This window comes from Cavia porcellus, unplaced genomic scaffold, assembly GCF_034190915.1.
Source record: "Cavia porcellus strain 051 isolate PalLab524CR breed Dunkin Hartley unplaced genomic scaffold, mCavPor4.1 scaffold_27, whole genome shotgun sequence".
Taxonomy (NCBI): Eukaryota; Metazoa; Chordata; class Mammalia; order Rodentia; family Caviidae; genus Cavia; species Cavia porcellus.
The window spans coordinates 45665577-45902690 of NW_026947510.1; the positions used below are offsets into that span (position 1 = coordinate 45665577).

The 237114-nt window shown below is 35.3% G+C and overlaps 2 protein-coding genes across 3 annotated transcripts; both read right to left on the reverse strand.

Moving 5' to 3' along the window:
• Window positions 1-7333: 7333 nt before the first annotated feature.
• Window positions 7334-96421, reverse strand: LOC100718313 (solute carrier organic anion transporter family member 1B3-like). 2 transcript variants are annotated; one of them, XM_003470326.4, is made up of 15 exons: window positions 96358-96421; window positions 94884-95036; window positions 44926-45067; window positions 42569-42701; window positions 40144-40256; window positions 38937-39083; window positions 38639-38737; window positions 35199-35438; window positions 32124-32288; window positions 30656-30851; window positions 29285-29450; window positions 28600-28784; window positions 17764-17828; window positions 15532-15649; window positions 7334-7700 (listed from the first exon to the last, which is right to left on the reverse strand). In XM_003470326.4, the coding sequence occupies exons 2-15, from the start codon at window positions 94965-94967 to the stop codon at window positions 7490-7492; spliced, it is 2064 nt and encodes a 687-aa protein (XP_003470374.3). In that variant the 5' UTR covers window positions 94968-95036; window positions 96358-96421; the 3' UTR covers window positions 7334-7489. The 2 variants fall into 2 exon arrangements, 1 of the variants encoding a protein (XP_003470374.3); XR_010043881.1 differs by lacking the exon at window positions 28600-28784 and having other exon boundaries at window positions 7634-7700.
• Window positions 96422-109315: 12894 nt separating this feature from the next.
• Window positions 109316-161806, reverse strand: LOC100718591 (solute carrier organic anion transporter family member 1B3-like). Its single transcript, XM_003470327.4, has 15 exons — window positions 161738-161806; window positions 160388-160532; window positions 149606-149747; window positions 146617-146749; window positions 144615-144724; window positions 143349-143495; window positions 143059-143157; window positions 141127-141366; window positions 134916-135080; window positions 133460-133655; window positions 132094-132259; window positions 129670-129854; window positions 125596-125660; window positions 122689-122806; window positions 109316-110620 (listed from the first exon to the last, which is right to left on the reverse strand). The coding sequence occupies exons 2-15, from the start codon at window positions 160469-160471 to the stop codon at window positions 110410-110412; spliced, it is 2061 nt and encodes a 686-aa protein (XP_003470375.4). The 5' UTR covers window positions 160472-160532; window positions 161738-161806; the 3' UTR covers window positions 109316-110409.
• Between the last annotated feature and the right edge of the window lie 75308 nt (window positions 161807-237114).

Below are 237114 nucleotides of genomic sequence, written 5' to 3' on the forward strand. Positions count from 1 at the left end.
TATGTACTGCCTCAAATTTGCCATGTTATTTTCCAGTTGTTTGCTTTCTGCTTTTCTTCCTTGTTTAAATTGTGGTTATTTTTTAACTCTATCTAGTATGTCTTTCAGCACTTTTTTTGGGTTGGTTTGGTGGACGTGAATTTCTTCAGTTGTTCTTTGTCATGGAAGTATCTTGTTCCTCCATTAAATTTGAATGAAAGTTTTTCTGGGTACATCAGTCTGGGTTGAAAGTTGTTTTGTTTCAGGCCTTGAAATACCTCACTCCAAGCTCATCTTGACTTGAGGGTTTGTTTTGAAATGTCTGCTGTGATTCCAGTGGGCTTTCCTTGACAGGTGAATTGTATCTTTTTTTCTAACAGCTTTTAGTATTCTGTTTTTATGTTGCATGTCTGGAACCTTAACTATTATATGTCTGGGTGTAAATTTATGTTGGTTGTGACTACATGTCCTTCTATATACCTCATTTATCTCTATGTCAGATTTTTTCCCCCATGTTTGGGAAATTTTCTGCTATTTCTTCTGTGAATAGTTCACCACTGTCATTTGCATTGAATCCTGCATCTTCACTGATGCCTACTAGTATTATTTTGTTTCTCTTGGCATCGCTGGATTGTTATTTCACGATGCTTTCTTATTTTTAAAAGTCCTATCCTTTCATGATTGCTAATTGTGATCCTGTCCTCAAGGTCCGAAATTCTATCCTCAGCTTCATTTAAAAAGTTTTACCAGCTTTCAGTAGAATTTTTTGGCCCTTGGCTGTGTCTTTGAGTTTGTTTCATTAATTCCACTTGTTTTCTATATTGTTCATTCAAGGTTTCAATCAGTTTCCCATGTTCTTGTATTTTTTGTTTTGTATGTTTCTTCTCTAGTTGCACTGAGGAACTCCTTTACTAAGTTTGTTATTTCTGTCTTTACATGAGAGATTACTTCTAATTTGATTTCTTCTGTAGCCTCATGGAGTTGTTTTTATTTCACTTGCTATCTTTTCAGACATTTCTGTGTGTTACTTTTGAAGTCCTCTCTTTCAGTGTCTCCTGTATTTGCTCCTGATGGACTAGATGTTTGAGATTGCATTTTGATTTTTCATTTTGCCATTTTCCCCTTTCAGGTTAATATTTGGTCCTTAAATTCCACTAGTGTCAACTGTTGGTAGTGTGTATCTTAAGGTCCTACTGTAAGGTTGATATTTGTCTAATTGCTGGAGTTGTTTCTTTACTTCAGTTGTTATCATTTCAGGAATTTCAAGTAAATGGCTTACATTTTCTTTTGTGTCCAAGTCTCCTAGGCTTATTTGGGTTGGGCTGGAAATTTTAGATTGCATTTTGCTCTTTTGTCTTGTAATTTTCCTACATTTCCAGATTTGGGATGCTAGGTGTGGTCTTGCTGTCTTGGAGCAACATTGCAAAGCTTCCCAGTGCCGTAGGATTCAACATTCAGCATGTTTGGCTCCTGGGACCCTACTAGCCACTTGGAGGTCGGTAGGCATGGCCCTAACAGTAGAATTTTATTTAAAAAAAATAAGGCCAAACCTGAGCCTAGTGGCTCTATCTTCCTGTCTCTTCATCATCATGTGTTATTTTTCCATATAGCAACCTATAATTGTGATGTCATCTATGGTGAGAGTCTCACCATCTGAGTTGCACTTTCAGCTTCAGATTTAAGCTACAGAAAATTCTTTACTTTTTTAATGTATGCAACCTTAGCCATTTTTTCAATAGCAACTGAAAACAAATTAGAACAGTGCAATGCTATGGAATTCAGTAAAATAACTCATCTAGAAATTTATAATGATCTTCCTTGCACAGGTTGGCATAAAAAAGCAAAACCCCTGACACTGCAGACATACATGGTTGACACCTCTTGGATTTGACTCTTCTCAGAATTCTACCAGATCTGATTAAGGAGATTGCAGTAAATCTTGTGTGCTGCACTGATGCTAACTTGTTAGAAATACAGAAAACACTGTTCAAGATCAATCTCTCCTTTTTCCCCTAAGGAACAATCTTTAGCTCAGTGGGGAAGAGGAAAAACCCACAACTTGAAGGTACTGATGGAAACTCCTGAGAACAAGAAGGCAAACAAGACCTGCCAGGGCCAGTTTAACAGAGCTTGCCCAAGGATGATCTTAATCAGAACAACAGAAAACCCATCCTTCCCATCCATTCCTCCCCCATATCTTGCTGATAAATATCTTTTAAGAGTAAGAGTGGAGTAAAGCTGAAATGATTATAAGAGACTTTTTTTCTGGGTAATGGACAAAGGGGAGAATCAAATCTACAGAGAAGCAGACAATAAGCACTAGGCTTCTGTGGTGGATTGAAATCTGATGGTCAACTTAAACGTCAGATGAACTGAAACAGCATGGTACTGAATGTAGATTACCCACCTGAGTATTGTTACCAACATGGAAAGGAGATTTACAGAGGAAGCCCAGTGCCATTGTTTTTGGAGCTGTTGGTCCTTTTGAAGCTGTTGGTTCTCCTATCATGTTTGCTTGCTTCACTGATGTGGCAGTTATCATTGGAGGAGCTTAGGACTGTGTCACTGAGAATGGCTGCAGTTCACTTTGGGGGAGCTCTGGTTCTTAATTTGAGCATCACTTGCTGGTTCCAGAGGGGAAGATGTATGCTGTTCAATTCCCCGGAGAAGCCTGTGACACTGGCTTTGTGATATGAACCCAGCTATTCTCATTCTTGGAGGAACTCAGGACCTCATTGCTGGGGATGGCTGTGGTATTTTTTGGAGGAGCCCTGGTATTTATTTGGAACATCAACTCTTGACTTCAGTGTGGAACCCTCAGTCTACTAGCACAGATCCTTCACCTCACTGACACTGACTTTCTAGCTTCCACCACTGATCTTTGGGACTTCACAGCACAGATCCATGAAATATACCTTCATGAGTCATTGTCATGGGCTCTAGGTCTCTAGTTGAAGTCGTGGGAGACATTGTCATGGCTTCTACATCTTCAGATTAACTCATGCTGGACATTGCCATGGGCTCCATTCCCTCAGCTGGATCATAGTATGTCTTTAGTATGTGGACAGACTTTTTGCACTTCTTGTATTTGACTCCTGGGTGATCATTATAAATATTAGTATGAATTATGCATCCTGTATAAATGTAATTGTTTTACTCACAATCCCTGACTAAAACAGCTTCCCTAGGGGAATCTGAAGACTTTGCTGCTCCCAACAGACTTCAAACTCAGCCCTACATTGAAACAAACACATAAACTACCACAAAACAACACATGAAAATTCACATATACAGTTGTGTCCACTCTCTTATGATATATTTATGAGTTTCAAATAAAATATCCTGAGACATAAAAAGACAACAAAACAATAATCACAATTAAAAAAGGTAATCACTGAAACCAAGCCTTACCTCTAGCAAAGATGTTGAAATTTTTAGACAAATGAAGTTTTTAAATGTTTGAAGGAATCCTTTTTTAAGACTTTGAACATCTAGTCTATATTGATATGATCTGCTCCAGAAAAATTTTTGAATTTTTTCTTGCTCTGTGAATATCCTCAATTTCTTCAATATCCTCAATTTTTACTCTACTAAAAGCCTCCTTTTTGTAATGACTTGGGCTGGAGATTTAAAACAGTATTAGAACACATGTATGGTGTACTCAAAGTCCTTAGAACATATGCTTGATATACTCAATGCCCTGAATTTGAACCCAGTTTCAAAGGAACTACTAACTACAAAATGATTGGAATTATATACTGTGAAGTCATTGATAGCATTATCTTTTCTGATTTCACACCAGCCCAACTCATAATTCACATGGAATCTGTGATGGAACTTTTTGCAACAATAAATATTACAATAAAGCCAAGCTAACAGACTGAAGTATGGATGTAGAGTGGCTGTCAGGAGTGCTGTATGTTTCTGCTGAAATCACATCAGTTGTGTTATTATCTTATCATTAGTTTGGATTTTTGCTTTCAGGTAGTAGGCAAGCCCTACTCAGGAAGAGTAGAAGGCATACAAGTGGAAAATGACAGTGGCCCCTGCCAAATTTCTTATCATTATCAATCATTTTATTTTGGTAAAATCTCCAGAAGTACACATATTGAATTTGACATGGACAATTGCCGTCCGTCTGAATGAGCATCAACACAGTTTTATTCTGTTATAGTATTTGTTACACTATCCATTATCATGTTACACATCTAGTTCTCCACTTCATTTGTGAGCTCACCAAGCAGGAAAAGATTCTGTTTTCTAAATGTTTTCAATCCTGTACTTTCAATCATGACATAGATCTAAGTCAAAAGTACTTTGCTTCTCCTACAATTTAAATTTCTTACTACAAAGTCATTTTCCAAACATCTGAAATAACCATCCCATACCATGACTTTATTGTATCCATTTTAATTTTTGCATGTTGTTCTAAGTTTGTTTGTAGAATTCATATTTTACATGCTGCTATTTTGGAATTTGCTTATCCATATCCTTATTCATTCATTATTTCAAAAACATTAAATAAAATACCTCCTTTATGCTGAGCACCAAGCTAGATGTTAGGAATTAAATAGATAGATGGGGAAGTTAATTTTTTTATCAATAAGACTAGATTAACAGCTATCTATAGAATTAGAAATGCCTCATTTCTTGACATATCTGTGATAGTGTTTTCAGATGACATGTGATGTCACTGACTGAGTGTGAAGATATTAACATGGGGAGGTAGCATCTAACTGTCTAGGGAGCTGAGTAGAAACAAATACAAACAAACAAACAAAGCAGAGGTAAGGCACATTTGCTCTATCTCCTTTCTTCAGAAGCTGGAATACCTTGTTTTTCCTGCCCTAGAACATGACTCTGGGATTTATATCGGAGACTCCAGCTGTCTCAGACCTTAAGCTTCAAATAAGAGGTGCACTACCTGTTCTCTGGGTCTGAGGACTTATTCATAGAATCAGCTATGTGATGGTCTTCTTGGGTCTCATCTTGCAGATGGCCTGTAACCTCTCAGGCTTCATAAGTGCTTGAGTGAATTCCCTTAATAAATTCCTTTCTCTCTCTCTCTCTCTCTCTCTCTCTCTCTGTCTCTCTCTCTCACTCTAGCTCTTCTGCAATTGGCAGTATCTATCAATTCATCTACTTATCTATCTCTCTATATCTATCTATATATTTATCATCTATCCATCTCTCTGTATTCAATGTATAAAAAACAAATTCAGTTTCTATTTTCCTAGAGCTACGAAAAGTGAGAACCTTTATTTATCCAATAATCATAAATAAATATAAAATTATAAGTTGACCATATTACCATTTGATAAGTGCTATGTTGCTATGAATATAATAAAATTTTAACAAGTGATGATATTTTAAAAATTCAAAGGAAGGTGATATGAACACTGAAAAACATTTAAATGAGAAAACAACACTTCAAGAAAAAGGAGCATAATGAAAGGTTCACTGTACAATAACAGATGGAGGTAAGGAGACGGGATGTGAATGCAGACTCTGGTCAGTATCTTCACCTTTCTCCAGTGGAGGATGCCATTTTTCTATTGTGTCTTTGATTAACACATCTTTTCCTATTCCAACTTCTTCTTCAAGAATTTCTTATTTCTTAGGTTGGTGCTTTAGATTTGCCTCTAAATTCTTCTTTCACAAATACCATTTTCTTTCACCTTTTCAAACATAAGAATTTAACTTAATACCATCAGTGATTTGAAATTTTCAGTCATCTAATTTTAACCTTATTCAATTTACATTTTAACTAATATTATCTTATTTTAATTCCTTGCAAACTTGCCTTACCATAGTTATCTCTACTAAATTTGTGTATATTTCTCTAAAATTTATTTTTCTATTTCATAAATGTCACTGGATTAATTATTATCATTTTATGGATTTGGGGATTTTGCAGTAGGTCCAAAAAGCAGAATATTTGTTAATGTTCCTCTTTCACTGAATATATCATATTTGTAAGCTTATTCTTTCATAATATTTCATATTTAATATTGACTTCCATATTCTCCTTTGCAAAGTATGGAAAAAATGAGCATCAGATTTGCTTTGATTTCTTCTCTTCCTATTCCATCTGCCAAATATCTGGCATTCAGTAATTACTAAGTAAATATTTAAAAAATTGTCTTTTCTTAGTAATATTTTTAAAAATATCCCCTGATTTTTCTATTTATTTATTTTTCATGAGACATATTATAGCACACATGCCCACCTGGTTTATGTGGCACCTGCTAACTTAGCATATAACATTTTTGCTCCCAATTCCTGCTTAATTAATAAATCTTTTCTAGATCTACAGTCTGGGACTAAGTTAATATGACTTTCAGAACAATTTGTAACTTCCAGCAAGCATTCATAACATTGCTCAACTCACATATAGGTTTTCTTGATCTATATTTTGTCTTCAATAAAGAGCTTATATCATTGCAAAGTTTTTCATATGCTATGTCCAGACTGCATCAGCTATGTTTTAAATAAAAACGAGTAAAATGAACTTATTATTGCATAATTTTTAGTTTTACAAGTGATCCTAATGGAAACACAACATAAAAGCATTTCAGACAATGAGAATTAACCTCTAACATTCATTGTAATATACTTAGTTGCACAAAAAAATACAACATTAAAATATTTGTTCTCATTCATTCTGCTACTTGTTCTCTGGATAGAAATGTGAAAGATATGTTTTCTTTTCACCAAAATAAATGAATGGACAAGCAAAAAATATATATTGATGACAGATGATATTTTATCAGGTATAGATCTCACATCTCCCAAGGAACAAATGGGTAAAATGAAAATGTATCTATTAAATAATATTTGCTTTCTGAAGTCAAAGTTATTTTGTCTTAATCAATTTCCATGCCTCTGGTAGAAACTTACATTCTTTATTATGTCCTCTGATAATCAGAGCTTGAAAATTTTTGAATATCTCAATTTCTTCAGCAATATTTTACTGGAAGAAGATGCCCCTTGTTCATCAGTCAAGCACAATGTCAAATTTTCAATTAATAAGGCTTGTGAAATGTACGATATACATAAACAACACATGTCAATATTGCATGAATCCACCATCATGTTAGATTTTAGGCTAGAATAACATTATCCAGACTTTTTTTTACTAAGACAGTAGGCTTTTCTCCTTATTTATGCTACATATTTCTCTCATTTTCCACTTCTGTTTTTGTAGACACTGTGATTATTAACAGTTGTGATTAAATATTCTTTCTTCAGTTACATATTAACTAGGCCTCTCATTTTAAATTTACATGCAGCATATAATCTGAAATTAACCACAGGTGCATAACAATACACAAGCAAAGACAATTCCCAGTCCTTTTCCTTTATTGTTTTTTAAAATAAATTTATTCATTTTTCTGTCACATACATTATGGGAATTCACAGTGAAATGACCAGGAACTGAAAAATAGCATACTACTGCATCAATACACTGTTTTTTTGGAAAAAACAAAAGAAGTATCTTTTTCTTCAATTAAATATGTGTTTCTTTCACTATTGCAGATGGTACAAAATGTTCGTTATTATTTGAGGGTTCTAAATTTACTTCATTTGTGTCTTTGCATTCATTTTCAAATGATTTTCCATCTTTTCCTTCATATTTTTTCTTCATGAGATGAAAAAATACAATATGAAAAATATTTCCTACAAAATTTAAGGATGTGTTCAAACCCAAGAAGGAATTTCTATAAAAGAGAGAAAGAGTAGGTTATCATTTTAAATTCTACGTAATAACTTACTATATTTTTCTGTAGCATGCAAACTTTACAGAGAAAAGTTAAAATTATACACAAAGATATGAAGACAATTCCAGTAATTTCTTTCATTAAGACTCAAGGAGTTTTGGATAATTTTTAAAGGATTACATAGATATGACAGTCAACTCTCACTGAGGAAGACAGCCAAATTCAGGGTGTCAAATAAGCCTGCCCCACCTATGGGAGAAGCAAGTTCTAAGAGGCATGCTTAAAACTCACCAAAGAAAGATAGAGGCTTACTAAATGCCTGAGACCCAATCATAGGATTAGAGACTGCCAGTCCTCTTCCTATAGTTTATATCATGTTCCTAAACAATTATTTAGTCTTTTCCTGCTTTGTTTTTAAATGGGGTGATTTTCCAGATGCCAGATAGCAACAGCTAGCAGCAGGTCTGGGTCTACAACACAACCATGACAGTAAATAACTTATATGCTACAATGCATGATGTTGCTAGCATTTTTTTAGGGGGGGAGAAGTACTGTGGTTGGTTATTTCACTTCCATTATATCTACAAAATGCCCAACTGTGTGTATTCCTGGCATTTCTTGCTTGAACGATTCCTTAGAGAAAATCAACTGTAACATTTCTATGTTGATATGAGATTATTTATCATTCTGATTTCTTTCAGGAGCTTATCTTTCATTTTGATTTTCTGTGGTTTGAACATGAAATGATTAGCTGCAGTTCTGTGTATATTTTATTTTATTTTATTTAAAAATAAGCTTGGTGTTAAGTTGGTTCTCCTCTACTGTCGGGTAACGTAAGTATTCTGAGTACGCTGAACATGAAGTCTTCTAAACTATCATGTTTTTTAAGTTAGGACAAGTATATTAAATGCAATTTGAACTTATACTCTTTCCAATCTACAATGAGTGCTTCAGGATATGACACATTGTAAATTGAGAATCAGCTATAGCTTAGAAATAAGAAAACATATATATATATATATATATTATATAGTACATATATATATGAAGAGACAGAGCTACAGAGAAGAAATAATTGAAAGTAAAAGACATACTTTTCTTATTCTTCCTTTATCTAACAGATAAAACTATGTTCAAAATAGTTGTAACAATCTGTTTGATTATGTAAAACATATTTATTTATACATGTGCTTATAAATGCTTATGTGTAAGGGGAATGAATGACAACAATGAGAAAATGAATGGAAAAGAAAAAAATTACAATAATTTTGCTATTACCAATAAAGGATGTAATGCTATTTGAAAGTTAATTTAGATTAGATGTACAGAAATACTTCAAACTCTAAGGCAAGCTATAAAACTTTTTGAAGAGTTTAACTTTTTTCTAATAAGGGAGAGAAGATGAAATTGTATAAAAATCTCCACTGAAGCCACAATAGACAGAAAAGAGTGTAAGACTCAAATAGGAACTAAAAATAAAATGTTTTGTAACTACCAACTCCACATAAGAAATAAAAACATTATGTATGGCAAACATGTGCTAATAAAAAATACTTCAATTTATAAAACTAGTATTGGAAGATCAAATTAAAACACAAACAAAATAGAACAAATAATAAAAATTAGAGCAGATATTAATGGAATTGAAAACATCGATGAAGAAAATCAAGAAACACAAAGCTACTTCTTGTAAAAGTTAAATAATATATACAAGATTCTAAAAAGAGTGAGTAGGAAAAAAGAAAGGACACGAGTTACTAGTATCAGAATGAAAGAGGATATAATATCATAGAGTCTATGGTCACTAAAAACAGGACTACCATGGAAAATACTGCACTTACAATTTTAATAGCCCATATAAAATTAATGATTTCCTTGAAAGAGCCAATGTATTCAAACTCTCAAAAGAAGAAATAGACAATCTGAACATATATAACAAAATTGAATCAATAATTATTAATAACCTTTTAAAACACAAAGCAGAAGGTCTAGATGAATTCACAAGTGAGCCACACCAAAAAAATTATATCAATTTTCTACAATCTTCTTCTTATATCATTCTACGAGGCCAATATTATCCTAATACCCAAACCAGAATAGGATATTACAAGAAAAATGAAAGGGTAGACTATCATCTCTCATGAACACAAATGCAAAACATCTCAATAAAGTCACAAATCAAGTTGACCAATTTATTTAAAATACACATCATGAAAAAGTGTGATATATTCAGACATGCAAGCCTTCTTCGATATCCAAAACTTCATTTGTGCAAGGATCTTCAACTCCAGTGCTAAACTAATTCCAGCCCATGGTCCATTAGGAACCAGGTTGCACAGCAGGAAGTGAGAAGCAGGTGAGCAAGTGAGGCTTTATTTCCATTTGCACTCCCTACAGTGCCTGAGCTCCTGTATGATCTGCAGGAGAGGCAGTATATTCTTCTGTATGTACAAACCCTACCTTGGAGCAATAAAACTTGTGCTTTTGACTTTTAATAATGGTAACTCTGTCAAAAGTTCAAATATATAAAATTAACATTAGCAGAAAGAGACTATAATAAATCAACTGATTAGAGACATATCAAAACCGTATGTTTAGGTGGCAAGTGAAAAATATGCTGCATCAGGGGACAGGTGTCATACTTCCAAGAGGGCTGATTGCTTCAAATGTACAGCTGCGTCGATGACAGGCTTTAAGTAAGAATCCAAAACTTTTAGCCCATGCATGACACACCCTTGCTGTATTTATCACTTCCATATGCACATCATTTCACACTGTGCATTTGTCTCAGTGATAGTTTTGGCAAATCGACTAACACTTCCTAGCCAGGATGAATAAAAAACAAATGTCACTGGAGAGATAAGAACACAGAAAAACTCTGTGATGAGCCAAATAAATCTAATACTAAAGAAAATACTGAATCCTTCTTAAATTCAATTCATTGCAGCATTTCACTTAAATTTCCAAGCCTATTTGGTATGATATGCGGTGACTGGTTATCCAAGCAAGCAATGAAACCTTCAAACCTGTTTTGCCATGTGGATATCAAGCACTTTGCATTAAAAGAACAAGCTTTTGGAGTTTATTAAAAAATAGTGAATATGGAAAACACAAGCTTCTTGAAAACCACCATTTCATCAAATGTGTCTGCATTGAATTGGTGTAGGGGCTAACCACATTGTTAGAGCTAAGCAATCTTTCAGTATTGGTAAAAAGTTGATACTGTCTATTTTTCAAGATATATGTCATGAACTGTAGAAGAAAGCAGAGTTCATAAGGTAGCCCGGGTTCCTTTATCAGATCACACCATTACTAGATGAATTGATGAAATAGAAAATATTGAGGCTCAATTATTAGAGAAAATTAATGCGCTAATGTATCGTACAATTCAGGTACATGAGTTTACCAATGCTGATAAGAAAACATTGCTTTTATTTCTTGGAGAATTATTCAGTTCAGGAAAGCTAATTGGCTATTTTGTGCCTGTTACATAGAGGGAGAGGCTGCTGTGACTGGGTAGCTTTCTACTTTCATGAGTCAGGTCCAAAAAGTCTGGATGGGATTTTGTACACTCTATCATCCGTAGACAAATCCTGGATAGCCAAGAAACATCAATTGAACTTAATATTTCTTGTAAGATGTGATCAAAATTATCAATTCCATCAAAATAAATGACTTTAGCTCACTTCTGTTTGTGTAGCTCTAAGAGTAGGTAGAGGCAGAGCACACATCTCTTATATACAGAAGTTTTATGGTTTTCTAAATTTAGATCACTGGACAGAGTCTGCATTAAGCAAACAGAAGCAGAGCTTGCTTTTTAAAAAAAGTTTAACAATAGGAAAACGTTTCAGTAACAGAGTGAGTCACAGAGCTTGATTATGTGACATTTTCGGTCCACAATGGAGGAAAAGATGAATATAATTTGAGCACAGGCGATCTCTTCGGTTGCCTGTTAGCGTTACTATGCCTTGTTATTAGACCAATGGGAAATTACAACCCCATTCAAGCAGAATGATAAGTGGCCCAAGAAAACCCTCAAGGCCTGCTGAGGTGCTTGATAAGGCCAAGGGAACACAGTGACAGGGTAGTAGAAGAAGATAGCTGTAAATACCAGCTATAGTCCCAATACTAGTTACAGAAATAAGTATTGTAATTGAAGTGTTTTATTTTGCTATGCTTGCTTTGTAATGTAACTGATAGAATTTAATTGATTCTTAAATATTGTTAACCTATGTTACAATGTTTTAGTTTTGAAATGTTAACAGTAAGCATCTCCCAAAGAAACACTTGCCTTCTATTCTGAAGAGAATTAGTGCATTTTCATTTGTAAGCAGGATACTTGTACCATATTAAGTGTAATTATAAACTTGTCTTTGTAGCTGGAGACTAAATATGGTTTAAGGAAATGTGTCTGCTTGTAAAGTTGACAAAGCATAGATCATGATAGTTTTGTGTTGTGTCACCTTGAGTAAATAATTCTCAGCTGACTAGCTAATCACAGAGTTCTGGGTATGACTGAATCATGCACCATGGAAGAGTGAAAACCCCTGACGGCTGGAGAAGCTGAAAACATGGATTGTCTGAAGAAAGCCACGAAGAAAGAGCAAAGCTAACCCAAGAGAGAAGACCTGAGGGTTATAACCACTAGGAGTGTCATAGGGGTGGGGTTACCCAAGCCCTTTGAAGTTTCCATCTTGCCATAGATTGCAACAGGTGCTGGACATGGCACTATGGGATCTAATGTTCATCCTGCTGGAGTTTGTTCTTGCTTTTGTCTCATTCTTTTTTATGCCTCTTCAAAAGTTTATCTTGTGCTACTGTATTTTGAAAGTGTTCAATGCTGTTTGCATATCTAAAGGGAATCATGGTGAGGAGTTTGTCTTAAATCTGAGAAAATTAGGACTTGCACTTTTTGGCAGTGTTGAAACAATTAGGATGCTGGCAACTCTTAGAGATGGAATAAATGAATTTTGATAAAAGGATGCAAGTGAATATATTGACGACCAATGACAGAATGTTGTGGCTTATGTCACCCTCCCCAAAGTCTCAAACATTCATAGATAAAGCTTTTGGGATGTGACTAGATAATGCATGTGTAACATTGAATCATGGGCTTGTTTTCCTAGATAGGAAAACATTGATTGGTTTATAGCTGACTGTGATGCTAGGCAATGAAGCCTGGGGATAGATAAGACACTGTTGGAGATATATAAATATGACTGAAACCTCCAAAAACTGTGAATCTAAATACATTTCTCCTTTAATTTGTTGAGGTCAGACATTTTGTTCCAGCCACAAGAAAGTAATTAAGATAACATGTTTCAAACATTAGCAAGTTTTGAAAGAAACAGTCAGGATGTTTTTCTCTGACCTGATGCTAGATCACTTATCCCAGCTTTTAAGTTTAACAAAACTCAATACAGAAAATTGAGATTTACTGGATACCAGGAGTGTAGATCCGGAAGCGAAAAAATTCATTCAAAAACACCAAGGAATTTCTTTTAACTATTTTTTTTCTTTTCCTTTATTTTTTCCCTTGACTTTTCCTTTATTGATTGTTGTTTGTTCGTTTGTTTTAGAGATTTAGGTTCAGAGTCTTGTCACAGTTTATATTGTTGGCCCCCAGGCCTCATGCACTTGCACTGTGCATTTGTGATTGTTTCTTTGTCTAGTGCTTGGATTGATGGTGTCAGTGCTACACCTGCCTAGGGGTGGAGCCAGATACCATATAACGGCAGGAAGAAGGTGTGTCTCCCTCTCTTGCCAGTTTCCACCTTGCCGTTTGCAGCCACCATGAACTGCGGCCCTGCCATGCCACCCTGCCTTGGAGCCAACTTAGTGTGGACTGAAACCTCCAAAAACTGTAAGAAATAAACCTTTTCTTCCCCAACTTTGGGAATCAGGTATTTCGTCTCAGCAATGAGTAAAGAGTAACTAGACATGTCTCATGCTTTCATCTTTTCTGCTTTTAACTTTTTTCCTTCTGACATTTTTCCTTTGCTCTATTTTTTCTTTCTTCTCTTTTTCTATTGCAGCTATCTAACACTACTAATTTTCATTTGCTCCTAAATAGTATCTTCCATCTCACATTTCTCCCCTCCTTCTCATCTTCCAGTGATTAACATTTCAAATTCTACTTTTCTCACTCTCTGGTACTCAAACTTCTCTATGTTTAATGTAATTTTAGATAATAAACTCTTTGTTATTAGTGTTCACTACTGCTCTACTCTTAGTGGACACAAAATTGTTCCATTTAGCAGATATTTAACATATGTCAATATTTGGTTTATCTAAGCATTTATAATATCTTATAGTTCACTTTTCTGTTGTTAAGAATGGTATGTTATAAGTTATTATGGTATCCCAATATCCACTTTGTCTTTTATACTATTTTTTGATGATTTTATTAATATAGCTAAGGTGATACAGTCATTGCCATTAGTTGGATATTTTAGAATTTCAGTATCTGGACTGCCTTGTGACATTAACATTATTATGACCAGTTCCCAGAAAAATGTGTACTCATCCAAATATATTGGACCCTGCCTGCCCAAATAAACAGGTGCTTGATTCCTGGACAGAGGCAAAGGCCTATAATTAGATATGCTAAGAGGAAACCACTGAAAAGCATCGATTAACTAATGAGAACTAGCAACAGAACCTTTCACTATAATGAATTACAAGCCCCAGTGCACACATGCATACATATTCACAAACACACACAAGCAAACAAATAAACAACAAATTGAAACACAAAAAGAGAATTCAACAAAATGTTTCCACAAACTCTCAAATCTCCAATGCTGGTCCATAGGGCATTTATGTGAAAGAAATCAAAAGCTTTACAACCAAATTATTCAAAAGAATAAGACAAGAAATTTAAAAAATCCATAAGGTGCTTGATTAGTAAAAAATACCTATAACTAAACAGACATTGTATCTAATGAAACCAACAGGGAGTTCACAGAAGACAATCATAATCTAGTGGGCTTGAAAAATGATTAAAAACAGGGATACTCAACATAAATAAGGGTCATAGTAGTAGAAAGTTACAAAGAGAAATTCACAAGATTAAAATTCTATTAAATGTATGGCCAGCAGACATAACCAGTGTGAGGATGGAGTGTAAGAACTATAAGACAAGGGGCTGAAGATTTAGCTCAGCGGCATAGGTGTCTGCCTTGCAAGCAGGCAGTTGTGAGTTCAATCCCCAGTACCGATAAAAAGGAAAAAGACAAAAAAAAAAAACCCTAGAAGACAGAATAAACACTAGTAAAAGACACTTTGAAAACAGTAATACAACGTGAAAAAGCATCCATCTGCCACTGCATGACACCAAAAGATTAAGATGAATAGGAATTAGTAAAAAATCAAATGAAGCCAAATGGCGTAAAAAGTTGTTTACTAAAATAATATCAGAAAACTTTCTAAATATGGAGAAAGAATTAAACATATAGACAGTTGACACATACAGAACACATAACCATCTAAAGATAGTTTTTTGACACAAGGAGAAATGTTGAAAACATAAAAGAATTGAATCTAAGCTATTTGTCTCTTTTCTATGTGATTTTAGATGATTAGTTATTATCCATTAATCATAGTTGAATCATATTTAAGGGGAAAAGGATAAAACATTCACTTTTATAGTTTTTGTGAGTATTAAGTTGAAATTCTTCACTACCTGATATATAGTGCTGGTTACACTCTAAGGGTTCATTAAATGATGACATGAATTTTTAATTTATTATTATATTCAAAATGACACACTTTTGGAGTTAACCTAATCAAAGGAGAGTTTGATGAATGAAATACATATAGGACAACTCACCCAAATAGTAAGGAATCATACATCCTACAGGCTCCTCGTGTTCCACAGCTTGTAGTGGACCATTTTAAACATGTTCTATCAATCAGGGCCCCGAAATATACTGGAGCTAGAATTCCTCCTGCAATGTGAGATGACAAGCCATCAATCCATGGAACATTTCAAGTGAAACTGGCTGGTAGACCACATCAATCCACTTTCCAGTAAAAAAAGTTGAAAATCTTGGGAGACTTATTGTTTTGATTTGATAAAATGTTTGTCAAACATGATACAAATTGACCCTTCAGATGGCAGAAAGGAAGGACTCATGATTTTACTTCTCCTTTTTTCTATTTTGGTGATGATTTTTAGAATGTTTTTTCATGTAAGAATGACACTAGTCCATACATCATACTTCTATTCCATTTTGCTTTAATCTGGTTTAACTTTTGTCACAAAGCAATCTTAGAATGATAAGGGACTAATAATGACTGAAGAGGAAAGTGGTATTGAGTAAAATGGGTGAGACAGTTGCAGGTTTTGAAAACATTACAGCCACCCTCGGAGAGATGAATACATATCAAAAATATTTTTTCAAGTAGTGGCAGTAATGTGAAAAAACTTACTGAATTAAAGTCAGTAAAGTTAGAAAAATTATGATTATAATCTTTATTGAAATCTTTAATCTTATGAGTTGTTTTTAATTATTTTAATTTAATAAACTAGATAGCTTCTCAAAATTCACAACTATTTTTTACTGAAGCCAATTGTGAGTTACAAGTTTGGTACTTATAGATAGTATACATCAAATACAAATATGATGTCAAATTGCAATCGTGTAATTAGAATGTCAAAAATCTTTATTAAAAATTCTATGTTGCTGAGACTGTAGATCCACAGCAGAACACTTCCCTAGGACATATGAAGTTCTGAGTTGAATTTTGCAACAAAGCCAAAAAGAAAAAGAAAAAGAAAAAAAAAAGAAAGCCTACTGAAGTTAAAATAAAGTTCTATGTTGCTTGGAAGATTTCTTCAATTCTCAGAATCTTGTGTCAACATATGAGAAGGAATACTACCAACCCAGATTCTAAGTTAGGCTTTTGTGCTTTGAGGTGGTAAGCAGGCACTTCTATTATTTCTAGAGGTCGGGAGATCCCACCAAGTAGAGAGGTGCCAGGAGAGAGATGCACAGCAGAGTATGCTGTAGAGAGGATTGGTATGGAAGCTTACAGCACCTCCATCATCTCATCTTACTCATTCCCTACAATTCTTTCTTTAACTTTTGGGAGTCTAGGACACTCTTCTCAAATCCCCTTCCTGGCAAGGTTTCCACTATAATTTAGCCACAGTCTTATGCTTCTTAGTTTGGCTTCCAAAAGTCCCAAAGTTTTTCTTCCACTATTTCCTTAAATTCTGCCATTCGTGATTGGCTCTGCCTCACGATGAGTGCTCTGCTCAATCCTCAGGACAAGGATGAGCATAGACTTCTAAATTTTACAAAATAGTACCCACAAGTGTCAAGAGAGAAGTTGTTAGAATAACAATGGGAATCTGGGAACAAAATTCGCAAATCACAACAAGGAGGAGAGTGTGATTTCCTAAATCTCTGACACGCATCTCATTTGAATAGTGAGAAACAGGCCTTTAGTCTGTAGAGTTTATGGCGTTACTGTTACTCTTTGTCAATAAATTTCACAATGTCCTGAGCTAATTGTTAACTTAAATGTTCTTTTAATGTAAGATGCTTAATTCTAGAGTCTGAGTTTCATTCTCCTTCATATTTTGAACATCTGGTTAGATACCCAGCCTTACAATAATTAACAATGCAGAGCTCCAAAGCTAATATCAGATTTTTATTGTTTTTCACTATCTCAGCTTCAAATTCATAGGACTCCCAAGTTGCTTCAGACATTACTTACATAGTGCCTCCATTTAGAAATAAGGCCCTCTACCCTGCCTAGTTGGAAGAAATATCCCTAAATAGAAAATCCATAAAGACTGCCTACCTTTCTGTTATAGCATATAATACAAAGATGATAGTGATTTGCTCTTAACAGATTGATTTTTAGAATTAGCAATCAAATTCTCTTTAAGGTCACACAGTTATCCTGTCTCCTATGTATTATTTTTACAATGAAAATAGAAACAATTCTTACTTACATTTCATTAAATTTTCATATAATGATACATTAATAACATTCAGTTTTTGTGCTTTGACACAAATATTGATCTCCTGAACTTAATATATTCTCATACCTAGTGATCGTAAAATTAGTGAATGGAAACCCACTGCAAGTGATTTCAGCTCAGGTTGAACAATTCTGAAATAAAACAAAAGCAAAGAAATATTAAATAGCTTTAAAGTACCAAACTGAGTTCAATATTAAAATATTCTTGTATTATTTTTCCTCAAGAATGACTGAAAACACTCAAGTGAATGATGCACATTGTAGGTTATTATTTTCTGTTTTAAAAGATACATACTTTTAAAGTACTACATTATTCATTTAATGTGTTATGATTTCAAGGAAGAATCACAAACATTTTTTTCATTTTATTCATATGAAAATCCCAGAAGAACATGACTGTAACAGGTTTTGTGATGCCTATGGAGATGCTGATCATGCTGAGATTGTTCAGTGAACATCGTATGTAGGAAAAGAGCAGATTCCTTTACCCAGGCATAGATCTTTTCTCACCTCACATATTTCTGTTTGATGTAACAGAAAGATTTACTACTACATTTACTGAATTACATAATGCAAACATAATAGCAGAAAATGTTATCTCTATTCTACTGTCTATGGTCAATATTATTTTAAATACACACAACACATTTGAATCCACAGTTAGAAATTCACTCAGCCTGTAATTTAGAATTTCACTGACTTTACTTTTAGAAAACTATTCCTGTGACGCCATCTTCTTTGGTTCAGTAAGCTGATGATATCTCTAGTCAACTGATAAGCTAATACATATCCAGCCAAAGAAAATAATGTGGTAGCAATAGAAGTGTTGAGCTCCCTAGAGAGGATTGCAACTCAAAACAGAAATCATATTTTCAGAAATGCTGAACTGAGTGATACAGTTTTGTTTAGTTTTGCTTTGTTTTTATTTCCCTAATGTATTTGGTGAATATTTAACAAATATTTTCTAAGCATCTCCTGGGAGATGTCATGCTGGTTGTAATTTTTAAAAATGAGATAAAAGATAATTCATATCAACTATGTGACTTGGAGAACATATCTAACTGCACTTAGCTTCTGTTCCCTTGTTAAATAGGCATAATAATTCTTATCTCATAAAGTGTGAAAGTCCAACTCAATGAGGATGCACTTTATTCCTCAATTTTATTCACAGTTATTTGGTTGGTAATCTTTTCAGGGGAACTATGATTTATTGAGGCCCTAAAATGTACTTGAGGGAGCTTGCAGTTGTGGCAAATGCCTAAAGTCACAGCTCCTTGCTAGGGTGAGGCAGGAAGATCATTTGAACTCAAGTTTAAGACAAAATTGTTCAATAATAAAAACCTGTCTCAAAAACAAATAATAGAAAAAGTGGGGGGATAAAAGGGATTTGAGAGCTTACAAAATTACTCAGGCAAATTTGAATTAAATATATCGTATTAAAAATTTAACATGGGGTTTCTGGGAAATAATGGAGTAATGGGCAGTAGCAAATCAACATCTCTGAGATTTGTAATCCAGGTTCTGGAATATAGCGATACAGGTAAGAGAAAGAGTGAAATAACTCAGTGGTACTAGCAAGGATCTGATGCAAAAAATGGAGACAAGGTAAAAAGCAAAGAGCCTCTAGAAGAGGTAGGTGCTAAATGGTGCTTTCTCTTGAAATCCCAGTTCTTGATGTGATAAAAACACCTCAAATCTATTGTAGCACAAATGCTACAGGTGACTCCAAACATCTGCATGGAGAAAGAAACCAGTGAAACAGAGCAGAGAAAATTGGACTGCAGTGATCAGTGAGTTATTTCAATTCAGACAGTCCCAGAAGGGTGTGAGTGGCTGGCCTCCATTTTGTAAATGAGCCTGCTAAACCCAGGACTCAGAGGAGCCATGGATTGATTCCATCTGGGGACTCCCAGTGGCAGGGTGAGCCATGGCAGCTATCCAGATACAATCGACGAAGTTCAAACTGGCAAGAAGCACCTGAAGTATTATGTGCTGAAACATTCAGGTTCCAGCTTCACAACCGTAAAGCAGTATCATTCTGAACTTCAGAGGGCTTGAAAGTATAGACTTGTTAGGATCATCCACCAAAACACCGTAACTGTACTGTAGGCTTGTTGGGATCAGCCAACATGAATCTGGTCTCTGCTTTTCCCCTTTCTCTACCAATGACAATAGTCACATGCCCTGACGTGACATTATTTTCCGTTACTTTATTTGCTTTTATTATTTTGATTGTTTCTTTTATTTTCGTGTGAGTGTAAACATTGTTTCTAGGTTTTAAAAATTGTTTTTGCTTTGTTTTGGTCTTATTTCTTGTTCTTTCTTCTTTCCTTCTCTCCTACCTTTCTTTAAACCAGTTTCCCAAAGCTTTTATAATCTTCTTTTGCAATTTACCTTTACTTCTAATCCCTTTCTCTTTTCTTTATCTGTTTTTTCCTCTTACTTCCTTTAAATTTTTCTACTGAGGCTAAAATCACTCTGCTGAGAGAATAAATATTTAATGTGTAAACTATTTTACATTTTGTTATATATTTCTAAATCCTGTCCATATGGTTAAAAGTTTCAAATTAATACTTACTACAGTTTGCTATTTCCTAGGCAGTCCTTGATACTGTTATTACTAAATGTACTACTTTAGGCAAAGTGACATATTTCTTCTAATCAGTTCTTTTCCCTTGTATCACAAGAACTACATTGCCTGAGGGTCATAAAAAAAATACTGTGGACCAGTGCCTAAAAACCAGAGCCTAGAACAAAGAGCCAGCAGCTCTTCATCTCCAATAAATTACAGAGGTTGGATCTTGCAACAGATTCGAAACTCAAAAGCCAGCTACATCTGGAAAATATCACTAAAAAGCAACTATTTCCTAAGGAATTCTTGGTAAGAGCAATAAAACTTGCTACCACAAGCAATATCAAAGCATAAATGCTAAAACTAAAATAAGAAAAGTAGAAAATGAAAAAACACAGAAGCAAAATGCAACCCCAGAAGTATAGCTTACTCAGGCAAACCCAGGAGGTGATGAAATGGAATAATTTGAAAATGACTCACCTAAACTCTCCAAAACATACCAATGGAAGAAACAAAACATATAGGTAAGACTCTAGCAGTATTCAAATTGGAAATGATTTCTTAAATATCTAAACACATGATGACCATAATGAAGGACATGATTAATGAATCTCGAAAAATACAGATTTTTAAAAGATAATAGTGTTTATCAATGCCCAAAATAAGAAGGAAATGGAACATATGAAACAGATTCAAACAGATATCCAGGAGATTACAAATTAAAGTACAGACTGTAGAATGAACAAATGTCAGAACAGAATATCAGATCTAGAAGACAGGTCTGTGGTTAGTAGTGATAGAAAGATTGTTTTTAATATAAAAGTAACAAAATATCAATTAACAGCAAAAATAACAAAAAATAACAAAAGGCTTATCAAAATCAGTGGAGATAACACAATAACATAAACATCTGTTAACAGAAGTAATGGCAGAAAACTTCCCAAAGAATTAAAAGAGCTTGATGTACAGATAAGTGAGGAATGTGAAATTCCTATTAATTGCCATAAAAACTATACTAAGGCATACAATTGTAAAGATTGCAGAAATTCAGCACAAAAACAGAATATTATAAGCTTTTAGAAAAAAGATAGTAATCACCTATAAAAGAAAGTCCATAAGAATAAAGGCAGATTTGTCAACATGAACTATTAAATCGAAGAGAGTTTTGAGTAAAGTATTTCATGTCCTAAAAGAAAACAACTTCCAATACAGATTGATGCACTCCTTAGAATTATCTTTCATAATTAATAGATAAATAGACCTCCATTACAAACAACACCTAAAGAAATTCATGACCACCATACTAGGACTCCAAAATATTCTGAAGAATATTCTGGATATTCTACAGTTCCATGAACCCAGGTGAAAAATCTTTGTTATCTCTCTCTAGAGAGAGATAGCAAATACTACAGTTCCATGAACCCAAGTGATAAGAATCTACTAAGAAAGGCAAACATCAAAGACAACAGCAAGAAAGGGAACCAAAAAACCAAAAAATTATATGATAGAAAAATTATGAAACAGAAAATTATAAATAAGTATATATCAGTTATAACTATCAAAGGAAAAGGTCTCAATACATCAGTCAAGAGAAACAAATTGCTCAATGGTCCAAGAAGCAAAATCGAACAATATGCTGCCTATAAGAAACTATTGCAAATAGAAATCAGAAAATCATTCAGATTATACACCATTACCAAGTAGTATTCATCCCAGAGATTCAGGGATGTTTCAACATAAACAAACAAATAAATATGATATACCATAATTACAGAAACAAGGACAAAAACTACATGATAATCTCAATAAATGCAGGAAAAAAAACCAATATCAATTCATGATAAAAAAAATTCAGATAATAGGTTGTCTTTATTGCAATCTGATAAAAGTCATTTATGGTAAACAGCAGCTAGCATCATAGGAGTGGTTGAAAACTGAAAGTTTCACTCTAAAGCCAGGAACAAGACAAGGATGCCCACTATCTTCACTCCTATTCAATATAGTTCTGGAAACATTAGCCACACTAGTCAACAAAAAGAAATAAAATGATTAATGATAAAGAAGGAAACAGTTAAATAATTGGTATTTATAAATGACCTCATGAAGAAGATCCCCAAAACTACACAAAAGACTGCTACATTTAATAACCAGATTCAGTAGAGTAATTGGATGCAAAGTAAATGCTCAAAAACCAATTGCATTCCTGTACACAAATAACTCACTGAAAGAGAGTTTAAGGAAACTCCTCAATTCACAATGGCATTGAAAAAGATGAAACACAGAAATCAATCCAAAAAATTAATAAAAGACTTCTAAAGTACTCTGAAAAAGGAGATCAAAAGAGTATAAGCAAGGGAAAGCTATCTCTTGTTATTAAGTAGAAAGAACCAGGATAGCGAAAATGGTCCTAATTCCAAAAGTGTTATCCAGATTTAGTGCAATCCTAATTAAAAAAAAAAAAAAAACACAGACATATCTCACAGAACATATCTCACAGAATTAAAGAAAACAATCACTCATTTGGAACCAGAAGAGGTCTAGAATAGCAAAAACTATTCTGCTTAACAAGTCAAGCCATGGGGCATCAAAATTCCTGATTTGAAATTATATTATAAAGCTTCTTTTGTAATAAAAATAGAGTGGTAATAGCAAAAAATTTTAAAAATAAATAAAAAGCATCCAATGATCAATGAAACAGATTCAAAGATTCAGACATAACTCCAAACACATTCAGCCACTAGAAGAAAGGCATCCTTTTTAACAAATGGAGCTGGAAAACTGGCTTTACATGTGCCAAAGATTAAAGCTAGACCTATATCTCTTACCATACCCTAAACTAAAATTGAAAAGAATCAAATATCTAAATAGTAAAGCAAAAATACTAAATCTGCTGGAAGACAGAATAAATAGAACAGTTGATGATATACATTTAGGCAAAGACTTTATGGAAGAGATCCTGACCATACAGGAAGTAGTGCAAAGAATCAACAACTGGGATTCCATCTTATCAAAAAGTTTTTGTACAGCAAAAGAAATCACCATCAGAGAAAAGAGACAACCCATAGAGTGAGAAAAAGATTTTGCCAGTTTTTCTTCAGACAAAAGACTAATCTTTAGAACACACAAAGAACTGACAAAAATCGGACCACCCCATTCTTAAAGACTTAATCCAAAACTAGGCATCTGAGATGAATACAATTCTCAGATAAAGAAGTAAAGACAGTAAACAAATATAGGAAAAACTATTCAACATCACTGGTCACTTAACAGATACAAATAAAAAACAAGCTGAGATTCCATCTCACTCAGAAAGAATGGCTATTATCAAGAAATCAACTAATAACAGTCTTAGGGCTGTGAGGGGGGAGAGCTCCTTTCTCCACTGTTGGAGGTACTGTACACTGGTGCAACCAGTGTGGAAATTCCTTAAGAAGCTAAAACTAGAGATTCTGTTTAGCCAGCTATCCCCAATTGTGGAATCTTTCTGAAAGAGCTAAAAGCTTCATACCATAGTGATGCATGCACACCCATGTATACAGCAGCACAGTTTTTAATAACTGATCCTTGGAAGCATTCCAAATCCCTATCAAAGGATAAGTGGATAAAGAAGATATAGTTTTGTTATACAATGGAGTACTACTCTGTTATAAAGAAGGGTAAATCTGAGACATTTCTAGGTAATTAGATGCACTTTGAGACCATACTCTTAAGTGAAATGAATTGGACACACATGTTTAAGTGTCACATTCTCCAGGGCTAGAAACCAAAAGGATAAAAATAGACCAAAATAAAAATTAGATATTTAGAAACAGGAAGAAAGTGTTCAAATGGGAAGGGCAACAAGAAAGGAGAGTGGGGAAAGCAAGGAAAATAAAAGGAAAATAAAGAATAGAAAATGGAAATAAAAGTTTAGTAAATAAGTAGGTGAAGCGGGGTTTAAAAGAGGTAAGGAGGTTGAAGGAAAAAAAGATGAAAAAATATATTATGCATAGCCACAAATTCTCTATCATGAATGGGACTGTCAAGTCACGTAAAATGTATCAATGAAATTAACTTAAAAATAAAATAAAAATTAAACATTCCATAGCTTTATGTTAAGAAACAAAACAAAAAATTCATGTCCTAAACTCTTCTAGCTTAGCTGAGGATCCTGTACTGAGTCCGGGGGTCAGGAAGCCTTTCCTATTACTAAGGAAGGTGGTACCTGATACAGGGGAGATGGAGAAATTATCATGAAACAGAAATTAATTTCTCTATTAAAATCTCTCTCTGTCTAATACCATGTTTCCCAAGGCAGAGTTTGGTAAGCAGGAGACCACATTTTCCCACTGCTTGAATTCTCTCACAAGTGCCTGAAGTGCTGTTTCTACTGCTGTTGATTTTCAAAGACTGCTTTTTTGTTTGACACTAGAAACAAGAGAGACAAAGTGAAACTTGTTATCAACTTCTCTTTTCACCTAGAAAGAAGCCCCCATGCAGAAGAACGAGGACTAGCATAGAGGGTTAATATTTTCCTGAAGAGGGGCCTAAAACCTTTACCAGAAACTCAGCAGAAATGGTAGATCTGTGTGATATATTGACACAACACAAAATCACAAATAGCCCTGTGTTTACATGTGTACACTCACACACCCACATTTGTACCCATCCTGCTTATATTCAAATGTACACCTAAGTGTGTTCATGTACCACTGTCCTCATGTAAGTCCTTATTACTGCAGTGTGACTCTGTGGATTTCTTCTGAGCACCTCAGTACTTTGATAGAACTCTCAGGATGAATTCATCATGCAAAGCACTCTAAGTGTGTTATTGTTAATTATTACAGGATCTTTTCTTAATATAAAAGACTTAATTTTCACTGAAACTCTATTGTTCTCTTTAATGATAACCAGCCACTGTTGGAGACTACTATGAAGCGGTTCTGAGCAGGATTTAAAATTAACTAAGTGGATTTCTATGTTTATGTGTGAGTCTGTCTGGACCTAGGCCCCCGGCCTGGTGACAGGAGCTGGCTGATTCATAGTAAGTGAACCTCTATGAATCACTGGTCCTGGCTGAGGCCTGTAGTGGCCTGTGAATCCAGAGACACCTCAAAGGGCAAGATAAGGCCACAGCTGATGACACCTTAGCTCCAGCTAAGTAAACAGAGACTGCAGATGAATGAATCTCACTCCTATAGTCGCACTCCTACCATAAATGTCGTCATGGAGATAAGATGGTTCTCCTAACTTGGCATAATTTACTACTTGGAGAAGTCGTTGAAGTGATCCTGAGGTCCTGCTCATTTCCCATGCTTTCCGGTTTCCCTGCCCTTTGTTTTGGACCTAATAAATATGGGTGGTCCAGAGAAGTCTTTGTCTTAGCCCTCAGAGTCTCAAACCCAGATAAAGGGTTTTGATGCTCCTAGATCTTTAAAATCATAGTGCTTGTCTCATTTTATTTAAGCCTTCGCCATACACTCATTTGGGAGATTGCGGATCTAGATCAGACTGGATAAGCCACCATTCTTTCAAAGAAGATTCCAAATGAGACCTAAAGCCCCTGTCAACACACAGCATAGAATATTTGGCTTTCTGCTGGAGAAAGAGCGAAAAGAAGAGAAATTATATACAGGAAATATACAGAGGAATTATACAGGAAATAGTCATTAGATATCTATAAGACCTCTTCAATATGCAGATACCGAACAGGGCCTTGCTTTTCCACCTTCTTCAACCAACTCTTCCCTAGTCTTTTCCATGTTGCTCAGTGTCTGAAACCAGAATTAGAGACCATCCTTAAACTCTCTTTTTCACATCATGCCAACTCGTGCTATCTCTAAATTCTATTGACTTTGTCTTTTAAAAAGGAAGGGGAAAAACTGACACTCAAATCGCTTTCTGCATCCATTACTACAATTGAGAGGTCTGAACCTTGTCTGTCTCCAGCTGCCTGGGTTCCTGAAGTGGCTCGTCCCAGCTGCCTGATTCCCAAAACAATATCCCCCTATCCTGTTGTCACACAGCCTGCCCAGCTGGGACGCAGCACACCTGGCACAACAAAATATTAGCCGTCACTAAGTCAGCAGTTGCAAAGTGGCCCATAGCCTTTGATACTCAGGTTGTCTTGTTTCCCTTGATCATTTGCTCTCCACACCATGCAACGCTGTCAATAAAAACCCCACTCAAATACTTGAGTCAGACTGCAGCCACCCCAGGAAGTCTCACCAAATTGAGGCTGGCTGTATTCTGTTACCAGCTGCCATCATTTACCTAACAATGATCTTTTTCAATCAATCTCTTCCTTCTTGAAAATAAGCAGAGCCATCTATTTTCCCTTACTGCATTTTGCCTCCTCCCAAATTTTTCTTGAATTAGCAGCCAGAGTAATATTCTAATGAGGTAAGTTAGCAGCACTACCCTAGTGCTGAATCTCTTTCTTGGCTTCCTAATGTACTTAAAACACATTCCAAAGTCCTTACTATGCCCCACATGATCTGGGCACTAAGCTTCTTATTTCTCTCTCCCTGAACTAATAAACATGGAGTATGCACTGCTGTAGGAACTTTGCCTAACTGCTGCCTTGCCTGTGTTGTGCTTCCCTGTCACCAGGTTACTATGATTTGGATGCTCACATTTCATCTCTTAACCCCAATCTCTTATCATGTTTTTAGCTGTATGACAAAACTACTGAAAAATCATTAATAAACTCTAGTGCACATTTTTATTCTACACTCAGTTTCACAAAATTTTTTGCAATAAAATGTTGGTAAGAGACTAATGAATATTCTTCAAAACTAATAATGATGATTTAACCAGATTTTAAATAAAAATCATATGTAGCCATCATCAGTGATAAAACAGTGTCTTCTGGGGACTGGGGATTTAGCTCAGCGGCATAAGCACCTGCCTTGCAAGCAGGCGGTCGTGAGTTCAATCCCCGGTACCGATAATAAGGAAAAAGACAAACAACAACAACAACAACAACAAAAAAAAAAAAAAAAAAAAACAAAAAAAAACAAACAAAAAAACAGTGTCTTCTAAATTTCTCAAGACAATTCAAACAAAAAATTACTGAGATTCAAACTAGTATGACTGAAGTGACTTTCTATAAGTTAATGAATCTGTAATTTGGCAGTAAGAAAATATTCTCTATATGAGGAGGCATTTTATAATATTGTGAAGATAGCTTTATTAGTAAAATAACTTAATGAAGTAATTTGGGAGGATAGTTGTCAAAATAGAATTTAAATTTTTGTAGTCTCAGTTTACAGGTCTATACTCATTTTAAGAATTCTTAAGAACTCCTACTTGTTCCTGTTGACTGGTAGTAACATTATAATCAACTAGATAGGTTTTAAAACAATCATTAGATGTTAACCTTAACTAGGTCACCATACTTATATGCATATATAATTTGAGGTCTACATCCAAATTTCTATATGATTTCAGTGGAGCTAACCTGCTCCACAGCATTCTGAGTGTTCCAACCAACATTTCTTTCATTCTTCAAAAATTCTAGCCTCTTGCTGCCTGAGGACATGGGCACCTGGACCTTTTCCCTAAATAACCTTCATTGGGCTACTTGGTCTTCTGAACTTTAGATCAAACGTCACAGTGTTTGAGTCTTTATCCATATCGTACCTCTTTTCCACCCCAAAGTAGTTTCCCTGTTTATTTAACAATCTTCCTTCTTTATTTTATCAAGAACATTTTATTTACATATTTTCAAGTCTATTTGTCTTTTGTCAGTATTGCTTATTATACTCAGTCTAACATGAATACAAAGAGACACCTTATTATTTTTATACACCATGGAATATTCCTCATTAAGCATAGTATCTTTTAAAATAATTTAACTAATACAGAATAAAAATCAAAAGCTTTTTGCTTATTTTTTCTTTTGTTGAGAGACTAAGTCAAAAGCCATTCTTCTGGTGGATGAAAAGTCTAGAAATATTACTGACTGAGATTTAAAATTTTATCTGATACAGAAACATTTTCTTTCAATGAAATTAATAAATGATTATCCCTGGCAGGCTTATCTGCATGCCAAATAACTCATAATAAAATTTCTTCCAAAATCATAGAGATTTTTGACAATGGGAGGAATTGTTAGCCTGTTTTAAGATTCTTGTAAAGAGGAGAAAGTATGGAATTTATATCTCAATTTAAGAATGAGGGACAAAATTATGGCATCTAAATATGGAAATAACCCTAAGAAGATATATTACTAATTAAAATATACACAAAATGAGTTTGTGTCCCAAATATTGTATGAAAAATAGGTACATCATTTAATATCCTTATAGTCTAATATAACAGGAAAATGTTTTAAAAAGTTTTACCCACCTCATACGCAGCATTATAAATGAAGTGCCTCCCAATGCTGAGATAAAAGAACTCAAAACTTGCACACTTATAAAAATGTAATAATTAGTTTTACAACCATCATCTCTTGGGCATTCACCCAAATGGGCTGAATAATTTGTGCTGGGGAAACCAGAAACTTCGATACAACTACAGTTATAATACACCTAAAAAACAGTTTTTGAAATATTATGTAAGAAATATCCAAACCCTTATGCAGCTATATTTCATTATATTTAAGTAAGTATTATCTGTTCTAATGAGGCAGGTATTTCTGACTTGACTGACTTCCCCTGACTTCTGAAGGGCTAAGTAATTTCAACTCAATAGAAATCATATACTTCTTCAGTAAAATGAGATGATCCATAATGATGTTAATTACATTAATATTGCAAAAGATCATACAGTTAAAATTTCAAGGAAAATATAGTGAGATAAATTTGATTTAGAATTAGAGTAACAGAAAAACCTGACTGAATCCCCAAGCAAGAGTTTTAAATGCAGCTTTGTGTATACAACACCCCAGCTATCACAATGACAGAATACTGGAATCTTTTTCCTGAATCATCTGCAGAGACACTAGTTGTAGGAAGATTTGATAAGTGATTGTTAAATGTAACTTATGATCTTGTTTATGGATAGGAGTGAAGGTAACACTAATACTTACAGTGGACTTCTCATCGCCACCTCTAGATTTGCATCCTGCCAGACAAGGTGACAGGTAAGTTATTCCATTGCTCCCACAGACGGGTTCCCATTGACTTTCATCACAATTGCAATCCGAGTTGCAATATGACAGTGGTATATTTGCATGAGGTGTCACTGGATTAAGTCTGGAAATATATGAGACAGGGATATAAAAATAGAGAAGCAGAAGAGCAAAAGAGAAAGGAGGGAAGAAAAAGGAGAAGAGGATAGCACAAATTTATCTAGGTTGTAAATAATAAAGGGAAGAATGCAAGAAGATTAAGTTGCATGATTTTTAAGGTTTTTTACCTCTGGAATTTGAACGTCTGGTATGCTGTGTTATGATTTAGTAAAACAGGGACAGTAAATGGGAATAATCAAAGACTATGAGGAATAAGAAGAAATAAGAAGATAAATTAAAATAAACTGGGCATGCCTCCAAGAATAGGATGACGTTTAACAAAAGAAATGTGGGAAGACTGAAAAGCTAAAACTGACACCTTAGAGAGCCTAAAGCTCAAAAACTCAGAGTTTAACATTAAATAGCACTAAAGTACATGGTTACTGAACTCTGAGCCAAGGATATTTGGTTGAATATGAGCCTTCAAAAACTTTAAATCATTAACTGTATTCAATAGATGTGAGTTTATAGGGGAGTTTGGCCATTGATTTGGGGTAGACTGAAGTACTAGGGATACTTTGACTAAGCAAAGATTCTCAAAGTGTAATATGATATTTTGTAGAAGATATTTAGTATCTATATTTACAATAAAACCCATATAAAACAGCAGTATTGTCTTTGAAAAAATAAGAACTTAGTAAAATGTCTGCAAGCGTTCTCATATAAAGACAGTCTGTAAACACTAGACTATGAATAAAGTTTGTTCACTCATTTTTGGAGAATATCATTTACATTACAGTCATGACCTATTCAAGTTTAGTAGGTCAGAGAAATAGTTTTGAAGTTATAAGCAAACATTTTAGAGTCAAAAGCTCTATATTTGAATGATAACCAATCAGGTTATATTCAGACATAGTTATACATATAATATATAGTTTGTGAATCTTTTCAAGTCTTACTTTCCATGTCTATAAAATGGTAATAAACGTATCCATCCTTCATCAGAAGTACCCCCATAAATGATATTTATTATTGTTACAAGTTTCTCTAAAGAAGAAATAAAAAACGAGTAGTTTAGGTTTTAAGAAATGTAAATGTTGGGAATTTGTAAATAAAAATTACATCGACAAAGAGAAAGCTTAGTTAAAATTTTTCTTCTTCCTTAGTTTCCCAGAATCTTTTTATTAGATAGGTAACACATTGTGAATTGATATATTTTTATGTACAAACCCATCATAGCTCAGAGTTAAGCCAGCAACTGACTTGTTTTCACACATCAGAGCAAAACTTAGTAGCTGCACCATGAAGCTAATGGAGGAAGTAAATAATGAAAATCTAGTAATTCCGACTACAGTTAACTTCAGCTTTTTAGTGAGATATCCTCCTAAAAGGACTCCAGTTGCCATACTAGGTAGAACCATGAGTCCTAAAAATAAAAAGAGAAAAGTGTTAATTATATAAATATAGTTGTTCTGATATGCCTTTACATATAAACACCGCATATTATATGTAACATAGTACATATCAGCACAATTCATCCACTCGTGCTTCTTCTTAAGCAGAAGGGTGGCAGGTTCAAATGGTGAAGAGAACTGGCATGGGAGAGACAAAAATAATTTCTTCCTGCCAAAAATGAGAGTTTAGTTTAATTACAAATGCAATGAATACATGATATTTATGATTATTTCTATGGAGAAGTTTCTTATCCTGGAAAACAACAAAAATACACAATTTTTCTATTAGGACACGCGCTCATATTATCTAAAATCCTTTACATTTTCAAAATGAACAGTCTCAACATTCAAAAATGCATTCCAGTTTGCCAAGTGGCTGGGTAAGGTTTCTCATATAGAGAGTTGAATATAGAGAGTTCATATTTATTTCTTGTTTATTCACACAGATGAGCAAACAGATGTATATATGGAATTTAAAATGTTTGATCCCTTTTTATAACTTTGTTATTTCACTCACCTACATAGTTACTAAGCAAGAAGAGGCCTCTATCAAAAAATTCTGACTTGGTTAAAGAGTCAAAATTTAACCTTGACAGTTAACTACTGTCTTAAATATGACGAGAGAATCACAGAACCCTGGTGCAGTACTTTAAGAAAATCATCTTCAACTTATTTTTTCTTTTATATTTATGATCTAGTTATATAACATTTGATAAACATTTAATTCATCAAACATGTTTTATATTTCCACAATAATGGAGTTGTGGAAAGAATGATAACAAAAAGTTTTCTTTAATGAGCAGAGTATAATATGACATTATAAAGATATTGCATAAAATTCAGAAATATATTTGTTTATAATTATGCATATTTTGATGGTGTATTTAAAATGATTTCTACTTTAAAAACATCAATGACTTTTTAATTTCAAATTCCATGAATTATAGAAATAATCACATTTTAAAACAATTCGCTTGAGTTTCTCAACAATAAATTATAAAATCTAATTACATTCATATAATGTATAAATATTCCATTCAACATGCTACTTTTCCTTTAGAAACTACTATAACATAAATTGCAACTTCAAAGCCAGAACAATAATTGACAAATTCAACAAAGTTTGAGAGAGCACATGGAAATTGTTTACTGAAATATAAAATTATACTATAAATTGTCATTTGGAATACAATTATTCATTGTATATCACTTTATCAAGGAAACAGGTAAGAAGTATGTCTTACCCAGAAGAAGGTTAGCCTGAGATGCAGTCTGACCAAACTGTTGTTCTACAAACTTGAAGACGTAAGTAATTCCACCTACAGCAGCGTTGAAATTTATCAGTGTAAAAATCATATAAAAAATGTAGAGATGATTGGTAAGGAGACATTTCATGGACTTCAAAAAACCTTGAAATGATAATAATAAAGATACTATTCTTATAAAGCAGCTTATGTACATGATAAAATAATCATCATTAATGTTATATAGATTATGAAACTATATATATACATACTTAACCCAGAAAGTTACAGTATCATGAGACCCTAATGTGATTTTTTAAAAATTCCTTCATTATTTTCCTTACATATATCAATATTTATTGGTTCAGTTCCTTATTAAAATTCTACATATGCATGGTTTTGTATGTGCTTTGTGTATTTAATATTTGTTTAGTCTTGGAATTCTTCTATGAGCTGCCTACATACTAATTCATTTGTTTTTCCATTCAGCAAAGGTTTGGTATTCATTTGTGCACTGAGAAGCATGCTAAGTGCCCCAGGAGCAAAACAATCCATCATTCAATGTGTCTTATAATTATCAGCACATAATTGTTATATTAATAATTATTAAATAAAAATATTAATTATAGCTATAATTCAAAATTCACAGAAACAAGAGCACTGAGGTTTAAACATCTTTAAGTCCATTTTGGTATAAAGTTTCAGATATCTTGTGACCTGGTGTACAGTTTTCTGCCTCAATTTGGCAGCAAAACAAGTCACTTGTCTTTAAGTGTAGGAAGATGAGGCAGGGGACTCAATATAGTATCTCGTGACATAATGACAGGAAAATGGTAAACAACCTATGTCTACAAAGAGAGATGTTAAGAATCCACAAATTCTGTCACAACAGATACTCTGTGTTAAGCCAGGGATCACCAGTTCAGTCAGGTGTAACATAAGTTCAACTTGAAAGAAACCACATAGACTGGCAGGAGGATGTATCAGAGTTAAGCAAGACAAAGCCAGCTATGGTTTTGGGGAGATGGACAGGCATTGAAATACTTTTTTACTTCATTGAAGATTTCAATTAGACATGTACAAAACCAACACTTTCATCTAATGTTAACTGAGAAATGTTTTAATCTGTAAGGAAGGAGCATTAGGGCTAAAAGTGGGGGGGGGGTGGAGGTTGTTTAAGATAATTAGATCAAAATACTAAAATTCTCTCCTTGGGGTTCTGCAGTAAAAAAGGCCCATGAGTGCGAAGAATTCGAAATGAATAATGATATTTCAATAACAGTAATGAAGAATAGAAATTCATCATATCTTTGAGTGTTTGAGGCAGGTAAGAATTTCTAGATAAACATTATTCAAGATATACCCCTAATACATGGATTCAAGCAACTTATGTCTTTTGGAAGGTTCTCATCATTTACACGAACTGACATTCTCCTTTGCTTCTTACTATGTGATTTGGCGGGGGTGGGGGGCAGGGGTGTCAGCAATTGAACTCAAGACCTTGCACTGGCTGGCAGGTGCTTGCACCACTGAGCTACCTGCCAGACCTAACTTCTCAACCTTCATTTTCCTTGAGAGTATATAAAATAAATTCAATGTATTTCCTTATGACTTTAGTTCTTAGTTATTTCATTCATCCCTAATAGGCATACAATGAAGATCTTCTTTACTTTTTGGGTCACTACCTTTGATAATAGTTTTGATATTCATAATTGTCTTATATTTACAGCTTCAATTTTTCTCTCTATACTTTTTTTCATACAGCCCAACCTAGGCCTTAAAAGTTTAAACAATCCACTGTTTATAGATTTGATACAGCAGAGCAGAATAAATGCATGTGTAAAAATGAAAATTTCTCAATATGCTATTATTAATGTGTACATTAAATTTCAAAAATGGCTAACTCAGTAATGTGCTGGTCAGTATGTTACAAATGACACTTGGGGAAAAAATCCTGCTTTGTTTTGTTTCTTAACTTCCACAGTAGTAAATGATAAATTGTCCTGTCATGGCCAGTTTCAAGCTACTAATATAGTTGAAATTTTAATGATTCTCTTTCGTGGGACAATACAAACTGTCTTTAACACACCATTATTCGAGGGATAAATCATGAAGAGAAGAACAGAGGAGGTAAATTGAAAAGCTGATGGGGAAGATCTTGGGCAGAATTGAGAATGTACAATCCCACGAAATGTCACCTGGAAAAGGTTGTCCAGGGTTTAGGTAGTGCATTGCTTTGTCTTACAATTTCACACATTTTGCAAGCTCAGAACTAATGCGGACACTTCATTATTTGTACTATTTTTCTCTGACTGCTGAGGATCACTGCTTCTCAGTGGTTCTTCTCTAGTGCACAGATCTTACATTTTCAAGAGAAGGGACTACAAAGACTGAAGCCTTCTGATTCACATTAACGACACCTCGTATTTTAACCACCACTGTGCTTCCTACTTTAGTTTTGAGCATTTGGGGAAACACTAATGTTTTTAGGAAAATTATCCAAAAAGTAATTTTACTCTAATTACCTAGAGTTTGAGAAAGCTTTCTGACTTCCTTCTTATTCCAAGTCAGTTAATTTAACCTGAAGCACCAGTCACTAAGAAGAATTTTAAAAATTGTGTCTATATCTGTACTTCACAGCATCAAGCAATTTATTGCAATAGTAAATTCTTGGAAAACAGAAGCAACTTTATGTCACCAGGACATAGTAGGTGCCTGAATACTATCTGCTCAATAAGTGAAATAATGAAACACTGCAGCTCATTTAGCTCTCAGTAATGTTCTATACTATATAACTTTGAAACTAATATATATTCTAGTTTGTATGGAATAGATGTTAAACTCTTCTGTTGTTTTCTCCAGGATTAAGGCCATACACCTATTTCTATTCAGTTTTCCAGATGCTCAGGAAATGTACATTAACTTTAATATGAATTTGAGAAAAACAGTTAGCTAAATCTAGCACATAGAAAGCTAATTTCAGGTTATTTGGATGTGTTACTGTTTTGGAATACTCATTTTTCCTTCTCCTAGTTATTAACATTTCCATATAAACTATGAATGTAAAATTCTTACCAGTCATAGTAACATCTTGACCATGTTCAGTTAAATAAGCTGTTTGATCTTTTTCTTTATCCGGTTTGAGTCCCTGCAAAGGTGTAGAAACTTCCCTTCCTTGTTCCTGTGGTTCATCTTGACTTTGGCGTAGAAAAAACAAAGGTATGGAAGAAATAAGGGAAAGTAGTCCGGATATAAGGAAACCAAGCCACCAAGCACCAACCCAGCGGGCATCCTGGGGAGTTATTCTGATGCTGCCTAGAATAAATAATTAGAAGAAGACCATCAACATCACTTTGAAATAAAATAAGTGTTGGACAACATTGCCAGTGATTGTTTTCTTCCTAGAAGATCAAAGTAAACTATAGTGCCTCAATTTTATAGCATTATTTATTTCTTTTCCTACTTTATCACTTCAGAACAGTCTAGCATCTGATAACATGTAATAGTTGTTGTCCTGGAATCAGTCATGACGTTGTTGTCATAGCTTGATCTTGAGAATATAAACTCCACGGCTTTTCTATCAACATCACTGATGATCTCCCTAATTTGGATATTTAAGCCTGACCTCCCTACATGAGATATGTAAGCTTAAAACTGACTTTAAAACCATGGAAAGTGTAAGAATTCTCATCATCATCATCTGCAAACATCTATCACTACCATCTGCTGAGGTCAAGAAAATACCAGCAATGAAACGTAAAGCAGTTAACAGAAAGTACTCAGAGCTACTAGAAGGACTTTTCCTCACCCCTAGAAACCTACATTTACAACTCTGCTGTCAGCACAAACGATAAAACTGGCAAAAAAAAAAAATATGCAATGAAGATATGAGTTTGAAAGCCACTTAAAAAGTTAGACAAAATAAAAATTAGGCTGTAAATGTAAATTATCTTAGCCATATGGTGGACTGTTAACTGTTGATCAACTTGTAAAATACTGCTGAACTGAATCAGTATGGTGTGTCCACCTGAGAATTATTGTCAAGATAAAAAGGAGAACTGGAAAGAGAGAGGTAGTATTGTTGGTTCTCCATGGCACTGTTGGTTTCTCTGTTGCTGTTGGTTTTACTGGCATAGCATGTTGAGCTTCTTTCCTGATATGACCTTGGCTGTTTTATATTATCACAGGAGTTCAGGACCTTGTTGTGGCTGAGAATGGCTATGGCTCACTTTGGGGGAACGCTGGTCCTTACTTTGAGCTTTGCTTCCTGACTCTGGAGGGGAAGATGGTATGCTGTTCAAACTCCTGGAGAAGATAGTCATACTGGCTTCCTGATATGGGCTAGTCTGCTCTCATCATCACAAGAGCTCAGGACTTTGTTGTTGCTGAGGATGGCCGTGGTACTTTTCGGGGGAGTGCTGGTTCTTCCTGGTTCCAATACAGAACCCTCAACCTACTGGCACAGACTTCCTAATTTCCACCACTGCCATTTGGCCTTCCCAGCACAGATCCATGAAACAGACTTGCATGAGATATTACGGGCTCTAGATATCCCATTGTACTCCTGTGAGGCATGTTCATGGGCTCCATATCTTCAGCTGGACCCACGGCAGGACAGTGCTGTGGGATCCAGGCCCTTGGCTGGATTCCTTGGGTCTTTAGTGTGTGGAAAGATTTACTGAAGTTCTTGTATTTAACTATTTTTATGACAATTATAAAATAATACTATAAATTATTTGTCCTGTATTGTATCATTCTCCTTGCAAACCCTGACTGCAACAAGACACATTCTTTATGCTACTTTTTCCTTTAAATATTACATGAGAATATATTAATGCTATATATCAAGTGTAAATGAACTGTTTCAGTAAGTATAAAGTAGTCCAAGTTTGAGAGATTGCATAAGACAGTAACAGGATGGCAGGTTAGCAAGCCTTGGATCATCAAATAAATGATTGTATAGCAATAAATGATTGTATAGCAGTCCATGGTCAACGCCCTTGCCTCTGTGTTTTCACCGCAAAAGGACATAGTTAAGCTAAGCTGCTTACCACCTGAAGGTAAGGAAGAAAAAGCAAAGAGTCGGAGAAGTGAAGGCTGACAATAAGATGTAGTTCCTAAGGTAACAGTCTTCTGAACCAATAACTTCACTAGGATCCTCTTCTTACATTTCCATCACTGCCCAGTAATACGATCCAATTATGAACCCACCAATAGAGAGCACTTATGATGCAAGCGTCTTCTAAAATTTCTGTACTGCTGAACTGTATTTTGACTTGAGTTCTGGTGTTTATCAGATATCTAAAAAGTAAGTAAATGAGCGTGCACTGAAAGTATCCGTTTAAGATGCTGTGAAAAAAATATCTGTTACAGGTAAATCAGGTAGAAACTGATTGCATTTTTATGAGTAATAGAAGCTAGATATATTATAATTGAGAGGTGAAAGGGAGGGAAGAATGAAAGTCTTCAGCTTTTTATTATTTTTCAAGGTGTTCGGCTTTGAAGAGAAAGAAAAACAGAAAACCATCCAGGAAGCTGTTTGTGAGTATAAAAGCCATACAATCATTCTATTTATATGTGCACATCTAAAATCATGTTTATAGAAATCATTCATAATATTTATTTTATGTTTTTATATTTATTAAAATAAAAGATAGATAAGGATGTAAGTAGATATTACATAGGAAGGAAGAAAAGGAGACATAAAAGCATTTTTCCCTGAGGAAAAAGAGTGGAAAAATGGCAAATTTAAGATATGAGATGAGTCAAGCAAAGTGAAGGAACTAAATCCTGGAAGAGGCAGGAAGAGGGAGTACAAGACCCAGCTGGATGATGGATACCTTATCCACTGGGTGGGGAACAAATGAAAACAGATATGGTGCAGGTGTATTTGCTGGAAAGACGAGTTGAATTTGAGGAAGTTTCCACATCATGCCCACTATCTCTTGGATTCATGAAGGAAAGTGCCCTGAGCTGGAAGAAGGTCAGGATGTCACTTAGGTGAACATTGCGTCACTGGTTTGCTCCGCAGCATGTTCTGCAAGTTTCCACATGTTAAGGTCTCTGCCAGGACCAGACTAAGTGACCAAAAACCAAAGTGCACAGTGCAGCCCTCAAACCACTCCAGCTATCAGTCAGCCTGCAGCCTCACAGTTAACGAAGCAAACTCTAGGTTCTGCACTTCAATACCCAATCTACTATCAACCAAATTTTGAAATTTACTTGACTGAGTGGTCAGTTATACTGAAAACAAAGTAGTTCAAATTTGATTGTTTTGGATCAAGTAACCTAAAACAAGTTTGCTAAAGTTTCTCATTGTATACTTAGTTGTAACAGTATGGTACAGTAAAAGTTTAATTTTATTTTTATTGTGATTATGAATGCTCTTTCTTCAATTTGTAAATTTGAAAAATATTAAGCAGAGGAATATTAGAAGAGTGGATTTTGTTATATGGTGGAACAGTGTTAGGTACTTGAGAGTTTCAATGATGCTAGCTTGCTGTGATTATACTTACTCAGATCTACATATCCAATGTCCACATACATTTTAGCAAACACAGATGCCATTGTAAAGCCTAGGATCGGGCCAATAGTTGATACTGCATTCAGAATACCTGAAAAATTACAAAGAGAATGCATCAGGTTTTAAGCATTCATGTTTTTTTACCCACCATGTTTTTAGAAGTAGTTTTATACATCTTTCAAAATTATTTCTTCCAGGTAAAACAATAGTAAGAGTGGTAACAGTAGCATTATTATTTCAAGGATAGGCCAGAAAAAGTTCTCATTCAATTGAACATTTCTGTGCTTTACCTATATAAACAGAGGATTGTCCTCCTTTTGCAAAGTCATCAAGGTAAGAAATTCCTAGGGGTTCTATAGGGGTTTCCCCTATCCCACGAAGCATGTTACCCATTAGGACATAGATCCACATGTATGATTTGGATTCCTTCTCACAACCTATGTAGAAAAGACAGTACTTTATTTTAAGCAATAATTTAATGACCAAATTCCTATCATGAGCTCAATTACTTTAAACCCTGAAGTAGTTCTACTTTGTTTTTTCTTCTAATTTTGTTATTCATATTCACATAGTAGAATTTGATAGTACAGGAAAGAAAAAAGAAATGAGTAAAAATTATCTGAGATTCTACTACACAGAAAAAGTCACGGCTAATATTTTGTTACACATCTACATGCTAGTGCACATAAAAATATGCATAATACTCATTATATATATGACAAATATGTAGTTAATAGTATTTTTACAGTTAAAATTGTATTCTGACAAGCTTACCACGCTTTTCCCCTCATGTTGTTTTTCATACAAGAATTTTAGCAAGTGCATAGTATTGTGTAGAATAACAATATTTATCATATATCTTTAGATAGTGAAATAGTCCTAATTTTAAATTTTATATAGCAGGTTTGACTTGGTAACAAGTGTAAATAAATTTTTGTGTACAATGTTAATTACATCCATGAGATTAATCAGTAATAGTAGAATAACAATAGAATAAGTAAATAATGAGGAATGTTTTTGTTCTTTAATATTGTCAACCTCTAGAAAGTTACAAATTTACATCCTCCCAACCATACTAAAAATATAAAATATTTTTCCTCCCTTTAATCTTTTCCATTTGTTAACTTTAATCCTAATAGATAGGAAACACTCTAGCAATATAATTTATGGTTATAGTTTATGATTTATGTTACAATGGTGTAGTAGTTTACAATTTCTCAAATGGCAAGTTTCTATACATATTTAGACTGGTTCTTACTCCTTAATTTCAAATTCACATGTTCTTCACAAATTTCCTACTTAAATCTCACTTCTTTATCTACTTCTGAAAATTCTTTACACAGTTTGTATTAACACTATGATGTTATCTGTATGTAAATGTCAAATGTTTCCCTATTTATCTTTAATTGGTATTCAGTAACAAACACCAAAACCATTTATAAATATAATTAATGTTTTAAAGTTCAGAATACTTTTATAATTACTATTAATTCTTACCTTTTGCTACTATTTTGGATGATATTTCAGTGGGTGATGAAGTTTTATCAATTGAACAAGCAGACAATGAAAACTCTGATGCATTATCATGGGTTTCTGCAGAGTACCTGTAACTGTGAATAGATCACCAGATTATCTGCAACATACTTTTATTGTCTCAGAAAACCCGAGGAATATTTTATTTGTACTTCCTTCTTCTCCAAATTATCAGACTCCTCTATACCTGCTATCCAGTCTGTGCTTTAAGAGAGATGTGGAAGGGGACTCTCCACTAAGAAAGCTCCATGGGCAGGATGAAATGTTACCTTGTTCTCAGTCTAGGATTGGTTATATTCTGGTGAAGATATGAAACAGTTTGTCAGTTTTTGACCCTCTGAATTATTTGCAAAGATGACCTAAATGTTACAATCTAAACTTTATAATAAATTATGATAACATTTTTTAAAAATTTAAGATTGAACCTAACATGGTGGTGCACATCTATAATCCCAGAACTTGGCACAAGGATCCTCAAGAGTTTGAGGCCAGCCTGGGCTACAAGATGAGCCCACAGTCAGCCAGAACTGCATAATGAGACCGTGTCTCAAAAATACAAAATAAATAAATAAATAAACCCTTAGATTTCTGCTCTCCAATCTGTAATATACGCTGGTCCATTTCCATTTTTGGTGAGCAACCTGATTTATTTTCGTGAATGGACATATAACTTCAATATTCAACTCTTCAAACTTAGGGAAGCAATCTAACGTATTTCAACTTGAAGAGGGAAAATTTAACAAGATTAGCAGAAGTGAAATTAGATTAGGGAGAAATGCTGATACCTAACAAAGTTGATGTTCCCTGTATCTCCAAAAGCCATACAGTACACCAGACGTTATGTACCACTTCAAAAACTTGAACTAAACATGAAATTTTTGTATTCAGACAATTTTGCATTATTTAAGATAAATATACATGATAGAAGATGTAAGTTTAATACTCAAGGCCCTGAATTGTCATAAAGCAAAGGATGATCAGGTTTTTCTTGAAGGCAGGGAAGAGGGTACACTCAAATTTCCTGTAAGAATAACATGTGAGATGAATCTCAGTGGTGGACAGAAGTTTCACAGGTAGACAAAGGATGAAAAGCATTCAAGGCTATTGAACAGTCCATGCAAAAGTGTGACATGATTTTGAGTCTGAAGCCTTTGAATACGGTCTCCAGTTACACAAAGCAGTGAAGATGAAACTAGGTCTAAAGACTAGAAGTAGTAATATCACATGAGAAAAGCTCTTACAAAAGTAAATGTAGAAAAATTGAAGTTACTATTGTGAGCAAAAGGTACAATTGTTGAATTTGACAGTGAGTAAGCCCTTGTCTTAGACAGAAATGGTATTTCTCAATATCCATTGTTTTCTCCTTCAGCAGTAACTGAAGTTGATTTCTAAGTGAGAACATGGCAGACCAAAATGCGTTTTCTATCTGTGAAAATGGAACTAGTGTGGGCACTGTGAAGTTGGCAGAGGTGTGCATCTGAAATATCTCTAAAGTAGCTCTTAGCCTTCATCTTGTGGGTACTTTTGTGCTTTTTCTTCTTCTCCTTCCTTTTCTTCTTCTCCATCCTTTCCTTCTTCTTGTTCCTCTTCTTCATCATCATCCTCTTCCTCTTTCTCTCCCACTCCTCACCCTCTTCCCTTCTTCCCCTTCTACTCCTCCTCCTTCTTCTTTTCGTAGCTCCTGTTACCTGGACCAACACTGAGGCCAAAACCATGCATGGTAGGGCAAGATGATGAAATGAGCATCATGGCAAATGGGATGGCTTTTCACATTAACTGTGAGGTGAAAACTAGCTTCAGTCTATGTGAGCAGTTGCTACTTTAAGTCCTTTCTCATAAGAATCTGATTCTAATCCCAGGTATATGGTGACCTTCAGAAGAATGGCCTACCCAGTGGCCCTAGGAAGAATAATACAATGGTTGTGAGAAAGCCCACACTTCAGAGGGTTGAGTAGTGAAGTCTTACTGAATGTAATCTATGACTCATAGGAAAAGATACAAACTACATTTGTTATATGAAGAGTCACAAAGAGTTTATTTATTATGAAAATATTTCCTTTATATAGTGCTATGCACATCTAAATCTATAAAAATTGTGATAAATAAAACACTTGGTGAATTATTACATACAAAACACACATTTCTATACATTTGGGAGGGAGGTTGAGACAGGGTTTCACTCTGTAATGCACAGTGCCAGCAATTCTTCTGCCTCTGCATTCCTAGGGCTGGGATTACAGGCATGTGCCACCATGTCCTATGTCTATACATAGTTTTAAGCACTCTTCTCTAAATACACAACTACCAATTTAAAAGAAATAAAAATGAGATTATGCTACGAATGCACATGATGATGAGGATGAACAACACAGAAATGATTAACACTTACTGTCCCATGAAGAAATGAGGCAAAGCAGTCAGGACACCTCCAGCTCCCATAATGATGCAACCGATTCCAATTAGCTTTGGTCTGTGTAGTTTGGATCCAAAGTAACTTACAAACACGAGCACAAACAAATTTCCTACCAAGAGAACAAAATACATTGGCATGATCCACCCCAGCAAATATTGACTATAATCAATAAAAACAAAAGCACAAGGTAATGCCAATAGAGCACAAATACGAAACCTTTTCTCTAAGACTAGATAGCTTAGCGGAGGTGAAACTCACCCAACAACAAACAAACCAGGCATTGCAAAAGTTCATTTTCCTAATAAGTAGACTGCATTTTTAATAAATAGTACAAGCACCGCACATGTCATTGGACTTTAAAAAGTTTGGAGTAGGCTTTAGATACTAGAGAAATCACTTGAAACATTTGGTCCATATTAATGAAGCAGAATTTTAGTGAATAATTTGAATTGGCTAGATTGTATTGCAAGGGGGGAAAAAAGGAAGAAAAATCTTCCTACTTGAGGGAATCTATCCACTAATACACTTAGTCAGCCATTTTTATACTCCTATTATGTACTTGGCATGGTGTCCAGAGCCAGAAATACAAAACAAATAAATAGTGATGCTTGTCCCTAAGAAATTTTACATACTTGTGATTAAAATGGATAGCTGGACAGAGGTACTGAGAGAGAGAGAGAGAGAGAGAGAGAGAGAGAGAGAGAGAGAGAGACAAAGAGACAGAGAGACAGAGAGAAACGGAGACAGAGACAGAGACAAAGACAGAGACAGAGGAAGAGAGACAGAGACAGAGACAAAGACAGAGAGACAGAGAGAGACAAAGACAGAAATTAAAAAAAAAAATTAGTGGACTTAGGAAGGATTCCAGAAGGTCACTAGACATTTATTAGCAAATTATTTTGGTTAAAAAGAATAAAGAGAGCATTCTAAATGGGGGATCACCCAAATTTTTGTTCTATCAGAAGCTTCAAATATAGTAATGAACAGATAGAAACCAAGCAATTACTGAATATCTGATAGAAAAAATTTTGACAAAAAAGAATTACAGAGATTCAGCAGATAAGTGGGTATATGAAGAGAAACAATTAAGATCAAACTTTTTTAAAGGAGAAATTGAAATAGTTATTATCTTCAGATGTATAACAATATCTTGAGTCTGTAAAATCAAAACTGGAAAACTAAAAAAAAATAGTAATAAATAATATGATCATAAATAACTATAGAAAACCCAACAAATTAGACCTCCACAAGAGAGGACAGTACTCAGAACCTGAAAAGGTTTCTGGAACAATAAAGAAATAGTAGAAAGTAGGGAGGAAAACAATAATTTAGAAAATTTAGTATTGATTTTATAGCTGGTTCAGAAAGAAATAAGAAAATAGATAAGACAAAAAAGAAATATAATTTTCTTAAGCCAACAAAAGAGTTAAGCCTTCAGTGAATTATTTCTTCAGTCAACAACAGTAAAATAGAAAAAGACAGCCGTAGACATGTTCTGGTACAATTTCTGAGACTCTAGAATATAATAAGGTGCATATAAATTTAGGGTAATCATACGGGTTATAATTTCTCACATTCAGCATTGAATGTTATAAAACAGTACAGGTCAATACTGTACAACAGAACAAATCAAATAGATCTAATAAAAATATTTTGGTTTTTAAAATCCCATGTCCACATTATCACTTCAAAATGTTAATAAATGAAATGGAGACTCTGATACCATGAGCCAAAATAAATCATTCTTCCTTTAAATTAATTTTCTCAGGTTTTCTGTCACAGTGACAAAAAGTTGAGTAATCCAGACAAAATTCATAAAGCAAGAAACAGTAATGTTTAAATTTACAATACTCATGAATATAGGAGAACACAATAAAAGTGAAATGAAGACAAAAAACACTGTGTTCAGTGTTGAGACAAAAAGTCTTAACCTCAAACATCTAAGAATAATAGGAACCAAACATAGTTTGTTCCAAAAATCAACCTTTCTTTTCACTTGGGAAAATGGAGAGAGGCAAGACATAGCCTCACATGACGTTAATATGAAAGCATGTATTTGTGTGAGATTCGAGTTTTTCAGTATTCTAATTGCAGACATTTGGTGCTGTGTAATTTTTTGTTGTTGGATGTTATTCTGGGCCTTGTAGGATGCTTAACACAGCCATGGCTCTAACCCTCCATACCAGTTCACACGCAGCCACAGAAGTTTTACCAGCCAAAAATGTATTCAGGTATTAGCTAATTAGCCCTGAGGGACAACCACAGGTGGAGAGCATGTATGGCCAGCATTTGCTCTCTGCAAGCCTGGTTATTAATATAAAAATAAAAGTTACCAATTTCGAAGCCTCCATTAATTAAACCCGCAGTAGAAGAGGGAATGTCAAACCTCCGTTCTATTTGAGTGATGGAAGTTTTCATAATGATTCCACCTAATGTCTTGCAAATGAAGATAAATGACAGAGCTGTCAAGAAAACCTAAGATAAGCAGAAGGAAAGGGGAAATTGTCAACCAGAAGATCAGAGTATGGATATATGCACATGTTAGGAATTTTCTTTTTTACTTCAAAACAATATTTTTAATGTAAAACCATACTTACCTTTCCTTTTTAATATTACCAATGCTGTACAGATAAAAGTATAATTTTCTTGTTTTTTATTTTATAAAGCAATAAAATTTTATTAAAAAATAATAGTTAATACACAGTGTATTGTTATCTTGTAGGTAACAAACAAGATTATGTTTTGCAAAGAAAAAACAAACTGAAATTGGTACAAAACTTTATTCTTGGTAAACTGAGAAAAACTAGTAGTATAAATGCAACACATCAGAATATACACTAGTTTTCTTTTTTGAAAGAATGGAATAAGTATTTTGGAGAATCATCTGAACCTCTCCCCACCTCCTATTTATCTTTTTTCAATTTTGCTCTTGAATCTATACGTGTGTGTGTGTGTGTGTGTGTGTGTGTGTGTGTATGTACTTTGAGTTCCTCATATAAAAGAAACCATGAGATATTTTAGATTGTGTATTTGACTTTATTCACTTAAATTCTTTAGTTCTATTGATTTACTGGACAGATTTTTCAAGTTTTTCTTTTCTATGGCAAAGTGGTACTTCATTGTGTATAAACATGTTTTCCTTTCCCACTCATCTGTTGATGGACATGTATGTTTTCTAAAATTAGCTATTATATATTGTGCTGCCATTAATATGGGCATGCATGTATCCCTCTAATATGATACTTGTACTTCTTTTGGCAAGATACCTAGAAGAGGGACATCTGGATGAATTGAAATGTCTATCTTTAGTTTTTAGGACTCTCCACTCTGATTTTTGCTTACAATATCAGATTATAATATTAATATAGTTAAGGTTGCTGCTTTTAATTAGTGTCATTTCATAAGAAGGCAAGACAACATTCTCCATTGCCCAGGATGGTCAGCTGTTTATTTCCAGGTGGTTGACACAGTCCAACCAAAGTCTGAGGCAGGACATTCACAAAGGCAGCATTTCCAGAAAGCTAGTTGAAAAATGGAGGTTTCAAGTGACCAAGGGAAATTCTATGAACAATATACCTGACAGACTGTCAACCTATTATGCAGTGGTTATATGTATATTAATTTTCACTTTAATAAAATTATTAGCTACAGGATGTGTCAATTTATATGTTAAGAAAAATTTGAGAAGGGCTGTCAATACAACTTATTAGATATAATTAAGAATTTTTATATGAAATAAAGGAAATCAACTAAAATGAAAGACAAAAAGTGAAAGATGTCAAAAATAGTTTTTCTAAAGTTGACAGTGGGAAGAACAAAACTCACAGGAGAATGATATGACTGAACAAAGGGAGTTGGAAAAAACAAAAAAGTTCTTTAAGGAGAATCACTTCAGATATCCTGTAGAAATATATATATATATATATATATATATATATATATTAGAATTATTAATGAAAATTTATAACATAATTTCAAAAACTAATTTCATTAGCCCCAGAGATTAAAAAACAAAAGCAAATAACCAAAGTGGGAGAGAGAATGCCATCAGGAGATGGCAGAAGAGAAAGCCTTGGGTCTTGTTCCCCTACAATACACAGAGTCAACAGACCGACTAAATTCCCCTGTGAGAACGTCAGAAACCAATTCATACAGGCTTCCTGAACCCCAGGCTGGTACAAATGCAAACACTTAGAAACCTTGCAGGAAAATTATGATTCTATCCACCCTCTCACCAGATCACCTTTCACTTCATTCTGCCCGGTGCAATTTGGAGGAAACGTCGAAATCATTTATGTCTAATGTTTACTGCCGAAGAGCCAGCTTGTGCCTTGCTTGTTCCAATATACTGATAGGAACAGGCACCCTCTTGGGATAACAGCAGATCTAAGAGCAGTAACTAAAAACGTGCATCATTTTGCATTACCAAACAAAGCACCAGGTGGCGCTCCAGCACCATAATATGCTAAGCCACTAAAGGTCAGAGCAGCACAGATACCAGGGGAGGGAGCTGCCCAGAGGAAGCAAAACTTCAAATAAAAGATTCTACATTCCTGGGAGGCAGCCATGGCTCAAGTGGCAGATGAACCAAGAAGAGTACCAGTCAGCATCTCCCATGAGCCTATTGGTGCATCCCATCTTCCCCCCTCCCCTTAGCAACTGGGGCCAGAGGTCTCTTGGGAGGATGATCATATGCAATATAACAAATATGGGGGATTTCCTTCTATCTTCTTTGAAGGACAATATTGTTATCACTCTTTTGCTTTGTTCTGATGAATTGTTTTTCTCTACTCAATATTCTGTTTTGATAGGTTTTATAATGTTCTGTTTTGGGTTTGATTTTGCTATACCTGATTGAATGGACAACTGTTGTGAAGATATCGAGATAGACTATAGTATCTATTACTGTCGTCCTGGTATTCTGCTCTGAAGTTCTGTATCAATTTCACAGCATTGTCTCGATTGGTTTTGTTCTGTTGTATTTTACTACCTTCAAAAAACAAAACAGAACAAAACAAAACAAAAAAAAAACCAGAAATTTTTGAAATTGTGAAAAACAAAACATTCTATACAAGCCTGCAAAGGGCAGAAAGGAATGGGTACCCTAAAGGCTTTTGAGGATTCCGGAGTCTTTTGTGAAGATAAATGAAGAAAGTTCCTCATATAGAAAACCAGATTTCCAAAATTTGAAAGACATGCCTGATGTTTCAAATACTACAATAATAATAATAATAAATATATATTATCTAGCCATATATATATGTATATATATATATATATATATATATATATATATATATATATATGCTTTCTCTCATACACCGAAAGAGAATCTGGACAATTTAGATAAATAACTCTCCAAGCAAGGGATCCAAAGAAAGGGAAAAATAGGAATTTCCAGAAAATTTAAAAGTTTCTGCCACATATGCTTAATACATTAAAGTACAGCATGGAAAGATAACAATGAAGTTAGAGACATTTCATGCCTCTAAAGAAAATATCACATGCCATGATACAGAAAAGATGGGTAATCAAAGAGAAATTCCTAAGAGAAAAATAATAGCTGAACTTTCCTAAACCAACAGCTGACTTAATTGGGCAGAATAATCAGTGAAATCAAATATAAGACATTCATAATTACTGAAGCAGAGGAGCAGAGGAGAAAAACTAGGAGCCATGAAGATCCCATGGGAATCACAAAACACCATCAAGGGCAACGTATGCATGAACAGCAGGGGACAGGAAAGAGCAGAGAAAGTGAACAAATAATGGCCCCAAATTTCCTAAATCTTAGGAAAGAACAAGACATAAATATTCAAGAATTTCAAAAACAGTCTAGCGAGGATAAATCTAAAGAAACCAGCCTCATGATACAATTTAATCAAATCATTAAAATTCAGAGCAAAGAGACAAGGGATTTTGAAATCAAAAAAGTAAAATGAAGCTAATGTTAGATCACAAACAGATTTCTTAATAGAAACAATGGAGACTAGAAGGAGGTGAGATGATAAAATAGGAAAAGAAAATAATTGCTAATTAAGTGTACTATATTCAGCAAAAATAATGCTCAAAATGATGGAGAATTTAAGCTCTGTTGGAGCTTATCACAAGACAAATTCTCCAAGTAATGCAGACAGGAGAAGAGAGGTTTATAAATTGCGGAAAAAGGGTGGAAAACAAAAACACAAAACAGTTTGAAAATGCACTGATCCCCAGGTAAAAATAAGTATGCAGACAAATTTTTATAATATATCCAAATCACTTATAAATCTTGTATAGAATTTTTAAAAGCATTGAGTAATCATACATCTCCATTAAAAGACATGCAAAGGTGAGAACTTAGTGCCATATCAACAAAGTAGGAGGGAAGTAGTAGACTTATTACACATAATTGAATTTGTTATCAAGTTAGGAGATTGTTATATCTAGGATATTGCATGTAATTGCAATAATAACAAAGAAAACACAGAATGTACATATAGGGAAATGTGAGTAAAATAAATAATGTCCCAAGAAAACTTAAGCCAAGAAGAAAGGAAAACTGGGAAAAATGTTACAACAGAAAAAATACTTATTTTTTTTTGTACTTTTCCTTTTTATTGGTACCAGGGATCGAACTCACGACTACCTGCTTGCAAGGCAGGCACTTATGCCACTGAGCTAAATCCCCAGCCCCGAGAAAAATACTTTTTAAAAAATGGCAATAGTAGGTACTTTCCCAGAACTATTTAACTTAAACATACAAATATTCAGCTAAGTTGGCATAGAAGGACCATACATGAATATGAAAAGGCTGTTTATGACAAACCAGCATCATATTAAATGGGGAAAGAATAAAAGCATTCTCCTTAAGATTAGGAACACAGGGCTTGGGATTTAGCTCAGTGGCATAAGAACCTGCCTTGCAAGCAGGTGGTCATGAGTTCGATCCCCGGTACCGATAAAAAAAAAAAAAAAAAAGATTAGGAACACAACAAGGATACCCACTATCACCTATTCTCTTCAACACAGTAATTGACACATGAGCCTAAGGAATTAGTCAAGAGAAAGAAAGAAAAGGCATACATATAGCATTCACAGTAGCTTCAAGAAAAATGAAATATCTAGAAATTAATCTATTGAAGGAAATGAAGGATCTCTGCAAAGAAAACAGTATCCTGAAAAGACTGAAAAAATAGAAAGGTGTCTCCTACTTCTGGATAGGCAGCACCAATATCAAAATGGCCATACTTCCAAAACTGTTGTACAAATTAAATGCAGTCTAAGTGAAAATAGCAACAGCATCCTTTACAGGCCTAGAAAAAACAATCATAAAATTTGTATGAAATCAAAAGAGACTCAGAATAGCAAAGGTAGTTCTGACCAATAAAATCAAAGCAAATATCATAGCAATACCTGACTTGAAGCTATATTGCAAAACAATAATAATAAAACAGCATGGTATCAGAACAAAAACAGGCATGTGCATCAATGGAACAGAAGCAAGTGTACAAGGACCTCCAGGAGAACATGGCAGATAGATAACAGGAGATATGGAGGCTTTCTGAGAAAGCCAGCTTATAATCCAGGATTGGTGCAGTGTGAGGGGTCCTAAGCAAGGGGAGATATACCCTGCTGACCCAGGAACGAACTAAGCTGAGAGAAACCAACTGGAAATGCAATCCCGGTACTATAACTGGAACAGATAAAATCTCAGCACGGAAGCTGGAACCCATGCCTCTTAAAGCCATGATTTGAATTTTCTGCTGCCGCTGCTGTGTCTGAATCAGCACAGCAGGAACAGAGATGTGAAAGCTCTGAGCATGGGAATTGGTGAATGGAGTTGAGAGTGGGACTGGCAGGGAGCACTGCATCAACCTGTGGTGAGTGAGAGGAATGGGGACCCTTACATAGACTAGGAGGCTTCAACAGAGGACATTCTGGGACCTGGTAGACCTTCCTAGAACAGGATACTGCAGTGACTTTAGTCACATATTCCCCCCTCAAGCGGGGAAAGGCCCTGACCTGGGTGATGCCACAGACTAAGATGTAGTAAGTTAGCCCAAACCAAGCCCCAGTGCCTGGCAGTGCACCCTAACAGTGAAACCTTCAATAGGTTGACTGACCTGGAGGGGCAGGCCCAGCAGAGGCTGCCCAGGTCTGTGTCTCCCTAGTGCCCTGCAGTGGGCAGGAACACTTAGCCGGCACAATTCAAACAAACTATAACCAACAAAGAAAGAAACTGGGCCTCCTATATATGCTTGTATGGAAGGAACAAAAAATATGGAAAGAGGGAGCAACAAGAAAGGGTTCTCAGGCCCCAATCCTGAGAACACTGATCCAGGAAAGGTAAACACAAAGGAGAATGAGGACAGAAAACATGCAATATCAGACATGGCACCAATAGACATAAAGCAATATCTCTGGAGTCTCACAGACAAGTTCAGAAGTGAAGTATTTAATGACCTAAAGCAAGATATAAGTAGAATAGCTAGAGAAATGCTAAGAACCACCCAAGAAAAAACAGATGGTGGGATGGAAGAACAGAAAAAAAGGGGATAATTTTTTGATGGAGAAAATAGAGAAAACATAGAATATGTGAAGCAGGTTCAAAGAGATTACCAGGAAACTAAAAACTCTATTGAAAGCTGGCATAACAGCTTGAAAGAAACCAAGGATAGATTATCTGAACTGGAGGACAGATTTGTAATGTGGGAGCATGAAATGAAAAACTTCTTAAAAATAACAAGAAAATAAACAGCAATAATACAAAGGCTTGAAGATTATATGAGGATTTATAACTTAAGAATTAAGAATGTAAAAGAAGAATTAGGGACACAAACAAATGAACTACAAAGGCTATTCACAGAAATAATCCAGGAGAATTTCCCTAATTTTGCAAAAGGTAAAGATAATCAGATGGATGAGCCATACAGTACCCCAGCCACCTACTACCCAAACAGAAATACACCCAGGCATATAATAACCAAAATTCCAGAAATCCAATATAAGAACAGAATATTAAAAGCCTCAGAGACAAGAAACAGATCACTTACAAGGAAACACCCATCAGAATTACAGCAGACTTCTCAGCACAAACATCAACTCACGAAGAGTGTGGGGGGAAATAATTCAAGCTTTGAAAGATAATAACCTCCAGCCAAGATTGATATATCCTGCACAACTGTCCCTAGAAATTGATGGAAAAACAAGGTGCTTCCAGGATAAAAAGGAACAAGGGGAATTTGCAACCACCAATTCAACTCTACAGAGAATACTGCAGGACATTCTAAAAGAGAAAAATACAAAGATTCTAGAAACAGTGGCAGAGCAGCCACAATGAATGGAGCAGAAAGTGAAAGGAAGAAGACTAACAACTAATGACAGAAAAAGAGCTCAACAGAAATGAGGCAGAGAAGTTTGGATGGTAGGAACAGCTATTTTGGAGAAAACAAGGCATCATGATAGCTAGTGCTGATTTAATATCCTCTTGTTTTGAAGTCCCATCAAGATTTTGTTCTGTCTCCATTGGTCTTAACATGTTGCATATTATTGGATTTTATTATATGTGATAATATAATAAAAAACTTTTATAGACAAGGAGATTATACAGAAATTATTGTTTATTTTCTGTTAGTTGGTTCTTAATACCCTGTAATACTGTCATTCTCTTGAATGGTTTTACATTGTCTTGGTATGTTTGATGCTACAGTATATGAAGTTATACTCAAAGATTTCAAGGAAATAGACACTGTGGTAACTACTTTTATGTCAGGATATCTGGTGGTGAAAAACTATTTTGCTTAAATGGTTATGTTTTGACTTGTGCTGTTTTGTTGTTATGTCCTCTTTTATCTCAACCTCCTTTTTTTATTATTTACTTTTTTATTTTTATCTTTGTAATTAAGGGAAAAAAATTTTAAAAAGCAGGATATATTATAATAACCCACTTTGATTTCCTATTAACTTGATTTGAAACCCTGTATTGCTCTCACCATCTTGTTTTGACTGATTTTTCTCTATTCTGTCTTGCTTGATAGTACCAAGTTCAAGAGTATAGGCAACAACTGTGAAGACAATAAGATTCATTATGATGCCCATTCTAGTTTGACTATTATCTTCTTTTGAAGTCCTGTAATGTCTCCAATATTTTAGTTTTATTGGTTTTGTTCTTTACTGTTTTGTTCAATTTTATTATAACTGATGATATAGGCAATTCTTTTTAAGATAGCAAGAGGCATTATGGTAACCAATGTAGATCACTTTGTATTTTGTTTTTACATTATCTATTATGTCCATTCTTTTGATTTGATTGACTCTGTTTTGTTACATTACATTTGGTTTTATTCTCTTCAAAAAAGTAATAAGAACTGTGGGAGTAATAAAACCCAAAATGTGTAATTGTCATTGTACAAAAGAGGTAAAGAAAGTGCTCTAAAGGATATAACTGTATGTATATTTAAATGTATAAGATAGATAACCATATTACTGAATTTTGTTGGTTCATTGAACAGAACTGTTTGCAGTCTCACTGTTTGAATGTATTCTTTGATTTTGTAATTTGAACAGCTATTTCTAAGATGACAATATGTAATCTGTTAGCTAGTGATTTCTTACTGTTTGTTTTTTCTGAAATTCTGTATAACTTGTACCTTTTTCTGTTTTTTTTTCTTTTTATCCTTAAATAAAATTAAAAAAAAGAAGCAAGTGTACCAAAACCTCAGCAGACATAGTTAAGTATCTGATTTTGACAAAGAAGCCAGAGTATATATTAGAGACAAGATAGCCTGTTCAACAAGCAGTGATAGGAAAACTGGTTTTTGGTTTATAGGAGAATGAAACTGGATCCTTATCTCTCACCATATGCTAAATTAAAATGGAAATAGATCAAAAAATATAGACAGTAAAGCAACCATTAAACCTTCTGGAAGATAAACTAGGTAAAATACTTGAAGATATAGGTGGGGGGAAGGATTTTTCTACTTACAACTTCAACTACACAAGAAATAGTAGCAAAAATTAATGAGTAGGACTGTATCAGACTAAAAAGTCTCTGTATACCAAAAAAGCCAGTAGACTGAAGACACAACCTACAGAAGTGGGAAACATTTTTGTCAAGTACTTCTCAGCCAGAGTGCTAATTTCTAGAATATACAAAGAACTTTTAAAAAAATTCTATAATGAACAACCCAGTCAAGAAATGGGCAAGAGAAATGAATAGGCATTTCAGAGAGTAACAAATACAAATGCTCTATAGGAAAAAGTATTCAACATCAGTTGACCATTAAAGAACTCAGAGTTTTGTCCTGGAGAGAATGGCAATCATTAGAGAATCGAATAATAACAAATGTTGGCATGATTGTGATGAAAAGTACCCTCTTTCATTGCCAGTGGAATTCAAACTAGCACAAGCAATATGGAAATCAGTATGGAGATTTCTCAAAGAAATGGAATTAGAAATTTCAGACAACCCAGCTAGTGTCATGCTATGCATCTTCCCAAAGAACCTCAATCATTATACTACACCAATACTTGCATACAAATGTTCATAGCAGCACAATTCATTATAGCTAAATCCTGGAAGTAGCCTATCTATCCATCAATAGATGGTTGGATAAATAAAATGTGGTATTTACATGTAGTGGAATGCTACTTGGTTATAATGAATAACAAATTTGAGATATTTGTAGGAAAACGGATGTATTTGGAAAATACAATATTGAGTGAGATAAGTCAGACACACAAGCTTAAATACCATTCACATCTCTCATCTGAGTGACGCATAGTAAAAAAATCATATAGGATACAAAGTATCAATAGGATGGATTTCTAGCAATAAAGAAGTAGCCCAAGGGAACTAGGATGAAGGCAGAAAAGGGTAAGAATAAATAAGAAGAATAAATTTATGCCATATTAATGAACTAAGTAAGCCCCATTAATGAAAACACTATAAGCTATAGCATGAAATAAGACAAATAATATCAACATGTGTGAAAAACAGGATGGGAATTGCTGGGGAGGAGAAGGAGAAGATGGAAAAAAAAGAAACAAACTGTCATACATGTATGTAACCACTCCCAAGATGCTTGTAAATTTCATGAATTGAAAACAAATACTAATAAAATTGAAAATACAAAAGTAAGGAAAAATTGAACAACTTTTATAAAAGAATATTCAGTGCATCAATTGAACACATAGTTTGATGAATAGCTAAACTAAAAATAGTGTTAAAACCAAAATTGTCCCAAAAGACACAAAATATTACATAAAGATTAAAAACTAAAAATGTCAGCCTGACATGGTGGCACATGCCTGTAATCCCAGTATTCTAGGAAGCTGATGCAGGAGGATCACATGTTCAAGTACAACACCCTGACTTAAAGTAAACAGATACAAAAGGCGAGGAGTGGAGCTCAGTGCAGAAGTTCTGGGGTTAATCCATAGCAATTACTGTAATAAAATAATAATAATGTCAATAAGCCAGGAACATACAATAATTGTAAACATATATGCACTTAATGTTTGAACACCTGAACTTATGGAGCAAAGATTGACATCAGTGAAAGAAGAAATAGTACCACAAAAGTTGTAGGTCAATCAAATACTCCACTTTCAGTTAAGGATAGAATAATCAGGAAAGAAAATTAAATAACAGAAGACTTGAACAACGCTAGCAATCAGTTGGACCTACCAGAAAGAATGGAGAATGCTGTATCCAACAATAGTGTAACACAGGCCTCTCAAACAGAAACAGAACATTTGCTAAGATAAACCACAGTAAGTACAAAAACAAGTTTTAAGTTTAAAAGATTACAAAGATGCCACCTATCTTTTCCCATCACAATGGAACAAAACTAGAAGTCTACAGCAAAAAGACAAGAGGAAAATCTAAAGTGCATGTGGAATTTAAAATTGCATTCTTAAGCAATCATTGGAATAAGAAGAAATTAAGAGAGAATTTAGAAAATATCTGGAGACAAATGGAAATAAAAATACAATACGGCAAAGCTTATGGAATTTTGCCAAGTCAGTACTACAAGTTTATAGTCTTCAGAGATTATCTTCAAAAAGAACAAAGATATCAACTAATCTAATTTAACCTGTTAATAGACTAGGCGAACAATAAGCAAATGCAGGGGAAAGAAGAAAATAATAAAAAATAAGACAGACATTAAAGGAATAGAGAATGGAAAAGCAATAGAAAAATAAAAACCTGAAAATTTCAATATAATTTAGAACATTTAGTTAAATTAAGCAAGAGAAGAGATTTAAATATCTAAAAATTAGAAATGGAAGAAGTTACAGTATATTGCATACCTCCAAAATAAAAGAATTGTAAGAGATTATTTTGAAAAAGTATATGCCAACAAATTGGAAATTTAGAAGAAATGAATTGATTACTAGAGAACTTACTAGAACTGAATCATGAATCAATAAAACTCTGAGCAGGCTTATAACTTGTCAGGACATTAAAACTGTGATCAGAACCCCTTATCAAACTAAAATAAAAATTCCAGGACCAGATGGTTGCACTGGGAAATTCTACCCAGAACTTCTGGAAGAAATAAACCTCTCAAAATTGGGTAAGTCACAAAGAAAAACTTTAATATGACATGGTTTCTTTTGCATGAGAAACTCAATGTATAAGTCAATCAAAGAGAAAAATAAAAGATTACCAGAAACAGGGGCATAGATCTTTGGGCAAGTGGGAAGGGGACCAAGAGGGAGAAGGAGGAGTCAAAATGGGGGAGGGAATAAAACAAAAGAAGGTCTGTTATGCGTACATTCCAGCTCCCCATATGAATATCATCATTAGGAATTACAAATAATAAATAAAAATAAAAGTTAAACAAAACTAATAAAGTACAATGACAAAGAAAGAGGCGAGGTGAGACATTTTCAAACTCAATCTGTATGGCTAGCATTACTTTAATTCTAAAATGAAATAAAGCCAGGGATATAGCTCAGTGGCACAGCACCTACCTGGCAAGCATGAGATCATGAATTTGATCCCTGGTACCAAACAACAACCACATTAACAAAAAGAAAGGAAGAAAGAAAGAGAATAAAGACACAAAAAGAAAACTAGATAAATATTCCTGATGAATACTGGTGCCTATATGTTTGATAAATTATTAGCAGGCACAATTCCACTGAACACTAAAAGAGTTATTACTTCATGAGTACAGAATTTAAACCTATAATGCAAGGGTAATTCAACATATAAAAATTGATCGCTATAATACCTTCACAAAATGAAGGATGAAACAGTGATGATGACCTTAATAAAAGCAGATGTCATTTCACAAAATTCAAAAACATTTTTAATAAAATAAATAAGCCAAGAATAGAAAGAAGCTAGGTCAACATAATGAAAGCCCACAACAATTATCATACTCAAAGGAGACAGACAGTGTGTCTTCTATGATCAGAAATAAAATCATGATGTCCACTCAGCACTAGGAGTCAGTGTAATGCTCTTCTGGGAGCCATTGAAACTGGAAATTGAACACTTGTGCAGGGCTGCTGCATGGTTGGGGCAAGATAAGATAATGGGCTTCAACTCCAATTAACTAAATAAAGACTGCAGCCACAGGAATTTCACCCCTGTAGTGAAATGCAACACAGAGATCTTCTCCTAACACACTTTTCCTTGTTAAGGTAATTTGTTACTTGCAAAGTCCTTGAACCACTGCTAAGTCTGTTCAGTTTCCTACATTTTCCACTTTAACTCCCTAAATAAATACAGATGATCCAGAGATATTCTCCGTCTTAGCCACCAGAGTCCCCCAAACTCTGTAGAGGTTTTGATGCTCCTGGATCCCTAAAATCATACCACTTATCTCATTTATTTAAGCCTTTGCCATACACTCACTTGGAAGATTGGGGATCTAGGCCAGGTCCTTGATAGTGCTGCAAGCTCTATCCAAAGAAATTAGACAAAAAGAAAATATAGGGATAGGGACTTTAGGCAGGGAAATAGGAGAATAGGAGAATAACAGCTTCCTTAGTCTCATTAAGGAAATTAGTAGAAAAATCCAAGAATGCAGACAGGTGCAACCATTGTGGAAATCAGTGTGGAGGTTACTTTAAAAACTAGGACTAGAGGATCCATTTAACCCAGATATTCCCCTCCTGGGCATCTTCTCAAAAGGAATTAACATTAATATATACACACCTATATTTACAGAGTAATAATTTGTAATAGCTGTATCTTGGAAACAACCCAAGTACCCATCAAATGGTAAATAAATTGTAACCATTTTTTATAGAGTACTATTCTGCATAAAAAATGGGTATGTTCAAGATGTTTCTAGGCAACTGGATGTACCTTAAGTCCATACTCTTACGTGAAACATATTAGACACAATTGCATAAATATTGCATTGTTTATCTGGTGTAAGAAATGAGAAGAGGACTGAAAGTTGCTTGCCCTAGTATAAGTTACTGTACAGTTATGGCGGGGGTCTAAGGTGGTGGAAGGCCAAAACGGAAATACCTACCACTTCTGGCTTGGTCTTCAGCCCTAATTGCAACTCCCTTTCCTGTTTGCATGCACAGAGAATTCCAATTGGTTCCTCATACATCATCATATCTGCCCCATGTGCTATTTCAATCCGAGGTTTTGTATCTCTCTGCCTCTCTGTATCTGGTTGAAGGAGAAAGCCCAGCTGCCATGGATTGTGTGCTCCTTCCTATGTCCTCAAATCAATAAACCTGTTCATTCTGTACTTTTGCTTCTCTATTGTGCCAGAATACTCTATCATTATGGTGACTTGAGACTCAGGTTGCAGAGTGTCTTAGCTCCTGGGAGACACTCCCAGTTTGAGTTACCCTGTCTGTGACCCACCTATTTTTTCCTCCAGGACTGTTTACTTGCCACTGCTAATCTGCATGCAACAGCGATGTTTCTCACTCATCCCAGGTCAGCTGCCATCTGGAGTTTTCTGTTTCTATTCCTAAAATTCACAAGCTTGCATCAGAAAACCTATCCTTGCTGTCCCTGGACAGAGATACCAGTTTTCATGCTCCTTAGACTGTACAGCCTGAGGCAAAACTGTTATTTTTGTTCCCTAGGACCCCACCTCACACTCTTTGGTGATGGCCCAGGAGACCCAGTGTTGGGACTTTCCATGACACACTTTCAAAACAGACTTCTTTTGATAGGTGTGATCCAGGACAGCTTCTATATTTCTTGGGGGAGGGGGTAAGGCTGTTATGTCCTGAGGTTATGTCATGGGGTCCATTTCCTGTCCCCCAAAAAACACACCTCTGAGGTGCCTGGTTCATAAGCTTGGTGCTTTTGGCCTCAAAAAGGTTAAAAACCAAAAAAGCTGATCTTTTACTTATGCTTTTGTCACAGTGGTGGCAAGTTGGCAGAAACCCTTCATTTTTAGACACTTTGAGGATGTGTTCTTCTCTCAAGCTGTCTTGTATAATGACCCAAATATTTCTGGCTTGTTCGTCTCCTCCAGCAACTCTCCCTCCTTCCCCATCATACACCTTAGATGATGCGGCTCCTGTCTTTATGGCTCCTCCCCCATATCTCCAAGACCAAATCTCACAGCTTTCTCAGCCAGAGGTTTTTGTGTACCCTGTGCCATCCTCTTCCCTTTCTTCACCCCACTAGCCTCTAATTCTTCCCTTGGTTTCTCTCCCCAGTCTCAAATTTCTCAGTCCCGTCCACCATGCTCCATATATCCATTAAACGGCTCTTTTCATTCACTACTCCTGCATTGCTATTTTCTGTGCCAGCTCAGCATACTTAGTCTTGTGCATTTTAGTCATCTAGCAGACCACATGGTTCTCAGCAACCATCTTGCTGCAACTCACGTAGGGGACAGCTGCCATCTTGCGGCCCTCCACCACATGCGCTGCCAGCTTGTGGTCCCTTATCCCAGGACCAACAGCAGCCGTCTACTTGTGGGTCTCTTGGTAATCAGTCGCCATCTAATGTTTCCTTGTCACATGGTGATGAGCAGCCATTTTATAGTCAGTCACCTGGTAATTACCCACAGTCACAGATGCCTGCTGGGCAGTTGGCTGCTCAGTGGCCATTTACACCTCCCATTCCGCTTCAGAAACAAGCTGGTTCCAAGGGAGAACCAGTTCCAAGTTTATATTCATGTTCTTTTTGCAATCACCAAACTATTTCAGAGAAAACATAAATTAGGTTCCTTTTCTGTTATTCTTATTTCAAGAGATCTCTATTAATTAATTTACAAAAAGGTTCACACTAGTCTATTTATTATAGTTCGAATTGGCCAAATATATTTGAGTGCACTCTGAGTTTGTAACATGTTTGTCAGTCTATATATCTGTTGCCTGTTTGTCCAGTCTGTTTATACTGTACAGATTGTCCGTGTTTGTCCACTTGTCTGCTCTGTAAACAGCTGTTCCTTTTTATTTGAGCTCAACAATTTTTTTCCTTTTTCTTTCGCATTTTCAGATCATTTAATCAACGTTTATTTGGGTTATAGACTTAAAATCATGCTTCTACCTTGGTTTCCCACTGGTCAAAATGATGCTAAATCTGGTTAAACAAAATCCCTTGGGGTAAGGAGACACTGGACAGGATTTCAACTGATGAATAAGGAAGTGTTCACCTGGTAACTTTAACCAGCTCTTCTTTATTAATTGGAGGCCTCAATAATCTCCATAGCCTTATGGGAGACACCCCAACTAAAGTTAATATAAGGCAATTCATTGTTCCTAAAATTCGCAATTCATTGTTACTGAACTGATGGTGTATATTCATGACTTCAAATATAAAATTGGGATTGTTTATGATGATAAAAATTTTCTGTCAGATCCAGACTTCTGCCTTTTTCTTGTGCTCTAGCCAAGAGATTCAAATCAAATCATCATGAGGTCATCAGTCAAATGATACATTTTATACAAAAATTTATATAATCTCCATCAACAAAAGGACCTAAGAGCCAATAAGTGACAATTTCTGTAACCTAAAAGCAGGTTCTAAACTTAACTGTCAGCCCTACAGCTCATGCTTTGATTTTGTATGTACTTTATACTTTGATTATACATGTTTTGATTAAAGTTTATTCTTGTCTAAAAGGTTCCAAACCCAGGGCATCATAACAAATATACTAAATTCTTTTTAGATTCCTTTTAATGGGATCCACCAGATATTTTTCAGAAAAAAGTTATATGATGCATATTAGGGCCAAAATTAACTATACTCAATTGGCCTTAAATGACACTACAACCGCTCTCCTAAATAAAATGGTAAAATTAATAAAACAGGCCATCCTCCAAAAATCAGATGGCTTTAGATATTCTAACAGCATAGGAGGTACTTATAAAATTGTAAAACCTATATGTATATATGACAAATGAATATGTCAGTTTCTAAAATTCCCTGAATTTTATGCTTATCCTTCTTATGGGAAGCCATTACTAAAATTATACTCATAAATACCCTGTTGATTCTGTTACTTGAATCCTGCATAGTTAATTGATTGTTTGCCTTTGTCTCCTTCAGACTTAAATCTGTACACCTACCCCAGATGAAAATGCCTTGTTGTCTACTGAGAGTCACTAGTTAAAAGATCTGAAGAGTATCCCTGACTGCCATTCCACAACTTCAACCTTCTTCAGCCTAAAGAAGTCATATTGGTCTCCACCCATATCCCTCAAGGCAGTTTGGGTTACTTCTTCAGAGAAAAAATGATACAGGCAGCTAAGTCAGCTAAACATATTATAGACAGTCAGAAATGGTTACGGCCTCAAAGTAGCTAGCACAGAGAACCAGTCACAAGACTGGAGGAAACAGATGCATCCTGCTGTGGGCCAGATCCCAAGACAAAAGGCTAAACTTGGCCCTCAAACTTGACAGAGGGATGTTCTTAATATGGCTTTTTGTGTTTTCAACAACAGAGAATCAAAGTCAAAAGAAAAAATAACAATCTGATCTTTTAGCAGTGACACTTGGAGCTCTAAGACAGGTAAACTGAGACAAGGTGGAGCTACCCAATCTCTGCCCAGACCATGCTTCAAGTGTGACCAAAAGGACTCTGGGAAAGAGAATGCCCTTCTGCAATCTACTGGGCTCCTGGAAGAGCAACTGTCCTAGCCACCAGAGAACTGTAAGCCATCCTCTAAATCCTAGCCCTTACAGGAGATTTCATCACCACTGCATTCATCACTGGCTCATCTACTTGGACTTGCTGCTGAAGACCGATAGGGCTCAGAGTCTGCAGCCCCCCATTAAAGTATCTTTCTCAGAGCTCCAAGTCTCACTGGAGGTCTCAGGTAAGATATTCTCTGTACTTGTGGACATAGAGGCCATAGATGGTGCTCTTACTGAGTTTTCAGTCTCTTGTATTAAGTCCTTAGCTGTTGATGGCCAGCCTACACAGCCACTGCTGTGCCTATTGCATGCAGGTTCTAAACTCTCTTCTTCACCCATAGCTTTCTGGTAATTCCAACATGTCCCACACCCCTTTTTAGGTGGGATCTTCTTCAAAAGCTTAACTTCTTCTTTACCTTCTCCCTCCCCACAGCTCTCATCCTCCAAATACCCTCACAGTGTGCTGCAAATTTGTTCCCTCCCCTCCCTTCTTCTATGTTTGATCCTATAGCTTGGGATACCTCCAATCCCAGCTGTGCTAACCCATGCTATGCCTATTTTAATTCATCTCAGGGATCCTCCAATTTTTCCTTGTGTTCCCCAACACCATATAGCTCCCAAACTTTTCAGGGACTTAAACCTATAATTGAGCATCTTTTAGACAATGATTTTCTTCAACTTACCCATTCACCCTACAGTGCTTCCATTCTCCTGGTACTAAACCCTAATGTGTCCTATAGTCTGATATAAGACCTTAGAGTAATCAGTGATGCTGTTACCCCAATTCCCCCAATGGTACCAAACCCTTGTACTATGTTCTCTCATATCCCTCCCTCCACCACTTACTTCATAGTCCTAGTCATTAAAAATATCTTTTTTTTTTTTTACCATTCTCCCTACACTCTGAGTGTCAGGATTCCTTTGAGTTTATGTAGACTGACCCAGACACTCTGAGGTTTCAACTACTTATGCCTGTCATCTTTATAGTAGAACCTCTCCTCAGGGACACATACCACCCCTTCCTTTCCTACTCATCAATTTCTCAGTACACCCCTGGTCAGGACTGACAGGTAGACTTTACACAAATGCCCTACCACAAAACTCTCAAATATCTTCTCACCTTTGTTTGTACATTTTTGGTATATATAAAAGCCTTTCCTACAGCCAGAGAGACTGCTGATGTAGTTACTAAACTTCTGTTATAGGAAATCATCCCAAGGTTTGGTTTACCTCAGACTATTCAGTCAGATAATGATCCAGTCTTTTTTCTTCAGATCTCTCAACAGAACTACAACTAAAATGGAGTGGCCCCTACCTGGTCTTTTTTGGAACTTTGATCGTGATCAGGGTTGCTTGACTACCATCCTGGTTCACATAACTCAAGCTAAGCGGTGATCTCCTAACCTTAACAGCCACAATTTTCAGGCTAGGTCATGTTTTGTTATCCTATTTGATTCCTGATCCCTTACATTCTATTAATTAAGTAATTAATTTTTTCACTAAAAGTATCTTAGTTCTCTCTGCCCTCAGATGTTTAGTTAAACATGAGACTCCTCTAGGTCTAAGATCTCAGGTCACTTATGGTGACACAGACATGGCCCTCCCATCCCTACTCTGTAATTTCCCAAACATGACTCAACCTTCAGGCCTTACATTTCCCATGCTTATTCTTTCCAGCTCTCAACTCCTAAAACAAGGACAAGCCTTACCTACACTTTTAACTTTTGCCCTTTCATATGGAATAATTACCTCTTGTACCTCCATCCATCCCAACTCCATTCTTATTTTTCAGATTCTTCTTCACCATGGCCCTGATGGAATAACACATTTGAATGAAGGATACTTTTCCTTCTACCTCTCCTGGGTCCTTTAATTATGATGTGATCTGCCTCCTCATAGCACCTTGTGCTTTTATTTCTCCAATCGAAGATATAAGTATTGAGAAATGATTAATTTCTTTGCCTGGCTGAAACACTTGGTACCAGCTTTTACGCAGACATCAACTGTCATCCATCATCCTTCCTAAACTAACCCATGCTATGCCTATTTTAATTCATCTCAGGGATCCTTCAATTTTTCCTTGTGTTCCCCAACACCATATAGCTCCCAACCATATAGCTTCCTAAACTTCCAATATGGTGCCCCTTTTCAGCAGGAAGTAGTAAGAAAGAGACTGTACCCTTTTTCTAACAAGAAAAAGATAGAAATGTAAGTTGTCGTATGAATTATTGTACAATTATGGCAGTGGTTTAACATGGTGGAAAGCCAAAGCAGGAATGCCTACCACTTCCTGCTTGTTCTGCAGCCCTAATTGCAACTCCCCTTCCTGTTTGCATGCACAGAGAATTCTAATTGGTTCCTCACATGTCATCATATCTGCCCAATGTGCCACTTCAATCAGAGGTTACATATCTGTCTGCCTTTCTGTATCTGGTTGCAGGAGACAGCCCAGCTGCCATGGATTGTGTGCTCCTTCCCATATCCTCAAGTCAACAAACATGTTCATTTTGTACTTTTGCTTCTCTATTGTACCAGAATACTATCTCAAGGACCAAATGTATACTAGGTGTTGTAAAACAGGAAGAAGAATCTTCAAATGGAGAGGGGACTAAGGAAGAGGAGAGGGAGAAAGGAAAGAAGGGAAAAGTAAAAAAAAAAAAAAAAAGAAACAAATGAGAAAAGAAGGAAACCAGGGAAACAAAGGTTTTGTAAATAGAGAAGGGAAGAGGGGCTGAAATGGAAGGCAAGGGAATGGGGAAAAACAAGTTATATCATGTACAGGTACAAATTTTCTATGATGAATGTAATCACTCTGTGTATCTAACACATACCAATAAAATTTGATTTAAAAAAGAAATTAGTACAAAGTCTTAGTAAAATGGCTCTTATATCTGCAGTTACATTTCCCAGCTAATCCTGTAATGCTGACTAAAAGACTTAAAACTTTGCTAGAGGAATTGCTTTAAGCAGGGAAAAGTGGCTTGTAGTCAAGAAAAACATAAGCTTTTTAAAAACTTAATAGGGACTCCTGCTAAAAGCCCCTCTTCCCTCTACAGCTGGACTCTATAGTTTAGACAAATAGGAAGACAAAGAAGAGAGAAACCAGACCCAGAGAAGTATCAGTTAACACAGTTACTACAACATTTATCATAATAAACAAAGTGCAAAGGAAGTCAGACAAAAAAAAAAAAAAAAAAAGATCAAGGAAATATGTCCCCCAACCCACCTCTGATAAAATGCAAAGGAGATCAAAGGTAGTTTCATATGTAAAACACAAACACCTAAACATCCACACATGGATTTATAGTCTTATATTAGCATTAGTATATTAATGCACCAGACACTCATATGCCCCCGTTACATAATCATTGATTCTAAGCTACCTTTCTTTTTTTGGCTTTCTTTCTTTAGTCTTTTGAGACAGGGTCTTGCTATGCAGTTCAGGCTGGACTTGGCCTCACTTTGTGGTCCAGGCCAGTCTCAAACTTACAACAATCCTCTTGCCTCAACCTCCCGAGTGCTGGGATTACAGGTGTGTGCCACCACGCCCAGCTCTAAAGTATCTTTCCATGACTTCTTCTGCTCACTCTTATCCCTCACAAAGGGACAGTACTCCTCAGGGAGGAGATCAAAGGACTAGAGGAATTGTAGACAGAGAAGCCCAGGTTAGGCACAAAGACAGCCAGAAATCCAATCATGGTGACAACCTCTGGGTACCCACATGAGGAATGGGAAGAATTGTTACTCTACGTAAAAGGAGGCAGGAACAAGAGCTCAGGATATTTGCCTTTTTAATCCCTCCTACTCTTCCAGGGAAGCTGTTTATCTTCTTTTTCTCTTCCTTTTCCCAAATAAACCATCGTCCTTTATTTTAAACTTTGCCTCTTTAACTCCTTCCTGGTGCTGATTTCTGATCTGGGTGGCTGCCTGTTGCAGATGAAGTGTGGTTTGCATATCCAGCTCCCACAGGTCTCTTGATTCCCAGGACTAAGGACAGCTGAACAGGGACAGTAAGCAGTCCTACAATCTTTGGCCACAGATTACTTGGCACCAATCTCGTAGACTGGCCCTATAAGGTGTAGGGGTATAGGAAACTCAACTTTCAGAAAGCATATACTTCAGAAAAAGATCATGGCCCTACTGCTTCCACTGGTCTCAAACTGGAGGCTGTGATTGGTTAGGGCTAGAGTCAGAAAGTAATGTTAGAGCGCCTCCTAGTGGACATTGAAAACTTCCCGCAACATGAATTTGTCTAATGTTGTGAACTGGCTTTCAGATAGAATTTAGTCCCCATAGATAATATTAAACCTCAAATGTGAAACACAGGAATTACCTCTTCCAGTTAAATGTGGCTGCCATGTCTGTGACCCATAGTCCTGGAGGACAGGATCACTGCGATAATCCTGCCTCAATTTCCCTTCCGGCTTGACTCTCCAGTGATGGGGAGACAATATTAGCTCCGAGAGTCCCCGCTCTTGCCTTCCCAGGAAGACAGTGACAACTGTCTCACTAACTCATTATGAACCTAGGAAGAGCAACCTTCTCTTTACTGATCACTAATTACAGTCTTTCCCTGTAGTTTTGTACATTTTTTCTTTTTAAAATTTGGAGGCAAGTTTCTGCTAAAGATCAGAAAAAGAGAGAGACAAACACCCTACATGGTTTTAGTTAGCCTTTTTCTCCTTACCACTAGCCCAAGCTCTGAGTTTAGCACGTTGAAAATGAGTGTCCATCAAAACGCTGAAGACAGGAAAATGACTTTAGACGAGGAACACATACTCTCATCTCTGGGGCAGATGATCAGAATTCTGCTAGCCTGAGAGGAGCTACGTAAGGGTGAAGCTCCTGACTGGTGTTCTGAGTTTAATTTACTGATCACCAGACCCACTGGAAAGAACTGACTTCTACTGGACACCAGAAGGAGCTATTTCCAAAAGGCAGCACACTTGAAAAGCCAAAAGACATGCCTTTCAAGCCCGGATTTCCAACCTGTGCTTTCATCTCTGTTTCTAAAATGAAGGCCATAACCTCTGTCCACCTGAGGCCATGACTCCCCCATTATGGGTCCTGCGGTACTACTGGCTGGTCGGATGACCATAGACACTACCCACGACACTCGGTGAAGCCCATGGACTTGAGCTGAGAGTGAATCCAAGGGTTTATTCCTTCTCTCTCACTTTCTAACTCTTCCACGCTCCCAGAGAAGGCGCCAACTTCCTGGTTCTCTCCTACCCCTCCTAACTGCTTCTCATCATGCAGGTGCACAGTGGGAACTGACAAATGTACTTTGCTGGACAATTCGTACAGGCTTTCATCGGTGAGGTTTAGTGCATTACAGCTCCTGGAACATAAAATCACTAGAATGGGTTTGAATGGAATCCAGACTCTTCTGCTGTTGAGAAGACTGTCTGAGTGTTTAGGGAGACAGAACAAAATGTCTTGACATGTTTTTACCCTATGGCTCAAGCAAGGGATGTTTCCTGGGCCATTGCCATCATCCCCGAGGTTACAGATCTCTTTAGGCTGGGAATTTTCAGTGTAGATTATCCCTGTCACCACTGCCCATTCCAATTAAGTCATTGGAATGGGAGTCTGGCTAGATCTCTCTCTCTCTCTCTCTCTCTCTCGCTCTCTCGCTCTCTCGCTTTCTCTCTCTCTCTCTCTCTCTCTTTCACACACACACACACACACACACACACACACACACACACACACACACATTCATTTTGTTCTTTCACCAAATTTCTATCCCCAAATTGTTTCATTTCCTCCCAAAAAGTTTATGTCTGTGTAGAACACAGTTTGCCAGGAGGGCCCTGTTGTTGCTCTAAACCTTAGAATTTCTTAGTTCAAAATCTTGGAATATAAAAATAGAAACAAGCACCACCATCACCAAAAAATTTTTCCTCTAGCTAACATGGTGGTGGTGTCCACTCGCCTTTCCCGTCTTGGGAACTCTGCAGTGCACCTGTTCACCTGGCCCCTTCCAAGATTGCTGCACTGCCCATCTCCCCTAGAGCTCGGTCTTCACCACTTTCAAAAAAGTAAAGGCATGCTGGGAAGCTCTCTCAATGTGAAACACAATAAGCATCATTACTAGGGACATACAGAGAGTCACCAGAGCCCTGATCCAATTCCTAGGGGAGAGAGAGAGAGAGAGAGAGAGAGAGAGAGAGAGAGAGAGAGAGATATTAGTGGGAGCTGGCATCAAATCCAAGCAAGGATATAATGCAGACTAACCCTGCAGGTGACAGGGGAACAGGGGTGAAGGCCGAGGACACACTTGGACTTCCTGATGAGACAGGAGAGGTCCTTTCCCTGTTAATAAGTAAAAAGAAAGATTTTTATATAGAAACCCACAGCTGAGGATGTTAGAGGCTAGGCAGCCTTTCTTCCCCACCTTAGCCTTGCAACCTAGGAAGACTTCACACTAGGGGAAGCCCAAAATGGAAAGATGTTAAAATCTGTCTACCGTCAGTATAGGTGATGTCTATTCCTCACCCAATTTCAAGGTCTCTTATATGTATTGGCATTATGTACAGTCTCTGATCTCAGGGGCCCTTTTCTAAAAGTTAAAGGATTGTTTCCTTCTGTGCCCACTTGGTTGTTAACTTTGTTGGGCCATTTGGTAGTAATTCTCTTCTCATGCTTACTTGGGCCATGCATTCTAAACTTTCTCTCCTGCTTTATTGTAGGATACCAAAAATAAATACCATAAAAATTCATATCGTGCTTCAAATAGACCCTCAGATGGAGACTCTCTTTTTACTGAGGCCCATCGGGCCACCCCTTCCTGCTGAAGACTTCCATCTATTACCACCTCAACTATAACTCCATTCAGCTGGAAGAACCCAGATCAGTCATTACGCATTTCACTCTAACAGCAGCTGGATGGATGTCTCAGAGGGTAAAATGCAAAGAAAGGTAGATCCTAGGCAGGAAAAAACATATGGTTTATTAAAAATTAATAAGGAAATTGGACCCGCAGACCTCCACCAGCACACAGGGCTGAGTTGCTTCCACACCCCTGCCATCCCACCACCCTCAGGGACCTCCCCCTCCCGACTCCTGGACCTAGTATTTCTGTTGATCTTTGGTTCCCCCTCCTCTTCCCAGAACCTTGAAATGCAGTGGATTAACCTTTCTGGATTGATGGGAAACTCACTAACCCCTCATCCAAACAGAAGACCTCAGCAGGCTTCCGTCAGTGTGGTGAGTTTGCCCCTAAAATAGAGGTCTTCAATGGGTAAACAGGAGCAGTAGTGAAACTCTCTCCAGCTGTAGGACCTTGATGATCTTGGCAAGAGTGTGTTGGGGGGGGGCTTCCTTCGCAGAGAGAACATCAGGTAGGTTGAGGAGGGTACCAACAAGGCCTCCCCCAAACCTGGTGAAAATTAAAAGGGCTTATGAGACACAGAGTGACACAGTAGGGTCCCAGCTAAGGCAAACACTGTAGACAGGGAGATCTGGTGGCCTGGAACAACCTGAAGACATGGTAATGGCAGGAATTAAGGGTGGACTTACATCAATTCTCCTAGGGTAGTCAGCCTAGGAAGAATTTAAGACTCACTCAACAGGCCCTGCAGGAGAGATTCACACGACTGGCCCTCTTCTTCATTATGGTAACCAGTAATTAGACAAATATGAACTACACAGTAGGACCCTAAGCCATACACTACCAACAGTTGAGACTAGTGGGATTGAAAGACCAACTATTAGCATGAAATGTGAAAATGACAAAACAAAAAAGCAAACTGCAGTCTCAGACATCTAGCCCATCAGGAGCAAGTACAGGAGACATTGAAATAGAAGACTTAGAAAGTCATGCACCAGATATCTCTGAAAAGATAACAAGTGAAGTAAAGAAACAAATCCATGAGGCTTTAGAGGAAATCAAATTAGAAATAGCTTTTCACATAAAGACAGAAATAACAACCTTAGTAAAGGAATTACTCAGTGTAGCTAGAGAAGAAATAGATAAAAAAGTACAGGAGCATGGTAAATTCATTGAAATCTTGAATGAACAAAATAGAAAACAAGCAGAATCCATGAAACAAATTCAAAGAGACATCCAAGAAAGAAAAAAATTTATTGAAAGCTGGAAAAAAAGTTTAACTGAGGCTGAAGATAGAATTTCAGACCTGGTGAACAGGATTACTGTTAGCAATCATGAAAGGATAGAACTTTTAAAAATAACAAAGTAGCATAAAATGAAAATTCGGCAGCTTCAAGATGATGTCAAAAAATAAGACTAATAGGCAGGAGTCAACAGGAATAACACTGGTAAACTATTCATAGAAGTAATAGCAGAAAATTTCCAGAACCTGAGGAAAAAAATCTGATATACTGATGCGTGATGCATATAGAACCCAAAGAGTCACAATCAACATAAATCTATACCCAGAAATGTAATAATTAAGATCCCAGACATACAGCATAAAAACAAAAACAAGATACTAAAAGCTGTTAGAGAAAAGACACAACTCAAGGAAAGCCCTTTAGAATCATGGCAGATTTTTCAGCACAAACCCTCAAGTTAAAATGAGCTTGCAGTGCAGTATTTTAAGCCCTGAAAGAAAACAACTTTCACCCCAGATTGATGTACCAACAAAGCTTTCTTTCAAATTTTGGAGAAATAAGATACTTCCATGACAAAGAACAACTGAAGAAATTCATGTCCACCAAAGCAACCCTAGAAAGAGTACAAAAAGACATACTCGAGAGATAAAAATGACCACAATTTCTAGAACAACAACAGAAAGAAACACCAGACAGAGAAAGCAATTCAACAAGGAAGAAAAGCAGAAAACCAACAACAGGAACACAATATAACAAAGTTGAGCTAGTACATATCAGTTATATCCATAAATGTAAATGGCCTCAATTCACTTATCAAAACAAATAGGTTGACAGAATGGATCAAGAAACAGAATCCCACAATATGGTGTATACAAGAAACACATTTGACTCAAAAGAAAACTCATAAACTAACAGTTAAAGGATGGAAAACAGTATTCCATGCAACAAGAACCCAGGAAAAAGCAGGGGTAGCTATTCTGTTTGCAGAAAATGTGAACCTCAAACCTAAAATGATTAAAAGAGATAAAAAAAGGTCACTACATAATTGTTAATGAAAAAACTTCAAGAGGAAGAACTAACAATTATAAATATATATGCACCAAATACAGGAGCATTGAACTCTGTAAGACAAATGCTAATGGACATGAAAAATTAAATACAGAAGAACACAATAGTAATAGGGGACCTAAATGCTTCATTGTCACAAAGAGATAGATCAACTAGACAAAAAGTCAGCAAAGAAATAATAGAACTGAATCATACCTGTGAACAAATGGACTCAGTAGATGTGGGTGTTCTACCCAACTACATGAGAATGTACATTCTTCTCAGCTGTGCATAGGACATTCTCCAAAATAGACTATATATTAATCCATAAAAAATTATTAAGTAAATGCAAAGGAATTGAAATTACCTCATGCATAATATCTAATCATAGTGCACTGAAATTGTAAATTAATGACAAAAGAAATTTCAAAACCAGCATAAATACATGCAAATTAAATAAAAAGCTTCTGAACAACCAATGGGTTACAGATGAAATTAAAGAAGAAATAAAGCAATGCCTATATTTCAATGAAAATGTGGATACAACATACTGAAACCTGTGGAATGCAATGAAATTGGTCCTAAGAGGGAAAAATATAGCAGTACATTGCCATATGAAGAAAACAGAACAAACAACAATAAACAACCTAATACTACATCTCCAACTTCTAGAAAAAGAAGAACACATAAAACCCAAAGCTCATGGAAGAGAGGAAATTGTAAAGATCAGAGCAGAAATTAATGCAATTGAAATTTTTAAAAAAACAGTACAAAGAATTAATGAATGAAATAGCTGGTCTTTTGAGAGAATAAACAAAATTTATAAACCTGTAGCCAGCTTTACAAAAAAAAAAAGAAAAAAATCTCAAATTCATACAGTAAGGATTGAAAGGAGACAAACTACTGTGGATCCCACGGAAATTCAAAAGATCATGAATATTTACTTTGAAAGGAATTGGATAGATTTCTAGAAACATATAAACTACCAAAGCTCAATCAAGAAGATATAATAATTTTGAATAGCCCAATATCAGCTATCAACATTGAAAATGTGATTAAATCTTACTAGCAAAGAAAAGCCCAGAAGCTGATGGATTCATGGCTGAATTCTATGAGAAATTTGGAGAAGATTTGACACCAACACTCCTTAAAATCTTCAATAAAATTGAAAGGGAAACAATCCTCCCTAAATCATCCTAGAGGCAAGTATTACTCTGATACCAAAATCAGAGAAAGACCCAACCAAAAAGGAGAACTAGAGGCCAATCTTACTAATGAAAATTAATATAAAAATCTTCAATAAAACCCTGAAAATAGAATTCAGCAAATTATCCAAAAGATTACGTATCACCAAGTGGGATTTATTCCAGGAATGCAGGGATGGCTTAACATACACAAATCAATAAATGTAATATAACACACCAACAAAGCCAAAAACAAAAATCACATGATCATCTCAATAGATACAGAAAAAGGTTTTGATAAAGTCCAACACATGTTCATGATAAAAATCCTAAGAAACTCAAAATGGATGGTAACCTACCTCAATTTCATAACAGACATCTATGACATACCAAGGGCCAACATTACACAAAATGGACAAAAATTGAGCGTTCACTTCAAAATCAAGAACACGACAAGGATGTCCACTATCACCACTCCTATTTAATATGGGTCTGGAAATATTATCCAGATCAATCAGACAAGACAGAGAAATAAAAGGAATAAAGATAGAAAAGGAAGAAATTAAATTATCACTATTTGCGAAGACACAAAAAACTCCATTAAAAGACTACTAGAGGTAATAAACAAATTTGGCAGTGTAGCTGGATACAAAGTAAACACTCAAAAACCAATAGCATGTCTGTACATAAACAAAATCTCACTGAGAGAGAAATTATAGAAATACTGCCTTTCACAATAGCATCTAAAAAATGAGATACTTAGGAATCCAACTAATCAAGAACGTAAAATCCATATATGATGAAAATTATACTAATCTAAAAAAGGAGATTGAAGTGGATATTAGAAAATGGAAGAATATTACACACTCTTGATTAGGAAGAACCAACTTTTGGAAAATGGCCATACTCCCCAAACAGTTATACAGATGTAATATAGTCAACATACCATTAACATACCTTACATATCTACAGAAAACACTCCTAAAATTCATTTGGAAACAGAAGAAATCTACAATAGCAAAGAGGATTCTGGACAAGAAACGTGAGGCAGGAGGTATCTCAATAAGACTTGAAACTGTGCTACAAAACTACAGTGATAAAGTCAACATAGTACTGTTAAAGAAACAGACCTGAGGATCAATGGAACAGATCAGAAGATGCGAACACGACTACAAAGACCATCAGCCACCCAATATTTGACAAAAGGGCTAAATATGTTCACTGGAAGAAGGATAGCCTCTTTAATAAATGACGTTGGAAAAATTGGCTTTCCATATGCCAAAGACTGAAACTAGACCCATGCCTATCACCATGCACTAAGCTAAAGTCAAAATGAATTAAAGATCTAAATATTAAAACAGAAACACTAAATATACTGAAAGACAAGGTAGGTGGGAATCTTGGAGACATAGGAGTAGACAGAGAATTCATAAACAAAACACAAACTGATCGTGAAATATTTCAAAAAGTCAACAACTATGATCTCATATTATTAAAAAGTTTTTTTCACTTCAAAAGAAGTCACCAACAAAGTGAAAAGAAAACCCACAGAATGGGAAAGAATTTTAGCCAGCAATCCCTCAGACAAAGGACTTATATACAGAACATATAAAAATTGAAAAACATCAAGGCCCCCAAATTCAAAGACTCTCTCCAAAAATGGACATCTGAGATGAACATTTCTCAAATGAAGTTATACAGATGGCAAATAAATACAGGAAGAAATTTTCACCAACACTGATCATTTGAGAAATGCAAATTAAAACATCAGCAAGATTTTATCTCACTCCAGAAAGAATGGCTGCCATCAAGAAATCAACTGATAACAAATGTTGGTGAGGTCGTGGGGTGAAAGGAACACTTCTCCACTGTTGGTTGGAGTGTAGACTGGTGCAGCCGCTACGGAAATCAGTATGGAGATTTCTCAAAAAGTAGTATTAGAAGTTCCATTCAATTCAGCTATTCCCCTCTTGGGTATTTCCCCAGAAAATTTGAAAAGGTCATGTCACAGGGATGTACACCCTGTTTATAGAAGGAAAATGTGTAATAGTTAAATCTTGGAAACAACCAAAATGCCCATCAATCACAGAGTGAATGAAAAAGGTGGTATTTTTATACAATGAAATGGTACTCAGCTATAAAAAAGGATGATCTTGAAGCTTCTATAGGTAAATGGAGGCAAATTGATACTATCCTCATAAGTGAAATAAATTATACTCATATTTGTAAATACTACATTGTCTCTAGTTTAAAAATAATAAAAACTAAAGGAGTAATAAGATCCAAAATGTATAATAGATATTGTAAAAATGAAGGGAAAAGCAAGTGATCTAATGTATATAACTGTGTGCATGTTTAATACAATAGATTACCATACTACTAAGTTTTTGTTAGATCATTGGACAGAATGATTTGCAATTTCATTGTTTGTCTGCATCCTTCTTATGTTTTGATTTTGTAACTTGAACAATTATCTCTAAGATGACCATATGTAATTTATCAACTAGTGATTTCTTAGTGCTATCATTTTATTTAAAATTCTATATCATTTATACCTTTTTTTCTGTTTTGCTTTTTTTCTCTAAATAAAAAATAATAATAAAGTATCTTACTAAAAGCAGTGTTGCCTCTGAGTTAGACCCTATAGTTAACAATTAGAAAGACAAAGAAAAAAATTAGACCCAGAGAGGTGCCAGGTAACACAGTCTCCATGAGAATTTATTAGAAAGAGTTAACAAAGCATAGAAGAAGCCAGAATCCAAAAAGATCATGGAAACCAACTCCCCAACCCACTTCTGATATAGTGCAAAGGGCAGCAGGAGAAGCCTCCTAAGGACTATGTCATGTGTAAAACACACACACACACACACACACACACACACACACACTCACACACACACACACACCTATGCATACACACGTGTATGTGTATTCTCATTTTAGTATAAATGTGTTATTATGCCAGACACTTACATGACCCCTTTAATCATTAATTCTAAGCTACTTTCTCTAAGGCACCATCACAAGTGAACAGGATGGAATAAAATGATCAGAAAGAATGTGGACAGAGGTGCACAGGTAAGTATCTAAGACCATCAGAAATCCAATCAGATGGTGACAGCTTCCAGAATGGAGAATAGTATTTGCTCCCAAGAAACAGGAGGGGTCCTCAATGAGTTGCCCATTTAATTTATCAACTTTCAGCAATGTTTTGGAGTTTATGATATACATATTTTAACTCCTGGTCTAAATTTATTCCCAGTTATTTCTCTTTTTAGAGATATCATTGTAAATGATTGTACTTTTCTTTTTTTAATGTTCATTAGTGGTGTGTGGTAACACTATGGGTGTTCATGTGTGATTTTTGTGCTCTGCAGTATTACTTGGTTCATTTAGTAGGTCTAGTAGAATTACACTGATTCTTTGGGATATTCTGTATATAGGATCATTTTATCTGCAAATGGATTGTTTTTCTTTCTTTCACATTTGAATGCCACTTTTTTATTGTCCAAGTGTTCTACCTAGAGTTTTTGGTAAATATTAAGTAAGGGTTGATATTGGGAATTACTGTCACGTTCATAATCTTACAGAGAAAATTTTCAGTCTTTTAACACATAGTATTATGCCAGCTGTTGCTCTTGCATAAATGTCCTTCACTATGTTGAGAAAGTTCCCTTATATTAGTAGTTTTCTGAATTTTTTTAATCACAAAATGATGTTGGATTTTATAAAATTACATTTTTATTAGTTGAGGTGATCTGTAGGTATTTCTGACTTTTGTTAATACATTACAGTGCACTGACTTACTTTTTATAGGGAACCATAATTGCATACCCAGGCCAAAGTTCAGTTTGTTGTATTTAATGGTTATAAATATGGCTTCATTAATATTTATGTGCAGAGTTTTGTGCGGACATTTGAATAAATACCAGACTGTAACTACTAGATGGCATAGTAAGCCTACTTTCAAACTTGCAACACTCAATCAACATGTTAATATTCTGTTGGACTTGGCTTGCTAGCATATTCTCCACATGTACATTTTCCAATATTACTCTTACACAATTTTGCTCCACTTATTTATACAAATAAGATAATATTGACATGTTAATGTTAACCTAAATCAATATTTTATATTGTGATTTACTCTGTCTTGGGCCTCTTGTAGATTTTGATATCGCTAGATCGACTATAGATAGATAGATGATAGAAAGATATCCTTCAATACTTGATGATGTAGAACAGTTCCCTTCTCATAAACTCTTCTGACATATGTTCATTTGTTCCTTGTTCTCCTTTTGAATCATTGGCAACCATAAATCCCTTTATTGTCATTTAGGGTTTCCATTTGAAAAATGTCATATTCCAGTTTCAAACATCAAGATGTAACTTTTTTTTTTTTTGTCTTTTTCTTTTTATCGGTACCGGGGATCGAACTCATGACTGCCTGCTTGCAGGGCAAGCGCTTATGCCACTGATCTAAATCCCCAGCCCCAAGATGTCACTTTTAAGACTGGATTTATCACTTAAAATAATTCTCCATATTTTTCATAGTTTGAAATCCTGCTTCTTTTTAATTACTGAAAAATATTCCATTGTGTAGTGTTGAACTGTTTGCTTACTGTTACACCTGTTGAAGGACACCTTGGTTCCTTTCAACATTTGACAATTATGAATATAGTTTCATTAATATTTATGTGCAGATTTTTGTGTGGACATAGTTTTCAAGTCATTTGAATAAGTAGCAGACTGTAACTACTGATGGCATAGTAAGCCTATTTTCATATTTGCAATAATTTATCAAAACTAATTTCTCACATAACAACAACTTCAAATTTTTCTCATTTCATTGTCATTAAATAAAATGAATGTTCTTTATTGCCCCACAGATGGCCTGCATTAAGTATTGTCTCTGTTTGAGTTTTACCAATTATAATAAGTAGTATTAGCACATTGTTTTAATTTGCAATTTCTTAATGATGTGTGATATTGAGAAACTTTACCCTATTTGCCAACTGTATGTTATCTTCAATGAAATATCTGTTCATATATTTTAAGTATTTTATAATTTAGCTGATCATTGTACTACTTTTGACTTTTGAGAGTTCTTGGTGTATTTGGGATACTAGTCCTTTATTGGATATACCATCCCATCATCCCACTCTCCTCTGAACTCCATTGTTTTTGATGAAGAAATGGCTTTCAGTGAGAAATTATATGATGAGTTTTTCTCTTGCTACTCTCAAGCTTTTCTCTACTTGGCTTTTGAATTTTGATTAAAATGTGTGTCTGAATTGATTTTTTAAATTTATTTTATGTGTAGTTTCCTGAGCTTCTGTGATGTTAAAATTCATATCTTTTATTGTATTAGGATGTTGGTCATTATTTATTTAATTTTAATTCTTTACTTCCTTTTGTCCGTTCCACTTCTGCAATTCTAATAATTTATATGTTGTTTAATTGATGGTGTTCAATTGAGAATTATATTATGTGCTTTTTCTAATCCTTTTGTTTTTCTGAACCTCAGCATATTTTAAACTGTGCTGTCTTCAAATTTGATGATTCTTTGTTCTTCAAGCTCACATCTACTATTGAATTCCTTCCTTAGTGCAGACCACTAAAACAAATTTCCATGAACTAGGCAGGCCATTAAGTATTGAGACAGGATCCTCGCTTGATGGCTTTTGGTGAGGCTCTCTCTCAGCTAGTAGATACCCAATTTCTCTTTGTACACTCATTTGGAAGAATAAAAACTTCTAAATGCATTTATCTCCCACTTCTCAACAATGTCACATTCTTATCATGGCTTTAACAGAAATTTATGAAGGACAAACATTTGCTCTTATTGATTTTACATTTGTTAATATATTTTTAGGTCCTTCAATTTTTAGTCATATCTGCACAGGCTTCACTGCATGGGTGCTTTTGAATGTCTTTATTTCCCAAAGAAACTTCTCCTTGGTACTGTCCTCAGCCAAGTCTCATATATAATCTTTGCTCCTATATGAGTAAGTTACCATATTTTTCTTAGAAATACCTGTAACTTTTCAGCCAATTTATGTTCTAATTTAGACAAAATAGATGTGAGATTTTTGTGCTATTTTGGGTAGACCTCAGAAAAGTCAAATGTGCAATTTTATGAGGATAAAGCTTGACTTGCTCCCAGTGAAATTAAGCACCAGAGTCTTCATGAGAACAAGCTGTCTTCATGTCTGCTGTTATCTAGACAAGGAAATGTGGCAAAAGGACGCAAAAACAGAACAAAGCTTTTCTACCATTTTTAAATTGCATCTTTTAGTGTGTTCACTTAATTGCTATAAAACTTTGTTTTTTATGCTTGCCAAAAAATTATTTTTGATGTTTCCTAGCAGTTTTTCTATGTTTCTTTGTGAGTATAGGAACTTAATAACTGCCTGTCTGATAATTATTTCAACATTGTGAATCCAAAAATGTTTTAAATACAGTAATCTTGATCACATTGTTGTGAAAATGATGTCAAACCTAGAAAACATTGTTCATGCTTTCACTTGCCAGTAAGTTATCTTTGTGTAGTTTTGTTGACAAGTGCCTCTCCTGAAGTAAAATATATGTATTTTTTTCAAAAGATATTTATATTCTAATTTTTATAATTTGTCAGTTTGTTATCTCACAAGGCAAAAGGAACTTAGAAGAACATGTTTCTACGAAGGTCTTGTGGTGGGGGACTGGCATGAATTATCTGAGTGAGCCATTGTAATCACAAAGGTCCTTCTAGTGAAAAAAAGTAAGACAGCAGACAGAGTAAAAGTAAAGATGGAATCAATGGTTGGAGCGATGCCTTTGTTAGAAGGACTAAATGCATCAAAGAATGTGGCAGGCTCAGGAAGCAGAAAAAGGCAAGGATCAGATTCTCCCTCAGAGCATCCTGATCCACTAACACTTTGATTTTAACCCAAATATACATTTTGGTTTCTTAAACCACTAAGTTTGTGCTACTTTAGCAGCAATAGAAAACTCATGCTTTCCCTTGCATACATGAATAAACGCTGTCCCACACTGTAAATGGAGGCTTCTAATTCTTCCTTCTCAGAGAGAACCAGGAGATCTGCCTCTGTCTGCTGGGTGCCAACACTAGAAGGTCCTGTCTTCAGTGTACCCAGTATGGGTTGAGGGAAATAGATAGATCCACCTGCTGTGGGCCACCACATAACGGCCACATCTTGCAGGTGCCAACATGGGTAGAAAGAACCAGCAGATCTGCCTTCACTCTCAGGGAACTGCCACCAGAGGGCTCCTTCCTCCAGGCAGCCAATAGGAGCAGGGACGCACAGACAGGTAAGCCTCATGCATTCACAGACCACAATTGGGGGCTCTTGGTTCCCTCAGGCAGCCATCACCCACTAGTAGAACCAGACAAACACACTCTATGTGTCTGCCATGATCGTAGGAGTTCCAGTGTAGACACACAGGCTGAAATAGCCCCACCTACATGCACCCCTGATCATCAGCAAAGCCACAGTGTAGCTGCACAGGTCTAGAGAAGCCTGCTCCATGTCCTTCTATTTCTCTGTAAATCTTGAATTAGAGGAACCCAGGTGCCTGTCTCATCCCCCTAATTTCCTAGGGAAAGTCAACATGGGGAGTGCCTCAGGCTCCAAAACCAGCTTCTTGGGAGGAACCCAGGAGAATGTCAAGATGAAGAAAAAAAAGGTGAACTCAGACCTCTAACTCACATACAATAAGTCTGAGAGATCCAGCCATGGAAGAAAATGGAAATCATACACATGAAATCTCTGAGAGGATAGCAACTGAAGTAAGGAAACAACTTCATGAGATTGTAAAAGCAGTCAAATCAGAAATAAAAGGTAAAAGAAGAAATCATAAACATACTGAAAGAGTTGTTCAGCAGGTCTAAAGAAAACATAGACAAAAAAGAGGAGCATAGGAAAATGATGGGAATCTTGAATGAATGTAGAAAGGAATTGCAATGCATGAAACAGATTCAAAGAGAGATCCAGGAATTTAAAAATTCAATTAAAAGCTGGCAAAACCACTGGAAAGAGACTGAGGACTGACTTTTAAATCTTGAAGATAGAATTGCAGATAGTGATCATGAAAGGAACTATCTCTTAAAAATAACATGGAATCAGGAAATAACAACCCAAAGGCTGAAAGATGATTCAAAGAAGCATAACTTAAGAGTGATAGGTGTAGGTGAAGAAGTAGGGGTCAACACAGATGAAATTAAAAGTATATTCACAAAAGTAATAGAAGAAAACTTCCCAAACATGGGAAATGGATCTGGAATGCAGATAAGTGAGGCATATAGGACTCCAACTAGACATAACCAAAGTAAGTCCACACCCTGACATATAATAATCAAGGTTCCAGAAATTCAGCACAAGAATGGAATATTAAAAGCTGTTAGAAAAAACAGACAGATCACCTATAAAGGAAAATCAATCAGAATCACAGCAGATTTACCAACACAAAGCATTAAGTCAAAAAGAGTTTGGAGTGAAGTGTTTCAAACCCTGAAAGAAAACAACTTCCAACCTAGATTGAGTTACCCAGAAAAACTGTCTTTCAAAATTGATGGAAAAATAAGATACTTCCATGATAAAGAACAACTGAAGGAATTCATGACTACCAAACCAACCCTACAGAGAGTGCTAAAGAATATTCTAGAAAGAAAGAAAGATGTCTATGGTTCCAGGAACAGCAGCAGAGGAGGATCACCAAACAAGACAGGTAATCGAATGAAGGGGAAAAGTGGAGGGCCAACAAATGGAGGTTAGCAGGGCAGAGACAAACCAATGTATGCTGGCTGTAATGATTACGGTAGATGGCCGCAGGTCAGCAATAAAAAGAAACAGAGGGAAAGTGGATCGAGAAACAAGATCCATCAATACACTTTACACAAGAAACACATTTAACTGGAAAAGCAATTCTTAGGCTGAAAACCTAAGGAAAGAAAACAATTGTTTCATGTGACAGGAGGCCAAAAAAAAAAAAAGGATTAAAAAAAAAGCAAGAGTAACTTGCCCATCAACTGCAGAATGGATGAGAAAGATATGATATTTTCATGCAGTGGAAAGCTATGCAGCTATAGAGTAGAACAATCTCAAGGCTTCTGTAGGTAAATGGACACAAACTGGAGATCATGTTTATGACCAAAACAATGAAAACTCGAACCCCAGCATTAGAAACAGAAGGAGTTAATGGGATCCAAAATCAAAATAGTTAATGTAAGAAAAAAAGGGAGGAAATCTTGGGAGGGAAAGGTGGAAACTACAGTCAATTTCTTATTGTCTTGTCTTGAACTCTTGCATTGTTTACACAGTTTTGCTTTGGTTTGGCTTTGTTTGTCTTGTTTTGTTGGATTCTATGCTGTCAGAAGGTAGGGGTTATTTTGAATATAATGGGATATATGATGGTAATCGTGGTTTCCTATTATATTGCTTTGAGGTCTTATAATGCTTTCATTCATTAGTTTGGTTTTATTCTGTTTTGTTTGATTTTATTAGTATGATGGTTTGAAGCGCTATTTTGAAGAAAACAAGACATTATGGTAGCCATTTGTTATTTACTATCATCTTGCTTTGAAATCCTACCACGCTTTTGTTCTTCTGTTTTGATTGGTTCTATTCTGTTGTGGTTTATTTGATTTTATTATGTGTGATGGTATAGACAATTTTGTTTTAGGAAAATGAGTTATTATAGTAGTCATTGTTCATTTACTACTATTTGGTTTTGAAGTCCTGTAATGCCTTCATTCTCCTGAATGGTTTTATACTCTATTGTTACATTTGAAATTAATGTGTGTGAAGGTAGGCTTGACTATTTCAAAGAAAAGAGACATTATGATAGGTACGGCTGATGCCTGGTTGTCTGGTTGTGAAGTGCTCTTTTACACTGCTCTGTTATGATTTGCTTTGTTCTGTTCTATTTTGTTTTATTCTCTTTAAAATAAAAAATTTAAAAATAAAAATTCTTTCTTCTCTTCTAAGGAGCACGGGACAACACATCCCCTGCATCTTTGTGTACTTACTTAGTTCAGCAGGCTTTAGAATGAAGAAATGGTGTATGATACTCCTGAGGTTCTTTCTGTATATCTGGGAAAGAGTATTCTTTATTATCTATTTAAGTACTGCTTTGTGTAATTTCAATCTTGAATTCTATGTTAGCAATTGTTTCTACCTTTGCTATACTTATTTTATTTGCATTAATGTTTTCCTGGTGCACCATATCTCAGTAAAAAAAAATAAGTTCCTCTGCGGTGAGTTTTCCACTTGTAATTAGTACATAATTTTTGTCACTTTTAAAGGCTTTCTGCTTTGCCTTTTTCTTTTAATTAGCAATCAATCTTCAAAGTGTGCTGAGCAAAATACTTAGCACTATGTCTGCATTCTCATTTGAGGTTCACAAACTTTCCTCTCCTTCCCTGGGTCTTTACTCACTCATGGTTAGGAGGAGAAAGAGGAAAACAAGACTGAAGAGGATGAGCAAGAGATGGCAGGAGATGATATCCAATACTTACCGTATTTTGCAACGAATATTTCACATATGCTCATTTGTTAACTCTTACAACACAAGGAATTGAATTGCATTGTCATCATTTTGACCAATATGAAATTTGAAGTTCCAAGACATTGGAAAAAGCCCAAAGTCTTAAGCAGAAAAACTAACATTTGAATCCAGGTCATTTTATTCTAGGACCATAGGGCTAAATACCTTTTCAGCAAAGCATTTGTAATATATAAAATATAAAGCACTTATAATTTTCTCATCTTTCTCAGCCTTGTATGTGTTATAAGACCACTTCTTTCAGAAGAAACAAGTTTTAAATATGCTAATAACTTTACTTGATCATTGGGGTACTATTTTTTCTTGTGTTACACTCCCTTTAGGATAATTTGTTGTTTTTAATAAAGAACATCAATTAACTGTTTTAGAGAGGATCTATCAGGAACAAATTTTTAAAGTTTCTGTATATTGAGGGGTCAGCCTTGTAACAGAATTTGGTAGGATTTATAATTGTAGTGTTAAATTCTTTTCTTTGGAAGATATGATAGTTCTATCATCTCCTAGTCTATGTTTACAAATGAGAAGTCAGAAGTTCATATTTTCCTATTTGTTTATAAATAGGATGGGGTTAATTTGTTTATTTCATCTTTATCTTTTTGCTGTTATTTTCTTTGGATTGCATCTTCCTATACTGTCAGTTGTAGTGTTTGTTTGTAGATTTAATGGGAGAACCAGAGGTAAATCAGGGCATAATAAATAGGAATTTTTAAAGTAACAATCACAGAAAAATTTCCTAAATGAATGTGAAAAAAACAAGCCATTTATCCTGGAAGTTTAGTCAAACCCCAGCAGAATAAATACTAAAAATTAATTAATTAAAAAGTATTCTTATACATGTCCCTTTTAAACTATTCCAAACCAAAGGCCAAACAACTTCCGAAAGAATGCAAGAGAAAATAAGTATATATTAAAAACATTTGAGACTTACAAGACTTCTCAGAAGTCACAAAGCAAGAAGAGAGTGGAATGAAATATGTAACATATTCAGAGATAATAAAACTACTTAATAAACCTTGACTTCTGTACCCTGTCAAATTATCCATCTAAAGAAAATAAGAAATATTTTCTAAAACAAGCAGAAATTAAAGCAAATTGGTACTAGTAGACCTGCATTGCCAGGTTTTAAAAGTTCTTTAGACAAATTGTATAAAAAATCAGAAACACAGATCTCTATCATTTGAAAGTAGAATTAATTTGAAATGTGTATGGTAGAAAAGATGGGAAATCTTAAAGTTAAAAAGAATAAAAGGAATTTAAAAAGAATAAAAGAAAGTTTAAAAGAATGAATATGCTATTAAGAGAAAATAGAATCATAAAATGTTAAACTAGAACTGCTAAAGGTAAAAAATAGAAGACAAAAAATAGAAACAAAGAATAAAAGCAACAAAAAAACTAGAACACACATGATAGATAATAATCTAACATCAATAATCACTTTTAATATTATACAAATACACAAATTAAAAGACAGATTATCACAATGCATCAAAAATCAAATCCAATTATATATTGTCTATAAGAAACCAACTTTAAGTTAAAAATACATACAAGCTAGAACTAAATAAGTGGAAAGAGTACTCAATGCTAGTATTAATAAAAAGAAAACAAGAATAGCTAAATTAAATTCAAAACAAAGCAGACCTTATAGTAAGGAACATTACCATGGATAAAAATATATTACATGAGGAGAAGAGGGTCAGTTCTCAAAGAATTCATAATAATCCTTAATATCTTTTCACTTAATTATATAATAATAAAGCTATTGCAACAAAAAGTGATAAAGCAACAAGGAGAAATAAATCCATCCACTGTCATACCTGAAGATATTAATACTTCTCTATCAGAAATGGACGGATCCACTACATAGAAATAAAAGTGACAGCATTCACCACAATCATACTGTTAATCAACTGGATATAATTAACTGCAATACCCAACCTTATAATAATTGTGGTTGAGTGATAAGTGAAGCAATAGACAAATCAAGGAAACAAAAAAGAGAATCCAGACATAGACTCACATAATTATTGTCGACTAATAAATTTCTTTACTTTCTTCCTGCCTCAAAACAAATAAGCAAAATCAACACAGTGAAGAAAAGATAGTATGCAAAATTTTTACACATCACAGAAACTTCCTCAAAATGTATCACAGGCCTCAACTGAAACTACAAAATTGTAGCACTCCTAAATAACCTTGGGAATCGTAGATGGTCTTTGATTCGGTAATGTCTTTTTAGGCTAAATTATGGGCAAAAAAATTAAAGAAATAATTGATAAGTAGTTAAAAGTATCTGCTCTACCAAAAGACACCATTACAACAACTGAAAAGTCACAAACAGGGAGAAAATATTTGCATAACATGTATCTGATGAGAACTATTTTCCAAAATACACAGAGATCTTAACATGCAAATAGCAAGAAAAAAATCTGATTAAGAAATGAGGCAAGTAACTTAACATTCACCTCTCAAAAAATGCAGAAGAAAAATAAACATATAAAAATATACTATGTAGTAGTTAGCTTTCCATCCCTGGAAAGCAGTATCTGAAAACCACAATTTAAAGGACAGATTTCATTTGACTCATGTTTGCAAGTCAATGAATAAATACATACATGGTTAAATGATTCCAAGATAGAAACAACTTTGTGTCAAGGCATGATAAAACAAAGCTATATAATTCATACAGGCTAGCATCAGAACATGGTTACAGTACCATAGAAGAAAGAGCCATGGACCACATATAAGACCCAAGGAAACTCTTCTATGGCCCATACAGAAACAGTCAGAAATGTACTTTATCTTCTAGAGTAGTGTTTCTTAATCCAACCTAGCTGATATCATATCAACATAAAAACACACCCATTGTCAATTCAAATACATCTCCTTAAATCATAGTTAGTTCCCAAGAAATAATATTTTCACCAAATGTGTTACAACTACCCTGTACACATCATGATAATCTCAAAGTCTGAACAATTCATCATTTCTCAAATCAGTCTGTTCTAATAGTCAAAGCAAGCTCTCGACTATGCAATCCCTCAAAATCAATACCAAGATACATCACCTTGAAGCCCAGTGGCTCAGGGAAAATATTTCCATTTCTAAATGGAAAGATATAGAATTGGAAAAAGACAAAAGAAAGATGGAAATCTTTCAACATGGCAACATTAAGTTCTATAGTTCCATGTCTAGCATTTGGAGCACGTGGTGGAGAATAAATTACAGAGATATCACCAGCCCTGCACCTATGGCCTTGCTGGTTGAAGCCCACACAGCCTATTGCTTGGACTAGCTTCTCTCAGGTCTGCAGCTTTCTGCAGGAGACATCCCACATTCCTGGCATCACTGACATCCTCATGTATTCACTGTACCTTTGGGTTCACTCCTAAAGCTTCCAAACTGCCCTCCCAGGAGCTTCTTGCCTGGCCTCTGAGACTTTTATTTGAAATCTGAAGAAAATTAATACCACAATCCCTGTCTTAGGCTTGCAAGTAAAACAAAACATCATGTGGATGACATAAAAGTCTGCTGCAGGTTGGCAGTAGGCAGACTCCACTTGGATCATGACAACAGCAGCTTCTCATTGTCTAGATGGCCAAGTACAGGGAAATGAGTCAAGGATATCAGCTCCCAAGGCAGCCTTTCTCTTCCAAGTGTTCCAGAACTTCCTTGATGATTGCTGAGTGCCCTCAAGACATTTTTCTTCTTATCCCAATACAAAATATTTAGTTTCCTGTTAATGGTGCTAATCACTTCAGTAGTCAGTCTCTTCTTTGATCCCAAATTTATATATGATTCCATCAGGAGAAAATGTAATTTCTAAAATACTGCTTTCTGTATTCTATAATTCTCACTATACATATGATAAACAGGAGCCAGCAGTACCCATACTGCAGTGTGACTCTCTGATTGTCTTGAAGTTTTTTTTCTTTATAAGATCAATTATTCTATCACCCTTAATATGGGGAATATGTACATTTACAATTTTACTGTAAACTCAAAGATAAAATTCAAAATTTAAACTTTTAAAAATTCAAGCTGAAAGTTGAAATTAGTAAATAAATATCTACAAAAATCAAACTTGATAAAACACACTCAAGAAACAATCTAGAATTGGTACCTTTCCCAAAATTCTAAGGAATTCAACTGTATATAAACTACCACAGAAGAGAAAAAATGTACAACTTTACTTACTCTACCAAAAACATGATACCAAGGCAAAGTCATTCAGAATACACAAACAGACCTATTTCAATTGCAAATGTGTAAAAACTATAATGAACAACCAATCCAATTTGGTGATATACAATAAAAATATTTTAAAAGCTTGTCAATTTTATCATAGGCATTTAGGAATGTTTCATGTTTGAAAATCTATTAATCATTATCATACTAAAGAGACAAATGATTCATAAAACTCATTATAAAATTACATTTAAAACAAACTTTAAGTATATAAAGAAATAACCTTAAATTGACAAAATGTGTTTTTAAAATGTGTTCCAAACTCAATTACTAATAGAATATAACAACAACCAATGTTTGATCTAACATTATATTTCAAAAAAATATATTAATTACAAGGTTTAGAAAGTGTTACAAAGAAACATAATTTTAACATGATATGACAGTCTTCTAGCTGTTAACCTTTCAAAGGAACTATGGGAAAATTACTAGAAACAACCGAGTAGTAGCAAGTTGACTACATATATGGAACATATTTCAATTACACTTCTAACACCACTAGTGAACATTAGACAAGTTGACTAAACAGGAAGAAATCATTTAAAATAGTAAAATAATACCAGCTATTTGGAAATAAATTTTGCAAAATATGTATGAGTTTTATAAGGAACATTTCCAAACTTTGAGGGACAAAATAAAAATTATACCATATTCATGAACAATGGGCTTAGTAGTTAGAAAATTTGTATCAACTCCATATCAATTTACAAATATTTCAATAAAAATCTCTAGGAGATTTTTCATCAAATTGAACAGGACTTAAAAAACACCTGTTTTAAATTTTTTGAATGACCAAGAGTATTTAAATCATATCTGAGTAAGAGTAAAAAGAAGCTACCTAGTCTAAAAATCATAATACATAATATGAAGCTCCAGAAGTACCTATCCCTACTGTAGGAAGAAATTAATAAGTAAATTGAAAATCAGGGAAAAAAAGACCCATATGAATATGACATTTGATATAAGTATGGAAGGTTTATAGCTGGAAAGTGGGAAAAGGAGAAAAAATAAACAGCTGGAAAATAGATATATACCTAATAATGAATAAAATAAATTATAATTATCCTACATCTTATGTCAAATTTAATGTTATATAAATCAAGATTTTAATGCTGAAAGCAATATACATAGATATGAAGTTTTCTCATACAAAAATTACTGGGTACTCATAAATAAAACTGAGTACTTACACAAGTGCCCTGCTATAAAATTACTTAATAAGCTCAAACATATCAAATTAAGAATGCTTGTTCATCAAAAAATTCACTAGGAAAAAGAAAAACTAGTTAAGAGTTACAATATATTAATTTACATACTCATATATAAATAACATATAATAGTAAATTAACACTAAAATATATTTGTACAAGTAACTCAAGAAAAGCAAAAGTAGATAAATCACTCAACATAAAAAAAGAATCAAAGACTTTCAGGAAGATGGCAAAGTGGTGAACAGCAAAGAAAGAACCTTTCCAAGATTAGGTGTCCAGACACTGCACTACAGCAATGTGCATTAGGGAAGCAGGAGAAAAGTGGGTGTCCAGGACCCAGGAAGGATCTGCAGAGAAAATTGAAGCCCATGGGAAGAACAAAGGGAGACACTTGGATGAAAAGTAGGTGCCGTGTGGCTCTTCCACTCTGACTCACTGTGTAGAAGGACCAGCTTTGACCTACAGATAGAGTGACTACCTGTGACTCCAGAGATGTCAATGGAGAAATGGGCTAGGGAAATGGAGCTGTAGAAGCAGCGGACCATGGTGGCTGGTGAGTTATTCAGGTTGAGAATTTCTCAAGAGAGCGCTGTTGACTAGCAGCCATCTTCAAGAGAAGGGAGCTGAGCTGGGTGTCAGGGTGAAGCAGAACTGAGTTCAAGTCAGCGAGAGATAAAGGAACCAAACTGAAACCAGTAGGGGGACAAGTTCAAGCTGGCAAGTTGCACATGCAGTGTTGCTGGTGGAATAAACCAAGTTCCAGCCCTGCAGTCACAAGTCAGGCTGAATTTCAATGGAACTAAAGCTGCAGGCTTGCTGGGGTTAACCACTAACCCACCATAAAACTACTGCTGGCTTGCTGGGACCAAGCAACATGGATCTGGACTCGGCCCGCCCACTCTGTGCTGCCCATCGGTGACAGCAGAGGCACTCTGTGAAGTGGTTGCTTTTTTTTCCCTTTTGTTCTTCTACTTATAGTTTAGTTTTGTTTTGTTGTGATTGTTTCTTCTTGTTTGTATGGGTGTGGTCATTGTTTATAGTTTTTTTGTTGTTCATCTGTTTTGTTCTTGTTTTTCTTTCTTTCTTCTCTCTTTTTCTCCTATTTTTTTCATTAGTTTCTCAAAGTTTGCATAATCTTTTCCTCCAGCCTTGATTCTAATCTCTTCTTTATCCTCTATTTCTTTATTTTCCCACCTAAGCTCTTTTAAGTTTTTTCTCTTGAGAGTACAATCACCATACAGAGGGCTAATTTATTGTATTTATTATTGTTTTGAACTCTCTTATATAATCACAAATCCAGTTAATATGATTAAAGATGAAAAATTAATAGTTGCCACAGTTTGTCATTTTCTTGGCTACTTAATGCTATTGTTATTGCCACTTGTACCATTTTAGCCAAGGTAACATAATTGTTCTAATCCGTTGTTCTCTGGTATGCCAAGACTGAAATTGCCTAACAGTCAGAAAAAACATTTCTCTCGGCCAGTGACAAAGAACCAGAGAATAGGTCAAATAGGCAGCAATTTCTCATCCCAACAAATTGAAAAGGTAGAATCCTGCAACAGATACAAAAGTCAAGAGCCAGCTACCCCAGACTGGCATCTTTGAAAAGTAATGACTTTCTGAATGTTCTAAACTCTAGTACTAAAGCTATTCATCATAAGAAATTTATAAACATCAGCCCAGGAATTAAATGTTTTTTTTTTAATTTGCATTTCTCAAATAACCAAAGGTGTTGAACATTGTACATGTATTTATTTGCCATTTGCACTTTTTTCATGAGAAATGTCTATTCATCTCATATGCCCATTTTTGGCTTGGGTCATTGAATATAGAGTCTGATTTTTTAAAGTACTTTATGTGTCCAAATAGTAGTCTTTTGTCTGAAGAACAGCCGGCATGAATTTCTTTCCCACTTTGTGGGTTGTCTTTTGACTCTGTTGGTGATTTGTTTTCCTGTGCAAAAGCTCATTAGAAAAATGAAATATCAGTTGTTGATTCTTTGTGATAATTCTTGAGTAATTGGAGTTCTGTTCATAAAGCCTTTGCCTACACCTGTGTCTTCCAGAGTTCTACTTATTCTATCTTCCAGCACATTTAGTGTTTCTGTTTTAATATTTAGATCTTTGATCCATTTTAACTTAACTCTAGTGTATGGTAATAGACATGGTTCTAGTTTTAGTCTTCAGCATGTGGAAAGTCAGTTTTTCCAGCAATATTTATTAAAGAGGCTATCTTTTTTCCAGTGAATTTGTTTGGGCCCTTTGTCAAAGACCAAGTGGTTAAAATAATGCTAACATTGTACCTCACTATAGAAAGGATGGCTATTATCAAGAAAATAATCAATAACAAATGCTGGCAGGGCTGTGTGGAGAATCCTTAGGGAAATAAAACCAGATGTTCCACTTAAGACAGTTATACACATTCTTTGTATCTTCCTGAAAGAACTAACAGCATCACACTATAGCAATATATGTACATTCATGTTTATAGTGGCACAGTTTGTAATATCTAAATCTTGGAAAGAGCCCAAATGCCTATCAGCTGATGAATAGATAAAGATGATGTTTTTTTTTTTAATATGATGGAGCACTACTTGGCCATAAAGTAGGATAAACTTGAGACATCTGTAGTTAAATGGATGTACTTTACATCACATCCTCAAGTGAATAAATCAGATGTATGTTCAAGTATTGCATGGTTTCTCTGATGTGAGAAACTGAAAGTGTAAATAAGGACTAAAATATGCAATAGATGCAGGAAATGGGGAGATATGTTCAAATAGGAAGGGAAACAAGGGAGGTGGGAGGGAGAAAGGAACAAGATAATAAAAGATTAGAAATAAAAATAGAAACAAATCTTTTGTAAGTAGGGGAAAAGGGGTTGCAGGAAGTAAAAGGCAATGGGAAAAATGAAGCAAGATAAATTATGTACAAGTTACAAACTCCCTAAGCTGTAAGTTATCATTGTGCTCATCTAAAATGCACCAAAAATTTTTTAAAATGCATAAAATACATGTATGGGCTTGCCCCCCTGGTAAGCGGCTGTGGTGTGACAAGCTGTGGCTGCCCCAGGGGAGACCCACTAGCGTCTCCTGAGATCCACGCCATGTTGGAACTTGGGGCACTGGGAAACCAATCAACCAGCTCGCCTCCCTGCTAAGCACTAGTGAGCCTACCAGTGCACAGGCTGGGAATGAAACATTCCCTCCCCCCATTAGCAAATGGAAGCCAGAGATCTGAGCATCTCTTGGGAGGTTGACCATATACAATATAGCAAATAAGGGGGATTTATTTCTACCATCTCTTTGAAGGCAAATATTTTTACCACTGTTTTGCTTTATGCTGTTGAATGGTATTGTTCTATTCAATATTTTCTGTTTTGATAAGTTCTGTAATGTTCTGTATTTCATTTTATTTTGCTATGCCTGATTGAAAGAACAACTATTGTGAAGATAATGAGATACACTGTGGTACCTATTACTGTTATTCTGGTAATCTGCTGTGAAGTTCTGTACCAATTTCACTACACTGTCTGAGTCGGCTTTGTTCCATCTTCTTCTGCTGTATTTTACTACCTTCAAAATAATAAAAAAATTTTAAATATATATGTGTGGGATTTTATAAAAGGAAAACAGGGCTAATAACCTGTGAATCAAAGTTAAATCTCAGTAGTTTTCAAACATGTGAATTATGACCAAAATTGAGTGTTACTTTGTGCTCATTTAACTTTCAAAAAGTAAGAAATCTGATTATACTGTGTGATAAAGAATGCATAAACAGATGTTCACTTATGGATTGATGATTGGTAGTTAACTAACAACCCCTTAAAAAAACAATTTAACATCTTCTGGCAAAGCTGACATACATTTTGAATTTTGCATTATGCATTTTGATTCTAAGAATCATCAAGAAATGTTCTTGGATGCACCGAGAAACATGAATGAGAATATTTATACCAACATCATTCAGAAAACCTTGAGAAAAATTAAAAAGTACAAGAAGAGTTTCTTAGTTATTTTTTACTCATTGTTGAGGCAAAATACCTGATGCCCAAAACTAGGGAAAGAAAGGCTTATTTTTATGATTTTTGGAGGTTTTAGTCTACATTCAGTTAGTTCTGAGTCATTGTGGCCTGGAAAGGCAGCCATTCATGGCTGATGCAAACAGCAGAAGCAAAAGCAAAAGAGCCAAACACATCTTCTTCTAGCCCTTTCATATGCTGGCTCTACCCATAGGCAGATGTGGCACTCACACCACTAATCATAGTGCTAGGCAATGAACCAATCACAAATGCTAGATGTGGTCAAGTCTATAATTTCATGAGACTTAGGGATCATTGACATAAACCATGAAGAGGGTTAAGATACAATTCAGGGCATATTAATATCATGGAAAGTTTACATAAAACTCAAAATGTCCAAACTTTTGCTGTATGAAATAATATGGATAACAACACTGTAACACTGAATTAAAATTCTGTAAACACAAAAATACATTTTATACAATACAAATAGTTATTTAAAGGAATGTATATACAGATATTTTCAACTCATATTACAGAACCTAGTTTTTTAACAAGGGGTCCTTAAAATAGAGGGATTGACCTGGCTTATTTTTATGTAACCAGTGTAATTTACGAGGCTTCTTAAAATGTTGAAGGCTCAGTATTGATGAGATATGACCTGAAAAAAATTTGACCAGCATCTTTCGATTTGAATATAAAGGAAGCCATGAGCCAAGAAACTGAGGCAGCCTTTTGAAGCAGGAGGAGGTAAGCAAGAAGGTTTTCCCAAAAACTTCCAAGAAGGAGCCTGGTCAGGCTATCATCCGGAGTTTAGCCTGCTCATACTGTTATTCTGAACTGTAAGGTAATTTAATTTTTTAAGCCATTAAACACTTATATGTACACACACATGCAAGTTTAGATGTGTGTTTGGATGTCAGTGTCACACAGTTTTAGATGCTATAAAACAATCAATCCAAGTTAAAGAGTAATACATAGGGCCAATTTACCTGGGAAGGTCAGAGCTGAGGTAATGTTTAACAAGGTCTGGATGAGACCAAGGTACATGATTTCTGCAAAAAGAACAGTTCAGAAAACAAACATAGAGTGCAAAGTTCCCACAGATGTATGTGAACTTGACACATCCAAGAAACAGACAAAATGCCAACATGACTGGAGGAAAGGGATCCAGGAAGAACTATGGGATGTATTATTGGTGGTTATCCAGAGGGATTTTTATGCTGGAAGGGGCATGAGAACATCATCAGAAAGGGAGAATATTTACTTTTTTTCCTATTATGTATGTTTTGGAGTGACATTACTTTTTTGATGTTGAAGAATTCTTGTTACAACAGAACAGTATAAGTAATCTGAAGGTTGAGAGGACAGTGTTGGAAGTGAAGTATATATTGGAAGTTTCTCTGGAATGAATCTGGTCAGTATGAAAACTAAAAGGAACCAGAAAGAATCAAAGTGTGTCATTCAAATCTGTTCACTCTCCATTTTGAATTTTATGCATTTCTAACTGTTGAGTGTGTACACAAGAATTGGTAGCAATGTATAGATTCAAATGTATACATGCAAAACATTTGTAAGAATCCCATAGATGCTACATACTGAATAATTTCATCTGAGATTGAACTTTAAAAGTATGGAATGAATAAGATCACTGAATAGTCTGTAAATCCTTGCTTATCATGATCTGTTAAAGATGCCAAAGTTGCAAAAACCCTCAATGTGAAAGACAGTTGAAAGGGGTCAAACTGTCTCCATTAAAATCTTGTTTTACTGTTTACTAGGTTTGAGATACGTGGAACATCATTTACCTTGTTCATACCTTTTTTTTCATCTGTAACAATAAGATAATCATATTTGGTTGGCAGAATTATAAGGACTAAATCTATTAACAAGATAATATTAGAGCAGTGTGTGACATAATAAACATTCAATAAGTTCTTGTTACTATTACTATTGTTTTTCTACTATTCTCTATTGGACTCCAATCAATGTATTGATTCCCAATTCCCAGGGTCTTAACCCAAATTATATAAGAGGTTTATAAGAGAATCAAATTTGCCAGCAACTGTGTTGTTACTTTCCTGTCCATTTGAAAGTGAAATCCCTGAAACACAAGAAAATAATATAGAATCTAACTCCATTAACCAACAGCTTTTCCTATGACTATCTATTTATTTAAAGTTATTCAAATATTTTTTCAGAACTTCTTAAAATAGGTCTCATATTTCCTGGATAAAACTAAAAAGAAACTCATGCATTACATGATTATAGTTATGATCTCTGTGATCTCTATTCTGCTAAGTAAAACTCCAGCTTCAATCAACTGAAAAAAGAATATTGCTAAATGGTGACTCTGGCTGATATGTTTCTTTCTATGATATTTTCTTTATGGGGTTTATAGAGTTTATCCTGGATTTAAGCAATTTCAAATTACAAAATAAGCCACTTTGGAGAAGTTTCTCTGCCTCCCTGAACCTTGGTTTCTTTATTCTGCTCCATGCTTTTCCTATTTATTAAAGTGCCAATATCATCTGATATCCATAGTTTTGTGACAAAAGGAAAAGGAATAATTATTTTTGCCAGTCTGAAAATGCAAAAATTAAATAGATTGTCCAAGACCAGAAACATTTTGCTGGGCCAAATCTTGATTATTTTTATGTACAGGTTTATACTCTCTACATTACCTAAGATCTCAGAATAAAAAACATTGCTCTCTAAGAAAAGAATATGTAAACAGATCAAGATTGCAAAGTGATGAACACTAAATAAGTCTACTAAGTTTACAGGTTACTTCTAAGAATATTTTAACATGGTACATTACACAACATCTCCTTTTTTGTTTGGAACTATGACACTCATCCCACCTTAAATCCATTGCAGCATCTGGTTTTCTTTTTCCCTGAAGAATTTGTCTTTGATGTTTTATTTACACGCTCAGATCGATCCATGTTTAAACCATAGATATTATGTGAATATTTGCAATTGTTGTTGCTTGTTGGCTTGAAATGGCCAGCAATCTGGGGTTAAAATGGATAATTTGTTTCACTTTAACAATATATAATTGAGAATTAATAAAACCTATAACAAAAAATCAATCAGTCAATCACAAATATCTCTTTAGACTCTACTACGTTTCTGACAGTGGACAGAAAATTCTGGACACAAAACAGAAAAGAAAATCACACAAATTACAGTTTCAGAGAGATTAAAATTTAGTTAGTGAGACCTGGAGAGAAATTAGAAATAGCAATTAGATAATACAGAATCAGGCTACATGAACAAAAAAAAGTAAATTATAGGAATTAAAGTTTTTATAGTGTTTTCCCTCATTTTATGCATAATAATGTCAGTATAGATTGCCTCCATACCACATTTTCTACTTTATCATGCATTTAAAATATATTTTATAGGTCTTTCATACAGTTCTCTTTGAACGTATTTTTTCAGAGTTCAGAATGACACATAGAAATGGATATTTGGTACACAGTATTTAAGACAGGGCCTAGAATACGCCTATTTTCCCTGCAGAAAGTAGCCCAGTCCTTCTTGGGGAGGTGATGGTAGATTCTCAGCAACCGCAATTTCCTGTGTCAAACTTTCATTATTTCAGAGGTCCTAGAAAGGTAGTACCCCTGACTTATCTCATTGTTAGCTTTTGCCTATGGAGTTCGTGGACCTCAGTTTTTCTCATTTAATTGTAGGAAAAATTATTGGAAAAATACTTTTCTTTACTCTTAAACTGAGCCAAACTTGGTGTGAAACAAGGAAATTAGAGGTGGTTAAGTGACTTTGGAACACATTCTAATTTTCTATATTTACCAACTAAATTTCACCCTTCAATATCCAGTGAAGATGAAATAAAAGAAATAGGAAGCCCATTCTGACAATTCTATGTGTGGTTCTGATTTAAATAACTGTCTAGTATCACATTTTAAGAAGGTAACTTCAAGTCTACTTTCTCAGACTAGTCTAGAAAGTAACAAAATAATAATTTAGGTTTTATTTTTATAGTATAAAAATATGATTTCTTGTAAGTTTAAATTAAATAAACCTGAGGCACATCTAGCTGTGAAATGAATAATTAATTGATCCGGAGTGCTTAGGAAATAGTTGTAAAGAAGACATAAAAATCTTATAATTTTAGATTAAATAAACCTGGGGCATGTCTATCCACAAAAGGAATATTTAATAGATTCTGAGAGGGTAGAAAATAGGTGTAAAGAAAGCACAAAGCTTAAAATTCATAATATGTATCATGAGCACTAAACATCCTTCCTTGGCAACCTGATAAATTTTATGTACAAGAAATATTGAAATTAGAAATCTAAAGGTTCTTACCTGAATTTGGAATCCTGCAGCAATTCCAATAAGTCTAAACTTTATTCTTTGTGAAAGTCCTTTTTTAAATATTTAGTTGGTTTAAAAAAAAAACAATCACTCCAATGATGATTAACTATCTTGTTAGTTCAAGGTTCTAGACAAATAAAATTTATCTATTTCTAGTTTACAACACATTCAAACAGGTTAAAGGTTATAGTAATAATTACTCAGAGTTTATAGGTTTTATATCAATTCTGTATTTGAAAGTATTATTACTCTGGATGACGTGCATTTATATATTCAGTTAAGTTGGGAACTTTTTCTTTGACACATAACTACAATGTATTTTCCAAAGAATTTAAAACATTTCAGAATGGAAAATCAATTCAAACAAATGTTTAAATTGTGTGTAAAGGTTATATTAGCATTCTAAATAGAAGACAAAATACACACATTTTGCTTCCTACCTAACTGAGGTTTCAATATGCTGCAGAAGACACTGTAAATTCCACATGGACTAAAAAACATCCTACAGGTACAGCTAGATCAGCTAAATTACAACATACACTTTGCATGACAGATATGTCACATCAAACCTAAGGGAAGACTGACCAAAGTCTCCTTCAATGAAATGGGAAATAGATCTTAGAGGAGTAGTTTTAAGTTTTTTCCTGTTTTTTAAAAGTAGGAATGGAGTTTAGGTCAATAGTTCAAACATTTTCAATTTTCCCTCTTCATTTTCAATATATCTCTGACATGGGACTTTGTTTTAGAAATTTAATGATATATGTGTGTGTGTTAGAACTTCTTCAGGACAAATGTTGACACAATGGTGATAACTGTATATTAATTTTCTATGCTTGGGTAGATAGATGAATTCTAGCCATTGTTCTGAAAAGCATACGAATTAGAGAAGAATCAAATAGTATGCAGGAAAAATTAAGGAATTATTGAAAGCAGAGAAATGTACAAATGGATGTAGGAAAATTAGAGCAAAATAATCTTCCACAGAATCAGAACTTCCTGGTGGGCATCTTTATCAAAAGAGAAATCCAACACCACCCTCTAAAGATTCTGATTCAGTAGATGTTAGAATTAAAAACTGGTGATCAATTTAACTTCAGTTGGATTAAATCAGCATGATGCTGAGTGTAGATGTTTCATCTGAAGAAAATTGCCAACATAAATAGAGACATGGAGAAGGAGAAGCGAGGCATTGAGGATTCTCCTAAATGTTTCTGTTTGAGCCATTGGTTGTCCTGGAGGAACTTGTCATGACTAGCTTCCCCAGTTTGAGTTTGACCATTGTCATTGGAGGAGCTCAGGACTTGTTGGTGAGAATGGCTGTGGTTCACTTTGGGGGAGCTGTGGTCCTTACATGGAGCATTGCTTCCTAGCTCAGGAGGGGAAGATATGTTCCACTTAATCTTCAGGAGAATCTCATCACACTGGCTTTCTGGCATGTACTTGACTGTGCTTATCATTAGAGGAGCTCAGGACCTCTATGGTGCTGAGGATGGCTGTGGTACTTTTCAGGGCAGCCTTGATTCTTATTTTGAATGTAACTTCTTGGATCCCACATAGAACCCTCAACCTACCAGCTCCTTGATCCCACTAGCATAGACTTTCTAGCTTCCACCACTGACCTTGAGCCTTCCCAGTGAAGATCCATATAACAGACTGGCATGAGTCCTTCTTGTGGGCTCTAGATCCCCAGTTGGACTCGTGGGAGGCACTGTCATGGGCTTTAGGTTTTCATCTGGACTCACTGTGGGATCCAGGCCCTTGGCTGAATATTCTGAGCCTTTAGTGTTGTGGACAGATTTCCTGAACTTTCTTGTGTTAAACTCTGGGTGACCATCATAAATAATATAAATTCTGTGGCATGATTCTAATTGTTCTCTGTACAACCTCTGACTATAACAGTAGACTTGAGTTACACCTTATTATAAACACTTATATTAACTTTATATTTCACATGATTTTGAGATCATAGAAGAACTACAAAACATTTTCCATCATTTTTATAAGCTTTCATTCAGAATGAGAAGACAGTGTTGGTGTTCTCATGCTAAGTGTCCCTGCAAGTATTCATTTCATCTAGGGTACATCTATTTGTTTTACATAATTATGTGCACAAAGTCAAGTTAAAAAGGTATAAGTTAGTTGAAAGACTTTATAATCCCTAAAGTTGTTAGTGATTAGAAATTCTAAGTTTTCAGACACTAAAGAGCATGTCTCTCACGTTGCTTTCTTCCTAACAGCTTAAATAATTAAACTTCTCATGTAACTTGTGGAAGATTAAGATTGGTCAGAGAAAAGACATTGCAACAGGTTTTCTAGATTGATGTTATGCTAAGATCCATGGATCAACTGAATTGCAACATTTACTTTAAAGTCTATTAATGTTAAGACCGAAGATTTAGCTCAGTGGTATTATAAGCATCTGCTTAGCAAGCACAAGTACCCCCAGCACCAAAGGAAAAAAAAGACCATAATAATAAAGTCTACTAATATTTATTCACATATGGTCACTACAGTTCTGGTGAAATATGACAGTGTTAAAGTCTTATCAGATTTAATGCCAATTAGTCTCTGTTATTTGCTGGCAGTATGAGCTTGGTATACTAATGTTTCTAAACTTCAACATCCTCCTTTATAAAGTTAGTCCCCATCTCCTTTGTAAATATTAATAAAAATTCTCTTCATCTTCCACATCTTTCTGGGTTTTTGGAATCCCTTCTTGCTCTGACTTCACTGGACTGCAACCAGCAGAAACTATCTGCTTTGAAAGATTAATGTAAGCTGCCTTATCTTTCTCTATTGCACGAAATTGGAAGAATTTTTTTTCAATTTGCCTCACTTTGCTATTTTGTTTTTTGGGTGTTCTGCTGTGTGCCAATGCAGTTCTGCTAGGGAATGTTCCTAGGGAAAAGATGGTGAGAGAATGTGAAAATAAAGAAAACAGATGAAAACTGAGGTCAGGCTGAACTTTCTCTCCTGATAGAAGAAAAGGAACTACTCAACAACCATAACACTCAGGAGGTTGATGTCAGCTTCACCCCCTCTGCCTAGCAATTTGTTTGCTTGGCTGACCTGGGCACCTTGCCTTCTCAGAGCTCAACCAGCTTGGTTATGTGGCTTACTTTGTTCTTTCTGTGTTCTCAGGGCTTTAGCTCCAAATACATGGTTGATCTCCAGCTACAACCACTCCTTACATCTCCCCCTTTTCTGTTTTGTAGTTACAAACAATGTGTAGTCAGTTGAAGTTGGAGGAGCTGTGTTTGGAGAACTCTGTATAAGACCTTTTCATTCTTGAGCTCTTTTCATTTTAAGTAATCTTACTCCTTTATGCTAAACAATTTAAGTCCAAGGACTTTAAGTTTCAGGATTTCACACTTTAACCCTGTATAGTCCATTAATCTATAACAGTATTCAGTGCAGCTGGAAATTTTCTGAAGGGGTTAGCAATTTGAATTTCTTTTATAATTACCATATTGCTGTAGCATTGTTTTACACATTTTGTGGTTATACTTTTCTGTTGGATGATCAAGACCAAATTAAAATGAGGCCTGTATTATTTACAATTAATCTCTTGTTATCTATCAAGTTCAATGAAGTCTCTCAGGAATTGCCTTCGGACTGTGCATAGCATCCCTTAATACTTTTGTAACTGTCAGCCATCTGGATGAATCATGATCAAGGCCTGACCAAGTTACTTTCTATGAAAGCTTAGGAAATTTTTTTCTCATAGTGATTCTCTTTAGGCACACTGTGTATCATCAATCAATTTCATCTGTGGTTCCACAATCTCTTTGGTCAGAAGACCAGAGACTCATCTAGATACTGGATGTCACAACAGAAGTATTCTTATAGCCTGAGTCCTCACTGACCTTCAAGAGATGGGGCCAAAATATTGGCTATCTTCTTAGCCCATGTATCTTCATAGTTTTTTTTAATTTCCAGTCCTCAGTTATTAAATATCCAGAATAAATATTAATAGCAGTACAGTTTAGTACAAGCAGTAAACTTAAAATTATTATCTTATTTAAATATAAGCACCTAACAACATAAAACAGAGCCATTATTTTCTACTAACCATGGATTTTTTTTTTTTGTCTTTTTCGTTTTTGTCAGTACCAGAGATCAAACTCACGACTGCCTGCTTGCAAGGCAGGCGCTTATGCTGCTGAGCTAAATCCCCAGCCCCTAACCATGGAAGTTTTAACATTTGAATACTTGTAGAATGTTTATAGCTACATATTTTACACAGAAAATTAGAAATAAAAACCATGTACAACATTATAGCATGACAATCATGATGACATTTTTAAAACACACCCGAATTTCCATTTTGACATAAAATATCCCTTTTAGTCAATCATCCCTATCTAATATATAGGAAATTTTATCCAACTTGTTGACCTTTCTTGGGATGTGCATCACATGAGTTTGTACTAAAGACAGAGGTCTGAATCTAAATGAAAATTCTATCACCATAAACAATTCCTGCATTATATTTTGGAAAACCTGTACATCTGGAGGAGTAAATGCATTTGATACACCATGAGGTTAATAACAATAAATCATCACAGCCATATGAAAACATTTGTACCAGAGCATCTTTAAGTCAGAAACTTCATAGTCTGGAAAACATAATCCTATTGAGGATGACTGTCTTAGTTTCTTTTTACTGGTCGCTGAGACAAAATACCTGATGCACCAAGTTGGGAAAGGAAAGGTTTATTTCTTACAGTTTTTAGAGGTTTCGGTTCATACTCATTTGGCTCTAAGGCAGGGTGGCACAGCAGGGCTGCAGTTCGTGGCAGCTGCAAGCAGCAAGGCAGAAACCAACAGAAGAGAGACATGCATTCTTCCTGCCATAATATCACATCCTGGCTCCACCCTTAGATGAGTGTAGCACTGATACCATCAACTCAAGTTAGACAATGAACCAATCACAAATGTACAGTGCAAATACATGAGGCCTGGGGACCACCAACATAAATCATGACATTCCACCCCTGATGCCCAGAACTCATGTACATCCTTTATACAAAAGACATTTAGTTCAACTCCAAGAGTTGTCAAAGTCCTAATAGTATCAACATTGCTGCAAAGTCCAAGTCCCAAGTCTCCTCCAAGATTTATGGCAAACTCTTAACTGTAACTCCCTGTACAAATGAAACAAAGTTAATCATTTCTGAAATGCAAAGGCACAATATAAACATTACCATTCCAAAAGTTACAAACGGGAATATAAAGCATTGGAAACAGAGCAAGTCCAACATCCAGCAGGATAAACATTAAATCCTAGATGCTCAGTATCTGAGGCAATCTGGTTGCAAGCTCCAAAACGCTTGGGTGATTCTACCCCCATGGCATTTACAGGCATAGGAGCTCCTACAGCTTCTCCCTTAAACCCTCTCTGCTCACTTCTTGCAGCTTTCCTTGGATGATCCACTTTCCAGGCTTTTCCAAACTTCTGAGGTCTCCACTGCACCTTTGACTTCACCTTTACATCTTTAAAAATAGCCCTCTCAGGGGCACACTGCTTATCCTACCAGGCCCTTTGCAATCAAGGTGGAAGCCATCTTACCCTCAGAATTTGTGCATTTTCCTTGCACCTAAAATCAGCACCATGTGTATGCTGCAAAGATTAGCTGCCAGCTGGAACAGTAGCCAAGGTTTTCTCTCTAGGCTGTAGGAGTTGCCTGGATCATTGGGCTCTGTGAATCTGATTGTGAAGAAAAGCTTCTCTATGTTGCTACCTGCAACCTCATGTAGCCTCCATTGCCATTCTGGAGCATGGTGCTCTGCAGCTTTCTCCCCTGAACAAATTCTTTCACTTTTGCAATTTTGAGGCTGCAAAGGGTGGAGACCCACTGCTTCCTGGGATGCCCCAAGGCCATCTTTCTTATTTCTCTGTTTCTTCTCAGCAATCAAAGTCTCAATTGGATCTTTACAATCCACAGCTTTACCAGAGTTTTCCTTCTGGCTAAACTCATAGTATTGTAAATTATCCTCCTGGGCTCTATGCTCCTGATTTGCAATAAAAGCTGGATAAAAGTCCCCAACAATAGCCATGTCATAACCTCACCATTCAACTGCTTTGAAATTGCCTTTTCCAGATTAATCACTCCATTGCCCTTTGTCTCAGTCTCAGGCAAAGTCTCTGGGCATGAGCAAAATGCAGACAAACTTTCTGCCAAGCCATAACACAAATCATGGGGAGTCCAACAACCAATGTAGTCCTTCTTCCCAGCAGAAACCTTCCAAGCCTGGTCTTTACCATGAGGCTTCCTATCAGCCTTCTGGTCTCCTGAGCTCTAACTAGAATCTCCTTTACAGAACAGTCAAAGCTGCTCCAGCTCTGTGTATCCAGGTGACAAGTCCAAACACTTCTAAACTTTTCCCACAAACCATATCCAAAGCCTCTCAAAAAACATGGTCAGGTATAGTCACAGCAAAAGACCCCACTCCTCAGTACCAAATTCTGTCTTAGTTACTTTTTACTGGTCACTGAGACAAAAATACCCGATGCACCAAGTTGGGAAAGTAAAGGTTTATTTCTTACAGTTTTTGGAGGTTTCAGTCCATACTCAGTTGGCTCCAAGGCAGGACATGCTTTCTTCCTGCCAATATCACATCCTGGCTCTACTCCTAGATGAGTGTAGCACTGACACCATCAATCCCATCTAGACAATGAACCAATCACAGATGTACAATGCAAATGCATGAGGCTTGGGGGTCACCAACATAAACCATGACAATGACCAACGTAAACATATCACAATCATGTATTTTATAACAATTATTGGTATATTTCCTATAAGACTATGAAGATTAATGGGGCCTCCCATTAACGAACAAAAACTGGTTAAATTTACTCCAGGTGTCTACTTTCTTATTCATCAATGGTAGTCCTGCCCCAAAATTTTCCCTCAGCCTAAGTGATTATTTTTTATTTGATTTCTGGCATGAGGAATCAAACTTAGGCAAGCGCTTTGCCATTGAGCTAAATTCCTGGCCTCCCTAAATCCTAAATGTATTTTGTTTAATACATTAACAATTTTTGATGACATGAAAATCCAATTTTGATTTCACTTTGACCTGTTAGCAACCCAGCTGGAAGCAGGTTTTTTAAATCTATAACCCAAATTAAATTATGAAGTAATGATCCAGAATGCAAAATAGTAAAGGAAAAGGCAAAAATTGTTGAGTACAAATAAAAAATATTAACTTATTGGACAAATAGACAAACAAATTAACACATTGGACAAACAGACAAACATCTTAGAAAATCAGAGTGTGCTCAAATATATTTTTGACCAAATTGAATTACAATAATTTATATAATTATAGAATTTCTACCTATAAATAGACTAGTCAGACTTTGTTGTGAGCCAATTAGCAGAGATTTCTTATGAAGAATTTGGAAGAAACAAAATGTTTTTATCTATAGTGGTATATAGTTTTGTGTTTTATTCTGTCTTAAGAATAACGGTAAACTTTTGTGTCACCTTCTTCCACATAACTTTCAGCTCGGTTCTCTCCAATCACTCTACCACTTATTAAGTCCATTGATTTCTATTTTTGGTTACCATCTTCTGGACCCTCTGAATCAGTTCCTTCAGTTGTCTTCAGGTAGAGTTTTTAGGGTCTTCTAAGTGGAGTATCAAGTCCCCTGCAAATAACAGTTTAACTTCTCCCTTTCCTATCTTTATTCCTTTTATTTATTTCTCTTGTCCAATTGCTCTAAAGTTTCCAGGACTATGTTGAATAAGAGTAGAGACAATAGATCTCCTTGTTTTGTTCCTGATTTTATGATGCAAGCATTCAGTTTTTATCCATTTAATATGATGATGGCTGTTGGTTTATCATATATGACTTTTATCAGATAGAGAATTTTCCCTAGAAGTTTTACCAGAAATAAATGTAGGACTTATCAAAAGCTTTTTCTGTAACTATTGAGATGATCGTATGATTTTTGACCTTGGCTCTGTGTATGAAATTGATTGATTTATATATGGTGTACCATCCCTGCATCTCTGGGATGAGTCCTGCTTGATTATATTGTATAATCTTTTTGACAATTTGCTGTATTGTTCCATTATCTTCTTGAGGAGTTTTGTGTCTGTGTGCATTAGAGAAATTTGCCTGTAATTCTCCTTCTTAGTTAGGTCCTTCTCCAGCTTTGGTATAAGATAATGCTTGCTTCCAAGAATGAATTTTGGAGCATTTCTTCCCTTTTTATTTCATTAAAGAGTTTGAGAAGAAGTGGTGCTAGGTCTTCTCTAGATTTCTTTTAGAATTCACCAGTGAATACATCAGGGCTTGGGCTTTTCTTTATTGAAAGGTTTTCAAGTACATCTTCAATTTTATTGATTGATATTGGTTTATTAAGGATGTTTATATCTCCCTGAATCAGCTTTGGTAATTCATGTATATCTAGGAATCTGTCCATTTATTCTGTACTTTCTATCTTGTTAGAACACAAGTTTTCAAAGTAAATATAGAGATCTTCTGGATATCTGTAGGGTCTGTTGTGATTTCACTCTTTTCACTCCTAATCTTGTGGATTTGAGTATTTCTTTCCTTTTATTTGATAAGGTTGGTGTTGTAATCAGGCATTGTGCAAGGAACAGTTAGAATCATGACACAGAATTTACAATATTTTTATGATGGTCGTCCAGATTTAAACACAAGAGAGTGAAGGAAATCTGCTGACAACATGAAATGCTTAATCACTCCATTATAGCCAAGGGCATAGATCCCACAGCAGTGTCCTGCATAAGTCCAGATGAAAATCTAGAGCCCATGAAAGTGCCTCCCATGAGTCCAACTGGAGGTCTAGAGCCTATAAGAAGGATGAATGCCAGTCTGTTTTACAGATCTGCACTGGGAAGGCTCACGGTCAGTGGTGGAAGCTAGAAAGTCTATACCAGCAGGGTGAAGGAGCTGTGCTGGTAGGTTGAGGGTTTACACTAAAGCCCCAAAGTCATGTTCAAAATAAAGACCAGGGCTTCCCTGAGGATATCACAGCCATCCTCAGTGACACAGAGTCCTGAGCTCCTCCAATGATAAGAACAGTCAAGTACTTGCCAGAAAGCCAGTGTGATAAGCTTCTCCTGGAGATTAAATGGAGATGGCACACATCTTCCCCTCTGGAGCCAGAAAGTGATGTTTGGTGTAAGGGCCAGAGCTCCCCCAAAGTGAACTACAGCCATTCTCACTAACAAGGTCCTAAGCTCCTCTGATGATAATGGCCAAACTCATACTGGGAAAGCTAGCCATGGTAGGCTCCTTCAGGAGAACCAACAGCTCAAAAAAAGCAACATTTAGGAGAACCCACAATGCCCCACTCTTCTCCACATTTCTATTTATACTGGCAACTTTCCTCAGGTGGATTATCTCTACTCAGCACCATACTAATTTAATTTCTCTGATGTTAAGCTGACCACTAGTTTTTAACACATAAGAGGTGACTAAGGGTTTGTCAATTTTATTGAACTTTTCAAAGAATCAACTCTTTGATTCATTGATTCTTTGTATTGTGTTTTTTTTTTAAAGTTCCATTGCATTAATTTCTGCTCTGATCTTTATAATTTCCTCCCTCATATGAACTTTTTGGCTAGGCCTGTGCTTTTTTTTCTAGAAGTTTGAGGTTTCCCTTTAAGTTTTTATATGTGCTTGCTGTGTTTTTAAAATATGGCTATTTACTGATATATAGTTTCCTTAGAGGAATTTGAAGCTTTGTTGTATTCAACAACAGACTTCTGACTCAGCCATGCATCTGAAACAAAGCCATACAGCAGAAGAGTAGATGTTCACATCCCCATAAATAAAAATATAAATGTACAGTGCTTATCCATTCTTCTGTGCTTAGTTTATGGGCTTCAACAGAAAATTCTCAGACATACACAGACAACGGAACAAAAATCTGAGTAGAAAAAGCAATCACCAGAACCAAACCTGAGTTATAGCTCAGAATTTTGGACAAATGAACTTTTTAAATGCATGCAACTCAAAGGAATAGACAATTTAGACATTTCCCATTTTTATTAGTAAGATCTGCTCTTAAAAAGCTGACAATTTTTTTTTCCTGATCTGTGAATCTCATATTGTTCTACTCTAGTAAGAACTGATTCTTATGAGTGACTGGATCTGGGGATTTAGAGCAGTACTTGAATACATGCTTGGTATACCTCAAGCCCTGCATTTAAACCCAGCAGCAAAGAAACTATCATCAACCACCAAATGACTGGAGTTGTATAATGTGAGATAACTGATAATATTACCTCTTCCAATTTTACTGAAGTCCAGATCATAATACACTGGGAGTTCTAGTGATAAAACTTGGTGTAAATATTATAATAAAGCCTGGTTAGCACAGTGAAGTATAAATGTTGAGTACTGGCCAGGAGTTCTCTATGCTTTGGCTGAAATGACATTACTTGTATTATTTTCTTATCATGTTGGGTTTTCGTTCCAATAAGCAAAGTCTACTCAGAAATAGAAGGAGACAAACAAGAAGAAAATGACAATGTCCACCATCAAATTATCAATTATTTTATTTTGGTAAAAACTCCTGGGCTACATATATTGAATTTGAAACAGATTATCATGGGCTGTCTAAGTGAATGTCAACAGTTTTATTCTGTGATAATACATAGTTTAAGTTCATTATACAGTGTATTATCATGAACTTATTATCATAGTATAATGAACTTATGTATTATCATGTTACATAACTAGTTCTCCACTTGTGAGCTTGTCTATCAGGGAGTCTATGTTCTAAATGCTTTTCTCTCCATACTTGCCACATAAATTTCTGCCAGAAGATACTTCTTTTTTTCTACAGTTTAAACTTAGTTTTTCTTTTACAATAAAGATATTCTCCAAGCACCTGAAATAATATCTCCCATTGCATGACTTTATTGTAGCTACTTTAATGTTAGCACAAAATTCTAAATTCTTATATGTAGAATCTGTTTAATATGATTGGTATTTTGGAGTTTGCTTCACCATTCATTCACTGTTTCAAATGTATAAATAGAATAGCTCCTGTGTATTGGGCAACAAGCTAGGTGCTAAGAGTTAAATAGATAGATGTGATAATTATTTTTTATCAACTTGAGTAAATCATAAGATATCTAGAGAAGTAGAAATGGCTTATTGTTGAATACATCAGTAAGGATATTTCCAGATGACACTGCCATGAAAAATCTGAGGAAGACTGAGTGGGAAAATGCTCTTAATGTGAGCAGGCACCACCTACTTATCTTGATTCTGCACAGAACAAAAAAAAAAAAAGAGAGAGAGAGAGAGAAAAAGACAAATTTGTTCTTTTTCCTGGAGCTAGAACATTTTACATTTCCTGCCCTGGAACATGATTCTGGAAGTTGTATCAGTGGATTTCCAGCCTTCTTACTTCTAAAACTTCACATGAGAAGCACACCATTTGGTTCTCTGGGTCCCGAGACTTTGAACATAGTTCAGCAATGCACAAACCTCCCAGCTTACAGGTTGCCTGTGACCCCTCAGCCTTTGTAAGTACTTGAATGAATTTCATTAATTAACTTTTCTCTCTCTCTTCCTAGTCATTAGTATCTATCTATCTACCTGTCTGTCTGTCATCTCCAATGTGTGAAAATGAATTCAATTTCTATTTTCCTGGACCTTATGACTAGTGAGAGAGCCTTTAGTTATCCAGTAATCATAAATAAATGTAAAATTATGCCTTAAACAAGTTACTGTTTCATAAGCACTATGTTGCTATGGATATAATATATTTTTATCAAGTGATGACATTAGAAAAGTTCAAGATATGATGATAAAACACTGAAAAGTAGTTGAATAGAGAAAACAAGGCCATTTCCAGAATGTGAAGGAGCATGGTAAAAGGTTCATTGCACATCAGTAGATAGAGGTGGGATGCAGGTTGCATGCAGATACTCCAGTCAATATGCTCATCTTTCTTCATGTGAAAAAGCCATTCCTCTTCCTCTTTTGTCTTCGACTAATGCAGCTTTTCCATTTCCAATTTACATCTCACAAATCCTATATCTTAAGTTGATGTTTTAGGCTTCTATGTTAATCCTGCTTTCTCAAATTTCCACTTTATATTTTTCTTCCACAATTTCCCATTTGAGAATTTAAATGTAATGCCAGCAATGATTTGATATTTTCAGTCATTTTGTTATTTTAACCTTAATGTACTTTTTAATTATATGTTTACCTTAATTCCTAAAAATTTGATTTCCCATATTTATCATTCTACTGAATTTATGGTCTATTTTTTCTTAAGATTTATATTACTATTTAATAAATGTTACTAGGTTAATAATTAGTATGGTCATGGATCCTGGGATTTTGCAGTTAGATAAAGTGAGGTTTGTTTTGCAATCTTTTTCTTTTCTTCACTAAACATATCACATTTGTAAGTTTATTCTTTTATTTTATGTTGTTCTACATTTAATTTTTAATATCCATCTCTATCTTTAAAGTATACTACAAAAGATTGTCAGTTTTACCTTTACTTCTTCTTATCCAGTACTGCCTGACAAATAGCTAACGTTAAATAATTATTAAATAAATATTGAAGATATTATCTATTTTCCTGGTAACATTTTTTAAAACAGCAGTATAGTTTTTTTATTTATTTTGATAAATTATAATATAGCATAAAAATGTTATGTGGTACTCAGTGACCTAGCATGAGGTGTCTTTTCCCCAAATTATTCATTTAATGATCTATTTTCTCAGATCTACAATCTGAAAGTAGTTTAATATGTATGACTTTCAAAAATTCCTAGATTTAAGCAAACATTCATGACTTTGCATTACTCAGATATATCTTCTCTTGACCTGAGTTTTGTCTTCCATCAAGGATCCCTATCATTATAAAGAGAATTTTTATGTTATATTCAGAATGCATCATAGATGCTTTAAATCAAAATTGGAGGAGCGAATCTATTATTACGTAGTTTTTAATTTGACACGTGATTCCAATGTAAATGAGGCATAAAAACTTTGCAAACAATGAGAATGAAGAAACATACAACTCTAGCATTCATCACACTGAATCAATTTCACTGGAGAATACAATATTCAAATATTTGTTTTCATTCACTTTACTTTAGGTCTCCTAACAGAAATTTGAAAGATACATTTTTAAGCCCAAATAAATGAATGAAAAAACCCCAAACAATTAAAAAGCATGGAATGACAATAACTGATATTTTATCTGCCTTCTACTTTACTTTTTCCAGAGAACAGACAGGTACAATGAAAACATGCATTAAACAGTATTGCTTTATGAAGTTACAGTCAATTTGTATCAAACCATATCCATGGCTGTGATAGAAACTTACATTTTCTAATATGGTTGCAAATGTTTTAATATTTCAAATTCTTCAGCATTATCTTATTTGAAGAAGATAACCTTGGTCAAGTCAAAGACCACTTCAGAATTTCAATTAATGAGGTATGTGACATGTATGACTTGCAAAAAAATACATGTTAAGATTGCATGACTCCTCCATCATGCCTAGACTTCAGACTACAGAAAAAATATCCACTCTTACTTGTCTAAAACATCACGATTTTTGCCTTGCTTAGGCTCTGAATTTCACTCTCTTTTTGTCACCTTTGTCTATTTTTTTTAAACCAGGGATCAAACTCATGACTTCACAATTGCCAAGCAGGAGCTTGTGCTACTGAGCTAAACACTCGGCTCTTCCTTTGTCTATTTTCTATTGGCAAATCTTGTTAAGAGATACAATTACTGATTAAATATCTTTTATTTTAATATACATCAACCAGGCATCTCATTTCAAATTCACATGGATCTTGTATTCAGTATTAACTATAAGTATGTAGCAACACCCTAACATGACTCTTCCCATTACTTTTTCTTTATTTTTCTTTCATAGAAACATTGTTTTTCTATCATTGTACACTGTGAGAACTCACAGTGAAATGACCAGGAATTGAAAAAGAGCAAATTACAACATCAATACATGCTTTTCTTTTTTCAGAAACAGAAAGAGAAATCTTTTTCTTCCCTTAAAATTGTGTTTCCTTGACTATTGCAGAAGGTTCAAAATATTCATTGTTATTTGATGACTCAAGGTTTGCTCCATTTGTAAATTTTCCTCCTTCTTCAAATGTCTTGGAATCTTTTCCATTATATTTTTTCTTTAAGACATAAATAAATAGAATATATTCAACAATTGCTAAAAATTTTAATGACACATTCAATCCCAAGTAGGAATTTCTATAAAAGAGAGAAAAAGTGAAACATCATTTCAATTTGTATGTAATTATTTACATTTTTCTGTAATATATAAATGTCATAGAGAAAAATTGAAATTTTATACAAAAACATGAATACAAATCAAATTACTCCTTTCATTAACACACAAGAAGTTTTGGGTAATTTATAAAAGATAACACAGACACAAATACTCAGTTCCAATGAAGAAGGAAGATAGCTGAATCCATGTCCCTTAAACAATTTTCTTCTTAAATAAGGGAGAAGGGAAATACTGAGAGATAGGCTTAAAGCTGACAAAATACTTAAACACAAGATTATAGAATATGGGTCCTCTTCCTATACTGTATGCTATACTGCTAAATAATTATTTAGGCTTTCCCTGGGTTGGCGTTAAATGGAGTGACATTTTAGATGTTGGACAGCAGAATCACACAGCTGCTCCTGTTAAGCCACACAATCATTACAGTAAAAAGCTCATACTCTTCAATACTTTGTGTCGCCATTTTTTGAGTATTAAATTTAATGATTTCTCTCCCACCATATCTACCAAAAGCCCATCTATGTATACTCCATGTATTTTGGTTTGTATGTTTGCTTAAAGAAAAGAGGTATAATATTCTTCTACTGATAAAGGATCATTTTTGTTCTGATTTCTTTCAGGAGTTTGTCTTTCATTTTGATTTTCTGCAGTTTGAAAATTGTATTATTAACTGTAATTCTATTGGGTATATACTTGAGAGTCTACATTATAAACAGTCTTGACATTGGCTAACTCTGCACTGTAGACTAACCTAAGTGTTCTGAGAACATTGACAATAAACTATCCTACGATACATTGTTTAGTATATAGGGTAAGGTACATGAAATGCTATATATATAGTTGCAGAGAAGGAATAACTGAAAATAAAACTTTTACTTTTCCTATTCTTCATTGATTTAACAGATACGACTATCAAAAGAATTGCAAGAATGTGTTTTTTATATATAATCTACATGTTGAAACCTATACTCATGAATGATTATATGTAAGGAAAATGAATGACATCCATCAGATAAAGGAAAGAAAAGAAGCTTTAGAGGTATTTGATTGTTCTCATTAAAGGAATGAAAGTGAACTTATTTGAAAGTGAACTTAGATTAACTTAAATGCATATTGCAAACTCTAAAAGAAGCAATGAAAATTTGAGATTCTAACTTATAAGCTAATAAAAAGAGAAAATTAAATTGTATAAAAGTCTCTGTTAAAGCCAGAATGATAAAAAATGGCTGGAAGACTTAAATCGGAACAATAAGGTGTGTTATATACCTGTACCTACTACACACAAGTATATAAGCATTATGTTTTCCAAACATTTATTACTAAAAGAATTTCTACCTTATGAAACTGGTATTGAAAGAGCAAATTCAAACTCAAAAAAAGTAAATTAAATAAAATTAGAGCTTAATCAATGAAATTGAAAGCAAGGCATCAATACAGGAAATCAATGAATCTTAGAGGGAAATCTTACAGGAAATCAACAGGTCTTAGAACAGATCAATAAAACCTGTAAGATTTAGGCTAGGGTAAATAGGAAAAAAGAAAAGATACAAATTGTCAATATGAGAATTAAAAGTAAACACATCCCTGTTTAGCCCATGGACATTGAAAAGATAATGAAGAAGCATTATGGGAATATATGCTTCCAATATTTTAATAACCCAGACAACCAATTCCTAGCAAGACACAGTCTACTCAAATTCACACAACAGAAATAGACCATCTTAATGAACATACATAAAGCAAAATTGAGTCTATGATAATCATAATGTTTTAAAGCACGAGACACAGAAGAACTCACAGGATGATTATATCAAATATGTAAGGGAAAAATTATCAATTTTCTACAATCTTACCATATCATTCTATTAGGCCAACATCACCTTCATACTCAAACTAGATGAGGGCATTAGAAGAAAGAAAGGATAAACTACTATCTCTCATGAATATACATGCAAAGAGTTTCAACAAAGTAGCACATTGCATTAAGTGATTTATTTAAAACATACGTTATGACAGAATATGATGTATTCAGATATGTGGGATTCATTTACCATACAACAATCCATTAGTACAGGAACCCATAACCTCAGTATCTAGTCCATGGCATATTAGGAACCAGATGAAGCATCAGGATATGAGTGCTATGTGAGCATGTGAAACTTCGCATGTATTTTGAATCAATCCCCACTATCAATCCCCAATCAATCACCTGTCAAATCATCAATAGAGGCATTAAATGCTCATATAAACATAAACCCTACCTATAACTGCAAATGTGAGAGATAAAGCATGTGTCTTCTCCTTATGAGAGACTAAAGGCTCACGAATTGAGGTGAAGCACAGGATATGATGCTAGCTCTGGAGAAAGGCTGAAATAAATTTATATTAGGAGAAATTTTTGATCACAAAGAGACCATAATAAATCAATTGCTTTCAGAATCATATAAAAACCATATTAGTGAGGGATAAGTGCCAACTATGTTGCATCAAGTTATGGCATTTACATTGACAAGAGATTTGATGTATTTCAGTTGTACAGATGCATCTGTGGTAAGTTTTAAATTGGAATCCAAAATATTTAGTCCATTCATGTCCCACACTTGTTCTATTTATTACTTCTATGTGCATATCATTTGTATAATGCACAATTGTCTCAGTCATAGTTTTGATAAATCTACAAAGTATTCTTAGCAAAAATGAATAAAAGTCAAATATTACTGTACAGAGACCAATGTTGAAAGACTCAGTGATTAAACAACAGAAGATCTTGAGACTGATCAGACAAAGAAATCTGTTTTTAAAAGAAAATGCTGAGTCCCTTATTCAATGCATAGTAACAGGTGATTACATTCTCCAAATCTACAATGTATGATATGTGGTGACTGAATATCCATGTAAGATTTAACACTTTCAACTCTGCTTTGCCACATGGACATCAAAACCCTGCACTACAAGGCAGTCCTTTGGAGTTCAGCAAAAGAAATGTGACTATAAAAAACAATAGCTTATTGAAGGTCACTACTTCATCAGATGTGCTTGTAATTAGAGAATTATTTTTAGCGGCTAACCACAGAGCTAATGCTAAAGAGTTCTTTAGTATTGCAGAAGAGTTGTTACTACCTACTTCTCAGGACATTTGTCATTAACTTTTAGGAGAGGTGAGAAGTAATAGGTGACACATGTTCTTCTTTCAGCTAACATTTTAACTAGATGGATTGATGAAATAAAGGATCAATGAGTGAGGGTGGTCTACAATGCCAGTAGGTGAGTCTATCAATTTTGATGAGGTAACACTGTATGTTTTGTGTCTTTGGACAACCATTCAAGTGCTTCACATACACATGAATGCACACACACACACACACACACACACACACACACACTTTCTCATGTATGGAAATTAGATGGTAGTCGAAAGGTAGATAATAGTAGAGTCTTTGAGCTTAGAGACCTCCTCCAGGGCTTGTTTGTAGAAAAACAGTTACCACTACCAAAGATTTTCAGTAATAGAAAAATGCATCATGAAACTTGCTTATTTATATGACTTATTCAAACTACTCAATGAATTCTTTAACTTCTAGAGAAAAGAGAAACCATGTTCACTTTGACAGATGAAGTGGCTACATTCAAAAACAAACTGGAATTATGGGAACAATGAACGAAACAGTGTTGGATGTGGGAGCTGTACCAGTCACCATTAATCCCAGTTATCCACCAACAAAATGTTTGCTATCTGTTTTTATGACCTTGCATTCTGGTAAACACAAAGCCTAAATTCCAGAGATGGGAAAGCTTATCCCAGGAATGTTAACAAATATTCCATTGAACTGGATGCTAAGACTTCCCTGAGGGCATTTTTGTTGCTCATTCCTCTAATTTACTAGTTCAAAACAGAACTCCATTGATGGTAAGGTGATTGATTCAGATTATGAAGAGAAATTGGGCTATTACTTAACAATGGAGGAAATGATGGATATGCTTGGAGTTCAGGTCATCTCCTGAACTCCAAATTCTCCTCTGACTTTTTACAATGCTGAAACTATTGGGTTTTTGGCAATTCTTTGAGACAGAATAAATGCATTTGGGAAGCTTTTTGGAACTCTTAGAGATGGAATAAATGCATTTGGGAAGCTTTTGGGAAGTCACCAGATCACACATGTGCGACTCTGGATACTGGATATATTTACCTGGACAGGTCTACTGATGGGTTTATAGCTGACTATGACGCTAGCAAGTGAAGAACTGAGGAAGGTGGCACATCACTGTGAGAAATATATAAATTATATATATATATATATATATATATATATATATATATATATCCCACCTGCCTTGAGTTGATGAGCCCTGGTACTTCTTGTGACCAGCTGACCATGAACTGAAAAGTTTACAGTCTCTGAGCCAAAAAAATCCTCTCCTTTAACTCATGATTGTCAGACACTTTGTTCCATTGGCAAGTATTTAAAACAATATTTTTCAAATATTAACAAATTTTTGAAAGAAACAGCGGGGTGTTCTTTCTCTGACCTGATGGTATAAGATCACTTGTCTCAGCTTTAAAGAGTTGAAAAGTCAGTAGAGAAAACAGACACTAGATTTCAAGAATGTAGATACAAAATACTAATTCATTTAAAAACACACATGGATTTATTTTCATTAAATCAATATTTTTCTTTTTTCTCCTTTGACTCTTTATTATTGGGGGTTGTGTGTGAGTGAGTGTGTGTGTGTGTGTGTGTGTGTGTGTGTGTGTGTATGTGTGTTAGAGATTTGTGTTTAGTCTCTGTATTTTTTTCTCCTTTTAATATTTTTCTTCTTTTTCCCTATTCTTTGTTCTTTTTACTTCCTTCCTCCTTCTCCATATCTTCTTTTTCTTTTTTTTCATTTTCTTGTTTTTCTTCACCTTCTTTTCCTCCTTTTCTTCTCCTTCTTTCTCCTCCTCCTTTACTTCTTCCATTTCCTCTTTCCCTGCCCCTCTTTTTTCTTTTATATTCTTTTAGTCTGTTGCACCTTGTACTATTAACCTCCTTTTGCTCCTAAATACAATCACCTATCTCACATTTTTCTCCTTCTTCTCATCTTCCAATGATTAATGTTTCAAATTTTACCTCTCATTCTCTGGTTCCCAATTCCATCTATCTTTAATAATGCCAATATTAACATTCATTATTCTTTACTTAGTTAACTAAGACAATATACTTCAAACATTTAAAAATTTTTGAAAAAACAAGCCAAGGTGTTTTTTCTCTGACCTGGTGCAAGATTACTTATCTCAGCTTTCAAAAGAGTTTAACACAAGTCAATGGAAAAAATAGAGACTTACAGGGTTCTAATAATGTAGACCATGAATACTGATAATTCCTTTAAAAACACACATGAATTTTTAAATTAAATCATTTTTTTACTTTATCTTTTTTTACTTCGATATTTATTTTATTTTTGTATTTTAGAGGCTTGACTTACTCTTCTTATATTTTTCCTATTTTCTTTTCCTTTTCAATTTTGTCTTCCAGCACTTTTATCAGTTCTTTGCTCACTTAATTTCTCCTGTTCTCATTTTCTTTAACCTCTCCTTCTACTCCTGCTCATTTCGTTTTTCTTTTTCTTCTAATTCTTGCTTCATTTTTTTCATCTTTTTTTGGTTCTTTCTTTTTCTTCTCCTTTTCCTACTCCTCCTTCTCTTCTTCTTCTCCTCTTCCTTTTGCTTCTTCATTTTCATCTGCGTTCTTTTTGTCTGTCAGTTACAAGTATCTAGTACTATCAATTTCCTCTTACTCTTAAATAGAATCATTGATTTCATTTTTCTCTCCTCCTTAACTTCTGATGATTAAGATTTCAAATTTTATCTTTCTCAGTCTCTGGTTCCCAACTCTGTTTATCTTTCCTGATATAAATATTAAGCTTAACGAATTATTAGATAGTTAACTCTATACTATTAGTGCTGAACACTGTTCTAATGTTAGTGGAGGTAAAATTATTCCAATTAGTATATATTTATTATATGTTGATATTTGAATTCCCTGAGCATTTATCCTATATTTGTAGATCACTTTTCAGGATTATGGAAGCAACATCATTGGTTCTTAGGGAATGTCAATATTCATTTTGTCTTTGACAGCATTATTTTTTCTGATTTTCTTAATACAATGCAATACAATGCATTTGTGTTTCAGTATCTGGACTGCCTACTGACATTAACAATGAGAAATGTCTATTTTTCCCAATACACTGTATGCTCCCTCCCCAAATAAACAGTTGGTTGTTTTCTGGAACAAAGTCAAAGGTCTATAGTTATGCATGCTCAGAGGAAATATCTGAAAAGCAGGCATTAACTAAGGAGATCTCCACACTAGCAACAAAGACCTTTACAATCATTAATTTACATGCTTCACCTCAAAAAGCAAAGAAATAGAATCATGAGAAGACAAGTCATCTAAATACTTCTAAAAATTCCCAAATCACCTAAAGATGATGCACAGTGCATGGAGGAAAGTAAAAGGGTCCTATCCAAATTATTCAAAACAATAACAGAAAAAGCAAGAAGCAAATGAATAAAGTGCTTGATGAATAAAAAGTACCCTGAAGTAAACAGACAATAGACAATAAAACAATCACTGAGTCTAGAGAAGGCAGTAATAAAATGATAGTAGAGCTAAACAAAATGATACAAAAATGACTTCTGAGCACAGAAAGGAAATAAAGCACCTTAAAAAGTTACAAACAGGAATTCAGGAGATTAAAATTCTGTTGAATCTATGAGTAGCAGATGTGACCAGTGTGAAGGCAACATGTGAGCACCAGGAGATGCAATGAGCACTGGAGACCAATTAATGAGCAGAATCTTGACAACAGTAACAGAACACAAAAAATGGATTCTCAGATGTTAGATGATGCTAAGACAACTAAGATGTGTATGAATTATTGAAAAATCACAAATGGCATAAAAACCGTTTACCAGGTTAGTAACAAAAAAACTTTCTAAATATGTAGCCACAATCAGAAGACAACAACTCCATGACACATCAGAGTTACAATTCCAGAAACCCAACAAAAAACAGAATCTTAAAAGCTGTTACAGTAATGTCATTTATAATAGTGAAGACATTAGAATTTTGATTATGAGAGACTTCTCAACACAAACCTTAAAGATCAAAAGACCTTGGAGCAAAGGGTTTCAAACATACACACACACACACACCAAAAAAAAAAAAAAAACAACAATTTACCACTCAGTGTTATGTATCCTGTAAAGCTATCTTGCCAAAATGATGGTAAAACAAGCTATCATATTATAAAGAGCACCAAAAGAAATCCATCACCACTGAGAAAGCATTATCCAAAATGTTATCAAAGATATCCTAGGAAGAGACAGTTAAGCTAACAGCGACAAATGTCCAACAGAATGAACATCTGCTGAGGTGAAGAAAAAGAAAAGGAAGCGAACCAGCAACAGCAACAGCAACAGGAAAAGAGTGCAGTGACAAGACTGAATCCATGTCTCTCAGTAATAATTCTCAGTGTGAATGAATTCAGTTTTGCAATCAAAAGATACATATTGGCAGACTAGACCAAGAAGCAAAATTCTGTGTATAAACAAGAAACATATTTAATCCTAAAAGAAATTTCTGTACTAGAAACAAAGGATGGAAAACAATATTCCATAGAAGTGGAAACCCAAAACAATCAGAATGTATTCTTTTTTCAGAAAAAAATAGACTTAGAGCCAAAACTGACCAGCAGTTGCAAAGAGAAGGTCAAGGTCACTACACATTGGTTAAGGGAACATGTCAACAGGGAAAATAACAATTATAAAAATATGTATGCACTGAACGTGGAGCATCAAACTTCATAAAACAAGTACAAATGAAATAAAAGAGTGACGAATATAAACACAATCATGGAAGAGAACCTCAATACTCCACTGTTGCAGATAGGCAGATAAAGTAGACAAAAACGTCAACAAATATCAGAGCTGATCAAACTTGTGAATGGATGTCTACACTGTTCCAACCAACAACAGAATAAACGTTTTTTCTAAACTTACTTCAGAATAGACCACATACTAGCCAACAAAGAATGCTTAGTAAAAGTAAAAAAATCAAAATTATGCCACACATATTTCCAGATCATAGTATAGCAAAACTAGAACTCAGTGCCAAAGGAAACTACAGAAATTATGCAAGTGCATGAAAATTAAACAATACTGTCTTGAGTATCCAATATGTCATAGAAGACATCAAGAAAGAAATAAGACAATTTCTAGAAGTAAGTAGTAATCCCTGTACAGCATACCAATGTTTTGGGACACACTCAAAGTAAGAGAGAAGTTTATACTATGAAAGTCTACACAGCAAAGCAGAGCAAGCCTAAAGCAAGCAAACTAATGATGCAACTCAGGGAGCTAGGAACAAGAATAATCCAAAGTAAAAGCTAGTACCATAGAGGAAACTGTAATGTTCACAGCAGAAATAAATGAGAGACTAAAAACATAAACAAATCAAAGAACTGATACTTTGAAAGAATAAATAAGAAACCCCCGGAGACATTTAGTTTGTTTCTTGTATTTTACTACTATAAACATGCAATAACACACATGTACATAGCATATATGACATCATTTTGCATAATTTTTTGAGATAGCGTCTCACAATGGAGCACAGGCTAACCTTGAACTCACTTATATGCCCCAGGTTGGCCTTGAACTCATGGTGGTCTTCCTGACTCCGTTTCTATAGTGCTGGGATTACAGGCATATACCCCAGGCCATCACTTTTTGTATTTTGGAGTACACCTATCTATAGCAAAATTTCCTAAAAATACTGTTTCTGGTTCAAAGATACATACTTTTATCAACATGCTATATAATCATCATTTTTTCATTGCTGTCAATGTGGATCAGTTTTAATTGCAATCTTTTATCAATGAACTTTAATATCTTATTAAATATTTCATAAATACTAGTATAAAATGTTTTTCTTTTGGAAATGCTTAATAATTTATCTTTTAATACACTACTGTTTTAAAGCAACTTGATGTTTTTATAAAAATTATACATCAAGAACACAGGATTCCTATATAATCCCTATGTCATGTATGAGTCTATTATTAACATCCTGTATTAGTATGGTACATTTATTACAACTGATGATTATTGACACAATATTAATAAGTCCATGTTTTTCATTAAAGTTCACTATGTTGTACAGGTTTGCATGTTTTGGTTAATATATTGTCATGTATCAACCATAGTAGTATTATTCAAATAGGTGTACTGAAGCCAAAATGCCATATTTGATTTATTGATCCTTCCATAATCACTTAAAACTACAGATCATTTTACTGTCCCATACTTTTGCCTTCTCTAGAGACTCATTCAGTTGGAATCATAAAGTGTATAACTTGTACCTTCGTTATTTTTTAACAATTTGGTACTTCATATCTATTGTTTCATAATATTCCATTTTATGAATGTACACCACTTTGGTTATTCATTTACCTGGTGAACAAAATCTTTGTTGCTGCCATTATTTTATTCTATAGCCATGAATAAGTGTGCTATTAATATTCACATATAGATTTCTGTGTGTGCAGAAGTTTTCAAGTCATTGGATAAATACCTAAAATAATTCCTTTTTTTTAATACTTGATGGAAGAAAAGTAAAACAGAATTTCATAACAAGAGAATAACAAAAGTTAGTACGTTGCATATTGTCATCTTCTGAGTAGTTAGAGTACAAAGGCATAAAAAATTTCTCCAACTGACATTAGCAAGAACCTTCCTTTTCAATGAAATAAGTGACACTAAAATATAACTAACTTGTGTTATCCTCCCTTTTCCCTTCCTTTCTTTCCCCTTTCCCTATCCTAGTTTTTCCCCTTTTTAAACAATTTCTTCCCAAATCACAATATCTATTATATACTTTAGACATTGTTTACTCTATCAATTTCTCACACCAGGGAAACCATACAATATTTACACATGTGAGCCTGATTTATTTCACTTGTGAGTATGGTCTCAAATTATATCCATTTACCTGTAAAACTCTCGAGTTTATCCCTCTGCATAGCTAAGCAGTACTCTGATGTATAAAAATACTACTTTTTTTATACATTTTTTTTTGGTTGATGGGCATTTGGGTTGTTTTTGAGATTTAGCCTTTACAAACTGTACTGCTATAAACATAGGTGCACATATATTGCTGGGATACAATGTTTTTAAGTCTTCTAGGAAGATACCCAGAAGAGGAATAGTTGGGTCAAATGGTACCTCTAATTCTAGTTTTTTGAGGGATCTCCATACTGATTTCCACAGTAGTTACACCACTCTGTACTCAATGGATAAAGGTTCCTTTTCCCCACAGCCTCTGCAGTATTTGATACTGTTTGATTACTTGACGATAGCCATACTTTCTGGAGTGAGATGGAATCTCAGTGTTGTTTTAATTTACACCTCTTTAATGACCAAAGACATTGAACATTTTTTCATATGTTTATTTGTGATTTGCATTTCTTCATTTGCATTTCTCAAATATATATTTGAGAAATATATATTTACCTCAGATGGCCATTTTTGGATTGGGTCTTTGAGTTTTGGAGTTCTGATTTTTTGCAGTTCTTTGCCTGTTCTAGATAGAAGTCCTTTGTCTGAGGGAAGATGGCTATAACTTTTTCCCTTTATTTGGGTGGTCTTCTCACTTTGTTGGTGATTTCTTTTGCTATGCAAAAGCTTTTTAATAAGATGAAATCCCTGTTGTTGATTCTTTGAAGCATTTCCGGTACAATCTGGGTTTTGCTCATGATCTCTCTGCCTACACCTATGTCTTCTTTAAGATTTGTACTTACTTTCTCTTCCAGTAGATTTATTCTTTCTGATCTAATATTTAGATTTTTGGTCCATTTTGACTGTATTTTAGTGCATGGTGACAGACATGGGCCTAGTTTTTGTCTTCAGCATGTAGAAAGCCAGTTTTTTTTTTTCTTGATTATATAATAATTTTATGTGTTGCTTTGAAAACAAATTACGGGTTTTTGGTGTGACTGAAGTATTTCATATGTTGGCAAGCAGTGAATTAAAGTTTTTATTGCTCCACATACTTGGCAGCATTGGGTGGTATTTTGTTTCTTCTTTTTTTTTTCTTTTCTTTTCTTTCATTTATGTTTGTCATGAACTCAAGATATCTTTATGCGTCTGTGTTACAACATACAATTTATTCATCCAATTTACCTTTTGTCTTTGAACTTTGCTTGAAGTTTTGATATATAGTAATGAAATTATTTATCATTTTTCTATTATAATTATTTAGAATCTGAGTCAGACTTAGAAATATACTGTTTCATACATAATATATATTAATGCAATCATGACCAATTTAATATCTGAAGTTTATAGCTAATATAAGTGTAAATTTGCAATTAATTTTATTCACAATAAAATCTACCATAAAATTTATTTTTTCAGACTACGATCCACTTATTTTCATATTGCTTACAAAATATCCCTTCCTATAAGTAAAACAGAATACAAGAAAAAAAAATGGAAAGGTAGCTTTTGTAATTAGAGAGTGCATGAAGGATTAAGGAGAGTGTAGTGGAACAGGAAAAAAGAATTAAAAATTATATACTGTAGCGCCTGGGATTTAGCCCAGCAGCAAAAGTGTCTGCCTTGCAAGCGTGTGGTAGTGAGTTCAATCCCCAGTACCAAAAAATAAAAGGAATTATATACCGTATACAGGTAAAAATTGCTTATGATGAATGTAGTCACTATCTCTGACAAATATATACTAATAAAAATATGTTAAAAATAAATAAGTAAAAAAGGATAGAAGAATGTATAAATATTTTCCCTTTTCTTCACTGACATGACGAGGGTCTTATTGCTTATCTCTGTCTTCCTAGACAAGCCAAAACAATGGAAGGAAAAAGAAAAATCTATATGTATACACACACATATACTCAAATGATATGCTTTGGGAATTAACACAGTCAACTCAAAAAAATAAATGAATGAAATACATACAAGACAACTTACCCTAATAATATGGAATCATACATCCTACAGGCCCCTCGTGTTCCGCAGCTAGTGGTGGACCATTTTAAACATGTTGTATCAATAAGAGCCCCGTAGTATATTGGAGCTAGAATTCCTCCTACAACATGAGATAAGAAGCCATCAACCCATAGAAGATTTCAAATGAAACTGGCTGATATTCTACACTGATTCATTTTAGAGTAAGGAAAACCAAAAGAGTTTGAAAGAGTCATTATTTTGACCTAAAAGTCAAGCATATAGAGACCTTCAAATGATCAAATGTTTGGAAAAATTCTGGTTCCCTTCAAGAACTTCACATTGGGTGACAAACAAGGCTTTGTCATCTTCCCTACATTACCACACATGCAGCCATCTTCCTCAAAGAATCTTGGAATAAATTAAGTTCATGAACTGAGCTATCACGGTGTGATGCCACATATGTCTTTTATCCACCCTAAACCTCCAAGCACATATAAGGAGGAGGTACCATTGTATCTGTGCAAGCTATTTTTTCTAGGATTATCCATCAGTCAAAGTCTGATCAATTAAGATGATGACAGTAAAATATGGAAGATATATTGGCTCATGTATTCTTTCACAAGAAGACAAGAATGGGAACAATGAGAGTACAATAATAACTTTATGCCTAGTAGAGAAAGCCCAAGCACAACTGCTCCAAACCCAGGAGGTATTTCAACTCTACTTTAAGAAAATGAAAACTGTAAAGTTTACACTGGAACTTCCTCCTCAGAGCCTGGAAAGCCCAGATTCACAGTCTCTAGATCCTGTCATGCTGTCCTTCTTTGTACTTTCAACATGTCACTATCTCTTTCTTGGTGTCATTAGAGCCCACAATCCAATATTTTCTCTGCAATGATTTTATGCATTTTAAATAATTCCTGAAGTAGCCTATGCTCCAAACTAGGACTCGTGCTGCTAAATTTTGTTCCTGTTTGTGTTCTGGTCACACAAATGCATATACTTTCAGTGTCTTCTCTGTAGGTCAGTTCTGAATTTGACTACCTAATTTTGCAGAAGATAAGGCATTTCAGAATGATAATTTATTTATACCAAAGTGTTTACAATTCACTGTTACTTTAATAAACTGTGAAACTGACTTGGTTCTAAGCATCAGAGTAATTTCATAAAAAGGTTACTGAATGTACTAATAGAAATCTGTCTTTCAGATGGTAAAAGGGAAGTACTCATTATTTCACTTTGTTTTTTATATTTTGAGAATAATTTTTAGAATATATTGTCATGTTAGAATGACACTGGTTCATATATAATACTTACATTAATTGTATTTTATTTTAATCTGGCTCAATTATTGAAATTAAGAAATCTTTAAAAAAATTAGTGACGTAACTGAAGAAAAAGTATCTGTGGAAAGTGGTATAGAGTAAAAGGGGTAAGAACTTCACAGATTTTAAAAAACCACAACTATCCTTTTAAAGATGAATAATATAAACAAAAAAAAAATTCCCAGTCAGTGGCCCTGATGTGAAAAAGTTTAACGAGTTAAATATTTTAGATTTACAATAACCTAATGGCAACCATTACTGAAATTTTCAACATTGTAACTTATTTTCTAAATGGTTTTCAGTTTCATAAGCTATATAACCTGTCAAACTCCATGCATATATTTTACTTTAGCCAATTGTTTGTGAATTGCAAGTTTAATCCTTATGACATATTTTGTCATAGAAGCACTTGGGTTTCAATGAACCATGCATAAGAAACATCAAGCACATGTACAGTAGCAAAATACAGTTGTAGAAAAACAATGGCAAAATTATTTTTAAAAAATTCTGGGGCTGGGGCTGGGGATTTAGCTCAATGGCATAAATGCTTGCCTTGCAAGCATGTGGTGGAGAATTCGATCCCTGGTACCGGTAAAAAAAAAAAAGTGTAAAAAAATTCTGGGTCTGCAGCAGTAGCTACACAGCAAAACAATTTCCTAGCACATATGAGAACCTGCCTGTAGTCTAATGCTTCAGTAAAACAGTCTAAGCTTCTGTCCTTGGCTTCCAAAGATTACAGGGATTGGCTTCTCCTCCTCCTTCCCCTTCTGCCTTCAGTGACTGTCTCTGGCCCATGATGAAAGCCGAATCCCCAAATGAAAGATGAGTGTGTAATGTTTGTAAATCTTACAAAGGAGAATCAACAGTGGTTAGGTCAGAATTTGTTAAAAATAACATTAAGCATCTGAGAAGGAAAATTTCAAATGGCAAATAGGCACAGAGGATGAATTCCTAAATCTCTGACAAATGAGCTTAATTACATATTGAGAAAAAGGCCTTTTACCTCTAGAGCCTATGGCCCTACTCATTGTAAATAAACTTAACCATGTCCTGAGGTCTTCTTAACTGGCAATGTTCTCTTCATCCCAGATGCCTAATAATTCCAGGCCTGAGTTGTTATCCCTTTTTCATTTTGATCTTCTGGTAAAGGAGCCACCCAGCCTCACAACACTTAGGAGTAAGGAGCGTCACAGCTCCTCTCGAGTTTTTATTGTTTTGCACATTCTCAGCTGGTTTAAATTCTCAGGACTCCCAAGCAGCTTCACCTACATAGTGTCTCTATTTAGGAAGAAGGCTCTCCACTCTGCCTAGCTGGAAGAAATATCCCTAAGTAGAAAATCCATTGGGACAGCTTTATCTTTCTGTTATAGTATATAGTGCAATTATGATAATACTTTGGTCTTAACTGATTGATTTTAGAATTAGCAATCAATTCTCTTTAAGGTCACACAATTTTCCTGTCTCTTACTTATTATTCTACCATGAATATAGAAATGATTCTCATTTACACTTCTCTTAAACTTTCACATAATCATAAATTAATAACGTTCAGTTTTTCTGCTTTGACATAAATACTTATCCCCTGAACTTAATATACTCATACCTAGTCCTCGGATAGTCAATGAATGCAAGCCCAAGGCAAGTGACTTCAAATCAGGTTGAACATTTCTGAAATAAGACAAAAGCAAAGAAGCATTAAATGTCTTTAAAGAGCAAACTGAATTAAATATTAAAATGTTCCTGTCTCATTTTTCTTCATAATTGACTAAAAACCCTCAAGAGAGTGGCCCATGTTATAAACTTATTATTTTCAATGTTAAAAGGAATGCACTTCAGTAATATTTTTATGTTGTTTCATGTTGTAGGATTACAAGACAGTTTCACTAGCATTTTCCCATTTTCTTCTAATGAAAATCCCATAAGGATATGAGTGTAACAGGTTTGGGACATCATGCCAATTCATTTTATCTACAAATTCTATTTGTTTGCCCTTTTTAAAAAGAAAAAGAAAACCACAAAGACTCAAATCATTTTCCACAATCCTTACTGTCCCTGGTAAATCTGACTCTTGTTTACCTCCAGCTGCCTGAATTCCTGGAGTGGCTCCTCCCAGCTCCCTGAGCCTCCAAAAAGTATTCAGTATCCTGTTATAACTCAGTTTGTCCACGTGGGACATGGCGTGTGTTCGTGCACATGCACACACACACACACAAAAACACACACACACACACACACACACACACACAAACACAGGAAACTAAATCAAGCTTTATCACTTTTGGTCATAGCTGCATCCTAACCACATAGATCTGTTCCTGACCCCTGAAATGAATTGCATGAATAAATGTTCCCATTCCTGCATATCCCAGCACTGAAAAGTCATTAATAAACTCAAATGCATATTTTCATTCTATTCTCAATTTCACAAAAGTGTTCTTTTCAATCAGATGTTGAGAAGACTTTAGTAAATATTTTTTACAAGCAGTAATATTGACTTAACCATTTCTAAACAGAATAATAGATAGCTATCATCAGTAATAAAGCAGTATCTTCTAAAACTCTTGTAAGTTTAAAATAAGATTTATTGAGATTCAAATGAGTGTGACTGAGGTGACTTTCTATAAGTTAATGAAACCGTAAGTTGGAAATAAGAAAAGCTTCTCATTATGAGGAAGCATTTTGATGTGAAGAAAGTTCTATCTGTGAAATAATGTAAGTAATTTGGGAAGATTAGGAGTCAGAGTAGAATTTAAATTTCTGCAGTCTCAGATTATAGGCCTATGCTCATTTTATAACATGTAAGAGCGCTCATGTTTTGGGTTTTTGGTTTTACTTTTGTGGCTTTTTGTTTGTTTGTTTGTTTTGGTTTTTGGGATTTTTTGTTTGTTTGTTTTTGTTTTGGCACCAAGGATTGAATTTAGGACCTTGTGCTTGCTAGGCAGGCACTTACTCCATTGAGCTAAATCCCCAGCAGAGCTCTCATGTTTTTCTCTGGTTTGCAAATAGTAAAATTATAAGTACCTGTGTAGATTTTTAAAACACAAAGCAGGTCACCTTAGTTTTATACAATTCAGATCTACACCCAAGTCTTTGCATGTTTTCAGTGGAGCATTTTATTTCACTGCCGCCTTGCTGTGCTCCAACCAATGATTTTCGTTCTTGAAACACTGGAGTACTTTTCTGTGTGAGGATATGGGCATCTGGACCCTCTCTCCAAAGTCCCTCATTTGTTTGCTTGGGTTTTAACCTTTAGGTCAAATGTTAACTCTTCTAACAAATACTTTTTGAGTGTTCTCTCTTATAGTGCCACACACTTCAGATGAAGAAGTACAAGCAGGAAATAAACATGAAAAAAATGTTCAACATCATTGCTCATTCCAGGGATGCAAATTAAAGCAATGTTGAGATTCCATCTCATGCCAAAATGAATGGTTATTATAAGAAACCAACCAATAACAGATGCTAGCTGAGCTGTGTGCAGAAAGAAACCTTTCTCTATTGTTGGTGGGAATGTATACTGGTGGAATCACTGTGGAAATCAGTGTGGGCATTCATCAGAAAATTAGAGTTAGAGGTTCCATTCGACCCCACTATTTCCCTTCTTTATATCTTCCCAAAAGAATAAAAAATTTCATACTACAGGCATATATGCACACCCATGTTTATAGCAACACAGCTTGTGATAGATAAATCTTGAAAAACAACCCAACAGCCCATCCACTGATAAACGGATAAAAAAGATGTAGTTTTTTCATACAATGAAATACTACTCAGCAATAAAGTACAATAAATTACAGACAGTTATAGTTAAATGGATGGATCTTGAGATTATATTCTTGAGTGAAATAAATTGGATACACGTGTAAATATCACATCATCTCTCTAGTATAAGCAACTGACAGTGTAAATAATCAAAATTTGTAATAGATATTGTGAAATAAGAAGTTGTTTTTAAAGAAAAGCAAACCAGGGAAGGCTGAGCAGGAAAGGAAGGAAAAAAGAAAGACAAATGATAAAATAAGGGTACAATGGAAACAAGTTTTGTAAATAAAGAGGCATATAGGTGTTGAAGGGAGAGAATGGGAACGGGGAAAAGAAGAGGAATCAGGGTATTTCATGTACAAACACAGATTCCCTATGATGGATGTGATATTTTTGTGTCTGATAAATTGTATCAGAAAACTTAATTTTAAACAATTTGTTTCCTAGCTTATTTCATTTAATAGCAATAATTTTCCTGATCAAAGTTCCCTTCAATCCAGCTATTTCCCTCCTGGTTATTTTCCAAGAAAAATTGAAAAGTTCTTGTCACAGTGACACATGTGAACCCATGTTCATAGCAGCACAGTTTGTGATAGCTAAATCTTGGAAACAACCAAAATGCCCATCAACCACAGAGTGGATGAAAAAAATGTGGTATTTTTATACAATGAAATATTATTCAGCTATAAAAAGGATAATCTTGAGGCTTTTATAGGTAAACGGAGGAAACTTGAGAATATCCTCATTAGTGAAATAAACAAGACTCACATTACTAAATATCACATTGTCTCTCTAGTGTAAAAAATAATAATAACTGACAGAATAATGGGATCCAAAAAGTATAATAGATAATGTAAACGCAAAAGGGAAGGGAACTTCTCTAAAGGATTTAATGGTGTGTATAGTGTGTAAAATAGATGACCATATTACTAAATTCCTTTTTTTTCCCTTCTTTTATTGGTACCAGGAATCAAACTCACGACTGCCTGCTTGCAAGGCAGGCACTTATGCCGCTGAGCTAAACCTCCAGCCCCAAATTTTTATTAGATCATTGAACAGAAGAGTTTGCACTGTCAGTGTTTCAGTGTGTAGCCACATTTTATGCTTTGAATTTGTAACTTTAACAACTATTGTTAAGATGGCAATATGTAGGGAATCAACTAGTGATTTTATGATGTTTTTTCAATTCTGTATTCTACTTTTTTCTATTTTATTTTTTAAAATTTTTTTCTTTTAATACAAAAATATTTTTTCCTGATCAATATCAAGAACAATTTGTGCATGTATTTTCAAGCTTTTCGATCTCCTGCCAATATTTGCTATACTATTCAGTCTAACATTCCTGGTAACAGACACCTTATTCTTCATCAAGGATGATGTCTTTTTAAAATATTTAACTTATAAGGAAGGAAAAAATGAGTTTCATGTATTTTTTTATCTATACCAACATTATGAGAGAGCAGATCAAAAGCCATTCTCTGCGTGGATGCATGTCCTGGACTATTATTGACTGAAGTTTAAATTAGGTCCAGTGGATGAACACTTTCTTTCAATGAATTCAATATATTATTCTCCCTGACAAGATTATCAGGATGGAAGGCAACTCAAAGTAGCAAGTTCTTTAGAAGTCATAGAGATTCTCTGATGACTGGGGTAACTGTCATTTTGTATTTTAAGATGCTTGGAAAGAGGGCAATGTATTAAATCTAGATTCCATAATTGAATAATAAGAAACATAATGTTATCAATTTTGGCTTCCAAGTATCACTATACTAGGATGGAGTATTATTAACTAAAATGTGTAAAGACACAGAGTTAGGTCCCAAATATTTTATACATCATTTAAAACTTGTATATCATTAAATATGCTTATAGTCCAATATAAAATGAAAATGCTTTAAAAATCCATACCCACCTCACAAGGAGCAAGACGAGTGAAACGCTTCCCAGTGTTGCAAAAAAGGAAAACAGAACTTTCACACATATATAAATGAAGTACTTTTTATTACAACCATCATCTCTTGGACATTCACCCAAACGGGCTGAAAAATCTTTGCTGGGTAAACCCGATACTTCAATACAGCTACAATTATAATACACCTAAAAAACAAGTTTTGAAATATTATACAATAAATTTGTAAACTCCCACAGAACTGCAAATATATTTCATTATATTTAAACATCATCTATTTAAGCTAAAGTCTTTTCTTCAAAAAAAAAAAAGTTCTAAAAATACCTTGCTTAATAGCTGAAAGGCAAATAGTTTCCTGGATTCCACTTCAGACAAGACAATGTAATTCACTAAAAATATTGAATTCAATAAATAAATAAATAAAAGGGGATCAGGGAATATAGATCAGTGACACAGCACCTGCCTGGCAAGCACAAGGTCATGAATTCAATTCCTAGTACAAAACAAAACATTAAATTTGTTTCTAATTCCAAATTAAGAAAAAGTCAAAGAAATTGGTGTTTAGAACCATGTAGAATTTTTTCAATATTATAAATTCTTTTCAATACTTCTCTTTCACCCACTTTTACCTTCTATAATATACTTACACACTCTATTTAATAATCTCTACTAAATGTTAGAGAAATGCTCTGGGGAAGGATTACTCAGGGAAGGCATGAACATAATAATTTGAAAGGTGTCAAAATTTGCAAGTAGAACTGCCCATCAAAATGGGATGCTGCCCAGAGAAAGCTAAGCCTGGTAAGGTGCTGTGATTCTATTCCGGCAAGCAACTTAACACCCAAGAACACATCTACAAGTAATAAGTTAGATGATGTTATTATTAGATAAATTCAATACGAGAGAATTACCAGACTGAAAAAGCACAAAAAGGGGAAATTTAAGAACAACTCATTTTAGATATTTAATCAGGGAAGTAGTTTACATAAACAGGTGACATTAATAAATTCTATGTCAATTTGAGGTTAAACTAGTGTTTTAGAAAAGTTTGCCTTGAATCTATTAACGCTAAAGTCCAGTCACTGAATGGGAAAATGAGGAAGAATCCATGCTTATATGGTTTCACAAAGCTTTGCTTCCTTCCCTTTTTTTCCAACTCAGAATACTGTGGAGGAATCCTTTAATGAACAGGCATACTGTCCAATAAAACTATACTTCAGTACAAAGAACCTTAAATCCGAAGCGGCAGTCTATTTCCAAGAGTTTTTTAGAAGGACCTAGTAGTAACTCCAAAATATTCAGAAGATGTTACATCTGTGGTAGACAGAACTTGAGAATTCTAACAGCATGTGTACTCCAGGACAAAAAGAAAAACTGAATTAAATGACACTCTCAGTGAAAGCACACAACCTACAAATGTGAGTGGCAAGTTTTAAGAACACTCTTCATATTTGTGCAAGTTTACTAAAGCCTGGCCCACTTTCAGAGAATCTAGAATGACTTACTCTTCAAAGTTTACTATTCCTTCCCAAAGAAGACTTTTTAGATTCACATGCCAAGGAATGATGTAAAATGTTTGGAAATCAACCATGAGAGGGTGTGGAAGAGAACAATGCTCATAAGTAGCCATATTTCTAATGTAGGTAATAGGTTAGGGTCCAGGAAATAATTAACCAACCTTGGGAGATGTTGAGTAGACTAGTGGTATGGGGAACATCATACAGGGAGAACCCATAGTTCACATGGAAAGAAATGTTTTAAGTGAATTTTATGATGTATGTTGGCAGTGTATGAGGAGGATACTAAATTATCCTACAATTACCCTGGCTTTGAGGAAACCAGGATCAGAAGAGAAGAATTAGTCAATTAATTAAGCAGGAAACTCTGTTGCTTGTGTAATAAAACTATACTTCAGTACAAAGAACTTAAGATGGTGAGCCTAGAAATAAGATATCAGATTCATATTCACAATTATATAGATTGTTTTATATACACCTTTGTATAATTGCCTTAATGAAGCAGGTAGTGCTGATCATCAACTGACTTGAGAAATTCCCCTGGTTTCTGAAGAGAAAAGTAATTCAGCTCAATGGAAATCATATATTCCAGTGAAATGAAATGCTCAGGGAGTCTTTAAATACATTCACATTTCAAAAGGTCATATTCAAAAGCAGTGTTGTTAAATGAAACTTTGTATACACAGATTATCAGAATGACAGAAAATACTGGAATTATTTTCTCATTTTACTTGGGACATAAAGCGACATAAAATATTGGAATTATTTTCTCATTTTAATAGGGATATAAAATATGGGAAGATTTGATAAGTGATAAGTTTTAAATCATTTGATTAGAAGATATGATAAGTGTTAAACATAACCTATGTTTTTGCTTATGGACAGGAGTGAAGGTAACATTAATACTTACAGTAGACTTCTCAACACCACCTCTAGATTTGCATCCTGCCAGACAAGGTGACAGGTAAGTTATTCCATTGCTCCCACAGACTGGTTCCCATTGATTTTCATCACAATTGCAATCTGAGTTGCAGTAAGACAGTGGTACACTTGCTTTAGAACTCACTTGATTAAGTCTGAAAGTATATAACAGAAGAATATAAAAATAGAGAAGAGGAAGAAGCAGAGGAATAGATGAGAGAGAAGAGAGAGTTTGAAGAGGAAAACACGATTTCTTTAGGTTGCAAGCAATAAAGAACTATATGAAGTTTGGGCAGTGTGCTCCTTAAATCACTGCATCTGCAATTCAAAGTTCTAGTATTCCACGTTATGATTTATTAAAGCAGGGGCAGGGGAGAGGAATAATTAAAGGCTGCCAGGAATAAGAACAAGGAGCTAAACCAGGGTTGGTGTGCACTCCTCCGAGAATAGAATGATGTTTAACAAAGGACATGTGAGGAGATTGAGAAGGTAGAATTGATACCTTAGAGAGTTTCGAATGGGAAATTCAGAGCTTAATAATGAATAGAATTAATGTACATGGTTACTAAACTGTGACCCAAGGATCTTTGTTTGAATGTTAACTTTTGAACCTTAAGTCATTAGCTGCATTCAGTAGATGTCTTTTTGTATGAGAGTCTGGCTTTCGATCTCAGGATGGCTGAAATACTAAGAATACTTGATACTATTTAACAGTAGTGAATAGTCAAAGGTTCTCTAAGTCTAATACAAATTTTATTTAGAATATTTAGAAATTATATTTACCACAAAATTGTTTCAAAAAATAGTATTGCTTTCAGAAAACAAGAGTTGAGTATTATGTCTGGAATAATTATCACATAAAGGTAATTGTTAAGCATGAATATGGAGTTTACGCAAATTTTATTCAATCATTACTAGAGAATATCATTTATATTACAACCATGATCCACCCAAGATTAAGAGTTAATACTAAGAGTTTTGAGGTCAGTGTATAAGATTAAAACTATTGGAGTCAAAAACTCCAAGTTTGAGAGAGATTCACTCACATTACATGAAGACATTATTAGATATACAATCTATGATCTATGTGTCTTTGCAAGACTTACTTTCCACATCTATAAAAAGGGGATAAAAGTACCCTTCAATTCAAGCACCTCCATAAATGACAAGTGTCTCCAAAGTGTAAATATAAACCAATGTTTTGGGTTTCAAGAAATGTAAATTTTGTGAATTTTTATATAGAAATTATCTTAGCTAAAAGAAAGTTTAGATAAAATTGTCTTCTGCCCTAATTTCCTAGTCTTTTCATTGGGTGGTTAACACATTGTGGACCAGATATAGTTTTGTATACAAACCCATCATAGCTCAGAGTTAAGCCGGCAACTGACTTGCTTTCACACATCAAAGGAAAAAGTAGTAAGTGGGACATGGTGCTAATGCATGCACTAAGTAATGCAAATTTGGCAATTCCAACCGTGGTTAATTTCAGTTTCTTAATGAGATATCCGCCTAGAAACATTCCAACTATCATAGTAGGTACATTTATGATTCCTAGAAATAAAAGAGAAAAATTATTGTAATTACAGCTTTTTTCATATGCCTTTACATATAAAGATAGTACCTATTAACACAATCACCCACACATATTTCTTCTTAAGCAGAAGGGTGGTGATCTAAAAGGAGAAGATAAACAGTGTAGGAGAGATAAAAACAATTGCTTCCTGCCAAAAATTAGGATTTGGTTTCTTTCATTGCAAAGGCAACGAACAGTTATTTGTGTCCGAACAGATGAATTCTGTGAGGTACTTTCTGGTCCTGGAAAACCATACCAAAAATACAAAAACTTTCTCCTTATGAGACTTGTTCTTAATACCTAAAATCCTTTATATTTCAAAATGAACAGTCTTAAAATTCAAGAACTCACTCTCATTTTCCCGGTACTTTAGAACTGAATATTTGAGTTATTGTCTACTTCATACTCATAAATACAAATGAAAAAATAGATCTACATACTGTATTTAAAATGTTTGATTCATCTTACAACTTGTTAATATATTTACCTGTCAAGTTAGTAAAGAAGAATAGTCCTCTAAAGAAAATTCTTCCTTGGTTACAGAAAGTCAGAACTCAACTTTGACAGTTAAACTTCATGTTAATTTCAACCAGAAGATCACAGAATCCTGATGCAGTACTTTAGGAAAATCATTTTCAACTGATTCTGTTTTTACATACTTGTAATTTAGTTACATGTCCCTTGATAAACATTTAATTTATCAAATCAATCGTTTATATATCGTGTTTTCACAGTAAGGGAGTTGTGGAAACAATGACAGAAAAAGTTTTCCCTACATGTCATTATAAATAGATATAGTAGTATAAAATTCTAAAATATAATACATGCTTATAACCATGCATACTTTGATGGTGTATTTAAAAAGTTTCTCTTTGGAAAGCATCAATGCCCCATTTTAATTAAGTAGCTCAGTTCTGATTTCAAAGTCCATGAATTATAGAATAATACTAAGCATATTTTAAACAATTTGTTTTAGTGTCTCAGCACTAAATTATAAAATTTAGTCATATGAGTAAAATATTTAAGTGTTTCATTGAAAACGAAATTTTCCTTTAAAAATTCTCATGAATTATAACTTCCAAGGCAGAACCATGATTGGGAAATTCAATAAGGCTTGAGAGAATATATGAAAATTATTCACTGAAATATAAAATTGTATTCACAATAAATTGTCATTTAGAATTCAGCTACTCATTATACCTCATTTATTAAGGAAACAGGTCATAAACAGGTCTTACCTAAAAGCAAGTTAGCCTGAGATGCAGTCTGACCATACTGTTGCTCTACGTACTTAAAGATATAAGTCAGCCCACCAATGAAACTGCTGGAAGTTGTCAATGTCAAAATTACATATAAAACATATATGTGGTTGGTAAGAAGGCATGTCACAGACTTTAAAAAACCTTGAGATGATACAAATAAAGACACTATTATTATAAAGTATTTTAAATATTTGTTAACATAATAATCAGTAATATGACACAGGATATAAAATTGCATTAGTACATGATACTAAATTAGAGCACCTGAAATCCTACCACCAAATATTTTAACAGATTCTTTCCTATTTTGCTCAAAAATTGAATTCTACATATGCAATATTTTATAACATGTTTTGTGCTTATTTTATATAGTTAACTTTGGCATTCTACCATAAATTGCATTCATTTAGTATTTGTACATACAGCAAAGATTTGGTGTTCAGTCAGGTACTAAGCAAGATGCTAAGTGTCTGAGGAACAAGACAATCCATTGTGTGGTGAAACTTATAATTATCAGCACATAATTGTCATATTAATAATTATTAAATAGAAATTTAAATTATACACATAATTCAAAATTCACAGAAATAATAATGCCAAGGCTCAAAATTTATACAGTCTAATTTGATATAAGGTTTCTAATGTCTTGTAAAGTGGCACACAGCTTCTCTGTTCAAATAAATCTGACCGTATCAATGATCACCTGTCTTAAAATATAGGAAGATGAGCCAGGGCATAGCGAACTTTTGTCTCCAGGATATGACAGGGAAATGCTAAAGCAGTGTATGAACACAAACAGGTGTGTAACATAATCGTAAGTTCCAACAATGGCAAAAATTATCTGCTGAATCAGTGGTTACCAGTTCAACCAGCCATGCCAGGCATTAAAGATGGAAGGAACCACATAGACAGTCGGGAGATAGCATCAAAACTGACCAAGAAAACGTCAGATGTTTTTGGGAGATGGATAAGATAGGCATTGGGATCTTGCTTTTTATATCTTTAAAGATTTCATTAGATATGGTCAAAACCAACATTTTCATTTCATATCAAGTAAGAAACAGTTTTATCTGTATGAATAAAAAGGCATTAGACCAATGGCCAAAAAGAATAAAAAGAAAGAAGTAGTGATATTTATAGCAGGAAACATTTAAAATGATTGGGCCAAAATATTAAGTTTCTCTCCATAAGATTCCCCAGTCAGAAAGGCCCATCACTGATTTATGAGGCACTCTAAATGAGTTGAGACATTTCATTAAGAGAAGTGAAAAACAGACATTCATCACACTGTTGAAATTTGAGATGGATGAGTACTTCCGCATAATCATGACTTGTGATGTATCTTTAATACATGGTCTTAAGCAATTTCTTGATTTTGGACAGTTCTCATTGCTTAATGTTGCTTTCCTAATAAACTCAAATCTTCTTCTTTTTCTTTTTAACCACTTGTTCTTAGTTTTCCTTGGGAATATATAGAATAAATATAGAATACATTAAATATATTTCCTTCTGACTATGTGGTCTTAGTTAATTCATCCCTTTCTAATAGGCATACAACTAACACCCTCTTTGCTTTTTAAGTCACTATCCTACAAAAATGTTTATAATATACCTAATATTTATAATTATCTTATTTTTTAAAAAATTTTATTTAAGGAGAAAAAGAATAAAAAACCAAAAAAGGGTACAAGATATACAGAATTTCAGAAAAAATAAACAGTAGGAAATCACTAGTTAATAAATTACATATTGTTATCTTAGAAATAGTTGTTCAAGTTATAAAATTAAAGCATATAAAGACTTTCAAACAGTGAGACTACAAACAGTTATGTTCAATGATCCCACAAAACTCAGTTATATGGTTATCTATCTTATACACTTAAATATACATGCAGTTATATCCTTTAGAGCACTTTCTTTCCCTTTCTTTTGTACAATGACAATTACACATTTTGGGTTTTGTTACTCCCACAGTTCTTATTACTTTTTTTTGAAGAGAGTAAAACCAAATGTGACATAACAGAACAGAGTCAGTCAAATCAAAGGATAGGCATAATACATAATGTAAAAACAAAATACAAGGTGATCAACAATGGTTACCATACTGCCTCTTGCTATCTTAAAAAGAATTGCCTATATCATCAGTTATAATACAATTGAACAAAACAGTAAAGAATGAAACCAAAACATTGGAGACATTACAGGACTTTAAAAGAAGATAATAGTCAAACCAGAATGGGCAGCATAATGAATCTTATTGTCTTCACAATTCTTGCCTATACTCTCGAACTTGGTAATATCAAGCAAGACAGAATGGTGGAAAATCAGTCAAAACAAGATGGTGAGGACTATGCAGGGTTTCAAATCAAGTTAATAGAGAATCAAAGTGGGTTACCATCATATATAGTGCTATGTTTTATTTATTTTTCCCTTAATTAAAAAGATAAAAATAAAAAGTAAATAATTAAAAAAAGAGATTGAGATAAAAGACGGCATAACAACAAAATAGCACAGGTCAAAACATAACCATTTAAGCAAAATAGTGTTTCACCACAAGATATCCTGACATAAAAATAGTTACCATAGTATCTCTTTCCTTCTTTGAGTATAACTTCTTATACTGTAGCACCAAACATATCAAGACAATGTAAAACCATTCAAGAGAATGACAGTATTACAGGTATTTAGAACCAACTATCAGAAAATGAACAATGTTTTCTGTATAATCTCCTTGGCTATAAAAGTTTTTGTTTATATTATCACATATAATAAAATCCAATAAGATACAACCTGTTAAGACCGATGGAGACAGAAGAATAAAAGCTTGATGGGACTTCAAAACAAGATGATACTAAATCAGCACTAGCTATTATGATGTCTTGTTTTCTCCAAAATAGCTGTTCCTACCATCCAACCTTCTCTGCCTCATTTCTGCTGAGCTCTTTTTCTGTCGTTAGTTGTCAGTTTGTCTTCTTCATTTTGCTTTCTGCTCCATTCATTGTGGCCTATCTGCCACTGTTTCTGGAATATTGGTATTTTCCTTTTTTAGAATATCCTGCAGTAATCTCTGTAGAGTTGAATTGGTGGTTGCAAATTCCCCTAGCTCCTATTTATCCTAGAAGCATCTTGTTTTTCCATCAATTTCTAGGGACAGTTGTGCAGGATATATCATTTTTGGCTGCAGGTTATTATCTTTCAAAGCTTGAATTATTACCCCCCATGTTCTTCGTGATTTGATGGTTTGTGCCGAGAAGTCTGCTGTAATTCTGATGGGTGTTCCCTTGTAAGTGATCTGTTTCTTTTCTCTGATGGCTTTTAGTATTCTGTTCTTATATTGGATTTCTGGAATTTTGATTATTATATGCCTGGGTGTATTTCTGTTTGGGTTGTAGGTGGCTGGGGTCCTGTATGCCTCATACATCTGAGTATTTTTACCTTTTGCTAAATTAGGGAAATTCTCCTGGACTATTTCTGTGAATAGCTTTTGTAGTCCATTTGTTTGTGTCCCTAATTCTTCTTTTACATTCATAATTCTTAAATTATAGATCCTCTTATCATCTTCTAGCCTTTGTATTATTGCTGTTTGTTTTCTTGTTATTTTTAAGAAGTTTTTCATTTCATGCTCCCACATTACAAATCTGCCCTCCAGTTCAGATAATCTATCCTTAGTTTCTTTCAAGCTGTTGTGCCAGCTTTCAATAGAGTTTTTAGTTTCCTGGTAATCTCTGAACCTGCTTCACGTATTCTATGTTTTTTTTTTTTTTTTTTCTCCGTCAAACAGTTCTCCCCTTTTTTTCTGTTCTTCCATTCCACCATATGTTTTTTCTTGGGTGGTGCTTAGCATTTCTCTAACTATTCTACTTATATCTTGCTTTATTTCATTAAATACTTCACTTTTGAACTCGTCTATGAGGCTCCAGAGATATCGCTTTATGTCTATTGGTGTCATGTCTGATATTGCATGTTTTCTGTCCTTCTTTGCATTAACTTTCCTGGATCAGTGTTCTCAGGACTGGGGACTGAGGACCCTTTCTGTTTGCTCCCTCTTGCCATACTTTTTGTTCTTTCCATACAAGCATATATAGGGGGCCCAGTTTTTTTCTTTGTTGGTTACAGTTTGTTTGAATCCGCCGGCTAGGTGTTCCCACACACTGCAGTGTACTAGGGAGATACAGACCTGGGCAGCCTCTGCTGGGCCCACCCCTCCAGGTCAACCTACTGAAGGCTTCACTGCTAGGGTGCACCGCCAGGCACTGGGACCTGGTTTGGGCTAGCCTACTGGGTCTTAAGACAGCAGCATCACCCAGGCCAAGCACTCCTCACCAATCCTGCCTGAGAGGGGAATATGCGACTAAAGTCACTGCAGCGTCCTGTTACGGCTAGTCTTCCTGGTTCCAGAATGTCCTTTGCTGGACCCTCCTACTCTATGGAAGGGTCCCCATTCCTCTTACTCACCTCAGGTCAATGCAAGGCTCCCCGCCTGACCCGCTCTCAACTCCATTTGCTGATTCCCGCTCTCAGAGCTTTTGCATGTCTCTCTCCCCGCTGTGCTGATTTGGACGCAGCAGCAGCAGCAGGGAATTCAAATCATGGTTTCCAGTGGCATGGGTTCCAGCTTCCACACTGAGATTTTATCTGTTCCTGTTATAGCACCGGGATTGCATTTCCAGTTGGATTCTCTCAGCTTAGTTCATTCATTGGTCGGCAGGGTATATCTCCCCTTGCTTAGGACTCCTCACACTGCACCATTCCTGGATTCTAAGCTGGGTATCTCAGAGAGCCTCCATAGCTGCTATTATCTATCTGCCATGTTCTCCCGGAAGTCCAATTATCTTATTTTTGCATCATCAGTTTCCTCTCTATTATTTTTTATACAGCCCTCAACCTAGTTCTTAAAGGTTTAGGTAATCCATTAATATGTGTGATTCGATGTGGCAGAGTAGAAACATCACATATATAAAAACCTCATGATATTCTATTATTTATATTCTATTATTTATGTGTATGTTCAAAAATAGCGAACACAGTAGTGTGCTGGTAAATATTCAACAAATGATGCTTGGTGAAGCAAGTCTTGCTTTGCAGTTCTTCTCAATTTCCACAGTAATAAATGGTGATAAATTCTCCTGAATGGCCAGTTTGAAGCTACTAATATAGTTGAACACTTGACAATTCTCTTTCGTGAGACAATACAAACTGTAATACCATTATTCTAGGGTTAAATCATGGGAGGAAGACTAAAGCCATAGAAGGGCAATTGAAAAACTGATGGGGGACAAATTGGGCCGTAATCAAGGATGTGTTATCCCATAAAATGTCAACTTGAAGTTTTCCCATGCTTTAGGCGGTGCATGTTTTGGTGTTTAGCATTTCATCCATTTTCCCAATCACAGATCTGCTGTTATCACCTCATTATTTTAAATATTTTTCTCTGGCTGCTGAGGATCATTGCCTTTCAGTGATAGTCCTCTGGTGCACTAACAAAGAGTGAAGACTCCTGATTCACATTTATGACTGAAGTATGTTAACTACCACTGTGCTTTTACTTTAGTTTTAAACTTCATGGAAAGAATGATTTCCCCAGGAAAATTAGCAAGAAAAATTAATCTCAACTAACTACTAGAGTTTGAGAAAACTCTCCTGACTTTCTTCTGGCTTCATATCTATCCCTGAGAGTAGTTAAGTTTAACCTGACCTCACAGTCATTAAGAAAATTTATTGCAATTGTCACTATATATGTACCACTCAGCATAAATCAAATTCTTGGAAAGAAAAATAAATACCTGGAAAGCAGAGGCAATCTTATGTCACTAGGGCGTAACAGGGTATATGGTCTCATCAGTTCAATAAGTGAAATAATGAGACATTGCAACTCATTTAACTCTTATTAATGTCCTACATTGTATAATTTTGAAAGTGGTGTGTGTTCTGGTTTTTGTGGAATAGGTATTTTAGTCTTTGGGTGTTTTCTCTAGGTCAAAATCTGCAAACCTATTTCTACTGAGTTTGTTGGATATTCAGATAATATACGCTAATTTTAATAGGAACTTCAGAAAAATAATTAGCTAACTTTAGCAGGCAGAAAGTCAATTCCAAATTATCTGGATGTGTTATTATTTTGAAATACTCATTATTCCCTCTCATCAGTGTCAACATTTCCATGTAAACTGTAATGCAAAATACTTACCAGTCACAGTAATATCTTCACCATGATTGGTCAAATTAGCTGTTTGATTTTTTTCTTCCTCTGTTTTGAGTCCCTGAAAAGATGCTGAAACTTTCCTTCTTGGTTTCTGTGGTTCATTTGGATTTCGAGGTAGGAAAAAGAATGGTATGGAAGAAATAATGGAGAGCAGTCCAGACATAAGGAAACCAAGCCACCAAGCACCAACCCAACGGGAGTCCTGGGGAGTTATTCTGATGCTGCCTAGAATAAATAATTAAAAGAAAACAGTCAAAAATCATTCTTAATAATGTAAGTGATGGGGAATAGTGACAATGATTGATTTTTCTCTCTAGGAAGACAAAATAAAACTATACTGCCTGTATAGTAAGGTGTTATTTTCTTCTTTTCATATTTTATCATCTAATTTTTCTTTTTTTTTTACTGGAGATCAAACATAACTCTGTGCTTGCCAGACAGGCACTTAGGCTGCTGGGATAAAACCCCAGCCCACCTGAAAGTGACTTTAAAACCATGGAAAGTGTAATAATTCTCATCATCATCTGAAAACACCTATCAATCTCAGTGTCACTTAGTTCATTAAAAAGGAAAGGTGGTGCTAATAGCAACTGGAGAAATTTTTATGACCATACCTTTCATCCAGAGCAACTACTTTAAAGATAACATGTCATGAATTAACTCTTGTGGTACTATTACTCTGTCATAAAATTTTGTTTTACTTTTTTCCATAACACAAGAAAGATATCCATTAGAGTTAAATTAGGTAGAAACTGATTGTATTTCATAAATGACAGAAGCTAGATACATTATAGTTGAAAGTTAAATGACAGATGAGAAGAAAACCTTTTATTTATATATTTTCAAAGTGCTTGACTCAGCAGATAAAAGGAAAAAAAGAAAATCAGTCAAGAAGTTATTTGCAGATATATAAAAATCATATAACCAACCTAATTTATGTATATGTATATATATATATATTTCAAATATTTTCTACAAATCATTTGTAATACATATAATGTTTTATTTATTAAAATATAATCATGATCAATGTATGATAGATAGATAGATAGATAGATAGATAGATAGATAATTGATAAGAATGAGAAACATAAAAGTGTTTTCCTGAGGACAAAGAAAGGGTACAAATGGAGAGCTGAAGATACAGGATAGATAAAGGATGGATCATCAAAAGTGTTTTTGAAAGTTAATCTTGAAAGATGCAAAAACAGGGAGTCCAAGACCCAGATAGATCAGCTGAAGATGGGTACCCTTTTGCCCTGGGTTGGAAAAAAACTGATGAAAACAGATGTGCTGAAGATATATTTGTTAGAAAGTGGGCTTGAATTTGAGGCAGTTTCCACATCATGCCCACTATGTCTTGGATTCATGAAGAAAAGTGCTCTAACACAGAAGAAGGCCATGATGTCACTTATGTGAACATTGCTTCATTTATTTACTCCACAGCATGTTCTGAAAGTTCCCACAAACAAAGGCCTCTACCAGGACCAGACTAAGTGACCAAAAACCAAAGTGCACAGTGCAGCCCTCAAACCACTCCAGCTATCAGTCAGTCCTGCAGCCTCACATCAGCTTTAGCAAAGCAAACTCAGTTCAGCCTGTGATCTACCATCAACTAAATTTTGAAATTTACTTGACTGTATAGTCAGTTTCAGGGGGAAAACGTTTTAAAATTTTTTTGTTTGGATCAAGTACCCTAAAACAAGCTTGTTAATATTCCTCATTCTACACTTTATTGAACAGTATGGTACAATGGGAGCTGGATTTCTTTTTTATTATGAATGCATTTTTTTCAACCCGTAAATTTGAAAAACACTAAGCAAAGGAATAGTTGAAAGAGTGGATCCAGTTACATGGTAGAACTGTGATAGGTACTTCAGAAATTCTATCATGGTAGCCTATTCTGATTGTACTTACTCAGATCTACATATCCAACGTCCACATACATTTTAGCAAACAGAGATGCCGTTGTAAAGCCTAGGATTGGGCCAATCATTGCTATTGAATTCAAAGTACCTAAAATATTTAAAACAAATATATCAGATTTCAAGAATTCATCATTCTTATTTAACATATTTTACAAGTAATATTATATGTTTCTCTAAATCATTTCTTCAGGTTAAAAAATTTAACAGTTAAACTAGAATTATTATTTCAAAGGTAGGCCAGAGAGAATCCTCATTCAATTTAACATTTCTGTACATTACCTATATATACAGAGAATTGTTCTTTTTTAACAAAGTCATCAAGATAAGAAATTCCCAGGGGTGATATTGGAGTTTCCCCTACTCCACGAATCATGTTACCCATCAGGACATAGATCCACATGTATGACTCAGATTCCTTCTTACAACCTGTGAGACAAGAAAATATTTCACTTTAAAGAGTACTTTCAACATTCCTGTTATGAACTCAACTGCTTTAGATCACTAGTTACTTCTGATTTTATTTGTTCTTCCTAATTTTAAATGCTTCATATTCACTCAGTAGAGTCTGAAAATACAGAAAAGCACAAAGAACAAAAAGAAACAAGCAAAAAGCACAAAGAACAACACGAAAAGTGAAATCTTACTACACAGAAAAATGCATTACCAAAGTTTGTTAACTATTTTCTGCATGTTGGTACACATAAAGTATACATAATACACATACACACATATTACACTTAAACATCCAGTTAATAATAAAATCTGCTTTCACAGCTAACATTGTATTCTGACAAGCTCACCATGCTTCTTTCACTGATGTCTTCCATACAAGAATTCTAATGAGTGCATAGTACTGTGTTGAATAACAATTTCAATCATATATTTTAAATAGCAAAATATTATGAATTTTAAATTCTGTTCAACACAATTGATTTGTTAAGTGTAAATAAATTGTTGTGTACAATCTTGATTATATCCATGAAGCTAACCAGTGACAGCAGAATAATAACCAGTAATGGAATAAGTACATGAGAAGGAATATTTTTGCTCTTTACTGTGTTTGGACAATGAACTTCCAATAAGTTACAAATTTACAATGTCCCAACAATTCTAAAAATGTGAAATATTTTCCTTTTAATCTTTTTCTTTTGTTACTCTTAATCCTATCTAATAGATAGTAAACTCTCTAGTAATATAATTTATAGTTACAGTTTATAATTTGTGTTACAATAAAGCAAAAATATTCAAATGGTATACTACTATACATTTTTCACAAAAGGCAAGTTTCTGTACATATTTAGACCGTTTCTTGCTCCTTAATTTCAAATGCACGTTTTTACCAATTTCCTATTTAAATCTTACTTTTTGTCTACTTCTGAAAGCTCCTTATATTTAGTAAATAATAATATCTTGATGCTGTCTAAATGTAAAAGTTTAATGTTTCCTACTTTATATTTAATCAATATTTGCTAATAAATGCTACAATCATTTTATAAATAAAGTTTTAAATTTTAGGATACTTTTACAATTACTATTAATCCTTACCTTTTGCCACTATTTCAGATGTGTCAGTGAGTGATGAAGTTTCGTTAACCAAACAAGTTGATAATACATTTTCTGATGCATTACTATGGGTTTCTGTAGAATATCTATAACTATGAAAACATCAGGAGATTCAATTTTTCCTTATCTACAAAAAAATGTTTGTCCCAGAAAACCCAATGAATTTTCCTTTACTTGTACCTTTTCCTTTCAAAAATTACCAGACTCCTGTATACCTGTTATTCAACTTGTGTTTTAGCAGAAATAGTGGATGCCCCTGCAATGAGAGCACCCACTAAGAAAGCACCCACTAAGAAAGGGCAGAGTGAATCATTGCCTTGTTCTTATCCTAGAACTGTTTATATCCTGGACAAGCTACAGAATAACTTGTTAGGTCTTGTCTCTCTCAGTTCATTGCAATGATGGTCATAATCTAAACTTTATGAAAGTTTATGATTAAAAAAGAGCTTTAGAGTAGTGTTCTTTAATCTATAAAGCATGCCATTTCATTTACAAACTGATTGCTTTCATTGCTGGACACATACACTCTAATATTCAACTCTTCAAAACTTAGAAAAAATCTAATATTCTTAAAGTTGATAAGCAGAATTTAATAAGATTAGCAGAAATTGAGTGTGGCCAGGGACAAATGTTGGTATCCAAAAATGCTGAAGTTCCCTGTATCTCCAACAGCAGTCAAGCTGTATGCCGGCACTATGCATGACTTCAAAACTTGAAATAAACACATATGTACAGGGAATTTCATGCTCTAAAAATATATGTCATAAAATATGTAAGTTTAATACACAAGGCTCTGAATTGTCATAAGGCAAAAAAGGATGATCAGTTTTGCTTGAAGATAGGTAGGAGGGTAGACGCAAACTTCCTGTGAGCATGATATGTGAGACTAATCTTAGTGATGGACAGAAATTTCATAGATAAATGAAGGAAGGAAAGCATTCAAGGCTTTAACATTAGTACATGCAAAAGTACAATATGATTTTGTATCTGCAGCCTTCAAATGTGGTCACCAATTATGCAGGGCAGCGAAGATGAAACTAGATCTATAAATTAGTAGTAATATCACAAAGACAAGTGTTTTTATAAAAGTCAAATGCAGAAATACTGAAGTTAATATTAGGTATTCATGTTAGCAGTGGGATGGATTGTTGAACTTAACAATGAGTAAGCACTTATCACTGGCAGAAATTCTCAATATCCATCATTGTCTCCTTCAACAAGAATTCAAGTTGATTTTCAGGTTCAGTAAGAACATGACAGACAAAAAAGTCTTTTTTTGCCTCTGTGAAAAGGAAGCTAACCTGTGGCCATTGTGAAGTTGGTACAGCAGTTATGTTTCTGAAATATTTCTTAACCCTTATGCCCTGTGCACTTTTTCTGCTTTGTGTTCCCATGCTAGCTCCTCTTGCCTGAGCTGACACTGACACAGGGCCATGAGGCCACAACCATGCATGACAGAGCAAGATGAAGAAAAGAGGCAGCAGCAGCCAACCTGGGACTGCTTTTCACATTAACTGAGAGGTGAAGACAAAGCTTCAATCCTATGGGAGCAGTTACTATGTTGTCTTTCTGATAAGAATCTGATTCTAGTTCAAGCTACACAGTGACCTTAAGAGGAATGGCCTCTTTGGAATGTTTGTGGGAAAACTCACACTTCAGGGGGTTGAGTGGTGAAGTTTTATTGAGTATAGTTTAAATCTTACATGCAAAGACATGAACTTCATTTCTTATATCAAAAGAGTCATAAAGAGTTCATTTCCTAGAAAACTATAGATCTTATTTAGTACTATGCCCATCTAAATCTATGAAAGCTATGATGAATAAAACAGTTGATTACCACATCCAAAATACACCCATTTCCATACATATTTTGAGGATTTCTCTCTAATTACAAAACTTCCAGTTTTAGAGAAATGCAGGCAAAGTTGTACTAGTAATACACCTGACAATGAGGGAGAACAGCACAGAGCTGTTAAACACTTACCGTCCCATGAAGAAATGAGGCAAAGCAGTCAGGATACTTCCAGCTCCCATAATGACACAGCCAATTCCAATTAGCTTTGGTCTGTGTAATTTGGATCCAAGGTAACTGACAAACACGATCACAAACAAATTTCCTAGAAAGAGAACAAAATATATAGGCATGCACCATCCCAACAAATAGTGACTGTGACAAGTAAAAATGAAGGCCAAGTGGGTGCAAACAGAGTACAAATATGATACCATTCCTCTGAGACTAGATAATTTATCTGAGGCTTAACTCAACCTACAATAAACCAATCACTGAAAAGTTGTATAGAGCTATGAATACTTAGAATAGATATTTTTAATAATAATATAAAAGTGAATTATAACTTAAATTATTAATGTAAATTTTAATAATAAAATAAGTTTTGGGATTTTTAAAAAATTGAGTAAGTTTTAATTCTAAAGGAAACATTTGAATCATTTGGCAATATTAGTGCAGCAGAATTTTAATGAAGAATCAGTACTAATTACATTGTATTTGAAAGGAGATAAAAGAGGAGAAAAATCTTCCTGACCAGAGAGAAACATATCCATTAATGCATTTAGTCATGCATTCCCAGTGTTTTTTACACTGTTGTTATGTATCCATCTGGAGTCCAGAGCCATAAATACAAAAATAGAATAAATTGTGGTATTTGCCCTTAAAAGAAACAAAATTTTTCCCCAGATAATTGAACACAAAAAGAAACAAGTAGTAAGGGTTAAACTTTTATAGGAGGGAAAATAAAAAGATGTCATTATCTGTAGATGTATAAAAACATGTTGCATCCATAAAATCAGGACTGGGAAACTAAAACTAAAATAATAATTGATGTGAGTTGAAAAAATTATAGATAACCTACAAATTAGTACTTAAAATGAGAAGACAGTAGACAGCAGCAAAGAAGATTGCTGGAGCCTAATAAAGATACATTTAGAAAGAAAAGAATTTTAATAGCTTAGAAAATTTATTATTAGGGGCTGGAGATTTAGCTCAGCGGCATAAGCGTCTGCCTTGTAAGCAGGCAGTCGTGAGTTCGATCCCCAGTACCGATAAAAAGGAAAAAGACAAAAAAAAAAAAAAAAAAAAAAATTTATTATTTATTTTACAGTTGTTTCAGGAGAAAATACAAAAGACAAAATAGAAGCAACATAAACATCTTATGCTAAACAAAGACTTAAGTATTTCATGAATCATTTTTCCATTTCAGAAAGCAATAAAGTAGAAAAAGACAATTATAGACATATGGGGGGGTAAAATTTCTGAGATTCAGGAATAGAAAAGAGATGCATATCAAGGTAGGAGAAGCATACAAGTAATGATTTTTCACATTCAACACCAACATTGAATGTTATAAAACCGCATGAATGCTTAAATGTTCTAATAAAATATGTTGAATTTTTAATTTCATGTCCAAATTATCACTTGAATGTGTTAGCAAAATAAACAAGTTTCCAGCAACCAAGAGTTTGGAAAATATGCCATGAATTCTTTTTTATAGGAAAATAGTATTAATTAAAAAAATCCCAGAACTAAAGACAAGATTGAAGCCATGTTACTCAAGAATCAGAAGTAAGCAAAGAAACCATAACACCATGCAAATTATTGCTTTTAAATAGTTTCAAATCTTGACAAAAATATTAAGAACAAATGGCTTGCTAGAAGAAGACATAAGATGAACTACATTTTAAAGCTAATGATATTCTCGATTTGAAATTTTCAATATTTTTACTAAATGTGGAATGTGGAAGAGTGAAGGGTACATAAGTGTACACTATCATCTGAATCACAAAGGTTCAGAATTAATAAGGAAAAGGTAAGTCTTTTGTCTTAGTTATTTTTTAAAAAATTCAGTTAAGCATGTTTTAAATAAAGCCTAAATAGCAATAGCAAACTTACAGGAAATATTTGCAATCTGTATGACAGACACATTGTAAGGGTTCCTCTAACCTCTGAATAATTAAAAAGTGAGAAGAAAGGAAAAAGGAGTAGAGAAAAATGAGCAGAGATAATGAGCTGTGGTGATTGGCACATGGGATAACAAACAAATGGGGAACATCAGCCCCAAATAGGAGTGGCCTTATCAACAAGATGGAGGTCTGGATGGAACAAAAAGAGAAAGTGGAAACTTGCTGGTACAAGTTCTCCGGCTCTTCCTTGTTCTGTTCTTAGCTAACACGAGGTGAGCATAGTTCCACTATAAGATTTCAGCCTTTTAACAAGCCTAAAAAGCAAGGCCGGGAAATAGCCCAGTGGCACAAATACCTACCTGGCAAGTGCAAGATGCTGAGTTCGATTCCCTGTACAAAACAAGAGAAAAGCCTAAAAGGAGTGGAACCAGTTGACCACAAACCGAAACCTCTGAAACCTTGAGCCTAAGTAGATCTTTCTTCTTCTAAGGTAGTTTTCTCAGGCATTTGGTCACAGTGAGAAATGTGACAAATAGAGACAAAAATACATAAAATAAGAGATAATAGTTAAAATAAAATTTATGAATACGGGAGAAGGTAGAAACAATATCTCAAACACTAACAGAGTAGGAGAAATATAATGTAGGTTGATGCAAAACTCTTCCCTCCTCCCTAAATCATAAGAATCGTGGTTCTCACTCAGTCTTCCTTATCACGTGAGTGTTCTGAAAGAGCCAGTGCAAAATTGCATAAGGTGGCCATGTGAAAGCAACAAGTTTGAGTTCAGAGATTATCAGCATCTCAAGTGCTGAGTAATGTTTGCTGTTCGGTGTTACTCTGTGCCTTGCAATGCTGAGCAGCATCTCTGGCCTCTATAGTTAGGTACCAGCTGCACGCACAACTTTGGTAGTTATGACAATCAAAAATATCTGCAGATATTGGCAGATTAACCTTGAGGAACACATTCACCTCAGTTGACAACCAGAGGTACAGAGCATAAATGAACAGTGTTTTACTCCTGCAAGCTTCATTATTAAAATAGAAATAAAAGTTACCAATTTCAAAGCCTCCATCAATTAAACCAGCAACAGAAGAAGATATTTCGAATCTCCTTTCTATTTGAGTGATGGAAGTTTTCATAGTAATTCCACCCAATGCCTTGCAGATATAGCTAAAGGACAGAGCTGCCAAGAATATCTAAGAAAAAGCAGAGGAGAAGATAATTATTAATTAAAAGACCACATTATATTTATATGGACATTTCAGAAGTTTTCTTTTTTATTTCAAAGCATTATTTATTTTAACATAAAATTCTACCAATGTTTCCCTTTTTTATGTTACGATTGATGTACAGATAAAGTGCCACTTTCTTTTTTTTCTGTTTCTAATTTTTGAAAAAATAAAATTTCATAACAAAACAAGAGAAAAACAGTAGTGAATATACCGCACATCATTATCGTCAAGACACCAAATAACAACAAAATGATTTTGGTTTACAAAGACAATACAAGCAGATATTAGCACAAAACTTTCTTTTTAGTAAACTAAGAGAAACTAGAAGTAAAAATAAAACTAAGCAGCATATATATTAAAATATTATTGAAACAGTGGAATAAGTAATTTGGAGAACCATCAGAACCTCTCCCCACTTCCTACTTACCTATCTTCATTTTACTCTTGCATATATTTCCTTTGAGTTTTTCATAAAAGAGAAGCCATGTGCTACTTCAACTTATGTGTCTGTCTTAACTCACTTAACATTACATTGTTGGATTGCATCCATTTACCTAGGAATTCTTCAAGTTTATCCTCCTTTATGGCAGGGGAGTACTGTGTCATATATAAATATCACATTTTCCTTACTCATTCATCGGTTGCTGGATATATGCTGTTTCCAAGACTTAGCTTTTATAAATTGTGCTGCCATAATACAGATATGCATACATCCCTGTATAATGATACAGGGATGATACCTAGAAAGGGAATAGCTGGGTGAAATGGAATTTGCTTTTCGTTTTTTTGAGGAATCTCCACACTGTTTTCTGCTTACAAATTTGGATTACTATGTTGATGCAGTTGAGTGTTGTTTTAATTAATGTCAATAACTGATTATTATAAAGCAATACAATATGCTAATACTGTGAGTTATAGTGTCTAGAGATAAGCATCTTCAGGGTGTTATTAAATGATGATGACCCAGTCTTTATGACATGGTTAGTTCCTCTATAACAAAAAATGCCATGTGAGAACACAGCACTAACACAGCCACTTGCACTTTGGGAGCAAGAATTCCTCTATCCACATTAATCTTACTGTACCTTGAGCATCTTAGCTTTATGTACTGCTTCAACTTCTGTGTTCTGACTTCTTCAATAGAAAAAGTTCTTTATACTCAAATACTTTTTAGTGAATCTCTCTCATCCTTGAAACTGTGGTGCAAAATTTTACTTTCACAATAAGATGTTCCTTGCCAATCAGTTTAAAATTTTACCACTTCTCACCCACATTTTTTTAACTGTGTTTTTTGTATATTGCCCTCACTAGAATGTAAGCTTTATCAAGGCAGATACTGTAGTCCATTCTGATCATTGTATCATCATCAAAGCTTAGAACAATGCCTGTTGCAAATACATAATGAAACCTAGTGTATGTTTTATGACTAGCCATGATTGAGAGTGAGGGATTAATGTCCTACAAAACTTCTACAGATTGCAGGATGTGTTCCTTCTTGCATAAGAAATGTCAACTTCTATACGTTGTCAATAAAGAAGACAAGTTTGAGAAGAGCTGTTAAATAGTGCAGCTTTTTAGAGATAACTAAGAATTTTTATATGAAAAACAATCATTTAAAAATTAAACATGAAAACTGAAGGCTTGTCAAAACTAGTTTTCATGAGTTAATGCTGGGAAGAACAAGACTGATAGTAGAAAGATCCCAATCCCAACGGGTTTGGGTAAGAAATTACAAAGACTTTTTTCAAGGAGAATCATTTCTGACATCTTATTGAAATATATACAAACTTCAAAATATAGAACAGTTAATGAAAAATGTTTAGGACAATAATTTCAAAAAAAATCATTGCATTAATACCAGAAATTTAAAGCAAACAAATGACAAAAAAAAAAAAAAAAAAAAAACAGAAAGCAAAGAGAATGACATTAGCAAGATGGTGTAAGAGGTCTTGTTACCCTAAAAGACAAAGAATGAGAAAATGAACAAATTCCCCTGTAAGAGTATCAGACACAAATTGCATGCAGGTTTCATGCACCCCAGGCTGGTACACATACAAACACAAGGAAACTTGAAAGGAAAATTCATGATTCTCTACACTCTCTCAACATAATACTTCATTTTGCACAGTACCACTGAAGGAAACATTGAAATTTCCTAAATTTAAGGCTTTTTCCAGGCTGCCCAAGAACCAGTCTCTGTCTTGTTTGTATCCGTACACTAATGGGAATAGGCACCAGGTTAGGGCTGGGGAAGGATTGACCAGAATGAAGGCTAATGTACATCATTTTACTGTACCAAACAACAACATGAGATAGAGTCTTAGAAACACAATTTGCTTTGCACTAAAGTGCCACACCACTGCAGATCAATTCAGGGAAGAGAGCTAGCTGTCTATAGGACAGCAAATCTCTTCAAACAGGCAGGCCATTCACAAACCCCCAAATGGCAGAAAGGAGTGCATACCCAAAAGAGCTCCAGAGAAATCTAGTGTCTTTCATGAAGATAAATGAAGAAAATTTCCCATATAGGAAACCAGATTTCAAGTCTTGAAGAGTTGATTCTTCAAATGCTGAAATATCAGCAAAAACAAAAATATACATATCATGACATACAAAGAATCTGGACACACTTAGAGAAACAGTTCTCTAAGCACTGGACCAAAAGAAACAAAAATAAACAAATTTTTGTTTATATGGAATTTCCAGAAAAAGAATTAAAAATTTCTTGTCACATATGTTTAATGAATGGAAAGAGAGCAAAAATAACTAACGAAAATTAGAAACATGATGTATAAACAAAATGAAAATATCCACAAATATATAGAAACCGTGACTGACCAAACAAATTACTAAAGACTCAATTGCATATTATATGGAATTATAAAGTACCTACATGAATCATGGAACACAATAAAGTAGAAAAACATGCACATTACCAGAATACCACTGAGAAGAAAGAAAGAACAGAAAATGTAAGTGAATAAACAATGACCCCAAATTTCCTAAGTTTTTGGAAGGAAACTGACATAGAAGCACTCCAGCTAGGCTAAACCTAAAGAAACCTGGTACATGATAATTTAATCAGATCATCAAAATTCAGAGCAAAAAGCCAAGGAATCTTAAAATCAAGAAGCTACTCAAAAGTAAAATAGAGCTATTATTATATCATGAACAGATTTTTGATATAAGACCACAAGGGGATGAGATAATAAACTCAAAATACTGAAAGAAAATAATTGCCAACCAAGTGCTCTATGCCCACCAAAGTGTTATTCAAAATGATGGAGAAATCAAGAGGTTCCTCATAATAGCACTATCCAAATCCTAACAACACCAATAAAACTAAAAATGCATAGATTACAAAAAAGAGAAACAAGACTTAAATATTTAAAATTAAAATAAAGAAGAGAATATAATGGGTGCCTCCAAAATGAAAGAATTATAAGAGACTACTGTGAAAATATGCCAACAAGTTGGAAAGCTAGAAGAAATGAATAAATTCCTGGAGAACTTACCAAAATGAATCATGGATCAACAAAATTTGAATGGATTTATAATTTCTTAGGGCATTAAAACAGTGATCAGAACCTCTTATTAAGAAAGAACCTCTTATTAAGAAAGAAAAAACTGTCTAGCCAGCACTTAAAGAAGAATTAAACCTCTAAAGAACTTAGTAAATCAGGCAGACAAATTAAATATCATTTGGTTTCTTTTTATATGAGAAACATTTTTATATGAGAAACTCAAAATATATCAAAGAGAGAAATAAAAGATAATCAGAAACAGGAAGATAAATCTTTTACAAGCAGAAAAATGACCACGAGACAGAGGGAGAAAACACAGCAGAGAAGAGGGACATAAAAAGAACAAAGACATATTTTGCATATGCAACAGCTTCCCACACTAAATGTAATCATTATGTAGTGCAAATATGTAATAATAAAAATAAAACAAAATAAATAAGGTAGAATTCAAAACACAGGGAAAGGTAAGGATAGGGAGAAAGGGAATTTCTAAACTCAACCTGTGTGGCTAGCAGTACTCTGATTCTTAAATGAGACAGAGATAGAAAAAGAAAACCACCAACAAATGCTCCTGATAAATACTGTTACACAGATACTTGACAAAATATTGGCAGATGCAATTCAGCAGAACACTAAAAGACTATTACCTCATCACTTTATAGGCTTTAAACTTGTGATGCAAGGGAGACACCATATATGAAAAGCGATCAAAATATTATAAAACCTTAACAAATTGAAGGGGAAAGTTGAGTATTTTAATATATAAGGAAAAACTATTGCAAAAAATTTTTCAGAAAAAAATAAGCAATGAATAAGAAGAAGCCAGATCAAAATAATTAAAATTTGCAGTCAACATCATATACAAAGATATAGATACCATGTCCTCTGTGATCAGGAATGAAATGATGCTCACTCTCACCATTAGTAGTCAATAAGGTGCTATATCCAAAGCAGTTAGATTATACAAATAGGGATCAATAAGTGTGGAAAGAATAAAATAAAGGCCTCATTAAGTTCAATCAAGAAATTAGTAGAAAATCTTACAAAGAGGTGGATTTTTCCTCTGAAGTTAGATTCCCTGGATAATTCTACATAAAGAAGATAAAATTGTTCTCAAAGAATTCCTTTAGGAGTGATAAAAGTGACAAAGGTAAAGAAGAATAAACCAGGTACAGAAAGGCCTCAGATACAGCAAATAGCATAAGAATTTACAAGAAAGGAACACTCTCTGCTATAACATTTAACTGGAGGAAGTGCTGAAAGTCAAAGCATTGAGAAAGCAGACAAACCAGGATAAACCCCACCTCCAACAGAATACAGGGGAGGAAATGAGAGGCTACCTAATCTAAAGGAAACTCTTATAAATCATAGTATGTATTTTTCACTGCAGGGTCACTGTATTACTTCACTAGCCACCCATATATCCCCTTCTTAATCACTAACTTCAAGCTTCCTCCTTATAACCCTCCACCTAACCAGCCTGTGCATCCCACAGATAAGACCCTGACAGGAAAAAAGGGCCAGAAGAAGCCAAACCAAACCCACCAAAAGGAGTAAGCACATGGGCAAAGGGGACAAAGACAAAAGAACAAGTCTAAGTCCACCAAAAGAAATGTTCTCATAGGCAAAGATGCCTGGGTGAGGGTCTTTTGACCCTCCAAAGACAGCCCAGGAACCAATCAGATTGTGACAAGTGGCAGATATCCACCTAACAAGAAGAGGTTATAACCCTAGCAAAAGAAAATAAGGACAAGTACTCTGTGTTATCCGTCTTTTTCTGGACCCTCAGCTCTCCCTAGAAGGTGGCTTTTTCTGCCTTCAGGTTTCTTCTCACAAATAAATCATCTTCCATTCTTAACTTCAGTCCCTGTAATTCATAATTTGTCCTGAATTTTCAATACTGACTAGCTGCTCATCTTACTGGGACAAAAAGAAAGGAAATGATAGGAAGAGACGGGGAGAGGAGGAGAGGAAAAGAGGAGAAGGGGAAATGGTAGGGAAAGAGGAAGAGAAGGAGAAAAGAAGCACAGGGGAATTGGAGGAAGCAAGGAAAGGAAGGGAAAAGAAAAAAGGGGAGGTACAGAGAAGGTTGCAGGGAAGGTGACAGTAGGGGAATCCAATCGCCATCTTCCTGGAGGCCCTGAAGCCCGTGAAAAACCTCTTCCCCATCCTCTTATGCTTCCAAATCTATAAAGATATGTAATCATAAGTTTATAATGTCCAAAAATCACAGCTTCAAACCCTAACTCCTACTGCATTCTTCAGTCAGAACCTGGCAGACAACAACCACATCCTGCATTTCTCTAGGAAAATCTAGATGGTCTGGGATTTGATATTTCAGGGTCAGTTACAGAGGCAAAATCCAGTGAAAAATAATTGATAAGTAGTTAAAAGTATCTGTTCCACTAAAAGACACCATCAAAAAAAAAATAGAAAAGTCACAGAGTAGGAGATATTATGAGCAAAATACATATTTTTATCACAACTATTTTGCAAAAATACACAGAGCTCTTAATAATAAATAAAAACCTGATTAAAGAATGAGGAAATGAACAACATGTACCTCTCAAATGAAAATATATAGATGAAATATAAGCTTATTTTTAGCAGTCTCGCCACTGGAAAACAACATCAGAAAACCACAATTTATTTATTTTTATTTATTTATTTATTTATTTTTAGAAAATCACAATTTAAAGGAGAAAATTCATTTGGTTTATTTTTATAGGGTAATCAAACCACATATGGTCAAATCTATGATGCTGAGACAGAGACATCATTGTGACTCAGTGTGATAAAGTAAAGCCATGCAATTCATGGTGACCAAGATCAGAGTATGATTACAGTACCAGAGAGAAAGTAGCCAAGGACCACATATACTACTTAAGGAAACTCCTGAGTAACCCACCCAGACTGACCCAGAAATGTGCTTTATTTAATTGATAGAGCAGAATCTCTTAATCCCGTCAAGGTGTCATCACATTAAGCATTAAAATTGATCCCTAGTCAACTCAAACACACTACCCTAAATCATAACCTGTCACCAAATAGACACAATAATGGTGTAATATTGTCAACAAACATGTTACAACTTTGCCGTGTACACAGACAACACAGTAACCCCAAAGTCTCAACAATCCGTTGTTTCTCAAATCAGTGTCTCCTTTGATTCAAAACCTTGACTATAAACCTCAAAAATCCTTTATAAGACAAAGAATCACAAAGGGGAACGGCATTAGGGAGATGTTTCCATTGAAACATTGATGACTATACAGTGAGAAAGAATCACATGAAAGCAAGGTACAAACCCTGCAGAGTAAGCCTTAAATTGTCTGGCTGCATGTCCAGTATCTATGGCACAGGCAAGTGGGCATGGGATGGGTGTTGGCATGGGGCATGTGGTGATGAGAGGTTAATTCTGTAGGGCTTGAGCAGCCCCATACCTATAGCCTTGCTGGTAGAAGTTATGAACAGCATCTCACTTGGGGTGGATTCACTCAGGCCTGCAGCTTTCTGCAGGGGACATTCCACATCCTTGGCACCACTGATAACTTCAGATTGTCACTGTATCTGTGTATTCACTCCAACAGCTTCCCAAATAGTCCTCTCCAGAGCTTCCTGCCTGGCCTCCAAGACCTTCCTTTAAAATCTGAGGGAAACCCACCCTGAACCTGCAACACTCGCATTCTGCTTGCCAGTAAAACAAAGAGCATGCAGGCCACACAAGGCTCTTCCACAAGGTCCTCAGTAGCCAGACCCACCTTGGACCATGAAGAAAGCAGCTTCTGATTGCTAGATGGCTGGGTAAAGTGAAATGAACCAAAGGTACCATTTGTCAAGGCAACATTTCTCTACCAGGGTTTGCAGGACTTTCTAGCTGATTTCAGAGTGTCCTCAACTATTCTTTCTTTATATACAGTACAATATAGCTCAACTCCTGTTAAGGTTGCTAATCCCTTCTTTGACCCCAAATTTACATGTGGTTCATTTGGACCAAAATATAATTTACACAATATTTTTCTCTATATTCTTCTTTAAATACAAATTTTCACTGTACATATAGCTAAGATGCATGAATATTTATACCAACAATGTTTATAATAGAAAAACCCTGAGAACAATGATACAGGAGAGTAATAAATAAATCAGCGTATGATAATATCATGAGAGTTTTACACAGCACTTAAAATGCCCAAACAGCTATATGAAATAATATGAATTTTTAATATCTTCATGCTGAGTAAAAATTCTGTAAACACAAAACATCTTTTTACATGTCAATTAGTGTACTATTTATAGGTATTTATACAGATAATTTCTATAACTTGTATTACAGAACAGTAAGTTTTAAACAGAGGTCTTCCAAACAGAGAGATTTACCTGACTTTTTTGCTCAAACCAATTTAATCACGATGCTTCTTAAAGTCTAGACAAATCTGTGTTGATGAGACATGACCTGAGAAAGACTGGACCAGCATCAGTAGGTCTGGACATAAAAGGAGGCCACAAGCCAAGAAGCAAAGGCAGCCTCTAGAAGCTACAGGTAAGGAAAGAGATTTTCCCAAGAACTTCCAGAAAGAAATGTGTTCTTGACCACATCTTGAGTTGTTTAGCTTGTTAATACTGTTCTTCTCAAGTATAAGGTAATTTATCTTGTTTTAAAGCATTAAACACATATGCACATGCACACATGCACACACACACACATGCGCTACTGATGTATGGTTCAGTGTCACACAGTGATACTGTGTACAATGATTCAGTGTACAGATGTATGGTTCAGTTGTGGTTCAGTGTCACACAGTGATAGATATAAAAAATCAATCTGGGGTTAAAGAGTAATAGATGGGACTATTTCACATGAGATGGTCAGACTTTGGGTAAAGTTATAGAGGTTTAAATGAGAACAAGACACATGATTTCCCCAAAAATATTTCAGATAACACAAAGTGCAAAGTTCTCATAGACAGATGAGAACTTCACATGTGAAAGAAACAGACAAAAGGTCAATGTGGATGCAGGAAATGGGGCCGGAAGGATAACTATGAGATATATTATTTGTGTTGGCCATTGGGTTGCTTGAAAGGGGAATAGAAACACCAGCAGAAAGGGTGAAGATTCATTTTTCTGCTATCATTTATGTTTTGGAGTGGTAACACATTAAATTTTTGCTGTTGAAGAATTTTTATTGCCACACAGAAGTATAAGCAATCTAAACAGTACAGATGACAGTGTTAAAAGTAAATTATATATTCAAAGATTTTCTAGATCCAGCTAGTTTAAAAAAATTTGAGGGAAAAGGGGCAGAAAGAATCAAAGTACATTTTTTAAATACATTCACTATCTTTTCTCTGTTTTATACTTTTCTAACTGCTGAGGCTGTACCCAAGTCAGTAACCATGTGCGAACATGTCTGTGTACATGCAAAAGAAATGTAAGAATCCTATAGTTGCTGCATAATGAATAATTTGATCTGAAGGTGAACTTTCAAAATATGAAATGAAGAACACTAAGTAGCCTTTGTGGACATCCTTGCTTATCATAACATGTTAAAGACACTAATGCTTGAAAATCCACAGTTATATTAGCTACATGGAGTAATTTGAAGCATGAGATTTGGAATAAGATTGTCTCAGTTCAGATTTTTGTGGCAGTACTTACCATATTTGAGACCTGTGGGAAACCATTTACCCTTCATATAACTAGGCATTTTTCTTTGATAAAAAATAATAATCAAAAAAGTTAATAATCACATTTGATTGACAGCTATATAATAAAGAACTCTATATGATAAAAGAAATATAACATTAAGCAGTGTGTAACATAATAGTAATCACTAAGTTCCAGATAATTCATATGGTTTCTCTTCTTTTCTTTATTGGGCTCAGGTAATGTGTTGATTCCCAACTCCCGGCACTTTAAATATACTCTAAGCAATGTCTATGAATTTATCCTAGCTTCAGCAAATTTGTTCTCACTATCCTATACACTTCAAAGTGAAATCACTGTAACAATTGGTGTATTACCCAAAAAATATAGGATATATTCAATTCCATTGACGAAGACCTTTTCCTTTGACTGTCATTCTGCTTAAAATTATTCAGATATTTCTTAATGGATTTTATCAGCAGCCTCTGAAAACAGATTTCACGTTTCCTGGACAAAGTTAAAAGGAACTTTGTATATTACGTCATCGCAATTTTGATCTCTGTGGTCTTTAGCCAGCTGGGTAAAACTTCAACTAACTGAAAAAAAACCAAAAATATTGCTAAAAGGTTGCTGATTTGTTTATTTCTTTGGGATTTTTAAAATAGTGTTTAGAAGATTCTCCTGGGTTTAAGCGATTTCAAGTTACAAGGAGACCATTTCTGGCAAATTTCTCCACTTCCCAGAGACTTGGTTTCTTTATTCTGCTCCGTGGTTATCCAGTGATTTTTCCTATTTATGAAAGTGCCAATATAATACAATGCCTCACAATTTCATGACATAAAGAAAGGCAAAATCATTTTTGCCAATTCACAAGTGGCAAAATCAAATACATTGAGTAAGTTATCAACTATATCTCTAGGTCACGTCTTGATTATGGAAGGTTTCTTTTTTTTATTACTGGTTGCACTTTCCTTCTGTATTTCTTAAGCAATTTCTTAGAATAAAAAATATTGTTCTCCAAGAAAAGAATACTTAAACAGGTCAAGACTGCAAAGTGATTCACGGACATTACTCTTCATGGTTGATATCTTACTTCTAAGAACATGTTTATTTTGCACATGATACAACATGCTTTATTTTAATCACATTTATAAGTACCTCTTGGTCAAGGGCCAAAGTGAATATATTAAAACCTTTCTAATGTTGCCATATTAGAAAAAAGCTAGGCATCAGAACTATCATCAACCAAAGACTTTAATAATATCTAAGGATGTTTAAAAAATATAATATAGTGCTAATAGTTGAATGAATACATCACTTATATAATTTTAATAAGAAATGTAATGTTGTCTTTAACAGTTGATTGCCTTTTCTATAAGTACAAATTCCCTCTTCACTAGTTTTAGTTTGGGTGCATGACAGTCGTCTCACCTTTAATTTATTGCAACATCTTCTTTTCCTTTTCTCTGAAGGATCTATCTCCATTGGTTCAGTCACATCCTCATGTTGGTCCATGCTTAATGATATATATTACACGAATATTTTCAGTTGTTGTTGGTTAGTTTGAAATGACCACCTATCCATGGTTTAAAAAGATAATTTTTTCACTTTATAGACATATCAATTTAGAAATGATAAATTCCACAACGTCAACACAAACCAGTCAGTCTTTAATGTGTATTAAGTCTACTACATTTCTGCTATTTGACTGAGTAAATGTTGGACACAAAACAAGAAAGGAATCCACATGAGTCATACCATTAGGGAGATTATAATTAGGGAGACAAAACTGTAGAGAAAAAGTTAAAACCAGAAGGACATAATACAGAATCATTTTATATGACAAAAATTTAAATTATATAAATTAAACTACATTTTTTCTCTTTTTTAAGTACAATAATATCAGTATAGGTGGCCAACATACCACACTTTCTGCTTCACCATGGTATTTTACATACATTTTAGAGGACTTTAATATGGCTTTCTCTGAATTTTTTTCTGATTTTAAAGTGACACATATAAATATTTATTTGGTGCACAGTATTGAAGATCAGGCCCAAGGTATTGGGCTATAGGCAGGTAACTTTTTCCCTGAAGAAAAGAGCCCAGTACTTCCCTGTGGAATGGGGCAGGACATCAAAATCTTAGCAATTTCTACTCCCTGGGTCAACTTTCACTACTTCAGGGCTCTTAGAGAAGTAACACTCTCAAGTGGCCTGTTGCTAGCATGTACCTGTGGATCTCCTCTGAGCTGATTGGAGAAAAATATTTCTGAAAAAACATTTTTTTCCTGTCACAATGAACCAAGCTTTGTGGAAAAAAACAAAAATAAAGGTATTTAAATGTCTTTCTGACACATTCCAATTTTTCATACTTACCAATTTAATTTCACCCTCCATTATACAGTCAAAAAATATAAAGAAATAGAGTCTACTCTAGTAATTCTATGCATGGATCTGATTGAAATAACTGCTTAGTAGAACATTTTTAAGAAGGTAACTTTCTCAAACAAGCCTAGAAAATAATAAAGTAAACAGAATTTAAAGCTGTATATTTATAGTGTAAAAATATGATTCCTTATAATTTTAGATTAAATAAACATGAAGCATATCTGTCTGCAAAAGGAATATTTAAAAGGTCTTCAGGGCTTAGAAAATTGGTATACAGAATACATAAAGTGTAAAGTTTGTAACATTTATAATGACTGCTAAGTACGTATTTTTAGTAACCTGCAGAAATTCTTATGTAGAAGAAAGGTTTAGAGATCTAAAAGGTTCTTACCTGAATTTAGAATCCTACAGCAACTGCAATAAGTCTAACCTTTAACTTTTCTGAAAGTCGCTTTTTAAGTTTTTTTTTTTTTTTTTTTTTTTTTCTTTTTGAAGTCAGTCCAGTAATGATTAACCCGCGTCTTAGGTCAAGGTCTAGATAAATAAAACAATTGTACCTATTTCTGGCTCACAACCCATCCAAAATTTTAAAAATTTACAGTAATAATTGCTCAGAGATTATGTATTATTTTATGTTAATACTTTTTGAAATCTTTCTGTGATGATTTGCATTTGTTTATTCAGGTAGGTTGGTGATTTTTTTCATTACACATAAAAGTACAATGCATTTTCTGAAGTGAAGTTCTTCCAAATAGAAAAAGAATTCATGGAAATCCTATGAATTGTATCTGCAGCATATATTAGCAATAGAAAGAGAAGGTAACATAGGCATTTTGTGCTTGGCACTTGGGTAAGGTTTCAATGTGATGTAGAAGACACTGTACATCACACGTGGAATGGTAAGGTGATGAGACTTATGAGCTGAGCCTGGTAAATGACACTTTGAATGACGGAGTCCTTACATAAAACATGAGGGAACACTGGTTGGAGTTTTCTTCCATCACATATAAAATAGGTTTTAGAAATGTATGAATTTTGGACTACTTTTAATTTTTGTTTTCTTTGTTCTGTTTTTCTTTCTAACTTTCGATCAGTAATTCAAACACTTTTAAAATTCTGGTATACTTTTGACATAGAGTTTAAAATGTAAAGTGTAAAAATGTGTGTGTTTCAATGGGTGTGTGCGTGTGTGTTAGCACTTCTTCAGTTTAAATATTAGCACAGTTATGCTAACCGTGCATTCATTTTCTGTATTTGGGTCAATGGAATAGTTCTATTCATTGTTCTTGAATGTATATAAATTATAAAAGAATCAAATATTATAAGGAAGAAGTCAGATTAAGAAGTGTGCAAGGGCTGAGAAATATACATGTGGAACAAAGAAACTTACATTTAAACAACCTTACCCAGAATCAGGATTTCTTGAGGAGGGGAGTTTTTCAAATGAACTAATTCCATGCTTTGAAGATTCTAATTCAGAAGACCAGAGATGCACCTTTGTTATAAGCACTTCTATTAATTTATACATATCACATGATTTTGAGTACCATCCTGGTAAAACTAAAAAAACCATTGTTTATAAATTTTATGGGTTTTCATTCTGAGTGAAAATATAATGTGGGCATTTTCATGATAGTTGTCTCTGCAAATTCCCATTCCATCTAGGGCACATTTATTGTTTCAGATAGATATGTGCACAGAATAAAGTTAAAACAGTGCACATTAATTTATGGCCTATATAATACCAATAGCTGGTAGTGATTTTTATATGAGTAAGGTAAATTAATCAAAGATATTTTCTCTCTTCATGAGTTTTGGAGGGGAATCATACATGGGAACAGGCATGTCTAATAATTTAGAATGTTATTTTTCTTATATTTGAATCTGATCCCCTTGTCTATCCCTTTAAAATGGTTGTTTAAATGCTATCCATCCTAGGAATATTGTGGAGTGAATCCCAGATAGTAAAATGTGTCTGATGTATTTATTATCATTATTTGGTTTAGATGACTATATAATAGAAATGAAGCAAAATTCAAAAGATTCGTGATTGCCACTGGTGTTCTGCAGCTGGGAAATCAGGCAACTATGCTATGGTTCTGAATTCTTTTATTCCCTTTGATAGCTAGAAACTTACCTATCCAACCCTTAACCTTTCTATAACAGAGATACTGTTTTATGATCCAGCAGAACACTGATGCTTCTAGTTTCTTGTGGTCCAGTCAAAGATTTCTTCCTAGAGACACAAAGGTAAATAGTGCCATCAAAAATGGCCTTTATTTATTATGTTATTTATTTTATTTGCATCAGAGCATATTACCAGTATAGAATGAGATTTGTGATGTGACATTGATTCGTGCATGTAATAGCATTCTGTTATTTCATCTCTTATTTTCTTTTCTCTTCACTTCAAACCCTTGGATGAGAAACAAGATGCCAATTCACCCTTCCTGTGAACTGGTATGCATGCAGGGTGGGAGACAAGAACACCAGAGCACAAGAATATCCCCCTACACCCTAGGAACCATCTGATTCAGATGCCAGGCTGTGCTGATAGTATCTGAGGTATAAAACAACTTTCTTCTTTATTGTTTTTGAAATCCAATATTGTTCTCAATGTTTTGTATTGTTCTGTTTTATTGGGTTATTTTCTATTCAATGTTCTGTTTTAATTGGCTGTGCTCTGTTTTATTTTGTTTGATTTTTACTGCCTGATGGTATAGGCAACAATTTTGAAGATAACAAGAGGCATTATGGTAGCCATTGTTGATTTCCAATTGTCCTGTTTGGTAAGTCCTGTATCACTTTCATTGTTTTGTTTTGATTGGATATATTCTGTTTTATTTTATTTTGTTTTATTCTCTTTAAAAAAATAAGGGTTAAGGATGTAGCTCAGTGGCATGGTGCCTGCCTGGCAAACACAAGGTCCTGAGTTTGATTTCTATACCAAAATGAAATTAAGTAAAATAAAAACATAAGAAGAGAAACTTTAACATAGTATATGACATACAAAAAAATATATATGAACTGCTAAGTCTTATCTCCCAGAATATCAACAAATAAAAAGCTACGAAGTATACTGACCACAGTTCTCTCCTCTACTATGTACCTAACTCAAAAATACAAATTCTATTCCTAGAATTCATTATTTTGGCATTAAACTGTGATTTCTTCCCTTACACGTGGTTTATTTCCTGATATCTTAAACTTAAATGGATTTTAGACTGTTTATTAGCAAACCAAGAGTGTACAAAATAAGTAAGGCAGGGCTTCCAGTAAAGATGGCAGAGAGATAATAGTAGATTACAGAGGCTCCCTGACACAGTCAACTTAGATGCCCAAATAACAGCGTAGGGAGTACTAGATAGAGGAAGATGAATTCCTTGACCCAGGAAGAAATTAAAGTGAAAAGGACCAGTCAAACATGTAGTCCCACTGCTACTATTGGAATAGCTAGATTTGCTATTCCTGCTGCAACAGTGCCTGAACTCATGCAGCTGTGACTCATCAAGCCACCTGAATTCTGTGAGCTTCGACTCACTGGAACCACAGTTGCACTGAAGTGCGATAACACTGAAGTCAGAGGTCAGTGAGCCCAGTAAAGAATGGAGCTAGCAAGGGACCTGCATCAACCTGAGGTGAGTGCCATGAATAAAACCCTTCCAAGGGAAAGAGTGTTGTTCCAATGGGATAACATTTTGGAATTGGGTAGGACTGGCAAAAGTAAGGAATAGCAGTGAATTCAGTCAGTTGTTCCCTTCCCAGATGAGATTGGTGGGGTATGCTTGGCTTGGGTCATGCCACTGGTGGAGACCAAATATGTTGTCCCAAACCAATTGCCTAAGCGTGGTGCACACTAACCCAGTGAAGGCCTCAGCAAGTTGACTAACCTGGAGTGGAGGGGCTAGCATACACCACCCTGTTTGCACCTCAGTAGCACACTGGACTCAGCAGGATCACCTACCCAGTGTGCTTCAGAAAAAACTATAAGCAATAAGGAAAGGGACTGGGACCTCCTGTATATACCTGTGTGGAAGAAAAAAAAAATATGAGAAGAGGAAGGAACAAGAAAAAGCCCCAGACACCAACCCTGAGGACATTGGTCCAGGAAAGGTAAATACAAAAGAGATTGAGGACAGCAAACATGCAATATCAGACACAGCATCAGTAGACATAAAAAGATATCTTCAAGACCTCATAAATGAGTTCAAAAGTGAAATACTTAACCAAGTAAAGCAAGATATAAGTAGAATAGTAAAAGAAATACTAAGCACCACTCAATAAGACACAGATGGAAGAATGGAGCAGCACACACAGAAAAGGAGAGAATCATTTGATGAAGAATATAAAGAAACATAGAATACATGAAGAATGTTCAAAAAGATTACCAGGAAATTAAAAACTCCATTGAAAGCTGGCAAAACTGCTTGAAAGAAACTAAGGATAGATTATCCAGAAATGGAAGACAGGCTTGTAATGTGGGATCATGAAAGGAAAAATTTCTTAAAAATAACACAGAAAAAATAAGTAACAATACAAAGGCTAGCAGATGACAAGAGGATCTATAACTTAAGAATGAAGAATGTGAATGAAGAAGCAGGGGTAAAAACAAAGGAACTACAAAGGATATTCACAGAAATAGTTAAGGAAAACTTCCCAAACATAGGAAAAGGAAATGATATTCAGATGTAAGAGGCATACAGAACTCCAGCCACCTTCAATCAAAACAGAGTTAACCTAGGCATATAATAATCAAGATCCCAGAAATTCAATATAACAACAGAATATTAAAAGCTGTCAGAGACAAGAAACAGATTACCTATAAAGGAAAACCCATCAAAATCACAGCAGACTTCTCAACACAGACCATCAAATCAAGAAGAGATGGGAGTGAACTATTTCATGCCCTGAAAGAAAATAAACTCCAGCCCAGATTGATGTACCCTGAAAAACCATCTCTAGAAATTAATGGAGAAACAAGATACTTCCAAGACAAAGAGGAACTGGGGGGATTCATAAGCACCAATCGAACTCTACACAGAATTCTGCAGGTCATTTTAGAGAGAGAGAAAAGTAACAGGGTTTCAGGAATAATGGCAGAGAGGCCTCAATGAATGGAGCAGAAAGTGAAATAAAGAATAAAACCAGACAACTAATGGCAGAAAAAGAGCACAACAGAATTGAGGCAGAGAAGTGTGGCTACAATACCTAATATAGATGGCCTTGATACACTAAAAAAAGAGAGATAGAGAGAGAGAGAGAGAAACACAGGCAGAGTATATCAGGAGGTAGGGTCCCCTGAAATGCTCTTTATAGGAAATACAAACCAGAAAAAGGGTTTATGGACCAAAAATCAAATATGTGAAAGCAATGCTCTATGTGACAGGGAAGCAGAGATGCTCTTTATAGGAAATATGAACCTGAAAAAAGGATATATGGACCAAAAATCAAATATGTGAAAACAATGCTCTTTGTGACAGGAACCAGAGAGAAATAGGGGCAACTAGACCAATATTTGTGGATAGATTGAAAAGACAGGCTTTAATAAGTAAAGGAATACAATTAGAGATCAAGTCCAGGAGAGAAAAGGTTCAGAGCCACTTAGGTAAATAGCAGGTTGCCTCTCCACAATCTAAAAACTAAAGGTGTTGGTGAGACTCAAAAATGCATAGGGCACCCTGCGGGAGTGAAAGGGGAAGTATAGTCTTAAAAAAAGATGGCAGAAGATATTGTTGATAGTGTATCAGGATTTAAATCCTATATTACTCACAGTGCTCTACTTAGATAGATTTTATTTTGTCCCAGTTTGTCTACTTGCACTAGATGTGAGGGCACAGACAGCTATCCCAAAAATATCAGGATATAGTACAGTAATCATCTTCAATTTCTTATTAACTTAATCTGGAGCCCTGTATAACTTATACTATTTTATCATCACTGATCTTAGTTAAATTTGGTTTGTTTGATTGCTGTTTGGTATCAGTAGGTTTTATTCAAAACTGTTATGATTGATAGTATCAAGTCTGAGTGTATAGGCAACTATGATGAATATGACAAGATTCACCACGATATCCATTCTGGTTTGATTACTGCCTGTTTTTGAAGTTTTACACTATCTAAAAGGTTGTGTTTTTATTAATATTGTTATATACTGCTATATTCAAATATACTATGTCTGAGAATATAGCGAATTCTATTGAAGATAACAAGAGACAACACAGTAACCATGGTAGAACTGCTTGTACAGCAGTTTTGATGTCTTTTTTGTTTCACACATTAACAGGAATATGTTTTGTTTTGTTTTGTTTCTCCCTCTACTATAGAAAGGATAGAAATACATGGTAAGACTCATGCATGCATAGAACCTATAAACAGTTTACTAGAGCTGATCTTCTAACGCATGATGAAATGAACAAATATGGATAACTGCATGTATGTTTAAGTGTGTTTGATTGATAACCATATTACTAAGTTTTTGATGGATAGTTGAACATAACTGTTTGCAATCTCACTGTTTGAATCTGCATTTTATATGTTTCAGTTTTGAATTTGAACAACTGTGTAGGAAGACAATATATAATCATAAAGTAGTGATTTTTTGCTGTTTATTTTTTCTTTGAAAGTATGTATTATTTCTATCCATTTTATGTTTTGTGTAGTCTTTCTTAAAATTTAAAGCACAAGTAAGGCAAACAGATCATTATAATAGGAAAAGTGAAAAAAATAGGAATGAAAATTTGAGGGAAAAGTTTCAATGTAACTTAACTCATTTACTAAACCAGGGAATAAATTTGCTCTGAGTTTTCTTAAACAGGGAAATTTTTGGTTAAACCATTTTTCTTTATTTTAAGGAGAAAAATGATAAATAAACTATGAAATCAAGTTTCAAGACAGGTTAATAAAAGTTAAAATTGTTGACATTGAATATTGCCTTTTAGTAGTTATTCAGAGTAACAAGATATAGGAATGATATCTTGTCTAAACTATATGAGCACAAAACTTTGTTTTCAAGGAAAAATGTAAGCTAACTTTATAACTATCTTAACTAATTCATATATATATATATATATATATATATATATATATATTACATTTATGTTCCATTTTTATTCTCCTTTTCCATGTTACCCTCCCAGTTGTCTTTTCTTTTGAACAGTCTCTTCCCAATTCACAATTCAGATTGTACATTTCAGATCCTATTTACTTGTCCAGTTTCTCACACTAGTGAGACAGTATGATTTTTACAAATATGGGTCTGATTAATTTCACTTACTAGTATTGTCTCAAATTGCATTCATTTACCTATAAAAGTCTCCAGTTTATCCTTCTTTATAGTTGAACAGTATGCCTTTGCATTAAAAAATCTTTTTTATCCATTCCTCAATAGATGGACACATAGGTGGTTTCCAAGATACAGCTGCTACAAACTATACTGTTATAAACACAGGTGCACATATATCACTGTGGTATGATGTTTTTAATTCTTCTAGTAACATATCCAGAAGTTCAATAGCTGGGTGGAATGGGACCTCCAATCCTAGTTTTCTTAGGAATCTCCACACTGATTTCCATAGTGGTTGTACCAGTCTACATGTCCACCAACAGAGAAGCTTTGCTTTTTCTCCACAGATCCACCAGCATTTGTTATCAGTTGATTTTTTTGATGATAGTCATTCTTTCTTGGGTGAGATGGAAACTTAGTGTTATTTTAATTTGTATTTCTCCAATAACCAGTAAGGTTAAACATGTTTTATATATTGATTTGCCATTTCCACTTTTTCATGTGACAGGAGTACATTCATCTCAGGTGCCCAATTTTGGACTCAGTCTTTGAATTTGTTTGTTCTGATTTTTTCAATTTCTTTATGGGGGGCAGAGTCTCTCTTTGTGGTTTGAGCTGGACTCACACTTACTTGGCAGCCCAGGCTGGTCTCAAACTCATGATTTTCCTGCCTCAGCCTCCCAAGTGCTGGCATTACAGGTGTGAGCCACCATATCCATCTTTCCAGTTCTTTATATGTTCTGGACATAAATCTCTTGTCTGAGAAACAGGCGGATAAGTATTTTTCCTGCTCTGTATGTTTTCTTCTCACTATGTTGGTGCTTTCCATTGATGTACAAAAACTTCCTAATAAGATGAGATCCCAGCTGTTGATTCTTTGAAGTACTTCCTGTGCTGTTTGGGTTTTGTTCACTAACATTCTGCCTACACTTATGTCTTCAAGGTTTCTTCCTAGTTTGTCTTCCAACAGATGTCATGTTTTTGTTTTAATATTTAAATATTTGATCCATTTTGACTTGATGATAAATCATTTGCTTAGGATTACTGGTAGTTGCTCCATGGTGCCCCTACATCTTTCTTCACCTATCAGTCATATACTAATATATCCAGTATCAAGGCTTATTAAACAGGTTGAGAACATATCATAGGGTGAGTGAATTTGTCATAGTTAGGTTGCATATGTGTTATGTGAGTAGTTGTCATTTTGTTATCCTGGGGACATTAAAATGAACATAAAAAAATCTTCCTATAGTTTTAGGCTACATTAGGATATACTATCCATATATTTTATATTCTTATGAGTAGGTAAAACTAACAATTGACTCTACAGTCTAACAATCTATGTGTCCCAGAGGAGGAGCTGGGCAGATCTGGGGTGCCTTCATCGGCCTCTCTGTGTGTCTGGAGGACTGTGGAGATCTTCGCCCAGACTGTTGGAGTCCCTCCAGACTTCCAGGTGCAGTGAAGGGGAGAGGTGGGTTTGACGCTTCTACATCCGCCTCCCCATCCCGGTTGTACTTGGAGAACTGCTGAGCTCCCGACAGGTGGGCGGGCCCACAGTATCAACTGAGCCCAGCCTGTTTTGCTGCCGCGCCCGGCCATCGGTGTGCAGAGGAGGTGCTGGGCAGACCTGGGGTGCCTCCATCAGCCTCTCTGTGTGTCTAGATAACTGTGAAGACCTTCGCCCAGACTGTTGGAGTCCCTCCAGACTTCCAGGTGCAGTGAAAGGGAGAGGTGGGTTTGAGGCTTCTACATCCGCCTTCCCATTCCGGTTGCACTTGGAGAACTGCTGAGCTCCCGACAGGTGGGCGGGCCCACAGTATCAACCGAGCCCAGCCTGTTTTGCTGCCATGCCCGGCCATCGGTGTGCAGAGGAGGTGCTGGGCAGACCTGGGGTGCCTCCATCAGCCTCTCTGTGTGTCTAGACAACTGTGAAGACCTTCGCCCAGACTGTTGGAGTCCCTCCAGACTTCCAGGTGCAGTGAAAGGGAGAGGTGGGTTTGAGGCTTCTACATCCGCCTTCCCATTCCGGTTGCACTTGGAGAACTGCTGAGCTCCCGACAGGTGGGCGGGCCCACAGTATCAACCGAGCCCAGCCTGTTTTGCTGCCATGCCCGGCCATCGGTGTGCAGAGGAGGAGCTGGGCAGATCTGGGGTGCCTTCATCGGCCTCTCTGGGTGTCTGGAGGTCTGTGGAGATCTCCGCCCAGACTGTTGGAGTCCCTCCAGGCTTCCAGGTGCAGTGAAGGGGAGAGGTGGGTTTGAGGCTTCTACATCCTCCTCCCCATCCCGGTTGCACTTGGAGAACTGCTGGGCTCCCGACAGGTGGGCGGGCCCACACTCTCCCCCGAGCCCAGCCTGTTTTGCTGTCACACCTAGCCATTGGTGTGCGGAGGAGGAGTTGGGCGGATCTGGTGTGCCTGCATCGGCCTTTCCGTGTGTCTGGAGGACTGTGGAGATCTCTGCAAGCAGGGAGGGATCACAGGTTCCTGAGGCACCACGGCCTGTGGTGAGTACCCTAACCCGATTGAGGAACTGTGGAGCTTCCAAGGGGCAGGTGGGCGCACAGTGTCCCTGAGGCCCAGCTTGTCTCGAACTGCAGAGTTCTGAGCAGGCAGAGGAGAGCCACTGGTTATGCAGGCCCAATGGCTTGGGGTGAGGTGGTGCCAGAGTCTCAGTAGCTGCAAACATAGAAGGGGATTTTCAACAGATCCTGAGGAAGCTTTTAAATAACACTTGAAACACAGAAATATAGGAAAATGACAAAACGAAAGACCAAATTACAACCTCAAACCTCCAGCCCATCTCAAGAAACCCTAGAAGCAATGTATATAGAAGAAAATATATCCCATCCACCTCATATATTGGACACAATAGCTACTGAAATTGACAAGCAACTCCAGGAAACTTTAAAGAAATTCAAACTCGAAATAATCTCCCAGATAAAAGAAGAAATGATAAAAGAAATGAAAGAGATTCTAAATATATCTAAAGAAAACACAGATAAAAAATTGGAGGAACTACACAAAAAGATAGAATCCCTAGATGAGCAATATAAGAAACAAACAGAATACATAATGCAGATGCACAGAGATATACAGGAAATAAAAAACTCAACTGAAAGTTGTAAAAACCGCCTTAATGAAAGTGAAGATAGAATTTCAGACCTTGAAGACAGGATTGCAGCTAGTGAACAGGAAAGGAAAGATCTTTTGAAAATAACAAGGAATCAGGAAACACAATTGAACAACTGCAAGACGATGCAAAGAAGAATAACATAAGAATGATAGGGATTAATGAAAGAGAGGGAGACAACATGAAGGATGTCAGGAGGATATTTAGAGAAGTAATAGCTGAAAATTTCCCAAGCATGAGATTAGAAACTGACATCAGGATCAGTGAAGCATATAGAACTCCAAATAGTCATAACCAAAATAAAACTACACCCAGACATATAATAATCACCATCCCAGAAATCCAACAAAAGAATAGATTATTAAAAGCTGTCAGAGAGAAAAGACAGATCACTTATAAAGGAAAAACCTATCAGAATCACAGCAGACTTCTCAGCACAAACGATAAAGTCAAGAAGAGCATGGAGTGAAGTATTCCAGATCCTAAAGCAAAATGATTTCCAACCTAGACTGATATATCCTGCAAAACTATCATTCAAAATAGAGGGTGAAATACGATACTTCCATGACAAAGAACAGCTGAAGAACGTCATGAACACCAAACCAACCCTGCAAAAAATATTGAAAGACAGTTTAGATACACAAAGGAAAAAAACACTAAGCAAAGCAAATAATTAAACAGAACAGAAAGATAAAGATGCAACAGCAGAGAGATAACATTCCTACAATTAACCAGCATTTAACAGTAATAACCATCAATGTAAATGGTCTCAATGCACCAATCAAAAGAAACAACTAGCAGAATGGATCAAGAAACAAAATCCAACCATATGCTGTTTACAGGAAACCCATCTAACCCAGAAGGATACTCACAGACTGAAAGTCAAAGGATGGAAAACAATTCTTCACGCAGCGGGAATCCAAAAAAAAAGGCACGAGTAGCCATTCTGTTTGCAGACTATGTGAACTTTAAACCAACAATGACCATAAAGGACAAAGAAGGTCACTACATACTCGTAAGGGGAAAACTCCAAGAGGAAGAGATAACTATCTTAAATATATACGCACCAAACTCCAGAGCACCCAGTTATATAAAACAATTATTAATAGAAATGAAAACTCAAATCATCAATAACACAATTGTAACAGGAGACCTAAACACGCCATTGACACCAAGGGACAGATCAACCAGATAGAAAATGAGCAAAGAAATAACAGAACTGAATCACACCTGTGAACAAATGGGTTTGATAGACATGTACAGAATGTTCCACCCAACAACATCAGAATACGCATTCTTCTCAGCAGTACATGGATCATTTTCTAAAATAGACCATATATTAGCTCACAGAACATATTTAAACAAATGCAAAAGAGTTGAAATCATCCCTTGCATGGTATTGGATCATAGCGCTCTGAAATTAGAAATTAATGATAAAAGATACTGCAAAAATCCCACAAACACATGGAAACTGAATAACACACTCTTGAGTAATCAGTGGGTCACAGAAGAAATTAAAGAAGAAATTAAACAATACCTACAAGAAAATGAAAATGCAGATACAACTTACCGGAATCTGTGGGATGCAATGAAAGCCGTCCTGAGAGGAAAATTTATTGCACTGAGTTCCCACATCAGCAAAACAGAACGAATACAAATAAATAACTTGATGCTACACCTCAAACGGCTAGAAAAAGAAGAGCAAGTCAAGCCCAAAGCCAAAAGAAGAGAGGAAATTATAAAAATCAGAGCAGAAATCAATGCAATAGAGACTAAGAAAACAATCCAAAGAATCAACGAATCAAAGAGTTGGTTCTTTGAAAGAATAAATAAAATCAATAAGCCCCTAGCCAACCTTATTTAAAAAAGGGAAGAAAAAGCTCAAACGCATGCAATAAGAAATGAAAAAGGAGAAATCACTACAGACCCAATAGAAATACAGAAGATCATCAACACCTATTTCAAAAACCTCTACTCTCAAAAGTTTGATAACACAGAAGAAATAGACAGATTCTTAGAAGCGTATGAAGTACCAAAGCTAGATCAAGAGGATGTAAAACTGTTGAATAACCCAATCTCTGCTAATGAAATTGAAAATGTAATTAAGTCCTTACCCACCAAGAAGAGCCCAGGCCCAGATGGATTCACTGCAGAATTCTACAAGAAATACAAAGAAGACCTAATGCCGACACTCCTCAAACTATTCAATGAAATTGAAAGGGAAGCAATCCTTTCTAAGTCATTCCTGGAAGCAAATATTACTCTAATACCAAAACCTGTGAAAGACCAAGCTAAAAAAGAGAACTATAGACCAATCTCCCAAATGAACATAGATGCAAAAATCCTCAATAAAATATTGGCAAATAGGATCCAGCAAATCATCAAGAAGATTATACACCATGCCCAAGTGGGATTCATCCCAGGAATGCAAGGATGGTTCAACATACCTAAATCAATAAATGTAATCCACCATATCAATAAAGCCAAAATAAGAATCACATGATCATTTCTATAGATGCAGAAAAAGCCTTCAATAAGGTCCAACACTTACTCATGATAAGAACTTTACAAAAAATTGGAACAAATGGTCTTTACCTCAATAGAATAAAGGCCATTTATGACAAACCAACAGTCAGCATCATACTAAATGGCCAAAAATTGAAAGCCTTTACTTTAAAATCGGACACAAGAGAAGGATGTCCTTTATCACCACTCCTATTTAATATAGTACTGGAAGTACTAGCCAGAGCAATTAGGCAAGAAAGAGAAATAAAAGGAGTAAAGATAGGAAAAGAAGAAGATAAATTATCATTGTTTGCAGATGACATGACACTCTACATAGAAGACCCCCTAAACTCCATTGAAAGACTCTTAGATACAATAAATAAATTAAGTAATGTGGCTGGATACAAAATCAATACTCAGAAATCAATAGCATTCCTATACACGAACAACAAAATTACAGAGAGGGAAATAAGAGAAACTGGACTATTCACATTAGCAAGCAAAAAAAAGAAATATTTAGGAATTACTCGTATGAAAGAAGTGAAAGACTTATACAGTGAAAATTATAATACACTGAAAAAGGAAATCGAAGATGATCTCAGAAAATGGAAAGACATCCCTTGCTCATGGATAGGAAGAACAAACATTGTGAAAATGGCCATTCTCCCAAAACTCTTATACAGATTCAATGCAATCCCAATAGAAATACCATCAACATACCTTATAGATCTAGAGAAATCACTCCTAAATTTCATCTGGAACCAGAAGAGACCTAGAATCGCAAAGGCAATTCTAAGCAGCAAAGACCAAGCAGGAGGCATCACAATTCCTGACTTGAAGTTATACTACAAAACAACAGTAGTAAAATCAATATGGTATTGGAATCAAAACAGAACCGAAGATCAATGGAATAGATTAGAAGATACAACCACAACTACAAACACACTCAACCACCTTATCTTTGATAAAGGAGCCAAGCAGGTTCACTGGAAGAATGACAGTCTCTTTAATAAATGGTGCTGGAATAACTGGCTCTCCATTTGCCGAAAACTAAAACTAGACCCATGTCTATCACCAGGTACTAAATTAAAATCTAAATGGGTCAAAGATCTGAATATTAAAACAGAAACACTAAATCTATTGGAAGACAAACTAGGTAGAAACCTTGAAGACATAGGAGTAGGTAAAGAATTCATGAACAGGACTCAAATCGCACAGGAAATACTTCCCAGAATCAATAACTGGGACCACTTCTTATTAAAAAGTTTCTGCATGTCAAAAGAAATCTCCAGCATAGTGAAAAGAAAACCCACAAACTGGGAAAAGATTTTAGTGAACTCTCTCTCAGACAAGGGACTCTTGTCTAAAACATATAAAGAATTAAAAAAACTCAGACCTCCAAAGTTCAAAGATCCAATCCAAAAATGGGCATCTGAGATGAATACGCAATTCTCAGATGAAGAAATGCAAATGGCAAATAAATACATGAAAAAATGCTCATCATCATTGGTCATTAGAGAAATGCAAATTAAAACCACACTGAGATACCATCTCACTCCTGAAATAATGGCCAGGATCAAGAAAACCAACATATGCTGGAGAGGCTGTGGGGAAAAAGGAACTCTCCTGCACTGTTGGTGGGAGTGTAGACTGGTATAGCCTTTGTGGAGGTCTGTCTGGAGATTTCTCAAAAAGTTGGGATTGGAAATCCCATTTATTCCAGCTATTCTACTTCTAGGCATATTCCCAGAAGAACTGAGAGCATCATACCACAGTGATATATGTGCACCTATGTTTATAGCAGCACAATTTGTAATCGCCAGATCTTGGAAACAACCTAAGTGTCCTTCAACTGAGGAATGGATAAAAAAGTTGTGGTATTTCTATACAATGGAGTATTATTCAGCTATAAAGAAGGATCACATTGAGATATTTATCAATAAATGTGCACAGCTTGAGACCATACTCATAAGTGAAATAAATCAATCTCGCATGTGTGAATACCTAATAGTTTCCCTAACGTAAGTAATGATTCAAATTTATAAAAATATGTGGTAATCATGATTCCCCATTATGTGGCCTTGAAGCCTTATAAAGTTTTCACTCATTAATTAGAAAGGCTTTATTCTGAGCTTCTTGATATGGAAATACTTGAAGCTATAGTATATGAAGTTTTATTCAAATATTTCAAGGAAAAAGACAGACACTATGGTAACTACTATTAAGTCAGGTTATACGGTGGTGAAGTACTAGGTTGCTGAAACTGTCATGCTTTGACCTGTATTGTTATATTGTTATGTCCTGTTTTATCTCAATCTCTGCCTTATTCATTAAAAAAATTATTTAGTTATTTTTTATGTTTGTCTTAATTAAGGGGAAAAATTTAAAAAATTAGGATATATAATAGTAACTCTTTTTGATTTCCTATTAACTTGTTTTGAAGTCCTGTATTACTCCCACGATCTTGTTTTGACTGATTAGACTCTGTTCTATTCTGTATGATAGTATCAAGTTTGAGGGTATAGGCAACTACTTTGAAGGCAATAAGATTCACTAAGATGCCCATTCTGGTTTGACTATTGTCTCCTTTGGAAGTCCTGTAAGGTTTACAATGCCTAAGTTTTATTGGTCTTGTTCTCTACTGTTTTGTCCAACTTTATAATATCTAATGAGATAGACAATTCTTTTTAAGGAAACAAGAGACAATGTTGATAACCATTGATGATAACCTTGTACTCTGTTCTACACCATGTGCTATGTCTATCCTTGGTTTTGACTGAAAGCTTTGTTTTGCCATATTTAACTGAATTCTCTCACCCCAAAAAAAGTAATAAGAACTAAGGAGTAATAAAATCCAAAATGTGTAAATTTTGTTGTAAAAAAGAGAAGGGGAAAAAAAAGAGCTCTAACGGATATAACAGCAAGTGTGTTTAGGGGTGTTAAATAGCTGACTATATCAGTGTTTTTGGATCATTGTACACAGCTTTTGCAGTCTCCCTGTTTGAATGTTCACTTTGTATTTTTTGATACTGTGATTTGAGCAACTATTTTCAAGATGATAATATGTAATCTATTAACAGGTGATTTCTTAGTGTTATTTTTTTTTTGTAGTTCTGTATTACGTGTACCCTTACACCGCTTTGTTTTGTTTTGTGTTTTTCTCTTTTTCCTCTTAAATAAAATACAAAAGAAAAAAAAAACAATCTATGTGTCCATTATGGGCTTAAATTTAGCAGAGTTAGGTCCTATGTAACCTACTCCATGTAAATTACTTTGTACACAAATAAATTCTATTTGTATATATGCATCAAAAGTACTGAATACTTTTACATTGACATTTTAATTTTAGATTAGACAGCTATCTAAGTTTACACAAAGATATTCTATAGTGATATGGAATTTCTCAAATTCTATGGAATTTCTCAAGTGATATGGAATTTTAATAGCTCACTTTAGGTCATATTTAATACAATCATCAGTTAAAAATGAAATAAGAAACACTAAAATTTATGAGATAGAATATCTTCAAGTCTAAAGTCATAAAATAATTTTATCTGATAATTTTATTATCTGATATGTCTTACAAACTCCATTTAAGATAGGTGTTAGGAACCATGGATTATAAATTGAGTGTAGATGTCCAAACCTGTCCTTGCCCTGCCTTTTGAGACAAATTGAAATGCAGAAACTCCCTGATAACCTGCCATCTCAGATCCTCATTAGAATAAGAAGGCCATTTCTTTTTAATCATTTAATAATCCCTTCATCATTTCCCTCAATCAGTATACGCTGAGATTCTGCATGCTTCATGGTCTTTTGTTCCATGTGAGCAACTAGTCATCCAAGTTCCCCACTACATCATCATTTTGTCTCTTGCTCTTTCTTTTCACCATACATCATAACACCTTGAAGGAAACGGGGGTGTAACTGCAGAGGTCCATGATAACTGTGATTCAACACAGCCTGAACCAATGGTGTTTTGGCTGCTTGGTGAATTTACTTGGAGAGACACACCTGTAGTTGGAGCTCCTGGAATTATTTCAGAGACATCCAATGTGGAACTGTTAAGAGCAATTAAAAAATTCACTGGGATTAAAACATAGGAAAATATCTTCCTTTAAAACCTCTTTCTTTAAAACATTTTTTAAAAAGCAAAATGAACAGTGCCTGTTGTAGTCAGGGGTTGTACACAGAGAACGATTAGGATTAGGACATGGAGTATATAATATTTTTATGATGGTCACCGGAAGTTAACACAGGAAAATGCAGGAAATCTATCTGCAACACCAAAGACACAGATTATTTAGTCAAGAGCCTAAGCCCCACAACAATGTCCCACATGAGTCCAGATAAAAACCAAGAGCTCTGGACAATGCCTCCCACGAGTTCAGCTGGAGGTCCAGAGCCCACAATAAGGGCTCATGCCAGTCTCTTTAATTGATCTATGCCGGGAAGACCCAAGGGTCAGCGGTGGAAGCCAGAAAGTCTATGCCAGCAGGATGAAGGAGCTGTGGTAATGGGATGAGGGTTCTCCGATAGAGCTGAGAAGTCACACTCACAACAAAGACCAGGGCTATCCTGAAAGGCACCACAGCCATCCTCAGTGACACAGAGGCCCCAAGCTCCTCTGACGACAAGCACAGCCGGGTACATGCCAGGAAGCAACATGACGACTTCATCCTGGAGACTAAGCAGCATATGTCTCACCCTCCAGAGTCAGGAAGCAATGCTCGATGTGAGGACCAAAGCTTCTCCACGAGAACCACCAGCTCAGACAACAACTTGTAGGAGAACCCACAATGCCTCCTTAACACCTCAACCTTCAACACCTCCCTTCTTTTCCACCTATTTATCCTGGCAACTTTCCTCAGGTGGAGCATCTTCACTCAATGCCATGCTGACATAATCCAGCTGGCATTAAGTTGACAACCAGTTCTTAATCCATAAAAGTGCCAAATAGTAGCATCATCAAAATGCTACAGGTAATAATTCAGTACAATCCTTGGGTCCAGCGGGTGGGAACTCTAGACCTAGATGTTTGGGAACATGTGGGTAAAAACCTCCGTACCACGCAGTGTAGGGGAGAATTTATCTCTCCTGAAATGTTTATCACCTGGAGTCTTGCTCATTCTGTGTTGATACTCTTGTTGTCTGTAAGACCAGTTTGGTTTAGTTTGCTAATCCAAAACCAGCCATTGAAAAAAACACCTAATGCTGAAAAGATGGCTTCAATTTTGTCATCTTTTCATCTTTTAACATCCTGAACTGTTAAGACAGTTCAGGAGATAACAAACAATGTGTAACCCAATATAATGTTACTGAATCAGTCTGGGTTAATCAGTGGCTACTAAATAAAGACAAGTTGCCAATATTAAAATCATAACGATCCAAGCAAATAAAAAATGAATATTCACAGCCCTCTCTTTGCCCAAGGAATTTACTTATGTTTATTATTCCTAAGAAGTTAGGCAAAAGTGAATTAGTACAAGGCTCACATGAAGTTGTTTGCTTCCAATGGGGAACTTTGTAGATAAGCACAAGAAATGTAGTAAATATAATATAGTATAGTATAGTATAGTAATGACACTCATGGAGAAACTCTTTCTTGACCCTTATCACTAAAGTTTTTCAGTATTGATGCAACACACCCAAATGGTGATTTTTAGAGTTCCTGATGTAACAGAGAAGCAAAAGTACAAAATGAAAAGGTTTATTGAGTTGAGGATGTGGAAAGGAGCACACAATCCATGGAAGCTGGGCTGTCTTCTTTGACAGGATAGAGAGAGGCAGAGTGTTATATGACCTCTGATTGAAGTGGTGAATGGTAAGGATATTAATGATGTGTGAGGAACTGATTGGAATTCTGTGTGTAAACAGAAAGGGGAGTTGCTAAAGAAGAAGCAAGAAATAGTAAGCATTCCTGCTTTGGCCTTCCACCACAATAGACCACCACCATACCTATAAAGTAATTTATACTAGGGAAAGAACCTTTCATTCCCATCTATGTATTGTTAGGAAAAGGGAAAAGACTGTCTCTTACTAATTCTTTCTGGGTAGGGGCATTATGTTAGGGTCTAGGCAGTTGACAGGATGACAACTGATGCCCATGTAGAAGCTGGTATAGGATATTTCAGCCAGGACAAGTAATTAACCATTGGTAAACACTCACATCCTAGATTGCAGAAATAAAAAAACACAAGGTGCTATGAGGAGGCAGATCACTATCATAATTAAAAGACCCAGGAAAGGTAGAAGGAAAAGTGCCCTTGATCCAAATGTGTCGTTCCATCAGGGCCATAGTGAAAAAGAGTCTGAAAAATAAGCATGGAGTTGGGAGGGGTGGAGTTACAAGAGCATCTTGTAACTCATCTGAAATGGTAAAAGTTAAAAGTGTAGGTAGGACTTGTCCTTTCTGCAGGATTTGAGCTGAAAAGATAAGAAGCATGAGAAATACAAGACCTGACAGTTGAATCATGTTTGGGAAATTATAGAGTAAGGATGGGGAAGGCCATGGCTGTGTCACTATAAATGGCATGAGATCTTGGACCTACAGGAGACTCATGTTTAACTAAACGGCTGATGGAGGAGAGAACTAAGATAGTTATAGTGAAAAAAAAAAACAAACTAATAGAATGCAAGGGATCAGGAACCAAATAGGATAAGAAAACATGACCTAGCCTGAAAATTGTGAATGTGAAGCTTTGTGAGATGGAGACAGGAGATAGGGGATGAGATGACCACTCAACATGTTTAGAATCAGGGGAGCTAGATTTAGTTTGAGTGATTTTGAACCAGGATGGCAGTCCAGTGACCTTGAGCACCATTGAAGTTCTGAGGAAGGCCACGTAGGGGCCACTCCATTTTAGTTATAGACCTGTTGAGATATCTGAGGAATAAAGGATGGACTATTATCTGACTGACTATCTGAGGTAAACCAAAATTTGGGATGATTTCCTGTAGTAGAACTTTAGTAACTACATCAGTAGTCTTCCTGGTTGTGAGAAAGGCTTCCGTCCATCCTGAAAAACTACAAACAAAGGTGAAAAGATGTTTAAAAGTTTTGTGGCAGGACTTGTGTGTAAAATCTACCCATTAGTCCTGACCAGGGGTGTACCTGCAAAACTGATGAATAGGAAAGGAAGAGGGTGGTATGCGTCCCTGAGCAGAGGTTCTAATATAGAGATGACAAGTGTATGTTGTTGAGACCTGAGAGCATCTGGGTCAGTCTACATAAACACAAAGGAATCCTGACAATCAGGGCATAGGTGGGAATGGTTAAAAAAAAAAGGCATTTTTAAGGTCTACGACTATGAAGTGAGCAGTGGAGGGAGGTATATGAGAGAACATAGTACAAGGGTTTGGAACCATTGGGTGAATTGGGGTAACAGCATCATCAATTACCCTAAGATCTTGTATAGGACCTATAGACTATAGGACCCATTGGGCTTGAGTTCCAGGAGAATGAGAGTATCATAGGGTGAATGGGTAAGTTCAAGAAAACCATTGTCTAAAAGACACTTGATTATAGGTTTCATTCTCCATAAATTTTTGGGAGCTATAGGATATTGGGGAATGCAAGAAAAAATTGAAGGATCTCTGAGACTAATTAAATAGCCATGGTATGGGTAGCATGGGTGGGGTTGGAGGTATCTCAAACTATGGTATCAACCAGAGAAAAACAGAGAGGAAGGGATGGCTTTGCAGTGCATTTTGAGGATCTGAAAAACTAGAGCTGAGGGAAGGGAGAAGATAAAGGAGAGATTAAGATTTTGAAGAAGATCCCTATCTAAAAAGGGGTGTGGGACATGTTGGAATTACTAGAAAGCTATGGATAAAGAAGAGACTCTGGAATCTGCATGGGATATGCTTATCTGCAGAGGCTGTGTAAGTTGTCCATCAACATCCATTATAGAGACTGAGGACTTAATATAATGGTCTGAAAACTCAGGAAGAACACTATCTATGGCTTGTGTATCTATAAGTACAGAGAACTTATAGATACTCAGCCTGACCTGAGACCTCTAGTGAGACTTGAAGCTCTGGGAAAGATACCTTAATGGGAGCTGTGGGCCCTGAGGCCCATCAATATTCAGCAGCAAGTCAAAGTAGATCAGCCAGTGATGAATATAATGGTGATGAGAAGTCCTATGAGGGCAAGGATTAGAGGATGGCTTACCTGCTCTCTGGCGGCTAGGATAGTCACTCTTCCAGTGGTTCTTGAGAATGCAGAAGGGGAATTCTCTTGCCCAGTGTCCTTTGTGTCATACATAAAGCATGGTCCAGGAGGGGTTCAGGCAGCCTCACCTTATCTCAGTTTATCTGTCTCAGAGCTCCAAGTGTCACTGCTAACAGATCAGATGGTTATTTTTCCTTTTGATTTTTATCTCTGTTGTAGAAAACATGAAAAAACATAGTAAGAAGGTCTCTCTGTGGGGCTTGAGGTCCAAGTTTAGCCTTTGGTCTTGGGATCTGGCCTACAGCAGGAGGTATCTATCTCCTTCCTGGTCACAAGACATCTGGTCCTCTGTGCTGGCTACTTTGAGGTCCTAGCCCTGGATGACTCCCTATAATATTTTTTAACTGACTTAGCTGCCTATAGCATTTTTGCTCTGAAGAAGTAACCCAAACTTCCATGAGGGATAATGGATGATGACTGATTTGACATCTTCAGGCTGAAGGGAATTGAAGTGGAACAGCAGTCAGGGATACTCTGTAGAGCTTTTAACTAGTGGCCTCAGTAGATAGCAGGCATTTTCATCTTGGGTAGGTGTACAGCTTTCAGTCTAAAGGAGACAAAGGCAAAGAATCAACTAAGAACACAGGAATCAAATAATAGAATTAATGGAATATATATGAATATAATTTTTAGTAATAGCTTCCCATAAGAAAGATACAGATAAGGTCCAAGGAATTTTATGAGCTGTCATGTTGTCATTCATTTGTCATATACACATTTAGGTTTTACAATTCTATAAGTACCTCCTATATGATTAGAATGTTTAATGTCATCTGATTTTGGAGGGGGGCCTGTTTTATTAATTTTATCTTTTTATTTAGGAGAGAGATCAGCTTTGGTATCTTTTTAGGTCAATTGAGTATAGTTAATTATGGCCCCAATATGTGTCATGTAACCTTTTTCTGGAAAAGATCTGGTGGATCTCAGTAAAAGGAACTAAAAGAAATTTGTAATCATTTCTTAATTTTAGTGTTGAGCATTCAAAAGTTTGATAACAGTACAGTGTAGTCGAGGCAGTAAGCTTAACATAGAACATTAAATGGAAGTACTATTTTTCATTAGCCATGGGTGTTTCAACTTTTGAGCACTGAAGAAATTTGTGACATTGTTTGGACTGGTCAATGTTTGTAGGGAGCGGCTTCAAATAGATGCTGCTGCCCTGCCCCTCCCGCCTGAGGGCATTTTGTGTGTCAGCCTACATTTGCCATGATCCTCATGTCTGCCTACATTACCCATAATCCTCTCCTACCAGATATATTACGTCATATATCCGGATGTGATGATGACCTATCAGATAACACTCTGTGCCCTCTTCCTGCCCCATTGGCCTGCCTCCACCCTATATAAGTTGTAGCCATTTTAAAAATAAATGAGACTCGATTGGAATCTCAACCTACCTCCATCTCTCTTTTCTCTTGCCCAGCCCCCATCCCCGATCCCCTCTCCAGGTGAGACCCATAGATTGGTCTGCAGGCTGGACCAAGTGGCGCCCAACGTGGGGCGAATCAAGTGGCGACCACGAAGGGACCCCACCTGGCACGAGGGATAATGACGTGGGACCGTTCACAGGAGTAAAGTGCTGGCCAGCATGACTGATTCAAGGACTTCATTCCTGTGATCCGTGCAGACGGCCACCTTACATCTTGCCTGAATCACGGTAGGTGAACAGCATTAGCATGGGACAAGCACTCAGTGAGCATGAATTGTTCGTGACTAGCCTCAGGGAGGCACTCAAGACTAGAGAGATTAAGGTTATAAGACAAAGATTTGATAAAGTACTTTCAGTTTATACATTCAGTGTGTCCATGGTTCCCCCTAGAGGGTACCATTAATTTAAACAGGTGGAATAGAGTAGGAGATGCTCTTAAAGACTATTATGAAGTTTTTGGTCCAAAAAAGGTTCCTGTAACTGCTTTTTCACATTGGATTTTAATCTCTGAGCTGCATTATCTGCCTTCTGCAATTGTACTCCACCCAGCTTATCTAAGGCACCAAGCCCTCCTGGCTCTGTGGTCCTTGATATCCTGGAGCCTTTTCAAGATGGCTACATGCCGCCACTCCCTTTGTCTGGAGACCACGAGGGTACTCAAAATGGTGCCACCTCCATACTGACCCTGGTGGAAAAAAAATAGGGGCTGAGGATTTAGCTCAACAGCATAAGCCCTGCCTTGAAAGCAGGCAGTCATGAGTTTGATCCCTGGTGCCAATAAAAAAACAAAAAAACAAAAAATGGCAATTAGATGATGCAGAAGAAATTCATTCTAAAACCAAGTCAAGAAAACAACTGGGTCAGATCATGCTGAAAGGAGATAATATTACTCTGCTGCAAAGTGTCTCCAACTAGAAATGATCAATGAATTAAGACAGCAGTGAGAAGCAATGGCAGGCAATTAAGATAAATGTAAATTATAGTGTGTACCCATATAAAAAAGGCAGCTAATTAAGTGGTTTGCCTTGGGAGTATTTGTAAAATAAATGTTTGTTCATATTGTTTTGTCTACCCTTACTACCCACCGGCCAATCAAAGATCCTGTCAGGTTCTTTTTTTTTTTTTTAATTTTAGTTAAGGAGAAAAGAAAAAAAATCAGTGAAAGGGTACAAGTTATACAGATTTACAGAAAAAAAATGAACAGTAGGAAATCACTAGTTAATGGATTACATATTGCCATCTTAGAAATAATTGTTCAAGTCACAAAATTAAAGCTTGTAGAGTGGACATTCCAACAATGATACTGCAAACAATTCTGTTCAATGATCCAATAAAACTCTGTGATATCATTTTCTATCTTATACACTTAAATATACATGGAGTTATATAGTTTAGAGCACTTTCTTTTCCTCTCTTTTGTACAATGACTATTACACATTTTGGGTTTCATTGCTCCCACAGTTCTTATTGCTTTTTTGGAAGAGAGTAAACCAAATGTGACATAACAGAACAGAATCGGTCAAGTCAAAAGGGTGGACATAATAGATAATGTAAAAACATAATACAAGGTGATCAACAATGGTTACCATAATGCCTCCCGCTATCTCTAATAGAATTGCCTATATCATTAGTTATAATACAATTGAACAAAACAGTACAGAACAAAACCGACAAAACCAAACCATTGGAGACATTGTAGGTCTTCAAAAGTAGATAAAAGTCAATGAGAATGGGCGTTATAATGAATCTCATTATCTTCACAGCTGATGCCTAAACTTTCGAACCTGATACTATCCAGCAAAACAGAATAGGGGAACATCAGTCAAAAACAAGATGGTGAGAGTAATACAGGGCTTCAAATCGAGATAATAGAAAGTCAAAGTGGGTTACTATAATATATCCTGCTATTTTTTCCCTTTAATTAAATGGATAAAAATAAAAAAGTAAATAATGGAGTGGAGATTGAGATAAAAGAGGGCATAACAGCAAAACAGCGCAGATCAGAACATAACCATTTAAGCAGAATAGTGTTTCACCACCAGATAATTCCGACCCAAAAGTAGTTACCATATTGACTCTTTCCTTGAAGTCCTTGAGTACAACTTCGTATACTGTAGCATTAAGTATATCAAAACAATGTAAAACCATTTAAGAGAATGACAGCATTACAGAGTATTTAGAATCGACTAACAGAAAATGAACAATGGTTTCTGTATAATCTCCTTGTCTTTAAAAGGTTTTTGCTTATACTATCGTACATAATAAAATCCAATAAGATACAACCTATTTAGACCATTGGAGACAGAAGAACAAAAGCTAGATGAGACTTCAAAACAAGATGATACTAAATCAGTATTACCTATTAAGATGTCATTTTCTCCAAAATAGCTGTTCCTATCATCCAATCTTCTCTGTCTCATTTCTGTTGAGCTCTTTTTCTGTCAGTAGCTGTCAGTTTGTCTTCTTCATTTTGTTCTCTGCTCCATTCGTTGTGGCCTCCCTGCCACTATTTCTGGGTTCTTTGTATTTTTCTTTTTTTAGAATATCCTGCAATACTTTGTGTAGAGTTGAATCGGTGGTTGCAAATTCCCCCAGTTCCTCTTTATCCTGGAAGCACCTTGTTTTTCCATCAATTTCCAGGGACAGTTGTGCAGGATATCTCAATCTTGGCTGGAGATTATTATCTTTCAAAGCTTGAATTATTTCCCCCCACGCTCTTTGTAATTTGATGGTTTGTGCAGAGAAATCTGCTGTAATTCTGATGGGTATTCCCTTGTAAGTGGTCTGTTTCTTGTCTCTGACAGCTTTTAATATTCTGTTCTTGTATTGAATTTCTGGAATTTTTATTATTATATGCCTGGGTGTTGCTCTGTTTGGGTTGTAGGTAGCTGGGGTCCTGTAAGCCTCATACATCTCAGTATCTTTACCTTTTGCTAAATTAGGAAAATTCTCCTGGATTATTTCTGTGAGTAGCTTTTGTAGTTCACTTGTTTGTGTCCCTACTTCTTCTTTTATGTTCTTAATCCTTAAGTTATGGCTCCTCTTATCATCTTCTTGTCTTTGTATTATTGCTGTTTGTTTCTTTGTTATTTTAAAGAAGTTTTTCATTTCATTCTCCCATATTACAAGTCTGCCCTCCAGTTCAGATAGTCTGTCCTTAGTTTCTTTCAAGTTGTTATGCCAGTCTTGGATAGACTTCTTAGTTTCTTGGTAGTCCCTTTGAACCTGCTTCACGTATTCTATGCTTTCTCTGTTTTCTCCATCAAACAATTCTCCCCTCTTTTTCTGTTCTTCTATTCCACCATCTGTTTTTTCCTGGGTGGTGCTTAGCATTTCTCTAACTATTCTGCATACTTCTAGCTTCAGGTCGTTGATAACTTCATTCCTGAATTGGTCTATGAGGCTCTCTATATGGCGCTTTATGTCTATTGGTGCGGTGTCCGCTATTGCCTGTTTCTCAGAATTGGGGGCCGAGGAGCCTTTCTTGTTGCTGCCTTTTCCCATATTCTCTGTTCCTTATATATGAAAGCTTACATAGGAGGCCCAGCTTCCCTCCCTGTCAGCCACAGCCTGATCGAATTGCGCTGGCTAGCTGTTCCCACCCACCGCAGCGCACCAGGGAGTTACGGACTAGGCAGCCTATGCGGGAGTTGCCTCTTCGGGCCACCGTCAGGCTCTGGGATCTGGCTTGGGCCAGCCTATCGAGTCTGCCAGCAGCGTCACACAGGCCAGGCATTTTTCACCAATCCTGTCCAAGAGGGGAATGTGTGACTGGAGTTGCCACCGCGCCCTGCTCCCGCAGTACTGCCCGAGCCAAGAAGGTCCTCTGCTGGAGTCAAACTGTGGTAGAGTGTCAGTTTCTCTCACTCACCTCACCACAAGTCAGTGTACACCTCCCTGCCCGTCCTGTTTTCGACTCCATTTGCAGACTCCCATTCTCAGAGCTTCTGCATGTCTCTCTCCTTGCCGAACTGATGTAGAGGCAGCCAGCCTCTGTGCGGCGGGAAACCCAAATTGCGGCTTCTAATGGCACGGGGTCCAGCCTCCACACCGAGACTTTTCTGTTCCTGTTTTAGCACCAGGACTGCATTCCAAGTTGGTTTCTCTCAGCCCAGTTTGTTCCTGAGTCAGCAGAGCATATCTCCACCGGCTTATGTCTCCTTAGTCCGCACCATTCCTGACTTCTGAACCAAGCCTTTCAGAGAGCCTCCGTAGTATCTGCTATCTGTCCGCCATGTTCTCCCGGAAGTCCAGGTTCTAAATGTCACTGTCACCACTCCTGAGGGCCCAGGTTGGCTGACAGGACGCACCTGGGAACTTCGAGTTTATGAGTCAGGTAAAGACAGGGGAAGTCTTAGTCTCATAAAAAAGGTTCCCTACAGACTTCATTTGTGCCCATAGGCCCAAATCTTGCTCTAAAGCCAAAATATTATCCAAATCCAAAATACAATCAGCCCACTACAGATCCTGTTACTACTGTTCAAATAACCACAGTAAGTCCCTCAGCCATAACAGTTTCTCAAGCTCTGCTACACCAGACAGATCATGTACCTGCCCCTCAATATTCACATTCTAACCTATTCAGTTTGATTAAAGGAGCATACATAGCTTTAAATCATACCTGACCTGATCTCACCCAATCATGTTGGTTATGCTTGGCTGCTCCTCCCCCATATTATGAAGGAAAGGCCCTCAATTTAACCTTTATCAGTTCTTCTAGCTCATCTGCCTGTGACTGGGACAATCACCACAAGCTGACTCTCCCTGATGTCTCAGGTAGAGGAACTTGTCTTGGGGATTCCAGCCATCCACCAGCACTGGCAACACAACTCTGTGCCCAGCTTCATTCCAAATTCAAGCCAAATAATTACCTCATTCCACCCCCAGGAACGTCTTGGGCCTGCAATTTTGGCCTCTCACCCTGTATAGCAACTGCTGTTTTTAACAAGTCTGCAGATTTTTGTGTTCTTGTACAGGTTCTTCCTCGCATAACCTTCCACCCAGGAGACTACTACCTCCAGGCATCGCAGATCAGCTATATATTTGAGAGAACCCGCGACACTCACCTTAGCTGTGTTACTAGGATTAGGAGTAGCAACGGGAATAGGGACAGGGACCACGGCTCTAGTGTTGGGAAATAAACATCTAGCTCAATTACAGGCAGCAGTGGATCAGGATTTAAAAGAAATAGAAGCATCTGTGACAGCTCTACAGGCATCCCTGACATCTCTATCTGAGGTAGTCCTGCAAAATAGAAGAGGACTAGACCTCCTATTTATGAAGGAGGGTGGCTTATGTGCAGCCCTCAAGGAAGAGTGTTGTTTTTATGCTGACCACTCGGGAGTAGTCAAAGAGTCCATGAGTAAACTGAGAGAGCGCCTCAAAGAGAAAGAAAAGGAGCGCATCGGAGCAACCACCTTCTCCTCCATGTGGGGGGGTCTCTTCCCTTACATTGCCCCCCTCTTGGGACCCCTAGCTGCCTTGCTGTTACTGCTTACTGTAGGACCTTGTGTTTTCCAGAGGATCGTGACACTCATTAATAACGTTAATAACAAGGTTGACACATTTATGGCAAAGCCCATTCAGGTATATTACCATCGGTTGGAAATGGCAGAACAACAAACTTATCAGGGAAAAACACCCACCGACGGCCCACATGATGCTGTGGCCCAGATGCCCTGAGGCACTGGACAGGCAGTCAGAGACAGGCAACTGGGACACATATGTAATGCCAATCGGCCACCTAAGACAGGTCCAGGACCAACAGCTGTCCTGCAGGCCCATGACGGGTAAGGCTCGATTGGGTTCATATGAGGAGTCCTTGACCCAAGACAGGTGCTGTCCTCCCAGGGCCTGCCATGTTCCAAAAAATATAAATAATAATAAGGGAGGAGTTGTAGGGAGTGGCTTCAAATAGCTGCTGCTGCCCTGCCCCCTCCGCCTCAGGGCATTTTGTGTGTCAGCCTACATTTCCCATGATCCTCATGTCTGCCTACATTACCCATAATCCTCTCCTGCTTATGTCATATATCCGGGTGTGATGATGACCTATCAGATAACACTCTGTGCCCTCTTCCTGCCCCATTGGCCCACCTCCACCCTATATAAGTTGTAGCCATTTTAATAATAAACGAGACTCGATTGGAATCTCAACCTGTCTCCATCTCTCTTTTCTCTTGCCCAGCCCCCATCCCCGATCCCCTCTCCAGGTGAGACCCATAGATTGGTCCGCAGGCTGGGTCAAATGTTTAAGCATCTCTAATTATAACATATACATTACATAAATTTTTGTTTAAAAATTATTATTTGACTAGTGACCACATGTTGGTTTGACTTGTATCTCCTGACTGAAGCACAAGAAAAAGGCAGATGTCTGGATCTGAAAGAAAATACTTGTCATCATAACAATCCCAATTTTATATTTGAAGGTATAAGTATACCAACAGATCAACAAAAATGAATTGTTTTAGCCATATGAACTTTAGTTGCTGTGTCTCCCATAAGGCTATGGAGATTATTGGGGCCTCCAATTAATGACTAAGAGCTGGTTAAAGTTACCAGGTGGTCATTTTCTTATTCATCAGTTGAAGTCCTGTCCAATGTCTTCTCACTCCAAGGAATTATGTTTAACCAGTTTTATCATCATTTTGACCAGTTGGCAACCTAGATGGAAGCATGCTTTTTAAATCTATAACCCAAATAAGCCTTAATTAAATGATCTGAAAATGCAAAAGAAGAGGAAAAAAAGATTGTTGAGCTCAAATAAAAAGTAATAGCTTTTTACAGAGCAGACAAATAGACAAACATGGACAGACAATCTGTGCAGTACAAACAGACTGGGCAAACAGACAACAGATATATAGACTGATAAACATCTTACAAAATCAGAGTGCACTCAAATACATTTGGTCAATTTGATCGTAATAAATAGATGAGTATGAACCTCTTTTGTAGGTTAATTAATAGAGATCTCTTGTAATAAGAATAGCAGAAAAGGAACCTAATTTATGATTACTCTCAGATAGGGTGGTGAGGGGAAAAAAGAACATAAATATGAGCTAGTCCCTCAGGACCAGCCTGTACCCAAAATGGAATAGGAACTGATGCTAAGAAGGCTGTGGAGTAAGAGGTGTGAATGGCCACCAGGCAGCCAACTTCCCAGCAGGCATCTGTGTCTCTGGGCAATTACTGGGTGATTGGCCACCATGTGACAAGGAAGCACAAGATGGTGACTGATTACCATGAGACCTACAACTAGATGGCTGCTGCCAGTCCCAAGATAAGGGATCACAAGATGGTGGGCATTTATCTGTGACCTGTTACAAGATGGGGATGCACTGTCACATGGAGGAGGATTGCAAGATGGCAGCTGTCTTTCATGTGAGTTGCAGCAAGATGGCTGCTGATGATCACATGGTATGGGATTGCAAGATGGCAGTCAAATACCATGTGGCCTACTATGTAGCTGAAGTGCACAGGACCTACTATGGTGAGCATGCAGGGAAAATAGAGATGCAGGAATAGGGCACAAAGAAAAAGAGCCATCTAATGGAATAGATGGCTCAGGTGAAGGGGATCAAGAAATCTGAGACTGGGAAGAGAAACTAACGAAAGTATTAAAGGCCACTGGGGGTAAGGAAGGGAGACAGGATGTTGCAGGGATCATGGAAACCTCTGTCTGAGAAAACTGCCAGGTTTGGTCTTGGAGATATGGGGGTGGAGCCATAAAGACAGGCGATGCATCATCTAAGGGGTCCGGTGGGCAGAGAGGGAGAGTTCCTGGTGGAGCACAATAAGTCAGAAGTATTTGGGCCATTAAATAAGACAGAGTTAGAGAAGGACACATTCTCAAAGTAAAAAGGCCTAAAAATGAGGGGTTTCTGCCAACTTGCTACCACTGTGACAAAAGTATAAATAAAAGATCAGCTCTTTTGGTTTTTGTAGCCTTCTTGAGGCCAAGAGCACCAGGATTATGAACCAGGCACCTCAGAGGTATGTTTTTCAGGGGACAGGAAATGGTCCCCATGCCCAAATTATAAGTGAGCTGAGAGAACAACTTTGCCTCAGGACATAGGAGCTTTAGCGCCCCTCCAAGGAATATGAAAGCTCTCCTGATCACACCTATCAAAAAGTCATTACCTGTTTTGAAAGTGCAACATGGAAGATCCCAAAATTGGTTCTCAAGGGCCATCACTGGAGTGCAGGGTGGGATCCCAGGGAACAAAAATAACAGTTTTGCCTTAGGCTGTATCGCCTAAGGAACATGAAACTGTTATCTCTATCCAGGGATGGCAACAGATAGGTTTTTCTGATGCAAGCTTGTGCATTTTAGGAACAGAAACAGAAAATCCCAGATGGCAGCTCACCTATGATAAGTGAGGAAGGTTGTTGTTGCATGCAGATTAGCAATGGCAAGTAATCTGTCCCAGAAGGGGAAAAAGAAAGGTGGTTCATAGGCAGGTAGCTCAAACTGGGAGTAACTTCTAGGAGCTAGTGCTCTGCCATCCGAATATCAAGGCAACATAATGGTAGAGTATTCTGGCACAATAGAGAAGCAAAAGTACAAAATGAACAGTTTTATTGAGTTGAGGACTTGGAATGGAACACACAACCCATGGAAGCTGGGCCATCTCCTTTGACAGGATACAGAGAGGCAGAGGGTTATATGACCTCTGATTGAAGTAGCACATAGGGCAGATATTGATGACATGTGAGGAACCAATTGGAATTCTCTGTGCATGTAAACAGGAAGGGAAATTACAATTAGAGCTGAAGAGCAAGCAGGAAGTGGCAGGCATTCCTGTTTTGGACTTTCACCATTTTAGATCACTGCCATAACTGTACAGTAATTTATACTAGGCAAGAACCTTTCAGTGATGTGTTCTTCTTTGGTAAAGGTGACAATGGTGGCACAGGACCTGTGCTGAGAGGAATGAGGGAGTCTCAGCAGCCCAGACACAGAGCTGTTACACTGAGGAGCACTTTTTGCTGCCATTTCTCCCTCATCTGAGTCAAGCATGGTGACACATACCTGTAATCCCAGCTATGGGAGAGGCTGAGGTAGAGGAATTCATATGTACAGGTCTACTTACATTAGGATTCCTGAGGCCAATAGTAGCACAAATTATGTTAAATATTACAGAGGGATTCCATAAATACTATTAGAAGGATAAGAAGATCTGAGTAGGTAACAGATGATATAGAAGTGACAGAGCTGGAGAATAATCAAGGAAGGGGACACAAAGATGCTAAAATACTTAAGACCAAATAAAAAATCTTTTAAAACATATATAGGTAAAGACAGGAGATGCATCATCTAAGGGGTCCAGTGGGCAGAGAGGGAGAGTTCCTGGTGGAGCACAATAAGTCAGAAGTATTTGGGCCATTAAATAAGACAGAGTTAGAGAAGGACACGTTCTCAAAGTAAAAAGGCCTAAAAATGAGGGGTTTAGTCCCTCTCATCCTTGCTATAGCTCAATTGATTGACATACAAACATGTTCTAACAATAAAAAACAAAAAATGATCTGACCAGCCTATTTACAATTATGAACTAAAAATTGTAAAAATAATTTATTAAAATTAAAATTGACCATAGTTCACTTCACTATTTTATAAATAAATTGGCTTAAGTGTAATTGTCTCTCTATTCATCTAAACTGTAAATAGCTACTTTATTTGAACTTGACATTTTTTTCCTTTTGCATTTTTAAAACACTTTTCTGCAGTCTAAATTGGCTTATAAATTAAATCCACTAAAATTAAAGACATGCTTCAAGTAGCCAGATGCTTAAAAATTATGTGATTATTGATTTTACAAATGTAATGCACAGTTTTTATGTACAATGACTCAAAATCTTCACTTGTTAAAATAATTTCATAATTGTTATGATCCTATTTTCATACAATATTAAACAATTGTTAATATAGTTACATAGGGTTACCTTATTGTGGAGGAACTGTTAGACAGGACTCCCTGTGATAAATAAGGAGCAACTGCTTTAAAATTTCTTGCTTCAGGCTTTATCCATTAAGGGAACTACAGTGATTCCTACAGCCTTATGGAAGATAGCCCAATAAACATTGTCAGATATATTATTATTATTATTATTATTATTATTTTCATTTTTATTGGTACCAGGGATCGAACTCATGACTGCCTGCTTGCAAGGCAGGCACTTATGCCCCTGAGCTAAATCCCCAACCCCTTTCTCTTTTTTTTTTCATGTCAGATATATTATTGTAATATGTTTACATTGGTCATCATTAAAATATTAAGTTTTCTATAAATCAAACAATTATGTTCCCACCAGAAACAGTCTTGGTGCAAAACTAAGTTAAGAAACTCAAGTTTTCATATGGCTATTACAATTCATCATTGCTAAACTCATTGTGTATCAAATGTATTCATGATTTCCTGCTGTACAAGTGTAAAACTGGGAATATTTTTTAGCTTTTTTACTTAGATTCAGATATCTGCCTGGTTCATGTTCTCCAGATATTTGTAATAAGTGGTATATGTCAAACTAATATGAGACCACCTGCCAAAAATTTTAATAAAAAGCTTCTCTGCTGTTTTGTTATACATGTGTCAGTATGCTTTCAGAGGCTTAAGAATTAAACAGTGTCACAACTTTCTTCAATAACATTGCATTAAAGGACAATAAATTAGGTGACAGCATCTCATTTAATAGATAAAGATGATTGACTAAAAAGGCCATTTTAAACCCAAATGGATATTTAAGTGTGTTACAAAAATAATGTCACTCCGGTGGTCATGGTAACACTGTGATCTCAAGAGTTCTTTATAAGTTAAAACTGTTGTATTTATCACCCCAAAGAGTTGAACTAGGGTAATTGTTAGTAAGGAATAAAAGCTTTCTGGCTGTACTTTTTATTTCAAAATGATATCTAGATAAAGTTATAATATGCTTACTGCTCCCACTAAAATACTAACATCACTGATCTTTTCTGAATGTTCCACAACTGAGATTGGCAAAAAAAGGTGACAACGGTTAGTGGACTAAGACAACAGCTAATATTTGGCCCCAGAACTCCGAGGTCAAGGAGGAACCAGGGCATGAGAGGACTTTTCTGTGACATTCTATAACTCTGATGAGGCGCACACATATCCTCCTAACCAAGGATATTTCTGGGCCCTAAGGCATGATAACAGAATGAACAGTGCACCAAAGGAGCAATACTAAAGGGAAAATCCTCACATACTTTCATAGAAAAAAAACTGGTAAATCAAAAGCCATGACTTATCCTGATCACTGACACTGAAACAACTGAGAGGCTATGTACATAGTTCCATGGTAAATTTTGAGGAGACCTAACTGACCTAGACGTGTAGCAAGTGAATAATTTTAATTACTGCAGGTCTCAATTTAACTCGGTTTTGAATATCCACCAGAAAATCATAACCAAATTGTACATAAAACAATGTCATCATAATAAACTAGATACAGGACTAGGAACAAACCTCTAAACCTCTGGAAGTTTCCACCTACACTAGCAATTGATGACTGATATAGGTTATTAAAAATAAATTGCAATAAAATCTGCAAACATTCATATCTGCTAAACTACAATATGACAACACTCTGAGGCCCATCTTTGGCAAAGGTTCCTGACTGTGGTCGTTCATTAAATCATCAACTCTTCTCAACTCAAGCAGTCAAGGTAGAATCTAAGACCATTCTCCCCTAAGTGCAGTTGGGAATAGCTCTTCAGATAAAAATATGAACATCTAAGTTAGTTTTAAATATCACAGGCAGTTAAACATGGCTGACCCTCTAACACATGAAACAATTATAGCCAAAGCCACATTCAATAAAAGACAGGCTTCAAAAAAAGTATATATACCCACATACTCACCTCTCAGGTTGTGTCCTAGATCCCTGATCTCCCAAATGATTGTACAGTGGAAGTTAAGTAAAAAAGAGACAAATTGTATGATTTGTAGAGCTCCAAGAGGGTCAAAACCCTTTAATTAAACTCGAGGTTTTGAGGGAAAAGACAAAGGGTTCTCTGGGTCAGTCCAATTATATTAGGGCCAAGGACAAAGGGCAGAGAAACTGAGGAGAGTACAGGCAATGAGCAGGACCTTGGGAGTCACTTCAAGGACTTCTCCAAGTAATGAATCAAATCAATTCAGTAGCACTGTCTTATCATGAAGACATTGTAGAAGTGAGACTGTAGGAGTAATCTTTGTAGTTGCATTCTCTACCCTGTTAAGTGGGGTTGGAGCCAGAGTGTCTGCATCTGTGGTCTTATCTTGCCCTTTGAGGTATCTCTGGCCTCACAGGCCACTACAGGCCTCATTCAGGCTCATAGAGGTTCACTTACTATGAATTAGATCCCCTCACCAGGCAAGTGGCCTAGGCCTAGGACAGACTCACAGATAAACATAGGAAGCCAATTATTAAAATTTAAATCCTGCTCAGAGCCACTTCATAGTGGTCTCCAACATCACCTCCCTTTTGTTTTGTAACAACAGCTGGATCAAGGTGAGGCATGGTTGAAGGTTGTCTAGGAGTCTGCCATCTTGACTCCTCTTTGACTATGAATAGAATAAGGAAAAACATACAGATTAATCCAAGAATACCAACATAAAGCCAGAAATGTGCCTTCAGATAGTTGAATGGATTTAATTGATCTAAAGCATCAGAAAATTTGTCCCAATCTCGAATTTGTTCATCAAATTTTTGGGTTTGTTGGGACATTGACAAAATCTCCTTCTGGAGTGCACCAACATCCATAGTAACATTATGATGGATAGATGCTTATTTATGGTTTTTTTTTAATATCTTCCCAAGGATGCATAGATTTGTTGTAAGGCAAGGGAGTTATGCAGAAATGAGTGGCCTTGTAAGGGCACAATTTAGGAAGTCAAGTCTAGTTCTGATAAATCTCAGGGAGAGAATCTGCCCAAGTAATGGGTCTGAGTATTGGTGGATTAGGGACATAAGTCCATTACTCCACTCCTGAGACAGGTGTCATATATACAGATACTGCCAGTAGGGCATTAAGGCACCCAAAAGGTTTTCAGGGATTGGTGGAATCTTCCTTCTGGTGATTCCATCTTTAGCCTCATGGATTATTGCTTGGATGTTGTTCCACTGGATCACTTATCTTTTCTCCTGGTCTCTTGGGGGAGCTAGAGGTCTATTTTCTGGCTGATTGCTAGGTCTGTTTGGGCCCAGTTGATGGCACCATCACCTAAGGCTGTCCTTAGCATTGGTTGCCTCTCAGCAAGCTGTGTATATCTTGTGGATCTTTCACCTGTTAAGACACAAGCATAACCTCTCTTAAGTTTAAATTAAGAATGGAAAATGCAAAACTGGTCAATCTGTGGGAAAAATAAAAATGTTAAAAAGCAATCTTTTAAATCAACTGTGATGAGAGGTCAGTCTCTAGAAACTGCAGTTGGATTTGACAGTCCTGCCTGCAGCGCCCCTATAGGAAGTAAGCAGGCATTTACAGCTCTTAAATCCTGTAACAAACTCTATTTGCCTGACTTCTTTGGAATGACAAAGCAGAGTGTTCCAAGGGCTAACTGAGCTTTCTAAATGGCCTTTCTGTAATTGTTCTTCAACTAATTTGTGTAATTGAGTTAGCTTCTCCTTTTTAAATGACCATTGATCTACCTAAACGGGCTCCTTAATTTTTCATTGTAAAGGCAGATCTGTTTTGGGGGGAGAAGCGGCAATGGCCCTTGTCAAAAAACCTGCTGATATCCAATGCCTTGCCTGTCATCTTTAGGTGTAATATTAACAGGCTCTTTGATTCCCTGTAAGTTTTTTCCTACACATTTGCCTTTTTGATACCCCATTTTAACCATAATTTTCTTAATTTTAGAATTTGAATCTGTTTGTTGAGTTTCCAAGTTGGAATTTGTTTGTTCAGCTTTAAAATCAGAATCACAAGTCAGCACTAATTTCCACTTTTGTAATAAATCTCTTCCTCACAAATTAACTGGAATAGGTGCCACATAAGGTAAAAAAAAAAAAAACCCTTTTGTTGGTCCACACCCTCATAAGGCAAAGGTGAGGCATTCTGTAAAATGTGCTGAGGGGTCCCCAGTCTGTTAAGGGAAGTGGGGGCTTTCTTTACCCATCATGTGGCAGGCCATTGTTCTAATTCAATTACAGACACATTTGCACCAGTATCTATCAGACCCTCAAAGTATTTCCCATTAATTTTTATCAAACACATAGGCCTCTTTTTAGTCACCTCCTGTGTAAAATAATTTTTTCTTTTTGTAGTTTTGTTCTGAGGTTCTTGCTCCCTCCTGAGCTGTCTGTACAAAAGAAAGCTTCTCTATAGGTAACAAAATCAACTGCACCACATAGTCTCCCTGTTCAAAAATCCAGAAATCCATAGCACATGCAAGAAATTGTATTTCATCTCTACAATCGCCATCAACCATACTAGGCACAATAGTTACTTTTTAAATTTAGATCAGCCTTTCCCAGCACAAGACCAACTGTTCATTCAGGTGAGGGACCTCAATTTCCTATACCAGAAAGAATTTCCTCATTTATTGCTGGACATGGATTGGGACCTGTTCTATCTTTATGAGCTTGCTGCAAGAAAAGAGTTTTCAGCTTTACATCAAAATGAAGGAATTGAACAGGAGACAGGCATGTTGGTGCCAAATGTTTGATCAATCATAATGTGTCAATTGATATGTATCCAAAACATTTTGGAAGAGTCCCACAGTAAATGGACTTTGGATTCCATTATTAATCACACTTTGTTTAAGATTTTTAAGCAGTTGTATTTCAAAAGGCTTATGAATAAAATACTCCTGATCATTATCATATGTTACAATTCCAACTGGGAAGCAAGCAGGGAGGTTATTATTTGCTTCCTTTCTGAATGCCTCTTCCTACACAATCTGTAAGTTTCTGGATAGAGTATCTGGATAGATATTTTTGGAAAGGCTGGCTGCTGTTGAGGTGATCCCTCTAGGGATTTTTTGGTGGCAGATGCCTCAGGAAGGAGCTCTCTTCCTGCTGTATCCAAATCAGAGTTTGACTGTGAGCTTTTAAATGGACTTAAAACTGACCTGACCAAATTCCAAGTTGAGACTCTCTCAGGGGAAATGATTTGTCCTAACCTTTGGGCCTTTTTAATATTTTTCCAACTCTTTCCCAAATATTGATGTCCACAGTGCTTGTTTGAGGAAACCGTGGGTTATATTTGGTTACTTCTTTTAATATTTTTGTTAAGTCTTTCTTTGGCACACGAGCCCCTGAGCATTTAACCAGGCTTTGGAGAAGTCATAAATGCTGCTGCTCCTTGAATGAACCTTTTGCCCCATATTTTACTCCCAGAAAAAACTGCTTTTCAAAGCAGGAAGATTCACCCCTTTTCTTTCTTCTCTTCTCTCCCAGAGTCCCTGGTGAAGTTTTCATCCTGTGAAGGCCTCCTCTGTATCCAAAACTTTCCACCCAGGGAAGAGGAAGAGTTTACTCGTTCAGGCTATAAATTCCCAGTTCAAAGATTTCAAGTCCCAGTTCAGGCACCAGTTCTTGGGTTCTGTCCTACATCCCTGATCTCCCAAACACGTGTACAGTGGAGGTAAATAAAAAGAGACAAATTGTATGATTTGTAGAGCTCCAAGAGGGTCAAAATCCTTTAATTAAGCTCGAGGCTTTGAGGAAAAAGACAAAGGGTTCTCTGGGTCAGTCCGATTATATTAGGACCAAGGACAAAGGGCAGAGAAACTGAGGAAAATGCAGGCAATGAGCAGGACCTTGGGAGTCACTTCAAGGACTTCTTCAAGTAATGAATCAAATCAATTCAGTAGCACTGTCTTATTACGAAGACATTGTAGAAGTGAGATGGTGGGAGTAATCTTTGTAGCTTCAGTCTCAACCCTGTTAAGTGGGGTTGGGGCCAGAGTGTCTGCAACTGTGGCCTTATCTTGCCCTTTGAGGAATCTCTGGCCTCACAGGCCACTAAAGGCCTCAGCCAGGGCCGGTGATTCATAGAAGTTCAATTACTAATGAATTAGCTCCTGTTGTTGTACTCTAAGAAAATAGCTTCATTATATGTATATTATAGCAAACCTGCAAAGGTGGCTTACTAAATGTGTTTTTTTAATCCTATCTCCCTAACTGATATGTTAAATGACCTAATTGATATGTTGAGCAATACTCTCCTCTGTAAAGAATTGCAAGAATCTCACCTAATTGATATGTTAACCATTGTTGCCCTCTACAAACTATAGAAGTTGTGCTAAAACAAGCTAACAAGGGTTGTTAATCACTGTTAGGTGCCTCTATTCTCCGCTAAAGATCTAAAGAAAACTAGGATGGTCCACTAATTTACGCTTGTTTGAAGTAACTTGCTTGTGTGCAGGGAGATTTGCATATGAGTTTAACCCTTTACCTGACCTTGATTCCCTTCCCAGAAAGATAGATAAACATAACCGCCGTTTTCCTGTTCTGTAGCGTGCCTTATTGCCTTCCCTCACCTATCTATCTAGGCCATAAAGAATTTGGGTTTCTGGTGACCTCCTCCTGACCCAGTGATGATCTGTCATAAAATGAGATCATCAATTTGGAGATTTCATCTCTATGACAGACTCCAAATCTGCCCCAATTTTAAGAACTGTTTAGCTTCAAAGAAATTACCGGGAAATACTATGGCCCAAACCCCAATCAGTGCTTTCTTTTGTTCTGTATGCCTCAAATGAGTTAGATATCAGATCTTTGTAAAACGTAAGTTTCAGCTTCTTGTAACTCTTGACCCCTTCGCACCCACTAGTGAAAATGAGCTGTCCTGGGATAATTAACTCTCTACTTTCTTCTCCAAATGTTGCTACAGATGTGCCACTCCGAGATAATGTCAGTCTGTAAGATGGGAGTAATTTGAAAAACACCAGGAACTCCTGAGATTTTCAGAGCTAAGTGGGCAGCAATATAGTTTCCAGATGCAGGTCAACAGGTTTAATGGCCTTGTGGGTCTCCCCCCACCCACTTTTCCTTACTTTTAAAAACCCCTTTTCCCAGTCTTGGGGCGCACAGTCTTTGGGTCGATCTGGGAGAGACTGTGCCCCCAGGACTGGCTCAATAAAGCCTTTGCTACCTAAATTTTTGGTCTCTTGCTTCCTTGGATTTTATACCGGGGCCCAAGTTATAACACTGTCACCAGGTAAGGGTATATGCCTAGGACAGACTCACAGATAAACATAGCCAATTAGTAAAATTTAAATCCTGCTTACAGCCACTTCGTAGTGTTCTCCAGCACTCACCTTTCTTTAAAAACATATTCACAAAATAAACAGGAGAAATATAGTTACATAGAAGAAATTAGACTTTGCCACATTTACAAAAACAAACAAAACATTTTTAAATCCTACTTGCAAAAATTAACCATAGTCTATCAGAGTTTAGTTGTTCACAAGGACAAATTGACAAGCACTCCTAGAATGCAAATCTTACAAAAAGATGGCCAAAGAGAAAATGAACTGGCCCAATATAGTTAATAACATTGGATCAAGGATATGCTTCTATCTTAGCAAACCATAAAACATTTTCATGGGTGCCATCCCAGAATATAGTCATAGAGATGAAATCTCCAAACATGAAAACTGCTACCACCAGACCCATCATGTATTCTACACTGAGTTGATTATATTAACATGCTGCTATCTTTTATTTCTGTTCTCAGTCTATTACAGGGGACACCAAACATAATTCCTGAAACTGTTCAACCTCAAGTCATAATAGTGCAACTATTATACTTACAAAAACAAAAAGGAGGAAATTGGGGGAGGATGACAGATTATACATTGAGTCTAGAAGATGTTGGAGGCTGTACTTGTCCTGCCCTTTGAGGCAGACTAGAACACAGAAACTCTCTGATAACCTGCCATCTCTCTCACTATCCTCATCAACATAAGGACTCTCATTAGCATAACACAACCACCACCCTCTGAGTCATCAGGTAATCACCTCCCCACTTCCTCAATCAATAAAAGCTGAAGTTCTGATGCCTCTTCTTCCAGGAGAACAACTGATCATCTCAGATCCCAAAACATTGTCATTTTGTCTCCTGCTCTTTCTTTTTGCATGTGCAATAACACCTTTCAGAAAACTGGGGACATTCCCATGATTGATAGATAACATTATTTTCACTTTATAGGAACAAATCATAATTCACCAGGTTCAGTGGCAGCAGGGATTAATGGAAAACTTCTCTAACCTGGTTATGATGGAACATGAATATTATCCCTCTGTATTCTGGGGGATTAAGACAGGAGAATCAGAAGTTCAAGCCCACCCTAGGTAGCTCAGCAAATTATTAAGATCCTGTCTCAAAATAAAAATGAATATATTTTTAAAAGTCCTGGAGATGTAAATCATTTCAAATTTCAATGTCCAGTACCAGAAACAATACTAACAAAATTCATACTTCAAAAATGAATCTTAAAGAGTATATCCATCTCTGAACATATATATAGAAGACCTACTGTGATAATCACAGAGTTAGGATTTAAATTCAGCCTAAACTCTCATATTAAGGTCTTTCAGTCATTACAAATGGTGGACACTTTATTAGAATAATATATTTATTCAATCAAGCATCTAGATTTCAGGAACTAAATGTGTTTTCCACATTATGAGTGGAAATTACTGATTTTGATCTTAATGTTAGCCCTCTCCTGTTAATTTCTACCATATGGACCAACCACAGAGATTAGGTCTTCATTTTTCAATTCTAATAATACCTGGTAAAATGCTTTTCACATGGTAAGCACTTATTTAATACTTGTTTATGGATTAAATGTTTTTCTGAAATAAATTGATTTTGTGATTCTTGAAGTATACAACTTTTATGCCACAAATACATTGGGTAGATAGGCTACATGTTGATGGTTAGGAAATTTCTATATCTATTTTGGGAAAGGGAAAAGAGAGAACTGGCCAGGGATTTAGCTCAGCAACATAAGCACTTGCCTGGCAAGCATGAGGTCATGAGTTTGGTTCCTGGTACAAAGAGAGAGAGAGAGAGAGAGAGAGAGAGAGAGAGAGAGAGAGAGAGAGAGAGAATAGGAAAATCATGTTTGAGTAGTCTTTCAATTTTTATGGTATCATTTTATTTTATTTTATTTTATTTTATTTTATTTTATTTAAAGGAAAAAAAGCAAAAAAATATATAAGGGTACTAGTCATACAGAATTTCAAAAAAAGAAACAGTAAGAAATCTCTAGTTAATAGATTACATATTGTCATCTTAGAAAAAAATTGTCCAAGTTACAGGATTAAAGCATACAAAGTGGACATTCAAGCAGTGAGAGTGCAAACAGTTGTGTTCAGTGAACAAACAAAAACTTAGTAATATGGTCATCTATCTTACACACCTAAACACATTTGCAGGTGTATCCTTTATAGCAATTTCTTTTCCTCTCTTTTTTACAATAACTTTTGCACATTTTGGGTTTTATTATTCCCACAGTTCTTATTTTGTTTGGAAGAGAATAAAACCAAATATGACAAAGCAAAGCAGTCAGTCAAAACAAATGATGGACATAATCAACAACGGTTACCATAATGCCTCTTGCTACCTTAAAAAAGAATTGCCTATATCATTGAGTATAATAAAATTGAACAAAACAGTACAGAACAAAACCAATAAAACCTAAACGTTGGAGTAATTACTGAACCTCAAAAGAAGATAATAGTGAAACCAGAATGGGCATCATAGTGAATCTTATTGCCTTCAAAGTAGTTGCCTGTACCCTCAAAATTGATAATATCAAACAGAACAGAATAGAGTAAAATCAGTCAAAACAAGATGGTGAGAGCCATACAGGTATTCAAATTGAGTTAATAGGAAATCAAAAAAGTTACTGTAATATATCCTTCTAATCTTTTAAATTTTCCCCTTAATTAAAAAATAATAAAAAAATTTAAAAAGGGAGAGATTGACATAAAAGAGGACATAAAAACATAACAATACAGGTAAGAACACAACAATTTAAGCAACATACTGTTTCACCACAAGATTACTCGGCTTAATAGTAGTTACCATAGTGTCTCTTTCTTTGAAATGTTTGAGTATAACTTCATATACTATTGCATCATACATGACAAGACAGTATGAAACTATTCAAGAAGATGAAAGTATTACAAGGTATTTAGAACCAGCTAACATAAAATGAACAATGGTTTTTATATTATCTTTTTGCCTATAAAATTTTGTTTATACTCTCACATATAATAAAATCCAATAAGATATAACATGATAAAAGCAATGGAGACAGAAGAACTGCAGTTTGATGGGACTTCAAAACAAGATGATATTAAATCAGCACTAGCTAAAATGATATCTTGTTTTCTTTAAAATAGCTATTCATATCATCACAGACAATAATATCAAACAGCCCCCCCCAAAAAACATTCCAATTAATGAGTGAAAACTTTATAAGGCTTCAAAGCTATATAATGGGGAATCGTGATTACCACATACTTTTATGTATTTATATCATTTCTTACACTAGGGAAACTATTTGGTATTCATACATGTGAGTTTGATTTATTTCACTTATGAGTATGGTTTCAAGCTGTGTCCATTTATTTATAAATACCTCAATGTGATCATTCTTTATAGCTGAGTAGTACTCCATTGTATAAAAATACCACAACTTTTCTTATCCATTCCTCAATTGATGGACATTTAGGTTGTTTCCACTATCTGGCAATTACAAATTGTGCTACTATACACATGGATGTACATGTATCACGGTGGTATGATGCTTTAAGTTCTTCTGGGCATATGCTTAGAAGTGGAATAGCTGGAACAAATGGAATTTCCAATCCCAGCTTTTTGAAAACTCTCCAGACTGACCTCCACAATGGTTGTACCAGTCTACACTCCCACCAAGAGTGCAAGAGAGTTCATTTTTCCCAAAGCCTCTCCAGCATTTGTTGGTTGTGGTTTTTTTGATCCTGGCCATTCTTTCAGGAGTGAGATCAAATCTCAGTGTGGTTTTAATTTGCATTTCTCTAATGAGTAATGATGATGAACATTTTTTCATGTATTTATTAGCCATTTGTATTTCTTCATCTGAGAATTGTGTGCTCATCTCAGATGGCCATTTTTGGATTGGATCTCTGAATTTTGGGGGTCTGATTTTTTAAAATTTTTTATATGTTAGAAGTCACTTGTCTGAGGGACAGTTTACTAAGATTTTTTCCTAGTTTGTACGTTTTCTTTTCACTATTCTGGAGATTATTTTCAACATGTAGAAACCTTGTAATAAAATGTGATCCCAGTTATTGATTCTGAAAGTATTTCCAAAGCAGTTTGAGTCCTGTTCATGAATTCTCTACCTGCCCCTATGTCTTCAAGATTTTTACTCAATTTGCCTACAATAGATTTAGTGTTTCTGTTTTAATATTCAGATCTTTGTACCATTTAGATTTTAATTTAGTACATGATGATAGGCATGGGTCTAGTTTTAGTTTTTGGCATATGGAGAGCCAGTTTTTCCAGTATCATTTATTAAAGAGACTGTCATTCTTCCAATGAATCTATTTGGCTCCTTCATCAAAGACAAGGTGGTTGAGTGTGTTTGTAGTCGTGGTTGTTTCTTTTAATCTATTTCATTGATGTTAGGTCCTGTTTTGATTCCAGTGCCATGTTGATTTTACTATGGTTGATTTGTAGTAAGACTTCAAGTCAGGAATTATGATGTCTCCTGCCTTACCTTTGTTGCTCAGAACTGTCTTTCCTATCCTAGGTCTCTTCTCACTCCAGATGAATTTTAAGAATGTTTTCTCTAGATCTATGAGGCATGTTGATGTTATTTTTATTGGGATTGCATTGAATCTGTACAAAAGTTTTGGGAGAATGGCCATTTTCACAATATTTATTCTTCATATCCATGAGCAAGTGATGTCTCTCCATTTTCTGAGATCATCTTTAATTTCTTTTTTCAGTTCATTATAATTTTCCCTATATAGTTCTTTCACTTCTTTCAAGAGAGTAATTCCTAATATATTTCTTTTTTTTTTTTTTTTTTTTTTTGGTTGCTAAGTGTGTAAAGGTTGTGGCTTCTGTTATTTCTCTCTCTGTGATTTTGTTGTTAGTGTATAGGAATGCTATTGATTTTTGAGTATTGGTTTTGTATCCAGCTACATTAATGAATTTATTTATTATATCTTAGAGTCTTTCAATGGAATTTTGGGGGTCTTCTATTTAGAATGTCATGTCATCTGTGAACAATGATAATTTAACTTCTTCTTTTCCTAAATTTACCCCTTTTATTTCTCTCTCTTGTCTATTTCCTCTTGCTAGTATTTCCAGTATTATATTAAATAGGAATGGTGATAAAGAACATCTTGTCTCATGCCTGATTTTAAAGTAAAGGCCTTCAATTTTTGAGCAATTATTATACTGGTTTGGCATAGATAGCTTTTATTATATTAAGGTAAAGACAATCTATTCCAATTTTCTGTAAGATTCTTAAATGAATGAATGTTGGTCCTTATCAAAACCTATTTCTGCATCTATAGACGTGATTACGTGATTCTTACTGTTTGCTTTACTGATATGGTAGATTACATTTATTGATTTATGTATGTTGAACCTTCCCTGCATGACTGGCAGGAATCCCATTTGGTCATGGTATATAATCTTCTTGATGATTTGCTGCATTCTATTTGCTAATATTTTATTGATTTTTGCATCTGTATTCATTGGGAGATTGGTCTATAATTCTCTTTTTCAGTTGGGTCTTCCTCAGGTTTTGGTACTAGAGTACTATTTGCTTCCAGGAATGACTTAGGAAGGACTGCTTCCCTTTCCACTTCATTGAAGACTTTCTGGAGTGTCAGCATTAAGTCTTCTTTTTATTTCTTGTAGAATTCTGCAGTGAATCTGTCTGAGCCTGGGCTCTTCTTTGTACGTGAGGACTTGAATACATTTTCAGTTTCATTAATAGAGATTGGGTTATTCAGCAGTTTTACATCCTCTTGATCTAGCTTTGGTACTTCATGTTTCTAGGAATCTATCTATTTCTTCTGTGTTATCAGACCTTTAAGAGTAGAGGTTTTAAAATAGGTGTTGATGATCTTCTGCATTTCTATAAAGTCTGTAGTGATTTCAATTTTTTCATTACTTATTGCATTAATTTGAGCTTTTTCCTCCCTTTTTAAAATAAGGTTGGCTAGGGGCTTATCGATTTTATTTATTCTTTCAAAGAACCAACTCTTTGATTCGTTGATTCTTTGGATTGTTTTCTTAGTCTCTATTGCAGTGATTTCTTCTCTGATTTTTATAATTTGCTCCCTACTTTTGGCTTTGGGCTTGACTTGCTTTTCTTTTTCTAGATGTTTGAGGTGTAACATCAGGTTACTTATTTGTATTCATTCTGTTTTCCTGATATGGGAACTCAGTGCAATAAATTTTCTGAGGATGGCTTTCATTGCTCCCCACAGATTCCAGTGAGTTTTATTTGTATTTTCATTTTCTTGTAGGTATTGTTTAATTTCTTCTTTAATTTCCTCTGTGACCCACTGATTACTCAAGAGTGTGTTATTCAGTTTCGACATGTTTGTGGGATTTTTGCAGTATCTTTTTTCATTAATTTCTAATTTCAAAGCGCTACGACCCAATAATATGCAAGGGATAATTTTAGCACTTTTGCATTTATTTAAATATGTTCTGTGAGCTAATATATGGTCTATTTTAGAGAATGACCCATGTACAGCTGAGAAGAATGTGTATTCTGACGTTGGAAGGAACACTCTGTATATGTCTATGAAGTCTATTTGTACACGTGGGTGATTCAGTTCTGTTGTTTCTTTGCTGATTTTCTGTCTGGTTGATCTGTCCCTTGGTGTCTGTGGTGTGTCAATGTCTCTTGTTACAATTGTGTTACTGATAATTTGATTTCTTATTTCTGTTAATACTTGTTTTATATACCTGGATGTTCTGGAATTTAGTGCATATAAAGTTAAGATAGTTATCTCTTCCTCTTGAAGTTTTTCCCTAACAAGTATGTATTGACCTTCTTTATCTCTTCTGATTATTATTGGTTTAAAGTTCATGTTGGCTGCAAAAAGAATGGTTACTCCTGCTTTTTGTGGGGAGGGGGCATCCTGTTGCATGAAGTATTGTTTTCCATCCTTTGACTTTCAGTCTGTGAATATCCTTTTTGGCCACATGAGTTTCTTGTAGACAGCATACAGTTGGATTTTGTTTCTTGATCCATTCTGTTAGTCTGTTTCTTTTAATTGTTGCATTGAGACCATTTACATTAATGGTTGTAACTGTTATATGTTGGTTTATTGTTAACATGTTATCTTTCGGTTGTTGCATCTTTATCTTTCTTTTCTGTAATTTTTCTGCTTTGCTTAGTGGTTTTTGCTAAGTGTATCTAAACTGACTTTAAGTATTTTTTTCACAGTTGTCTTGGTGATCATGAAGTTCTTCAGCTGTTCTTTGTCATGGAAGTATCTTATTTCTCCATTGATTTTGAAGGACAGTTTTTCAGGGTACATCAATCTAGGTTGGGTATCATTTCCCTGTAGGATCTGGAATACTTCACTCCATGCTTTTCTTGACTTTATTTTTTGTGCTGAGAAGTCTGCTGTGATTATTATAAGTTTTCATTTATAAGTGATATGTTTTTTCTCTCTGACAGCCTTTAAAATTCTATTTTTATTTTGGTTTCTGGGATGATGATTATTATATGTCTTGGTGTAGTTTTATTTTGGTTATGACTATTTGGTGTTCTGTATGCTTCATTGATCCTGATGTTCATTTCTGATCTCATGTTTGGGAAATTTTCAGCTATTAGTTCTGTAAATATCCTCTTGACATCCTTTATGTTGTCCCCTTTTTTTCATTAACCCCTATGAATCTTATTTTGTTTTTCTTTGCGTCATCTTGTAGTTGTTGAATTGTTATTTCCTGATTCCTTGTTATTTTTAAAAGATCTTTCCTTTCCTGTTCACTAGCTGCAATCTTGTCTTTGAGGTCTGAAACTATATTTTCACTTGCACTGAGGCAATTTTTACAGCTTTCAATGGAATTTTTGATTTCCTGCATATCTCTATGCATCTGCTTTATGTATTGTTTGTTTCTTATGTTGCTCATCCAGGGATTCTATCTTTTTGTTTAGTTTCTCCAATTTTTTAACTGTGTCTTCTTTAGATGTGTTCAGCATCTCTTTAATTTCTTTTACCACTGCTTTTTTTCTGGGAGATTTTTTCTAGTTTGAATTCCTTTAAAGCTTCCCAGAGTTGCTTCTTTATTTCAGTTGCTATTATGTCTGATATTTCAGGTGTACAGCATATATTTTCTGTTATGTACACGGCTCCTAACGTTTCTTTTGATGGGCTGAAGATTTGAGATTGTAATGTGGTCTTTCATTTTGTTGTTTTCCTATATTTCTGTGTTTCAAGTGTTTTGGGTTTTATTATAAGGCTTCCCAAGGGTCTGTTGGAAATTCTCTTCTATGCGCCCAGCTCCTGGGACTCTGGCATCAATTTCCTGGATTGATAGAGGATCACTAAGAGTGGAGCATGTTGGCTCAAGCCCAGCCTCCAGAATTGATGGTGCCCACCTACTTAGCACTCCAAAGTCTGCCAAGTACAGCCAGGAGCGAGGAGGCCGATGCTGGTGCCCTGGACCCACCGCGCTGCTCCAGTGTACGCAGAAGCCCTGATATTTCCTGGCTGGGGCCAAGTGAGGGTCCTAAACTAGCTGGACTTGGGGGAAAGTGTGGGGACCCTTACAGCAGGCTGCCGGGCCTCTGATATTGATAAGATTTTATTTTAAATTATTTCAGAGTTCAACAAGATTTATATATGGGAAGTAATGTCCTTGCTGACTACAATAAAGTTTGTGACTCTCCAACTTAAGTATGGGATCCTGTATGGGACAAAGGTTTATTATACATGTCAGCTTGTCTTGCAAGTTGTGAAATATGCTTAGGAACTGAACTGAGCATGGTAACTTGCCATTGACCTGTTTTGACAGAACTTTTGTGTAATGCATTAGGAATTTCTCTCTTTTTTAAAAATTTTATTTAAAAGGAAAAAGAGAAAAACACAGAACAAAACAAAGTGGTGTAAGGGTACACATAATACAGAACTACAAAAAAAAAAAAGACAGTAAGAAAACACCAGATAATAGATTACATATTATCATCTTAGAAATAGTTGCTCAAATCACAGTATCAAAGAATACAAGGTGGACATTCAAACAGGGAGACTGCAAATAGTTGTGTTCAATGATCCAACCAAAAATATTAATATGGTCAGCTATTTAACACCCCTAAACACACTTGCTGCTGTATCCTTTAGAGCTCTTTTTTTCCCTCTCTTTTTTCCAACAAAATTTACACATTTTGGGTTTTATTACTCCTTAGTTCTTATTACTTTTTTGGGGGGGAGAGAATAAAGTCAAATATGGCAAAACAAAGCTGTCAGTCAAAACCAAGGATAGACATAGCACATGATGTAAAACAGAGTACAAGGTTATCAACAATGGTTATCAACGATGTGTCTTGTTTCCTTAAAAAGAATTGTCTATCTCATTAGATATTATAAAGTTGAACAAAACAGTAGAGAACAAGACCAATAAAACTTAGGCATTGTAAACATTACAGGACTTCCAAAGGAGACAATAGTCAAACCAGCATGGGCATCTTAGTGAATCTTATTGCCTTCAAAGTAGTTGCCTATACCCTCAAGCTTGATACTATCATACCGAATGGAACAGAGTCTAATCAGTCAAAACAAAATCGTGGGAGTATTACAGGACTTCAAAACAAGTTAATAGGAAATCAAAAAAAGTTACTATTATACCTCCTGCTAATTTTTTAAATTTTTCCCCTTAATTAAAACAAACATAAAAAAATAACTAAATAATTTTTTTAAAGAATAAGGGAGAGATTGAGATAAAACAGGACATAACAATATAACAATACAGGTCAAAGCATGACTGTTTCAGCAACCTAGTGCTTCACCACCAAATAACCCAACTTAATAGTAGTTACCATAGTGTCTGTCTTTTTCCTTGAAATACATGAATAAAACTTCATATACTATAGCTTCAAGTATTTCCATATCAAGAAGCACAGAATAAAGCCTTTCCAATTAATAAGTGAAAACTTTGTAAGGTTTCAATGCCACATAATGGGGAATCATAATTACCACATATTTTTATATATTTGAATCATTACTTACATTAGGGAAACTATTCGGTATTCATACATGCGAGATTGATTTATTTCACTTATGAGTATGGTGTCAAACTGCGCCCATTTATTGATAAATATCTCAATGTGATCCTTCTTTATAGCTGAATAATACTCCATTGTATAGAAATACCACAACTTTTTTATCCATTCCTCAGTTGATGGACACTTGGGTTGTTTCCAAGATCTGGCGATTACAAATTGTGCTGCTATAAACATAGGTGCACATATATCACTGTGGTATGATGCTTTCAGTTCTTCTGGGAATAGGCCTAGAAGTGGAATAGCTGGAATAAATGGGATTTCCAATCCCAACTTTTTGAGAAATCTCCAGACAGACCTCCACAAAGGCTGTACCAGTCTACACTCCCACCAACAGTGTATGAGAGTTCCTTTTTCCCCACAGCCTCTCCAGCATTTGTTGTTTTTGGTTTTCTTGATCCTGGCCATTCTTTCAGGAGTGAGATGGTATCTCAGTGTGGTTTTAATTTGCATTTCTCTAATGACTAATGATGATGAACATTTTTTCATGTATTTCTCAGTGTGACTTCACTGAGAAATGTCTACATTTCCTAAAAGTATTCTATCTGAAAACTTAAATTCATTTGTTTGTTGAAAATTTAAATTATGATCTATATGTACACTTAATTATCTTTTATTTCCTGTATCTGAGCACTGGTTTCTAATTTCCAATTACTTTAAAAATTTTTCCTCATATGATGTAGGTTAAAATACTAAAGATAGGAATTTCTTTATCATTTGTGTAAGGTTGGCAGTTTTGATCTCAGTTGTCCAGATAATTACTGTTTTTCTCCTGTGAATACTCATCCATACACTGTTTTTAACACAGTGGTAGTTTTTGTTTACATGTTTGATTTTTAACAAGACAGAGTGTATTCTCTTCCCTCAAAATAGCCACAGTAACTATAAAGTTGTTTTTTGTTTAAAACTTCAGGTTGGTTGTAGTTAGGCTCAAATAAAAATTGATTCTTAGTAAGTCACTAATGCAATTTATTTAACTGATGCAATTTATTTAACTCTATGATGCATTTTGAAAAAAAGAAATGTCAGAAAAAGACTGACAAGTAATTTGAAAAAGATTGATTTTTCTCTGTTTTAGAATAAACTATATTTTTAGTGGCAAACATTTTTTCTTTGTAAACATTTTCCTCTTACAACTGATTACTCTGAAAGGAATAGCTTTTAATAGTGTTGTCGCAAGAAATCTATTTATTTGGTAAAATACCCAGGGATACACATATTGAATATGAAAGAGATTACCATGATCTCTCAATGATCAACAGCTTTATTCTGTGATAATAGTCACTATACTTCATGCTATATTGTTACATATATAGTTCTCCACTTCACTTGTAGCTTGACCATTAGGGAAAGATTCTATTTTCTAAATGTTTTCTCCGTTGTATTTGATACATAGATGTCCATCAGAAAATATTTTTCTACAATTTAAATCTTATTTTTTCATTTACAATAAAGACATTTATCAAGCAAGTCTCCCATTCCATGACTTTATTTTAGCTATTTTAACTTTTACACAATACTCTACATTTCATAAGAGTGGTAATTTGGAAACTGTTTATCCATGCCTTCATTCATTCTTTCAAATTTATAAATAAGGCAGCTCCTTAGGATTGTGCAGCAAGCTAGATGATATGAAATTTTTTTTTTTTTAGCGGTACCGGGGATCAAACTCATGACCTTGCGCTTGACAGGCAGGCGGTTATGCTATTGAGCTAAATCCCCAGCCCTGATGATATGAATTAAATAGATGGATGGGGGAGTTAATTTTTTTACAAACTTGACTATATCTAGAGACATCTAGAGAAGTAGAATTTGCTCATTTCTGGGTATGTCTGTGAGGATGTTTCCAGATGACACTGACATAAGAAGTCTGAGGAAAAATGAATGGGAAGATCCTCCTAATGTGAGCATGTACCAACTAATTGTCTGGGGTCCTAGATGAAACAAAAAAAGGGAGAAAAGCAAATTTTCTCTTTTTCCTGTCGATAGAATATCCTACTTTTCCTGCCTGGAACATGACTCTGGGACTAGTATCAGGGGACTCTTCCAGCCTTCTCAGACTGTAAGCTTCAAACGAGAAGTACACCATCTGGTTCTCTGGGTTCCAGGACTTGAACATAGGTTCCGTCATGTCACTGGCCTGTCTAGTCTCAAGCTTGCAGATGGCCTTTGTCCCCACAGCTTTTATAAGCACTTGAATGTATGAATTCCTTTATTTAATCCACTCTTACTTCTGTATTTCTATCTGTCCCTCTGTCTCTCTGTCTGTCTGTCTCTCTCTCTCTCTCCCTCTTTCTCTCTTATTTTCTTTTCCTATACATCCTATTTACAACTATCTATTTCAAATTTGGTAAAATGAATTCAACTTCTATTTTTATGGACCTTATGATTAGTGAGAGAGCCTTGAGTTATACAATAATTATAAATAAGTGTAAAATTTTGCCTTGACTGTACTCCCATATGTTTCTATGGGTATAATAAATTTTTAACAGGCGACTATACCAGAAAATTTCAAAGAAAGGTGATAGAACACTGAAAAGTGGTTAAATAGAGAAATAAAGTGTTGTTTTAGGAAGAAGAAGAAGCATGGTAACAAGTTCCTGGCACAAAACATTTGGAGGAGGAGTGTCAGGGTGCAAACACATACTTCAGTCAATATACTCATCTTTATGCATGGGAAGAAGCCATTCATTTTCCTCCACTGTCTTTGACTAGAGCTTTTTTTCCATTTCCCGTTTCTAAGGCATTTAATGTTTCTTAGGTTAGCACTTTAGGTTTCCCTGTAAATTCTTCTTTCATAAGCTCCCCTAATATTTTTTGACATTTTAAAATTTTAGAATTTAAGTTTAATGCCAGCAGTGACTTGATATTTTCAGCATTTTCTGATTTTTACCTTTTTCAAAGTACATTTTAATTACATACTTACCTTAATTTAATTCCTGAAAACTTCCAATATTCATCTCTCTATTGTATTTATGGTTTAAGATGTACACCCTGAAAATTCGTTAGAATGCATAAGTTTCAAAAGAATTCTAACATTAGGCAAGCATTCATGTCTTTAAATTATTTAGATACATTTTTTACCTGTTCTTTGTCATCTATCAAGGGCTCCTAACAGGAAAAACAGAATTATTTTTTATGTTATATGCAGAATGCCTCAGAGATGTTTTAAATAAAAAGTGCTGGAGTGGCTCTATAGTTACATAAATTGGTGATCCTCGTGTAAACAAGGCACAAGAACTTTGCAAACAATGAGAAAGAAGAGACATACAACCAGCAGCATTCGTTACACTGAGTCAATTCCACTGGAAAATACAATATTCAACCTTATATTCTAATTCACATTACTTCTAATTCTCCTAACAGAAATGTAAAAGGTACACTTTTTAAACAAAAACAAAAGAATGAGAAAATAGAATTAGAAAATGATAGTATCAAGTCTAAGATTAGAGGTAACTACACTGAAGATAACAGGATGTAAAAGATATCCATTCTGGTTTTGATTATTAACTGTTCTCAAGTCCTACAATGTCTTCAAACTTGTGTCTTTTTTAAAATAGATATGTAATGTTATGTTCAATTATATTATGCCTGACGATGTGGACAATTCTATTGAAAATAACAAGAGAAAGCATAGTAACTACTGTAGATCACCTAATATTGTGGTTCTATATATCTTTGTCATTTCATGTTCATTTAGGAATTTATTTTGTTGTCTTGTTTTGATCTGATTTTCCCTATAATACAGAAAGGATAGATACACATGTAGAGATTCACACATGGGTAGAATTTCTAAACTATTTACAAGAACAGATTATATAATACATGATGTAATGAACAGATACTCTGAAGAAGAAGAGACACTAAGAAACCCAATGCTAATTCTGTAGCATTATAATGTAAAATCTAGCAATACTATCATTCACTGTTCAGAGTCATATTAGTCTAGTCTCTTATGTTCAGTTTCAGCATATGTAAAGATAAAGACAGCTTCTATGAAAAGACTGAGAAACATTATGGTAGTCATTACTGACTGCCCCAAAATCAGGTCTTGAAGACCTAGAAAGCCTTCATCATCCTGTAATGATTTGATTAGTTCTATAATGTTCAGTATATATCCAATGTGTGTGAAGATAGCGACAACTATTTGGAAGAAAACTAGAGAAAATAAGACAGTGAATATTTCCACTGGACTTGCTTTGAAATCTGTGTTTCTTTAAATTGTTTCCTTATAAACCATTTTGTTCTGTTTTGTTATGTTTAATATTACCCTCTTTAAGATAAAAAACAAGTGTGTAGGTCTGATAACCATATTACTAAGTTCTTGCTGTATCATTGAGCAGAACTGTTTGCAGTGTCATTATTTGAATATCACTTTGTGTGATTTAATTTTGTAACTTGAGCACCTGTTTCTAAGATGATGGCTGTAACTTCTGAAATTTTGTATTGTTTCTACTTTTTTTCCTGTTTTTTCTTTTCTCTTCAAATAAAAAATTAAAAAGTAAAAAGAGAAAGATGCTAGCTGATATTTTATCTGGCATAGACCACTTCTACCAGAGAACAGATAGGTAAAAGGAAAATGTACTCCTTAAATAATATTTGCTTTCTGAAGTTAGTTTTCCTTTAACCATTTCCATGGCTGTGCTAGAAATCTATGTTCTTTAATATGTTTTCTTAAAATTGGAGGTTGTAACTGTTTTAATATTTTAATTTCTTCACCAGTATCATTTGGAGGAAGATGCACCTTGGTCAATTGTCAAACATACTTTCAGATTTTTAATTAATGAGGTCTGTGAAATATATAATTTACATCAATATTACAGGTCAAGATTGCATGAATCATCTTTCAGGTTAGACTTCAGGCTACAGTAACATTACCCACTGTTATTTTGCTAAAACAATAGACTTTTGCTTTTCTAGACTTCATATTTCTCTCTTTTTCACCTCTTTATTTTCTACTCACCAATCTTATGAAGAGTTACAACTAACTGAGGAAAAATTTTTCTTGTAATATACATTATCAGCCAAGCTGCTCATTTCAAATTTACATACATCATATATTCCAACATTATCTATAAATGCATAGCAATGTTCCACCAATAACTATTGCCATTCATTTGTCTTTATTATTTCCTTCTGGAAAATTTATTCATTGTTTTATCATTGTATTTCATGGAAATTCTCAGTGAAGTCATTAGGAACTGAACAAATAGCATTCTAGCATTTCAACCTACTGTTTTTGGAAACAGCAAGAGAAATACTTTTTTCTTCCATTACATATGTGTTTCTTTGAGTGTTGTAGAAGGAACAAACTGGTCATTATTTGCTGATTCAAGGTTTGCTTCATCTGTGAGTTTTCCTTCATTATTGAATGCCTTGGTATTTTGTCCTTCACATTTTTCCTCAAGAGATGAAAAAATATGATGAATACAATAACTCCTACATATTTTAAGGCCATAGTCATCCCCACAAAGGAATATCTATGAGAGAGAAAGAGAGGGATTAACATTTCAAATGGGTTGTAATGACTTACTATGTTTTTCTGTAGTATGCAAACTTTATAGAGAAAAATTGAAATTATATACAAAAACATGAAGACAAATTCCAGCAACTACTCTCATGAACACATGAGAAATTTTGAATAATTTTTAAAGGATTACACAGACACAGAAGATCAATTCAAATGATAAAGGAAGATAGACAAATCTAAGACTCTTAAAAACTCCTGTCATGTCAAACAAGGGAGGAGGGAAGTACTAAGAGACAGGCTTAAAACTTACTAAGAAAAAAAAAATAGAAAAGACCGTATTCATAAGTGAAATAAGTCAGACGTGCTTGTGTAAAAATTGTCTCTTTAGTGTAAGTAACTGGAAGAGCAAAGTATAGAACAAATTTTGTATAAGGAGAAGTAACTGCTTAAAAAAACACCAACTGGAATGAGGGAAATGAAAAAAGAAGGAAGGGGATATATATATATATATATATGCTAATGTATACATTGGTGAGATAATTGTACTATTAATTCTAACAGTTCATGGAAAGAAACAGTGCATATATTGTTTAATCAACTTTGTATGCCTATATGTGGTTATTTGAACACCTATTTTTCAAATAATACACTACATAATAATCACTGTTTATTTCCTATCATCTTGTTTTGAAGTCCTGTGTCATTTTATGTTGCTATGGTTTTGTTCTCTTTTTATTCTCTTTAAAATATATAAAAATAGAAGCTGACAAAATGACTGAGACTCAGTCACAGGCCTATAGAATGTGCATCCTCTCCCTGGATTTTACACTATATAGTTAAAGAATTATTTAGTCTTTTCCTGAGCTGGTATTAAATGATGTGGCACTCTAGATACTGAACAGGAGATCCAAGTAGCAGAGCCTTCTCAACCTCACAATCAGTGCTGTAAATATCTCATACTCTGCAGTACATTGTGCAGCTAGCATTTTTTGATATTGTGCTTAGACATATTATTCCTTCCATGTCTGCAAAAAGCCCTTCTATGTACATTCCATGGAATTCTGCTTGCATGGGTTCTTAGAGAAAAATCAATAGTTACATTTCACTTTTGATAAGGGATTTATTTTTGTTCTGATTTACTTCAGGAGCATGTCTTTAGTTGTGATTTTCTATGGTTTGAAAATGAACTAGTTACTTTACATACCTGAGATTCTACATTACAAAAGGGGCTTGGTGTTAGCCATTCTGTGAATCACAGGCTCACATAAGTGTGTTCTGAGCACACTGAAGGTTGTTGCAAACACTAGGATATCATGTTAAGTAGGTTCGGTAAGTTCTATTAAATGAAAAGTATATATACATGCATATACATATATTACACAGAGAAGGAAAAACTGGAAGTTAAACTTTCACTTTTCTTATTTTTCACTGATTAAACAATTAACAGTGTTCAAAATTATTGCAAGTGTATGTCTGATTAGATATAATATGCCTGTCAATAGAAGTAGTTATAAATGATTATAAGTAAGGGAAATAAATGACAGCAATCAGAAAAAGTTAGAAAAGTGAAACAGGTATTCTGTCTTTTGCAATAAAGGCTACAATATTATTTGAAAGTGAACTTAGATTATTGCAAACTAACAGAAGCAATGAAAATTAATTTATAATTTATAAACTAAGAAAGGAGAGAAGGTTGAAGTATGTCAATTTAAACCACAATAACAGAAAATGAATGAAAGACTTAAATAGAAAAATAAAGGTGTATTTTGTACCTGAACCAGCTCTACATAAGTAGTATAAACATTATGTTTTGCAAATATTTTCTAATACAAAGGAGATTCCAACTTAGGAACTAGTATTGAAAGAGCAAATTCAAAGTCAAGTAAATAGAATGAAATAAATAATAAAAATTACAGCTCAAATAAATGAAATAGAAAATAAGTCATCAATGAAAAATCCAAAAGTAAAAGCTACATCTTAGAACAAATCAATATAATCTATAAGCTTCAGATGAGGATAAATAGGAAAAGAGAAAGGACACAAGTTACTGACACCAGAATTAAAAGAAAATACAGAGAGTCCATGGACTGGAGAGCCCATGGACACTGAAAAGTTAATAAAGTAGTACCATGGGAAAATGTTTCCAATTTTTAATAACCCAGAAAAAACAGCCAATTCCTTGAAAGATATGATCTAGGCCTCTATATCCGGCTCCCCATCCTGGCTGCACTTGGAGAACTGTGGAGCTTCCAACAAGTAGGCAGGCGCACGCTATCCCCTGAGCCCAGCCTATTTGGGACTCCCGCACCTCACCATCAGTGTACAGAGGAGGGGCTGGGCAGATCTGGGGACCCTGCATCAGCCTCCCTGTGTGTCTGGAGGACTGTGGATATCTCAGCAAGCAGGGGAGGATCGCAGGTTCCAGAGGCACCGTGGCCAGTGGTGAGTGCTCAGCACACTCTGCCCAAATTCCAGACTGTTTGGTACCCTCCAGGCTTCCGGGTGCAGTGAAGTGGAGAAGTGGGTTTGAGGCCTCTACATCCTCCTCCCCATCCCGGCTGCACTTGGAGAACTGTGGAGCTTCCAAAGGGCAGGTGGGCGCACAGTGTCCCTGAGGCCCTGCTTATCTAGAACTGCAGAGTTCTGAACAGGCAGAGGAGGGCCATTGGTTCTGCAGGCCCAGAGGCTTGGGGTAACGGAGTGCCAGAGTCTCAGGAGCTGCAAACATAGAAGGGGATTTCCAACAGACACTGAGGAATCTTTCAAATAACACTTGAAACACAGAAATATAGGAAAATGACAAAACAAAGACCAAATTACAACCTCAAACCTAGAGCCCATCTCAAGAAACCCTAGGAGCAATGTATATAGAAGAAAATAGATGCCATTCACCTCAAATATCGGACATAATAGCTACTGAAATTAACAAGCAACTCCAGGAAGCTTTAAAGAAATTCAAACTTGAAATAATCTCCCAGGTAAAAGATGAAATGATAAAAGAAATGAAAGAGATTCTGAATATATCTAAAAAAAACACAGATAAAAATTGGAGGAACTAAACAAAAAGATAGAATCCCTAGACGAGCAATATAAAAAACAAATAGAATACATAATGCAGATGCACAGAGATATACAGGAAATAAAAAACTCCACTGAAAGTTGGAAAAACCGCCTTAATGAAAGTGAAGATAGAATTTCAGACCTTGAAGACAGGATTGCAGCTAGTGAACAGGAAAGGAAAGATCGTTTAAAAATAACAAGGAATCAGGAAACAACAATTCAACAACTGCAAGACGATGCAAAGAAGAATAACATAAGAATGATAGAGATTAATGAAAAAGAAGGAGACAACATAAAGGATGTCAAGAGGATATTTAGAGAAGTAATAGCTGAAAATTTCCCAAACATGAGATCAGAAACAGACATCAGGATCAGTGAAGCACATGGAACTCCAAATAGTTATAACCAAAATAAAACTACACCCAGACATATAATAATCACCATCCCAGAAATCCAACACAAGAATAGATTATTAAAAGCTGTCAGAGAGAAAAGACAGATCACTTATAAAGGAAAACCTATCAGAATCACAGCAGACTTCTCAGCACAAACAATAAAGTCAAGAAGAGCATGGAGTGAAGTATTCCAGATCCTAAAGCAAAATGATTTCCAACCTAGACTGATGTATCCTGCAAAACTATCATTCAAAATTGATGGTGAAATGCAGTACTTCCATGACAAAGAACAGCTGAAGAACATTATGAACACCAAACCAACCCTGCAAAAAATATGGAAAGACAGTTTAGATACACAAAGGAAAAAACCACTAAGCAAAGCAGATAATTAAACAGAACAGAAAGATAAAGATGCAACAGCAGAGAGATAACATGTCAACAATAAACCAGCATTTAACAGTAATAACCATTAATGTAAATGGTCTCAATGCACCAATCAAAAGAAACAGACTGGATCAAGAAACAAAATCCAACCATATGCTATTCACAGGAAACCCATCTAACCCAGAAGGATACTCACAGACTGAAAGTCAAAGGATGGAAAACAATACTTCATGCAGCAGGAATCCAAAAAAAGGCAGGAGTAGCCATTCTGTTTGCAGACAATGTGAACTTTAAACCAACAATGACCGTAAAGGACAAAGAAGGTCACTACATACTCATAAGGGGGAAACTCCAAGAGGAAGAGGTAACTATCTTAAATATATATGTACCAAACTCCAGAGCACCGAGTTATATAAATCAACTATTAACAGAAATGAAAACTCAAATTATCAGTACCACAATTGTAACAGGAGACCTTAATACGCCATTGACACCAAGGGACAGATCAACCAGACAGAAAATGAGCAAAGAAATAACAGAACTGAATCACACCTGCGAACAAATGGATTTGATAGACATATACAGAATGTTCCACCCAACACATCAGAATACACATGCTTCTCAGCAGTACATGGATCATTCTCTAAAATAGACCATATATTAGCTCACAGAATATATTTACACAAATGCAAAAGAGTTGAAATCATCCCTTGCATGTTATCGGATCATAGCGCTCTGAAACTAGAAATTAATGATAAAAGATACTGCAAAAATCTCGCAAACACATGCAAACTGAATAACACCTTCTTGCGTAATCAGTGGGTCACAGAAGAAATTAAAGAAGAAATTAAACAATACCTAAAAGAAAATGAAAATGCAGATACAACTTACCGGAATTTGTGGGATGCAATGAAAGCCATCCTTTGAGGAAAATTTATTGCACTGATTTCCCACATCAGGAAAACAGAACAAATACAAATAAATAACTTGATGCTACACCTCAAATAGCAAGAAAAAGAAGAGCAAATCAGGCCAAAGCCAAAAGAAGAGAGGAAATTATAAAAATCAGAGCAGAAATCAATGCAATAGAGACTAAGAAAACAATCCAAAGAATCAACGAATCAAAGAGTTGGTTCTTTGAAAGAATAAATAAAATTGATAAGCCCCTAGCCAACCTTATTTTTAAAAAAGGGAAGAAAAAGCTCAAATTCACGCAATAAGAAATGAAAATGGTGAAATCACTAAAGACCCAATAGAAATATAGAAGATCATCAACATCTATTTCGAAAACCTCTACTCTCAAAAGGTTGATAACACAGAAGAAATAGACAGATTCTTAGAAACATATGAAGTACCAAAGCTAGATCAGGAGGATGTAAAACTGTTGAATAACCCAATCTCTGTTAATGAAATTGAAAATGTAATTAAGTCCTTACCTACAAAGAAGAGCCCAGGCCCAGATGGATTCACTGCAGAATTCTACAAGAAATACAAAGAAGACCTAATGCCGACACTCCTCAAACTATTCAATGAAATTGAAAGGGAAGCAATCCTTCCTAAGTCATTCCTGGAAGCAAATATAACTCTAGTACCAAAACCTGAAAAGACCCACTAAAAAAGAGAACTATACACCGATCTCCCTAATGAACACAGATGCAAAAATCCTCAATAAAATATTGGCAAATAGGATGCAGCAAATCATCAAGAAGATTATACACCATGACCAAGTGGATTCATCCCAGGAATGCAAGGATGGTTCAACATACATAAATCAATAAATTTAATCCACCATATCAATAAAGCCAAAAGTAAGAATCACATGATCATTTCTATAGATGCAGAAAAAGCCTTCGATAAGGTCCAACACTTATTCATGATAAGAACTTTACAGAAAATTGGAATAGATGGTCTTTACCTCAATATAATAAAGGCCATTTATGACAAACCAACAGCCAGCATCATACTAAATGGCCAAAAATTGAAAGCCTTTACTTTAAAATCAGGCACAAGACAAGGATGTCCTTTATCACCACTCCTATTTAATATAGTACTGGAAGCACTAGCCAGAGCAATTAGGCAAGAGAGAGAAACAAAAGGGGTAAAGATAGGAAAAGAAGAAGTTAAATTGTCATTGTTTGCAGATTACATGATACTCTACATAGAAGACCCCCTAAATTCCATTGAAAGACTCTTAGATACAATAAATGAATTCAGTAATGTGGCTGGATACAAAATCAACATTCATAAATCAATAGCATTCCTATACACAAATAACAAAATCACAGAGAGGGAAATAAGAGAAACTACATTCTTCACATTAGCAAGCAAAAAAAAAGAAATATTTAGGAATTACTCTTACAAAAGAAGTGAAAGATTTATACAGTGAAAATTATAATACACTGAAAAAAGAAATTGAAGATGATCTCAGAAAATGGAAAGACATCCCTTGCTCATGGATAGGAAGAACAAACATTGTGAAAATGGCCATTCTCCCAAAACTGTTATACAGATTCAATGTAATCCCAATAAAAATACTATCAACATACCTTATAGATCTAGAGAAATCACTCCTAAATTTCATCTGGAACCAGAAGAGACCTAGAATCGCAAAGGCAATTCTAAGCAGCAAAGACAAAGCAGGAGGCATCACAATCCCTGACTTGAAGTTTATACTACAAAGCAACAGTAGTAAAATCAACATGGTATTGGAATCAAAACTGAGCCGAAGATCAATGGAATAGATTAGAAGATACAACCACAACTACAAACACACTCAACCACCTTATCTTTGATAAAGGAGCCAAGCAAGTTCACTGGAAGAATGACAGTCTCTTTAATAAATGGTGCTGGAAAAACTGGCTCTCCATTTGCCAAAAACTAAAGATAGACCCATGTCTATCACCATGTACTAAATTAAAATCTAAATGGATTAAAGATCTAAATATTAAAATAGAAACACTAGATCTATTGGAAGACAAATTGGGTAGAAACCTTGAAGACATAGGAGTAGATAGAGAATTCATGAACAGGTCTCAAACCACACGGGAAGTACTTCCCAGAATCAATAGCTGGGACCACTTCTTATTAAAAAGTTTCTGCATGTCAAAACAAATCTCCAGCATAGTAAAAAGAAAACCCCCAAGCTGGGAAAAGATTTTAGTGAACTCTTTCTCAGACAAGGGACTCTTGTCTAAAACATATAAAGAATTAAAAAAACTCAGACCCCCAAAATTCAAAGATCCAATCCAAAAATGGGCATCTGAGATGAATACACACTTCTCAGATGAAGAAATGCAAATGGCAAATAAATACATGAAAAAATGTTCATCATCATTAGTCATTAGAGAAATGCAAATTAAAACCACACTGAGATACCATCTCACTCCTGAAAGAATGGCCAGGATCAAGAAAACCAACAACAACAAATGCTGGAGAGGCTGTGGGGAAAAAGGAACTCTCCTACACTGTTGATGGGAGTGCAGACTGGTGCAGCCTTTGTGGAAGTCTGTCTGGAGATTTCTCAAAAAGCTGGGATTGGAAGTCCCATTTATTCCAGCTATTCCACTTCTAAGCATATTCCCAGAAGAACTGAAAGCATCATACCACAGTGATATATGTGCACCTATGTTTATAGCAGCACAATTTGTAATTGCCAGATCTTGGAAACAACCCAAGTGTCCATCAACTGAGGAATGGATAAAAAAGTTGTGGTATTTCTATACAATGGAGTATTATTCAGCTATAAAGAAGGATCACATTGAGATATTTATCAATAAATGGGCACAGCTTGAGACCATACTCATAAGTGAAATAAATCAATCTCGCATGTATTTATACCGAATAGTTTCCCTCATGTAAGTAATGATTCAAATATATAAAAATATGTGGTAATCATGATTTCCCATTATATGGCCTTGAAGCCTTATAAAGTTTTCACTTATTAATTGGAAAGGCTTTATTCTGGGCTTCTTGATATGGAAATACTTGAAGCTATAGTATATGAAGTTTTATTCAAATATTTCAAGGAAAATGACAAACACTATGGTAACTACTATTGTCGGGTTATTTTGTGGTAAACCACTAGGTTGCTGAAACAGTCATGCTTTGACCTGTATTGTTATATTGTTATGTCCTGTTTTATCTCAATCTCTGCCTTATTCATTAAAAAAATTATTTAGTTATTTTTTTATGTTTTTTTAATTAAGGTGAAAAATTAAAAAAATTAACAGGGTATATAATAGTAACTTTTTGATTTCCTATTAACTTGTTTTGGAGTCCTGTAATACTCCCACTATCTTTTTTTAACTGATTAGACTCTGTTCCATTCTGTATGATATTATCAAGTTTGAGGGTATAGGCAACTACTTTGAAGGCAGTAAGATTCACTAAGATGCCCATTCTGGTTTGACTATTGTCTCCTTTGGAAGTCCTGTAATATTTACAATGCTTAAGTTTTATTGGTCTTGTTCTCCACTGTTTTGTTCAACTTTATAATATATAATGAGATGGACAATTCTTTTTAAGGAAACAAGAGACATTGTTGATAACCATTGTTGATAATCTTGTACTCTGTGCTATGTGCATATGTGCTATGTCTATCCTTGGTTTGACTGACAGCTTTGTTTTGCCATATTTGACTTTATTCCCCCCCCCAAATATAATAACTAAGGAGTAATAATACCCAAAATGTGTAAATTTTGTTGTAAAAAAGAGAGGGAAAAAAAGAGTTCTAAATGATACAACAGCAAGAGTGTTTAGGGGTGTTAAATAGCTGACCATATTAATGTTTTTGGTTGGATCATTGAACACAACTGTTTGCAGTCTCACTGTTTGAGTGTCCACTTTTTATGCTTTGATACTGTGATTTGAGCAATTATTTCTAAGATGATAATATGTAATCTATTAACCGATGATTTCTTACTGTTTTTTTTGCAGTTCTGTATTACTTGTACCCTTACACTGTTTTGTTTTTTCTCTTTTTCCTTTTAAATAAAATTTTAAAAATTTAAAAAAAGAAAGATATGATCTACTCAAATTTACGAAAAAGAGAAAAAGTCATTCTGAATAGTATATACACAACAAAACGGAATCAATAATAATTAACAACCTTTTAAAGCATGAAGGCCAGATGAATTCATAGGACATTTATATGAAACATATTAGGAAGAAATTATTGATTTTCTATAATCATATATCATTCTATTCCATTACTTTCATCCTCAAACCAGATAAGGACATTACAAGAAGAAAGAAAGGATAGAGTACTATCTCTCATGAATAGAGATACAAAACATTATGACAAAGTAGCATATTGAATTCAGAAATATATTTAAAATATAATAAGGACAAAGCATGAGGTATTGAAATGAGACTCATTTACCACACAACAATCGATTAGTGCAGGGATCCCCAACGCCGGTATGTGGTTCATGGCATATTAGCAACCAGGTTCCACAGCAGCACATGAGTGGCAGGAGGCAAAGTTAAGTTTCATCTTTATTTAAAGCCATTCCCCCCTGCACCTGAGCTCCTGTCAGGTCCCCAGTAGAGGCATTAGGTACTCATATGAGCACGAATCCTACCTGTAATTGCAAATGTGAGAGATAAAGATGAGAATTTAATGCCTGATGGACTGAGGTGGAGCCTACAATTCGTGCGTATTCTTTAGAATCCTCTATTCTATTTACACTTCTGTGTGCATGTCATTTCCACAGTGTACGAATTTGTGTCATTTTGGCAAAGCTATTCTTAGCAAGAATGAGTAAAAACAAATGTCACTTCCAAAGAATGACAAGGCAAGAGAAGACCTTGAGACTGATCATGAAAAGAAATAATTCCTATCATCTTGTCTTGAAATCCTTTATAGCTATTATTTTGAGGGTTTTTGTTTTTCTTTTTCCTGTTTTTTCTCTTTAAAATAAAAATAAAAAAGAAAATACTTAGTCCTATTCATTCAGTGCATGGCAACAAATGATTGACATTCTCCAAGCTCACTTTGCATGACATATGGTGACTGATTACCCATGTAAGACATGAAATCTTCAAAACCACTTTGCCACAGGAACATCAAAAATCCTGCATTAACAGACAAGTCCTTAGAATTTATCAGCCGTAAAAAAATGTGACATAGATAGCAATAGCTTCTGGAAGGCTAACACTTCATCAGATGTGCTTTACTGAGAGAATCATTCCTATTGGCTCACCACATTGTTAGTGATAAAGAATCTTTTAATATTAGTGAAGAGTTCATGCTACCTATTTCTCAGGATTTTTCATAAAATTGAAGGAGGGATCAGAATTTTTAAAAAGGCACATGTTCTTCTTTCAGAGAACACCAAAACTAAATGAAATAAAAGATAAATGAATTAGCATGGTTTACATTCCTAGTAGGTGACTCTATCAATGTTGATGAGATAACATTGCATGTTCTTGTCTCTGTGGAGAACTATGCAAATCTTTCAGTGGTTACATACGAGCAAAACTGACTTGGTCATTTTGTGACTGTGTATAGAGGTAGAGGCTTTCATAAATGGATGACTTTATAGTTTCACCACTCAGTCAAAAGGTCTGCAAGTGAATCTACACATTGTGTCATCCATAGAGATATACCAGCTATCCATAAAAAACTCATCAATCTCATTAAATTAAATGATGTTAATTCATCTGTTTGTGTACTTCTATGAAGAGTTAACTGCAGAACATAGACATATATACATACAAACATGCTTGCACACACTCCTGAAATACAGAAATTAGATGACATGCTGAATGTCTTTAAATTAAAAGACCTCTCCACAGCTTATTTTAGATAGTTACCCTGACCACAACTTTTCAGTAATAGAAAATGCATCATAAAACTTCAGTACTTGTGTGACAGTTTCAAATTACTCAGTAAATTCTGTCACTTCTGAAGAAAACAGCAACATTGTTAAACAAACTGGCTCCCTTCAAAGACAAATTATGGGAGCAATGAATGAAACATTGTTTGAGCATGGAAACGATGCAAATCACCATTATCATTAGTTATTCACTAGGGTATTTGCTACTAGTTTTCGAGATGTTATGTTTTGCTGGGAAAAAAACATTTTTAGAGACAGAAAGGCTTATCTCTGTAAACAAAACTCTGATTACACTGAAATGAAAGCTAAGACTTCCTAGAAGTTATTTGGGATCCTCATTCATCTAAGCAAACAATTTAGAATGGGAATTGCAGTGATATCAAAGGTGATTGATCACATTTTCTAGGTGAAATTGTTTCTAACTCCACAATGGAAGAATGGATGAACAAACTTTTAGCGCAGCATATGTCTTAAGTTAATTCCTACTATTGCCATGATCTGCTATTAAGGTCAGTGTAAAACTATAACACCCAGGCCAGGAAGCATCACTAATGACACAGCACATTTAGGAATGAACATATGAGTCAGCCTGCCAAAAAAGTAATCACAACCTGCTGAGGTGTTGGCTGAAGTCCAAGGGAATACAGAATGCATAGGAAAAGATAGTCATAAATACCAGCTATGATCACATCACTAATAACAGAGATGAGGACTGTAATTGGAATTGTGTTCTCCTAATATGCTTCCATTAAACATATGTTATAATGTTGAAGTTATGAAATGTTAGAAGTAACCATCAACCAAAGGAACTTGGCCATCTATTCTGGGGGATGACTTAGTCCATTTCCATGCTATACAGGATACTTGTACCATGTTATGTGTTATTTTGAACTCATCTTTCTATTTGGAGACTAAATATAGGTTAAGAATATACATCTGGTTGTGAGGCTGTCAACAGATGGGTTGTTCACATTTACTATTGTGTCAGTTTAATAAATACCCAGCTGACTGCTTCGCATTTTCTGGGTATGACCGAATGATGGACTTACTGAACAAGGACACCCCTGAAGGTGCAGAATCCAGATATAGGGACTGTCTAAGTAAAGTTAGAGTGACCAAAACTGGCCCAAGACAAAGGACTTGAGTGCTACCACCACAGGCAATACCGTAGTGTTGAGGCCACTGAAACCCTTTGAGACATTTGCATCATAGTACAGATTGCTCCACATGCTGGACATGGCCCTGTGGGATTTAGTGTTTACCTTGATGGACTATGACCTAGCTTTGGTTCATTTCTTTTGAATCACCCCACTTTTGCCTTTTGCAATGAGAATGATTATCTATGTTGGAACTATTTAATGTTCTTTTCATTTTCACGAGGCTCTCAGCTCAGACTATGCTTGATTACCAGATAGCATTTGGACTTGAACTTGAAATTATTACAATTTTGGCATCTCTTAGATGGAATAAATTCACTTTTAATAAAGAGATGCAAATGTGTCCTCTGGGGACCAGGGATGGAATGTTGAAGCTTATTCCTAAATACTCTCTACTGAAGCTTCCTGCACTCATGGATGAAGTTTTTGAGAGGTAACTTGAGTGTGTGAATCTGGACCCTGAGTGTATTTAACTAGACAGGCCTTTTGATAGATTTATAGCTGGTTGTGATGCCAGGAGCTTAATGGTGAGAGAAAGTGGGACATCACTGTGGGTAATATATAGATATAGATAGATACAGGTATCAATATATATCCCACCTGGCTTGAGCCAATGAGCCCTGCTAATTCTCTGGGGCCAGCTGACTATGGACTCAAACTCACAAACTCTGAGACAAAAATAAACCTCTCCATTAACTTGTGGATGCTAGACATCTCGTGTTTTTCCACAAGAAAAAAATCTAACAAAGTGATTTTCAAACAATAGCAAAATTTTGAATGAAAGAGCCAGGTTAGTCTTTCTATGATCTGGTGCAAGATTGCTGATCTCAGTTTTTGAAAGAATTTAACAAAAGTCAACGGGGAAAATTGAGACTTACTGGATTCTAAGAGCATTGATTCAGAATACTAATGATATATTTAAAAACACACGTGGATTTCCTTTCCTTCAACCAAAATATTTCTCCTATCTCTTTTTTTTCATTTGACATTGTATTTTAGTTTACTTATTGTAGATATTGGGTTTAGTCTCCCTTTAAATTGCTTCCTTCTTTTTCTCACTTCAAATTTTTTCTTGAAAAATTTTTATGTTATTTTCTCTGTTTAATTCCTTCTCTGCCTCATCTTCTCTTCTTCATCTTCTCCTTCTGTTTCTTCTTCTTCCTTAAGTTTTTTCTCCTACATCTTTCTTCATTTTCCTCTGTTCTTCTTGTTCTTGTTTTTCTTCATCATCATTGTCTTCATTTTCTTTCATTCTTTTTGTCTGTTACAAGTACCTAGTATTATTAATGTCCATTTGTGCTTAAATAGAATCATCCATCTCAATGTTCCTTCCTCTTTCTCATCTTCCAATGATTAACATTTCAAATTTTAACTTTATTATTTTCTGTTTCCCAACTCCCTTTGTCTTTACTAATATGAACTTTAAACTTAGTGAATCTTCAGATAGTTATATCAATGCTGTCAGTATTGAACACAATTCCATTGTTAGTGGAGGTAAAATTATTCCAGTTAGTAGATATTTACTATATGTTAATATTTTAATTGTCCCAGTATTTATCCTGTATTGTATGTAACTTTTCAGGGCTAAGGAAGGTACATTATTGGCTAATCAATATTCACTTTGTCTTTGAAAGTACTATTTTTGCTGATTTTACTGTCAGCCAAGGTGACATCACCAATGTTGTTAATTGGATTTTCTGAATTTTAATATCTGGAAATCTTAGTGATATCAATAATATACGACTAATTCCCAAAGAACTATGGGTTGTCCTCATACACCAAATCTCCCCTATCCAAATAAACAATTGGCTGGTTCCTAGAACAGATGAACAGGTAGATAGATATGCATGGGCAGAGGAGACAACTGAAATACAGAAATTAACTAAGGATATCTCCACACTTGTAACAAAGACTTCTACAATAATGAACTTAAAAGCTCCAGCCCCAAAGCAAAGAAATAGAAACATGAGAAGACAAGTCAAAAATGCTTCTAAAAGCTCCCAAATCACCCAAAGATGAGGCACAACACAGAAAGGGAGAAGAAAGCAAAAGCCTCACATCCATGTTTTTCAAAAGGATAATAGCAAAAAAGGAAGCAGATACACAAAGTACTTGATGAATAGAAAGTAGGTGTAAACAGACAATGGACTTAATAAGTGAGTCTACAGAAGACACTAACAAAAAGCTAGTAGAGCTAAACAAAATGATACAAATAACAAATTATTAGTGCAGAAAGAAGTAAAATCTCATACAGAATTATAAACAGATATTCAGGAGATTAATATTATTTTCAATCTACAGGCAGCAGAAATGACCAGGGTGAAAATGGCATAAAAGAGCCAGAAGAGAGCACTGGAGACCAATTAATAAGAAATATCTTGAAAATAAAGTGGAACATGAAAAATGAATTCATCAGCTTCTAGAAGATGCTGAGAAGACTAAGATGAATAGGAGTTAGTAAAAAATCAGAAGACAATACTAATGGCGCAAAAACCTGTTTACTAAAATAATAACAAAAGTCTTTCCAAATATGGGAAATTAATTTAGCATTTAGAGAACTGAGACATACAGGACCACAAATAGCCACAATCTGAAGAGAACATTTCCACAACACATCAGAGTCACAATACCAGAATCCAACAAAAGAATTTTAAAAATTTAGAGCAAAGCAATGTATTGCTTGTAAAAGTAGACATTATAACTGCAACAGACTTCACAACATAAACCTTAAAGGCCAAAAGACCTTGGAGCAAAGGGTTTCAAGCACAAAAATGAAACAATTTGCCACTCAGTCTGATGTATCTTGTAAAGCCATCTTGCCAAAATGATGGTAAAATAGGCTATCATATTATAAATAGCACCAAAAGAAATCCACGATCATCGAGCCAACATTTTCAAAAACGTTATCAAAGGTATCCTAGGAAGAGACAGTAAACCTAAAAAAGGCAGTGGTGCAACAGAATGAACACCTGCTGAGGTGAAGAAGAAAGAAAAGGAAGTGAACCAGCAACAGCAACAGGAAAAGAGTGCAGTGACAAGACTGAGTCCGTGTCTCTCAGTAACCATTCTCAGTGAGAATGAATTGTTTTGCAATCAAAAGACACAGATTGGCAGAATGTCTCAAGATGCAAAATCCTGTGACATACTATGGACAAGAAAATCATTTAATCTGAACTAAATTTGTACACTAAAACAAAGGATGGGAAATAACATTCCATAGAATTGGAATCCCAAAACAACCAGGTATATGTATTTTATTTTCAGAAAAATTAGGCTTCAAGCCAAAACTGACCAGAAGTTGCAAAAAGAAGGTCACAATACATTGGTTAATAGAACAAATTAACAGGGTGAAATAATTATAAAAATATATATGCACCAAACAGGGGTTCATTCAATGCAAAAAAACAAGTACAAATGGATATATAAGTTCATCAAACATAAGCACAATTATACTGGAGGAATCTCAGCATCCCACTGTTACAAATAGGCAGATCATGTAGACAAGATATCAGCCAACAAATATCAGAGCTGACCTCACCCTGTCATGGTTTATTTCAGTGGTTCCCAGGCCTCATGCATTTGCATTGTGCATTTGTGATTGGTTCACTGTCTAGAGCTTGGATTCATAGTGTCAGTGTTACGTCCACATAAAGGTGGAACCAGCATACAATTTAATGACAGGAAGAAGGTGTCTCTCTCTCTCTTGCCAGTTTCCACCTTTCTGTTTGCAACCACCATGAACTGGGGCCCCGCTATGCCACCCTGCCTTAGAGGCAACTGACTGGACTGAAACTTCCAAACACTGTAAGAAATAAACCTTTCCTTTCCCAACTTTGGGCATCAGGTATTTTGTCTCAATGATGAGTAAAAAATAACTAAGATACACCCAGTGAATGAATTTTACCCAGTGTTCCAACCAACTACAGAATACACATTCTACTCAAAAGCACATGAACTTACTCCAAAGTAGACCACATACTAGCCAATAAAGAATGTGCAAGCACACACACAAATCCAAACTATACCATACATATTGGCAGAGCATAACATGATAAAACTAGAACTCAAGATAAAATGCAAGGAAACCCAGAAAATATGCAATGAAATAATATTATCTTCAATGTTCAATGAGTCATAGAGGCATCAAGAAAGAAATTAGAGAGTTCCCAGGGATATTCCCTGTACAGAATTTGGGAGACACACTGAAAACACAAAAGAAGATTTTACAATGAATGTATACACAGCAAAACAGAGTGAGCCCAAACAGCAACTTAACAGTGCAACTCAAGGTCCTAGGAATGAGAACAATCCAAATCAAAGCCAGAACCAGAGAGGGAATTGTACAGTTCAAGGAAAAAATCAATGAAATAGGCACAAATTTAAAAAAAACCAAATCAAACAGTTGATTCTTTGAGAGAATTTAAAAACAAAAAGAAAAACTTCTAGACATTATGTTTGTCTCCTGCCTATTACTATTAAAAACGTGCTATAATACACATGTGTGTAACATTTTACAGCATCATTGATCATATTTTTTGAGACAGAGTCTGACTATGAAGTGTAGAGTGTCCTTGAACTCACTTATCTCTCTCAGGCAAGGCTCAGATTCATAGTGCTCCTCCTGACTCAGTGTCCCAAGTGCTGAGAGTACAGGTGTGTTGCACCATGCCATGACATTTTACATGTTTTAGAGTATAATTATGTGCAGAATAAATTTCTAGATCTACTGCTTCTGTTATGAAGATATGCACTCTTGTCAGCATGGTATGTAATTATCACTTCTTGATTGCCAACAATCTGGGTGAGTTTTAATTGCAATCAATGAACTTTAACATCTTTTTATATAAATCATTGCTAAAAGTATCCAGCAAATTTTGGAAATGCTTAGTAATTTATTCTTTAATATACTTTATTGTTTTAGAATACATTAATATTTACATAAAATGGTACATAAAATATAGACGGTTCCCACATATTCCTCATACTATATATAAATTATTATTTTTAACATCCTTCAGTAGTATGACACCTTTGTTATAACTGATGAGTACTGAAACATTATTAAGGAGTCCACATTTTTTATTAGAGTTCACTACGTTATACAGTCTTACAGGTTCTACATGGTCATGGATTAACCATATTATTCAAAATATGTCTACTAAAGCCAAAATGCCCTGTGTTTCATTTATTCATCCCGCTCTAAATAATTGCATCTACTGGATTTTTTACTGCTTCCATAGTATTGCCTTTTCCAGAAAGTCATGTAGTTGGAATCATCGTATCTTTGTCTTTGAAAACTGTCTTCTCCATTTATTCTTCCTTTATATTTGTAGATTGATACCTCATCTCTATTATTTCATAACATTCCATTGTATAAATGTGCAACATTTTATTTATCCATTTACCAGGTGAAGGCATCTTTGCATTTTCCATTATTTTATTGTAGAACTACAAATAGAGTTGCTATTAATATTTACATGCAGATTTTTTTGTATTCAGAAGTCTGCAGTTGACAAAAAAAAACCCTGGGATTATTTTCTTGATCATATGATATGTTTGTACATTAATTTGTTGGAAGCCACTAAGTAATCTTTAAATTTGACTGAAGAGTTTCATATTCTGACAAACAATGAAAGAATATTTTTGTTCCTCTACATTCTTGCCAGCATTGGGTGATTTTTTTGTTTGCGTGTTTCTTTTTATTCTCTTTTGATTTGTGTATTCAAGATAGTTTCTGTCTGTGTTGCAACATGCAATTTCTTCTCCCTGTTTTTCTTTTGTCTTTGAAATTTGCTTAAAAAATTTTTGTTACACAGTTCTGCAATTATTTGCCATTTTTTATTATGATTGCTCAGAGCCTTGGTCATATCCAGAAACAGACCTCTGTTTCTTAGATAATGAACATTAATCATGACAGATTCAAGTGTCTGTTGTTTATAATTAACCCAGCTATAAATTTACAATAGATATTATTTATGAGGAAAGCTACCATTGCCATTGTTTTTTCAGATTATCATTCACTTATCTTTATACTAGTGAAAAATATCACTTCTCATGAATAGAAAAGAAAACAATGAACACATGGAAGCAAAGCCTTAGTGAATGACCAGCAGAGAAAGGATTAAAGGGACAGTAGTGGTATGGGAAAAATGATAATGATAAAGATATATTATCAATAATGATTAAGATATACTACATACAGGAACAAATTACCTATGATCAATGTGATCATTATGTATAGCAAATAGGCATTAATAAAAATATTAAAATGAATAAAAAGCAGTGGAATAGTACAGGAATAGTTTTCCTTTTACATCATTTATACAACTGGAGCCTTATTGCTCATTTGTCTATCTAGAGAAGATAGACACAATGGAAATAAAAAGAAAAATCATTATGTCTATACAAATATATAGTGTTACATATATATATGTATATACATACAAAGTTGAGAAAGATAAACCGTATGTACAATTCAGGAAAAAAAAATTTAACAGTGTATCATGTTTTTTCAAAAGATACTGTTACTCTTTTATTGGAGACCTTATAGGATACTCTATACCACAGAAGCCCACTACACCACTGGCCCTTACACAAGAAAATTGAAAATCTATGTGCAACAATCTCACTGGCCAAGGTTACCACGTAAATAATTCACCAGACTAATAGCTGTCTAGAAGATGATGGTCACCAATTTGAGCACTTCTTGTAAATTAGACATGAAAACTTGTATTAATCTTATGATATCAGAATAAATTTTGCATTAAAATATTTACACAAGTTTTCATTTTCCTGAAGTATATATACATTTTGTTCAGACTCTGTATATATATATATATATATATATATATATATATATATATCAGTATGCATTATACATTTTGTATATATGTTTGTTATATATGTACTATACAAAGAGTTTTTTTATAAACATTCACACCTATGTCTATATCTGTAGAGCAAGAAAAGATATTTTCATATATCTCAATAGACAGATTTTGGCATGAGTAAAATTTTTGGAAACAAGCAATTGAGCAAATATCAAACATATTCTACTTTCTCCTATTTGATTTTAGACAAATAAGCTATTATCATTCAATCTTAGTTGACTCATATTTGAGGGGGAAAATAAAATATCCATTGTTATAATTGCTATGAGTACTAAGGAGAAGTTCCTTATTCGCTGATGAGATACAGATACTAAGGATACTTTAAGTGGTGACCTTAATTATTAATTTAATATTCTACTCAAAATGATATGCTTTTGAAATTAATATAGTCAAAGCAAAAACAATGAATGAAATACATGTAAGACAACTTACCCTAATAATGCAGAATCATACATGCTACAGGCCCCTCGTGTTCCACAGCTGGTGGTGGACCATTTTAAACACGTTGAATCAATAATGACCCAATAATATATTGGAGCTAACATTCCTCCTGCAACATGACATGAGAAACCAACAATTCATAGAAGATTTCAGAGTCAGGAACGCCAAAAATTGTGAAAGTCTCATTGTTTTGACCTAATTGTATGCAAAATTCAAAACTATAGAGATCCTGAAAAGATCAAGATTGTTGGGCAAAATTTTAGCTCCCCTTCAAGAACTCCATTCGGGGTACAAGCACTTCCCCACGTGAACACACGCAGCCATCTTTGCTAGAATCTTGGCATGAATTAAATGCATGAACTGAGGTACCACTATATGATGTCACATGCATCTTTATCTACCCTAAATCTCCAAGTACATATAATCAAGAAGGACCATTGTACATCTGTAAGCTATTTTCCTCTGGGAACATCAATTAATTGGTATCAGTTAAGACAATGAGAATAAAACATGGAAGATACTTTGGTTCAGGTATAATCTTTTGCAAGAAACATAAAGCTGGCTGGGGATTTAGCTCAGCGGCATAAGCGCCTGCCTTGCAAGCAGGCAGTCGTGAGTTCGATCCCTGGTACCGATAAAAACGAAAAAGACAAAAAAAAAAAAAAAAAAAAAAAAAAAGAAACATAAAGCTGGAATAGTGATAGTGGAATTATAACTTTGTGGGTAGTAGAGAAAACACACGGCACAACTGTACCAAACACAGGAGTGTTTTCAACTCTACTTTAAGAAAAACCAAATTCACCAGCATAGCTAGATACAGTCAATGCTTAAAATCAATAGCATTCCTGTACAAAAACAACTAACTCATTCAGCAAGAAATTAGAGAAACCGAACCCTTCACAATAGCATCAAAAATGATGTAATACTTAAGAATCAATCTAACAAAGGAAGGAAAGATGTATATATTTAAAATTACAATAATTTGAAAAAGGAAACAGAAGAGGATAACAGAAAGCAGAAAGATAGCACTTTCTCACAAGAAGAACAAACACATGAAAATGGCCATACTCCCAAAATTGTTATACAGTATATAACATATACATGATGTAGGTACAGTATACAGTATACAAATTTATTACAATTCAATCAAAATATTACTACTATACCTGACAGATCTAGAGAAAACATTTCTAAAATTCATCTGGAACCAGAAGAGACTTAAAACAGCAAAGGCAATCTTGGGCATCAAAGGTAGGTCAGGAGGCATCACGATC

What these genes read in the sequence shown, in the direction of transcription:
- LOC100718313 (XM_003470326.4), bottom strand. Translation starts at nt 94,967, where the DNA reads ATGGATCGATCTGAGCGTGTAAATAAAACATCAAAGACAAATTCTTCA. An exon ending in TTAACTCTGAGCTATGATGG is followed by an intron (nt 29,451 to 30,655) that starts GTTTGTACATAA and finishes ATATATTTCCAG; the next exon opens with ACTTAATCCAGTGACACCTC. An exon ending in ACTAATTTTACGATCACTAG is followed by an intron (nt 15,650 to 17,763) that starts GTATGAGAATAT and finishes CTCACATTGCAG; the next exon opens with GAGGAATTCTAGCTCCAGTA.
- LOC100718591 (XM_003470327.4), bottom strand. Translation starts at nt 160,471, where the DNA reads ATGGACCAACATGAGGATGTGACTGAACCAATGGAGATAGATCCTTCA. An exon ending in CCTCATTTCTTCATGGGACG is followed by an intron (nt 144,725 to 146,616) that starts GTAAGTGTTTAA and finishes ATGTTTTCATAG; the next exon opens with TTATAGATATTCTACAGAAA. An exon ending in GTGGTGTTGAGAAGTCTACT is followed by an intron (nt 129,855 to 132,093) that starts GTAAGTATTAAT and finishes CTTGTTTTTTAG; the next exon opens with GTGTATTATAATTGTAGCTG.